Genomic DNA, 219,664 nt, shown 5'->3' with positions numbered 1-219,664 from the left:
TTCTACCGAGTCATTTATTATCTATACACACTCCAGACAGACATTCTCATTTGGACTTTTTGTTATTCGCGTATCACTTTATGCATAGGTCTATTTAATAGAAGGAAGAACATATTAGCATGTTTATTATTTAATAGGCTACTAGCATATGAATAGCCTACTTTATGCAGTTTTACTCTTCAACTTAACAGCGTTCTTTGGCGTTCTGCAATAACTTTAGGGACTTTCATATGGAATGCAATATTTAGGCAAAACTTGAGACCCCAACCGTACCAAAAACTGCACATTTTTCATAACTCCGCTATAGACTATTTACAGTGATTTGACTACGGGATTTATGACTTGTAAATCATTACAGCGTCTTGTCTAAAAACCATTTCTCCAGTATGTAGCCTATTTATAAAAGACAACGCCTTATCGACAACCCATCTGAGCCGTAGTTTGAGCCATTTGACAATCATGATAGTGTGAAGAAGCGTGAACGCCCCCACCTCTCTCACACGCACGTGCGCGCGCGCGCTCGTTTCTGGTGAAAATGGGTTTTTAGCACACTGACGTCATCTGGTCAGCATATTTCCTCTAATCAGAAGGTTGAAGGTTGGCTTGAAAAATTAATCGGTGTTGGACATAGCTAACATCTCCATCGGCGCGTCCTCAGGGGATGGTGATTGTGTTGTCATGGTTTCAGTCATGATGTGGCCAGGTTTAATACGGCATCTTTCCGTGTGTCTGTAAAAGCGCACTTGGGGATGGAGAAAGCGACAGCCTAAAGGAGCGCAATTACTGCACACGGGGAGAAATTACACCAGCTGGGCTTCAGTGGTCCTCTCTTCGCGCACAGGTTTTTTTTTTAAGGGACGCACCGTTTATCATGTCTGCGAAGGAAAGACTCAAAGGCAAGATGACCAAAGACAGCGTTACCTTGCTGCCCTGCTTTTATTTCGTGGAGGTAAGTGAGTGTAGCACACACTGAGAGAGTATATCATGTCTATATCATATTTTATATCATGTCTAATTAATAAAAGAGAGTTGAGTTGATGGTGGTCTACATTCACGCGACGGTCACGTTCAAAATCAAAGCAATCAAGCGGATTGGAACCACAGTCAGTGTTCATTCTGCATGACTGCTCGTTAACTTTACATATAGCCTACTGTATGCAGTTCTGGTCGTGAGAAGGGCAAATGCATTAGCCTACACTTGTTGGATATCGTGTTAATGTTAAGGGGGTAGGCTATGCCTGATGCTATGTGAAGAGAATTGTGTTGGGGCTTTTGCGCATCACATTTTGGCTTGCTTTTTGATGTCTACCATTCAAAAACACTCTTTTCTTGATTGCATTGGCACAGACAGCATATGGCCTTAGTAGAGTAGTTTATTAGTTCAAAGTCTAAGTGAAGAAAATCATCCACATTGATAATAAAACAAGACTGGAAACATTCTGAAAATGAGCCTTAAAATAAGATATAAACAATGTTGTCTGTCACAGAATTAAGAGGGCAATATTAAATATATGTGGGGTTGGAATATGGACAGTTCATATATGAAGACTAATCTGACATGGCCTTGATATCACAGACAAATCAGTGCTGATCACTGGTGTCATAGAGATAATGGTGGCAGTCTTTGATCTGTCTTGTTTATTTGTCAAGCTGCAGTGCTGAATTGAATGTTTCTTGAATATTAAAAAATATTAAATCATTCTGTTGTATGTATTAAAACCCATGGTCATGAACTATAGACTATTGGCTTTCTAATCAGTTTAAACCATTAATTTTTTGAGAATGAGGGCAAAATGAATTACTACAAGATATTTTTCTAATGAGATTTCTGAGTGCCTCATTGTAAAAATGCAATGACTTTCACATATTACTTTATGTAATTAGTAGTGAGAAAGATTTCATGATACATATGTGTTCTCATCCAGATATCAAATGTGGGATCCTGTAAATAACTTACCTGGAATAGACTGTATTTTAAAATCAGATAGAATCAAAGATCATTGGCTGCACTGAAATTAATATCATGTTCCCAGGTGTGACCTGGTTGCCTTCTATAGAGTAGCCTTGCTGCAGAGACCTTGTTTCTGTCTTAAGCTGAGAATGAATTAAAAGCGGAGTAATTTAATATGCCTCGCCTTACTAATTTTGCCTAATTAACTTCCCTGTTTCACTAATGTTTCAGTTTACTAAATTAACTACAAGACGGCCGAGAAGTTTAATTTGTCCTCTCATGAAAAAAATAATAATAATCTTTTGACACAATGTGCTGGCAGATCTAGTTTATTTGTATTTTAGGGCAATACATTCTTATTTTATCAACAAAAATAAAAATAGGGGAAAAAAATATTTTATTTAAATATGAAATTGTTTCTTGTTCAGTTGTTCAGCCATGTTTATTTAGCAAGGTAATGGATTAAAAATTCATCTGAGCTTTAGCTACAGATGCACTGATATACTGTAAAAATACAGATAAACTTTATTTTTAGCCAATAACTAATAAATAGTAAATATTAAAATCTTATACCTTTTTATATAAATAACACTTTGTTAAGGTGTCCTTGTTACATGTAGACTTACTATTACAGTAACAATAAATTATGCATAATTATATGATGCAAGTAACCCTAAGACACCCCTAACACTAACCATATAGTAAGTACATGTAGCCTAGTTAATTAACATTACTCAGTACTTAAATGTATAATTAAACTGTAGCAAGGACACCTTAAGATAAAGTGTAACCAAATACATTAAAATAAAGCTCTAAACTAAAGTAAATCGTTTTAAGTGCTATAAGTCAATTTAGCCAACAAAACAGAATGTTCAGTATGTTTTAAAGACTAAGTGAGTATTAGAAGACAGCAAAATACTGAGAAAATCGCCTTTAAAGCTGTCCAAAGGAAGTTCTTAGCAATACAAAGTACTAATCAAAAATTAAGAATTTATATATTTACAGTTGGAAATTTACAAAATATCTTCATGGAACATGATCTTTACTTAATGTCCTAATCATTTTGACCCATACAGTGTATTTTTGGCGACTTAAGTCTGGTTTTGTGGTCCAGGGTCACATATATTATTGACCGATGATCAAAAAAAATCAACCGATATCCGATAAAATTGCAATATTTTTGTTTGAAGAATACATAAATTGTTGCATTATTGTCAGAAAGCATTATGCAAGTTTTGATGGCTTACATCAAAGGGTAGCCTATATAGTATATATGTTTTGCCATGTAAGCTGTGTTTCCCTTCCAGGAACTTCGAGCTGCGTCGAAACGCATATGGGAACGCCTTCAGCGTGACCAGGCTCTGAATATGATTTGTAATCAGTCAAACAAGGGCGAGGCGTCACGGGCGGGGTGACGTCACGACCAGGAAGCATATAAGCACGTGCGGCGGAGCCGGCTTCAGCTTTTTTGTGCAGCGGAGCCGGCTTCAGCTTTTTTGTCATTCAGCGAAGCGCTCTGTGTGTGTCAGTCTTATTTACTGTTGTTTGTCCTAGTTTTAAGTGGAAAGCATTCAGTATCATGCCAAAGCCAAGGGCAAGCTCAGGGGTGAAGCTTTCAGACCACGTTTTAAGTCGTGTGTGCATCCTTGCCCTCGCTATATCACGAGCGAGGACACACACGATTTGTGCGTGGTCTGCCTGGGTGCGGAGCACGCAGAATCGGTCTCCGCACCCGGAGGGCTCTCTTCGAGAAGGGAGCCTTCGCGAGCTCCCCACGCGGTGCCGGTCCCGCTGCTGCCGAGGCAGAGCGGCGGCTGCACTCGTGGGGCTCGCAGGCTGATCTGGCTGGCGAGTGTGAGACGGGCATGTCCTTATCTCCTCCCGTATCCGCCAGATCTGGCGCCCCGTCTCTCGGTGTGGAAGCGGTCTCTTCCCCCGAGACGAGGGCTCAATGCTTCGTCTCTCTTCCTCTGAGGAGGTTGATGTGACGAGCGTTCACGAGGTTTCGCCGCCTCTGTCACCCCAATATGATATAACTATGAGCTTTGTAAGCTGCAGTGTTTGCACAAGCACAAAGAGAAAAATAAGCCGGTCCCGCTTCTGCCGTAAAAAAGACAGAAAAAAAGGCAGAGCGGCGGCTGCGCTCGCGGGGCTTGCAGAGAGAGAAAAAAAAGAAAAAGGCTGATCTGGCTGCCGAGAGTCAGACGGGCATGTCCCTATCTCCTCCCTCGCCTGATCTGGCGCCCCGTCTCTCGGTTCGGAAGCGGTCTCTTCCCCCCCGAGACGAGGGCTCAACGCTTCGTCTCTCTTCCTCCGAGGAGGTTGATGTGACGAGCGTTGACGAGGTTTCGCCGCCTCTCTCGCCCCAGAGAGCTACTTCTACACAGGAGCCTTCCGTTTTCCCCGATCTCCTCACCGAGGTGTCGAGATTGCGGGTGAAATCTTTCCGTCCCGGCCATTCGTTCCCGCGGGAACTGAATGAGCGCGGGTATGCGGCGATGCCGCGGGTTGAACAGACGCTTGCGAGCTATCTGTCTCCCTCTACGGCATCACCTTTGAAGGCTCCTGCTCTTCTTACAACATCTTTGGTGGGCAGAGGGTATGCGCGCTCTCTAAACTCAGGTGGCTGCTGGGCGGGCGCAACCTCCTCCGCATACCAGCTCCTCGCGCAAAAGGTCCTGACGGGCGAGCCCCAGGACCGCGGAGGGCGACCCCTACTGGGGTGGAGTGGCTTGCACCGCGGCACTTGGTGACCACTTCACCTCGGTGCCCTCCAGGGACTTGTCTGCTGACCCTGCCGCTGTTCCAGGGCACAGCCGGTCCCAGCAAGTATATTTCTCAGGTTTGTCCGCCCGGCAGCGCGGAGCCGAGAAACTCGCCTCAGCCGCCAGATTACGCGTCTCATTCCGGTGTGCCGCATCGAGACAGCGGTCTGGCCGCTTCTCTGAACCCAGAGGTCAGTCTCGAGAGACTGATTCCCTTAGAAGATCATTGGACAGCAAGCTGCCGAATGTGTCTCTTTGGGTCCTGCGGACGGTAGAGACTGGCTATTCCATCCAGTTCGATGGGCCACCTCCGCTGTTCAAAGTGGGCTGTGTGACTACGGTCCGCCCCGAGCAGGCTCTGGTCTTGGAACAGGAAGTCGATACTTTGCTGAGGAAGGAAGCCATCGAGTTGGTTCCTCCTCACGAAGTCCACGCCGGCTGCTACAGCCTGTACTTCATTGTTCCAAAGAAGGATGGGGGGCTGAGGCCCATACTGGATTTGAGTCTTCTGAACCGCTCAGCCAGAAAGCTGAAGTTCAAGATGCTCACTGTCAGGCAGATCGTGTCTAAAATCAGGTCCGAGGACTGATTTGTCACGACAGACCTCAAAGATGTCTATTTCCATGTACCCATCCTTCCCTCTCACAGGGAGTTCCTGAGGTTCGCTTTCGGGGGCAAAGCGTATCAGTATCGGGTTCTTCCCCTCAGCCTAGCACTCTCACCCCGCACTTTCACCAAGTGTGTGGATGCGGCACTGGTCCCGTTGCGACTGCAGGGCATCCGCATACTCAATTATATCGACAATTGGTCGATCCTCGCTCAATTAGAGCGGGCGGCGATTCGGCATCGAGGTGTCATTCTCGCCCACATGAAAGATTTGGGGGGTTAAGACTAAACGCCAAGGAAAGTGTGCTTTCTCCAGCTCAGAGAACCACTTATCCAGGTGTAGTGTGGGATTCGACCACGATGCAGGCTCGTTTGATCCCTGCTCGGATCGAGTCGATCCTCACGGCAGTCGAGAGAGTGTGAGAAGGCCAGCCATTCACTGTCAAGCAGTTTCAGAGACTGCTTGGGCTCATGGCAGCTGCGTCCAGCGTGATTCCTTCTGGCCTGCTGTACATGAGGCCCCTACAGTGGTGGCTCAAGACCAAGGGGGTCTCCCTGAGAGGAGACTCGCTCCGCGCTGTCAAAGTGTCACGCCACTGTCCGTGCCTTAGACATGTGGAGGAATCCTTGGTTCTTGTCCCGGGGCCCGGTGCTGGGAGCTCCTTGTCGCCGCGTCTCGCTAGCGACGGACGCTTCCCTCACCGGTTGGGGTGCGGTCATGAGTGGCCACCCTGCCCGCGGTCTGTGGAGTGGTCGCCACCTGACGTGGCATATCAACCAGCTAGAGATCCTAGCTGTGTTCCGTGGGAAGTGCCCGTCAGGAGGGACCTCCTCTCACAGGCCGGGGGCACCGAGGTGCACCCTCACCCGGAGTTATGGAAGCTGTGGGTGTGGCCCCTGAGGGGGCACAACTCATAGCTTCCGGTCTGTCAACCGAGGTTGTCGAGACCATCCTCCAATCCAGAGCTCCCTCAACGAGGAAACTGTACGCCTTGAAGTGGAGGCTCTTCACTTCTTGGTGCGGGGACCGCCATGCTCGACCCAGTCAACTGCCCTGTTGGTGCAGTACTGGAGTTCCTGCAGGCCCGTTTCTCTGCAGGGGTAACCCATTCCACTGTTAAGGTCTACGTGGCAGCTATTTCGTCATACCACGCCCTTATTGGTGGCCAGTCAGTGGGTAGACACCCCCTAGTTACACGTTTCCTCCGCGGTGCGCTGAGGCTGAGGCCTCCGGTACGATCTCGCATCCCTACGTGGGACCTGGCTGTGGTTCTGGAGGCTCTGTGCATTGCACCTTTCGAGCCCATTCAGGAGATAACTGAGAGACTCCTCACTATTAAGACCGTTTTCTTATTGGCTATCACCTCTCTGAGGAGGGTGGGTGACCTTCAGGCCCTGACTACGTCCTCTATTCACTTTGCGCCCGGTTCGGCGAAAGTATTCCTCTACCCCCGCGTGGGGTATGTTCCGAAGGTCCCATCGGTCGTTCCACAGCCGGTCGTACTGCAGGCCTTCTGTCCTCCTCCCTTCGGGGAGCCAGACCAGGAGAAGCACAACCGTATGTGTCCAGTGCGAGCACTAGACGCATACATCCACAGGTCCTCCCTGTGGAGAAAGTCGGACCAGCTGCCCGTGTGCTATGGTCCGCCTAGGAGGGGTCTTCCTGCTACGAAGCCCTCTCTTAGTAGGTGGATTGTGGGTGCCATGGCTTTGGCATACGAGGCCTCTGAGCTCCCCCCGCAGGTGGGAGTCAGAGCGCACTCAACCCGAGGTGTGGCGGCCTCCAAGGCCTTCTGGGCAGGTGTTCCATGCAGGACATCTGCAACGCAGCTGGGTGGTCCACGCCCCTGACTTTCGTTAGGTTCTATGACCTCGACATCCGAGCCACTCCCGGCTCCTCTGTCCTTTCGTCGTGACAGGGACTTGTCAGTCTGATGGCGTTGGTATCTCGTTCCCATATGCGTTTCGACGCAGCTCGAAGTTCCTGGAAGGGAACGTCTCAGGTTACGTATGTAACCATGGTTCCCTGAAGGGAACGAGACGCTGAGTCGCGTTGCCACACTTCCGGCATCCCTGCCAGCGCTTGCTTCATGACTTGAAGCTGAAGCCGGCTCCGCCGCATGTGCTTATATGCTTCCTGGTCGTGACGTCACCCCGCCCGTGACGCCTCGCCCTTGTTTGACTGATTACACATCATATTCAGAGCCTGGTCACGCTGAAGGCGTTCCCATATGCGTTTTGACGCAGCGTCTCGTTCCCTTCAGGGAACCATGGTTACATACGTAACCTGAGACGTTTTGTGTTGTAATAACTTAAAATATAAATGAGACGTCTTCAGTTGCAATTTACTGCTAAACATCTACAAATATACAGTGAAACTACAGAATTAATTTGTTTACTACATAATTATGGGTGGACCGTAGACAATAACTGATATTCATAGTTTGGAACTCCAGTTGGTCCAGTGCAAATATCATTATTGGTGCTGTAAGATGCAGCATCACTAGGAGTTTAAACCACAGGGGTTTTTCTGCAGATGTTCTCCCCTTTTTTAGAAGGGGCTTGATTACAGTAATTAAACCCCCTACCCCCACCTTTGATCTTCATGCTCAAGTTTCGTAATTATTCAGTACGATGGCACATTTCCTCTTTGCATAGCACAGCGCAATATATTTCCTCCTGGGAGCTGCAGCAGCGAAGACATCTCCAGCTGATCCTTGTTCATTGAGATACTATGGGGTGAACCCTGTCAATGACGACAGTAATTCTAGGATATCTAAAGAAGGTCCATGCATATTCACCTGAGAATAACCTTGATTCCCCCATAATCACACATCTTCTGTGTAACCTTAGCGTGAACCTAGTCCCAATGACGAGTGTGAAAAGCCTCAGGGGATGTAACTCCAGCATGGTTTCATCCAAACCCTCATTATATGTATCGGCTTTTTGATTGTAGCAGTTAGCTTGACAAGCACCAATACACAGCCATTGTCATTTAGGTTTTTAGAAGCAAGGATCTCCAAATGCATTTTCTGCTTCAGCACCAAGAGCGGTTTCTTTTTTAGGAGACAAAATTTGGGGTATTACGAACAAATATTATAAAATATGATTTAAAAAGATAACAGCAGATCTGTGGTGTGTTTCCCCAAAAGCATTGTTAGCCAACTATAAGACATGGACTTAAATACAAAAAAATCATTAAATCATTCTCTTAAATCATTCTCTTGGGCACAGCAAGCAATCCTAACATGTAGTACATTCTTTACTGTCCATTCCATTTGAATATATATACACTCTTAGAAATGAAGCAAAATAACTGGCATCTATTGTTCCATGAAGAACCTTTAACATCGATGGAATCTTTTCAGCGAATTTTCTGAGCAACAACCACTAGAAGTGAAGACTATGTCTCTAGTGCAGGAAAGACAGGACAGAGTTCTACAGTGATTTCACTGTTTTATATGATTTTACTGCAACCACATACATGGATATAAGAAAATGTGTGGAAAAGAAACGGTCATCAGTCTTAGTGAGTTTGACTGATACATTGATATTTTGTGTTGTTAGCTATGATGCAGTGAGCACTTTTGCCGTTCATGTTTACAGTTTCCCCTGCATGATGGACTAGAAAATTGATTATTTGTTAAATTCGAATTACTTTTTGTCATTTTTAGCAGTACGAGTTTAATTAGTTGATTGATCAATCATTAATCTGTTTAATGATTTAATGCACTGAGTGAGCAGTACTGTAGTTTATATAACAACACTCTTCAACATGCTACTTTTAATTCTCTTAAGTCTAATTAGAATGATCATTAATGCTTTTAAGTCAAAATAGAATGGTGTTTTTCTGTGTATATATATATATCATTATATATATATCATTTGTGATTGCATATTTTTAAGATATTAGAGCGACAGCATAGGAATGCCCACAAGCGTCTTCACAGTACGGAGAATAGTGACATACAAAGATGCTGGTGGTGTGAATTTTAAGAGAAAAAAAAAAGTTGTTTTAGGAACTGTTCACTGAAAGGTTCTTCGAGGGAAACCGATAATGGTTCTTCTATGGCATATCTTAAAAAATCTAGAATCGATTCATAATTAGCATGAGTTATTTCTCCACCAGCTGGGTGTGATGTCATTAATGTCTGTCCCATATTGCTGAACCAACATCAAAAGATGGAGGTCTGACCATGTTATTATGGATTCGGGAAACAGTCATGACTAGCTGGTTAGTTTCTCCAATGATGCGTCGTACTATGGTGGTTAATCGGTGAGTTAAATCATTGTACAGAAAATACATCTCAGGTAAGCTCAATCCTAAGCGTGAAACAGTGGCAAAATACAGATGGGAAGTCACATGATCAGATACAGTACGTCCATTGCCTTGTCAATGGAATAATTACCACCTATCATGTTAGCAACAGTTTGTAAATTTAGCCTGGATGAGGCAAACTATGGGAGAGTGCACCATTTGCCTAATAAAATTAGCACAATTTCATTGTTGTTCTCTACTCATTTTGCATATTTAGTAAACAAGACCCATCTAATATATCATATTCCTTCTGTTTTATCTCTACAGCTCCCAATTCTGGTGTCCTCTGTGGTCAGCTTATATTTCTTGGAGCTGACAGATATTTTTAAGCCAGTGCGTTCAGGCTACAGCTGCAATGACCGCAGTCTCAGCATGCCTTACATTGAGCCCACAAAGGAGGTCATCCCCTTTCTCATGCTCTTCAGTCTGGCTTTCGCCGGGCCAGCGGTGACGGTAAATGCCAGATTGACACTCTCACTCTTGTTTAGTCTAGAGGGCACTCTTACTTATTCATGCAGGCCTAATGTTTGATCTCAGTTTAGAGGGGCAAGAATGAATATTACAGCTACTATTAATTCATCTATTTTTGATGTACCTCCAATTTATTTGTAGTCACCTGAAGTTGCAAATTGTTGCTAGGTTTGCACACACATTCATAGTTCATGTTAAAGACAAGAAATCGCTTGATGGCTTTAGCTTTGTCTCAGCCATGAACCGCGATTTGCTGCTTGCTGGTCAAATTACAGGCCGTATTAGAAGGACATTCTCATTCTCATTCTTGCATCTGAAAATCTGTACAGGATGAGTCAGTTATATTTTTGCTTACATTTACAATACTTACATGCAATACTTGCTTACAATACTTACATTTACATTTATGCATTTTGCAATTGATTTAACCAAAGCAACTTAAAAAATGGAACGAAAGCAAATTTGTCTAACTAATTCACTTTAAGTGAGAGTTTCTCTGATTTCACCTCGGCTAAATGGTTGTTAGCATTTCTATTTGTGTTCTCTCTCCATTTTTCTTTCTTTTTTTTTGCATGTTTTCTTCTTCCCAGTGAAATTTTGTCTACCACCCACCCAGCATGCATTTCGAACATCAGTTGGGCGACAAGGCACTAAGCCTCTCCAGGCATGTTGTGAGTCTATTATCAAGACCCTAGGTGATGTACTCATGAGTCTAATAGATTGCCCTCAATTGCATTTTACCATCTGTATACATGTTGAGGTTTACAAGATTGTCACTGCAAAGACAGCTCAAAAAGAGCAAATATCTTCAAGACCTGATTGTCACATTTCATTGGGTTTTCAAAAGCTGGAAGTTTGACAGTGTTTGGATATTGTAGCTTTTGAGAGTTGGATTTTAACTCCGTTACTGTTCAGAAGTGTTGGGTCAGTAAGATAAAAAATTGATTTAATTTATAAATGAATTATTTTATTTAGCAAGAATGCATTAAATTGATCAAAAGTGATATTAAATACATTCACTTGCTGAACTTTCCATTCATCATAGAATCCTGAACACAAATGTATTATGGTTTCTGTGAAAATATTAAGCCGAGCAACTGTTTTCAGCATTGATAATAATACAAACTGCTTCTTTTGTACCAAATCAGCATATTAGAATGATTTTCAAAGGATATAAAGACTGAAAACTGCTAAAAATTCAGCTTTTCCATCACATAAAAAAATATATATTTTAAAATATATTAAAATAGATATGGGTTCTTTTAAATTGTAATAATATTTCACAATATTGATGTTTTTACTGTTGTTTTTATATAATAAATGCAGCATTGTGAGCATTAGAGACTAATTTGAAAAACGTTAAACAATATTACCAACCCCAAACTTTTGAACAGTAGTGTAGCTTTTGAAGAAATAGGTCACTGGGTCACAGTTGGGTCAATGACTATTAAGACTGTCCAAAAAAGAAAAGAAAAAACATTTAAAATTTCAGTTTAAAACATGTGTCTTTGGATTCATGTTGTTTTGTATGGCTTTGAAATAAAAAAATTCAAAAAGAGTTGTCATGGGGTGTATGCTTTAAGAATGTCATGAACATGTCATGGGGTGTATCCTTTAAGTAAAAAGTAATAAAAATATTTCAAAACATTTTACAAGACATGAAGAGTATTTTACAAATATCATCAATTATTAATTGATTAGTATGATTACATTTTATTTTTTTATGAATTTCAATACATGAGTTTAATTTTTTATTTGGTTTTTAAATAAATCAATAAATCTGAACCAAAAATACAAGCTTTCTGTCATTGCCTCAGTTGTTTATTATATTCACAATGGCTTTTAAAGTTTGTTATTCCAGTGTTGGTCTCATCAACATCATCTTAAAATTGCCTCGCTCCACCTATATTCATGAGAGAGCACATTTGTTTAATGTTTAATGACATATTTGTTTCATCAACTCCCCAGCACGTCGCTTGGGTGTTTTCATCACATTAGGTGCTCCACCATACTGGCCTAATTAATTTTGCAAGGTGGCTATGCTCATTTGAGTGCTATCACTGTTGGTTATCCTTTGCATTTTGCATTTATCAGCCACTGTAAATAAGTAAATAAGTGATTGGTCCGCAGTGAAGCATTGGTACAAGTGGCCACCTCAGCCCAAACATTTGAGTCATAATTTTGACTTTTTCTCCATGTTTAATCACTCAAAAATATTCTCTCGATGCTAAATCACCCAAATGAGTTTTGGGCCTCGGTACTGTATGGGTATTATGGCTGAGCCTTTGCTAGCAGGCGGCGTGTGAAAGTGTATCCTGCTGGTAGCTCCAGCTGTTATGGTAGGGCCTGCTGCACTTGACTGTAGGTGTGTGGCAAGTGTGATCTCAGGAGGGTTTGATCACTTGTACATCTCTCTCACTCTCTATCTCATCCTCCACAGCAGATGCACCCTTTTACATATAAATCTATGGGTTTCTGCTTTTCATTTACATGTAATTAACAGTTTAGTCATTGCGATAGTGGAGGCCTGGATGACTTTCAAGACACCTCCTTCCATCATCAATTTTTTTTTAGTTTTGGATGAAATCCCTCTCATATGGCTATGAATGAATGGATGGATGGATTGGAGCGATTACTTTAATTACAGTAATGGAGTGTCAGTGATTGTATTATAAATGACCCCTGGAAGCCACTAGAAAGGGGATGGATGGCAGTAAAAAAGGGGTGCTGTATGTTTGGGTAAACACAGATGACCATATTCCCACAGATTATGATTGGGGAAGGGATCCTGTACTGCTGCTTGGCCAGAAGAAATATCACCATCAAAACAGAGGCTAACATAAACGCCGCCGGCTGCAATTTCAACTCTTACATCCGACGAGCTGTGAGGTTTGTTGGTGGGTGTATATATTTCTGCTCTTTGTGACTCTATAAAAAGCAATATAGCTTGTATAAATATTATTCGGAAAACTCTTTTGATTTTGACTCATTCTGTCTGTTTTATAGTCTTGTACTATATCGAGTTTGATATTAATAATGAAAGCTCCATCTATTTTATCGCAAGCTTATGAAGTCTTCTTGCTGCTTATGAAATGTAGTATTTGCTTTATATGACTGAGGAAAAAGCTCTGTGCGTATACTTTTGTCTCATTTTCAGGAGTCCATGTGTTTGGCCTGTGCATCACCGCACTCATCACAGATATTATCCAGCTGGCCACAGGATACCACGCCCCCTACTTCATCACTGTGTGCAAGCCCAACTACACCAGCCTCAACACTTCCTGTGATGAAAACACTTTCATTGTGGATGACATCTGCTCTGGGCCTGATCCAGCAGCAATCAACGCTGGCAGGTCAGAGAGCGGTATCTGTGTCAGATTGTAGTTCATCAACATGCATGATCATGCCCAAAAATAATCTAAATTTGGAACAAGCATTACATACTATTTTATCATTGTGACTATTAAGTCAATGTGAAATGGCATTGTGATGCTGTGAACAAGAAAAAATGTAGGGCAGGATATAATTTTACCCATTGGGAATTGTTTGGATGGGCATTTTTTCAAAGAGAAAGCTGACAACATGCGGACAGAGAAGACAGAGCAAGTTACTTTTGGTATGAAAAAAGTCTCAGCTTTCAAATTGTCTTTTTTTAAAGAAATTCAAATAATAAATACTGTTTGTGGCTCTTTAATGTGTTGTGACAGCCCGCAGCGCCTCAGTTCAAGTGGCACATGAAGCGATCATCTCATCTCTGTACTAGTTTCATATCATGAAATAAACATGAATGAACATCAGAAGGTACCTTGTTTCAACTGCGGAAAGACGTCAGTACACACCATTTTTCATGATGTTAATCTACTCTCCTGTCTGGTTTGTTTGTTGGACAAAAATTGCAAATTCAGCATTATGATTGGTTTAGATCGCATGTCAATCAAAGTCCCTACGAAGGCTCACTTGAGCCATGCTGAATTTGCGTTTGCTAAAACAGTGTGTAAATAGCTGTTTGGCTACTGGTTAACATTATCCAATAGCCTGTGTGGTCAAAGTGATGTCAGCAGAAAAGGAAAGTTGTTTTAGAGGCAGATCAAGGTACCTTTACTAAATATTTGGTAACACTTTATTTTAAGGACCAATTCTCACTATTAACTAGCTGTTTATTAGTATACATAATACTAGCATATTGGCTGTTTATTAGTACTTATAAAGCACATATACATTTTTTTACATCCCTTAATCCTACCCCATACCTAACCTTAACAACTAACTTAACTTACTAACTATTAATAAGCACAAAAGTAGGAGTTTATTGACGGGAAACTCTTAATTAATAGTGAATAAAGTGTATATGTCAATGAAAGATTTTGAAAATACAATTTTTTTTAGTAACATACAGCGAGTCATTCACAACAAGATGGTGAACATGCAATAAGAATGTAAATAGAGTCCATTTTGATTTAATATGGTCTTTATAGTTTAAAAAGAAAATTCTCATTGGACTGAGATTTGCCTCCATCTGTGATAATCTGATTGAAAGTCTTTTTGTTTTTTTTAGTTCACTTCCACTTGAGTTCAAATTGGCAAAGATTTTTTTTTACCATTTCAGGATTTCTAATCAAGCATCTGCAATTAAACTACCTATTCCATGCAATGATTCAAGACTCAAAAGCTCACTGATACTGATGGATTGTGGGTGATTAACAATATACCCAAACAAAGATGATTTGACATATTATGGCTGACAAAATTTTAATGGACCTACTACACAGCAACTCTACTTACAGTAAAGGTCTGGTTGGATCAATAGATTTGTGTATAATCCCTGCTATAAACAGCGTAGGTAAATGTGAAGGCAGCAGAATGAATGTGGCGCTGTCCTCTGGCACATGGCGTTCCTGTAAAATCCACACGGAGTTCAGTCTTGTTGCTTTGCTCACAACCTGGCTGCCCATTCCAGCACACCCACACACATCCATTTGCGCAGCTCTGATTTTCAATCTTCCACTCATTTCATGGACTCTCAATAGCCGTGATTATATGTTGTGCAGACATTTTGTATAACGTAAAAATTAGACATAAAGAGGGTCGGTGTGGTATGTGTGTCCCCGAAGGCTTACGCTACTGTTACGTACATTGAAATGTGTCTCCAGAATATCTCGTTCTTGGAAATAAAAAGCTCTGATCCTGTTTGGAGCAATATATGACTTGGGGAATTATAGACATGATTATCTGTGGCTTTCCGTTCCCATCTGTCCTTTAGCATGGTACAGTACCTCAAATGTGTTCAGTGTGAAAACGATCTGAAAATCTAACAAGGCTGTCTGTCTCTCATTACAGGAAGTCCTTCCCATCTCAGCACGCCACTCTGGCATCTTTTGCGGCTGTGTACATCTCCGTAAGTAATCCACTTGACTCATGGCACAGTTGACTCAAGTGATATCTAACTGCATGCCAAATAATCGGACTGTCCTTTCCACTATAAAGCATTTTCATTAAACTTCAGTCAAAAGGCTGGTCTCCTTCCACAGATGTATTTTAATGCCACCCTGACTGACTCATCTAAACTCCTGAAGCCACTCCTGGTGTTTTCCTTCATCATCTGCGGCATTATCTGTGGCCTGACTCGCATCATTCAGTTCAAGAACCATGCCGTGGATGTCTACTGTGGCTTTCTCCTCGGAGGGGGCATAGCCATCTACCTGGTAAGTCTTGTTGTTGAGGCTTTCAAAGGCGCTGTGTGGATAATAATTAATTTTACATATTCCCATGACAAATCCATATTACTCTATGAAACCTGACTCTGGAAAAGAATCATAGAGAATTAGCGAGGTGCTATAAGACAATGCTGTTTTAATGGAGATAAAAATAGCTCCCACATGCAAATCCCTTGTGGCTTCTTTTCTGCTCTCCACCCACACCCCCCCTCACATTCCTCCCACCATTTCTTTCTTTCTCTCTCACTAATTCTCCATCTTCCCTACTCAATCTGCTCTTGAGGGCTATGTACATCCTGTGATTTCTAACATCAATAACAATGCTAAATCTCCTTAAGGAGGAATTAACACAGCTGAGGTAAATCAGTACATCAGGTCCTGATTTTATTGTTTGCTCAGCATAGTGTACGCAAATCAGGTCAAGCGAATTACTAGGTAATACTGTTTGATACTCTGGCTGTGGAATCCCACATTGGGTGTATAGACCATAGACAATATGAGGAAAGCTCTCAAAAGTTAATGTAGGCTCATGATGGACTCTTGTCAATGTAGGCACCGTGCGTATGAATAATTTTTTGGAGAATGAAAACGAGACTGTAGATCATTCAGCTAATATTAATGTTGAAAATATATCTTGGCAAAGCAATTACTGCCACTGGTGACAAAAAACACCAAGCTTGACTGGGAGACCATATAACCTTTTGAATAGACTATACAAGGGTCTCTCAAATCATTTTCATTTGCAAAAAAATAAATATCACTATTATAAGATCTATATGGCATCTATTGATTCATATTGCTGTATATATTCTGCATTTTTGCACTACCCTAGGGTTTGTATGCAGTTGGAAACTTTAAACCTAGTGAAGACACATCTCTAAAGACACATGTACCTCCTCTCCGGCAACCACAGCCACCGCAACCTCCACCACAACCTCAGCCAGTGGTGCCTCCACCTGCCATGCGGGAGCCTCTGAGACCTCTACCAAACCTGAACACAGATCCACCACGCTTACTGCCACCTAGGAGCCTGAGCATGCGTGAACGTCCCACCTCAGCTCGCTCTGAGAGTATCCTGTTACGTGGCCCGTCCCACAGAGAGAACATGTCCAGTTTGAAAAGGGCAAGCACAGAGGTAGAGTGCATTACGCCTCCCAGTCCCCTCTGCAAGGAGAGCTTTGTGACATTCAGTAACACTCTGCCCCGCGTGCACTCAACTGGAGTCGAAGAACCGGTGCCTCGCCGCCATGCTGCTATCCATGCCTCCATGGACTCTACTCGTTCCAAGCAGCTGCTCTCACAATGGAAGACCAAGAATGAGAACCGCAAGCTGTCTCTACAAGTGATGGAAGCTGAGGCTGGACAACTGTCTCCCCAGCGAAACATGGAGCTCCGCTGCAGCTCTGAACCCTCAGCCATGGGCTTAGATGGTGAACTCCGTGGTGGACCTCCTGGGCAGTACATGAAGCTAGCCGCTAGTGCTGTGCCATTAGCCAATCATAATAGCTCTGGTGGCATAACTGGCGGAGCCAGAGTATCGATCCAGTCACGACCAGGATCGTCCCAACTGGTGCACATCCCTGAGGAGACCCAAGAGAATGTGAGCTCCTCACCTCAGGAGTATGGTGGGGAGGTGAATGATGGTGGGGGAGGGGGCGGGAATGCACGGTCAAAATGGTTGAAGGTGGCAGAAAAGAGCACCGCCTGTCGGACTAACAGCCAACCACGTATCATGCAGGTCATTGCAATGTCTAAGCAGCAGGGCATGTTGCACGGCAGTCCTAAAAGTGAGGGCAGCACCATGAGTTGTACTGGATCCATCCGTTACAAAGCCCTCATGGATCAGGAAGCCAACATGGGCATTGTTCGAGTAGAGGCCCACCCTGAGAACAGGCCTGTGGTTAAACCACCATCTACAGATGGCAGTGGGTCCTGGAGATGGAGACCGCAGGAGCGGGGCAGCATCCGGCAGTCCCTTGAGCTCAACGACCTGAACCGGGACTCTGAAAGCTGCGAGTCATTGAAAGACGGCTACGGCTCAATCAATGGCAACCGGAGCCTACCTGACATGAGCAACCCCCATCATCCCCATTTCCACCATCACTACCACCAACAGAGTATCACCACCATCCGAGTCACACCAGTGGAAGCCAGCAGTGAGGCCACCTCAGAAACTCTCTCCACCACCTCCAGTCGAGACTCCACACTACGCAGGAAAGGCAACATCATCCTGCTGCCCGACAGAGGACCTAGTCCTGATAATGCCAGGAACCTGCCTCACTTTTTCAAATCCTCCCCTACACCTCCCCCCATTTTGACTTTCAAGGAATGAAAGAAACCTCTTTCCTTACCAATCCTAAGAGTTGCCTTGCTCTCTGAACTCTGAAGACTGAAACCAGTCATTCTGGACACATTCCCTGACCGTTAGACACAACTGCACTCTCCAGAACATGTAAGGCAACATTGTGCATTTTCAATCTACTTTCTGTAGGCTTCTTTACTATAACATAAGCACAAAATGTGAAATTTGGGGCTGTTTGGTAAAGGTGATTGTTTGATTTACCTATCTCATTCGGATTAGCTTTGTTATCAAATCCATTGTCTTATCGGAATTGTCTGTTGTCTCATGGCAACGTGGGTGCTTTTAAAAACTTTGTAAATTTCTATGTATTTTCTCAATATAAATATTTGTATGTGTACTGGACCATTCAATCACACCTTTTCATGCTTAAGGAGAAAAATGGTTTTCACTATGTTGCTATTAAATATTTTAGCTGGGCTTTCAATTAGACCCATAGCTTTTACACAAATAGGAGAAAGTTATTGTGAAGTTTACAGAGGATTTTAGCAACCATGTATTAACCAAATGGATTTTTTGTTTAGGGGGCTTGTTTAACCATATGCACTGTGTGTTTTAGTGACCATGAATGAGCTATTTTCATTCAAACAGCTGAAAGCGCTCTTTGCTGGCATAGAGGCAATACATTTATAGAGACTCAGCCTTTGGCATTGTAATGCAGAGAACAATAAATTCTTCAAACATTAATGTCATATTGCCTTTGTGTAATATAGAAGTTTTGTTTGGTTCCATGGGCCAATGAGCACTATTTCACTCATATATATTGATTTGCAAGCCCCCATATTTTGTTGTGTGCTTTGAACACAGGTATAATTGTGTTTTATGGCCCATTGCTGTATGTTTACAGTGATGTATTGTGCATCATTTTCTTAGCTGTCCCCCATATTGCCTGGCAGGATGGGGTTATATAGCTACTGAGATGTGTTGTCCTCTTTATTTTTAAGAGTGTGGGTATAAACAAATGACTCCTACTTCACATTGCAGAGAAGCATACACAATATGAGAGCAATAGGAGGCCCCCGAAGGTACTAGTGGGAATTCATTGCTTATTTTTGTAAACGTCTAAAAAGTACTAATAATAAAGAAAGAAATAAAAAATCATATTCATAGAGTGCCTCAAAAAGTATTATATGCCTATTAGCTAGTGATAACACTCCATCTTGCAGTAACTGTACAAAAATGTTGCTGCTGTAATGATTAGTGTGCAGAATTGACAGATGTTCACTGACTTTGCTTTAAATATCCACTGTCTGTGCCATCAAATGGCATTTAAGAATGGGCACAGTCACTGCATTATGACAAGTGCTGCATAAACTAAGAAGTTTTAATAAAATACACAAATAGACAATGTTAGGATTCGTCCTGTGTGGCGTGTATATTTCTAAACAGTTCTAAGCTGTGTATTTGTATTTCTAGCTCATTGTTTACATCCTTTTTAGGAGCATATTATAATATATACATAAATATTGCCAAATAAGAATGTATGTTGAAAAAGGTGTCAGATTACATGTAGATTACAGATTACATATTCATGTACAGTGTAATTTATATGATGTTGGTTATTTTAGATTTTTTTTTTTATTGAACTTAGATTTCATTGATATATATATATCTATATATACATATATATATATATATATATATATATATATATATATACATATTTTGATGTGTCTGTTTTAAAAAAGTGACTCTGAACCAACACATTTTAAAGTTTTATATATGCTTGTACAGTATAGTTGTACCCCACATTATGGCTTTAACCTGTCCTTATATGCATGGTGATTTAATACTGTATGTACTGTAACTAAAATATTTTTTTTGTTTTGCTTTTCTTTTGTAAATGATGGCATTAATAGTGATGGATTTATACTCTATTTCATTCTGCGGAATCAACCGGATAATCATTCAATCTTTTTACCCCTGTAAATAGGTATTTGTAACTTTGCCAGCAAACTGTTGAAATGTAAGAGAGATCAGTGGGTTATTATTTCAGTGTCATAGAGACACTTGTTTTATTAGTGCTCTAAACCAGATGTGGTGCATCAGAGAAATGGCTTTTCGGTTGAACCCGTTGACAGATATTTGGAAGCCTTGTGGGATTTTGTTTAGCGATGTATTTTGACTGAGGATGATATGTCTTAATATATATTGAAATAAATGTTTGGTATCACAGCCAAAATAAGCATTTTTTATTTCCACAGTCTCCTTCATGGTGTCATAAATTATCAATATAATCACATTTTTATGTGCCTTTTTGTGAAGTGTTCTGTTTCTTTCCCAAATGGCACATAACCATGAGTGATTGCTTTAACATGTCAGTTTCTTCCTGTCTAAGTGAGCGGTTCTTGGCCAGAATAATCTACAAAAAAAAAAAAAGTAAGTTGTGTTGGCACCTAAACTCTTCTTCCATGATGCCAGGCTGTTCAGTATGGTTGCCAAATCTATCTTGCTATGTGGTTTCAAATGTGTTCTGAGCGGTTGGTTGTTAGCATGTTGCTAGGTTGATGCCATGGTGTTTTGGTAGTTGCTAAGTATTTACTCGCTGACTCAAGTTGAAATTATTATCAGGTTAGTTAATAGTTAATTTTACCATATATGAGAAATTGTAATAGTGTTGCTCATCAAAAGGTTCTGCCCTAGTTGAGATCTCTAAGCCACAGCTGTGCCAGACCCCTATTTAACCAATAAATGTCTTACTTGTTGTCTCTGCACACTGCAAATTTAAAAACTTGGATTGCAGTTAAACAAAGACATTGCTTTCACCAGCTGTTTTCAGAAACTGCACAACAGCAGAAAGTATTTCCCTTTGTTTAGTGTCCTTTAAGATTTATGGAAGGCTGTTTTCACAATAAAGAAATTAAAAAGGTAAGTGCCATTTCTTACCTCACAATTTAGACTTTTTTCTGAGAAAATTGTGTGAGAAAAGTCTGGATTGTGACATAAAAAGTTACAATTCCCTTTTTTAACTGCTGTATTCAGTGCACAATTTAATATATTCATACTTTTTTCTTGTAATTCTGGGGGGGGGGCAAGAAATAGCAAGATATAAACAAGATATTTTGCAAGATATTTTCCTAGTTCTGTTTATATGTCGCAATTCTGACTTTTTTCTCAGAATTCTCAGTTTATTTCTTGCAATTATGACTTTTTTCTGTAAATTTAAGTCTAAATTTACATCTTGCAAATCAGTTTTTTGTTTCCATCATGGTATAAAAAAAGTAATTACGACTATATGTCACAATTCAGACTTTTTTTCTCAGAATTGCAAGAAAACAAAGGCAGAATTGTGAGATAAAAAAGTCACAATTTTCTTTTTTATTCATTAATTCTGTGGAGCAAACAGGCTTCCTAAAAACCAGCAATCAGTAGTATCCATGTCTTTGCGCAAGTGTATGTATCCAAGTCTTGTCGGTCCTTAGGGCGCATCTTAAGTAAACGCACTGACCAGCTCTAGCAAATGACCTCATATTATGCTCATAGCTAGAATCAAAGGTTTCCTTTTACTTCACAACCACTTCATCTTTATTTATATGCTCTGCCAAGCTCAGCATTTGACTCTGTACTGTACACGTGGCATTTTGGATTAAACACATTCCTCTAGGAAGTGTTGAAAGCCAGGAAAGTGGGTCTGGTTAGTATTGCTGAATCCAATCAGTGGGTCCTAAGTAGGTCAGAAAGCTGACCTAAATTGAGGAAGAGATTCTTACTCCCCTTCATTTTACACAGTATCCCCTGAAGACCAAATGCATTGTGTTGAGAGGGGAGTAGAGCGTCAACAGCTCTGTAATGTATCAGAGACCAAGACAACAAGGAGGCATCTAAAAAGAATAAGTGATCAACAATGCTGCAGATAGACGCCTGATCCGTTATTTTCAGGCTTATCACTGGGCTGATGCACATCGTGTTATTGCCCTGAAGCGAAGAACCATTCCTCACTAAAAACACTGTAACGTGAAAACATTTTATGTCACCTGGCTAATGCAAACAACAGCACAGCATCTGTTAAGATGAAGGTGAGCAATGGTTGAGTCCCTTATCATTCCAACACTGGGAAGTACATAGTGTACACATTATTGTTTTTAATGTGTCTTTCAATTGTTCCATGAAACTGTCATTTCAAACCTGACAGCTGACAATGTAAAGCACACATTGTTTTTATTCTGTGTTGTGTGGCATCAGCATGTCATTTGGCAGAAAGAAAACATTTCATGTAGTATACATCCAAACCATCTGTCCCCTAGATTACTTGACAAAATGAGCAAGGAATATGGGTTCAACCCCTTTAGCAGTAACAGCAGACTGCCTGTAATAATACTGATCTCAGTATTACAGTATTAATGTGCTACTTTTTATTTGCTTTTTGCCATTATTATTAACATTCTGACTTTTTTACTAAAATACTTTAAAGAGACAAATTTGGCTTTCTAAAAAACAGCCATTTATTTGAATAATTGCCAGTGGTATGTAAGTATGGATTTTGTAACTGATTGTTTGAAAGCTGTTTTAAAAGGGATTCCGGTCCTTGATTATGATTGGCTGAACTATGTTCCACACATTGAAATTAATCAAAGTGACAGTAAATACTTCTACATTGTTACAAAAAAAATCTACTTTCTTCTTTTGAACTCTCTATTTATGAATCACATATCATGTATCAGTAATACGAAATGTTTCTTCAGCACCAAATCAGCATGACTTCTGAAGAATCATGTGACACTGAAGACTGGAGTAATGGCTGCTGAAAATTTCAAAACAACAAAAAAGCTTGATACCTTGGAAAACAAATATCGTATAGTGGGAACCACAGTTGCTTTCGGAACTTACTGTGCGACTGTTAAAAAAAAAGTTTTATATATAGCGTGAATGTGTAGTATGAGTGAAATTCTGACATACTACATCCACCGTGTTGTCACTGTCATGTGACTTGCGGTGTCAGTTGTGTCCCTTCACAGTCATTTACACTTACGTATCTCGCAAGAATTAGTAAATCATCCAGGTAAGTTTTGCCTATACTGTTTCATAAATATGAATTCTAATACTAATTGACTCACAAGCAGTTTTCCACCTGCTATGTACAATAGAAGTAGGCATATTTGGACACAGGGCCTGTATTATAAATAAAAAAGCAGGTGATTGGCTCTTTTATCTGTAAAGCGGGACTAGTGGCTACAGTTTGTATTACATTTTCTCCCATTCACATATGTACAAATGGCCCGTTAACTCTCATTGTAATGTTTCTGCAAGTACTTAATAGAAGTAATTTTTGCGATTATACATGCAGGAATGTGTAAACTTGCTTTGCATGGATGGTCTACTCTATTTGAGGACAGGCTGAATACAGTCTACTGAGGGAGACAGATGGAGGGGTCATCTGGCAAAGATAATGCATCCACAAATCAGCTGCGAGGGGGAGAGATAATGTCAAGTTAATTTTATGGCTGTCAGGCATGACCTGTCAAGGTGATGTCAAGGTGGTTCCTCCAACAGAGAGGGACAGACATTACTGTCGCCGCACAGCAGACCGCTATGCTTTACTTTTTGTACTATATTTTGTGTTGCATTCCTTTTAGATTGTATTCACAGGCAACAATAGCAGCCTGAAAATATTCTTTGTTTTTTTGTTTTATAACACAGAATGTGACTTGTTGCTGGTTTACAAGGCACCATTATGTCACATCTAATGAGCTGGAAACAAATTCAAGTGAGCTTGAGACATAACCAAGCAAATATTTATTGACTACAATGCTAATTTACCAGCAATCCTAAAAGAATAGTTCAAAATGGAAATTCCTTTTCATTTACTCACCCTCATGTTATTCCAAACCCATAAGACTTCGGGCTATCTTTGAACACACAAATTACAATAGTTTTAATAAAACCTGACAGGTTTCTGTCCCTTTGTTAAAAGTCCAGTTAACCAAAACCTACAAATGAATTAATGAATGAATGTAAAATTATTCCATATTTAATCCAAATAATGTGAAGATACAATAGCTTAATATCATGAACAGATTTATTTTAGGTTTTTATTTACATATAGTATGATCAACACACATCAGAACATATCAAATATGGTTAACACAATCTCAAACATGTGTGTGATGCACAAAGAGCCAGTGTGGTTTGTTCTTCCATGTTTACCATATTTTATTTTATTTTTTACATTTGCCATATGCTTTGTGTATTTATATGTTAATTGTAGTCTAAATTAAATCATACAAATCCATTGTATTTTTTTTCTCAAGATTTGGATTAAACTGCTCAATTCATACGGATTCATTCATATGGATACAAGCTGAACATGCCTGCAATGACAACGAGAATTAGAAGGAAGTAAATACATATTTGGGTGGTGTAATATTATAATACAATGTCATTAATCAATATTTTAAGATAACCCATGCTATTTAAATAACTAAAATAGCCTATAGACAATAATGAGCAATAATAATCCACCACACTGCCTAGGATATGATGCAATGACAAATTCAAGCGCGCAGCTTCACATTATTAATTATTCATTTCTTTAAGCAACTCTTTGCATTTTTTTGAATGGGAGTATTTTGACCATTACTCCATTGGTAGACATGGTATCTCCCAACAATGAGACCATCTCTGGCTGTACATGTGCATTTGTTGTTACCATAAAACAATCTGCCTGAATTTCATACCAAACTTTTACCCTCGCGGTCTTCCTCTGAGTCCGCACTTTCTTGACGAAATGCCACATTGACTGTCGGGTAGAAGTCTGCCTTGGAGCTCGCCCAAGTGCAGATCGAGGGCGCATAACGGTCACAAAGAGGGTGCTCGTGAACGCTTTTGAATGCTAAAAAGAGGAATGGGACACCCTACGGTCTTAACGGACATGCGCACGCGGTTTGGGTCATTGTAAGTCTGTAAGACCTCAAGTGCACATGAAATGTTCCATTTGGGACAGGGCCACTGCCGTATTAACAGAGACCCTGCCCTGAGTGAGCCGCACATAATCCGCCATGTTTATCTTCATGCTAGAGCATTTAAAAGCAGCTTTCAAGTATGAAATGTCTGTTTATTTTATTGTTTGGGTCATATTAACAGCCTAGACAGCAGTAAAGTTACTGTATATTGCGCTGCTGTCAATTAATATATATCAGAAGTTTAAACTCACATGGCTTTAAAATGCATTATTTCAGTGACACATGATAATCAAAACCTAACAGATGTTTTTTGTATCTGGGTATCTGAGCAGGGTTGCCAGGGTTTCACAACAAAACCCACCCAATTGCTACTCAAAACTAGCCCAAAACTAGCACAATCCCGTTTCGAGGGGGGTCCCCAGGTAAAAATCGCGTTCCGGGGGGTAAAATACATGTTTTTTGGCAGGGTTCCCCTGGTAAAATTCACATTTTAAGTGCTAAATATCACGTTATTGGGGTTGCTTAAAGCTGTAAAGGCATAGCCCTATTCTGGAAAAGTGGGCAGGAAACAGCAGCTCATTTGCATTTAAAGATATATACTCAAAAACAGCATGTATCTGTTTCCACTCAAAATATGCATTTTCAAAATGATATAATCTTGATATGCATCTTGTCAAACGGGGCATAATAGGTGCCCTTTAGGGAAAAAAATTTTTTTGCCCTTTTCCGCCAGACCTTGTGGGATATCAAAGGCAGCAATTAATTTACACATGCTTCCTTAAAAATCCAACCATATGAAGGCATCTAAGTATACAGGATGTTACGTAAATACTGAATTCGAACATGCTTTGATGCCCTCCTACCTCCACGTATTGCCTCAAAAAGAGGTATTTTCCACAATCACATATGTACCATAAACAGATATATGCAGAGACATCAAGCACATGTACCTAACATCATCAGGTCCGTCCATCACACACAGTGCTCTCAACACAGGACAACACACTGTCCTATTTAACCAGCACCAGACGATGAATCTGTGAGGCAAAGAACTGCAAGTTTGCCATCTCTGCAAGGTTGTCATGGCAACTCCGTAGCAGACTCTGGATAGAACGAGAGTGTTTCCAATCAATGCTTTTTTTCCCCTCTTAGATGAGTGAGAGAGCGCATTGTGTAGCCGATGGCCTTGGCGGTGCCGCTTCTGAATCTGAAAAATAACATGTATATTAGACACTATTCATACCCTCATGCTTGATGCAAGCAAGGTGCAAAAAGCTTGTGCAGACATCTTGAGGTTAGCAGAAGGACAGGCCGCCTACGCTTATCCTGAGATGAAGATTATTGTACACACTGTAGCTCAAGCCAGTGAATATTTGCATGTCTACAACACCACATTATAGTGCGAGGCAATATAGGTAGGCAAATATAACTGAACTTTTAATGGAAGCCAGCCCATTATGGTAAGCCTGGGGTTTAACCAATTTCTTATCATTTTGACTTTATATCTTCCAATGTGACCTAATAACCTCACAATTACACTTTATTTCTCATAATTTTGACTTTATACACTGCAAAAAATGCTTTTCTTACTTAGATTTTTTGCCTTGTTTCCAGTCAAAATATCTAAAAATTCTTAAATCAAGAAGGATTTTCTAGACAAGTAAAAATTGTTGTCTTCAGAAAAAGAGTTTTTGCTCGAAACAAGCAAAATAATCTGCAAACGGGGTAAGCAAAATAATCTTGTTTTCTGTTTGAAATAAGATTATTTTGCTTATTTTACAGTTGCAACAATATTTTTCAGAAATTTGACTTTATATATCATAATTTGACCTTAAACCTCACAACTGCAACTTCATTTCTCATTATTATGACTTTATCTCATAATGTGACCTTATATCTCACAATTGCAACTTTATTTCTCATAATTATGAATTTATATCTCATAATTACAACTTTATTCTCATAGTTTTGACTTTATATCTCACAATTTCATCTTTATTTTTGATGATTTTGACTTTATATCTCACAATGTGAACTAATTTCAACTATATTTCTTCCAATTTTTAATTTTCTATCTTACCGCACTACTTTATATCTTACAATTGCAGCTTTATTTTTCATAATTTTGATATATCACAACCTTACATCTGACAGTTGCAATTTTATTTCTCAGAATCTTGACTTCATATCTCACAATATGGTCTTATATCTCAAATCAGCAACTTTATTTCTCATAATTTTGACTTTACATCTTGCAAAATGACGTCAAAGTGCATTTGCAAAGTTGCATATTGACAGCTGGAACCGCTTGAAGTGTATTCATATTCACATTACTGCTAAACTTCTGAAAAAATCAATCAGATAATTTTACAGTAATTGACCGAGTTGAATGTGTGAAAACAGCTAATGATACCGGTTTACCAGCAGAAATACTACAGGAGAGCTTCCAAACACCTCCCTCGACTCCAGTCTGGCTGCTGTCATGCCTGTGAATTTGTTGAGCCCATCCAAAAGCAAATGTGCTGGTAATGAAGTAGTAGACATCATCATTCAGTCTCATTCATTCTGCTGCAGGCCTGTTTTCCTCTCCTTCCTCAGTGGATAGATCAATCCTGCTGCTTTATATGCTTCTCAGCTCAGTGTGCCGTGTGTAGTGAGCACCATGTTCTCAGAACAGACACAAGTTTATTCACATCACCGAGTTTTGTCTGCTTTTCACCTTTTTTGTCAGATCAACAGTCCATTAACGCTTTTCACCATGGCCATCTGTTTTTGTTGATATGTCTGTTTCACATTTTTCTCAGGCTTTCAAACATAACTTCATAGCTGGAAGGTCATAGCAGTGTGTCATTTCGGCTAAAACACCTGAAACTAGTGATTGTGGAAAATGTAGGTCATGCCTTGTGAGACCCCCAAATCATGTTACAAGGCTTTGGGAATGCAAAAAATATCTAGTTGTTTACTAGTGTTGAGTTTGAGTCCACCTTGTCGAGTCTATTCTTTAACCAAATTAGTTTGTGTTGGAGTAATTTGTCTTTTTATCTTAATTTTATAGTTACTATTTTTTTTTAATCTTTCATGTAACATGTGATGTGGATTCTTCTGAACTTTCTGCATCCAAAAGGTCAGAGAGTCCGTCCGAGTCCAAATTCAATCATAATTGCAGTCTGAATCCAAGGCCCGAGTCCAAGTACCCCAACAGTTACTAAAGCATGCTGATCCACATCTTTAAAGGATTTACTTGGTGAAAACTATTTATGTAATTTCTGAAAATAAATTAAGAATAATTTTCTGAAAACATACTCACCCTCAGGCAATCCAAGATGTAAATAAGTTTGTTTCTTCATCAGAACAGATTTGGATTTTGCATTGCATCACTTGCTCACCATTGGATCCTCTGCAGTGAATGGGTGCCGTCAGAATGAAAGCTGAAAAACAGCTGATAAAAATATCACAGTAAACAAGTGAATAAATACAAGTGGAAAGTGAAGTGAAAAGCTGTGTGTTTGTAATAAACAAATACGTCATAACATTTTTAACTTAAAGCTGTTGCTTTCAGCTAAAATACAAGTCCTCTATTTGCTTTCTCCAGTGAAAAAAAAATCATCTTCTTGAATAAGGGTTGAAATATGCATAAATCAAGCACTATATGATTGCGGATCTTTATGTGAGAGGACAACAGGGGATGGACTTTTTCACTGGAGGAAGTGTTATTGTGGATTATAGACTCATATTTGGCCAAAAGTGCTGGTTTAAAGGTAAAATGCCTCAATGAAGGATTTGTTTATTACAAACTCGTAGCTTTTTACTTCAAAAGACATTCATTGATTGATGTAATTTAGTCCTGTAGATTTCTTGTGCATTACTGTAATGTTTTTTTCAGCTCTTTAGACTCTCATTCTGACGGCACCCATTCACTGCAGAGGATCCATTGATGAACAAGTGATATAATGTTACATTTTTTCTCCAAATCAGTTCCAATGAACAAAAAACACAGCTATATCTTGAACGGCCTGAGGGTGAGTAAAAGATCCACAAATATTCATATCAGGTGAACTATTTTATTAAAATTTGATGCTACAATTAATGGAATACTGTATATGGTTTCCACACTGATTTTGAGAGGAATTCTGTGGATGTAAACTTTGTAAATATGTTCAAAAGACTTATTGTTAACTAATGGTGGACAGTGTTTACTCCAGTACTCCATAGTACTGATACATCTGTTTACAACAAACAAAATCCACCCTTAGCAAGCATTTAAACTTCATTTAAATTTGAAGGTGAATGACAAACACTCTAGTTTTTGGTTTATGTGTCATGTTTTGTTTCTGTGCAGACCCTCTGTAATGTTGAAGAGAAATGTGTATAGTGTTTGCTTGGAATAATCGGCAGGTGGTTTCATTGCCTGCAGGGGAAGAAATTGTTCTCATGCATGTGAACGTGCAGCAGCCTTTTTGCCAAAAAAAAAAAAACATTTCTTAGCCTCCCCCCTGCTGGGCCACACAGAACTGCACAGAACTGGCAGAAGCCTGTATGTAGGAAGTTACGCCTTGGCCTGGATAAGAGTCAGAAGAGTTTGAATTGAGTGGTAAAGTAAGTGTGTGTTACAGGCGGCGATGGAAGATCTCAAACCCACAAGGGCTGCAATACCCACGGCAAAACAGATATAAAGCTTTCAGTTATATAAAATGCTTTTTATTGTTTAGTCATTTCCATGTCTTTCTAGTCTTTCCTCTCTGAAGCACAAAAGGAGAGCTTCTGTTCTCCATACAATTGGATTTACATTACCATTCAAAATGAATACTTTTATTCAATATTATTAGATGTTATATTAATCAAAAGTGACAGTAAAGCATTTCTAAATTTCTATTCATCAAAAAAAAATCTGAAACATGTATCACAATATTTCCAGAAATATTAAGCAACTTGGACATTTTGCATAACATCTTATTTTTGTTTCTTTAAAAAATAATAATATGCAGTTGGAGTGACTTGAAGGTGAGTAAATGATGACAGAATTATCTTGCACTGTATATACAGTCAGTCACAACCTACAGCATATGATTTATCACATAAATCATTATTATAAATAAATGTGGGGACACAAAAATTCTGTTTCTGCAATATGAGTTCATCTAAGTACTTTCAGATTTTTCCAACTTTGTAAACTTGATGACCCTCTTGTATAATAGACAGAAAGTGAATGAAGTGGCAATGATACCCTGAGACTGCAGGAGACTGATGAGACAGGACACGGCCCACTGAGACCCCCAATCATCTTCAGCTCATCCATGAATGACACTCATTAAGCACCGTCCTGACAGGGACAGACTCTTTGACGAACTTACACTGTGTGCTTGTGTCTACTTGGATGAAACACTCTGTGCATCTGCAAGCATGCATGGTTGTGTGGTTGAATAAACCAGCAGCCTTCAAAGAGGGTCCATGGAGGTACTGCAGAGAGTCCCCCAATTTTTTGTTGTTGTTGTTGTTGTGTGTTTGCATAAACAAAAATGTAACAACAGGTTTAAAAAGAAAAGAAGAAAAAACAAGTTAACTGAGGTTCAGCTGAAGTGCAGCCACATTTTTGCTAAATGCATTGCTAAAATGTGAAAATAAAAGTACCGTACAAGAAATGTACACTAAGGAAATCAATAGTATTATTCAGCAAGGACACATTAAATTGATTCAAATTTGCAGTAAAGATATTTACAGTGTTATAAAATATTTATAATGTATGCAAAACTATTTCAAATAAACTTTCTATTTGTCAAAGAATCCTGAAAAAATTATCACCATTTCCACAAATAAATTAAGCAGCAAAAACAGTTTTCAACATTGATATTAATAATACATGATTCTTGAGCAGCAAATCAACATATTAGAATTATTTTTAAAGGATCATGTGACACTGAAGACTGGAGTAATAGCTGATGAAAATGCAGCTTTGTCATCAAAGGAATAAATTATATCTAAAAATATATTCAAATAGAATGCCGTTATTTAAAATTGTAATAATATTTTACAATTTATTTATTATTAATTTACAATAATATTTTAATTGTAATTTTTATCAAATAAATGTAGCCTTGGTGAGCATAACAGATTTAAAAATAATAATAAAATATTAATAAAAACTGTAGTGACTGTAATAAATAAGGACTATTTTAATGTAAACCATGTACAGTAAATGTATTACAGTAATATGACTCTCTATGTATGTTATTAAATGCCAGGCTTGAAATGCAAGTTTATACAATATATGCAACATGACAACAGTACTTTCTATATCAATGTTTTTTTTATAAATGACTCTTAAATGGGTTTGATAGTTTACTGATGGAAATTTGAACCAATATGACACAATTTGACACATCAACTCAAGAAATATATGAGTAAGGATACCATAAATGAGACTTTACAGATGTGACATTTCACAGGTCACTACATGCTGGTTTTCAATCAATATATCCCATACTTACCAATTAATGTGACACACTATAACATCTACACAATATCCATAAAAAAATTAATCAATTACATTTCCGTTTGCAATTACATCTCTCTAATCTTGTGTGATTATGAATAATGTTCATATAATCTGTCTTTGTAATTGAGATGCAGGAGCAGAGAAAACCAAAGTGCTGGAATCATGTTTGCAGAGAGAGGCAAAGCATTTTCATAGTTAGCTGCATGGAATACTGTGGAGGGCACTAGAGAACATGCAATCCACCGTTGCCCATGTGAAAATTCACCATAGCAACCATGCCACTGAAGAAACTAGAGCGTCATTCACTGCAATAGACGACTCAGCTTGACACAGCACAGCCCAAATACAGTCACATCCCTGCATATTGCAGATTAATCTTTTAATATGTACAGTATGATTAAGAAATCAATTAATTATGCATTCATACGTACTGTATAAAATTGGCATGTAGGCCTATCGGTAGGCATGTTTTTTGGTGTGTGTCTGAGTGTGTAAGTGTGCATATGTGAAGGTAGGCAGGCGTAGGTGTGTTATTATCACAGCCCGTATCAAAGAACACTGAAGTATTATTTGGCTCTGCCCCAAAACCTTTGTTAAAGCAAACTGGAGTGTGTGATTAAGGCTACATCAGAGGCATTAGCATATTAAAACCGTCTGTTCCGGTGCTGAAGCAAATCCATTGTTATTTTTAAGCTCAAATGAGTCTGGACAAACTGAATGACAAGGTGAGGACCCTTTTGTTGAAGGTGCCATCACATGATTGCATTGCAGTCGTGCCTGTTTTACTATATCCACGCCATGAAAGTGCTGCAAAGAATAGCTCTTGATACATCAGTGGAGTGAAGCAGCTATTCAAAACTACAAGTTCTTATATCAAATTTTGCAAGGTCAAAACACTTTCAGTATGTGGGACGTTTTATTTCCATGATGCTATTGCTGAATTGAGTCATCAGAGTGCTATGGAGAACAACATTGTTCAGTGTTGTAGATATGCTACTGTACTGTATAGTAGACATACTGCTGATTTTTCTTTACCTTTTGAGCAATCCACCTGGTTTGAGCATCTGATGCAGAGCAGTGCCATCTACTGGAACTTTGAAGAAAGCACAATTTATAAATCACACTCATGGAATATTTTCAACTGGGACATTTTTGACATTTACAAATTACTGGGACATTGAGACTTACAAATTATTATTATTATTATAGTCACACTTTATTTTAAGGTCCGACTTCTAACCATTAACAAACCATTAACTACGACTTTGCCTCAATGAACAATGAACTGAGTTTTCTGCTTATTAATAGTTAGCAATGTAGTTGTTAAATTTAGGTATTGGGTAGGATTAGGGATGTAGAATATGGTCATGCAGAATATGTGCTTTATAAGTACTAATAAACAGCCAATATGTTAATAATAAGCAACTAATTAATAGTAAAAATTGGTCTTACCATTGTAATTTATTTTTATTCTTTTCTGCTGCCTAAAGTTTTGATGTCTTCGAATTCAGGTTTGCTTGACTGATAAATATATTTTACTTAAAATGTTTTATTTCAGATCATTTTAATGTAGGTTGCACTTATTTTATTTCAAACACATATTATTCCTACTTAATCTATCTTTACCATATAAAGCATTAAAACTATTACATATAAATATTAAAGCAATAATAGTATTGCTTTATTTGGGCTGTGCTTTTATTTGAGATACAGTGGGTTAAAGGAATAATTTGCCCAAAAATTTAAATTTGCTGAAAATGTACTCATCCTCAGTCCTTCCGAAATGCATATTTCGGTTTGTTTGAAATGCATATTTATGAGTTTGTTTCTTCATATAACCCACAAGTAATCTATTCCATCAATTAAAGTCATGTGAAAGGAAAAGCTGCATGTTTGTACTAAACAAATTCATTATTAAGACATTTTAACTTCAAACTGTCTATAATTCTATATCTCCAAGTACTGTTACATAATGTGGCCAACTGCATTAAATTTGATATAGTCTTTCTCATTATAAATCTATTTATGCTAAAGATCTCCCCTACTGTTTTTGCTAAGATTGGAAGAAATTAGACTGTTCTACATATAACACGGGAACTCTGTCACTACTGAAACAAGAAAAAGATTATGATTTGAGAAGCATATCATGCAGCAATCAGGGCAAATGAATTCAATGTCACTTGTGCAGGCTTTAGATTTTAAAAAGTAGTTAGAGTTTAGATTTTTTTTAAAGTAGTGCCAAGGTTAATGTACCAAACTCAGTCTGTCGATGACCAGTTCACTGTGAGTGACTAATGACAGGCTGCTAGAATGCTAGAATGTGGTGTCCGTGGCAATAAAAACAACAATGAACAACAGCTTTTAGGTTCGCCTTATTCTCATTTGCTTTTTGAATATGGGTAACACTTCAGAATAATATTTTTTTGTTTTTATCACACTGCCCTGTGTCAAATTGTGTGACTCACCAGAAAAAAAAAAAAACGTTTGGCTTTAGAATATCCACTTAAACTATGTAAAAAGCATTTCCTCACCTCTCATTACATTCCTGTCACTGTTCTGTTCCTTCTAAGTGTTACATCATGAAATGTTCTTGAGAAGGAAGGTCTCACTGAAGTCATCTTGCATGCATCTTGTCTATTTTTATGGGGCTAACCAGACCTTGGTTGTCTCACACAAACCCCACAAATGCCTTTCTGCTGTGTAACATGTGGCACCCACAGATTTATGAGTTAAAAATGACAGGTTGTGGGAAAACACTGTATGCTTATCATAAATGGCTGATTAGAAATACTGCAATATTAGAAGATGCACAGAAAGTAAATGGACTTGGAAGTTGATTAGATATGATCAAATATACTTTATACACACACATACACTGGTTTACAGTTTTCTGGAGACATTTCATGGGTGTAATGGTTTTTATACTGTACAAACTGTATTTTCTATCCCCTTATCACCTATCACCCTACTTTTAGATTTTCTAAAAACTTCATTCTGTGATTTAAAAGTTTCCTCATGTGGACCAAAAATTGTCCCCACAAAGTCCAAATGTATTGGTTTCCTTGTGGGGACATTTGGTCCCCATATAGTGTAGAAAACACACACACACACACACACATACACACAGGGAAATACAGTTCCTAAGGGCTTGAAGTGAGTATGAGGATCATGTCACCTTTGAACACACACTAACACACTCCACTTGTCTGATCAATACCCTGTGGGAAGAGTGACAGCCTTATTGGATTAGGACAGAAAAGTGGGTTAAGTGCCTTCTTGGATGCCACAGATATATCAGATGTAAAGGTGCATTCTGTCACAAGGACATAAATGAATAATAGCCTTTGAATTCTGTAGAAATTTAGAGGATTAAAAGTGATAGGACAAGAGGTCTCATCTCTAGACATCAGTAAAGAATAGACGGCCTATAGTCTGCCACGACTGACGATTCTGATCAGTGAATCTTGTATTAGAACAAATTCACACTAATGAAATAAATATTTATTCATCCATCAAACATTCATTCATTCAATTTTAATATTATAATAATGATATATTATTATAATAATTTTACCATATTATAATTTTATTTTGAAAACCCAATTCATTCATATAGTTCAGGTTACCTCAAAAAAAAAAGAAAAGTTAACCAACAAATAGAATGACAAGTCTCTATCTTAACCTTTACAACAAACAATGGTAACATTTGTAATCAATATGCTATGAAGCAGGCTTGCAGTCTGATGACCGTTGCTGTTTTTTCTGGAGGTCTCTGTAAAAGCACTGGGTGACCTCAGCTGTCAGTACAGCCTGTGAATGTCCCACCTCACACACCCTAAATATCTAAAAGCATGTGTCATTTGAGAAAGTATGACAGATGCTACTGCAGGGAGGCTTGTGTCATTTTGTTTTACATTTGCAGCATCTGTCCTGAACACAAAAGTGCATGTTCTTGAATTTTTTTTTTTTTTTTTTTTTTACTCTTTTGGTGAATTGGCCAAAATGTTTAAGTAAAAAAAAAAAAAAAAAATCACTGTTAAAGGATAACATCATAAAGGATAACAATTTGAGCTGGGAAGTTCATGAAAGACCTCAGCATTCTTCATTCTCTTCATTAGATGCAGCAGAAGGAATGTCCCGTCCTGCTGTGGGTCTCATTTTCTACGGCTAGTGTGAATAAACAGAAGTATGCATGTAGGAATGTCTGACACTTGACTGCAGCTTGTGAGTCGCCTCATGTCAAAGTGATTTGTGACATTGGTTTTTCTCTACTCAGAAAGCTGCTCTGAAGTGTACAGCCTAGTGGTGTATTGAGTGAAGCGACATTGCTGTAGTCTTTAAAGCCCAGTAAAAAGTTTTCATATTAATCTAAATTAGATTAAAAGAACAGCTTGGCAGTGTATCTCTCAGAGGACAGATTTGGATTTTAGTCATAACTCAATTTTCTCAAAATGTTTTTATTAATATTATTAAAAAAATTTCTGTATTTGCTCAATAACCGTTGTGTTGGACAATTAGAAGGTGAATTAAGCACTTTTTCAGCATTTTATTATGGTGTGTTTTCTTCCAAGAAATGCAATCTCCACAGATAACAAACACAAAGGCATAAATTGTCACAAGCTTAAAAGGGTGTGGGCTGTCGTCATTCACTGATGAGACTATAGAGACTGAATAACTGAACAAGCTCACTGGCATTTCATTGGCTCGAGAGAGGACTGTCAGTCTTGCCTACAGCACCTGCGCGCGCCTAAATGAGAGCCGCTTGACGGCTGCGCGTGAACTCAACTCACAACACTTCTGGATATCCGTTCGTCTTCAGCCGCCCGGTAAGTGTGTTTTCTGCCGTTTTACTTTTTTTAGTGAAGATAAAAATACAACATAGTGTGAAGGTCAATGAACTGATCCCATAACCTGCTGAAGATTTGTCTAAAGTTTTGTAGAGTTCATTTGCACGTGAATCGAAGGCTCATCTTCAAATGTCATTGAGGCTGTAGAAACCTGTCTTTGGATTGGGTGACATTTAGTTTGGGGAAAGTGAGGGTTTAAACCTTCCCCTGCTATTTTAAGAATTCATTAAAAAGAGTTGGTCATTAAAATATTCAGTGACATTTTAAAACTAATGTAATTGCAGCTCAGGCCCAATTTTCTGTTTTTGTTTTTACATGCGTGAACACACCTTGCATGCTCACAAAAACTTAACAAAAAGTTGTTTTTCATATATTGAGGAATTTTGGATAACATATTAAATAGTTTTATCAAGTTTAAGATGTCCAATATCTGCATTCAATTATAAGTGCACAATTCCTGGATGTTTGTCCAGTCAGGATATTATAATGGGAGCAGATGCCACAAGAGATTTACATCTTAACTGACTGGTGATCAGATTAGAGGAGATTAGAAAGAAACTTCCTCTAGGGTAAAACTGACAGGAAAACTGACCATGTGCAGGAGAGGCCTGCAAAGCATGTAGTGTTCAACCCCAGAAACAATTTAACATATAAGGTTTAATATGCCAGTCAGCTTGTTCAATTTGCTTTGAATCTGTGCTGTTTCTATAAAACTGTCAGATGTAACTTAATCTGTTTGTTGGTAAGAATTAATTTTTGTGCCTTTTTCACAGTAAAATGCAGTGCAATCTGGTTAAATTTGCATGAGCTCCACTGGGTTTTAGACCATGCCCTCACCATGTCAATTTAAAAAAGAGGGTATTTACTAATAATCCAATTTATTCCTCATTTTATTATTTCACTTTTGTTTCGCAGTTTTTTCTCTGGCCCTTATATGCATTCATTTAAAAAAAACTTTGTGGGTTTTTGTGTCAAGGAGAAAAGGGACCCAATGGTTTGGTGTGCCACTGTGTCAGATTTATTAGGCAATGTACCCCTGGGTGGCTTTGTTATTTTTAGATTGTTCCTGAGTCTAGTGGAATTCTAGGGTTTACCAAACTCATCCACAGATCTGTAGATGATGCTTTGATATTAATTGAAATTATCAATGAGATCAAAATAATGTCTTCTCCTGGAAACCTTTTTGGACAGTAATTTTATATATATTTCATTTTATTACCTGCAGGCAAATGCTAAGTAACTATCCTGGACAGTTTTTTAGTATGTTAATGAACCGGGCAGTGAGCAGCCTTATATCTAAAGCAGATGAGCAGGGTTGTGTTGAGTCAGCACTGGATACTGTCTATGTATGAAACATGGACAGAGACAAGAAGTCTGGAGTCGGTCTCACATTTCCTGGGGGGGGGGGGGGGGGGGGGGGGGGCAGCCTGGGGACCCACAGACACCGGCCCTGCTGTCACTTTAACATGACAGTGTTAGTCTTCTAGACAAGTACTTGTGTTGGTTTGAAACCTAGAAAAGTATCTTTATCAAAGATATGACTGAAAGTGTAGAAGTAGGTAAGTAGATCAAACGTAGATGAGGTGAATTAAAATGCATTCTACAGTATATGATATAGTCCATTGCAGTGTTTCCTGTACTGCTATATCTACATAATCATAGCAAAAAGAAAAATCATATTTGACCCTAAGGCAAAATAAAACAAAGACAGCATGTCGTTCAGTTTTGTTTTCTTTGTGGTTGCTTGCAAAAATCAACATATAAAAAGACTCACTTAATCGCACGTCAGCATTATGTCCATTCATTCATTTCAATGATAATTTAAGCAACAACAGTGAACCTAATTAAAATTATATATGCTCTAAAGAAGTTTGTAGGAAGCACTGATCCATTCATTGCTTTGCTTGTAACTTTACAATATTGTTTCATATTCCTGCATTACAGCTGATGTGACAATCACAGGAGGTCACATCTGGCCTATTGTAAGAGATATTTAACTGGAAATCGGGTGAATGAAGCATGAAGCTACTTCAAGGGGCAAGTTCTAGCCTAAGGCCTTACTTGGATGTCTATGAAACCCGGCAGTGTCTACAAGGGGTCACCCACTCAGACACAGGCAACCAAACCCTGTCAGGCAGATTATTTAAGGTGCATCGCATCTGCTGCTATTCATGGGACCGCAGTGATCTTTAGAAAGCAGGAAGCAAGTGGTGATGAATGGATAGCCAAATATCAGTGTCACTGTATGGAGTTTGACCTACATATCACTCAACAACCCTTTGAGGCATTAGATGTCAAAATACAGCCCTACTAGTATTAGTGATGATTTTATAGTGTCGTATAAAGGATAAATGTTTATTTTTTATTCTCCAGAGGCAGGATGGAAGAAGCAGAACTCTTAAAGGAGCGCCTTCAAGCTATTACGGTAACCACATGGGAATGTCTACTTATTTCAAGGCTCTGGAATTTACAACAACTGTACTGCAACTGCTTACATAGCTATGCTAGTTCTACATCTCTATATAAATGTTTATTTTTTTCACAGAATAAAAAAAAAATCCAAGAAGAAATTGCCCACAAACGGCTTGAGATTGACAGAGAGAAACTAAAGCTTCAACATGTCAAGGTACCTTCTTGATTTTAGAAGTATAGTTTCCTGTTCATCAGCATTTTTCTGAATTGTTATGGTCTGGGATATGAAGCATCTCTATATGTCTTTCATAGAAAAGATCCATGAGAGATCTGTGGCTCATGGATGGGATGAACAGCAGTAATGCACAGGAAACACAAAAAGCCCTTGAAGATGCACAACAAACTAAGCACCTCAAGAGCACCATACATCGGTAAGATGAAAGAATAAAGTTACATTTCATTATTGAAGCATTATTTAGTGACTATGTGATCTAAACCATTTTGCTATTTTGCCAGTTAATTAATTGAGATTATTGCAGCAAATCAGATGCACTGACATCTCCTTAACGCAAATCATTTTCAATCTGAACATTGTGTTAAGAGTTCCGTCTCTTAAAGGACTTTTGTGTTTGACTCAAGAACTTCAGGGCTGTTTCTCAGCTAATGTCATTTGCCCTGTGGTACTGCAATGAAATCTATTAGAGGGAAGTATGAGGCAAGAGATGTGCAATGCTTTGTAACTGCACTGCATTGTAGTAGCAATGAAGTCAGAGAAGGATGCTAAATAAAGCTGTTCCAGTGTCCTTGAAAGGGTGCTACATGCAGGTCACACCCTAGAACAAATATTGCTGTCGGTTTCATTCTTAGAGAGTGTGTTAAATGATTCAGACTGATGACTGATTCTGACTGAACATCAGTCGTATGAGTAAATTCAAGTATCTTTTATTAAATATTTGTTTATATTGCTTTCATAACCTTTTAACAAATCATTACTTCTTGGGTCTAGCATGTCTATGCAACAAAAAGTGCAAATAAAGTGACAGGTACTTTGTCAGGGATGGCACTCTTGTGTGACTTGACCCGGTAATAGAGGTCAATCTGTGTGTGTGTGTGCCAGGAGAACTCTAGAGGACTGCAAATTTAGAAAGTCTTTAAAGTTAAACAATTATTGTAACAAATTTTCTGTAGGATAGAGAAAGAGATTGAAGCGTTGGAGAGAGAGGAAATGAACATCTCAACAAATGAGGGGCTGATTCTAAAGAGACTCAAAGCCATTGAAAAGTCTCCAGAGGACATCATTAAGGTACACTGTTTTTGATGTGGTTAATTCATTAAAATGATAAAAAAAAAACGCTGCTTTTTACTTTAATGAACTATATAGACTTTATAATAGGATGTGATTCTGTTTAAATCTCCACAGGCAGTGAATGCAGATTTCACATCAGGTAAATGATGTAAAACTCCATCACAATGCTGTACAGACCATAAAACAAATTGCCAGCATATTGTTGTTACATTTTCCCATATTTCTTCATCTTTTCACTCTTTTTGCAGAGCCGATCTATATTCATACAACAATTCCAAACATGCGAAAGCCCAGCACACACCTGTTAAATGAGAGGAAGAAACGAGATCTGGAAACTGAAGCAAAAACCAGCCAAGCCAAACCTGGTAAGCTGAAAGAAGACTTGTTTTTAGTATTTTTATATAATGTAGAACAGCAAAATAAATATTTTAAATATTTTTCCCAGCTGGGGTTAACAAATCCCTGGGAGTTCATGAGATGCTTAAAGCTAATTTAAAAAATGTATATAATTTGTAAAAAAGTTAATAATAATAATAATAATAAAAAAAAATAATAAAAATAAAAAGGAATCTTACTAAACAAAGATTGATTTGTCATGTGTGCATCAGCCGAAAGCATATAATCTTGAACATGCAAATGTGGTGTTAAATTGAAAAAAATTGGGGTGCATTTTAAGTAAACAGTTTAGATTCAAAGGGGTTTGGATGACAAAAAATATTACGTAATTTATGTTGTAATCAGTTTCCGTTACTGAGAAAAATTGTCTAATTAAATTTCAGTTACTTATGAAAGTGTTAACAATTACAAAGGAGGTTACATCTGATTTTTTTCACACACATACACACACCCACATACAGATTTAATTGATTTCTTCCCCCATTGACTGCTCTAAAATATGAGACACCAGTGTTTCAGGAGTTTAGGACGGAGGACACATGCTTATTCAACTGTTTTATTTTCTATTTGGGTTTATGTTTATGCTTTATTTTTTAAGCTTAAATGTTTTTTTTTCCCCCAAGGCATTGTTAGATGCCGGTGTTTCCTGTCATAACTATGCAAAGATTTGATTTCAAAATAATATCATAGCTCAAAAAGGTGGTAAAGTCTGATTTTGTGGTGCCTGTGCTTTAAAATTAAATTATAACCTCAATTCAAGTGATGAAGAATTTTGAAAGTCTGACAGCAATAAGTGTTGAGTCCTACTGTAAGGTGCTTTAAATGTTTGAAAATGATTAGCAGTTGAAAACATTAGAAATGTATAAAAGTAATCAAATGTAATCAGATAGTTACACTACTTATTACATTGTAAATAGGGATACTTGTCATCTGGGTAACACTTTATTTTAAGGTGTCCATAATACAGAATAATTACCTAGTTAAGTACTTAGTAGTAGCCGTTTTACTTACATGAAACAAACTGTACCTACCATGTAACTAAGTTATGGAACAACCTGCACTTACAGTTTGTAATTATGTACCTGTAATAGGCAGCTACTGTTACATATATGTAACAGACTGAGTCTGCAACAGACTTATGTAACCAAAAGATTTGTACATATGTGTTGCAGACTTTATACAACGTAATTATTAATGTATGTACACAGACATAAGCTACTTAAAATAAAGTTTATCAAGATTGTACTTCGTAACCTTAGTTTGATTTAACCCACCAGTACACAGATAAAATACATGTAACACATTTCTAATTTCATTAAAATTACAGAATATTACACAAACATAAGCTACTTAAAATAAAGTGTATCAAGATTGTACTTAAGTTTTTATTTGTTTATCTATACTTTACACCTTATCCAGCTGCACCTTAGTTTGATTTAACCCACCAGTACACAGCTTAAATACCTGTAATACCTTTCTAATTACATTGAAATTACAGAATATTACACAGGCATACGCTACTTAAAATAAAATGTATCAAGATTGTACTTAAGTGTAAAAGTAGCTGTGTTACAGACTCAGTCTGTTACATAGGTATAACAGTAACTACCTATTACATTTACATAATTACAATCTGTAATTACAGGCTGTTCCATAACTTTGTTACATGTATTAGTACAGTTTGTTTCATGTAAGTACAACGGCTACTACTAAGTACTTAATTAGGTAATTACTCTGTATTATGACACCTTAAAATAAAGTGATACCGTAATCTGTAACCTATTACATTTCCAAAGTAACCCTCCCAACACTGCTAATATATTACACACATTCCACTTGTCTCTTACAGCTTTGTTCGCCATGGAAATTAACGTTCAGAAGGACTTGCGCACAGGTGAAAGCCAAGTACTCTCCACCTCCACCATTTCTCCACAAGAGCTCCAGCAGAAAGGCATCAAAGTCTATGACGATGGCCGGAAGTCCGTCTATGCCCTGCGTACGGATGGCCACCAGCCTGGTGCGAAAGGAGTGGATGAACTCAGTCCCGTTGAGGTCGAGGAGCTACTGAGACAGGCGTCTGAGAAAAAGAAGAGGTCCAATCAGGTTCAGGTTCCCTACAACCTCTCCCATGAAGCCAGTAAAATCAGAGAGAGCCACGAATCCAACGGATACCAAGATCCATATAGCGTCAACTTATCAGCATGGCCTGAGCTTGTGTACAATGATGGTGTGTGCTATCCAGAGAACGTGGGTCATGGACTTCCTCTCCTGCCAATGCCTAATTACATTGACAGACCAGACGAATACTATCACAACAAAGGGGAAAGACACACGCAAGGACAGTATTACAACCAAAGAGAGAACCACCAGGGAATGCGACTTTTGGATTGTGACATCAGGAACCACAGCCCGTGTTCGGCCTACTCTGAGAGCTCCAAACTCAGTGTCCTGAACGCCATGCCATCGGACGAGCCCGTCACCATGATCTTCATGGGATACCAGAATGCCGAAGATGACAGCCAAAGCTATGAGGGCTCAGTTCGGGCAGAGCTGGTGATCATTGGAGAAGGTGAAGATGAAGCGAGCAAGAGCTTCAACCCCCAACAAAACTCCAATGCCAACAAGGCCTTTATCTGCTCTGCGGGATGGAAGGGCAAAAGAGACAGCACGGAGGACACGTCCACTACAGGTACCCCAAAGATTAAAAAGGTCAAAAGGAGACACAAGCCCTGCTGTGTGTTGATGTAGTTTCACTAACACTCTATCAGCTCTTCTATGATGCAGCTTCTCACCAGACTGGCTTCTCTCGCTCTGCATGTTGGACATTGCTGTCTTACATTGTGGTTTTCAGTTTTACAGTGTCTTAACAAACTGCTTTCTATCGTTCATGTTGGCATTTGCTTATGTTGTCTGACAATGCGTGTAGAAACACATTGTTGTATATGTGTAGCTTTAGAGCAGGGGTCTTCAACTGGCAGTACTGCAATTATCATTTAATCTCAAATTGATTTTTGTTGGGAAAAAACAGTGTTAAGTTAACGAAAAAACACTGCTGTAGTTCATCTAAATACACTACTGTTCAAATGTGTGGGCTCACTAAGAGATTTGTTTTCTTTTAAATCTCTGGCTCACCAAGGCTGCATTTATTTGTGACCCTGGACCACAAAACCAGTCATAAGGGTCAATTTTTCAAAATTGAGATTTATACATTAACCTGAAAACTGATCTGAACAAATAAGCTTTCCATTGATGTATGGTTTGTTAGAATAGGACAATATTTGGCCGAGATACAACTATTTGAAAATCTGGAATCTGAGGGTGCAAAAAAATTAAAATACTGAGAAAATCGCCTTTAAAATTCTCCAAACGAAGTTCTTAGCAATGCATATTACAAATCAAAAAGTTTACAGTAGGACATTTATAAAATATATTCATGGAACATGATCTTTACTTAATGTCCTAATTATTTTTGGCATTAAAAAAAAACAATAATTTTGACCCATACAATGTGTTTTTGCCTATTTCTACAAATATACCCCAGCGACTTAAGACTGGTTTTGTGGTCCAGGGTCACATTTGATCAAAACCCCAGTAAAAACTTTAATATTGTAAAATATCATTACAATTTAAAATAACTATTTTCTGTTTTAATATATTTTAGAATATTATTTATTTCTGTGATATCAAATCTGAATTCTCAGCAGCCATTATTCCAGTCACATGATCATTCAGAAATCATTCTAATACAACAACATTTCTTGTCAGTTTTAAAGATGGTTGTGCTGCTTAAGATTTTGTGGAAATACTGATCTTATTCAGAAATATTTGGTTAATATGAAGTTTAAAAAACAGCATTTATTCAAAGTAGAAATCTTTTGTAATCAAAAGATCTTGCTGTTGATTAAAGCCTGTCATTTTTTATTAAAGTTAATGCATGCTTGCGGAATAAAATTAGAACAAAGAAAATCTTTGACTCCAGACTTTTGAGCAGTGGTGTATGTTATTGTACCTCTCATATTAAGATGTATATTATTGTACACAAGTGTGATCAGTACTGATTTTTAATGAATGTGCAATATAAGCATCATAGGTATGCAAATACATTCTGTAGGGCATATATACATGTTATTAATGGCCAGGCTTAGAATGCATCTATTAAATCTGACTAAATGAGTCCTTGAAAAAGGTTGAAGACCCCTGATTTAGAGCTGTACCGCCCTCTAGTGGTGAAAGGACAGGAATTCACATCTCTTTCAAACTAATTCATGCATTATGCAACCATTCTCCTTTATTTGCACCTGCCAAACTTTCTATGGTATCTCTTTTGACATTTTATTAACTGTGCTTTTGCCACTTGCAATAATTAGCATGACTGCATGCAATCTGCTGTGACACGTACAGCCATGCTTACTGTCATAGATTGTGCTTCTTTGGTCAAGCATTCTCTTTCTTTTGCTTTGACTTTGTGTATATGAGTGTTTTGTGAAAAGCATGACAGACAAACTTTTTAATAAAACTCAATGAATGAGTCTTGATTTTTATTTTTTATTTGTATTATGATAAGTTATGTTTAAAGGGATAGTTCACCCAAAAATATTTATTAACAGGTGCTATTTTAGTATTATTTATTTTATATAGCCTACTATCATAGAATTTATTAATATCATGAATTTAGATCATATCACTTTCCCGTTGAAATTAAGCTTTTAGTCATTAAATGTGATTGTCTTTTATATATATATATATATATATATATATATATATATATATATATATATATATATTTCAGTTTTAGTAATTTTAGCATAGTATTTCAGCTTATTCATCTTATATTTTTTCAGTTGCCAAGGCAAGTGTGACTTTAAGTTTTTCATCTAATATTTATATTTAATTTCATTTCAACTTTATTTCAATTACCAAAGTCAATTTTAAAGTTTAGCTAACAATATAATGTTATTATTTCCATGGAACACAAAAGGAGCTTGACAGCCATTGTCACTATAACAGTAGTTATATTGTAAGAGCTGCATGAAGGTGTTTTGAAAAATGATTTTGTGTTCCACAGGAAATGTAGCAGCACACAAAAAGTCATGAGTAAATGACAGAACATTCATTTTTGAGTGGTCTATTCCTTTAATGCTGAAAGACTGATTACGACCGTCATCACCCACACAAATGTTGCATGAAAAGATAAATGACTCACTTTTGACACCACACTAACTTAGCCATTATGATAATATTTTGCTCCTATAGATGCAATGTGAATGATGTCATATAACAGTATGCTTTATCTAAAGAATGGGGGACACACTCCCACACATGACCCCCTCTCTCTCATCTCTTCATTGTAGAATACACAATCCAGTCCTGTCAATCTTCTTCAGAAACACACACACACACACACACTCTAGTGGTGGGCAGATAATTTGCTGCGCATGTCTTCCAACCTTAAGAGGCTTTTAAGAAGGCTGGGTCGTGTGCTGAAACGCTCTTATATAATCAATCTTGGGGATTATATAAATGGGGATAGCTTGTTTCTGAGGACAAATGTCTTTATAGCTGGGGTTTATTAAGATTACCCTCATAAACTGAATAAAAAGATTAATAGTAGAGATGTTGAAAACACTTCTGAAAGCTATCAGTGAAAAGCTAGTGGAACTGGATCCGGTCATGTCCATGCTGTCCATTAACTTGTGTTTGGTTGGGAGGATAGAATTGAGCAGCTAAATCAATGTCTTTTCTCTCATACTCCCTACAGCATTACAGATACAGATGGAGAAACTGGGCCAAACTGCGTAACATGCACATTTTGTGTAACACACGCTCTGGGAACTCCGAGACTGTTGCACGATTGCCCAGAGCGGCCAGCGAGACAAGTAACGTGAACCAACATCTCAGCGGAGTCTTGTTATTAACACTTTTTGAGAAAATATTTCAATTCTAACTCTTCACAACTTTAATTTATTCCTATACATAGTTTAAGTACAATTTTAATGACAATAGTGCTGTAAAGAATTACAACACACATATCTGCTGTAAGTTAAGACGCTGACTAATGTTTGAAATGAAACTCAGTAGCTGCTCCTTATGGAGGCTGCATTTGTCAATCACCTTCATCACTTTAAGAAAATTATCTATTATAAAATTGACTGTTATTCCTTGTGAGCCATAAATTACTGTAATTTCTTTCACACTCTGCAATGTAATGGATGGTTTTCCTAAATGAGATGGCCTAAATGACGTATTTGACCGACAAATGTGACCTCTGGAGGCCGCAGCTTTTGAATTGAATTGAGAGCTGTACATGAGAGCTATAAGGCTGAACCTCCAAAAAAGGAAAATATTGCTGTTATATGTCAAAATACTGTATGAGGCATCCTTTCAGAAGTGTTCTCCTTGTAGAGGAACACCCACAATGACAATCAATCCTCATGACGTGTGTGTATGTGGCTGACAGCTGTTGCAGACACCTCTATTAATCTCTGCTAAAGAATGAATCGGTCTGTCTTTTGATCTTCAATGTTTTTTTTAATCAGTTATTCATGTCAAGGTCATCTTTGTGACTCCTTATTTGATAATGTTATTACTATTAAAATAAATGGTGCCTTTATTAAAACAACTAACACATATTAAAGAGATATTTCACTCAGTATGAAAATTATCACTTTTCAGCCTCATTTTTTAACTCATATGACTTTCTCTCTTCTGTAAAGCAAAAGATTATCATTTTTAACGTATACTGTATTTATTAGTTTATTGAATTACATTTTCAACATTCGACATTTTTAAACTCTTCTTTGTTGTACAATGAATGAAAGTAGATTGGGACAAGGCCCTAGTTAAAAATAAATATACTAAAATGGGTTTGAAATACATTTATTTCATGCTAAGTATACTACAGATACATTTACATATTTATATGCTTTTAGTATGTTATGTAACTGGTGCATTTAAAGACCAATATTATTCAAAGATCATACAATCCTCATCAATGCTGACATTAAAACACATTTTAGGCTTCATATTAAGAAATGTGTGCACAAGTAGTACTTCGGTAAAGTTGAATTATAATAATTTTATCAGTAAGTCTCGAGCGATATGTCAGTAAATATGTTAATAGATTTTAACTATACTTCACATGAAATAAATGTTTTTTAAATATATTACTTTTTTACAAGGGGGATAGTCGTAGTTACCATTTATTCTCATGGAAAAGAGCAGCTTGGACAATCTGTTAAATATACTTTTGCATTTCACAAGCAAAACTTTTTTTTTTCAACAACATAACGGTGAGTAAATAATGACAGAATCTACCCTGTTTGGGTGAACTGTCCCTTTTACAACAACAGAAATATTGGACTTTTTTGGATGAATAAACAGTCTATAATGTTGTATTTGGTCACTGCAAAACTGACGGTAGAGCGATGTGGGAAAAAAAATAATATTATAATAAATCAGATTAAAGCTGATCCTTTAATACGTGGAGCTTCATTTGATTCTGTGCACTGGCGACTTACAGCAAACTGTCTGATTACAGACATCTGGTGTGAGCTTTTTTTTTTTCAGAACAGTGTGGATTGGGCGCAAATATATATTCTCCTTTCCCTATGTGCCTGTGAGAGCTGGAGCTTGTCCTGTCTGTCAGTGGAGTAACTGTGCCGCCATTGGTAGATTCCCACGCATTCAATCAGAGCTGTGGCTTGTGTCACACACACTAACACACATACATGGACTCAGAGGAAGAAACGAGACCTTCACTGTTAAACCAGCCGACCTCAAAGCTCCATCACTGACAGTAAGTATATCCAAATTCCAAACTTTTCTATTGATGTCTATGGAATGTGACATCTGTCAGTCTCTGGGCAGAGAGATGAGTCATTGTGCACCTGCATCTGGTGAGAAATATTTTTATGCATCTTTAACAGAGTTTAAAAAGGGGTCAGATTTACACTTAAGAATTTTGGCAGTTTTGTGTATTGTGGTGGGAAGGTCTTAAGGAGAAAAGACAGGGAGGAGAGAAAGACGATGCCTTTTTTGGTGTTACATTTTCAATTTGTTGGAGTGCATTCATGCTGCTTTTCAGTCAAGCGTGTGGGATGGTAGCTACAAAAAAACCGAAGATGTATAGGGGAAAAAAAACTAAACATGCAGAGCCTGATACAGTAACATACAGGCAGCAAACAGACAGAATATCCTTCACCAAACTTACTGTCGTTATTTTTACCAAACAGATTGGAACTGCATATTCTGTTATAAAGCTTTGCCTTATTCCCTGACACATCAAAAGATGACTTCAGTTTATTTACATTTGTCAATTTTACAATCAGATCACCCAAGATGGATATTAATAATAGGTAAATATGGTCTAAGGACCAGGATAAATTTGATTTTATGAATTGTCAAAACAATTTTATGTCACTGTAACAATTAAACCTTGCTAATCTTGGTGTTATTTTTAAAAAGATGTAATCATGTGGATATGAAGATAGAATGTGGTATTACACAATAATAGTGTTTGCATCACAGCTGACATCACTGCAATAGAACAGATGTGGCAGGTGAGTAATACAGATTTCGGGATTATTCCTGGAAAACATGATGATACATGAGGACTGATTTGGCTTAGTCTAAGTCAGGGGTGTCAAACTCAATTCCTGGAGGGCTGCAGCCCTGCAGAGTTTACTTCCAACACTGCTCCAACACACAAAACATGTCGTTTTCAAATAAGACTGAAGGACTTGATTAGCTGGATCAGGTGTGTTTAATTAGGGTTGCAACTAAACTCTGCAGGGCTCTGGCCCTCCAGGAACAGAGTTTGACACCCCTGGTCTAAGTCATTACACAGAGATGGGTATTTTTAAAAGAAAAATCAATCAACATACCACTGCATCTAACTTTATTTTTCCAAAACCAAATGTAAGAGATTTGTCTATGTCAGCACAGGGGATTCATAGTTGGAAAAAAGCCTCAGAGGATTTCTAAGTACAAAAGCGGATTTCTCCAGAGAGATTTTTTCTGAAAAAGCACATATAACACATTCATACTGAGCCCCTAAAGGGACATTGGCAAAAAATGAAGACTTTCTCGTGCGCACGCGATAGTTTCTCGTGCGCACACCATAGTTTCTCGTGAGCACGCGAACATTTCTCGTGCGCACGCGATAGTTTGTCGTGTGCACGCGAAAGTCTTAATTTTTTTTTTTTTTGCCAATGTCCCTTTAGGGGCTCCGTACATTCACGCTTTATTTACATTTTTTTATTTAAAACACTGATACTGTAAATAGATAATATACAACTGATTGCTAATAGTTTTAGTCCCTATTAGGTAAATATATAGGTAAATTCATTAGTAAAATAAATAAATAAATAAACTGATTGCTTAGTAGGTTTCCCGGATGAGCGGTCATTTGTACCGTGGATGCCGATATTAGCCCATCAGAATCAAGTATTAAAAATGTAAACTAAATATTTTTCGTCCTTTACAGTACAAACACACACACACACACACATGTGAGGATAACGTTGCACAGCGAGAGTGACCTTGGTCAGAATTATGGACTGTATGTTCAAAATCGCGTGGGCAAAGCCAAGCGTTCAATAGTTGGTTGAGAAAGTGTGGGCGCCCAGAGGGACAGACCGGCTCTGTAGCTCAGTGTAACCAGTGCTGGCGGGGCTCAGATGTTCAGTTGTGGCCGTTTCTGTCAATATCTGTTCTATCTGCTCTATGTCACCTCTGACAATCGCTGAAGGATCGATAGGTCTGAACAGGAGTTTGTCGCGAGCTTGATTTTCCCTCTTCGAGTTCAACCATATGAATTACTCCCGACGCGTCGCTATTTGGTTACTCGCGTTCTCTGTACAAATTATACAGGCATGTGCGTATTGCGGTAGATTGGAGATGATATCCGTTTGGCTCCTGTTTTTAAAGCTGCTGGTAGGTATAAAAATACTGACGCTTTGTGCATCTGTTGCATCCACGTCTGCATGCGCAAGGCACGAAGAGGGAATGATGCAGGAATTCGGTGTGCTGCATTTGTACTGTTGTTTGCAGTGTATAGAAGAGTTGTGATTCTGCGTTGTCTCCATCCGATATTTCGTGATTGATTGGTAATGCATTTTATCTGCTTGCAGTGTCAGTGCTGCAGTGATACAAAAACACTTTCCGATTTTTCACTAATCAAAGTCACTTCAGTATCATTTACAAGAGAGAAGTAAGACTTAAAGGGATAATTCACCTTAACATCAAAATCAAAACCATATCACGTTCTGTGGAAAACAAAAAGAGATGTTAGGCAGAATGACATCAGTCACCATTCACTTTTACTGGATAGAAATAAGACTATTGAAAGTGAATGTTGACTGTTAGTCTCTAAGATCCTTTTTTTTTTTTTTTTTTTGGTGAACTATCCCATAATGGTCACACTTATTGTATAATGTCTGATGACATCATTTTGCGCTCTGCAGAATTCCACCTCTGGCAAATTGGATGTAATGTTCAGAAATGTATTTTCCAAAACAGGCAGGATGGGTCTGGGGTTAATGGTGGTCACAGCACCAGCAGGCATGCATAAAAGAACATCCCAACTGCTCGATGTGAGCAATAGATTTGTTTCTCTCTCTCTCACTGGATAAACTCAGGCTGATAGCCATAATAAACCTACGGCATGGCTCTTTGATAAGGTTGGCTCTGACTAGTGAGCTGCTTCTACATGGCTCATAAACAGGACAGCCTCCTCAGATCCTGCATGTTGCCAAGCAACCACTACTTTTCAGGGGGGAAAAAACGCAAAACAGTCTCTGAAATCATATCATGCCAATAAATTATGACTATGACCGTATCATATGAAATGGCATTATGATCATCCACAAACTGCTAAGTGATAAATTATAAAACAGAAATTTAAAATGAATTTAGCTAGTTCTTGTAACTAAATGCAATCACCTAATTAGATTTTGGATCAATAGCACTTTCAAGAATGAAGTGTACTTCCTCAGAAGTGCTCCCCTTCACTTTGTTTAAGCTTAGGAAGTTTTGTGATCACAACTTGCCATATATGTTTTTGATTTATATTAGAGCATGGATTTTCAGACTGTTCCTAGAGTTCCTTATTAAACCCAGTTGAATTAACTCATCAGCTTATTTGAAATTAACTACTTAAATCAGGGGTAAAACTGAAGAAGAATTCTGTGTTCTCTAGAAGCCACATATTTTGTGGCTCTGAATTTCTTTGAGGCTTCTAAAACATACTTTAATGTAGATTTTCAGCTCACTTTGAGATTGCATGCTGTTAGAAACCACTTCTCATGGTTATTTTCTATCAAAGAGGTCCACCCACTTCTATCTCACAGCATGAATACAAGAATATCTTGATCACTGACACTGTGCAGTTCCACTAGAAACAGCACAATGCTGGTTCTCTAGCTCAGTGTTGTCTATATGAATTGCATCCAGAACGTTTCAAGGAGCAAGACTAGGAAAAAAATTGTTAGTGTTTGACATGTTCAGTGATTTTAGTATTCCTAAGCTTGGTGTTCCTTTAATTCTAAACAGCTCTTTTCAATGTAACTTCCATAGAGAGCCACAGCTGGTGTGCGAAGGTCATATGGAATTGAACTAAATGACGGCAAAAGCACCTCTGTAAATCAGCAACAAAAAGAGCAGGAATACCTCTCTGAAACAGTCACCATGGAGACCAGCCAGCTTTCAGAAATGGCTGATCTCACAGACTGTAAAATGGATCCTGTGTTTACAGAGGTCCAGACATGCCAATTCACTGAGGAGGTGAATGAATGTTTTGTCACATATTTCTCAGAGTGCCTAGATACCAAACAAAGCAACCCACAAGAAGACCTGGAAGGGCAAGAAAGCAAAGCCATAACTAATGAATGTGATAGCTCAGGTGAATCTAATGGAAGCAAAGACTCTCAAGAAGGCATTATGGTCAAGGTCAACGATCAAGATGTCCCAGACAGTAGAGAATCTTTGGTCTTTGAGTCTAATGAAGACCCTCTTGTGAATGACAAACCAGAAGAAGAAATGGAAATCAACAATTTGGATGATGCCCAGGAGGAAGAACACGATGAACCTGAAGAGAGGGTGGAAGCACAAGACAATTCTGTTCTGGAAGCACAAGAAGGATCTGTGCTGGAAATACAAGAAGAAAATGTGCTGGAAGCACAAGAAGAAACTGAGCTGGAAGACCGAGAAGAATCTGTGCTGGAAGCACAAGAAGAAACTGAGCTGGAAGACCGAGAAGAATCTGTGCTGGAAGCACAAGAAGAAACTGAGCTGGAAGACCGAGAAGGATCTGTGCTGGAAGCACAAGAAGAAACTGAGCTGGAAGCACAAGAAGAAACAGAGCTGGAAAAACGAGTAAAATCTGGACTGGAAATACAAGAAGAGTCTGTGCTGGAAGAACGAGATGAATCTGTGTTGGAAGCACAAGAAAAATCTGTGCTGGAGCAGCAAATGAATGAGCTGGTGATTTCTGAAGTCCCAACTGAATCTTGTCAGGATATGGATCGAGATGACCTAAGTGACTGTTTACTTGTGGAGATGGCCATCATTTCATCAGACAGTGATGCTGAGGAGCCGTGGAGGTCTTTAGCTCCATTAGCTGTTGATAAAGAAGAGATTGAAGAGAACGGTGATCTCTTGGGTATGGATGAAGCAGAGGTAAACTCAGAAGACCAAGCAAGGCAGGAAGACAATGAGGTGATTGATAGCAATACTGAACTTGAAGATGAAGCTCTAGCATTGAACATTAATGAAAGTGAGATTCTAGAACAACCAGAGTGTCCCACTGAATGTGAACTGCAAGATATTTCTTTGGACTCCTCGGCCCATTACTGTAGTTTAACAAAGATTGCAGAGGATGAGGAAGAGCTTGGTAAAACCTCAAAGCACAACCTTCAGCGCCTGTCTTGTTCAACTTCAGAGCTTGACAAAAAGTTGCCAAAAGACTTTTGCGTGGTGCAGGAAATAAAGAGCGAGAATGTCAGTACAGAGCATCTGGATTTCAGGTTGGCTCGCAAGCAGTGGCAGAAGATGGAAGAGCAAACAAAGGGTCTGGTGCACCGGCCAGTGATGAAACAGGCATCTTGCCAGGGTGGACACAGCTTCATGTACAAGCCAGTCCGCAACATTGATCGCCCCAGAAGAGACCCTGAAATTGAGAGTCTTGGTCTGGGGGACTACCAGTACACTCAATTCAGCCCCTGTTCAGAGGACTCTGGTCTAGATGACACAAGCTACAGGTGTCCTTATGATGAGCCAGAAACTCCAGTGGAGAGGGAGATCCGTGAAGCTCTCGAGCGAGAGGAGAATTTCAGACGAGAGAGAACAATGGCAAAGATGTCTGCTGGTGACACTATGCAAGTTAAACCCAGGCCTGGTGTTCTTCACCACAGCAGATCAGAGCCTGGAGATAAAGGACGGATGTTTGACACTCCAGAGGACAGATGCAGATCTCAGAGGTCTCCTAGTGCAAGAACTCCAACTTTGTCCGTCACTGGTTCATCTGGAAAAAGTCCCACATACCATGAAATGACCGCCAACAATGTCATTATACTTGAGCCGGATTCGTACCCCACCAGCCCACGGAGCAGAGGAAAAGGTGGGATGCTTTCTCCAGGGACGAGCAGCTTCCAAGAATGGCCATCAGACATGAATAATGTCATTATCCTGGAGACATCAAATCTCATCATTCGAAGTGCCTCGGAATTCTGCCTGAGCTCTGCATGTCAAGAGACACAAGAGAGTACCTTTCAGAACAATCCCTTCTTCAAACTGCGCTCACACAGCACCCAGTCTCTGGTGGATCAGGAGATCAAGCTGGTGAGGCAAAGAGAAGAGGAGCTTAGAAGGCAGAGAGCACAACTATATGTAAAGGAGAGATACGACACAGTCCTTGTGTCCCCCAGCCAACTGCAGAATTTCACTTATGAGAAACCAGGTACCACATTTAGCAACTATTACAGCAGTGGTGTCCAAACTCGGTCCTAGAGGGCCACTGTTCTGCAGAGTTTGGCTCCAAGTTTCCTCAACACACCTGCCTGAAAGTTTCTAGTATGCCTAGTAAGATCTAGATTAGCTGGTTCAAGTGTGTTTAATTGGGGTTGGAGCAGGACAGTGGCCCTCCAGGAGCAGGATTGGACACCCCTGCATTAGAGTATTTACTTCACTGATGTCATTACATAAAGATGTAGTTCAGTAAATGTCCTTTCTTTTATTTGAACACTTTGCAGGAGAAGTGCCAGCAAAATCCAAGTCATCCCCTTCATCTCCATCAAAGATGCGCAAAATGGATCGCTCTGCTTTGTCCTGCGACCACAAGGTACATTAAATTCAGGCATGCTATGATTCAAATTTGCAGATTTTTGAACTGTATATTTTCTGTTTGTCCTCTCATATATCATATATAACTGTCATGAATTCCATTGCAGTGTATATTTCTATTTTTCATTTGCATGTGTTTGACATCTCATTGATCTGTGCTCATTTCACCTTGAAACTGGAAACTGCATGCAGTTTTACAGGTGAAGCTTTCTCCTTTAGTTCCCTGAGGCACCTTACCCTCGAGTCAGACGGAAAAGTGCCATGGCACAGAGGTGGGAAGCAGGTATCTTTGCCAATCATCAGCAACAAGACTGAGTGATTTGCCTAAATGAAGCATATAAGCACAAATCAAGTTTCCATTACAGTATAAGCATGTGCAAATAGTTTTAGAGTAAAACATTCATTACTAATACAAACCTAGAACATAATAGGTGAGTAAAAATATTCACAACCGATGTCATACCTTTTCAAATTTTTTGGATGCTAGTATTTTCCTGGATACACTTTTATATTATTTCAGATGAAGAATTTATAACGGAATCTATTCCTAAATTGCACTATGGACAAAAATGATGCCAAACATTGAGAGATTTATTATTCTAATTTCACATTACATAACATATTATACTAACCATACAGTGAAGAGCAGAAGCAAATAAAAACACATTCATCTTTGATTTAATCTGATCAAAAGTGCAATTTAAGACAAGAGAAGACCGCTGCTTGGAATGTCCAACAGAGTATATTGTGGATGTAGCTTCCAGAGGTGTTACAAGAAAAGTAGCTGGCTTCTGTACAATAATTACATTGTGAGACTTTTAAATGTTTTATGCTTTGATTGTCTAGATATAATGTGCAGATTTATTCTTCTGTGAAAATAATTTAAAAGATGTGTGAATTTAAGTCATAATATTCATGTTTGAAATGTCTTAATAGATATGTTTCTTCCTTGCAGGATGTTTTCAATGCAAAATACTGTTCAAACCTTGAATAAAATGAAACTGATGATGACTTGTCTTGCTCTATAAATAATTAGGTCTTCATTCCAATTTCTGTAGTGCCGTATGATTCATATGTTGGTTATATGTCCCCTATGGAGGCGAGCAGTGAGATACAGAATGTTGAGTTTCCGAGCACAAAAACAGCAAGGACAGCCACTCTAAACTTAGTATCCTGTGGAAGCCAAAATAAGAGCATTTGGTTAAGATGCTTAGAAGAACATTATGTACATGCTTCATTTTGAGCCTTATGGTAGGCCTTGATGGTAAGTTTTTGTTGTGCATATTGCAATACATAATTTATTTTATGATTAATGTTAAAGGAACAGTCCACCCAAAAAATACTATTAGCTGAAAATGTATTTATACTACATATAAGATGTAGGTGAGTTTGTTGCTTTGTTGGGAGAGTTTTGAGAAATCAATGGATCTTCTGCAGTGAATGGGTGCCGTCAGAATGAGAGTCTAATCAGCTGATAAAAACATCACAATAATCCAAATGTAATACTCATGACTCCAGTGTCCAGTCCATCAAATGAACATCTTGTGAACTGAAAGCTGTACGCTTGTAAGAAACAAATTTATCAATAAGAGGTTTTTAACTTCAAATTGTTGCTTTTGGATAAAATATGAGTGCTCTATCCATAATATTGCTTTTCTCAAAGAGTCTAGTCTCAGTCAGGAGAGAAATAAGCATAAATCAAGCACCATTTATAAGTGAAAACAGTTCTAAACAAACATGTTGATGGATTTTGAGCGGATGGATCTTATTATGGATTATGGACTGGTATTTTGGCCAGAAATGACAGATTAAAGTTAAAATGCCTCAATGTTGGATTTCTTTCTTACAAACTCACAGGTTTTTGCGGCACAGGACAGTAATTGATGGACTGGAATTTGGAACTTGCGGATTATTGTGATAAAGTGTAAAGTGTAAACTTACCCAGTTTGCATCCTCTGAAATGTCTGCGAGAACTGGAAGTTCATCTTCCTTTCCACTTTTCTTTCCTGCTGAAACAAGATAAATTGCTAAACATATACAAATACATTATTTTGAAGAACATATTTTGCTTCATTTCACTCTCAGTTTGAATCTTCTAGCAATTTATGTCTGAACCACAGGCAGACGGAATGTGACTCAATAGGCACCGTGTACTCCCAGCTGAATCAGATGGGAACTTGTCACTTATGAGCCAAAAACTTTTAAACAAATAAAAATAAAATACAGTTAAATGAGGTTAAACTGCGTTTGCAGTCTTTCAAATGAATTAAATATGAGAATGAGTTACATACAAACCTTTCCTAATAACATCATGCTTATGAAGTTTTAACACCAGCTTTAACACAATGGTCCAAAGCACAAAAGCAGAGAGAACCCCTGTGGTCCAAGGATAAGGCAGCAAAAGAGACTGTTGCCTTATTCCATAAAACATGGAAACCACTGAAATGATAATGATAATAAAAAAGTTACTTGATATTTTTTTTTAAGTTTTCAGTGTGATTTTACTGATAGAAATTGATTTGAGATAAACCTTGTAAACAGCAAAATTACAAAGAAATTCTAAATTCACCGGCTATAATTTCAGCAGCATTTCCAACGCCCCAGTGCAACCAGTTGAATATCCATCGCCTGAGAAAAAGAAAGGATTGTCCTGTGTTAAGTTCTGTCCTTATGTTATTCAGTTTCAGGTATGTAAGCAGAAGAGGTTAAAAACTGCCAAGTTGCATATTCAAGTTAACTGAGGAGTCATTACCGTGAGGTATCTGGAGCTGGTCTGAATGCAGCCATTATAGGCTGACAGAAAGCAAGAATCATAACAGTGCAGCCGAGGTATGGATGAGCACCAGCTCTCTGCACAGAACCAGCATCATTACAGTATTGTCATCTAAAACTAAAACTATTACAAAACTATTTTGTTCATTGAAATAATGCTGAAATATAAGAATTAGAAATGTTGCCTTGGCATGTGACTTAATGTACTGTAAAAGTGTACTAAATCTATATAGAAATCTTGGTAGCACTTTATTTTACAGTCCTGTTCCTCATGTACATATGTAAGAGATGGGTTGTTTTTTGTGGTACGCTCAACGGATGAACATTTAGAGACTGAAAGTCTAGGGAAGGATACATTCAAGGTTGCAGACTGATGCAAATCACATTCAAGGATGCAACTGATGCAAAACAACATCACTATCTCCTTGAGAAAGAACAGCGAGTCTAGGACACAGAAACCATACTAAAACAACATGCTATGTTCTTATTGAAGTAATTACAATAACTAGGTACTAACCCTGAACCTAACCCTACACCATGTAGTTACTTTATATTACCAGTACCTTCTTGGGTAAGTACACTGTAAGTACAATAAGTACACCTAATGTAAAATAAAGTGCAACTGAAATCTTTAACAAAAAACAAGAACTTATTAAAAATAGAACACCACACAACAAAATGACTGAAATTAAAATGGAAAAAGTAAAATAAAAATGTAACAAATTAATATGAAAAATACTAAAATAAAGAATACTAAAATAGTATATAAATTATACTAAAATAACAGCATAGTTATATAAACTATATAAACACATATTGTAGACAATTCAACACAGGCTACAATATTATAATACCACACCACAATAACAAACACTCTCTGATCCTGACATTGGTCTTAAATGAAACAGGGCCCCCCAATGGCAAGGAGTGAAACTGTGATATGTAATATATTTAATATTGTTACTGTTTTAAAGATAAATTACATTGTATTACAGAGCATAACTTCATAGGCAGAAAACACAGGCTTTACTCACTGTGCTCCATTTTCCTCTGTAGACAAAAGGAAAAACGAAGCCCACAGCTGTCAGCAAAACTGTAAGAGACATCAACATGCGATGCACCTGTGAACAGAAATTATAAAAGAATATTAAATATGCAAAAAACTATAAATACTAAGTTTAAAAAAAAAAGTTCAGAATATGCAAGCAACCACAAAAACATAGATGATGGTTTCATAGATTTTATTGCAATAGAAGCACAACATAAGTGTATACACATATTGTATAAAAGCATACCTGAAACCATATTTTTTGCCCAAACAATGTTCGTTCTGGCCAGTCAGGTTTAAAATAGGCAGCCATTAATTGTCCAGTGCTTCCCGCTAGCATCCAGGCAATCAGCATTAAAGCTCCTGCATTTAAATTATATGTTTGATATTATATTTGGAAACTTGCATATCACAGTATTTAGCTTTTTGCACAATTTTTTTGTAAAATGTAGTGGTTTATTAAATAACCAATTTGTCATTTAACTGATCCGTTATCCACACCAGCTGCTGTACACTTTTTAAGGGCACAGTGGTGATAATTCATGGATTGCCCATTCCAGGGTTTGAACATGCAACATTTCCATTTCCTGACCATATATTTAACCATTCAGGGGATTCTCAGTATCCTGCAGTAAACTTAATTACAGCAGAACTCTTACCATGATATTTCATGAGCAGTGGAGATCGAGATCCTGTCAGTATCTCAGGAGGGCTGGTAATGATCTGATGATGGGACGATATCAGTGGCTGCCGTGTGTGTCTGTGAATCATACCTGCAGCACAACAATAAAACTGATGAGATAACTTGACTAAAGTTAATGTCACACATTATTTCGATCATACCATAAAGATAGCATATTTTTTTAAAAATGTATTCTTGCTTGTTTCCTTGTCAAAGTTTAATTCAGGCTTTAGCAAGCTAGCTGTACTATTTTATTCCCAATGCACTCAGCGACCCGCTCATAAAGTAAATGACAGGAAACAAGTACTGATTGCTCAGGCCTTCACAGACACTTGTTAATCAGTAAAGTCAGAAATCCGGATCTGCGGAGTAGCACGCAGTGGGGAGGCCATAAAAACAAGGTTAACAAAACTTTTTCCAAGAAGGAGAAATACAGCCCTTTTGGAAAATGCTGAAGGATGCCATGACCGGAAAGACAATTGCTGTATTTCAGCATGCTGTAAATCTAGAAGTTAAAAAGCCATCGTTTTACACACATAAGGCAGATCAGAACATTTCATCTACAGTAGCTATTGTAGTATGTCATCAGTGTTATTTTTGTATTATTTTATATACTATTATAGTATTGATTAATATTTTGAATGTTATATTTTTATATTTTCAGATTTCATTTTAGTCACTTTATGTGGTTTTGTCATTTTTATTTATTTACTTTTTTATATTTCTGTTCTTGGGTTGCTCAAGTTCATAGTCTTCCTCTCAAAAGATTGCGCAATGTTGAATTTTCATGAACTGCAGTGTTTTTGGTTTTATGTCAGTGTTTTATGATACATGATATACAGTATTATATTTGTTTTAACTATAAATTTGAAATTTAAATAATTTTCATGAAAAACTTAACGAAATTCAAAGAATATAAAGCATTATTCAGCTAAAAAGAATGGAATAAATAAAAGCAGAAGTTGTTGGAAAGTATGTATAAGGTTATAAGTACTGTTTTAAAGCTTATAATAACACCAATTGAATCACCACAAACATTTCTGTGGAACAATATTAACTATAAGTAAACTTACACTTATTCTAAGTTAGATCCACTATTGTATGTTGTTGCCGTATGGCAACAAATCATAAAATACCTTAAAATAATATTTTTTTCCCAATTTCTTTTTTTTACAGCACTTCAAGTTAAACCATTCCAAGAAAAGAAAAAGAGTCAAATATTTTTTTATAGGTCTATCATAATGTGTGCGGTAGAGGGTTGCAGTTAAAAAGCTCACCATATTCTGCAGTGCCATGTGCTACAAACAGGTAGTAACTATTGTTCAGACTGAATCGGACCGGATCCTGAGGGGTGTAGATGGACCTAGAGAACTTGCACTGAATGACCCCATCAGAAACTCTCCAGCCTACATCAGTCAGCACAGACTGTAAGGGAAGTGAATCATGCTTATTACATTTACGACTGCATAAAACTAAGAGGACATGCTGACATCTTTTTTAAAGGTCTTAAAATTAAGCTGTAACATAATGCAATACTAAAAACAGCCAAAAAAGCATTACAACCAAAGTGCTCTCTCACCTTGGATGATACATCTGGATATGTCCGGCCTGTTGTGTGTGCAGCCTCCACACTTACACGACCCTTGTCATTTATGCACCAGTATGCGTCATCATCTCCCTACCAAACATCAAGATCTTAAGGGTCACGTGAATATATCTAATCAAAAATGCACTAAACACAATTGTAGCACTGGAAGGTTTGCATTGGATCATTCTCACCATCCATTCATCCTTGGACAGAGCAAAAGAGATGTATCCCTGTGCAGGGCCACTGAGCTCAAACGAAACTGTCTGGCCCAAAGTAGAATAAGAAAGGAAGAAGCAGTTTTTGTCCACAGAAGGGTTACAGCTGACAGGGTCATTGAGACAAGACTTCGACTTGCCACATCCCTCTGAGGTGAACTGTAAGAGAATTCTAATAAATAAAAGGCAATGTAATGCTGCTTAAAGTAGCAGATACATTTACAATTTGTATTTTGGCACATACTGGCTGAGGCAGTATAGAGGTGCTTGCAGAGCTTGTAGACATGACGGTGGTTGATCGAGATGGAGCGGGAGTCGCGTCACCCTGAGATATGACAGGACCAGGAAGCTTGAGCCAGAAAATCTTGTAGTGGGCAAGGACTGTGGCACTTTATGTGGAAAATAATTTGATAGAACACAAATATTGGTTTGAATTTGAAAGGATCCAGTATGTATCCAGTAAATGGTTTAGGAATATTTTCAATATTGAAAGATAAAGTCCGAAATGTACTCACAGAAACTGTACAGTGGGAGGAGCACTGGACGGGGCTTTCCAAATCACCTGAATTTCAGTCTTTTTGACATTACTGGTGTGACTAACAGCAGAACCCTTTTAAAAAATAACACACTTTTGTTGTGCAGAACATCTTTAACATTAAAAGCTGATTTTGAGCCACATTTCTCTTACAAAATAATTTGTAAACAAAATAATCCCAGCCAATTGTGTCAACTACAGTATCACCAAATGATTTTTAGTACAACAGCACACTTGCTCATGTGTTATTGCTTAAATACATGACAAAAAAAGTATATTATACTCACCAAGACTGCATTTGTTTAATAAAAACTACAGTAAACACAGTAATATTGTGAAATAGTATTATAATATAAATAAACTGTTTTCTATTTCAATATATTTTCAATTGTAATTTATTTCTGTGATGGCAAAGCTGGATTTTCAGCATCCATTACTCTAGTTTTCAGTGTCACATGATCCTTAAGAAGTCTATTATGCTGATTTTGTGCTCAAGAAACATTTCTTATTATATATCAATGCTGAAAAAGTGATACATTTTTCTTCAGTTATTCTTTGATTAATAGAAAGTTCAAAAGAACAGCATTTACTTAAAAATATAATATATGCTGATCAATTTTATGCATCCTTGCTAAATAAAATTATTCTTACTGATGCTAATATTTTAAACTGTAATGTATAGTGCAGGGTTTATATCAAAAGTGGCCTTTACTATACATACCTCTATGCTGTTGCATGTCAAACGCTGAGAAATCTGAGGATCTATCAATGTGAATGAGCCAATAGCTAGTCCATCAGGGTTTGCAGCATCTCGGGCCTGAATTAGAAAGCCCTCAAAGTGCTCACTTCCAGAGAGAGTGACTATGGACATTGGAAGGGGTGATAAATAAAGGCAAGTAGGAAGCAATCATTGTTCAACATTACTCAAGACATTTAAACTGGCAAAAATTATAATCAATGGTTAATTCATATAGGTTTTACCCCCTTACCTCTGATGTTGTCCCCTGGACTGAATTTACTGGCATTCGCAGTCAGTGTGTACGGGCTGGCAGTAGTGTTGGGTTGGCTGTGATGTTCTGGCATCATGCTCTCACAAGATTTCTCCACCTTTCCATTTTTGTATCCATTTATAGAGGTCAAACACAAAGTCCCCAAAATTGCCAGAGCAGTTTGTAGATTCCACATTTCCAGAAGAGGTAATGCGATCCTCATCTGTGGATAAGAGAAGAAAAGCATGTGTAAAATTATGGCCATTTTTTCTGATTTTATAGTTTAAACTTGCTTATTCATTCATTCACACATATTGTCTAAGGAATTTCCACGATTTTTCCTTGAATTTTACAGTTCGTGATTTCTGGAAAGGGATTTTTAATTCAACATAGAAAATGCTGAGGTGTATTTATTAACTTTTGCATTCTGCATTAACTTTCCCTTATGAAACAACAACATTAGTAACATTTTCAGTTCGAAATTGCTTGACAATACCAATGACAATATATTGTATGTGTGTAAATAAATATGTTGGAAAAAGTGAGTGCATGTTTTAGAGACCGCTCTTACCTTGTCTACAACCTGTGTGCTCAGGTAATGCTGGTAGATAATAATTTTATGGTTTGAAGTTTGAACATGAATGGGCGGGTCATGTAACATTTTAGGACCTACAACCACAAGATGGAGACAAAATCTGAAGCAAGTCCCCTGGAGGTTAGTTTGTTTTTATCTATTTATTGATTTGCTTGTTTGTTTACTCATAAAGTGAATTTAATGTCAATGCCTGACTGGCCTACACTGTTTTTCTATCTAATTATTTGCATAAACATCCACTGTGACGAAAACATTTCAAACAAATGGCAAATGTGTCTTATATTAGTGCATTTACGGTAGAGGGAAGCGGAGAAATACAGCCGTGCGCACGCCTCCTTCACCAGCGACAGGAACGTCCTTAAGCCGAAAACAGGAGAATACATGGTGTGTCTTTTAACCCTACTGCCCTTTAGCACTGTATTGTCGTGCAAAAATGATCGAAACGTTTATATCAGTTTAGATTTCGGACTGTCGTGCATCAGAAGAGAATAGCAGGCATGTTGTAGTACTATCTTGGCTTGGCAAATGTTACAGGTGCCCTGATTGCTCATTTAAAATAGACTTGCTTGCCCTTTATCCGCAAGATTCTTAACCTCGACCAGTCTGAGTTAGAGGATACTTTTTGGCCGTGCCTTTAAATGCCAGTCATGTTTACTGTAGTGATGGGAGTCCGATTCATTTCAGCTCTTCGGTTCTTTCGATCGGTTTGTTTCAAAGAACCGGTTCATAAAAAGATTCAGTGATTATTTTTTTTTCTCCTTGGCTAGGCATAGCGCTTTATACGAAAATATTCTAGTAAATATGTGCACATATTGCTGTTATTTGCGGATGTTTATATTAATTTTAACAATAATGTTTATTGTAATTCTATGTGACAGTGTAGTGTTTTATAGCCATGATAAATAAGTTTACAAGATAAATCTAATTTGCATTTATGCTAAACAAAACAAAGATTAATTTACTCTTTTGGGTGTAGTCATTTCTACAGTTGGCTATTAAAGTAGCCTAACTTTTCTCCATGAATCAAATCTTTTTAATTATCGGTTCACTCACCCGTTCTCCACTCATTACGAATCGGATAGTTCAACCGATTGAAAAGATCCGACTCAAACGAATGATTCGTTCACAAATCGACCAGCGCTAATGTTAAACTACCAGAGGTGGTGTGGTGATGGTGCATTGAGCTTAGATACTAACGTACGGATACAATTCCTGACGGAGGTATATTCATGTATTCCTGCAGAGCTCTCTGGCAGTTTGAGTTGTCGTGTTGGTCACTCGTTATGTCATGTTATATGTAGCCTATCTTGCATTCTGTCAAACAGTCAAATGTTGCAATAATTTGCACTTGTACAGGAAACAGTTGCAATTCTGTGGTTATTTTGAAGCTGCAGTCGGGCTTAAGCAGAATTAAACAGAATTATGTTAAGTTGATTTAAGTGTCATATTTAAGTAATACTGGTTTGCATATCTTTTGGTTCACTTTTCAGTTCTGATTTCCTGCTCTTCGCTGTATTAAGGACGTTCTAAAATAAGGAGGGCAAACATGACAGCAAAGCAAATAAGAGTGATGGTCCTCAATGACATGGAGAAACTCGGCAGGACCCTCTTCCGTCTGGAGCAAGGCAAGTTTCAGCTCATGTTTACCGCTTTGCGTCGTCCTGAGATATGAGTGTATTGTGTTGTGATAATGACCAGCAGTCTTTGGACAATTACGTGTGGAACGTTTGTGGTTATTTATAGACGGTGTTGTGTTCTCAGCAGCCACCTTTATGGCTCAATACCTTTTCATTCATGCACTAATAAATAGTAAATGTAGCAGAAGCACTGACTATATGAAAAGGTTACTATAATGCTTTCCACCACGAGAAAGTTGATCCATTCATAATGGAACATTCAAGCAAATAAATTTTATTAATAACTTTTTACTTTTAATTCTATGGATATATTTTTGAGGAGGTTATCACTTGTCTTACTTTATATGTTCAAAATCATATGCATCCTCATCCTCTCATATGAGCTGAATAGTTGGCATCTAATTCGTATCTAGGGGCCAGTTGCATAAACATAGCCTCTTTGTTAAGACAGTGAGTTAAGAACTAGTTTGACCAACTAGCAGTTAACCAAGGGGTAATCAGTCTTATATTTTGGATTCAGTTTAGACTAATCTATGTTTTTATGTGACTGAATTTGAAAATTTTTTGACCATTCTTAAAGAACAAAATCAGATGACTAACTTTTAAGACTAGTCTAAACCTTTTATGCAACCGGCCCCAGATCTAAATTTTAGATCTTTTGAGAGACAAATGTCCCTGTTTTAAAAAGATTTATCCAAGTTCTTAAAGTGAAATTCATGAGATGAGGAAAGTTGTAGCCTATATGGAATAGGCGTTTGCCTTGATAATTATATTTATATTATAATATAGTAATGATAAGTACAATTGTACAGTAAATACTTTTTTAATGATAACTAATGATTTTTTTTTCTTCCTTTTTCTTTGTCTATTACAAATGCATTTTTTGAACACTGCTATGATGGTAAATAATATGAATCCATACAGTACAAATTACCATGGTTTTGATCTGATACCCTTACTGTACTACCGTTTATACCAGAATTTCACTGGTGCCATGCAGACATATGATGGAAATATATATTGGTATTATGAAATGGTTTAATAAATACATACACTCACTGGCCACTTTATTAGGTACTCCTTGCTAGTACAGGGTTTGACCCCCTTTTGCCTTCAGAACTGACTTCTTTGTGGTATAGATTCAACAAAGTGCTGAAAACATTCCTCAGAGATTTTGGTCCATATTGACATGATAGCATGAAACAGTTGCTGCAAATTTATTTTATCAGCTTCACATTTATGATGCAAATCTCCTGTTCCACCACATTCCAAAGATGCTCTATTTGATTGGGATCTGGTGAGTGTGGAGCCTATTTGAGTATAGTGAACTCATTGTCATGTTCAAGAAACAAGCTTGAGGTGATTTTAGCTTTATGACACGGCATGTTATCCTGCTGGAAGTAGCCACTGTGGTCAAAAAGGGATGTATATGGTCAGCAACAATACTCAGGTAGGCTGTGGTGTTTAAACGATGCTCGATTGGGACTAAGGGGCCCAAAGTGTGACAAGAAAATCTCCCACACCATTACACCACCACCACTAGCCTGAACCATTGATATAAGGCAGGATCGATTCATGTTGGTTATGTCAAATTCCATTAGATATTTGCATTATTGAGCAATTGAACAGATGTACCCAATAATTGTTGATTGTGTGCCATTAACCGTTTTAGGCCACGTTCCACCATTATTTATAGTAACTGATTTATTATTATTTATTCATTGTACCCCAAAAATGGCAAAATATGAGTTGCGGAGCTTATGTTTTTTTTTTTTTTTTTTGCTCAGGGTTTGAGCTCCAGTTTCGTCTGGGCCCCACTCTTCAGGGGAAACACGTACATGTTCACACCAACTACCCCGCAGAAGGGGAGCGATTTGAGCGTCACAAGTTCCGCGTCTTAGACTGGATTAACCCTACAGGCAGAGAGGATGATTCAGACAAGTTCTGCACCCTTGACCTCAAGATTTCAGGCTCCTACCAGTATTACTTTGGCCATGGGTCAGTGAAATGTTTAAAATTTTATATTAAAAGGTTTTCATCAGTTCTACATCTATATTTTGTTAAAACTGTACAACACGTAATTTATTTTTACTCTTCAGAGATAAGAAGTCTGGTGGTGGATATATTGTGGTGGACCCAGTGCTCCGGGTAGGGGAGGACAATCACGTCTTGCCCCTAGACTGCATCAGTATCCAGACATACCTGTCCAAATGCCTCGGGCCCCTGGATGAGTGGCTGGACAGGCTAAGAGTTGCCAAAGAGGCAGGTAAGAAGACAGCTGCTGTTATTATATTAGTTACACTTTTACCCAATTGTTTACCAGAAAATTTGACATTAACTGCATTTGAACTTTTCTTATCTTAGCAGTCTATCTGATTATATCAGGGTTTCTGTGGAGTCATAAAAAGTCATAAAACGTCTTAAATTTAATAATAAGAATTTTAGGCCATAAAAAGTCATAAAAACGTCCGGATTTTCCATACAAGGTCTTAAATTGATATGCTTGTTCATTCATTGGTTCTACCATCGCCCCCCCCCCCCCCCCCCCCCCCCCCCCCCCGAAAATGGCGGCATTCATTCGTTTCGCCTGTTGTAGTTCTGTCTGAGCGTTCCAGAACTACAAGGTCCATGTGGCAGTGCAGCAAACAGACTTGTCATAAGGACTGTCACAGAAACCCACGCGAACTCCCAACTGCCAATGTTCTAATGTAGCCTAGGCCTACAGTCTATGTTCGCACAGTGTTGCCAACTTAGCGACTTTGACGCTAGATTTAGCGACTTTTCAGACCCCCCTAGCGACTTTTCCAAAAAAGCGACTAGCGACAAATCTAGCGACTTCTTTGACAAACCTTAGCGAGTCTGTGATTGCTGGTACTGCCGCAACGGCGCGAGGTCAGCGCGCACGCACCTCTTTCTCTGCATCTGCTCTGTTCAGTGAGCAGCTGAGAGGAGCAGTGCGTTCAGTTAAAATAGATATTATGTTGCTTCTCTAATTTTACATGCAAATATAGCCGAAATCACAGCACAGGAATTGTCTTGTCTTATCTTGTGTGTATTATTTGATTTCATCAGACGACAGCTCAATTATAAATTAGGATTTTTGTGCAAACTAACTTCTTGGAAGGGAGAGCTGGTTATGTATTCTTAAAGGGCTGCGTTTCAGTCACTATTTCATATTTATCCCGTTGACTGACTACATAAACAGTAAAATATATAAAGGAAAACAGTTGTATTGAGAATTTGGCTGCATTAAAATACAGTATGAGCACAGAGAGACAAACAAATGTAAAAGGAAATATGACGCGATGACGTCAAGAATATGCTAATTAGCGCAAGACGTCATCTGGCGACATTTAGCGACTTTTCAAACTGGCTTCAGCTACTTTCCATCGAAAGAAGTTGGCAACACTGGCTTGAAACCATAAAATATTTGTTACTTTAGAATGTTACAATTTACAATTGTTAAGTGTTGTTCCTGTGTTCTTGAGTTATTGTCTGAAGTTATTTTTCGTAATTCGTTTAGGTCATAAATTTAAATCATAATGGTCATAAAAAGTCTTAAGTTTGACTGACTAAACCCTGCAGAAACCCTGTTATATGCACTAATCAATAACCAACAATTAACCATGGAGAAACTCAGCAAATACATTTAAAGAGGTTAAGTTAGTCCAAATTTGTTGGCCTAAAGCAACTGAAACGTCTGCAGTTTTGTTTTTAAGTGAACAGGTTTTAATGAGTTCTTTAATTTCAGAATAATGACAATATATAAATCATGTATTACTTTGCATTTATAACAATGTCCTATTGTTGAAATCTAAATAGGTTCTAATTCTTTAAATTAACTGAACAATGTTTCACATGAGCAATGCCTTCATAGATTCATTTATGAAGTTATATTGCTAAGTTACTACTGTATGTCACAGTTTTCTATGTATTGCATTTATGTGGTTTTATCGCATTGGTACATTTAACTGAAACATTTTATAACATTCAGGTAGTAATCTGTTTCAAAGTAACTGATTTCATCTTTCATATGCATCTTTTAGGGTATAATATGATTCACTTCACGCCACTGCAGACGCTGGGTGAGTCTCGCTCTTGTTACTCTCTGGCTGATCAGTTGGAGCTCAACCCGGACTTCTCCCCTCCCGGACAAACTTACACCTGGACAGATGTTGGCAACCTGGTGGAGAAAATGAAGAATGAGTGGAATATGCTTTGCATCACAGATGTGGTTTACAATCACACGGGTGTGTTTTTTTCAAGTTTCTAGACATCTTATACATTTTTCTACATTACTTTTGTGCATTTTGGTAGTTTACACACAACTTTTTTTTTTAATTGGCACACACCAAAAATTTAGATTCACTAAAACTTGTGACACCCACAGATGTATTGCATGTCAACTATCTGTCTGCAGGGTCCAGCTATAGTGGGTCCTCTTATTCCAATGGAAAAGACCACAGTTCCAAACTGTAATCTCCTGTAAGGCCCCACTAAAAGCCTTTGCATTGACTCCAATTCTAAAAATAGTTTATTTACAGAGAACAGGAGCTGTTGGTGCAACATTTGGCCTGTCTGATATAGTACTATGGTGCAGGTCAGCTGTTACATAAGGCTGCTAGCGACTCCCGATATGTGAACACAATACTAAAGAGAAACATTTCATGTTGTCATTCAGATGCGCCGACTGATTGTGGAGGTATAGAGAAGAGTGTGTTTATAGATGACTTACTGCATGATGACTTAGATGATTTGATGAAATAGATGACTTATTTGAATTAACTTGCTTTGCTTAGTTTTGTTAGAGCTTCTTCAGTCTCTGTTTGACATCACTACGGATGTCACTGTAAACTCATCCCAAGTTTATTTTTCCTTGAGTTACACTGTTCATGGATGTGTTTGAGTAATCAGGCTTAATAAAAAGCAAAGGTCATAGTTCATTGCTACCAGAGCTCAGCAGAGTTAAAGGTCAAGGAGTGTATGATACCTTATCTGAAGCTCTGTGCAAATGCCACAAGGGGAAGTCCAGTGCTGTATGTGCATTTGTACAGGTTGGTTGAAGTGAAGTGAAGTGACATACTGCCAAGTATGGTGACCCATACTCGGAATTCGTGCTCTGCATTTAACCCATCCAACGTGCACACACACAGCAGTGAACACACACACACCGTGAACACACAACTGGAGCAGTGGGCAGCCATTTTTGCTGCAGCGCCCGGGGAGCAGTTGGGGGTTCGGTGCCTTGCTCAAGGGCACGAGGGTGGAGAGAGCGCTGGACATTCACTCCCCCCACTTACAATCCCGAGACTCGAACCTGCAACCTCTGGATTACAAGTCCGACTCTCTAACCATTAGGCCACGACTTCCCCTTGTGTGTGTGTATGTGTGTAAAACAGTGTATAAACGGTGTATAAAGTAAATATTGTGACATTAAATATACATTATTGTTCAAAAGTTTGAGATTGGAATTGGTAAGATTTTTTGTTTAAAAAGGTCTCTTATCTCAACAAAGCTTCAGTTATAAAGTAAAATCAGTAATATTGAGAAATATTATTTAAAATATCCTTTTTTCTTTTTTAATATATTTTAAAATAAGTGTTTATCTGATGGCAAAGCTGAATTTTTCCAGAAATGGATCAATATTAATTATGCTGTTTGTGGTGTGGTTTTTATGTGCAAACAGTGGGAAACTATATTTGTGCTGTGTACGCATGTCAAAAAATCAATTCCGATTTGAAACTTGTGACATATAAATGTGCACATCAACCCGATCACTTTATTAGTGTTCATGTAAACACTACATTCAGATTCATAAATTGAACCAATGAATTCAGTCCGATTGAACCAAAAATTGTGCATGTAAACATAGCCAGTGTTACGTGATCCCTCAGAAATCATTCTGATATGCTTATTTAATGCTAAATTAACATTTATTTCAGTTGAAATCTTAGTATTAAAATGTCTTTATGCATCCTTTCTTAATAAAAGTATTCATTTCCTCAAAATCTTATTGACTCAAAACGTTTCACTTGTGGCGTAAATAATAAATTAATTAAAATTAAATTAAATATTTATGTTTCTGCATGATTTTGAAGTCACTAATGAAATTATTATTATTGCATTAAATTAGGAAAATACAAAATAGGCACTTTCATTAGTGGTCTCAGACTTTTGCACCTTGTTGTGCATGGCTTGTAATATATCCAATCATTGTTTATTCTGTCTCTTAAGGACCTGCAATTTGCTCTTAAAATACTTCAGCTATAATTTAAATTTAATAAAGTCAAAGAAAGATCCATACCTTTTTTGTATCACCTATTCTGTCCCTTATTTATGATGTCTGTTTCTTCATCTTTGTTCATTTTTGTTTATTTGGTTGACACTGTCATGATAACCGATGTATTTTCTTGTCTTTCTCAGCTGCTAACAGCAAATGGATTAAAAAACATCCCGAGTGTGGTTATAACCTGGTGAACTCTCCCCATCTGAAACCAGCCTGGGTGCTGGATAGAGCCCTGTGGCACGTCACCTGTGCTATAGTTGATGGCAAATACAAAGACAGGGGTCTTCCAGCCCTAATCCAGAATCACGAACACCTCCATGTGAGCAATCTATCTGTGGAAGCTTTAAAACAGAATTCATTTTGAAGAATAAGCTGCTCTTATTTCCAAACTGTAATGTGTTTTCACTAGGCCATTCGTGGAGTTCTCTGGCAGGATGTGTTTCCTAAGATTAAACTGTGGGAGTTCTTCCAAGTCAAACTGGAACCGATGGTGGAGCAGTTCAGAACTTTACTCCAAAGTGGTGAGTTCTTGGAAGGTTCTCAGACACTTAAGAGAAATGAAAATGTTAATGTGTTTAGTGGTTTGTTTTAAATTGTCTACACAGGAGCCAAACCTGACAGGAGCAAGACTGAGGGCAAACAGCAACTGAAGATCATTCAGGACCCTCAGTTCAGACGTTTTGGTAACACGGTGGACATGAACTCTGCTCTAGAAACCTTTGTGCCCCATGGGTCAGTATGCTGCTGCATGTTTGCGCACATTCACTGTAGTCTGCTGCTTATTGATTTTTTTGTTGTTAAATTATATATTAGTTTTATGTTGTTGTAGGAGCAGTCCTGGTGCCATTGAAGATTGCTGTAACTGGCTGAGGAGAAGACTGGAGGAACTCAATGGTGAACAGTATCATGAAATTAAGCACCATCAGGAGGAGGTGAGTCTCTTTTTATACATTTACCTCTAATTTCTTTGGAATCCAATGCAGTGATGTCATTTCTTTACCATCAGGCTACTAACTGCATTGATGGAACTGTAAGCTATGAAAGACTGGCGGACCATGGACCCAAGTTGGGCCCTGTCACTAGGAAACATCCCCTGGTTACTAGGTAGCACAGTTCATTCCATCAGCCTCTGTTGAAGTTTTAGCATCATATTTCTTTGTGTAATCAAGTTTGTTTGCTGTGATATGTAACACCATTTTGTCTATATGCAGATATTTCACTTTCCCATTTGAGGAAACAACTTTGGAGCAGGATTTGGAGCTGATGAATCAACCAGAAAAGTCATGTCACTTCCTGGCCCATAATGGCTGGGTCATGGGGGATGATCCCCTGAGGAACTTCGCAGAGCCAGGTTTACCATTTTGCCTTTCTGATCCACATAAAAACGTATAGAAAAAGGCGGGAATAACTACAACCATCCTTTTAGTAGCTGATAAAAGCTCTCTTCTGAATGTGAAACTCTCTTTCACTAAATTGCATGTTCATTAATTTTTTTCTAACTAAAATTGCAGTTTGAAAGAGTTTGAATGTGAATTACTGTTCAAATGTTTGGGGTCCACAAGATTTTAATTTAATTTAATTTATTTTTTTTAATAAATAAATAAATTCAGCAAGGATAGAATTTATGATCAAAATTACAAATAAATTATATTTCAAAAAAGCATGTTCTTTTAAACTTCTATGTATTAAAGTATCCACTGAAATAATAGCCAGCTGTTTTCAACACTGATAATAATATGAAATGTTTCTTATGCAGCAAATTATTAGAGTTATTATTAGAGCATATTAGAGTAATTTTTAAAGGATAATGTAACACTGAAAACTGGAGTTGCTGGAAATTCATCTATGTCATCACAGGAATACATTTTATTTTAAAATATATTAAAAATAGACAACAGTTCTTTACATTTTTTTGTGATATTTCAACATTTTGCTGTTTTTAATGTTTTTTTTTTTTTTTATCAAATAAATGCAATCATGGTGAGCATAAGAGATCTTTCAGAAACATTAAAAATATTGCCTACCCCAAACTTTTAAATCCACTCCTCAAACTCATCACCAAACACCAATGACTTGTACATACACTATAAAGACAAAAGCGTTGGGACACCCCCTTCTTTAGAACAGAAAAAGGCACTAGCAAAACTGTGGCAACAAAGATGGAAACATAATTCATGTATTTAAAAATTGTATTTCCATCTCTGTTGCAACAGTTTTGGACATGTCTGAAATGACAGTACCCTTATGTACAAGTCATTGGTGTTTGGTGATGAGTTTTTGGCTCAAGGTCTGCATATAAAGTCACACCAGAGGTGTTCAGCTGGGATTAGGACTTGGCTTTCTGCAGACCAGTCAAGTTCTTCCACACTGACTGAATCAATCATGTCTTTTTGAACCATGCCTTATACACAGAGGCACTGTTATGTTAGAATAGAAAAGGGTCCTGTCCAAACTGTTGCTATAAAATTAGAAGCACACAATTTCCTAGAATATCATTATATGCTTAAACATTAGGATTTTTGAAATGACTAAAGTAGTCAATCATGTTCATTAGAAGGGGGTGACCGAATACTTTTGGCAATATAGTGTATGTCACAATGGATTTCTATGAGAGCAGTGGTGTCATTGTAAACACAAGGTGGCGATATCAACACACTTACTAAACCCTAATCATTGGCAACACTTGCCAAGTCTTTTGGCAGTAAGGTGAATTACAGTTGTTTTTTCTTCTCCTCATTCTGGTTAGGGTCCAATGTCTACATCAGGAGGGAGCTGATCTGCTGGGGTGACAGTGTTAAACTGCGCTATGGCAATGGGCCTGAGGACTGCCCCTACCTGTGGGCCCACATGCAGAAATATACAGAGATTACGGCCAAGCACTTTGTGGGAGTGCGTCTGGACAACTGCCATTCAACTCCACTGCATGTGGCTGAGGTACTGTGGCAATGTCATGAAATGGATTATTACTTTTGGCTAGATCACATGAATAACGTGTTTGAGATCAACTATGTGTAAAGATGAATATTAGACATTGGGGCAGGAAGGATTGATTTTTTATTTTTTTTTTCTTTACACACTTTTATATGACAAGATCGTTATGAAAGGTTTAATACGATTTCTTTTTAAATTTTAGACAAATGTTTGTCTTAATCTTAATAAAATTAATTGAACCATCTGGCCATGTTGGGATTAGTCATGTTGGTATTAGTTATACCCTCAGAAGGGTAACAGGGTTGACAGTGTTACAGTTTAATTTAACATTACAAACTTTGTGCTCAAGAGCATGAAACAACAAGTTAAAAAGAAGTCATGCTGATGTTTCTTCAAATATCCACTTTCCAATTATCTGTTACAGTTGTCCGTAACAGATTGTCTCTTAAACCAAGTGTTAAAAAGGAGACTTTGGCTCTTCTTTGAAGAGTTCACTTTTTTAAAGGAATAGTTCACCCAAAAAGAAAAATTAGCATTTACTTATTTACATTCGCTCAGGCCATCCAAGACGATTTTACATAGATGACTTTGTTTCTTCATCAGAACAGATTTGAAGAAATTTAGCATTACATCACTTAAGGTCATTGCACACGGAGTCTGAAATTTTCACATGCGTTTTTCCATTTTTTCGTGTTCCCCATCCTTTCCTATCAAAATGCATGCTATGGATGCGAAAAGGCAAAAAATCGAACCTGATCTGAATTTTTTTTGACGGAAGAAAGTTTCGGAGGCAGTGTGCAAACGTGATTGTCACAACGTGAGGTCGTATTTATTTTTTAACGTGCAAAACTTTCAGATGAAAATTTTGCACGGTGGATCCTCTGCAGTGAATGGGTGCCGTCAGAATGAGAGTTCAAACAGCTGATAAAAACATCACAATAATCCACAAGTAATCCACATGACTCCAGTCCATCAAGTCTTGTAAAGTGAAAAGTTCTGTGTTTTTAAGAAACAGATCCATCATTAAAATGTTTACCAATCCATAATCCATAATGCTTCCTCCAGCGAAAAAGTCCATCACCTATTGTCATCTCACATCAAAATCTACCGACATATTTGTTTAGAACTGCTTGTTAATTGTGCTTGATCTGTGCATATTTCTCTCATGATTCAGATGAGACAGCTTTTTCAAAGCAGTATTATAGATGGAGAACATATATTTTAGCCAGAAGCAACAGTTTAAAGTAAAAACATCTTAAAATATGAATTTGTTTATAACAAACGTGCAGCTTTTCGCTTTAAAAGATGTTAATTGACAGACTGGAGCCATGTGGATTACTTGTGGATTATTGTGATGTTTTTCCAGCTGTTTAGATTCTTATTTTGATGGCACCCATTCACTGCTGAAGATTTAAGGCTGAATGAATTATTATACATTATACAATTAAGAGTGACTTTTTATCATAGGTGACTGTGTCAAAGTAATGTCCATATGGCAGAAATGTAGAGATTATTAAATCGGTAACAGCAGTTTATTATTGACATAAATATCACCCAACAAAACACTTTAGCAGCAGTTGACAGTTTTTTTTTTTTTTTTTTTTTTTTTTTTTTTTTTAAGCCAGCAACCCCTCTCACTTAACTCATGTTGTGCTCTGCAGGCCATGTTGGCAGCAGCCAGATCAGTCAGACCCAATCTCTATGTGATAGCCGAGCTCTTTACAGGCAGCGAGCTGATTGACAATGTGTTTGTTAACCGGCTGGGAATAACCAGTCTTATCAGAGGTATTGGAGAGTCTCTTAGCATGACACTAACAATGTCTTATCTGATTGTCTTTCTTTTTGCACTGCATCACCTGTCATTTCTTCTCTGAACTATCTCTCCTGAATGTATACGTCCAAAAACTCTCAAACCTGTTTTCTACTTGTCTCATTTTGGCTTCATTTGAGGCATGACTCTCTCCCCTTTCTGAACCCATTTTTCACACCCCACCTGACATGCTAACAACCGTGGTTTGGTTTCCTCTTGGCTGTGCCCTAACCCTGCTTGCTGCAGTTCATGCTGGATGCTGCCCGCACCCTCAGGCCTGACCTGTACGTGGTGGCTGAGCTCTTCACAGGCAGTGAGGATCTGGATAATGTCTTTGTGACTAAATTAGGAATCTCTTCACTCATCAGAGGTATGGCCTTCTAATAATCCTGGTCTTGCATTGTGGCTGTTTTGTTATTGTTTTTGTTTCATTAGTGTATGACATGAAATCTAACTTCATCAAACTTTTAAAAATTGTTTAAAACACTAAAATCACCAATCAGAAGTTTGGGGTTGGAAAGATTTCACCAAGGCTGCATTTATTTGTTAAAAAAAGACAGTAGAAAGGAATATATTTTAAATAACTGTTTTGTGCTGATTTGCTGCTGAAGAGACATTTCTTATTCTTATCAATACTTAATAATTTTGAGATTTTGTTTTTTCTGTATTCTTTGAGGAGAGTTTATAATAGAAATTTTTGTAACATTATTAATGTATTTACTGTCACTTTTGAAAAGGTTAGCCTAGTGCATTTTTGCGTAATAAAAGTAGTAATTTCTATCAAAATAAAAATATTAATGACCCCAAACATTGATTGTTAGTGTAAGTGTCCAAAAATGATCACTATGATTCTACCTAGCTTGACAGCTTAACCACAAAATTATTGTAATGCTCTATAGCTCTGTTCTTTAGCTTTTCATTTACTCACCTCATGCTATGCCAAACCTATATGACTTTTTTTCTTCGGGATTGGATCTTTCAAACTTAAAAAAAAATGGTAGTACCATAAAACTAACCAAAACAAAATGTGAAAATATTCCATATGACATGCACACTATATTCCATTATAGTCTTTTGATGTCAAACAAAAGATTTGAGTAAGAAATGGGCCTGGCAATGCCTAATTCATAACAGATACATTTACGTATAACATTGAATTGTGAAAAAATCAAAGTCATACAGGTTTACGATGACATGAATGAGTGAATTTAATTTTTTGTGAGAAATAAGAAACACTCATTCAGTCATCCTTTGTGCTGTTGTAGAGGCGATGAGCGCTGGAGACAGTCATGAGGAGGGAAGGCTGGTGTACCGATACGGAGGGGATCCTGTGGGGGCTTTCCTTCAACCCAGTCTCAGGCCTCTGGTGCCCAGTATTGCCCATGCCATGTTCCTAGACGTCACACATGATAATGAGTGCCCTATTCAGGTATAGCATTTCAAACACATATTACAGTGGGTTGGTGGAGCCACTTGAATGAGTTCTTATTTTGATGTTCTGTGTTGTAGATCCGCTCTGTATATGATTCACTGCCCAGCTCTGCTATTGTTTCTATGGCCTGCTGTGCCACTGGTAGCACCAGAGGCTACGATGAGTTAGTACCCCATCAGGCAAGAGAACTTCTCACTCACAAAACATGGATTGAGTTCATTTTTTTGAGTACATCTCAAAAGTCCTACTTTTTTGTATCTGCCATCAGATCTCAGTGGTATCAGAGGAGCGCTTCTATAGCAAATGGAATCCTCAGGCTAAGCCTTCGTCCCCTGATGAGGTCAACCTGCAGTCAGGAATCATCGCCGGAAAGCTGGCCCTCAACCGGCTACACCAGGAACTGGCATCAAAAGGCTTCAACCAGGTAAATGCAGTCTGCATTCCTCCTATAGGTCCATATTGACAGTTATGCCACATTGACTATATAGTAATAGTCCACTGTGTGACATTAACACCAATGCAGGTTTGGCAGAAGGGCGCATCATGGCCACAGCGGGGGCTCATGTGTGTAAAAGTATAAAAATAAGAATGAAGATAAAACCCTATTTATTTAAAAGCTTAATGAAAATCAAGTAAACACAAATATAAAACAGTGCAACTGGTGAATGGTTGAAATATTTACTAAATTAAAAACAACCAAAATAGATATAATAGTTTTGATGTAATGAGCTGTTTGATCTGAAGACATCACACCTGCAGATGGCGATGTGGCATGTGACACAAATAAGGTTCCTAATACTTCTTTAAAGTTCATCTAGCAGGTTTTGCCAACACATTCAAATAATACATTTACATATGCATTTAAATATTACATTTTAAATAGAAGTTTAAATATATAAGCTTAATAATAATGAAAGATGCTGAACTGTCACAAAAACTTGGTTCAATTAAATGCAATCAATTAAACTAACAAAACCATTGCTGTTATATATGTATAAATTTGTCATAATAAACCCAATATTGCAATCTATATTAAAAACTAAAAATAAGAAATAAACAGAATTAGAAATAAATGGTATTAAAATACAATAACGGTCTTGCGACGTTTGCATTTACTGTAAGGGAAACTTACATACGAAACTTGGCTATGTAGATTTCATGAATGTTTTTCAAATTAAATAGTGAATAGTGGTATCAAAGACATGAGAAAACATCCTCCTTACATTATTGCGTACCTCTGTGAGGAAATTCATCAAGATAAAACGCGGCGATTGCTTCATTCTTTCTTGTGTTGATTATGCGGTTCAGCGTCAGTGGTTAGTCAGTCTACGGGGATCACTTCATTCAGACACAAACCACTCAAATGTGCAATACTCTACATCTCAGAGAGCTGATTTTGTTCTGGCTGTTATCTATAAGATTTCTATCATATTTTGGAACCGTTCCTATAGGATTCCGATAGGAAAAATCTTTTAGGACAAGACATAAATATGCTGTGGGATCATTCCTATAGGATTTTAATGGGATTCAGTTGGCTGACTGTTTATATGGGAACATGTCTGTATTTTATTTATTTATTTATTTTATTCTAAAGGTGCACTTTTCCACTGTATTTGTTTTACGAACAAATAGTGCTTGCAGTATGGTTAAACCCACCCTGATGTAGACATTGTTCATTGTATGCTGCACAGCCTGCAGTAGCATTGTAAACAACATGGCAGGTGCAGCACACAGCATTAGTGCAAAAAAAAGGCACTGATAATAGATTGATGACACACACACACACACACACACACACACAGAATGTAGCATTTGTGTCCTCCAGTGCAAATATCCGCTGGACCAGTTCTAGACTCAAATGGAGTGGGGAGGAAGATATAAAGCTTATACAGGAGACCAGATGTTGAATATAAAAAGAACATTTTACTGTAACAATAATAATAATAATAATAATAATAATAGCAAATACAATCACATCACAACACAGAACAATAAAACCTCAAAACAATATGTAGAATTTGATATCGGAAAGTTTAAATTCCCTTTGAGGTGTATAATACTGGTTCAGTTCAGTTTGTGTGTAATGTAAAAAGAGCGAGGAAAAAAAACAGATCCAGGAAAAACTGGGAAAAAGTATGACAAATATTGTATCCAATATATTTCAAAGCAATCCCTAATGCTCTGTCAATTGACTATATGTACGATTATTTCCTGGTTTTAGATAAGCCAGCTCAGTCATTTCCGGTCAAATGTGCTGTGCTGTAAGGAGTGCGCCCCTTTGCTTAGTTTCTATAGAAAATCCATTCACAATTTGAAGAGAATTTTTGTTTATGAGGACCAAACGCAGGTGTTAAATATTACGCAAATATTCTGCAACTCATTGCTATGATTGACAGTGATAATGGAAGACAAGCCAATGTCAAAATAGAACAGCAGTGAACACACACCCGGAGCAGTCGGCAGCCATTTTTATGCTGCGGCGCCCAGGGAGCAGTTGGGGGTTGTGGAGAGAGGTTGTGGGTTATTGAGGGTGCAGAGAGCACTGGACATTCACTCCCACCACCTACAATCCCTGCCAGCCCGAGACTCAAACCCGCAACCTTTGGATTACGAGTCCGACTCTCTAACCATTAGGCCACGACTTCCCCATTTAATTGTTGTACCATTAATAGTGAACTTATTTCATTGTAGTTAAGTTTATATTTAACTATTTTAGCTATTTATTTTTTTATATTTTAGTAGTTTTTAAATAATTCTCCTTTTATACGCTGTTGGTGTTGGGGCATATTTATTTATTTATTTATTAAATGACATGAGACTTTGTGATTCCTGCACTTGCTATACCTTATACTTCAGTACAATAAAAGTACAAAAATTTGGAGTTAAAATGGCAGCTTAGCTAATGAGTGATCCTCTGCTGCCATCTACTAGTTCTAATGGTAATTTAATGTCATTTTCATCTTAAAAGTCTTTGTTTTCCGCTAGGCGACACATTTTTGGCACTTTTTTTTCCATGTCATCTTCATGAATGAACGGTATATCTTTAAAGTGAATTTTACTGCACAGCTATAGAGTTGAGAAATCAAATATTATAAGTGTTTAAAATGTGTTCATGACTGTGAAGGTAAGTTATTGATTATCAGTAATACCATTATGATGTCATTTGGGAAATAGCATCTCTAGCTACCTAATGTTAGCCTAAACATTTACAATAGTGTTTACTTGTCAGCATTTTAATTAGTGCTGTCAAACGATTAATCGTGATTAATCGCATCCAAAATAAAAGTTTTTGTTTACATTATATATGTACATGTACTGTGTATATTTATTATGTATATGTAAATACACACACATAAAGTATATATTTTGAATGGCTTTTTTGCTTTTATTAATTGTATAATAAATAAAAAGAAAACAAATAGAATACAAAAAGATTAGAAAAGCTAGTGTTAGTTTTTTAAAGAAAACAAGCAGTTAGTAAATGCATACGAATGCAAACTTATTGATTTGTTTATTTGGTAACACTTTACTTGAAGGGGTGTACATAAGACTGACATGACACCTTCATAATCATGACATGACATATGTCTTATTGTCTTAGGTTTTATGCATGTTTATGACAACTGTCTTTAAGTGTCATTCGCTCAGTTATGTCATTTTTAATGCAAAGATGACATTGTTTGAGATGGCTTTGTTATGACAACTTCACATAAACCAATACATCATAACCTGTCAGTGTCTTTGTCATGACAACTTGATATTACCAAGACAACATAACCGGTCACAAACATGACACAGCAGATTAATTATCAAACTTAAGAAACTACTTACTTTATGGGTTAACATTACATTAAACTGTCATGTGGTTGGTCTTGACATTGGCTGTCATGAGGCCATTATAATTATGTCATGAATATTTTTCTGACCACTTTTATTCAGTGGTACAAATTGAATTTGTCATTAAAATGTCATTAAGTGTTAATGCTCTGTATTTTATAACAACGTCATGAATATTTTTCATTTAATAATGTTTTTTTTAAAGCTGCAGTCCATAACTTTTACCTCTTTATCGCTATCTCTGTTTGAAAACCTGGAATTGCAGTTTCTTGCGGAATTATCTTCCGTGCGTGGGGTTGTGATCCGGTGTTCCGGCACGGCTCTAGCACGGATGAATCTAATGTTTTGAGGTGAATGTGTGACAGTCATTCACACACCGGTGTGGGATATTTACTGTACTTCACAATCACAGATTCTAGCCTATGTCTTGGAATATATGACCCAAATAAGAATTTTTACCGTATATTGTCATCTGAACAAGTAACCAGTCTGCCACGTTTGTTCTGCCCAACTGAGGAAAAAAAGCATTACAATAAATCGCGCCACCAATGGTGATTTAAATCTAAAGATCAGTTAGCTCATATTACATCTAACTGTGCAGAGTATTATCATTGTTATACTTTGTTCTCAAATTATTCATGTTAACAACATCAGCATTGCATGGCTATGAGTATAGTGTGGATTAGCGTGTAGATTTAAATTTCTGTACAGTCTAATATCTAATTGTCATACCATTCAAATTTCAAATTAAGAAATAATTTTTATCCAAAAAGCAAATTAATCGTCCTTCAAACTGGTTCTATTTAAAATACAAAAACTTGTATAATCCCATGTTGGCTATCTGTAATCATAAAAACATTTAAAACTGGAATATAATTTTAATTTCATTCGCATGTGTTTTATAAACACATAATCCTTTTTGGATTACAGTCCGCCATCAAAATGATAAATGAAATTTTTCTAGCTGCTGTGAGATAAGGCTATAGCCACCTGCAGGATCCTCACATGCGATAGCCTAGTAGCCGGGACAACTTCTTTGTTTACAGACGTGACATAATGACGCAGTGCCATGCTCGAATTTCCCGCAAAAACTTACCTGTACCACTCAAATTAGAAAACATTATTATAAGCTAACCGTTGTGAATCGGGCTAAAGGCGATAGTTTTGAACACTGGCTGGTTATGTACTTGCTCAAATATTGATTTCGGATAATTTTTAACCAAAAAAAGTTACGGACTGCAGCTTTAAGTTTCCTCCAACAGATGGTCAGATAATAGACCATTTCAAATGTCGTAAAAAAGATGATCAGATGTTAGAGAAATAAAATCAATCATCCAATAATAATAATAATTATAATTGTTAAAATTATATTGTATTGCATTTGAAGAGTGATTCACCCTAAATTAAATGAAAACCATGTACAATGGTGGTTTAAGCCATGCAGCGTTTGGTCCATATCACTGCAATAACAGTTAATTACAGCATCCCGCACATTTATATTTTCTTGACATGCTTTTTTACATCATGGATAAGTCTACCTAAGACACCATCATAATGGCACATTACAATTCACAATTATAAGCACATAACCCAACCCCTGCCCCTAAACCTACCATTTGTCAATAAAACACAAGATATAGCAGGCAGATACAACTATCGTCATAATTTATTCAAAAAGTATTAATATTCCAAGTCTTCCGAGGCAAAACTATTGATTTGTGAGAGGAATAGATGTGATCGCCATCGCCGTCTCCATCCACCGTAAAGCTCTTCCTGTGTGCAGTCTCTGTGCGTGAAACTGCTGCCAGACAGAAGAAGCCTTACATCATCCTTGGTTGTGAAATGCTATTGACTCTTGTGTGTCTCATGACTGATTGCGTGATCATTTTCAGCGATTAAAACCTTATGTTATGAGGCGGAGAGTAGTGAAGTATTTTTACTCTGCTGTAAAAGTACCTTTCAAGTGTCAGTGCTTTATCAGAGTGTTTTTCTTTAGAAAAATTTACTTCACAACATTCCAAAGCATAGTATTGTACTTTTTACTGCACTACGTTTCATATTAAATATAATATAATACTTAATTACATTAGAAATCTATTACTTTTTCTTTTACTCAAGTAAAAGTAATTCAAAGATTTACTTGAGTACAAGAAGGAACTACATTTTTTATATTCTTAAGTATTAAAGGTAAAACAAACAACAACTTTTATTTATGAAATTTAGTGCAGTAAAAAGTACGACATTAGGTGCTCCAATGAAAGTATACATTTATATAAAATTTATTTTTATTTTATTTTTTTACAAATGCATGCAAACCATTAAATTAAGACAAACAACTGAAAACAATGGAGGATCCTGCAAGTTGAAAAATTATGCTAAAGGAGTACCTTGAGCATCAGAAAGCGACGCCAAGTGGTCCTGACCAAGCTTCAATATGTGATGAGTTGGGAGTGAGAACGTGTTGCATTGTGAGGTGAGTTTTCAATGACAGGAGTACAATTTCCTCTGACAAATTCAATTTGTACCACTGTAGTTAAGGTTAAGAAAAACATTCATGACACTGTCATAAAACAATTTGACAGAGTATTAACATTTAATGACATTTTAATGACATTCAACTTGTACCACTGAATAAAAGTGGTCAGAAAAATATTCATGACATAATTATAATGGCCTCATGACAGCCAATGTCAAGACCAACCACATGACAGTTTAATGTTAACCCATAAAGTAAGTAGTTTAAGTTTGATAATTAATCTGCTGTGTCATGTTTATGACAGATTTATGACAGGTTATGTTGTCTTGGTAATATCAAGTTGTCATGACAAAGACACTGACAGGTTATGATGTATTGGTTTATGTGAAGTTGTCATAACAAAGCCATCTCAAACAATGTCATCTTTGCATTTAAAATGACATAACTGAGCGAATGACACTTAAAGACAGTTGTCATAAACATGCATAAAACCTCCTTCTTATTCATGACATGTGTCATGTCATGATTATGAATGTGTCATGTCACACCCCTTCAAGTAAATTGTTACTGGAAAACCAAATTGTATATAACATCATAACATCACATAACAAAGCATCAATTAAACTATAAAGCTGTCACAGAAGTATGTATAGCCTAATTACAAACTACATTTACCATGTTATTTATTTCTAAAGTAACCTTCATGTAGGATAAAAGTATGGGGAAAAGTCGTTTCTGCGACAACTCCAGCTATACGACACACGCGTGCACGGCCCGTTTCAAACAGCCGCGAATCGTAGCGCACTCAAACGCGTCTTATGTGAAAGCACAATGAGCCCGTGCTTGCTCCTTCTGCACCGCTCACGGACTGCACTGCAAACGGATCCTCACTTAATTTCACTCACTCTTTGCTGATATACTGCTCTCAATTGCCAGACACTATATAGAGATTTGAGAAGCAGATATCCGCGATTTCGGAGTCGACAACGAGAGCCGATTCCAGTTCTGGAGTTGACTCCGACTCTAGAGCGCTTATTAAGTGCATTCGACTTGAAGCAGCACTGCGCAGAATGGTCACTGTGTGACATCAAAGTACCGCGAGAGCGATAAGAGAGCAGACGGATCCTACGCATTCGAATCGCCCTCGCGGTACTTTGATGTCATACAGGGATCATTCTGCGCAGTGCTGCTTCAAGTCAAACACGCCTATTCAGAGTCGAGGAGTCGACTCCCCATCCCTACTTAATTCTCTTGTCATTCACATCTTCTCCATGTACACACACATCACAGGATAATCGTTGTCCAGTGTCAAACTTTTTAACTGGAACGTAAAATCTGACCTGGACAACAGGCCATAAGAACTTGTTGATGTTGTTAAAAGTTAAACAACGTTAATCACTCGATTTCTCGGCTTCTTCTCCTCTTTGACCTTTACTGTTCAAAGTATGCGTGCCACAGTTACGTTCGGATTTCTTAAAGGGGTCATATGATGCAATTTCAAGTTTTCCTTTCTCTTTGGAGTGTTACAAGATGTTCGTGCATAGATAAGATCCCAGTTGCAAAGACTAAAGTCTCAAACCCAAAGAGATATTCTTTATAAAAGTTAAGACTTGTCCACGCCCTCCTAAAACAGCTCATTTAAACACACCCCCACATGTCTACATCACGGTGTGGGAAGATTTGCATAACACCGCCCAAATGTATATGCAATGAAAGAGGGCGTGATTTTTATTCTTGCTGTAGTATTGTTGCTGCCGCCATGTCCTGGAGACACTTTCATTGTGAGGGCAAAAGTACTTTGTTTGGGCTTCCAAAAGAGGACACAACTAGAAATCAGTGTTTAAGTTGTGTTTACAACACTGTTTCAGAACAGTTCAACCCAAATATTAGAGTGTGTGCAGCGCATTTTATGGAGGACTATTTCCTGAACCTCGGAGAGTAGCCATGCCAGCTGTGCACAAAGGCTGTTTCTATAAAGTGGGGCATTTCCAACTTTTTTGGTGCTTCTGACTCACAGCCTGTAAGTTTGTTTTCATATTTAAAGAATTTGTCACTGATTCAAATGCAAGTTTTGAGCTGTGTAGTAGAATAGTGCTTGTTGTTTGTCATTTCTTCAGTCACAAATGCAGACATGGTAATGTTTACGTGGCGCTATACAATGCGACGTGTAAAAAGACAGTATAAGTCATTATAATCAGTAATTATGTCCCCACTGGATGCAACAAATGCCTCGTTTATAATGTGTTTTTGTCTTGTCACGCCGGGACACGGCATCACAATACGTGAAGGGGCGTAACATTTCCGTTACACGCTTGAGGTATTCGGCCAATCAGAGCACACCTCGCTTCTCAGAACATCAGTTATTTTTAGCAATGTCATATGACCCCTTTTAAGGGGAAGCGTCAGGACAATACCATATATAGATGTTTGTGTTTCTATGAATTCTTAGTCACATGTAATACATTTTAACTTATTCGTACATTATTAAATATCGTATTTATTGTCTTTGCCTTTATTATGAATTTCAGTGTTTATATTTGTGTATTCATGTAGGCTGATTTTTTTTTTTTTGATTGTGGGTTACAAGTACACACACATGCAGTGTTACTCTTAAAAGTTATTAATTAACAGAATCAAATAAGGTCCTACAGGACAAAGTGAAATTCCATTTAAAAATCACTATGTACAATAAGATTATACGAGTCAATAAAAGATCCTGCAATAAAAGTCTAAGAATCAAATAAAGTCAAAGTGAAGGACAAAGTGAAATTTCATTAAAATAAATCAGAATGTCCAGTAGGATTCTAAGAATCCAGTAAGATCCAGTAAAGGATAAACAGATATTCCAATAGGATTTTTTTTTACAAGGGAGCTAGATCTTTTAAGGGTTGGATCCAGACTGAAGCTTGTGTAATTCCTAGTTACCACGGCATGTCAATCCTGTGGCAGAAACAGAGAAACAAATACAGACGTAATTAGCGTAGCTGCTGTTCCAACCAAGCAAAAATGATTTGCTCAACCCAAGCTAAAGAATAATAATGTGCATTTGATCAGATATAATTGCAGTACAAGATTATAAAATGTATTATATGAATGCTTGGCTAAAAAGATGTCTTTGTCTTTAATCTTTAATCTGTATTTAAACAGAGAGAGTGTGTCTGAACCCTGAACGTTATCTGGAAGGCTGTTCCAGAGTTTGGGAGCCAAATGTGAAAAAGCTCTACCTCCTTTAGTAGACTTTGCTATCCTGAGTTTTGCGACCTTAGGCAGCGTGATGGTTTGTAACGAGGCAAAAGACTAGTTAGGTACACAGGAGCTAAACCATTAAGGGCCTTCTAGGTAATAATGTTTTGTAACTGATACGGAACGTAATTGGTAGCCAGTGCAGAGACCATAAAATTTGGGTAATATGATCATATTTTCTTGACCTGGTAAGGACTCTAGTAGGGGTGGCACGGTTCGCGGAAAAAAACCGAACCGCACGGTTCTCCACACACGGTTCGGCACGCGCTAGGACCGCGGTTCAACTGAATTCTGACAACGCATGTGGTTTGTTATAAATAACACGTAAAACAAATACGGTTCGGCTAATGTATGTTTCTGTTAATGGATGCGCATTCTGGCTTCCCAGTACATTATAACAACAGCGATGAGAAAGAAAAGAAAAAAAAATAAGTGGACAAATCATTCACTCTTGTTCAATGCGAGTGCCGTATGCTGGAATATGAGCATTTATTCCGTCATCACCCGGGTGCTGATAGCGCGCGCACAGGTGAGACCTGAACAGCACACGTTGATATCGGTGTTTAGACTAAAGTCATGTAAGCTTTGCCAGCTCAAATATTTAAGAGCCAGAGGACGCGAGCTCGCGCGCGCAGTGAGAAGATTTGTGTGTGCGCTCATCAGAAGCGCACAAACCTGCGCCTCAGAACGCGCGCAAATATGAACCTCTCTCTGAATTATTGTGTTTTAATGGATAAATTCACACAAAATTCTGTCAAAATGCCCGTCTTGGTAAGTATCCTATAGCAGACATAGCCGGCTGGGCGTACAGTATCAGTGCTTTCTCTTAAAGTGACAGTTAATATTAAATAAACAGCAACAACAAAGAAATCACTCACTGCTCTTGATTGAATCGCTTTTGTAACTTTAATAAAGAGTAATCTTTAATTTATACAGTCAAATATGCAATGCTGTTTTACCTTTTGATTACTTTAATCGTACTTCAATTTCTGTACCTAAAAAACCCCCTGAAAATCACTGATTATTTTATTTGTATCATTACTCTATTGTATTTTTATTTGTGCTGTTGCTTGTAGTTAAAGGTCTGCTTTTATTTGTGTACACTCACAATGAAAACAAAACAGATTTTATATATATATAACATGTAATAATATTTAGCATTTTCACATCAAAATAAAAGAAACTGAGCAAAGTAGATGTCTTTTTTTTCCCTGTTGTACCGAAATTATATCGAACCGTGACCCCCGAACCGAGGTACGTACCGAACCGTGACATCTGTGTACCGTGCCACCCCTAGACTCTAGCCGCTGCATTTTTGGACTGCCTATAGCTTGTTTATTCAAGATGTAGGACAACCACCTAGCAGTGCATTACAATAATCCAGCCTAGAGGTCATGAATGCATGAACTAGCTTTTCTGCATCAGAAATGGGTAACATATTTCAAAGCTTGGCAGTGTTTCTAAGAAGGAAGAATGCTGTTTTTGTAACATGGGAAATATGATTTTCAAAGGACAAGTTGCTGTCTAATATAACACCCAGATATTTGACTGTAGATGCACGCATAAGCATTGCAGTTTTTCTTTGGGTGCGACGAATGAAGCTGAAGTACTAGACGCAGTAGGCTCTACATTTGTTATTGTATTTCTGATGTTATCTATTTTATCGGTGAATAAATTCGTAAAATCATTACTATTAAACTGTGAGGAGATATTTAGATCAGGTGGCGTTTTTCTCTAACCTTTTTCAATTTGATTGGGGCAACAGCTTCTAATGTATTAGAGAAGATAGTGCCCATGTTGCTAGTCATCTTAATCATAATCATAATCATAGCTGGAACTAACTAACTAGCTAAATATATGTTAAGGTTTATAGATAGTATTTAATATTTTACATATGTATATTTATGTATATAATGTTAAATAGAACAGTGTATATATACAATTATAAACTAGAAATAAATAAAAAAAGTTTTTAAGTCAGTTTGTAAATGGTATTAAAGGGATAGTTCACCCAAAAATGAAAATTCGGTCATTAATTACTCACCCTCATGGCGTTCCAAACCTGTAAGATCTTTGTCCATCTTTGAAAAAAAAAAAAGATATTTTTGATGAAATCCGAGAGCTTTCTGATTCTGCATAGACAGCAACACAACTGACACGTTCAAGGCCCAGAAAAGTAGTAAGGACATTGTTAAAATAGTCCATGTTAAAACATCAGTGGTTCAACCTTAATTTTATGAAGCTACAAGAATACTTTTTGTGCGCAAAGAAAACAAAAAAACGACTTTATTCAACAATTTCGTCTCTTCCGTGTCTTTCTTCAGCTTGCGTTCACGAGAGCATCATGATGTCAGGATCATGCGTGTGATGCTGCTAACGCAGGAGCCAGCGTTCTCATGTAGAAGTTTGCACATTGTCTTTGTTATCGTGTCTGAAGATTTTGACAGAGAGAATGATTTGCAATCGCATGCGTCGTGATACTGTCGTGAGCGCATGTCGAAGACTGACATGGAAGAGAAGAAATTTGTGCACAGAACGTATTCTTGTAGCTTCATAACATTACGGTTGAACCACTTATTTCACATGGACTATTTTAACAATGTTTATGTTTACTTACTATGTTTCTGGGCCTTGAACATCATAGTTGCGTTGCTGGCTATGCAGGGTAAGAAAGCTCTCGGCTTTCATAAAAAAAAATTATTTGTGTTCTGAAGATGAACAAAGGTCTTACGGGTTTGGAACGACATGAGGGTGAGATACAGTACCATGTCAATGACAGAATTTTAATTTTGGGGTGAACCATCCTTTTAAAATAAAAACAAAACTGTTATGCAAAACTATAATAAACTTTCACAAGCTTTATCAATATGTCTTTGGGTGTTTTCTTAGGTGTTTGTAGACCAAGTGGATGAGGACGTTGTGGCGGTCACCCGGCATTGTCCCAGTACGCACCAGTCAGTGGTGTCTGTGTGCCGCACTGCTTTCAAGAACCCCAAACACCATCGCTACGCAGACGAGGTTCCACCGATGTGCATCCCAGGTGTGTCAAAAATACGCTGCTCCTTATCAGAGAGGCTGAACCTTCTTTATATGTTTAACTGGATGAGATTTCCTCCCACACTTTCCCTCATTGAGGTTCTGTTCTGACATCTGGTTTTATTCTGTCTTGATAATGTGTCCTTGGACTTAATGCCTGACTGGAAGCCAAACTCTGAAATCTTTCTGAAATCTCACAGGTAAGATAGAGGAGGTGGTGCTGGAGGCGCGTACCGTAGAGAGGCAGACGGACTCCTACAAAAAAGATGAGAGGAGCATTAATGGCATGCCTGGGTACTCGGTGGAGATTAAAGAGCACATCCAGGTAACCTGAGTGCTGTGAGACTGCTCTAATTATAAGTGTCCTAAGCAAACACAATGGCCTCTGCTGAGAACACTCATTCACAAAACAGCAAAGTTCAACCCCTACCCTGCAGTTTAAACACCACAGCCCTCAAAGAGCTCTAGTTTCATCTCAACAACTTGTTTTGGTAAACCTCCCCTTTCCTGCCTGGTTGTAAATGTCTGCCGCCCGGACTTGCATGGCCTTTTGATTGCCTGTACTGTCAATCTTATCTTTTAATCTCAGAAGTTCCTTTGTTTGCATCTCTGTCTTTTCTCAGCTGAAGGACAGTAAGGTGGTGCGGCAGGCTGGGGTGACGTCTCGAGGGCGCAGTGAATATGTGCAGGAGATTGTGTTTGAGCAGCTGACGCCTGGAAGTGTTATTGCTTTCAGGTTAGACTTCAAAAGCATTTACTCTCCCTGAACTGAATCAGGATTTTACCTAGATTTTGCAATGAAGACGTTATCCAACATTGCACTAAAATTTCTACAAAAAGCAACAAAAATGTCATTATAACTTAAATTTTAAATGTGTTTACTGTACATTAACAGGAACTGAATAGGCCTGACAATATACAAATTAAACATGTAATAGTCTAAAGAGGACAACTGACTTTTTTAAAGTCAGCCAATAGCCTCGTGGGCAGCACGCCGACATATAGCGCCATTGTGCTTTGAGCAGCATTTGGCATTTGAAATAGAAAACTTTTGTAATATTTTGAATTATTTACTTTCACTGGGGATCAATTTTATGTCTTTTCTGACTAAAAGTATAAATTTCTTTTAAAAAAATCTTGCTAACCACAACATTTTGAACAGTAGTGTTTTGTTTTTTTAAAAGTTTAAAATGTGAAGTGTCTTTCTTTCTCAGGGTGAGTCTGGACCCCAAATCTCAGGAGCTGGTTGGTGTGTTAAGGAACCATCTCATTCAGTTCAATCCACTGTATAAAGCAGGAAGTCTGCTTGATCCAAACACACCTGACATACTGAAGAGTCCACTGACCAAGTAAGTTAATTTCATCCACATTTATGCTTTCCATCATCATGGTGCTGGTGCCAAGTCTAGATCCTTTCTGCCCGTTTCCACTTAAACTAATGGACATTCGGATCCTTTTTTTTGTTGTGCTTAAGAGCTACTGCAGCTTTGTAGTCTTGATCTCCTTTAAAGATTTTCTCTGTGTAAACAGAAAACTGAACACTTATGAGTTCTGAAGGTTCTTTTTCATGTTTCTTCTCCACACCAGGATTATGTCTAAGATGACTCTAGCTGATATGAACATTCTTCTGTTTCGCTGTGATGCGGAGGAGAAAGAAGATGGAGGGGGCTGCTACAACATCCCCGGCTGGAAGCCACTTAAATACGGTGGTCTGCAAGGTACAGATGAAACTTGCATTTTTCATACAACAATATACATTAGGTTTGTATTTTTTGCAATTAAATGCTTTCCAGGTATCTTTAAGAAATCACAGTTACTGGCAAAAAAATTAGTAATTTCTTTCTCACAGGTCTGTTGTCAGTGTTGGCAGACGTTAGGCCCAAAAATGATCTTGGCCACCCGTTCTGTGACAACCTAAGGCAAGGGGATTGGATGATTGACTATGTGAGCAATAGACTGATATCATGCGGGGGCACACTAGCTGAGGTAAATGAGTCAAGCGATCAAAATAAATACTCTATGTAGCTGATAATATCAGGGTGTTAGCTGCGGTTAAACTCCAGAGTGCAGATCCAGAGTTACCAATTGCTGCTTCTATTCTTATGTCCAGTAGTTAAATTTGTCACTAACATGTTCTTAGGTGGGTCAGTGGTTCCAGGCTATGTTTGCATACCTGAAGCACATCCCTCGCTACCTCATTCCCTGTTATTTTGATGCCATCCTGGTAGGGGCCTACACTACTGCACTTGATGTGACCTTCAAACAGATGTCAAGGTCAGTGTCTCAAGAGGACTGAGACAGATCATCCTGGTGTTTGTGTCTATTATGTCCTATCCTGTCATAAAATTTTGTTGAGTTCTTTAGGAGCTTTCGCACCAGAAGAACTTTTTTATAGTTCGTAGAACATTTGGCGAAATTGCACAGCGATAATGGCAGTTACCTGTTTTCTACAGTGTTGTGTTCTTTTCTCAACCTCGATGATACTGTATGTAATAGGGATGCTCCGATCGATCGGCCGGAGATCGATATCGGTCGATAATCACACTTTATGAATCGATCGGTACTCATACATTTGGCCGATCTCACGAACCGATCGCAATTTGTTGACGTCAACACGTGACGACGTATATGATGCGTGGGGACATATGCTGCAAGTCATCGCCAGTGTGGAAATGCTATGACGTTTTGAGAAACAATTAAAAATTTGCTCTATGTTGTGTATGTTTTGCATGATGATATGATGAATGGATGGTTAATTTTTTAACAGTGACCTTAAAGCTGATCTGCGCATCACTTGAAGGATTTAAGGATTAAAGACTCGCGTTGCTTTTAAAATATACATAATGATATACATAATGTTATGCATAAATACAATTTTAAAGGAATAATAAAATGTTCACTGTATAAGGAATAATTTTTGTGATTATGTATATAACAATATTACATGTTATATAAAGCTTGAAGCATCAGAATCTGCATCGTATCGGCCGATCACCATGACAAGAAATCTGTACTCGGTATCGGCGGCAAAAATCCTGATCGGAGCATCCCTAGTATGTAACACTGCAAGTTGTCATAGGAGACTTTCTCTTAGCCAAACTTGTTGCTATTTCAATCATGTAAAATGTTGTTTACATTCCATCTCTGTTATCACAAAACCCATGGCACACAACAAAAACTGCTCCAATCATGATGTACTCCATTCACTGGTTGTTGATGTTTTTAAATGCCGCAAGTAAAGATGCTGCTGTTGGCCGCCACAGACTTCCTGCTGCCAGTGAAAGTGCAACCAGGAAAACAGCCAGAGGGAGAAATTGTTTCTCTAGGAATTACCCTGCTGGCTAGTTCCTAGAATTAAATTCATAGAACTACGTGGTGCAAAAACCCATTTTGAATATTATTGTAAATCCATCCTCAAAAGTTATTTTCTCTTGAGTAGCTAATTGGTTCTCACAAGCCGGCGGCACAGCCAATTAATCTGTTATGTAGCAACCTTTTTATTTACTTTGAATCTGGTCCGTCTCAGTACCATGTGAATTTTCTTTAGCCCTAATCCTCCCCAGCACCACAAATCTAAATCTGCTACTGGGTTCTATCTCCTTTAATTTGCAGAAGCAGTACAAATCTTAATCCCTGTAATTATTAGCATGTTTCAGCAGTAAACCTTCACTCATGCCAGCAGCGTAGCTGTAGCATATCTTAAATCCGCCAAGATTTATCCTACCTACATGCTGGGTTTTTTTTTTTCAATAAAATTGTTCAAAACTATTTTAAGAGTTGTCATGATTGAAAGTATGCTCAAGTTTCTATAATTCTAGAGGTTTCTGTGGGCTGTTATAAGACCCTTATTGTGTGCGTGTATGTGTGTTAGTTTTGTGCAGAATGGTTCATCTTTTGTGAAGCTGTTGGCTCTCGGATCGGTCCAAATGTGTGCTGTTGGACGTTTTCCAGCTCTTCCGCCTCTCTCACCAGCCCTGAGTGATGTGCCTTTTCGTGTCAATGAGATCACAAAGCAGAAGGAGCAGTGCTGTGTTTCCATGGCTGCAGGTGACTCCAGAGTAACCCACAGAAAACCCTAAATAATATGTCAAAATGAAGTTCTACAAGTTGCCAGAGGATATGAATTGTTAAGTGTTGCTTGCTGAGTAGCGAAAGTATCTTGGCTGCTAACACAGGATTGTAGGATTAAATTTAACAGTGAGTTGGTACAATGATCTCTTATTATTCTTGGTCTTGATGATTTCTTCATTCCACAGGCCTACCTCATTTCTCCGCTGGAATCTTCCGTTGTTGGGGAAGGGACACATTTATCGCCCTGCGAGGACTAATGCTGGTCACAGGCCATCACTTGGAGGCCAGGTACTCAATTAACTGAGACCAAGAATGCGTAAGAATGTAAATGCAGTATATGCTTAATTTATTAGTTTAAAATATTAATCTCAGTCGATCCAGAATCATTTGGGAAAGATTTGTGATGCTTCATTTTTCCCCCTCAATGGATGACCTTAGATTTGAGAAACCGATCAAAGCATTTTATTCTTGAGCCTCTAGAGATGATACGAGATTTCTCCCTCTCCTCTCAGTTATTTTCTTTCCTCTTCATCCTGCTTTATAGGAACATCATCCTGGCCTTTGCTGGCACAATGAGACATGGATTGATTCCTAACCTGCTGGGAGAGGGTGTAGGGGCCCGTTTTAATTGCCGTGACGCAGTATGGTGGTGGCTGCAGTGCATTCAGGACTACTGTACTATGGTACCCAATGGCACTGACATCCTCCAATGCCCTGTGTCCAGGATGTACCCCGCAGATGACTCTAAACCCCTGTCAGCTGGCACTGTGGTGAGCACACTATCAAAGTTAAAGAAAACAACATTGATTTTAAAAACTAAAGACACTCATATTATGTTGTCATATATATATATATCCATGTTGTGTTCTTGCTGACTAAAAGTATTAATTTCTTTAATAAATGTTCAGTTGTAGTTACAGTAGGGGTCAACCGATATGTTTTTCAGGGCCGAAGCGATTATTACTGATAACGATTATTACAGATCAAGTAGTCTGATAACCAATAATTTGAACTAATATATACTGGATGTCTGGTGTAAAAATTAAAATTAATTTCAAAATTAAGAATAACAAGGTCTCTGACAAAAACTTTCTTTAAATGCTTTTAAATTATTTTATAGGCAAATTGGTTTTAAAAATAACCATTACCGATAACCAGAAAAATGCTTAATATCAGCGCCAGTATTCAGCCAGGCCAGTAATCGGTCGATGCCTCATTGTAGTTATGATAGACTATATAATGCATTGTGAATACAAATTTTAATGCCACAGGATCAGCTGCTGTATGAGGTCATTCATGAGGCCATGGAGCGCCACATGCAGGGTATAGAGTTCAGAGAGAGGAACGCTGGACCTCAAATTGACAACAACATGAGAGACGAAGGTAAACCCTTTTTAAAATATTTTTAGGCCTTTTTTCAAGATTCCTTTGAGAAAATGTTGAATCTATTGTATTCTAAACCTTATCAGGCTTCAACATTGTGGCCAAGGTGAACCCCGACACTGGCTTTGTGTATGGTGGAAATCGGTTCAACTGTGGGACCTGGATGGACAAAATGGGAGAAAGCGAGAGGGCCCGCAACAAAGGGATACCAGCTACACCTAGGCATGTGTTGAAATCTCTTAAAGCCAAATATATTCTATTTATAAGATGCCATTTATAATTGGATCTCTTTTCTCGGTCTCACTTTCTCTGTCTGTTGCCATCATTCAATATGACTGTTGTGTTCCTAATGCAGAGATGGATCAGCGGTGGAAATAGTGGGTCTGTGCAAATCTACATTGCGTTGGCTGGTGGCGCTACATAAACAAGGGCTCTTTCCTTACAATAGTGTGGCCATACACAAAGACGGTGAGCTCAGATGGCCCTTACTAGTTCTCATAACATTAGTTTGTTCCAAAACTTCAAACAAATCTGCCTTTCTACACAGCATTTTAAGGCATCATCAGTCTGTGCAGTCTGTTTCAAAAGGTAGAAAGCAAAATGATGTTGCCCTCTGTAGATGCGTTGTTCAACAAGTTCAGTGAAAAAATGAATCCATGATGGCAGACAAATTGAGATTAATGACAACTATATTTAATTTCAGAAAAGTTTTAAAAAATTATGGAACTATAATTTATCATTTATCCCAGTCATTTATGTGTGTATTGATTGTGAGCATTTTAAATCACCTACCAAGGTTCCATTTCAAATCATAGGATGCTGCCTTAAAAGATCAAATCTAATATTTGTAATTTGCACCAAATGTGCAAATACAGAATCTCTTAATCACAAACATTTACGTTATACCTGTAGGCAAACAGCTTTCTATGTCCTATGAAGAGTGGGACAGAAAAATCCAGCAGAATTTTGAGAAGATGTTCTATGTGTCCCATGACCCGAATGACCCCAATGAGAAGCATCCCGAGTTGGTTCATAAGCGGGGGATTTACAAAGACAGCTATGGAGCCTCCAGCCCCTGGTGTGACTACCAGCTCAGACCCAACTTTCCCATTGCCATGATGGTGGTGAGGATTTGCTCTAAAACTAGCACACTTGATTAGATATAAAAGATATCAGGGCAAAAAAGGCCAGTGTTTATATTTTTATTTTTGTTTGCTTATTTATTTATTTGCAAATGTATATATTTGCTATTTATTTGCGTCTTTGCTTATTATTTTTGCATGTTTGCATTTATTTTGTGTTTATTTTCTTTATTTGCCTATTTATTTATATATTATGTATTTGCTTGTTTGCTTATTTGCTATATATATTTGTTATATTTCATAGTGTTTTATCATGATTTTTAGCATAATCTAAAATTATTTACAGCTTTTTTTATGTTTTATGTTCATTTGATTTTATAATTAGCAACCATAATTACTCAAATCAACAGTTTGTTTAAAATTGTTGTTCATTCACATCAAGTCTTTGTAAACTTGGTGACATGCTATGTTTTTATGTGACTAGGAAAAATGTGCCATTACAGTGCTCAAAAATTTCAGTGAAAAACAATTTTAGGAAGCAAATTATTGTTTCTGCTTCCTTGGCTGGTGAGGATCTAAGTTAGCGAGTAAAAGTTTAAAGGAGACCTATTATGCCTCTTTTTACAAGTCTCAGGTGTCCCCAGAATGTCTTTGAGAAGTTTCAGCTCAAAATACCCCACAGATAATTTATTATATAATTTTGAAAATGCCTATTTTGAGTGGAAGTAGAAGCATGCTGATTTTATGCATGTCCAGTTAAATGCAAATGAGCTGCTGCTCTCCGCCCCCTTTTCCAGAATAGGGCTTTGCCTTTACAGCTTGTGCTTTTACAGCTCGTTCCTCAGATAATCTGCTAAAAAAAAAACATATTCGTTAACTTCTGATATACAGTTTTCTGAGCGCACACATCCGAAGCACTCGTACAAAAAGCATCTGTCACACTGCACGCAAGTAATAAACTAAATTCTCTCATGTCTAATTGTGCTTAAACTGTCAAATACACACAAGTTCATGTTAAAAACACATATGAGTTACAAAAACAGTTATGTGAAGGTAAACAGCTGAGAAAGAAATCACATGTTTATATTAGATCTGTGTGGTGTAATATGCAGTAAATTAATCAATAAATCCACTGCTTTCTTGTCTCGTCTGGGAGGCTGGGACTCTAAATAGTGTTCTGTGCTCGTCAATGCATCCAAAGACAGAACAGTTAGCATGCTTTGCTCAAATTTTTGCCATGGCATTAGAACTGGTACACCATTGTCGCTTGTCGTCACACAATGGTGGCACCGTGGGTGGAAACTTGCAGTTTAAGGGGCAGTAATAATATAATAAGGTTCCCTTTATACGTCACGGGGGAGCTAAATCTGAGCGACTCCTTTTTTCACAAGCTTGCAGAGAAAGGCTTACAAAAAATGTACTTAAGCACTTAAACACAGAAAAAGTTGTATTTTCATGATATGTCACCTTTAATAGATATAAATAATTATTATGTTTCTAATGGTTTTCCTTCCTAGGCTCCAGAGCTGTTTACTGTGGAGCATGCTTGGGAAGCACTGGACATTGCAGAAGAGAAACTGCTGGGACCTCTTGGGATGAAGACCTTAGACCCAGAGTGAGAGTCCTTGAATTATACTGTATTACCTGGAACATTCCTCCTGCTTCTTGTGTGTGACTCATGATTTGTTTGTTTGAATAGTGACATGGTGTACTGTGGTGTTTATGATAACTCTCTGGAAAATGACAACTACAACCTCGCCAGGGGCTTCAACTACCATCAAGGCCCTGTAAGATCCATTTGTACTGCTTCATCAACACAATTTCTGCTTTCTTTTAGGATTCCTAACGTTTCTATACATCTACCTTATTAGGAGTGGCTCTGGCCTATCGGTTACTTTCTCCGTGCAAAGATCTACTTTGCAAAGAAGCTTGGAAAAGACACCTATGACAAAACAGTGTATTTGGTGAAGAATGTTCTCTCTCGCCATTATGTCCACATGGAAAGGTAAACGCTGCATAAACAATTATTGCCCCCAGAAACAGTCATTGGTTGACCAAAATGAGTTTTAAAACCAGTGGTGTCATGACTTATAGCTGGAATATTGCAAATATTACTCAAAATTATATTATATTAATTAAAATTTGAAGTTAGCAAATGAGATATACACAACAACACATATGATGCCAATATAATGGTCTGTCACTAGGTGCATTTCCAGTACAGATTTACACAAAACATTTGTGATATTTTATAAATGTCGATAAAAAAACGATTGCGAAATGACGCCGTTTCCATGTTATGCGAATAAAGCATTTTTTTTCCTCTTGCGATAAGTCATGGTGACAGATGTTGGTAGATTTACGTATGTATATTGCAGGCACCGCACTACCCATTATCTTTAATTGAATGAGATGTGTATCTTTAGAGAAGCAGCACGGAGAGCCGCTTCTGAAACCTGCCGCAGCGCGGCTGCTATAAACCAAAGTATTTACTAGAGGGGCCGCGATCAGCTATGGTGACCGTGTTGAAGCCGTAATGTGCCGCAGACGTTTGTAGTGTAAATAAAAGGTTTTCCAAGCATTAATGTCAAGGAAAGCCCCTTATACTTGAGAGTGGCCACGAATTAGGTGCTACTTGGTGGCTATAGTACATTAAAGAATGATCATGTGACTTCACGTATGCCAGGTATATATATTTATATATTATTTTTTCAAATTGCCTGAAAAACCACCTCATGGAAGCTTAAAAACATTTTTGCGATATATGGGTGTTCTTGTGAAATTGATGTATTTTCATTGGGTGTATTTTCAATTCGAAATTTCAGTTTCACTTTAAAGTGTGCAATTTCAATGCCATTATGTTGTACATGGAGATCAAATCTGCATAATGTGGCCATGTAATCAGGATCTGATATATCTGTTTTCTGTTCCTAAGGTCATCCTGGAAGGGACTGCCAGAGCTCACTAATGAGAATGGCCAGTACTGCCCTTTTAGCTGTGAAACCCAGGCCTGGTCTCTTGCCGCCGTGCTTGAGGTTCTTCATGATCTGTGAGCAGAAATTATGCCCCCTCGACTTCCACAAGTGTTCCTGTGCAATCTTGTTTTTGTGTGCTGCTTAACTGAACAGGTCTGAGGACACGTCTCCACCCTGAGCTCATAGCTGATAGAGTGTAAAGTACAACACAACATCCTGTACTTCAGAATTAGAATAAGATTTCCTTGTTCTTCATGTTCCCCTCCCTTGCTCATCCAGCTTTTACTAGACAGCTAGAGATTGCGAGTTTGCCCTTTATATAGCTGAGGTACTTCATTCAATTGTTGATGTAATTCTGTCGGAATATTCAGAACACGTCTAGTATAACCTATAATTAGTTAATGTGTAGTGTTTGTCCTACTTCTTTGCACAAAAACACATTTTACTGTGATGTAAGATTACTTTTGAAACTCACTAAATGTTTTTGTTTGCATGTTTCGAAATGGCTGAATAATTAGGAAAATTAAAAATGGATAGATGAGAAATAAAAAGAATGTTTAAAGACTGGGTATCTGGAAAATATTATTTTTAAACTATAACTTTTTGTTTTAATTCAGAAAGCACAGACATTTTAATTGCCAATTGTTTATTTTATTACACATTTAAAGTATTCACATTCTCCACAGTTATTGCGTAGCTATATTCCATGAAATCTATAAAAACTTTTATCTAGTTTTATTGCTTTTAATTTAAAACAGTGTTTTCATATAAAACTAGCTAGAATGATCAAAGGTTGATCAAAAGAAAATGTGAGTGCAAAATTAGTGCATGGAGAATCCCATTGAGCCACACTGCACTCAAATGTCTGTTTTTGAGGCTGGAGTTCTGTTAAAAAAAAAAAAAAAAAAGCACAATCAAGCACTTGATTATGAGAAAATAGGAGCATGTCTATTAGAATACTCACTGGTAAAGAACTAGTTTGCTGACAAGCAGCTGGTGGTTTTATTGTTGTAGAGGACTGATTGCCAGTTGACCGAATTGTAGAGCTGTTCATCATGGTCCAAAAAGATGTATAGTCTCTGACAAATGTCACACTGAAAGGGCATTGAAATAATGGAGAATTATGATCAAGTGTTTAATGTGAAGAGATTACGAGTGCATTTGCCTCTTTAAACAAGAGTTAAACACATATAAGAACTGAATATCACCCAAGGAGGAGTTTGCCGGTGCTTCCCATGTAGCCTCAAACTGGGATTTCTTGTCTGCAGATGCTTGGCTGAGACTTGAGTTCTGAAGGCCAAAATCAGAGCGTTTCCATGACTCATGCCTCATTTTAGCGTTAAAGCAAATACTGCACCTAATATTTAAATGTCTGCATTGAATAGGAATGAGAAATTGAACGCATTAGCTCCATCTTAAAATAACAATAAAGTACCTCTATGTTGAAGCAGTTCAGGGCACAGGATTGGTTGATATTTACTGATGTAAAGTGTCCCACTGCAGTTTTTCCATCCACCTCTCCAGCCTGTAACATGAAGCCTTGGAATCCGGAGGCATTCTCTGCCGCCTGCAGGGTTACTGAAAGTTAAACACAGAGATGTGTGTTGACCTCTCCAGGTCTGTTGGCGTAACTTGAGTTGCCCCCTGCTGCTTACATAATCATGAGCTTTTCATCACTGAGGAAACTACAATGGTAATAAAATGAGACCGTGAAATTACCAAGAACATCTGACAGGAAAACATAGCTGTTTTACAAATTTGAATAAAAACATTTTTTTAAACAGATATATAAAAACGCGAATGAAATTGTACAAATTTGTAAGAATTCAGACAAATTAGCCACCAATTCACCAAAGTGTAAAATGGCTACAAATTGCCGTGAGATTGTAATTTCAAAGTGTTAAGGTAGATTTGCTTAGAGAATCTGAAGAAATTCCCAATAAGTTCAAAAATAAATATAGTTTTGAGCAATCTACGTTAGTGTACTCATAAATTAGAAAAATAAATTAATTAATTGATACATTTAAAATTAGTCTTTCTTTTTCTGGGAAATAAAATGATTCCTTCTGCACTGTGCAGATTTTTGTCCAATCAAATGCAGGAAGAATGAAAAAGTCGCTCCCCCAATACCATCTGCAACTGATTAGCATGTAGCAGATTGAGCTCATGGTTGTGATGTAACAATAGCTCATTGGCTATTCTTTGATATGTCTAGTTATTTAATATGATCTGCCTGAAAAATCCTATTTCAATAGGAGGAACATCAGCATAAGAGGAAGTCTGTGCTTGTCCATCTTTGAAAATCTCACTCATTTAAAGGACTGGTTAATCCTAAAATGAAAATTTGCTGAAAATGTACTCAATGCCTTATAAACAGTGCTTGATCTGTGCGAGTTTCTCTCCTGATTCAGATGAGGTGGCTTTTTATTTTACTGGAGAAAGCAATATTAGTTATATTTTAGATTCCTTAATGATCCTTTTGTTTATTACAAACATCCAGCTTTTGAATTCACAAGGTGTTAATTGATGTACTGGAGTCATGTTGTGGATTATGTAGTTTTTACCAGCTGGTTGAACTCTCATTCTGACAGCACCCATTCACTGTAGAGGACCCCTTGTTGATGCAAACTCATATACATCTTGGACAGCCTGAAGGATACATTTTTCAGCAAATTTACATTTTTGGGTTAACTATTCCTTTAACAATGGATTACCAATACTCTTTAAGTAAAAACCTAATACCTAATTACCCATAAAGAAGCAGCTGCAGTTAGAAACTACCCTCACCATTGATGGTTTGTCCTGGTGTGAATGTGGTGCTGGTTGACAGGAATCCTCCACTCGCCCATCAGGGTAAGCCGTGACCCTCCTCAAGCAACACAAACACAACAGCAGGAGAATTTCAGCATGCATATAAAAAACAACAACAGGCTTATTTATCTGATTGATTGATTGATCAAACAGCATGAAATGGTAAACAGAGTTTGAGATAATGAAGCAAAATAAATAATTTTAGTTTACTGTACGCATTTTTGTAGCCATGAAGCAGTGGAACCAATATAATATGTTTAAAAATGACCCCTTCTTCCATTGTTTTTTTCCCCCTTTACTGACTGTGTTCTTCTGCAGTTAGAGTCTAATTCAAAGAGAGCAAAGTAAACTTACTGTAAGAGTGAGATGTTTGCTCCTCCAGAAGCAGCAGTGGGACTGTGAAGTAGTTTGAAGGCTCTTTCTTGACAAAGGAAATATCTATCCCATAAATACAGACTGGTTGAATTTCAAGTGGGTGTAAAAACTCTTGTGACTGTGAATGCGTAGCATGTGTCCCAACTCTTATATTGTGTTCTAGTTTTCAGGTTTTTCCTTGTAAATGTATTGGGATTGGTACATTTACTCTCGTTCAGCAAGTGTTTAGATTTCCCCCAGAGCAAAACTTTATATGATTTATATATCAAACACGTCAAAATTTCATGTTCACTAAATATATCCTAACATTCATCTTAGAAATATTGCTGAAAACCTTAAGATTATGTTAATATCTTCTAGAACATGTGTAGTCCATGTCCGGACACAGGGCTATATAAACGGACTGTAATAATAAATACATAGATTCTATTTTCAACGAGTATGCCTATATCTTTCAATAATTCACATTAAATAAAATGTCAAATAAATGTACCATGCTTGTTGTTATGATAAACTTCTTAAAGCTTTATTTGAAAAAAAATGCAGTTTAAAACTGCTGAAAATTGACTTTCACAAGTTTATTGAACTGCTAAATGATGTGCTATATACAGTACACTATATAAACACATGGTTCTACAAAGGGTTCTTAAAAGCTAATATAATGTAAGCCTGTCTGTTTTTAAGTTAAGTGACTGAAAGTAGACCAAGGAACCTGGCAACCCATTTAAACATACATTTCTTCTATTACGTATGCACGTATGCCATGTAAAAGGAATACAAGCTATAACACCAGAATGCACATTCATGTTATCTCTGTTAGATTTATATAAGCACTGACTCCATTCATCCATTATTACACATCGAAGAAGCACAACAGACATGAAAGATTTACATGAAGATTTTATTGGCTTATAATTCAAATAACCACTTTTATTCATAGTTCACTTATCTACTCCTCCCTTTACTTTATGATTTTCCCCTATCAATAAAGATGTTTTCCTGTCTGCTCATTGTATACCTTCCTGGTGTCAGCGCATATAAAACCCTCTTATTCTTGACACACATCAGTTGTACTGACACTGTACTGTGCTGTACTTTTCTGGAAAGCAACTCAACATCGCCGTTTGATTTTGTGAAGGTTAGTAACTCTTGCATGGTTAAAACATTTACTGGAACCAAAATAGTGCACTTAATTTTTTTGTTTCCATTAAAATCTCATTAATTGACAATGTTATCATTTACCATTGTTATCAATGTGCTATTGATAACAATGAAATATTGAAAATTGAAATCTTTTTTGATTTATCCTGTTTTAGATGAATAAACAGTTTCTCATCCTGGTTTTTGGGATGAATCTTCATGCTGTAACTGCATTCAGCAATGGAGGGGTGACTCTGGCATGCGCGTCTATGGCTCCTATTCATGGAAATAATAGTGCCTCTATGTTAGAACCTCCATATAGAGTCATCACTGACGTCTCAAACTACACAGAGGGTCAGGTGATCACAGGTTTGTGACAGGACCTGTAAAAACATAGAAATTGATTTTCATAGACATGATACTAGAGCTTTTATCAGAAATAACGTCCCTCATCCTAGCCATTCTGGTAATGGCTTTTAAGCAACTGGTGTCTTGTGATTTTTTTGTGAATGTATAAGTCAGTTTCAAGTCCACAGTTCAAAGTTCACGTCTGTTTTATTTTTTGCTAGTGACACTGCAAGCAAATGAGACTGGGTTCATAGGCTTTCTTCTTCAAGCCAGGGATGAGACAGGTCCAGTAGGAAATTTCACAATCATGGGAAACGATGCTCAATTACTCAACTGTGGAACAGAGGTAAGATGTTTATTAAAAATTAACATTCTGTTATCATTTGCTCACCGTGATGTCATCCAAACCTTTATGATTTTGGGAAACTTCCTTCAAGAAAGAAGTTTTGCTTTGCATTACAGTGTTATTTATCTCTGCTGAAGTGCCTGGATGCATGTAGCAGCATTTGGAAATACAGACAGTATTGGACACACTGATGTGAACCAGCATTCTTTATCTTTCAGGGCTCAGCTGTCAGTCACACTTCAAATGTTACCAAATCAACTATTGTGGCTCGATGGAAAGCTCCTAACACCAACAACGCGGATATTCGGTTCAGGTAAAACCTATTCCACCTGTGTTCATTGTGATTATCTAATATTTACATGTATTATGTTTACAACCTTTGGTGTAATAACAGAGCTGAACAGCATTGTTTTTTTGTTTGTTTATGTAATATTTTTTAGTATTCTGATATCATACTGTAAGTAGTAACTAAATTTCATGACAAATGCTTAACCTTCATCCTTACGCATTTTGAATCTTTCCCTCATAGGGTAAAAATGACCCGGCCTAAAATTAAACTTTTTTTTTAGGGAGGGGTCCAGAAAGCTTATATTGATCCATTTTTATCATTTTTTTTTTAATCAATAAAATTTTTATATACCTTGTTTTCTTCAATCGTGTGTTTTATCATGTGTACCATGTATGTGTTTGTGTGTGCGTGTGTGTGCGCGCGCGTTTTTGTGACAAATGAGGATAAATTTGTATAATGACACAGGTATGACATAGGTATAACAAGGTGAAGGTGACTTTTCAGGACATTGACCCATGTCCCCACTTTTCAAATCGCTTATAAATCATACAGAGTGAGTTTTTTGGGGGGGAAAGTTGAAATGCACAGTCTCCTGTGAGGGCTAAGTTTAGGTGTAGGGCAATAGCACATACAGTTTGTACAGTATAAAAACCATTACGCCTATGGGATGTCCCCACTTTTCACAAAAACAAACCTGTGTGTGTGGGGGGGGGGGGGGTATTTTACCTTGGGAATATTCCGTAGTCTCAGCCCTTCATTTGGATTTTTAAAAAAAGTCTGGATTGTGTCAGATTTTTTTATTTTTTTTTATATATAAAATTTGTGTTCCAAATTCAAGTAGAACAAAAGTCACAAAGTCTTGTACCACTCAGTGAAGGATGAAGGTTAACACACATACACACACACTCTTTTTTTTTTTTTAATCATTGCTTTAATAATTCTGCAAGAGGATGTACAGTTCTCTTGCCTCATTGAAAGATGCTTTCAGCAAATAATTATTCAATAATGTGCTTTTTTTAATGAGTTTTATCTCTGTCATTGAATTTAATGGATTTATTGGCCTTTCCAGGGCAACATTTGTGCAGAATTTCTCTCTCTTCTGGGATGGCGTTCAAAGTGATCCTGTTAGATTCGTGGGTACAAATACAACAGTTGCCCCACCCCAAAGGACAACTCGCAACTCTAGTCCATCAGTTTCTCTCACAATCTATCTTCTTCTTTTACCTCTGCTGGCAATTAATTATATAAAAACTGGATGAATATTTTCAAAAATCATATCTGTTCAATGTGCAATCAATAGCTTTTTTGATTTTCAGTCATGTTATATATTTGTTGAAGTACAATGGGACTAAAAACTCTTTCCAAAATATATGAGATAATATATTAATGATTTTACATTATAAAATATAAATCATATTACCTTTGATAGAGCAACATACTGGCCTCATTGTACCCTACAGTTATATTTGTATTTACTGTATATAATGAAGCTTGTATGAAATAAATGGATTTTTATCAAATGTTAAGAATATTTTATGACAAAAGCATGAAAATACTGAACATGCATGTATGAAAAAACACCACCCATATCTCAAAACCACTTTAGTTTTATTTCTTCTTCTAGAGCAAAAATGAACACCAACAAAAACAAAATTAACAAAACAACTTTGTACATATCATACGATGTGTGTGTATTTATTTCGAAGTGTGTAAGAGCAGAATCAAGGCTTCTACAGTACACATTACAGTTGTTTGACCCGAGGACTGTGTGTCTCTATCATCAGTAGACCCACAGCTCCTCTGCAGTCCAGTTACAGGAGCTGCCTTTACCGGGTCCTGGCAGGACCACGACCAGGGCCAGTGCCCTTTTTATATAGCACCTTTTTTATGGAGGAGAGGTTGACAGCAATGGGGTTGGAGGGCTGGATATGGTCAGTTCTGGGTTCAGTGCGTCCAGTATGAGGGTCTTCACATTAACTGCAAGGCCACAGTGAGGAGCCAGACAGCCTTCACTGGCTCTTGTTCTTGCAGGACAGACAGCAGGCCTTCCTGTAGTACCAGTAAGTGCACAGCTTCACCCGCAGGACAAGGGCACAGTTAGCTGTCGCTTTATCTTGACAAGCATCCTCAGCTGGGGGGAAAATAAGAAATGGACAGTTTTAAAAGATATTAAATATGTGAAAATATAATTACATCATGAATTATTTTGGATTAAATACAAAATAAATATCAAATAATTTACTTAAATGTATTTATATTATTTCAAATATTTTTAAATGTTAAAATCTCAACAGCAAAGACAATATTATGAATAAATAAAATATGTAAATGTATTTTTTCAATGTTTCAATGCTTAAAAGTTGTATAATAAATACAAACATTTTAATATTTTTATTTATTTTTCTCATGTAAAATACTTATTTAATAGCATAATACTTACATTTAAATATATATATATATATATATATATATATATATATATATATATATATATATATATATATACAGGTCCTTCTCAAAAAATTAGCATATTGTGATAAAGTTCATTATTTTCTGTAATGTACTGATAAACATTAGACTTTCATATATTTTAGATTCATTACAACACAACTGAAGTAGTTCAAGCCTTTTATTGTTTTAATATTGATGATTTTGGCATACAGCTCATGAAAACCCAAAATTCCTATCTCAAAAAATTAGCATATCATGAAAAGGTTCTCTAAACGAGCTATTAACCTAATCATCTGAATCAACTAATTAACTCTAAACACCTGCAAAAGATTCCTGAGGCTTTTAAAAACTCCCAGCCTGGTTCATTACTCAAAACCGCAATCATGGGTAAGACTGCCGACCTGACTGCTGTCCAGAAGGCCATCATTGACACCCTCAAGCAAGAGGGTAAGACACAGAAAGAAATTTCTGAACGAATAGGCTGTTCCCAGAGTGCTGTATCAAGGCACCTCAGTGGGAAGTCTGTGGGAAGGAAAAAGTGTGGCAGAAAACGCAGCACAACGAGAAGAGGTGACCGGACCCTGAGGAAGATTGTGGAGAAGGACTGATTCCAGACCTTGGGGGACCTGTGGAAGCAGTGGACTGAGTCTGGAGTAGAAACATCCAGAGCCACCGTGTACAGGCGTGTGCAGGAAATGGGCTACAGGTTCCGCATTCCCCAGGTCAAGCCACTTTTGAACCAGAAACAGCGGCAGAAGCGCCTGACCTGGGCTACAGAGAAGCAGCACTGGACTGTTGCTCAGTGGTCCAAAGTACTTTTTTCGGATGAAAGCAAATTTTGCATGTCATTCGGAAATCAAGGTGCCAGAGTCTGGAGGAAGACTGGGGAGAGGGAAATGCCAAAATGCCTGAAGTCCAGTGTCAAGTACCCACAGTCAGTGATGCTGGTGTTGGTCCACTGTGTTTTATCAAGGGCAGGGTCAATGCAGCTAGCTATCAGGAGATTTTGGAGCACTTCATGCTTCCATCTGCTGAAAAGCTTTATGGAGATGAAGATTTCATTTTTCAGCACGACCTGGCACCTGCTCACAGTGCCAAACCCACTGGTAAATGGTTTACTGACCATGGTATTACTGTGCTCAATTGGCCTGCCAACTCTCCTGACCTGAACCCCATAGAGAATCTGTGGGATATTGTGAAGAGAAAGTTGAGAGACGCAAGACCCAACACTCTGGATGAGCTTAAGGCCGCTATCGAAGCATCCTGGGCCTCCATAACACCTCAGCAGTGCCACAGGCTGATTGCCTCCATGCCACGCCGCATTGAAGCAGTCATTTCTGCAAAAGGATTCCCGACCAAGTATTGAGTGCATAACTGAACATAATTATTTGAAGGTTGACTTTTTTTGTATTAAAAACACTTTTCTTTTATTGGTCGGATGAAATATGCTAATTTTTTGAGGGTTTTCATGAGCTGTATGCCAAAATCATCAATATTAAAACAATAAAAGGCTTGAACTACTTCAGTTGTGTTGTAATGAATCTAAAATATATGAAAGTCTAATGTTTATCAGTACATTACAGAAAATAATGAACTTTATCACAATATGCTAATTTTTTGAGAAGGACCTGTATTTAGCAGTTTAGCAGCAGTGAAAATTATATTAGTTATAAATAAATACATACATTTAAATGTTTACATCAATTTTTTCCACAGGTTAAAATCTCTTTAACCTAAAAAACTAGTAAGTAAAATAAAAAATAAATAAATATTATATATTTTAGTAATTGTGTAATGTTGAAATAAAAGTTTAATGGCAGATATCAGAAATATATAATATAATAAATACATTTAAATATTTATATTTATTTATTCCCATGTTAAAATCATGGATGGATGGATGGATTTATTGCTCTGATAGGGACTGTGTTTGACTGAAAAATGGAAGACGGTTAAATTGGCAGAAAATTTGGGAAACCTGTTTGGAAACTATCATGATTTTTGCAGTTCCATTCAGTACCACTAGTGGCACAGACACATTTCACCCTTGTAAGGCAAATCTTTGCAGAGATGTCAAGAAAAGTGCTTTAAGTAGATCTCAATGAACATCAGGGACCGAAGGACTGTACCATGTTCTCCCAACTAACTCTCTATTGCAGAACAAGGAATGTCATTGCTGTCCAAAAACACAAAATTAGCTGCCAAATTGACGACATGCATGATGCACTTCCCCTGCAAATATTAAAAACAACAAAGCATTAATCTGGTCTAAATTTCACAGGAATTAGCTTGTGTTGAGCCAAGATAGATTCACATGTGCTTTTAATTGAGCTGAGCGCTTTAACACACACTCGTTGCTGTGTTTCATTAAAAGGTACAGCGTAAACTATTTACAACTGGCATGATCAAATAACAGCCATGCCAGGGTGCGTCCTTACAGCATCTTTCCAAACAAAGATTGATTGGATTTCTTTTCAACTCACTCAAGGCCTATCTTGTTGAAAGTTTGCAATGCGTAGCCAAGCTTAGATAGGAGACCTCAGTTAGTTTGTATGTGTAGTGCTGTGGTTTGCTACAATAGTACCTGGTGGCTCAGTAGTGCAGGGCTGCACCTCACAGCTCTGCCTGGCCTCTGGTCTCAGTGTTGAATCACAGCTATGGCCCAGTTCTTCTCCTTGATAACACTTCACCTCTCGCACACGCACTCCAATCCCACATGTCTTATTACACTGCAGGGCACAGACACAAACACATGTGAGAGGCAAACATTATCCGGAATAGATAAACTGATGACTTTCAAATACAGATTTAAAATCATACAGTTTTTGAACTCAAATCTTATTCTTATTCAAATCCTATTCAAATAATTAAAATCTGCATATGTGTGTGAAAATATTCAGATGTAACCCCCTTTATAATTGTAAACATTTTCATAAGTAACTGTAATTTAATTACACATTTATTCTTAGTAACCCCTCCTAACCTGGGACCAGGATGTGGTGAACCACTTGGAGCAGGGTCTTTCAAAACAGGCCACACTGTCCGCAGGTCTGAGGGATCTGTCACACATCGTTTCAGGGAACTCCTTGTAGATGCCACCCTCCAGCCCTGCACATACCACCTGACGCGTCTTCACACCACGGCCACATGTGGCATTACACTGGGAATGTTCAAGACAAAATACTACAGTAAGCTGTGCTGTTATTGTTCAATTAAACAAAAAATATTAAAATTGTTGGTAACACTTTACAATAAGGTTCATTAGTTAATGTTAATTAATGCATAACATTAACTAAACATGAGCAATACGTTTGTTATAGTATTTATTCATGTTAATAAAACTGCAACTGTTCATTGTTAGTTTATGACCATTCATTAATATTAACAGATATAACTTTGGATTTTAATAATGCATCAGTAAATGTTGAAATTAGTATTAACTGAGATTAATACATGCTTTACAAGTATTTTTCATTATTATTTCATGTTAAGTTATCTAATGTCAACAAATGGAATCTTATTGTAAAGTGTTACCAATCCATTACTTCATTACTTGAAATGAAGATGAATATATATATATATATATATATATATATATATATATATATATATATATATATATATATATATATATATATATACATGAATATAAGCCAAAAAATGAAAATTAAAACTATTAAGTTTATTAAACTTATTAACTATTATTAAGAGAACTTAAATATGTGCCATACAGTAAATATAAATAAACTGAAATAAATATAAATTGAAGCTAAACAAATATATATATATATATATATAAAAACTAGTAAAAATGTTAAAAGCACACAACATAATTACTAAAAAAACTAAAATGAAAATATAAAAATTAGTGCTGTCAAACAACTAATCACATCCAAAGTAAAAGTTTTTGTTTCCATAATATATGTGTATACTCTGTGTATTAATTAAATATATATATATATATATATACACACACACAAACACATGCATGTATATATTTAAGAAAAATATGTTGTTTATATATTAATATATATATATATAATATAATAATTCAAATATATAAATGTATATGTAAATATTTTCTAAATATATACTGTATGTGTGTGTGTTTATATACATAATAAATAAACACAGTGCACATACAGTGGTGTGAAAAGTGTTGGCCCCCTTCCTGATTTTTTATTTTTTGGCATGTTTGTCACACTTTTATGTTTCAGATCATCAAACAAATTTAAATATTATTCAAAGATAACACAAGTAAACACAACATGCAGTTTTTAAATGAAGGGTTTTTTATGAAGGGAAAACAAAATCCAAACCCACATGGCTCTGTGTGAAAAAGTGTTTTTCCTATTGAGATGCTGTGGCATGACCTTAAAAAGGCGGTTCATGCTCTCAAACCCTTCAATGTGGCTGAATTACAACAAGATGAGTGGGCCAAAATTCCTCCACAGCACTGTAACAGACTCATTGCAAGTTATCGCAAATGCTTGATTGCAGTTGTTGCTGCTAAGGGTGGCCCAACCAGTTATTAGGTTTAGGGGGCAAGCACTTTTTCACACAGGGCCATGTGGGTTTGGATTTTATTTTCCCTTCATAATAAAAAACTTAATTCAAAAACTGCATGTTGTGTTTACTTGTGTTATCTTTGATTAATATTTAAATTATTTTGATGATCTGAAACATTCAAGTGTGACAAACATGCAAAAAAAAAAAAAAAAAAAAAATCAGGAAGGGGGCCAACACTTTTTCACACCGCTGTACATATATTATGTAAACAAAAACTTTTATTTTGGATGCGATTGATCGGGATTAATCGTTTGACAGCACTAATAAATACTATAATAGCATTAAAATAATGCTAAAATAACAATGCATAGGAGATGGATGGGAAAAGTTACCATAAATTGCAGTACATAGGGGCAACTCACCTGTTCCCACTCTTGCTCCACCCAGTGGGCGGGGCAGTTTTTGTCTCCACATGGATGCACGGTCAGCGGCTTGAGCTCTGGATCACACTGGCCATCAGAAATCACCTTCCCACTGCTGTTCTTACACACCACATAGCGTCTCATCCTGCCCTCCCCACATGGCCCTGAGCACTTAGAGAGGGAGAAGCAAAGACACATAACGTCGTCATGTTTAATGGACAACCTAAAGTTTTAAATTTAAATGTCATATTTTACAGGACGTTTTCTGAAACCCACCGGCCCCCAGTCGGAGATGGTCCACCTGCGGTCACAGGGCGACCCTTCGCACTCTCTCTGGCTGACCGGTCTGGTGGACTCGTTACAGAGTCTGGCCTCCATGGAGCAGCGCACCTCACGGCTCCTCACCCCACGACCGCCGCACCGCGCTGAACACTGTCAGAATGACAAACAGCCATTGCTGTTGCGTTTGATACACTTTTGGGTCTAAACTTAATTTAAATTAGAATTTTAAAAAATTCATTACTTGAAATATGGTCATAGATAACGGAAAAATAATAAAATATAAAACTTTATTTCATCTAGTTGCAAGGGCATTAACTATGACTTTGGCCTCAATAACCTATTAATACTAATTTGCTGCTTATTAATAGTTAGTAAGGTAGTCGTTAAATTTAGGTATTGGGTAGGATTAGGGATGTAGAATATGCCCATGTGCTTTTTAAGTAATAATAATAAACAGCCAATATGTGATTAATAGTCCTGCTAATAAACAACCTGTAAATAGTGAGAAGTGGTTCCTATACTAAAGTGTTACCTAAAATTTAAAATGAAAGTGGAAATACAGTTCCCTCCAAAAGTTTGGAAACACCCTAGAAAAGTGGGGTTTTGGACAATATTGGCATGAATCCTTTTTATTTTGTGATAATTTTGTGCTGATAAGGGACAACACAAACTACGAAAACATATTTTATTACATAAAGTTTAACATAGAAAACACGTACATTTTCAGAATATCCACCATTAGCAGCTATTACAGCTCTGCATAATCTGGGCATCCGAGCTGTCAGTTTATTCAAACATTGACTTTGAATTGGCAATCAATTGTTGAAGCTACAGTGTTAAGGTGTGCTGACCCAAAAATCTTTTAAAAACCTGGGCCAAGTTTAAACCAGTAACCAGGCATCACAGCTGGCAAAGGGGCATGTCTGACTTTGATATGTATATATTGCCATTATTATGTTTTATTGCTGGTCTTCAATGATAATGTCAAGTTACTTTAATGTATTTGCACCAAAAAAATTATAAGGATTTATGCTGATATCATCCAAAACCACACTTTGCCAGGGGTGTTTCCAAACTTTTGGAGGGCAGTGTATAAAAATAAAAACTAATTCAAAACATTTTTAAATATATATAATTTACATTTATTTGCAATTAACATGCAATTAAAAACATTACATTCAGTTCACACACGATTTACATTTTATTTTAAGGTGTCCTTGTTACAGTGTAATTGTAAATGTAAGTACTAAGCAATATATGAACAACGTACTTACTATATGGTTTGGGTTAAGATAAGGGTTTGGTTTAGGGTTACTTGCATGTAATTATGCATAATTAATTGTTATTTTAATAGTAAGTACATGTAATGTGTAACAAGGACACCTTAAAATAAAGTGTTAACGCATATTCTTTTAAAGTATAATATTTCTGTAATCGGTGCTCTTTTTAAAAGCATGCTAACTTCTTTTTCACAAGGGTTTTCTTCGTAAAACTGCTTTGGAGCATTTTGTATTGTGAAAAGTGTTACACAAATAAACTGAACTGGCGGTTAATATTCAATTCACATGTAGATTTTAAACAAAGCCTTGAGCCTAAAGCCTTTACACACTGACCTCAGACCAGTCTGAGATCTCCCATTGCGGGCCGCAGCTTTTGCTCTTGCAGGCTTTCCGTGTGATGGGCTTCTGCAGCTCCGCAGCCTGACACAGCTCATCATAAACAGAGCTGTCAAATCCCGGCGCCATCATCTTCCAGCAGCGCACCGTGCGGAACTGAAACCCCTCTCCACATGTCCGGGAACACTCACTCCAGCGACTAGTTTCCCACCTGCCTCAGAATATACAATACAACAACTTAAGATCTGTCATCAACAGCATCTGCGGCTTCCAAATATCTACCCTTATGAAATTATATCAAAACTCAAGTTTTCAGTATCAAACCTGGGAAGGCACTCTTTCCCTGTGCAGAACTCATGTATGGGCTCCGGCCTGGTCAAAGCGTTGCAGTAGCTCTCATCCACCTCTGACCCGTCATACTTCACACATAAGGCATAAGATGTGCTTATGCCTACAGACACAGTGTATAGTGTCAGGTCGGTTGTGTGTTTGCAAATGTATCGCACTGTCTGTGTGTGCTTGTGATTTCACCTGTTGTACATGTCGAGCTGCAGGGCGCATACGCAGAAACCTTCCATCTGTACATGTCCGACATGCTGATGTCATGATCTAGAGATTCCACCTCAAACTCATTCCTGCGGGAGTAGGAGACGAGAGAAAGAGAAATCTTTTACTTATCTCACACAATTAAAATATTATATATTTTTCTTATCTAATGTTAAAACAATGTTTTTCATGAGTTTCAACTAATCACAAGGAAAAACAAGTCTGTTTTAACAAGGAAATTAGACCTTTATATGCTATCATACAACATAGACCATTTGTTTTGTTGCTTTCACTTAATAGTAACAGATAAATTAGAGTTACATTATAGCTATATAATTTGGCACATTGTTTCAAATTGTTTTGTAAAGTAAATTTAGTCAAAAATTAAGATAAATATAGAAACAAAAATTTACTTGTATATATTTTTTAAAAAGTAAATATATGAAATATATATAAAAATTCATTGCAAAAAAAGAAAATGTTAATTATTTTGTGGTCGGAACAGTGAAAATATTGGCTCGCCAAAAACAAAAATAAAAAATGTATCCAATCCAACGTTTTTTTTCTTTTTCTGAATTAGTCATTTAATTATGACAAGACAAAATATACACCTAAGAAATTGCTACAAGAGTTGATATGCCATTTACGTGAATAAGGTAAGACAGGAATTAGCCAGTCCAAGTTTAAACTGTCTTGTGGTCCTTTCCCAGCTCTGTTCTCCTCAGTTCTGTTCTTTTCCCCACATGATTCCTGTCTCAAATCAAACTGCCCAAGTACAGCCACAAAAGCCAAAAATATAACTATAAAAATATTAAAGCCTGTTATTTTACAGGACATAGGCTCAAACGAGTGCACTTATAACTCAGACCTTGAATTCACCCATCCTGACGCTTTCACACTTTATATGTTTGCATAAGTCTGAACAAGAATTTGATTCTTGGACTACATTATCATCAATACAGTTACTATAGCAGAAAATGTAAATCCCCCGAGTTCCTACATATCCATAATTTAAGAAAAGGTCCATTTATTTTTCATAATTTCATGTTAACTTGCCCTTTGAGAACTAAAGGCTGGAAATTAAAAACCTTTCTACCTTTTTCTACCCTAACAAGCACATCTGTGGAAATGATGCAGTGACATTTTGAAAGATTGGTGCACATTTCCATTCATAACAACTCAAGCCAGACAGTGGCAATACATATGTCAGAGCATTCATCTAAAGGCTCAATCCGCTCATATGCCTTCCGTCTGACCTCTCGCTGTGAGGGGTCTGCACTGGCTCCACCTGGTGGACCTGGAGAAGGTTGGACCGGTGGCTTGTCGAGTCATTAGTCCTTGCCTCAAATACAGACTCTCCATCTGGACCGAGCATGTCCAGGTTGCCCGGGTAGATCTCCAGTGTCAGGCTGTTGTCCAGTGAAGAGTTGAGCTTGAGTACAGCACAACCTGTGAGTGCAGAACTGTCTTTACAGGGGTGTCTGGAGCCTGAGGGCCAAGGCGCTCCATCATAGAAGAGACTCTTCAGCACCGGTGTAGATGTGTGGTTGGAGTCACTGGAACTAGACGAATCACCATCAATCAGGTTGGAATCAGGGCCTGGACAACAGCAAAGCATGTTTAAATGTGAAATCAATCAATCAATCCATGGCATCTTAGTCTTTTCTTTATAGTATACAATTTTCTGTACAGTATATACATGAACTAAATATCTATATTTTAGATGACCTTTACAGAATGTACTCTGTACTGAACAAAATATAAACTACCATTCAAAAGTTTGGGTTCGGTAAAGATTTTTAAAGAAATGAACACTTGTATTGAGCAAGGACAAATTAAATTTATCAAAAGTGACAGTAAATACAGTAAAAACATTTATAAAGACAATGTAAAAGGTTTCTTTTTAAATAAATGTTGTTCTTTTCAACTATATATATATATATAGTGACTGAAGGGTCATGTAACACTAAAGACTGGAGTAAGCTTTGCCATCACAGGAGTAAAATACATTTTAAATATATTCAAATTAAAATAACAACAATATTAGCATATTTAGCATGTTTTTAATAGACTCTTTAGTACAGCTAATAATAACAGATTTTATATCTGTAGCTACATCCGTCATAAACTGTAATACAATTATCCAGAATTAGTTATAATTTAAGTATTGTACAGTATACTTTATTGCAATATGAATACTTTTCAGAACTTTTTTTCTGTTACAGTGCATAGACTTAAAAATATTATGCAGTTATAACATACCTCTTTAAATTCAAGTTCTGACACTGATGTTGCTATCACACTTTCACACTACATTTACCTGAGTTTGAAATCATGTTTCATATTGTCAAAATATTCCCACATTTACATCAATCATGAACCATACTGTAGTTCATATGAACAGAACACCCTTTTTCTAAAAAGACCCAAAAGCAGTTTTCAAGCAAAACAACTTTTACACAAATCAAATAAAGTTAAACTTTATGGTCAGTCAAACCCAGTCAGTCCGCACAAAATCCTCTAGTGTGAAAGCAACATGAAATGCCAATAAATGAGCTCAAAATGTTTTCACTAAAGCTTACTTACCAAAACTGCCTTGCGCCTCAAGATGGTGCATTTCATCATCTAGCTCATTCTGGAGGACCTCACTGGCAGGTCTAAACAATACCAGACCAGGCAGCTCACTGAAGTTTACAGAGGCCTGAAGTTCCCACAACAGCTCCTCATGACCCACATGCACCTCCACATTATCTTGAGGTCCCAGTGAAGTGCTCTGGTTGCCTTTTTTTCCATACTCCTTACGAGCCTCAATTTCATTATGAGTGGACAGCTCCGTAGAGGACGTGTTCACCTTCTGCTCTGCCGATGAGGGGTCTTTGGATGTCTTTGACATCAGGTTGCTTATTTGAGGTTGCTCAGGTGTAGACACCATGGGAGATGCCGCCCTCAGCTCCGGAGCTCGAGGAACTGTGTACTCATATGTGATGTGAGGCATCTTTCCATTGAGGTTGTAATACTGAACAAAAAGAAAACAGGTACTTAAAAAAGACAAGGAATATACTATAGACCAGCTGGCTGAGATATTTACATATCAGATCAAAATAAAAACATGGTTGTGATGATTTTACATACCTATATACCTACCATGACATTCAGGGCCTGATGGGTGGGACCCTGAGCCATGATGTACTCAAAGCCATCAGAGAAGAGGTTAGCCGGCCTCCTATACTTAAAGACTGTCCCAGCAACATGGAAGTTCTGTGGATTGTCAGTCACACTGTTCCCATTGAAGAAGAAGTGACCAGCTTCATCAGACAGAGCTACAAGATGAAAAAAGAGATATTTAATCGTTTTTTCTCTCTTCTCTTTGCCCACCTGAATTTTGACAGATCAACCCAAGAAACTCTTACCCAAGATATTTTCAGTTCTCCGCCGCTCTATGATTTGGATATCAGTAGCACCAACCGGTATATTGGTTATGAACACATAACCTAAAGAAACAATGACAAATGGATACATTTGAAATGATCTGTTACATTTAATTATTTGTACATAATGTTTGTGTTTAATGAGTGAGTAAAATTAGACATCTTTGTTAAATAGATAAAATTCTGTCATTATTGACTCACTCTGATATAGTTCCAAACATGTATAACTTTATTTGTTTTGTGGAATATAAAATAATATATTCTGAAGAATGTTGGTAATCAAACAGTTTTGGTTCTCATGTCAAAAAAATATAATGGATGTCAATGGGAACTGAACTTGTTTGTTAACCAACATTCTTCAAAATATTTTATTTTATGTTCTACAGAACAAAGAAAGTTATTCAGGTTTGGAATGATATGAGGGTTAGCAAATAATGACGGAATTTTCATTTTTGGCTGAATCCATCAATTTTGGCTATCCCTTTAATTTATCAAATAAATGGATAAAAGGTAACAAATTTGGCCAGAGATGGTCTATTTAACATTTAATGCTAACATAAAGTATACCTAACTGTGTGATCCCTTTCCGGTAAGATCCTGAGATGCGATAACAAGAACCTCCGTTTCCACCACAGACGCCACATTTGTCTATGGTTTTACTGGAATACAATTTCCCATCACACCCTACCACCTGCAACCAAGAGAATAGAACGGTAAGCATTGAGCATAATCTCACAAACACGGGGGAAAAGTGATCTTTTTTTTATCGCAGAGGATTACACTTTCCCATACAGTACCTCATATTTAGAAGATTCTTAATTATTCATTCTCATATCCTGATTATTACACTTAGATTACCTTTGCTGTCATATAACACCCATTTAAAGTTAATCTTTAAAAACACTAATAACTTAATAACAATGTTAAATGTAATCTTTAACACATCAATGTCTGATTTATTCATTTTAGAATAATACATTATTTATACATTTAAAATTTTATAAATGTAGAATAAATTGATGACGATTCATGATTTCTTCTTATGAGACCTATCGCTATCAATCAATAAAGCAATTGTCAATTGAAAAACTGCTTTGGCTAGAATGTCAAGCATCCTTAATATATAGCATTAATGTAACCTTATCAACTTACGACCTTGGCTGCTTGAAGCTTGGAATAATCTTTGCACCAAATATTATTCTGACATACCTGACACTGGCCCTCAATGCAAACACCCTGGTAGATCCCATCCCTGCAGAACGTCCCATCATGGGCAGGCACCAACAGCTGCCTTTCTGCTGTGGTTGTGGTGCACTGGAGGTCACATGGCTTATTGGAGATGTTGATGTAATCATCTGAACAGGAGGTGACATCAGCAAAATATCATTACGATCTAGGCTTCAGAGAATTCCTCTAAAGATAATAGGACTTATATGGCATTGAGAGGCCTCTTTTATACATAGGGGACTATGGGCTGAAGAAATAATCCTAAAGAGGCATCTGTGACCTATAATAGAGCTGGCCAGGGGCCAAGACAAGAAATTCAGAAGAGTCTAAAACACTGAAAGGCTGGAAGACTAGGAAGCAGAGCAAATTAAAGAGATTTGAAAAAAGAGACAGAAAGAGGTGGAAAAAGAAAACACTGAGGGACGTTTTTTTTTACCCGGATAAAGTGGAACCCACTCATAGTGCTTCCTGCCGAAGGCTTTGGCATTGAACTGAGAGCACTGGTGCTGTTTGAAGCTGATTCTGCTGTTTGGGCACGGCTAGGCAAACATCCAGGCAACAATAAAGACACAGCTTGTGAGCCAGGCAACAGGTTAAACAGCCTGCAGATATTAGAGCTTCAAGCCAACATGTGTAAAAATGCACAGTTATGCCAAATGGCATGGATGGAGTATTCCACCCAGCAACACAGTCACATTATTATGGGTAATCCTTTAATTATACACAAACATCTTTATGAAGATCTCCTGAACTTTTGGCATACCTGATTTGTACACAGCTGATACTGTTTGGACGGTCCAGTGCAGAACGAACTGTTGATGTTTTGGGTCGACGTCAGTCTGAAAAAGAGTTATCTGTATATAAGTCCTCCAGATCTTGATGGGACATTCCATTTTTTCTCATTCATGAAATTATCTGTAGATATCAAAAATTCTTGGAATGCACACACCTACCTAGAAGTTATTAACCTATAGCCGATATTTTTTATTTTGTCTTAAAAAATATTATAAGTAAATGCAATAAAATAAACCAAATTGTAACTTAAATCAGTCGTTTTCAGTGATTTTTGGCATTTATATGTTATAGATTAATAAACTATTAGTTGTTTTTAAAGATAAATTTTAAGTGCAAAGGCGATATAAATGTAAACATAGAGGAAATTAGCTGCGCAATTAAATATCCAATGTCAAACATCTCAGATGAATTAAAAAACATGAATATCCCTTATATAATACTTTTAATATATATTAATACTTTTCTATCATTACTACTGTTATATTTGAATTAATATTTTTAATTAGCTTTTGATTTTCTATACTTTCTGTTTTTATTTTATTTAATTTTTTTGCCATTTTGTTATGTGCTTTTGTCATTTTTATTGTTTTTCTTTTCTAAATATTACTATCCATCCATCCATCCATCCATTATCTCCCGCTTATCCGGAATTGGGTCGCGGAGGTAACAGCCTAAGCAGGGAAACCCAGACTTCCCTCTCTCCGGCCACTTCGTCCAGCTCTTCCAGGGGGATCCCAAGGCGTTCCCAGGCTAGCCGAGAGACATAGTCTCTCCAACGTGTCCTGGGTCTTCCCCGAGGTCTCTTCCCGGTGGGACATGCCCGGAACACCTCCCCAGGGATGACAGGGATGACCTCCCCATCCTAGACAGATGCCCGAGCCACCTCATCTGGCTAAATATTACTATTTGGGTTTTATTTATTTTAGTTGTTTAGTTTAGTTTTCATTTATTCACAGTAATTATATTTAGCGCTTCAACTTATTTCTGTATTTCAATTAGTTGCCAAATAAATATTTCTCAGTTTTATTTAGTTTAATTTTTGTTATTTTATTTTTTATTTCAGATTAATTCCACATAGGTTTAGGCAGTCAACTAGTTAACCTGTAACAGGATACTTCAGCATCCCATACTGGTAACCAGCATCCATATCCACAGCGTATGCCACTGGGATCCCTCTAAACGTTTTCATACATGATTCTCCTCATCTTTCTTCCTCTCTGTCCCCTCCCCCAACGCACACACCTTTTTCTGCCTCCACCATACTGGGAAGTGCTAATTTGGCTCAGCTAGGGCCCTTGTCTTTGGGTGCTCTGGAGGATATTAGTCAAGGGGGAATTCTCTCGCATTTCCCTCTCTCTCATGTGAGGGTTCACTTGGGTTATTCTGCGCTCTGGTGTAGGCTGAGGAAGGGAAGCGTTGATCTATACACATTTTTATCTTTAATGGATGGAGGAAATTCAATTTTCATATTTTCTCTCATTCTTTGGAGAAAATTAATAAACTATTTGTTTAAAATCAACTAAAACATATAATGCATTTGAATAAATGGATTAAATTAAATATAAACAAGTTGCAGATCAATCTTGTTAACTAAGTCAAACAACAAGAAAGAGAAACTGTGCATTCAGGGCCAAATAATCCCACATTAAATTAATTTTGTGACCTTCAAGTTGATCGTGAGTGACATTGCCCGGAGTGAAAAGTGGGTTCAGACCAGGGTCAAATTGACAGCCTTCAGGTCATAGTGGAGAACCTTGCACAATGCATCAGACCTGTCACTTCTGATTAGTACAGAATCAGAGGGTAATTTTTTGTAATATCTGAGAGCGGTGTACTTCTGCTGCAGACAGTGACGCTCTTGAGAGCGCACTCCTCCTCCACAGGTACGGGAACAGGTGGACCAGCTGCTCCATTCACCCCACCACTGCGCTACCTCGTCTGGCTGCTTCTGGAAATCCTCCCTCCCCTCACTGCTGTCCTGGCAAAGACAGAGACACAGTGCTTCACTGCTGCACGCTTGCATGATAACATGGAAAATCTGTAAAGAATGCCAGTTATTGTCAGACACAAGCACTTCTCTGTGTAACTTGTGGGTAAAAGCGGTCATGACTCTCAAGGCACTAACATTAATCAAATGTTGTTGTAGTACAGATCTTGTTTCCTATGTTGGACTAGTAAAGTATTAAAAACTGCAACTTATTTAAAGAAATTGTTGAAATGTTATATAATACAGAATATAGACTTTGTAGGATTTTGGAATTGAAACCACTTGTCATATTGCAATGTTTTTATATATTTTAAAATAGATAATATTGAGATTTTGTTTCCTGTGTTGGACTTAAGCATTTACAATGAAGAATTAAAAACTAAATTTTACCTTTTTAAAAATTACATGGTTAAATTTTAAGACATAAAGCAACTTAAGCAAATTTAAACATTCAATTAAAAAAATTAAACATTTGCAAATTTAACATTACAATATAATATAATATAATACACAGAACATAAAGTATTTGTAGCTTGTTTTCTGTGTTGGACTCAAATACTTGCTGTGAAGCATTAACAGCTCACACCATCATTAAAAATACATTTGCAATATAATATAGAATGTGAAGATTCTGTAGTACTGATACTCTGGTATATAAGTTGTAAAAATAGAAGGATAGAATAGAGTGTGATGAGAATAGAAAATAGAAAGCAGAATAAAAAAGAAAAATAGGACAGTAAAAAAAAAAGCACTTTGGCTAAAATCCAAAACAGACTGGCTGTCTATGAATTTTCATCGAGGAAGTCCAGACAAGCCTAGACATTAAAGTTTAGAGAGACGTAAGAGAGAGAGAACAGTGGAGGGCAGTTTTAAGGAAAGAGATGGAGTCGAAGGTGAATGGAGCCCCTCTAACGGCCCAGATGAAAGGCCCAGCGACTGTAGGCAAATTAAGCATACTCCTGTTGTCTAGACAGCAGGTTAATCGCTCCTCTTCAAGCCGTGCATCACTGAACTTTAACACAACACAGGCACGGCTCCATGGAAAGTCTTGTGAAGCTCTCAAAGAGAAGGTTGCTCTCAAACCGGCTTTAATGGTCAATGTTTGGATTTTGGTATAAGGAGGAGGATTTACACAAAGACCATTTTCTTCCTAGAGCTCAATGCACCCGTTGACCTATCCTGAATAGTGCGCTGTTTAATCCACAACTGACATTTTGACATAGATGTCCACTTACTGTCTTTTTTTCATGACTGAGTTTCTTTAGAAGCACAGTATGGACTTACAGTAAAGTATGACCCTTGAAGAGAGAACACTTACTTGTCCTGCAGGCTTGTAGAAATGCATAATGGTATGTTTAGATGTAAAGGAGTTTAGCAGCCCCTCTCTACAAACCCAAATAGCTTGGCAAGAGCAAATCCAGTGTCCCCCGTCCCAAACGCAGGGGATGTTAAGGGGATCTTGTCCAAACAAGTCTGCATGCCCATATGTTTTTTATTTGAATGCCTTCTGGATGTTTAGATTCTAAATAGACAATAGACATTTCCCCACTTTCCAATGTATCCTAAAATGGAGACCCCCTAAGGAGACCACAAGGGCCAGATGAGTTTCGAAATGTCATTGCGAAATTGATGGTGCAGGGTGGGGCCATGGTGGGGGATTTTTGACAAAATCCTAATATTAAACAGCCCAAACTCTTATAGATTAACATACAAATGAATACAGAGTTATATGCGAACCAATATATATTTGTTCTTTTGTGATTTTAGTTCAAGAATTTTTTCTTTATTATTTCTATTAAATAAATTTCTATTTTACTAAATATTAACATCTCTGATACATGTTTTGGTCAGTGCACTCTCGAATTCTCTCATCAGAAAAAACAAAGTGCAGTACATAGCAGGACCAGGACGCGACTAAGCTTTACGTACATTGTAAATCATCCTTTTGATTCGAATCTTTTCAATGAATCGGTTACAAAAACATGTTTGAACCTTCCTTAATGAATCGGATTGAATCAACGCGGTCAACAACATTGAATCGGCTCTTTCAAATGGAGTGAAATGTAAGTTGAATTGTAGAAATATTAAACAATTACAACTTGATTGACTTGAATGACAGCTTTATAAACGCATATAAGAGTTTGTTTTAAGACATTCAAACCTAAAACATTCAAGCGGTGTAAATGAATTTTACAACCATTTAGTATAAATTATTACCGTGATTAGAACGTTATTTAACGGTTAATTAATTTAACGTTATTAAACGTTTCTTAGAATGTTCATCATCATAAGGACATTTTGAGAATGCTGGTCGTAGAACGTTTTCTTTCAACATTATGAGAATGTATATCAAATATTAATGAAGTTAGAACGTTCCATTGTATTTATGTAATGTAAAAAAAATCCCGTAAAGTGTGAGAATATTCCCCGTTAGCTGAGAATAATTTCCTTCAAAAAAGAGTACGTAAACACGGGACCGTTTAATGACGTAATTACGTGGTGACTGAAAATGTTTTTGAATAAGGTTCTTTGAAACTAACTGTTCGAAAGAACCGATTCGAAGAGTTCTCAGCACTAGATTCACCTCGATTCAACTCGCTCTTAACTCAAACATGCAACAGAAAGAAAAGTTGTCACTGCCACAGAGTCCAGAAGCGAGGTGAACAAGAGCTTTTCAAGAATAACAATTCACTTATAATTCATTCATTAGCTCAGGAATTGTTAAATAGGCTACTGTCGCGAAATTTCAAAAAGTGCTTGCAGAAATCGCTATAAAATCGTAAAAATAATGTGCAGCTTTAATTTGGGAAATCCCAGACATAAAAACTCCATCTGGGCTTTGATCTCAGAACCCGAAACGGCACAAAACGCGGTATAAAAGAGCAATGGTTTGACCTCGTGAACGTGGTCAAAACCGTGTTTTGGTGTGAAAGTTTGATGTTAAGCCCGCCACAGTGGCTCTTCTCGTTCCCCGCATTTTAACCGGCATTTGTAACTGAGCGCTTAATCAACCAGCGTTAGTAGATCAAGCGCAAACAGTGTTTCACAGCGATCTGTACAAAAATGAACGCGATTTACCTTAACATTTGCACCTGCAGCTGTATTAATAATCCATAAGTGTAAGAAAAAGTAGTGTAGTAGAATATGTCCGAATCTTGCAGTCCAGAGACAGTACATGTTTCATTTGAGAACAAGGAGACCTCGCCCCCCTGATCTTAACCAAAGACTAAAGAGAGAGAGGGGCTCGCACTTTGAGGTCTAACGGTGAACGAAACCCTTGATGCATTAATGGCTTTACAACCTGCTGGAAGAAAAGAGAAGAAAATAAAAGGGGGCTGGTCAGACCCACTGTGATTGACCTTGTAGAAGATTTCAAAGTACAGCATCCATCTCTACTAGGATCCAGAAACAGACGCCTGCCTAAATTAGTCATGTGAATAGTCTGAGTGAACTTCTAATAACAGGACAGTTACACAAAGGCACTCGGAATCACCTGGCATTTTGTAGCAGCCTTATCACCTGATCACAGCTTGTCAGGTTCATGTTATTACCATATTTTTCATAAAACATCCAATTAATTTGAGTTGCAAACATAAAGAAATGCAAAGACAACATTTACAAGGTGAAATCGTAGGATTTTAAAGGGTTATTGGTCCATTTGAATGTTTTTTTTTTTCTGTGCATATAGAAAACATGATAAATTAATGTCAGTTGCAGTGAGAAATATTTAGGTCTAAACACCAATTTAAATGCAAATTAACATTTTAATCAATTAGCCTAATGTCTAATCTACTGCACTGAACATGCATGCATGCCCTCAAATATTCTTCATAATATTCATAGTGTTTTTTGTTTGTTTGTTTTGTTTTACAGTCACAACACCAGAAAATTCTGGTTAAAAGCTTATTGTAACTAACAGACAAGTTTAAGAGAAAAACAAAATGCACATTCTTGCAACTTGGAATGTATTCCAATCACATAAATTTACATTTACATTTACATTTAGTCATTTGGCAGACGCTTTTATCCAAAGCGACTTACAATTGGGAAATACAAAAAGCGATTCATCTTGAAGAGTCAGTCAGACAGAGGAAGTGTTCGTAACACCAAGTCTCAGTCATTGTTCAAATAAGCACAAGCTAGTAGGTGGAGAGAGAGATAGAGGGAAAGTTTTTTTTTTTTGAGTTTAGGATGAAGTCAAGTACTGCCGAAAGAGATGAGTTTTCAGTTGTTGCTTGAAGGTTGCCAGGGATCCGGCGTTCCGGATAGGGGTGGGAAGATTATTCCACCAGCCAGGAATGGTGAACGAGAATGTTCTGGAGAGTGATTTTGAGCCTCTCTGTGATGGTACCACAAGGCGTCGCTCACTAGCAGATCTCAAACTTCTGGAGGGGATGTAGGTTCGTAATAGTGAGTGGAAGTAGGAGGGTGCAGAGCCTGTGGTAGATCTGTACGCAAGCATCAGTGACTTGAACTGGATGCGAGCTGCCACTGGTAGCCAGTGCAAGGAGATGAAGAGAGGTGTAACATGCGCTCTTTTGGGCTCGTTGAAGATCAGTCGTGCCGCTGCATTCTGAATCATTTGTAGAGGTTTGATTGCGTTTGATGGCAGACCAGCCAGAAGAGCATTGCAGTAGTCCAGTCTAGAAACAACAAGGGCCTGGACAAGAAGTTGCGCAGCATGCTCTGTCAGAAAGGGCCTGATCTTTCTGATGTTGTGTAGAGCAAACCTGCAGGAACGAGCAGTCTTTGCAATGTGCTCTTTGAAGGTCAGCTGGTCATCAAAGATTACACCAAGATTTCTGACCGAAGTTGATGGGGTAATCATTGATGAGCCAAACTGAATCGTGAAGTCATGCCGTAGAGTCGGAGTGGCAGGGAAGACCAGAAGTTCCGTCTTTGCCAGGTTGAGCTGTAGGTGATGTTCTTTCATCCACGCCGAGATGTCCGCCAGGCAGCCTGAGATCCGTGCAGCTACCGTTGGGTCATCTGGTTGAAAAGAGAGATAGAGCTGTGTGTCATCGGCGTAGCAGTGATAGGAGAAGCCATGTGCATGTATGATGGGACCCAGCGATGTAGTGTATGTGGAGAAGAGGAGGGGTCCAAGAACCGATCCCTGAGGAACTCCAGTGACCAGTTGATGTGGTTTGGATACCTCCCTTCCCCAGGTCACCCTGAAGGATCTACCGGTGAGATAGGATTCAAACCAGCGAAGTGGAATTCCAGTGATGCCCAGTGATGAGAGTGCAGACAGGAGAATCTGATGATTGACAGTGTCAAAAGCAGCAGAGAGATCCAGCAGAATGAGGACTGACGATTTGGAATCAGCCTTTGCAGTTCGCAGGGCTTCAGTGACTGAGAGTAGCGCAGTCTCTGTTGAATGGCCACTCCTGAAACCTGACTTTTTAGCATCCAGCTTGTTGTACTGTGAAAGAAACCGCGAGAGCTGGTTGAAGACAGCTCGTTCGAGTGTTTTCCCTATGAATGGAAGGAGAGAGACAGGTCTGTAGTTATCTAAAAGAGAAGCATTTAATGATATTCATTTAATAAATGAATATCACTGTACTTAATGAAGCTATGTTCTCATGCCACAATAAATTTAGGTTTCTGACAACAAAGCATGTTCAGACACCCCACCAAAGAACCTGTGTCGTACCACTGATTTCCTAGATTGCATTCGACTTGAAAAATTACAGCTGCATAACTTAGACACACTATTATATAGATTTAGAATATATATATATATATATATACACATACACATACAGTATATGTGTGTATATATATATATAAATAAGAGTATTGTATTTGTTAAATAAAACATCAAAGCAATCCAATCAATAGCATAGTAAGTTGCAGTCAATTAACTTTACAGTAAAAACACAAAAATGAAAATTTACTGAATTTATTCAACCTCAGGCCTCATCCAAGATGTAGATGTGTTTTTTTTTTAAGACATAAATTTATCATTACTTGCTCGCCAGTGGTTGCAGTGAATGGGTGAGTCCAAACAGCAGATAAAAACATCACAATAATCCACAAGTGATCCACATGACTCCAGTCTATTAATTAATATATTGTAAAGCAAAAAGCTGCAATTGATAATAAAGAAATCCATTAAGACGTTTTTTTTTTTTTACATCAAAATGTTGCTTCTGGATAAAACATGCATCCTCTATTCATAATATTGCTTTCTCCAGTGAAAAAGTTGTCTCATCTGAATCAGGAAAAAAATATGCACAGATCAAACACTGGTTTAAAGTTAAAACGCCTTGATGATAGATTTGTTTCTTACAAAGACACAGATGGTAATTGATGGACTGGAGTCGTGTGGATTACTTGTGAATTATTGTGATGTTTTTACCAGCCGTTTGGACTCTCATTCTGATGGCACCCATTCACTGCAGAGGATCCACTGGTGAGCAAGTGATGCAAATCTGTTCTGATGAAGAAACAAACTCATCTACATCTTGGATGGTACAATTTCAGCAAATGATCATTTTTGGGTGAACTATTCCTTTAAACAGCCATTTTTGGATGTGGATGTATTTTCAGACTCCATCAGTGACATACACAGGATGAAAACTCCATACTGGAACATTGCCAGGCAGTTCCAGATGCTTGATATATTGAACAATAGACACCTGTGATGAAAAACATGGCTTTTGATTAAAGACCTATGGCAGCATTGTAGGTTTGAGTCAATGTCAAGAACAGCTTCAGTGCCGGTTCACACTGCTGAAGGGCATTGTACCTACACAATAGACTTTTGTATGGAGCTGCCAAACTAGAGGAATCTTTCTTTTATAGACACTGACATATGGACATTCTCAATAAAATAATATGAAATGTTAAACACAAAGAGCTATCTGTCAGGTATTTTGGACTATCCAGGACACCTAAAAATCCATGACACTATCATTATGTTAGACAGACATAATGAAGCAATCTTGTACAGTGTAAGGCATTTATATGCTTTTATAATGCAAGCAGAATTAGAAATGATACACACAGATGTCAGATGTCAAAAGAGAAGAGACTTCTTTACAAATTCAGCATTTAGAATTACTAAACTTTGGAGTGTTGTTGCATTGTACCAAAAAAAAAAAAAAAGAATTCTCAGAAATAATTTTCTAGTCTTCTTAGATTTAGAAATATTTGCAGTGACTTTTAGCTATATTAAGTCAGTTTGCCTCAGGTTCATACAGGCATCTTAGAAGAGAACATATCCACTGATGTCCTTCATTAATCTACATGTTCTACAGATTTTGACAACCAGAAAGTATCTAATTCATTAAAATAAAAAAACTACATATCTTTTGGTTTATTATTTAAACCCTAACAGACATTGTCATCTGCTGTTTTTATTTTATTTTATATTTGATTTGATTTTTTATGTTTTGCTTGAAAAATGTGCATGTTTGCACATACTCTTTGAACATTTGAGTTTGTATCCTGCTCAGGTCATTACTAACAAATAAGTTGTTGATTGGTTCTGCTATGAACATAAATGTAAAAACTGGAGAAAGAAAAAAGCATTGACAACAGTACTCAGTCTGTTATAGGGTGAATTAAGGTAATCTGGGACTTTTTTCCCCACTTTCAACTGTGATGTCCCCCAAACACTTTATACAAACAAATGCAATTTTCCTGAAATTGGCAAAATTTACATACATATTTAATGTGTTCTTGTTTGCTTTTGGTAATCCAGGATAGTTCATTTTGAGATTTAGGACAGTCTGGGGCCCTGATTTAAGTGTTCTTATGCAGTGAGAGAATGTGAAATGAATGAATGTGTGAGAGAGAAAGAGACAGAGTGACATGGAGGGGGGATTTAAAATGTCAAATTAGTTGCATATCCTGTTTTACGGTCCTGTTTGAAGCCACACCATGTCCCACTTATTAAACACATTGAATAAAGAGGTCATGTTTGAAATTACATCACAGTTTCACTGTAATCAATAAATAAATACCTTTTCATAAATTAAGGTTTCATCAAATTAAGGTTTGCTGAATATTTGGAACATTATTTTCTTTTTGAAAAATGTTGCTTTACAATTTGCTAATTGGCCATTACATAGCCTAATGTCATCTCAATTACATCAAAAACCAGCTAGAATATGTTAATGTTGCCACTGCGTGTGATGTACGAATAAAAGTATCATTTGTCTTACATTACCCAGGTTTAAAAAAATAAAAAACTTTTGAGGACTTACAATTCATCGAATTGTCAGTAGATGGCATAACAGCTCTACTTCACAGACAGTGTCTTCGGCGTTGGGAGAGTTTCATTCAGTAAATCGTGTCTTGCTAAAATAGAAAGATGTATTTTTCGACTCATAAACAACTAATGAATTTATCTAAAACCTGTAGAGAATTATTTCATAATTAAGACATGCTGTCATAATTAATTTCCCCAGAAATGATTTTGTGCTGTGTCTTTATCATGAACGTAGTAGGATATTTTGTGTTTACATTTATACATGAGCGGGTTTTTATTATTAATTAATTTGTTATCCTTGTAACACATTTATTTATTGTGAGGCAGTAAAATTCGCGGGTTTGGGTCATTGATTTAATGGCAGAACTCCTCCCTGTCTTTAGGTTCCTCCCCACTCACTTACAGCAAACCTTTCAAATATCCATTCATCACCGGCAAACCATCACAAAGAAGGTCTTCTTTCTGTTTGTAGAAACCATAAGCAACTGATTTGAACCAAACCTAGGACCATTTTGACGTCATCAGGGAAACTCTTTACATATTCAGTAATTAATGGACTATTGATTGCCATATGGAAATATATAGGTTACATAAAGAGTAATTGCATTTTTGTCTGGGACGAACACCAAAGAAAAGACTTAACCTTAACTTACGAAAATTGGCAACTCATATTGTCTGATAAATTTGCATGATGGAATTATTGTTTTTTATTTTTTGCTGGAGCTCGTTTTGTTTAACACGAGCCAATGTGATGGAGCAACAGACTGCTGACAATATAGACAACCGTCCAACTCTAGAAGATGAAATGGACAATCAAGAAAACATCTTAACACAGGTAATTTTTTCCTGATTAAATATTAAATGATCACATGAATAATTGCTTGTGTATTTTGTAGTATGCTATTATTATTATTATTGAATTTCTATGTAAATACTAAATTATATAAACTGCTTTTTGACAAAAAAGTGTATGTAAATATAATAATAATAATATTGATTATATATAAACATGATTAGTATTGAAATGTATATGCTATTAATTAATAGGATGCTAAGTTGTATAAATTGTTTTTGACCAAAAAAAGTTGTAAAATATGTATGTAAATATAATAATATCTATAAACAACTATGTTAAACTATTTTTTAAAAAAAACTTTAATTAGGGTTGATTTAAAAAAAATAAAATAAAATATTCACTGTCATTATTTGCTCTAATAGCTCATAGGAGACTATGATAAAGTGAAGACTCTGTCTGAGGGCTCAGACTGTCAGTGTAAGTGTATAGTAAGGCCTCTGAGCAGGAGCGCATGCAAACGCATTGAAGAGGGCCATGCCAAGGCTGAGGACTTCTACACAGTGGAGACAGTCACTGCGGGACCCAGCTGTACGAAGTGTGCCTGCATCGCCCCTCCCTCTGCCCTCAACCCCTGTGAGGGAGACTTCAGGTTTAAGAAGCTGCAAGAAGCCGGACGGGATGATATCAAGGTAAAGGGTTTTGACTCAGGGTTAAAGACTCATGTGGAGACAGAGACAAGAATCATGCACTGGTGTTAATAGATGATTCTTAAAAATACGGACTTGTTCTATTTAATTTGATGACTTTTAGAATTTTTTTTAAACATAAATTAGTCAATATTATACATAACGTCTATTAAACCACTCTATTATCAACTTTTTGTATTTTGATGTTTCAGCTCTCAACCATAATGGACCTTCTCGAGGGAGCATTTTATGGGATGGACTTGTTAAAGCTTCACTCCATCACAACAAAACTTCTGGAACGGGTTGATAACATAGAGAAAGTGAGTGCAAACTGATACTTGTTCTCAGAATAAATTAATAGAAAATATAAACATGTGTTATCATTAAACAGTGCTTCTGATAGAAGCTGTATCTTATATCTTATATTATCTTATGCTTATAAGAATATAAAGTACATGACATTTATTAATACACACACACACATTTTAAAAATAAAGGCTCTTTATTGCCATCTATGCTTTCATTAGGAACCGTCCATGTAACCTTTCCATTGCACTAAAGGTCCTTAATAAAAAAATTAAAAAGTGTGTCGGATTATCAGAATACTTCACATTAACAAAAATAGATAAATAAATAACATGTTCTTTTGGAACCTTCATTTTTTTTGAGTGTATATAATATACATACACTTTTCTGACACAATTTCAGAATATATAATTTAGTATAATTTAGAGCCTTCTTTTCCACATTAGCATCACCACAGGAAGACAAATCCAGTCATGTTGGAACACATACACACACACACACACACACACACACACACACACAAAGAACAGGGTGTCACAGTATTTATTTTTGATTATGCTGTTCATAATGGCACCAGAAATCACTGACTGCTTTTAAATGTTGCCACTGGACAAAGTGGAATTGAGTTCAGGTGGCTGGGCGGAACTGCCACCCATGGATTTATATTGTGTTTACATTCTCCTTACAGTCCTTTTCCGGAAACCTGACAAAGGAGAAAGTGAGCGTGAAAGGTGAAAAAGCACAAGGGAAGGGGCCTCGCTCCAACCAACGACAAGAGAAGAAGAAACGTCTCAGCGTGCTGGAGCCCCCACTGCAGAAGAATGCGGCAGCTGCTTTTGCTCACAGTGAGGTACAGATACAGCACACACTAGCTCACTCCATTAGAAATGCCCTAGAAAGGCTCTTATTAGTCTCACTTCACACAGATGACAACTGCCAACATATATGCACAAATACATGCTGCAAATGTCACACACATTATCAGCAGTACCAAACTTTGCCCAGTGGAAACAGTGGTCAAATTCACTGTTCCGGTGAGTCTGGAAGACATGTCAGTAGAGAAATAGTCGATCAATGCCATACAACTTTCCCACAACATGCTCAAGTCATTAATACACCACAAATTCCCTTTCATCTCATTCAGCACATTTATGCAGCCACAAAAAGGGCAACTTGGCAAGAGACCATTAATGCAGTAACGTGATCAGGTTTAAAATTACATACATTTTTGAAGATAATAATTTAACTGACAATCTCACTGTTTATTCCTGGCCAGAGGAAATATGAAGAAAAGTTTGTTGGGACTCAGGGCTCCAGCAAACATGTGCTGAAGAGAACCAACTCTGAGGGTCAGGAGGAGCTGTATAAACCTACAAAGACCAAAGCAGGTCCCAATGGCATGACCATCAAAAGCACGACCTTCTACAAAGCCAACACAATGGAGGACAACGAAGAGAAAGAGCACAGTGAGTGTCTGACAGCTCATATCATTGTAATAATGACTAAAATGCAGCTTTTATAGCTGCAGCTCTTATGTATGTCAACAGGAAAAAAAAACTGAGAAGGATCGACAGTATGTTCTTATATTTAGGGTTAAATTGTAGTATGAAAAATGTTGAGAAGCTATATGCAAGTTCAGCATCACTAATTATCATTACACAGTGACCGCCCATATTATTATTTTTTGTCAGCAACCTTGGTTCCGGAAGTATTTTCCCCAATTGTTTTATCTGTAGGGATACTACAAAACACTTAGCAAAGAGTTCTAAACCATAAAATAAACCAATGAGTTCTTGAATGAATCATAATATTTGATTTAAAATACAATTTGATTTAAAACAAAAAGATATATGAAAATGAGTTACACAACTCTTTACTTAAAATTTACTTAAAATGAAATGCATTCCCATAATGCACTGCAAATTACATAATTAAGTTATACAATAGACAACTATAATTTAAAGTAAACAGTACATTTCATATTTGTTGTTAAATATTAATATATTTATATAATATTATTGCATACATTACTGTATTTCAATATTTTTGAAAGAAGTCTCTTATATGCTCATTTATTGGATTAAAAAATATACTAGTTTTCATAAAATACACTAGTCTAAAAAATAGTGCTGTGTCACATCTTTCAGAAATGTTGTTTTCAAAATGTGCTGTTTAATATTTTTGTGGAAACTTAATTTTTTTTTCAGGATTCTTTGATGAATAAAAAGTAGCATTTATTTTAAATATGAATCTTTTGAAACATTGTAAATGTTTTACTGTCAATTTTGATCGATTTTATGTGTACATGTTTTGGCTGAATAAAAATTTACAAAATATAAATTACCCTGGCAGCATTTTCAGATTATAGGTGAAACTTTACAAACAAGAGTATGCTAAAGTTAAACTAAGCATTTTATGTTTCTCCTCTCAACAGTTTCCACAGCAGCGCATGAAGTTGTGAGTGGTGATGACTCGGTGGATTTAATAATCGAAGACCAGCTCCATAAGCATGAGCTGCCTGCGACTGTTACAAGACCTGAAACCGCTGCAACAGTGACCCAGACACCGTCGATGAACCTCAACACACAGAATGGAGACCCTACTGCTACAAACATGCCAAATGCAATAAGGCAAATTAAAGGAGAGGCTGTAAAAGCCAAGAAGTCAAGCACAATTACAACAGCAAGGGCAATTATGCCTACCTCAATGCCTTTAACTACCACAATGTCACAAAGCATCAATGCAACAACCATCGCAACTCTTGCAGTGCCTCATCTGGCCCGAGTTACAGCACCTGCAAAGAGGTCCAAACTTAGCTGGGATGAAGCTACAACTCAAACAAGCACACGACCTCCAAAGAAGACCAAAGAACAAGGTAAGCTTGATTCCAGATCCAGATCCAAAACTAACTTAAAAGAGTTTAGAGGGTCTGTGATACATAGATGCCTCTGGATTTGTTGTTTACAGGGATCTGCAAGGACACATTAGCAAGCATTGCTGATCCTGTTACACACAACTCATATGGCAAAAAAGAAGGTGCATGGATGAAAGACCCGAAAGGCAATGGAAAAGTTATATATGTGACTGACTACTACTGTGGAAACCAGCTTCTGGAATTCCGTGATATGGAAACCTTTAAACAAGGTACATGTCTCTTTAAAATAGAAACTGCTGCATTTGGCTGGTGTGGCTAGTCATTTGAAGCATACTGTTCTGTATGTCTTCCTTTTTTGTACTTACAATAATAAAATTACATGTATTATTAAATAATGCTTCTTTTGAACTTTATATTCATAAAAGAAATCCTAAAAATATTTATCATAGTTTCTATAAAAATATTAAGTAATTTTACACATATAATAATAATAATAAGAATAATAAATGTTTTTGAACAGAAAATCAGCATATTATGATTTCTAAGGGACACTGAAGACTGGAGTATTGCTGCTGAAAATTCAGCGTTTCCATCACAGGAATAAATTACATTTGAAAATGAATTCAAATGGAAAACATTTAATTGAAATTGTAATAATATTTCATGATATTGCTGTTTTACTTTATTTTTGATCAAATAAATGAAGCTTTGGTGAGCTAGAACTTACAGACCTCAAACGTTTGAATAGTTATGAAGTTTTGTGGGGGAAAAAGATTTTCCTCAATTGAAAATGTTTCTCTTCAAATTTTTACATCTAACAGGTCTACGTCTTACAGACAATATCTGAATAATTTCAGCTACTACAATTAAAATATAAAAAGCCACTTCAATTTAGGAAACGATATGTCACAATATTGTACTTTTTTCACATAGTATGAAAGAGTCATTATACATGCAAATATACAGCTGCCTTTATGTTGTAGGAAGGTCATATGCAACCTCTGCAGCATATGACATGTGTTCCTCTTTTTTCTCACAGGGCAGTTTAGCAACTCCTACAAACTCCCCTATAACTGGATTGGCACTGGCCATGTGGTCTACGGTGGCTCTTTCTTCTACAACAGAGCCTTTTCTCGTGATATAATCAGGTTTGATCTTCGTCTCCGGTATGTAGCAGCCTGGACCACCCTTCATGACGCAGTATTAGAGGAGGAGGAGGCTCCCTGGAGTTGGGGAGGGCATTCAGACATTGACTTTGGTGTGGATGAGAGCGGGTTATGGTTAGTGTACCCAGCTCTGGACGAAGAGGGATTTCACCAGGAAGTGATCATCCTGAGCAAGCTCCGACCCTCTGACTTGCAGAAAGAGAAGAACTGGAGGACGGGCCTGAGGAGGAACTTCTATGGAAACTGCTTCATCATCTGCGGCGTTCTGTATGCCGTCGACAGTTTCGAGCGCACACATGCCAATATTTCCTACGCATTTGACACGCACACACACACCCAGATGATTCCCCGCCTCCCTTTTGTAAACAACTACACTTACACCACACAAATTGACTACAATCCTAAGGAACGTACGCTATATGCATGGGACAATGGCCATCAGGTGACCTACGATGTAATATTTGCTTATTAACGGTAATTTAAACACTTGAACACTTTATTAAGGTACTGCGTGCAGCACTTTCTGTATAAAATAGTCAAACGATTATGTGTCTAAGTGGGTTGTAGATCAGTCTACATGACAAATATTTTTATGGATATTTCATTATGCCTTTTATTTTGTCATTGTGTCTGTTGCATGTCTTTTGTATTTGCTTTTTGATCTCAAAGGGGTAAAAATGTGATTGAGCTATTCATGACAAGGTTCTCACTGCTTATATGAAGTGTAAATGTATGTTGTATATAATGTAATTAAAAATAAACCTTACAGCAAGCTCTTCTAAACCAGTGGAGTGTCATTGCTTTAGCTTCTTTGGAGGTCAGTATAAAACATCATTTGCAACTCATTTAACTTTCATATTATGGCATACTTCAAAATGAAACAATACACTACTCAATGAGAGAAAAAAAAGTACATTTCCCCCAGAAAAGTAAGAGGGATTTGTGATGCCAGCCACATATAAAATCCCTTTAAGCTACCAAATGACAAGGACAAACATTTTTATCTTTGGAATAACATGCATTAATGATGAAACAAAAAGACCATATATCGTGCATGAAAGAGTGCATTGTTCTTAAGGACTGGTCGATACTAGTGCAGAATACATCTGTTGTCAGCAAACTCTACTGTAATCTCCACTTCCTTGCCTTTCTCCTCAGAGGAATTCCTGAGAAAACCAGATGAGAAAGAGGAAGGACCTAGAGCTTGACAGAACCTTGTGGAATTTACAAAAATATCACCATTACAAAGCCCTAGTGTTGTCACAATGCCAAAACTTCCGTAGTATGAATGACAGTCAAATTTCAAGGGTCTCTGTACAAATCTGGGTACAATAACAAAAAAACAAAACAAATTTTATTTAACAGTTAACATTTCGGAATTGGTACCAAGTACCGTACGTTTGACAACACTATAAACCATGTTCAATAATGCAAACTTTTTTTCCAACAATATGTTTGTTGGCAACTCTCTCAACTGACACTCAGAATTCAGAAAATGCTGCTGAACTGTTCAGTGTAAACTCATTATAATACATTTAAGTAATTTAAAAAAACGTAAATATGTATACAGTACAAAAAGTAAATAAACAAATAAAAATTATATATATACAAATAATTTAATTTGTGACCCAAAACTCTATGTGGGTCACAAATTAAATTATTTGCATATATGTACATATTTAAGTTTTATTAAATACACACATCTTCCAAACAATATCCATGGGGGACAAATAGGAGACAGTGTGTCTGACATAAGATTCAGCAACCTGTGCAAGCAAATTGATGAAGGCATTAAGGGAAGGGAAGTGGTGTGAGATCAAGTATGTTGACCCATACTCGGAATTTGTGCTCTGCATTTAACCCATCCAAGTGTACATACAGTATAGTGAACATACACCCAGAGCAGTGGGCAGCCATTGTTGCGGTGCCCGGGGAGCAGTTGGGGGTTCGGTGCCTTTCTCAAGGGTTTCACCTCAGTCGTGGTATTGAGGGTGGAGAGTGTTGGTTATTCACTCCCGTTGGTTGGAGTGTTGGTTATTCACTGCAGGTTCACTCCCCCACCTGCAATCCCTGCCGGACCCGAGACTCGAACCCATGACCTTCAGGTTACAAGTCCAACGCTCTATCCATTAGGCCACGACTGCCCCGCAAGGAAGGCTACACTGAAAGCGAAATAATTTGAGGGGTGTTCCACATGATTAAACCTGACATGACTGTTGCAGAGTTTTCTCCAGTCTCATCTAGGTGAAAGCAGCAGTACTGAACTTTTCCAGGAACTCATGACGGCCAAGCAACATGACCATGAGACACCACAGCAGTTCCTGTACAGCATGATCAGCATAAAGCAGAAGATACTGTTCTGTTCTAGACAAGTGAATTCAGACATTAGATATGACGACCACACAGTTCAGAGTGTATTTATCCATACTGTTTCACAAGGCATCGGCCTAAAACTCAACTATCGCCTGAAATTTGGCGATAGTTGAGACCTTCCCTCTTAGATTCCAGTGTCTCTGATGAAACCCTGCTGAGACAAGTAATAAGAATTACAAGTGATGAAAGTGAGAGGCAATGCTGATCAGTCAGTCTACTCGCCATAAGGTGGAACATGCACACAGCGCACAGTTTGAGTCTGACAGTGGGGCTAAAGAAATGGTGAGAGTGGATGAGACGACAAAAGATAAGACCATTTAGCAGCTGAGGGTACAAATAGAAGCTTTAACTACTGCAATGGACAGTGGCAAAATTTCCTAACTCATGGCACGAGTATAGTGAGTCACAACCTCAAAGACATCAGCAACCACCTCAACAGCCCACTTTTGACTTTCAGCATCCGACACCATTCCTACCATCTGCCATGCCACTGTACAATCCAGATACACAGGTGCAGTCTCAGACACAGTATCCATCACAGCATCAATACAGGTCAAGACCCCAAACACAATTCTCTTCAAGTAGACGTCCTCTTCAAAGGCAGCGACAGTCAAGATGCAACAAATGCATAGATAAAAATGTGACCACTTGCAGCCACTGTTTTATATGCAGAGGGACACAGAGCAGGAGGTTGCCTTCAGAAATCAAGAAACCAGGGAAATGGGGAACGATCTCTGCAGAGGGACAACCCGTGATCGAAGTAAAGTATCCGTCCCAATATGAAATGTTAAAAGCTCCTACAGTTACTTCGACTTTGTCAAAACAAATTCACAACATCACATCTCCATACTTACAAAACCAGTCTAATCAAATGAGAGTTGCTCAGCTTGTAGGACAAAAGTGTCTGTTAAAATGTACAATGAGCGGTTATCCTGTCAGTGTTTTATTAGACACAGGATTATGGATTATAATTGGAAAGAAATTTAGTTACCTCACACAAAGCTTCACCTACTCACAGAGATTACTGACCCACAGGAACTGGAGGTCACCCTCCAGTTGATTTTAGCCACCTCAGTAAAGAACAGCAAGAGCGGGTAAAATAATTGCTTTATGAAGAGTCAGCAGCTTTTGCACATGACGATGCTGACATTGGATGCATTCCTAGCAAATATCTGTGCAAAGAACATATGCCTCTGTACCTAAAGCACTTTATCAGAAAGTCAAGGAGTACATTCAAGACTTGTTAGCCAGAGGTTGGATTGTTAAGTCCAAGTCATCATACTCTGCTCCTGTTGTATGTGTAAGAAAGAAAGATGGTTCACTTAGACTTTGCATTGACTATCGTTCACTTAATAAGAAGACAGTACCAGACAGACACCCTTTGCCTCGTATACAAGACATAACAGATACTTTAGGGGGTTACAGCTGGTTTTCCATCCTTGATCAAGGGAGGGCATACCATCAAGGGTTTATGGCTGAAGGATCCAGACATATGACGGCTTTTATTACACCATAGGGGTTATATGAGTGGGTAAGGATTCCTTTTGGGCTGACCAATGCACCTGCTGCATTCCAAAGAAGCATGGAAGAGCTGCTGGACTCCATTCGAGATGATTGCTGCATACCTTACATGGATGACATCGCTATGTGGGACAGCTCGTTTCTGGTGAAGAGGTTCGCATTGACCCCAAGGACCTCAATGCCATTTTGTCACTGAAAGAAGAGTCACCAAGCACCATTGGAGAGGTACGAAGATTGCTGGGATTCTTAAGTTAATGCAGAACATACATCCAGGACTTCTCTAGAATTGCCAAACCCATCTATGATGTTCTGCAAGTAAAGAACAATAATGCACACGGAGTGACGGAAAGAATCAACAAAACCAAAGGGAAAGGTAATCAGCTGCCTTCTAAAACACCAGTGGTCTGGACTGAAGAACACAAGAACACCCTGGGAACACTGACTGACATTCTTACCCATCCACCTGTCCTGGCTTATCCTGATTTCAACTCTCCATTTACTCTCCATACTGATGCATCTGAGAAGGGTTTAGGCGCAGTTCTCTATCAATGGCAGAATGGAAAGTTAAAGACACTATATAACACATCACAGTGAGTTACAGAGAGCACAGAAAGAAGATCCTGCTATTAGGGAAACAATCAAACTTAAAGAAAACAACCACACTCTCACCAGGGAAGTCAGAAGAGGGTAGCATGGCCCAGCCAAGAAGTTATTACATGAGTGCCAAAACTGTATGTTGACAATGGCTTGCTGTATCGCAATACCACTCATCAGAAACAACTAGTCTTACCTGCTGAATTTAAGAAGAAGGTCCTGAAGCATCTTCATGATGATATGGGTCATGTGGGCACAGAAAGGGTGATACATCTGGCAAGAGAGAGATGTTATTGGCCACATGAAAGTTGACATTGAAAATGATGTCATAAGAAGATGGTATTAAGCAAAAGAAGCTTGTTACCCATTAGAGGGCTCCAATGGGAAGCATCACAACTACTTTTCCTCTTTAACTCGTTTCCATAGATTATCTCCACTTGGAGAAAAGTAAAGGTGGTTTTGAGTACATACTGGTTGTTATCGATCATTTTACCAGATACGCTCAAGCTTATGCAACCAAGAACAAGTCTGGAAAATATATTCAATGATTTTGAAAAGCCGAAAAGATATTCAATGATTTTATTCCACAATTTGGATATCCAAATAAGTTGCATCACGACCAAGGAAGAGAGTTTGAGAATGAACTGTTCAAGACCTTGAGTAGACTGTCTGGAGTTGGAAATTCAAGGACCACCCCTTATCACCTTCAAGGCAATCCTGCTGAGCGATTCAATAGGACTCTTCTACAAATGCTGAGAACACTCCTAGAAAAGGAAAGGAGAATTGGAAAGAACATCTAGCACGTGTTGTCCATGCTTATAACTGTACAAGACATGAGACAACTGGATTCTCACCTTTCTACTTAATGTTTGGTCGATCTCCACGTTTGCCAGTTGATCTACTGTTTAGACTGAACTTAGAAGAAACACATGAGACTCCGACAAGATATGCTGACAGATGGGCTGCGCAAATGAAGGAGGCATACAGAATTGCAAGTAAAAACAGCAGACTGTCAAGTGAAAAAGGAAAAAAATATTATGACTGTTGGTTAAAGGCTATAACTCTGCATCCTGGAGATAGAGTGCTTCTCCAGAATATGATGAGAAAAGGTGGACCAGAAAAACTTAAGTCTTACTGGGAGAAACAAATATACATCATTAAAGAACAACTAAATGACAGCCCAGGTTATAGAGTAAGTCCAGAAAATGATCCAGCAAAAATTCGTACCCTACATAGAAACCTGCTACACCTTGTAAATGACTTACCTGTTGACCTATCTGTTTTGTCACCTGTATCAGAGATGCCACCTACAGCAGAAAAGGGGAAGAACAGAATGATGAGAAAGACAAGGTCTAAAACAAAGAGAGACGCTTCATTAAACAGTGATACAACTGGCTCTGAAGACCAAAATACATCCTACTGGATAAGGATGCCAGAAAATACACTGAAAAAAACTCAAAATCTACAAGTGAAGTGAAGTGAAGTGACATACTTCCAAGTATGGTGACCCATACTCGGAATTCGTGCTCTGCATTTAACCCATCCATCGTGCACACACACAGCAGTGAACACACACACACACCGTGAACACACACCCGGAGCAGTGGGCAGTCATTTATGCTGCGGCGCCCGGGGAGCAGTTGGGGGTTCGGTGCCTTGCTCAAGGGCACCTCAGTCGTGGTATTGAGGGTGGAGAGAGCGCTGGACATTCACTCCCCCCACCTACAATCCCTGCCGGCCTGAGACTCCAACCCGCAACCTTTGGATTACGAGTCCGACTCTCTAACCATTAGGCCACGACTTCCCTACTTACAACCTATGTGGTCAAAGGAGAGAAGAGAACGGGAAGAACTTACACTTCCATGTTTCAGAGGACCAAGAGAGAAAGCAAGCAAAAAGAGCAACCAACAGACACACAAGCAAATGAAGAATACTTACCTGTAAATGAAGAGCCATTCGTACCAGAGAGCATGAATAGGGAATACTTACCTGCAGAAACACAAGCCGATGAAGAATACTTACCTGTAGATGAGGATGTACATTCGTACCAGAAAGCATCCATGACAGAGGCACACAAAACTACACAAAATTCCCCCTCAATAGAACCCAAAAGATCTGCAAGACATCGAAGACCAGCACAGAGACTCACCTACTCACATTTAGGTCAGCCATTATTATAGACACACACATCAGTTAATACTTTAGGGTTTAATGGGGCACAAGCCATGCCAGCAAGCAGTTATTCACAACACTATACCATCATTCTACATACCTGCTCTTTTCATACCATACCAGACACTGGCACCAATAAATTACCCAATATTTGTCTATTGAAAGAAAAAAAGGAACCAACAAACTAATATGGTTATTTAAACAATATTTGGAGGCATTGGCTTCCTTGTAGGGGAGAGTGTGACCACCCCACATATAGTTTGGGTAACAAATTAAATTATTTGTATATATTTCATTTATATGTTTATTTCTATTTGTACTGTATACATATTTAAATTTTATTTAAATGACCTAAATGTATTATAATGAGTTTACACTGAACAGTTCAGCAGCATTTTCTGAATTCTGAGTGTCAGTTGAGAGCAGTGCATCCTCAGACAACAAAGAGGACCGTGAAAGCAACCGCTAACTCGTTTACTACTAAGGTTAGTTAAATTAATTAAATGTCATATCAAACTATAATTTACATGCTTTAATGCACAAAGAACTTGTTTCAACTGATTATTTATTTTATTAATAATTTTAAGATACTTGTCACACAGAAGTTTGTCATGTATTCACCTGAGTAATTTATGTGTACAATTACTTATCCGAGTTGTTTACCTGAGACACTAATTCAGCTAGTTTTGTATAAGAATTAGAGCATTTCTGTACATATGGTTAAGTTTTCATTTATTTATTTGTTTATTCATTTATTTATTGTGATTTGATTTAAGTATCTATACAGTGTGTATTATTTTTTCCAACATGTTTATGAATTACTTTGTGATTCAAAGTGTCTTACTGACTCTTACTGACAAATGTGTATGTGTATTAAAAGACAACAAAGAGGACCGTGAAAGCAACCACTAACTCTTGTCTCTCTCATTTACTACTAAGATTACTGCTTACATTCTTCCCGACTGCCCGAAACCTGTAACAGATTTTGTTATTTCATTTGACCAGACTGTGTATATTTTATATTATAATGTATAATATAATATATGACAAATCTAATTGAGACCTGTGATCTTAATATCAATTATGATAAAAGGCTATTAATAGACACTTAGTTATTTGCATTCAGCTTGGTTGAAACAATCTCAATGAAAACAGCATGCTCAGTCTTTCTCCTTATCAAACATGTGCAATCAGTTTCCTTTTTGGAAACCATACCGTGAGAGTTAAAGCTGCTCCGTTAATGTCAGTCTGGTTTGAGAAAATGACTTCTTGAGTGAAAAAGACAAAACAAAACTCAATCGCTGACAGAGTCTGAGTGTTAGACAAGATGAAGTGACAGCTCTGATATGCTAGTGACAGTCACTCCACATACTTTATATGACGTATGACAAACTTGTGGTTTAAATCGCCGTAAAATATTATGAGAATGGCAGTGAAAAACATTGGCTGTGGGGAACCATTCAGACAGCTACATATTAACAGGGCTCTGAATGGCGGCCACATCTGCAGAGCTTTGGAGAAGTAGGGCTTGAAACCCAAGAGGTCTCCACAGAGGCTTTACTTTGGCCAAGTCCACCATCTGTCTGGGCAAGCTGATGGTGTCACGCTAAACTCAACACAGTTCATATGCTAACTCTGATGTCAACCAACACAGTCATTCATTCATGTTGATGATGGGCTTCCCTGCTCTTATTCTTCTGACTATATTTTTCTGACTGCTGTACAGCGTCATTCATTTGGTTCAGGCCCTTGTGTTGAATAGCTCAGTATCCTTTTACCATGAACCCTAGACAATTAGGGCCCTAGCACATTACGTATGTCAACCAAAGTCCAAAATTAGTACCACCAAAGTGCCAAATTAGAGTGAAAATTGGCTTTCCTTAGTAAAGAAAACAGTTACTCACCAATTGGCCAGAACTTCAGCATAACATGCTTTAAGGAGCAGTCGTGGCCTAAGGGCATCATAAAACACTTTGTATGATGAATTTATTTAATGACTTGATTCATATGGATTGATGTTCTGATTCCTTGATCTTTCAATGGAAGGATAGAAACCTCTCAGGTTTTATTAAAAATATCTTCATTGTGTTTTGAAGATTAACCAAAGTCTTATGAGTTTAGAGCACCATGAGAGTCACAGTTTCATGTAGATTTTTGCCTTGTATATTTTAAGAAAAAGTAGAGAAAGACCAAGATGAAAGAAAGAGGGAACATATTAAGAAGCTCCTCAGAGAGCTGACCCTTCACATGTGAGAGGATGGTGAGGGGATGTTGTTGTCATGCAATGAGCCGGAGTGAGAATTTCTCCCGCTGGGCGTATCTAAGCCCATCATGCATGCACTCTCTTAAGAAGACATGTCTTCACAGTAATGGGGGCCACTGAACTTGCCTGGGGAATCCTCTGGAGCTAACAAAACATATAATAACAGGTCAAAGACAGTGACCCAGAGGCCATTCAGCTATAATTCTCTAACACACTTCAATTGAACTCCATACGGATGAGGTTAAAGATGTCGTGCAGAAAAACAAGGTAAGATGAGAATGGGAGGTCGTAAATCCCAGCATACTGTCAAGAACTCCTAGAAATACATTTGGGGTTTTGACTGGTTCTTACTGTGGGCCTCTTCAAACTCAAATCTACCAGGTGGTTTTCATGGACCACTAATACTAGGCCATGAAAAAACAGTTTCAGGCTTTCAAGAGCATCTTTATAAACTATGTGAAATGGCTTTACAATGTCCTTTCCTGTGTTGACACATTTCCAAGTGAAATATGATGTTGGGGGACATTCTGTATCAAACTACAATGATTGCAGTCACCAAAGATATTTAGCACATGCAAACTCACTGGGTCATTGGACTTAGAGAAACTCTGAGCCAATTACACTCAGCCCTATGGAAAACAGCGCCTTGTTGGATGGCTGTATTTTCACAAATGCTCTCCAACAAAGCCTTTAGGTCCAGCTTTTCATTCCCAGAGCAGCTGGGTTATTACCAAACCAGTGCGGTCCCAGTCTGTGCTTTCTATCACTGCAACAGTGGTATATGTATGTGAATGTGCTCTGGCCATTCAATCAGCCAGTTAAAGTTCTGGGAGCAGAGCTTCTTTTCTTTAACTTTGAATCAGGAGGAACTGTATCTTGTCTCCTCTGACTCACAGCTGGTCATCTAGACCTGGAAAAGTTCATTCGGTTTAGGTTTTTGTGACACATTGTTTACATTGTCAATCTACAAATGGCTTACTTATACAGTAGTTGCCAGTGCATATTAAAGTCAGCATGAAATGGAAGTTGTGAGTGTCTTTTTCCTGTTGTGACCTATATCCGAGTGAAACGACAGAAAGTAGGGCCGGACTTGATTTTGTTTTTTTTATTTTTAAGACGTGACTGTATGTTGTAAAAACAGTCACAAGCATTAAAGAAAACTACACACATACATATAACCCTCATAGTATAACTGCCACTTCTGGAGACTCAAGAAGTCCAGTGATTGAAATCAGGCATGGTGATTTTCCCTTTCGAGTTCCCATGAGCCCCTTTTATGGCATATCATCAGACAGAAACACATTCGTCTTCTCATGTAGTAGTCATCGGCTTGAAATAACGCTGAAAATCAGGTCTGAAACTTCAGAGGAGCTGTCTGAATAGGGCTAATTGTGGGAGTGTTATCCCTGCATGGCATTAGGACTCCTTTCTCTGAAAGACTCAATGGTGATTTATCAGATTAGCATCAAGAGAATGCTTTTACCAAACCTCATTGGACTGTTTGTGCAGCCATCAAACACATGGCATTCCTGGAGACCTTTCAGAGGGGAACTCAACACGCTGTATCTGTATTAGATCAGGAATTACAGATAATTCTTTGAAGTGAATGCAATTATGCTCATTTGAGCTGAAACGAAGGCATGATTTTACTAGCACTGAACACTGCAGGATATAAAAACCATAAAAGCTATCCAAAAGTTTTTTTTCTTTCTTCTTCTTCTTTTCAAACTGTAATCAATTTTAGTGTGTTTTATATGGAATTTAAGCAAATTTATTTTCTGAGATAAGTATCTCTTAATTCTTACATCATTTGTATCTGACGGACAACCAGGTGTTGATAACTACATTGAAGAACAAGCTTCAGTTTGTGCATTCTTTTAAAGTAAGTTAGAGGAAGAAAATATAATTAAATACATTAAAATAAAAAAAATTGCCCAATGTATTGCATTAAGCAATTAAACTTCAAAATAGTTCAGAAAATTTCATAAAACCATGTAGGTAGTATTCACAACTCTTCGGGTAAAAGCAAAAAAAAATTATTATTCCTACCTCAATGTAATGTTTTTTTTTTGGGGGGGGGGGGGGGTCCAAATAATGTTCTTAAACTCTGCTAAATTGCTAAACAAAAGTGTCAAAATAACCAGTTTTTCATGACCATTTTAAACAGAAAGGGGCCAGGAGGGTTTGAGATACTGTCCCTTTAATTAGTAATGGTAAAGTGCCCCTCCGATCCAAATGCGATTTCAACTGAGGTTGCAAATAAACTTTAGTCTCTCGTTTCAATCGGTAAGATATGCATCAGCAGTGAAAGGAGCTACACAGTCTTCTCTTCCAACACAATACACCCAACAATGGAATATTTCAGCCCTGCATCTGTTGCCAGATGTGTCGAGACTGAACAGGAAGGGATCTGGGACAGACCCCTGAAGGGCCTCTGTGCTGCTGACCATTCAATCAGCTTTTTTTACTGTACCCGTTCCATGCAATGAACACTATTTCTACTGTAAATTGGAGTGTTTCAGAATCCTTATCTAGTGATGTTTTAGCTGAGACTGGGAAACATTTCAGGTTACACAGAAGATGGATGATAAAAAAATGACATATATAACCTTTAGCCATCAGCCAGGAAGTTAAAATGGAAAGATGATTCACTGTTCTGCATGTCAGTTATCACAAAACAAAAGAGCAAGCAAAGTAACTGTACATTTACTCAGTTTTTCCATACTTCCAGTGCTTCCACAGTCAATCACCTGTTACAGTACAGCTCCATTTAATTAAAAAGTAGAATAAATAACAAAATTATGGAGCTTGCAGACATGACTGCATAAGAGATTATTCTTTCAGCTCCACATTGATTATCGTAGAACCTCACAAGGACAAAGAGCTTTTTCTGTAAAGGGCTCCCAACACTGGAAAATGTTACCAATTGAAATTAAAGCAGAACATGACATAAAGTGTTTTACAATGATGGTTAAGCGCTGATTTAAAATAAATAAAAGCTGTACACAGGTTTAACAAATTTGAATTCATTGTTTTATTTTTCTTATTATATGTTGCCAGAGTTGGCAGTAACTAAAAGAGGTAATCAATTTATTATTATTTTTATTATTAATAATATTTACTTAGTATTAGTATTATTAGTTTAAAAAAGCCTTTCTAGGGACTTGAGATGCAAATTAGCATATTATATCTATGTACAATGCATATTTTTTCAAGAAATTAATAGTTTTATTCAGAAAGGATGCATTAAATTGATCTAAAGATGCAGTAAAGACATTTATAATGTTACAAAAGTTTTCTATTTTAAATAAATTCTGATCTTTTAAACACTGTAGTTATTAAAGAATCCTGAAAAAATCAGTTATTCATCATCCTGGAAAATTCAGTTATTCATCATAGAGGAATGATTAGAATGATTTCTGAAGGATCATGTGACACTGAAGACTGGAGTAATGGCTGATGAAAATTCAGCTTTGCTATCACAGAAATAAAATACATTTTAAAATGTGTTAAAAAAGTTATTTTAAATTGAAATAATATTTCACAATGTTACTGTTTTTACTGTATAATTGATGAAAGCCTTGCGAGGAGACTTCTTTAAAAAAAAATAATAATAATTTTACAAACCCCAAACTTTGAAAGTAGCATATAAAGAAGCGGACATAGAGAAATAGACTTGAATTTTAACATTTACATTTATGCATTTAGCAGATGGTTTTATCCAAAGTGACTTACCTTGCATTAAAGGTATACATTTTAGCAATTCATGAATTCATGATTTCATGATCACTCCCATGATTTTAACATTGCTAGCGCCATGCTCTACTGTATGAGCTTCACTGTGAAAAATAAATCCTTAAAGTAACAGAAAAAGTACTGGCAGCTCATTCATTATCCAATCATTTTATGGACATTTCCGTTAACTCTAAAACACAACTCAATCAGATGAAAAATTAAAAATACTGTAAAACCTGTAAAAATAATTATGGAAATTAATACAGTATTTTATACCCTATTTTTACAGTAATAATAAACATTTACAAATTACACCATTGATCCCTTTTTATAACTAATAAATATATTATTATACTATATGAATAGTTTCAGATTATCATTCTCTAAATATAACACGATTTATATTATATTAAATTTATTTAAGTCGGGTCACATTTGGGTGCAGCTGAATCAACACATGGTTACTGATTTGCAGAAATCAGGATCCAGGATTTCCACTGACATTCCACGACCGTCTCAGGACTCTCCCGTTACACAGAAGAGGGGGATTCTTCCGCCTGCAGCCGGTGGAGAATGATGTAGAGTGACAAACCCTGTGTGTAGTGTGATTAATGAAATAACAGCAAGTGGAGAAAAGGACTCCCATGTAGAGTCTCATCTCAGAGATCTCTGGCTCTGAAAGGAGATGATTTGTCAGTCTGATGATTGTCTGTCATGGAAAGCTCTAATAGTCTGATTAAAATGAGGCATCTTCTATCTGATAATAGTGAAAGAGTTCTGCTGGCTAGCTGTGTGACACGTCACCGGTATCTACCGCTTGAATGCATGATTTTGCTATATATTACAGATACGTGCCTGCTGGGGCCCATGGGAATGTTTAGCACGGATGGGAGTATTTTCAAGCCCTGTCTGTGATTTGAAGAACCACATGTGCATAAGATTTTTTTTTCTCTCGGCTCCTGCCGATCCAAGGCGACTGGAAAAGGCGACGTTTATGCTGATTTACAAAGCTCCTTAAGGCAGAAACAAGCGAAACTCTCCAAGCCTGTGCTTTACAGAGCATTTCATTGAGCTCGATGGGGTGTTACTTGAAGACCAATAAAACCATGCCGTTTGTTAAAGTAATTTACAGGGTAAACTCCACCTGTAAATTTGAGCTATAAGGAATTCATATTATACCAACAAATTTGTGGAAAGGCTTGGATGAGGTAAGAATGCAGTAAATGTCAGATGTATAATTCACACAATATTAATTTGTTAATATGTTTCATCAACAGCTGGCTAACTGTCAGTAATATAGCTTAAACTAGAACTTACATTACTCAGGGTATCCATGCACAAATCAAATCTATTCAAATGAATTTTAATGTAATTTCTTAATGTTTTAATAAATTTCAATTTTGCATGTAGATGTACATTTTATATTCAAAGTAATAGTCCACCCAAAAATGAAATTTTGCTGAAAATTTACTCACCCTCAGGCCATTCGAGATACAGAAGAGTTTGTGCAAGTCGATCTTCTGCAGTGAATGGGTGCCATCAGAATAAGAGTCCAAAAAGCTGATAAAAACTTACATGATGACTCCAGAGTCCAGACCATCAATTATCATCTTGCTAAGCAAAAATCTGTTTCTTTTTGTTATAAACAAATTCATCATTAAAAAGTTTTTAATGTCAAACTGTTGCTTTCAGGCTGAATTATGAATCATCTATTCATAATATTGCTTTCTCAAGTGAAAAACAAATTTGATGACACCCATTCACTGCAGAGGATCCACAGGAACAAATTCTTCTACATTTTGAATGGCCTGAGGGTGAGTAAATTTTCAGAAAACTTTGAATATAAAATGTACATCTACAAATTAAATAAAACATTAAAAAAATTAATTAAAATGAACATTAAAATTAATTTTATATAAATTTATTTATAAGTGATGTAATAATACATTTCAGCTAATTTTTGTTTTGGGTAAACTTTTCCTTTTAATTCAATTAATTATGTAAAACATTTATATTTATTTGATTTTTATATAATAATTGTTTTATAAGTACACTACACATAAAAACATCAGCTGTTGGTGCTTGTGTTCTGATGCATTACAAAATGTGCATTGTCTTGCAAATAATACTGTGTGATCTTCTAATTTTAATCATTTTGTTTCTTTAAAAAAAATTTGTAGGCAGCAAAAGCACCAAAGCTCAATCTTTGGTGCTTTTGCTGCCTACAAAAAAATTAAAAGAAACAAAATGATTAAAATTAGAAGATCACACAGTATTATTTGCAAGACAATGCACATTTTGTGGCTGCAGTTACATAAACTGCTAAGGCTAGTCTTGTGAGTCATCTTTTTTTTTCACCTTAAGACTGGTCATAAAGATTTTAATTTAGTTAAATACAGTAGAATCGTAGATTGGTTGAATTTGAATCCAAAATTTAAGAAACCTAAAAAGCAGGCCAAAAAGGCTTCCCTGCAGTTCAGAGAACATTTTGTGCTGAGATCAGACTGACAGATGATGTCATTACCCTACAGAGTGATCTGTTTACTGCTGTTTGACAGCATGCTTATATTCTCCAGTGTGCAGAGAGCTGTCCTCGTATGCTCCGAACAGTCCTAAAAAAACACATCAAAATAATAAAAGGGTTCCTAAGAAAAATGGGTCCAAAACTAAGTGGACCAGCATAACCACACTCCTGTAAATGTTTCTTGAACAATACAATCAACGGCAAAAAATTACACAATACCTCTTGCAGCCATTTCCACTGTTAAATTTAGCTCCACTGTTGACAGATCAAACAATTGTGGCTTTGAGCAACAGATTTCATTGTTATAATGAATAAACTATGCAGAACTGTGTACACTATAGCTGATACTACAGGAGTTTGGGGATGAAATAAAGCACTGAGCTGTGAGCAATGAAAAAACCAATGAGCCAAGATGAGCTTGTGACTTAAAAAATGCTATCATTGAGATTCCTGTACAGTATGAAGGTCTGCGGTGGGCTGTGGAGTAATTTTCTTCCGTCAGGGAGCAGCTCTACAGCAGAAGGGCTGCCAAAACTAGAAAGCTGGGCCATAACTCAGAGAGAGACTCACACTGGTTACATAAGCAGGTTCTGATCTTAATGTGTTTTGCACACTCCAATTTTTCATCACCTGCATTCACACAGACCAAGAATCTTCATATGTCACCCAGACGCCCACCAAACGCACCCCTGGCGATTAGTACACAAAGATTTACCAAATGTGCTGAGAGAAGAGGGGAAAAGACTGCTTTAATTAAGATTGGGGATCCTTAAAAGGACTGATTGATGATGTGTTCATTCACCGGTTAAAGTCATGAAATGATATATTATACTTAGTATATTAATATAATACAAAACACACACACACACATTATCATATATATATACATATATATATAAGTGTGTGTGTGTGTGTGTGTGTGTGTGTGTGTGTGTGTGTGTGTGTGTGTGTGTGTGTGTGTGCGTGCATAATTTTTTTTTTCTCGTTTCTTTTGCTCAGGTCCTGTCTGGTGTTTCCTGCTCTGTTTTGGATGAGCATTAGGTCCAGCAGATGTCTGCTGTTTTCCAGACTGTCTGCATCCGAAGCGTTAGAGGAACAAAATGCAGTTCAGAGAAAACCCACCAGGGAAATGAATGCACAGACACAACACACACACCGACTTTTAACTTGTTCACATATTCCACATATCTTCATACGGGAAAATAAGGTTTGAGTCTGAGAGTCTGTTAATAAAAGTCAACAGATGAGTAATAAGCAGTAAGCAACATTCATATTTTATTAGTTATATCACAATTGTCTTATTAATTTGTAAATGATAAGTTGTAAAATGAGTTAACCACGTTTTTCTTTTTTTTACAAGACTATGATTAACCTCACACTTTGACTTTGCTAAAATTAGTCTCTAAATACACTTTTTTTTGCGTGAAAACAATAAGAAAACAAAATTTGTAACAGAGATTTTTCCGCATGCCTTTTTCATTGATGATGTGTTCATTCACTTCATTAGTTTAATACTGCAAATTACGGAATTTGAAAAAATACAACTTGTTAAATACAACCCAGCAATGGGTAAAATATGGACAAACCCAGTGATTGGGTTGTTTTTGACCCAGCGGTTGGGTTACTGCCCAGAAGGTTGTGTTAAACATTTAACCCAACTGTTGGTTGAAAACAACCCAATCGTTGGGTTTGTCCATATTTAACCCAGCATTTTTTTTTTTTTTTTACAATAAATTATGTATAATTGCATGCAAGTAACCCTAAGCAGAACCCTAATCCTAACCATATAGTAAGTGCATGTAGTTAATTAATATTACTCAAATACTTACTTAAATGCATAATTACAATGTAATAACCAAAATTATTTATAAAGGTATAAAATTATAAATAACTTACGTGACTATACATTCCTATGCATATATACATATACATATATAGTGTATTCCAGCCTTTACTCATGTTTATATAGTTAAATATATTTAACAATATAAACATGAGTAAAGGCTGGAATACACTACACAACCTTTACAATCAGAACAGATTTTAAAGCACTAGGCATCATACACTTACCAACTTTGTAATAGTCAAAACTGGCCATCAAACACTAAACGACGGTGTTGTTCCTATAACAACAAACTCACACAGAAACATGTGCCTTGTTGTTAGGAGATGCATGACAAATGAAAACAATATGTGCTCTAAAATTGGCTCAAAATATCAAACATGTTATATCTCTATATATATAATTATGTTATATCCTCCTACTGGATGGAATCATAGTCTGAAGCTGAAAATTCCAGTCTTAAGCCTGACAACTAAAGACTGGAATACACTACACAATTTTTGCCACAATTTTCCATCGATTTACTGTCTGGAGAAGTTTACACTAGTTGCCGAAAATTAAAAGTACATTTTAAAACTCATGTAGTGTATTCCAGCTTTTAAGGTATTCTTTAAAACTATACTACTGCCACGTTTCAGTAACTTTAAAAAACCCTGAAAGACAAGAAGCAACACCAGAAGACATTCACAACATCTACTCTTGCTGTACATATAAACTCATGCACGGAGTCACATGATTGGCCTTCGGCTTTTTGAAGTAATCATGAACAATCTTCTATTTGACTGGGGTACTTAACAAAATTTTTAATGGTAAACTCTGCAGGGTTTAGTTAATAAGCAAATACTTGGCAGTTAGTGACGAGAGCAAACAACAGCGCTTGCTGATCAGCAGCACAGCCAGGAAAAGCTTACAGTACATTCGTTCTCTCATTATAGTTTATTTAACAAACATTGGCGATGGATTGGAATGGAAGTGGCAGATTGGGTTTGATTGAGAGCTTTTGTTCTAAATGTAAGTGCGTCTGTTTCATTAAGCTGGGCTTAGTTGACGTCTCAGCATTCCGGGTTCCGAGAAGCCTGAGCGAATGGAAAATCCGAGCAGCCCAGAGCGCCGGTGGGCCAACTTTCCAGAGCATCCATCAAAAACTGCTGTTTCAAAGGTGGCTTTTCCACACATTTGTGAGGAGAAAGAATGAAAATATGAACTTAACTCAAGCAGTTTGTTCATGGAACAATGCACGACATGCGGCATTGAGCATCTCTCATTCAATCACATCACGACTGGAGCAGACTATCAAGAGACTAAAGTCAGACTTGTTTGGACTTCTTTCAGGGTTTCCACGATTTTCAAGACATTATGTAACAGGACATTTATGTAACTAAAGAGATTTAGAATTAGCATTCCATTAGCATTTCTGGTAGAGGAACCATGGAAATCTGCCATCTTTGCTCATGGAACTACAGATGTTTTTGTGCAAATCACCTGAGCTGAACACAAAGATCAAAACTATAGTGACTTTTCTGAACTGTGATATCAAAGGAGACAAATAGTGATTCCAAGTCCATTTCACAATTTAACCCTGTAAAGCCTGACATATCAAATAATAGTCAGATTTTTTAACAGGAAATTGAACTGTTTATTGAATGTAGTTTATTAAAATACAGTTTATTAATTGCAAAGTAACAATCAATTAAATGACAGAAGGCACGTAGATTGTGTACAAAAGTTTTTGATCATGTTGCATATCAAACATTACATGTTAGTTTTTTTTAGGGTTAAGAGCCCTCTGAAACAGAATCAGACACTCGTAAAACATCTACAATAATTTAATTAAATATTAACACCATGTTGTTTGCACTAAAAATGTTGGAGTATATCATAGTGTAACAGGACATTTCGGAAGTATTCAAGAGCGACTAGGTTTTTCCAAGCTATTTTAGTAATCTTAGCATTTTCCATGACTGAAAATCTCTATTAGTACTGTTCCCTGGGGTGGCTTTTGAAAAGAGAAAATTGAATACAGCTCACTATTTTCCACAATGTTCTCTATGTCATCTGGTTGTCAAGCCTTATTACAAACAATCAAGCTGCATTAAAAAGTTCCTGGCTTATTTTAGCTATGAATATTGCATCGGTGACAGAATTTCAAAGTTCGTTTAGGTTGTTTTCATGTGTCCAGTGTTTTCAGTCAGGGGGTCTGGGCTTGATGCAAAGGACTCCTGTTGACTGGATGATTACAAGAGACTTGAAAATAAAGCCATGCACAAATCAAAATCAGAGCCTGTAAAGCAGGATAAGTGTGACTGACAGACGGTCTCCTGTACAATCAGACACATATGCATGACGTGAGAGATTTACATGAAAAGCCTTTTGCATTTCAAAATAAGTAAATAAATAAATAAGCGTGGGTTTGAAGTCAAAGCAAATTGGAAATTTAAGTTTCATGTTGTCATTGTCCACTCGGTGCTCTCTAAAGCAAATACAATGTGGCAAATCTCCAAACTGACCCTGAAAACTGTGGCAAGACAGCAGCTACATCTCACGTAGCTGTTTATTGCCTATGTCTGTATTTTGCTGTCTTTACTTTGCAGAAATTTCAGAATATTAGACTGAAACCAGACATTTTGTGAATCAACAAACTACTATAAACTGACCAACACGTGGTATGATGAGTTACAGAACCATAGGAACATGTCACAGGTAGCAGTATATTAAAGACTAACACATGTGCAGTGATTTGTGTTCCAGCTGCCACCCACTGTACAGCACAGCTGTGAAAAACAACACCTAACAAACAGGTGCAGCTGCAGCATTGGAAAGAATTACATATACAATCATTAAATGTAGCTTAATTACCACATACACTGCAAAAAAAAATTCTGTCGTTTTTACAAAATAATTTTGGCAGCTGTGGTTGCCAGAATAATTTAGTAAAAAATACAGAAAAACTGTAAACACATTTACAGAACATAACTGTAAAATTTACAGTATAAAACTGTAATTTACAAACAAGGGAATTTGAATGTAAATTCAACAACACACACTGCAATTAAAATCTGTTTTGTACCTTTAACATACTGACAACCACCATAATAATGCAGGTGGTAAAAGAGAAAGCCACATGAAGAATCAAAGCTCAAAGCTTTGCCACAAGCAGAAGTATATACTAATATATAGAAGGTGCAGAGTCATTCGTGTAAACACAAAACACCATCATGGCAACACACTTGATACTTAAATAATGTAATAAACTTTCATTAAACAACAGTAGATGTAACATAAAGCCCAAATGTACATAACTGATAACAAAAACTATTAAAAAACATGATTATTTAAACAAAATACTTTCAAATGTGGAGTGTCATGAAGGGAATTCTGGGAATATCAGTTTACAGTTTTTGACTGTAAATTATACATCGATTTGTTATTTTTTACTCCTAAAAACTGTACAATTTACAGCATTTTACTGTAAAATTACATGAAATGTCTGGTTAGATATTTTACAGTTTTTCCCTGTATATAGTACAGGAACATACTGTTAACCTATTAACAGTTTTTTTCAGTAGCGTTTTTACAAAATTTTACAGTTAAAATTACGCTTATTTTTTACAGTCTAGATAAAGCATTATAGTTGTCATATTGTGTGGAATAGTGAAGTAATTTGATGTTTTATCCAACTAGTTATCCAATATGGTCAGGTAAGGTAAAGGCAGTGGATGGAGTTGGAGTATGTGAGCATAAATAAGTATGTTGGATATAAAATATAAAAATACTGGAAATAAAAAGTAGTTATACACTACCATTCAAAAGACTGGGTTCAGTAAGATTAATGTTTTTGAAAGAAGTCTCTTATGCTCACCACATTTATTTGATCAAAAATTAAGGTAAAAACTTTAATTATTACAATTTAAAATCATTGTTATCTATGATACTTAACTTTTAAAAATATAACTTATTCCTTAATTTTCTCCAGCAATTACTCCAGTCTTCACATGAGAGTCTCGTGATCCCTCAGAAATCATTCTAATATGCTGATTTGGTGAAACATTTCTTATTATCTTCAATGCAGAAAACAGTTGTGATGCTTAATATTTCTGTGTAAACTGTGCCAATTTATTTGAAATAGAAGTCTTCTGTAAACATCTACAACATTTTACTGCCACTTTTATCATCTATTTCAGGGGTCACCAAACTTGTTCCTGGAGGGCCGGTGTCCTGCAGAGTTTAGCTCCAACCCTAATCAAATACACCTGAACCAGCTATTCAATGTCTTACTAGGTATACTTGAAACTTCAAGGCAGGTGTGTTGAGGCAAGTTGGAGCTAAACTCTCCAGGACCGAGTGTGGTGACCCCTGATCTATTTAATGTGCCCTTTGCTACATTAACAGCATTCATTTCTTTATAGAGAAACAAACTTACTGACTTCAATTTTTTTATCTCTATATATAGAACTTTTCAACACAGCCATAACTGGATATAAATTTGACTATGGAGTGAACTTCCAGAGGGATTTCTTTCACCAGCGAAGAAACAGGAAATGGAAAACCCAGAGTGGACAGATTATACAAAACTTTTGGAGAGGAGGCCAAATTGCTGGTGATCCACTTCATTCCCATGCTTTCGTGCAGAGAGGAAAATGAAAAAGACAAGGACCATCTTAAATATTCAATTCTGTCCAAGTATCATAATCCATCATTCATATAACCAGTGCTTCAGTGGTCCTTACTGTCCTGTCCATCTATTCACTCACACACATGAAAAAGTCATAAGAGAATATCTTCAGTGTCCTCCCGCAGCAGAAAACTCTCAGTCAGCTCATCTTCAGACCTGCTCTGAGGTCAGTTTGTGTAGGCCATCTAATAGCGTTGGCTTTAAAGCAGTTTGGGTTCCAACCACAATGTTGTATTTGGTTTCCAAAGAAACCTTTTCAAATCTGGGAGCACCGCCATCTGTGAGGTCCGTAGAAAAAAATTAAATAAAATACGTTGCTGGAATTGGAATAAAGGACTGATATGTAAGAGAAAAAGCCTGTGCAATCATGCTCAGCAAAAAACCTACCCATTGTAAATATAGGAAAGATGGAGACAGGAACCTTATTCTTCAAATAACGTTTTTGTAAACACTGAGACAAGCAAAACATCCAAATGATATTAAATTAATATGTTTTAATAGATTAATATTTATACGTTGTCCAAGTCATAATTGCATTTTAATGCTAATTTGAGGTTGTGCAAGTTTGCAGATGTATTTTTGTTCTTCGGCGCTCATGAATGCAGCGAAACCAATCCTCAATTGAATACACATTGCAAAACCTCACACATATCCTCTTTGTGGCAGCACAAGTTTCTTAAATATTCGACTCTGAGGCTCTCCAATGACCTGAAAAGTGATTTGTACAGGATGTCTCCTGACCCTTTTCCATAAATGCACTTTAAAAGGGGTGAAACAGTTTATAAGACCACCCTGAGGAACCCCTTTTTCCACATGCATTCTGGCTGATTTGATAACTGAATCAATTTTGCTATACTGTAGTAACACAATAACTGACTAAAGCAATAGAAATGTCACAACCAGTTTAAAATTTGTGACAGAAGAAAATCCTTCCTTTAGAAGGGAGAATTACTGTATGGGGCTTTCAAGTCTATCTCCTCAATAATCACAGCAACAAATCTGTGTTTTAAAGAGTAAGGGGGGACAAGAGGATCTGAATGCTTTTCCACTGACCGCATCCTCCATTAAAGATCAAACAGCTCTAAAGAAAAAACTATGAAGGACTATAAGAGTATACTATAATAGACAAATTCAACCTTGCAATGACTAAATTACATTTTAAAATATATTGCATTACAAAATTGTAACTATTTTATATGGGACAGTAACATTTAATTATTTATCTATTTAAATGATATTCTGGTGAAAAGACAATAGCTGAACATAAAGATGGAATGGTAAATTTGACAGTTAATTAAATCACTGAAAATACTGGACTGTGATATGACAAAAATGCATCACTGGTCATTAAGAAAAGAGAGGATGAAAGGAGGAAGCACTATAGTCTGTGGATGTTTGAAAGCAGCTTCTCATGCCAGATAACACTAAAGATAGAGCAGACGGTTCAACTATGTGCTTTGATTCAATTTTCTACAGCTGCTTTGTGGCCACTTACAATATGTGTCTTTGGTGGAAAGAAGCATGTATCATTACGGTGACATTTCTGAAGGGGAGCATTTAGAGACGTGGCATGGAAGAGGTCTATCCCCTTGAAACTAATTAAAACTAGTGCAAGGTTAATTAAGTAAAGACGGTGTCTTAAGACATGCCTTGTTTTTGATTCAGACTGCAAAAGAGAGCTGGCTGGAGACACACGGGCAAAATTAAATGCGTTGGACTAGGGAATTTTTTTTTAACATGTTAAAGGACCAGCCTGTTAATTAAAAATGTAGTCAGGTTTGCAGTCAACATGGCTTAAAGGAATAATTCACCCAAAATTTTAAAGTTAGCTTACAGAAAACATACAATTTGTAGGCATGATGATTACAGATGAATATTAATATTATTATACATCAATATGAAAATCATTTAAGACAAGTCAGTACTGTTTTTGTTTTACAAACGTATTACTCACTTCTTTTTACACTTCAAAAAAAATGTTTAGAGAAAATACAAATGTTATGTATAATTTAAAAATTGACACTTACTTTAAAACTGCAATGGTTCTGTTTTAGTTTGTATTAATTCCTCTCCTTATTTTCATGACCCTCTGTGACAGGCACCTAAATAATTATTCTGATACATTAACAAGAGCATTTAACCACAAACTATCCTCCTGAGACCCAGAATTGGTTTTTTTTTTAGGGATTTTTTTTTTCATGTCATTACATTGTTTAGAGCATTAAAAAAAAGTTTAAAAATAAAAAAATATCTCATTCATAAGTAATGCCATGTCCTTGGTAGAGAACATCGGGACTCATTTAAAAAAAAAAAAAAAAAAAAAAAGAGACATGAATGAGCATGCATAGGCAGAAACAATGATTTTTTTTAAATCACCAATACATTTGTAGTTTTCAGGAAATTTTGTGTAAAGATGATTCTCAACTATGTTATACCATTTTCCTTTATGCTAAATGTGTGTAAAATGGCCCTAAACTGATTTTCTCATTATATACAATGTATCTATAAACTAAATCTAATTTGCATATTAATGTGTTTTTGGGGCAACGTAATGAAAAAAAGAAGTGTAATAATGAGAATAATAATTGACTTTCATAATAACATATAATATTTAATATTTGAAATATAATTTCTTTCCTATTCATTTGTTACGTGGCCCAAAATGCGTAATAAACATGCTTTTAGTCCCGGTGTACTCATATGAGGACATGTATGAAATCAACATCCTGTTTCGTAACAGAAGGTCATATTTTGATTTGAAACCCCATAACATTTTCCTGAGATGTTGATTTATGACACACAGTTTAAAAAATAGAATTAGATTTAAATGATAATTACAAAATATTATATTTCCATAAAAGTGTCGCTAAATTAATTTCAAACATCTTTGAAGACCAAGGAGAGGGTGTGGTCATGGTGAAACATCCAATCATTTGGTATCTCTGAAAAGCCCTGAATGTGCTCTGTACAGGACATCCAGACTTGTGGCATGTATAGTCTCAGAGAAATTCACTAAAATACAGTTGTGGTCAGAATTATTGGAACCCTTGGTAAATATGATCAAAGAAGACTGTGAAAATTAACCTGCTTTGTTAATCCTTTTGATCTTTTATTTAAAAAAATCACAAAAAGCTAACCTTTCATTGGATAATAAGAATTTAAAATGGGGGGAAATATCATTATGAAATAAATGTTTTTCTCAAACACACGTTGGACACAATTATTGGCACCTTTTTATTCAATACTTTTTGAAACCTCCATTTGTCAGTTTAACAGCTCTAAATCTTCTCCTATAATGCCTGATGAGGTTAGAGAACACCTGACAAGAGATCAGAGACCATTCCTTCATCCAGAATCACTCCAGATCCTTTAGATTCCCAGCTCCATGACGGTGCTTCTTCTCTTCAGTTCACCTCACTCATTTTCTACAGGGTTCAGGTCAGAGGACTGGAATGGCCAGCAGAAGCTTGGTTTTGTGCTCAGTGACCCATTTTTGTGTTGTTTTTGAGGTTTGTGTTTGGATTATTGTACGGTTGGAAGATCCAAACATGGCCCATTATACGATTTCTAATAGAATCAGTCACTTATTGATTTTTTATCTGTTGGTATTTGATAGAATCCATGATGCCATGTGTCTAAACAAGATGTCCAGGACCTCCAGCAGAAATATAGGCCCACAACATCACAAATACAGCAGTATATTTCATTGTACACATGGGGTACTTTTTATCCCTGTGTTCACCAAACCCATCTTGAGTGTTTGCTGCTAAAAAGCTCATTTTTTAGTTTCATCTGACCATAGAAGCCAGTCCCATTTGAAGTGCCAGTCCTGTCTGATAACTGAATATGCTGGAGTTTGCTTTTGGATGAGCTAGGAGAATTTTTCTTGAAATCCTCCCAAACAAAATGTGGTGATGTAGGGGCTGTTTGACAATTTTTTTTTAAGGTTTTCTGACCCCGAGACTCAACTATTTTCTGCAATTCTCCAGCTGTGATCCTTGAAGAGTCTTTAGCCACTCAAACTTTCCTTCTCACCGTGCATTAGGACGATATAGACACACGTCCTCTTCCAGGCAGTTTCATTACAATTTCTGTTGATTGGAAATTCTTAATTATTGCCCTGATGGTGGAAATGGGGATTTTCACTGCTCTAGCTCTTTTCTTAAAGCCACTTCACTAATTTGTGAAGCTCAATTATCTTTTGCTGCACATCAGAAATATATTCTTTGTTTTTTCTCATTGTGATGGATGATTAAGGGAATTTGGGCTTTGTTTTCCCTCCTATTTATATTTCTGTGAAGCAGGAAGCCATGGCTGGATAATTTCATGTTCATAATCACCCTAGAGTGCTCAAAATTGTGAATATGAATGGGAGTATACTTCAGAGATATTTTACTCTTAAGAATTTCTAGGGGTGCCAATAATTGTGTCCAACGTGTGTTTGAGAAAAACATTTATTTCATAATGATATTTCCCCCCATTTTAAATTCTTATTATCCAATGAAAGGTTAGCTTTTTGTGAATTTTTTAAATAAAATATCAAAAGGATTAACAAAGCAGGTTAATTTTCACAGTCTTCTTTGATCATATTTACCAAGGGTTCCAATAATTCTGACCACAACTGTATAATGTCCTCATATGAGGACGCAGGGTCTCAGAGGATAACATCTCTGAATGTAATCATGTGAAATTCCAGTTGCATTTGAATGAATTTTCTGCAGCTTATTTTTTTGTATAGGCCAATTTAATGGGCCCAGATGTTGTGTGAGCAGTCAAGTCCATCCATGTGCTCAACATCTGATTCATAGAAATCTGTGGTTTCCTACTGCCATTACATTCAATTCATATATCTGCAAGAAGCAGGGAAACTGTCCACTGTTTGTTGCTCCATGGACTCATTTGAGAAGAATAAATACTTGCACGTTGATTATTTTCAAATGTGGAACTGCATATGTTATCATGCACCCTCTGCATATACCATTTAAGATGTAAGTAAAATTGGTGATTTTAAAGGGATAGTTTGCCCAAAAATGAAGATTTCCTTTCTTATAACACAAAGTAAGATATTTTAAACAATGTTTCTTGACTTAGTTTTATTCAGTTTTGAACAACTGTTTTTATCCAAAGTCACTGGGGTCCTAAATAACAAAATCAATTTAAAACTGTATTTATTTGGAAAGTTGATGTTTACAGCAATGAATTGAATAATGCCTTTATTTAACAGCTCATTCGCTTCTTTTCGCTTCTACACATTTCGAAGTAACATTCTGACTTTGTTGAGATACTTTTGAAAATGCTAACAACTAGAATAAACAACTGTTCTATTGATTTTAAATCAGTTTTAAAAAATGATTTACACTAGGACACACAGTAAAGGCAAACACAGCATCTTCACTTTCTTTTGCTTCAGTCTCACACACCCAACCAATAGCAATTTTACAATTTAGGTAATACTGTCTGTTCCATTTGTAAGAACAGGATCTTTTCTTATTTCCAGATGTACGGCATGTCTGTAAAAAACAGTTTTTTTACGCCAACTACTCTTGAAAGTAAAGTATAAACAAAAAAACGTGTATTTTAGGCCAAATTGCTACTATTGAAAAGGTCAAGACAGTCACACAAAAGTGCTTGATTACAGCTTTAAGCGGGTCTCTGAACCAATCAGATGCCCAGCTTTTCCACACCTCCATCTCAGCTCTAACCAACATCAATAAGAAGTGGGTTGACATAAGCACATTTTCCTGGTTCCTTTTCCTAATGATCTCAGTGTACCACATATATTCCTGTCAAAACATTTATGTGACAATAATAATTATTTATATGTTTTTGGAATAGCAAAAACAACTGCATATATTATGTTATGGAATTTCATTTTGAGCATTCAGTTTCATTCTCAGCTCCTCTCTCATGCACGTACGCAGCGGGCAGCTCTTTACTCCTTCACAGAGAGAGTGCAGGTCATTGCATGGAGGATATGGCCCTCATAAACACAACAGGATCTCACAACTCAATGCCATAACCACCCACAGTGTCACTCAGACTCCCTCAATAAACATCATATAAACATCTATGAACTGGGGGCCGACAGGAAACCACATGGTCATGAATCTGTATTAGTGCTACATTTCATACTAATACACAGTAGCCTACGTGACATCCAATAGGGGAACCAAATTCTGTGTGGAGCCGCAAAGAAGTCACGTGATGGCAATTTATATATATATTTATATATGCAGATTAAGCAGCCAGAAGTCAAATTGGTTAAAAAGATATTAATACAGTACACTAATATATCTAGTACTCCATAACCAAGTCAAATAATCTCACATTTACGTTAAATGCGGTTTATGTCATCAGTGTAAACGAGAATTAATTCTCCTTTGTCCATTTTGAATATTGCTCAAAATGTAGTCCAACTGCACAGTACTAGCTATCTGTCGCCACCTACTGGATGAAAACCCCATTTCTGCAGCACATTTGACCAAATCAAATTAACCATAAGAAAATCTTACCGACTCCAAATCGTATGGAAAGAGTCAGAACCGATTGAAGAGTTCAGATGCAATAGCCTCTAAGTGCCTTTTGAAATTTTTCTCAGGCTTCTATGTTTATGGTCAGTTATTTCACTTTAATGGCAATGAAAAGAACCTATTTATTGCCATTACAGTGAGATTACTGAACCTACACATAAGAGCCTGATCAAACTGCTCATTTCAAACAGAGGCTTTTGCGTCTGAACTCTTCATATATCCTGACTACTATTCAGTTTTAGGGGTCAGTTACGATATTTTTTTCCTAAAAGAAACAAGGATACATTGAATGTATCGCAAGTAACAGTAAAGTCAATTATAATGTTACAAGAGATTTCCATTTACAAATGGTGTTGTTTTGAAATTTCTATTCATTAAAGATTCCACAAAAATATTAATCAGCTCAACTGTTTTCACCAATGATAATATTAGAATGATTTCTGAAGAATCACATGACACTGAAGCCTGGAGTAATGACTGTTGAAAATTCAGCTTTACCATCACAGGGATAAATGACATTTGAAAATATACTAAAATAGAAAATTATTTTAATATATTAAAATATAACAAAAATAATATCTCACACTATTACACTATTTATTTATTTTTTTAATCAAATAAATGGCAGGCCTAAAGAGGCTCAAAGTCTAAGCATGGTAGGATAAATATATATATATATATTATGACCACAAACTTTTTAACTATAATATAAATAAAATACAACAAGTGCTTATATAATAAACTTTATAGAAAGTTATGTTCAAAGTGAAGCACAGGGCCTTTTACACTGTATTTATGATATAAAGAATATTTGTATCTATTATTTAACCTGAAATACTACCAATAACAACAGTTTCTGAGCATATGATACAGATCTTTATTTGCGGGTCATTTGAGTGCAGATATACTGATGTGTTTGATTTCATCCACTCTGTTCTTGTGCATCTGGAAGGCCGGTGTCACCCAGCGCCCGCACGAACACTGTTCACCATACCAGTTAAAGGAGCCCAGCTTTGAGCTGCACTTGGGACACAAAAGCTACAAGAGAGATTTTGCAAAAGAAATATAATTTTTTACTTTGAAATATAATTTAAAGAAACAAAACAGCATGACAATTTCTTGCACAGCCATTACAATCTCTAGCCTCCCTAGCACAGCAAACCATGCAATATATATATATATATATATATATATATATATATATATATCCATATTAAAGCTAACTCTTTATCTTTCCCAATAATAATAATATCCTTCCAGGATAGAAGTAAAGTTTTGATAATTCTATTTAATTGTTTGTCTAGATGTGTTAAGCAGTGAGGAACTACCTGTCCATCCATAACACCCAGTAAGGCCGGCTCCATCCATTGCACTGGCTCTATAAAGTAGGATGTGCACTGTCTCTGATCTTCACTATCACTCACTAGCCTTGTCTTCTTATGAGAGAACGCAGAGGCTCCACTTCCCACACAGTGACTGAGAATGCTGGAGTGACAGAAAAGTGTGCGTCTGTTGGTAACCAAAGACAATAGCAGGTTATGACTTCAGTCACTATCATAAATTCAAAATATACTGCATAAGTGTACTGCATAAACAGCATAAAATAAAATAAAGACACCTGCACTTTCTACATCTGTATACAGCTTCTGCATTCTGGGTTTGTGCAGGGTCAACAGCAAAGACATCTTTTGGCATATTCTGGAGTTCTGAATTGATCAAAATCCATGACTGTTATATGAGCCCTAGTAAGTTTTTTTTTAATTAGTGTATTTAATGAACTTATATGGGTGTAGAAAGCTGAATGAGATCACATATCACATATTTACAATGTATTAAGCATGTTTAAAAGAAATAAATTACGTACATACCTGGATATTTCTCTGTAATTTTCTTCAATCTAAACTGTTTATATAAGGGATTTGTGGTGTCTACTTTACAATCCATTAATTCATAAAGTGCCAGCTGGTCCATAAATTCTTCATTCATTCTGAGAAAATGAGTGGAACACTCTTCAATAATAATGCTCTCACAAACTTTTTTTTTAAAGGATAAATAATGAAAAACACTTACTTAACATCTGGTTTTAAGTTTCCGAGTTTAGAATATGCATCCTGTAAATTTAGATGTTGTGTTTTCATCAGGTAAGCAGTCACCACAGCAGCACTTCTACTTTGCCCTACATGGCTACAAAAATAATGCTTATATTTTCAGTTTGCAGATGATGAATAAATCAACTTCTCCAAAAATTTACCCTTATGACTAGTTTTGTGGTCCATGGTCACATATAAATATTTTAATGAATACATAAATCGAAATTTTATCCCACTTGTAATTATTTGAATGTATATTAACTAATGTACTGTTGAGCATTATATACCGCAGTGTTTCTTTATATTATTAATTAAGGTTATTATCAATTATTAATCCTACCAATGCACAAGAACTGCTGATGCTTTGGATTCAGAGTGTGTGCTGAGAGCATCACATATGAAGCTGACACAGTCATCCAGTCTGCTCAGGAGGTCTGTGGACGCATCATCCAGAGCTCGGACAAATTTGGTGTGGAATCCAGGGACAGCAGGTTCCTCTGAGTCAACGGTGAGTATGTGTGTTACACCTGCGTCTGTCAGGCTCTGAGCGTCCTTCAGATCGGACACACACCCGATGTACAGCCCAGACTCCACTCCTATCATGGTTTGCTGGGAAGAGACACAAACACCTTTCATATCAACGCAATGAGAGAAAACGTGGCAGTAAATAAACTCATTAAACAGACCAGCTCCGATTACATAGGCAAGAATATATTAAATAATGCACATTAATACATAATCGTGAATGTCTGACTCTTAGCCACATTTCTGCTAATAACTTCTACATTTCCTGGGCTATTATATAAGTTTTGTAAAAAAAAAAAAAAATCATAACAGTCGCTGAAGATTTTATTAATTCAAAAGCATGTTGTGTGCAGCTCTTCTAAGGATGACTTTAGTGTAAACATAAACGCTACTGAACTCACGTGCTACTTGCTGTCAAGAAAAAGGTCCAGTACAATAAAAAGTCCGTGGGAAACAAAGTGAACTTGTTAGTTCCGGACAGAACGTTGTTATTATTAAGGCTTCCTCGTGCCTCTAGAGGGCGTTATGAAATAAATACTTTGTTTATTTTTCAATATTGAAAAGAGTGTTATGATTTGGTATGAAAATCTTTAAGTCTTGTCATTCCTGTCTATGTTATTTTTTTAGTCTACTAAAATGTATAGCTATTCATGCTAAAATGTCTATGAGCATATAAAGACTGATATTTGCATGTTTACATTATGCTAATTTTCGAATTTAATTTAAATATGAACACAAACACATTACTTGGGTATATGCTGTATGTTTATTGTTCTACATTAAGCAGTAAATGATATGGATATTGGCAAATTAAATTTAAAAAGGCCTAGAAACACATCTTCAACTGGCCTACAAGTCTGTTCCATTTTTAGACAGACTTTTCTAGTGTTGTTGTGTGATCTGCCATCAGCATGTTCAGCTAAGAGTTCGGTCTTGATATGAACCAAAGAATTTTACGGAAGCTGTACCTTACAATATTGCCAACTCAGGGATCTGCACTGTATTAGATTTTCTCTTTAGATCTCTTTTGCATCCTATCAAGTTCCCATGGTGTGGTCTAGACCTAGTTCTGCCCTTTTGGAAGACTTTTGGCTGTCCTGCTTGTGCTCAATGAAAGCCAACACTATGACATTTAAACAAGAGTAAAGAGTCCAGTCCACTGCACCTCATGTCTAGTGCATGCTGTCTTTTTCACTTGAATAAATGCTAATCCCTAGCTTGTTTGTGATAATTGTGTCTTTTCTCAGAGATATTAGACAACAATGGGTTTAGGAGCATTCAGTGAGCCTGATGGTGGAGTATTTAGTCTATATGGCATCTTGATGAACACACAAACAAGTCCCTGTACCATTACAGAGCAGATGCCTGTGCTTTAATCTGACTGGTCCTCTCAGGACAAGTCCAACTTAGCCTCATATGGTCCCTCAGAATCCCTGTCCAACCTGTTGCACGTATGTCTTTCCTGGGATGCACAGCATTTGCACATTATCACATGAAACCCAGATCAGCAGAAACACACATATTGTTCTGTTTTTTTTTCTTTTCTTCTTTTCTTTTGTCAGCAACTGTCATGTGATGATTAAGGTTATTGATTTTGGTAAGAGCATCAGAAATTTGCAGCAGAATTTTCAATTTGTCTAGACCCACAAAGGCAGATTTAGGATTAAGAGTTTAAAGCAATACAAGGAGTGATGCCTCCTAGAAATGAACATCTGTGCGGACCTCAGCAAGCTTCAAGTTGTTCTCCTGCAGTCTTCATGATTGTTCTAATGCACCATTCATGACTTTAAGAGTTGCAAAACTTAATTTGCTCTTGCAACAGGACATTTATAGGAAATGAATAGTTCAGATCAATGTTGAAAGTTCCTCCTTGACACAATATTTTCCATGAAGGAAATGTCATTTACGCTCAAGGATTCTTCTAGAGGAAATCAAACTGTCTAAAAAGGCATACGCAAATGCTTATTGTGTTCACATAAATATAAATTTGTCTTTAGAAAATAAGACTTTTCACTTACTACATTATTCATGATCAGCAACTTGGTTTGTGCTAAATAGCCTGTTGATTTCTTCACATGTTGCCCTTGTCAGAAATGGTTTTCCTCTTCTTTCTTTCTTTCTTTCTTTCTTTCTTTCTTTCTTTCTTTCTTTCTTTCTTTCTTTCTTTCTTTCTTTCTTTCTTTCTTTCTTTCTTTCTTTCTTTCTTTCTTTCTTTCTTTCTTTCTTTCTGTCTGTCTGTCTTTCTTTCTTTGCTTCGAGGAAGTCAAAGCAATCCATTGATTGAACATTTAAGACCTTACAAATTATATTAAAAGTTTATATTAAAAGAATACAATCTAGTTTGAGTGACGAATGGACCTCAAGCGTTGTTCAGGCAGACCAGCAGCATCAGCTGATGTTCAGCTCATCGTAACTCCTCCCACTACAATTAATAACATTTATAAATTCATCCATACTCACACTTGCCATAGTCTGCCGCAGCGCCTACCCTTCTCCATCCCCAAGTTCTCCTTATGCAGATACATGATCACTTAACTGCTTGCCCACAGAGATATATCATCTGTCCAGCTCTTTGCTAAATTGTCCAAATTTATTCACAGTACTATATTACTCTACTTGGAATATAAAACTGTTGCATGTAAAATATCTGGCAATTGCTTAGGCTTCAGGGAGGTTCAAACCTCAGCGAGTTTTGCTCAGAACTGAACCCTTCTGAGTGAAACCTGCTGCCAAATATAAAGTTCAGGACCTCGACAATATTCTGACTCGAACAGAGTGGTCCTGACTGAAATGACATTTAATGACAATTTACTCACCCTTAATCCATCCAAGGTGTAGATGAGTTTGTGTCTAAATGGGAACAGATTTGGAAAAAGTTTGCATTACACCACTTGCTCACCCAACCCAATGGATCCTCTGCAGTGAATGGGTGCCGTCAGAATGAGCATCCAAACAGCTGATAAAAACATCATATAATCCACAAGTAATCCACGTCAGTTAACACTTTGTGTAATGAAAAGCTGTTTGTTTGTAATAAACAAATCCATCAAGATGTTTTTTAACTTCAAACCGTTGCTACAATGTTCTCTATAATATTTCTTTCTCCAGTGAAAAAGTAATCTGAATCAGGGGAGAAATATGCACATTAGGCACCGTTTACAAACAGTTTTAAAATAATATCAGTGGATGGATTATCAACTCATATAGTAGAATAGACTGTGTAAAGTTAAAAAAATCTTAATGATGCACAGTATTTTCTTTCTTTTTTCTTTTTTTTTTTTGTTATGCTGTTTTTACAAGATGTTAATTGAAGGACTGCAGTCATGTGGATTACTTGTGGATTATTTTGATGTTTTTATCAGCTGTTTGGACTCGCAAATACTTATTATAGCCTTCATTACCTTTCCTCAAATGCACCTGGCCTTGGCAGCCTGTTTGAAACTTCCCTGTAGTGCTCATGATTGTTATTCGTTCAAATGACTCTACCAGAGCTGAAGCAGAATGCATCAGAACATTAGTTCTTCTCAGCTGGCAGCCTAAGGCGTGTGTGTTCTTAAGGCACAATTGATTTTGCCCTGTTGTTTCCTCTTTAAAGTTGTTTCTATTTCAGTGCTTCAAGAACCGAGAGCCTCATTGCCAAGTGTGTTCCTGCATTTGCCTATGTTGATTAATTAAACCATTGTGCAATGTATTTTTTGATCGCTCAGTTCTTTCCTCTTTTCTATTTATGCATATACTTTTTACTGACGCTGGAGAAAGTATCCCATGATCATGCTGACAGAAGTACTCACACACTTTCACTTAGCATTCACTTTTGAGTGATTACGAAATGTTACAGATATTCTTTTCTGTAATTAGGTTTAGTTCAGTAATTTATTATTTATTATTCTCCTGTTTTCAATATTTAAAAAAAAATGCCTGTGGAGAAACTTGTCGGTGGTGATTTGGACATGCACTCTTTAATTTAAATCTTTTATTAGAAAACAACTAATGAAAGCCAACATAATTAAAAGCTTGTGGAGAAACTCATCAGTGGTGGAACTCGGACATGCATTCTTGACTTTACACCTTTAACCTCTATTTTTAAATACCGATTTGCCGGTTTTACAATGGTTTCCACAAATACACTTCCCTTGATACATATTTTATAGTTATCCCTGCTTTGTGCGCCTGCATGTTGGTTTAAGTTTAGTACCAGCGTGTTGATCAGTATATCACGGGTCATGTCCCATGAGCTCCTCTGTCATTCAGCTTGAGTAAGATTTATGACGCACATCCTGTGGCGAAAGAGTAGCAAGACTCCATTCGTGAGGTAATGCTGGCAGTCCTTCCTGGAGGTCAACACCGGCTCTCTTGCTTAAGTCTTTCTCTCTCTTGGTCACAAAGCAGCTGGAGGATATTTGATATTATGGCCTCTGACATAATACTATGGAATGATTTCTAAGCTGGAAGTTTAACCCAGTTTTCTGAGGATCGCATAGATTTCGATAAAGTCAAATTCATTTCATAACTCCTTTGAATGACCAAAATTTTGGGTTTTTCTTGTCTTAGACTTTCTTAAGTGTTTGAATGTTTTCATTTTCAGCCTGTATACAAATAAATTAGTGTGCAACAGCATTTAGGCTCCTCATTAGACATCTGAAGGCCAGAGTTTTCCAGTACATGCAATAAAATATAGTGATTAATGGATTTTTATAGCTGCGAACCAGATGAATAAGTTTGCAATCAGGCTTTCATTCACAAAACTTGATTTAAAGCAGATTGACATGCTTTTATTTCATGATTTGTTGAAATGGTATGCACCAAAAAAGAGGTTTCACACCCAAAAATTGCAGCATGTTTTGCCTTTGTGCTCAGAGATTAATGACCTGTGAGATTGATGATACATGGCGTGGTTTTACTCGTGTGTGTGTGTGTGTGTGTGTGTGTGTATGTGTGTGTGTGTGCATGGGCGTGGTTAGCGTATGGGGACTGATTAAAACATGAGGGGGCTCTGTTAATGAGTGTATGACAGATGGAGAACCACCCCCCCAAACACACACACACAATCTATTCTATGATATGATCAGTCGAGCAAAGAGGAAGGTTGTTTCTCAAACAGGTTTTAACTTCACACCATCAGATAAAAAGCTGACTATTGTTGCACGCAGGATTTAAACCAATATCAATAGAAGTTAGTCGGCAGCACTTGTGGTGTAATATTGATTATCACATCTATTGAAGTTGCACTTCTCCTTCATTCCTTTTCTTTAAAAAGTAAAAATATGTGTTAAAATGAGGCATTTACAATGGAAGTGAATGGGGCCAAAACTAAAGGTTAAAATTCTAAAAGGTACAGCCACAAGATGGGATGTGAGTCAAAAAAGATTTTATTGTTAAATAAAACTTCCATACAAACCTTTCTACAGCTTCATTGTCAATGTAACACCTAAAACCAATAATCTATAAAAATAGAACATTTTTATTAAAGTCATATATGAAACTCATAAAATAGTTGTTTTCTCATGAGATTGGGTTGCCTAAAACTCTAAAATGATCGTAAATTACAAGAACAGCGGTTTAACAGAGGAATTAAAGTGATAATTCACCAAAAAGGAAAATTCTGTCTTTATTTACTTACACTAATTTCATTCCAAACCTCTATAACTTATTTTAAGGAATCTTGGTTTTGGTTCGTATTGACTTCCATTGTATTTCTCATCTATACAATAGAAGTCATTGGGAACCGAAACTGTTCAGCTACAATCTTTGATGTTTTTTTCTTCCACAGAAGAAAGAAAGTTATGCAAGTGCTTTTCAATTTGAAATCTATTCTATCTTACCAGAGAATATTATGTGGGCTTGTTTTGTTCAGATTTACTTTTACCATACTAGTCTTATTGCACCAGTAAATCAGTAGGGGTTTGATATTGATAAATATTGATTACTCTTGAATGGAAAATCAGCTTTAATATGCACATTTAAGTCATTTGTGGCACATTTGTCTGGCTCTGTGCGTGTATTTGCCACATGGTGCCCCCAGACATGGGCTGTTGTCTGAGGGTGAGATGACCAGACTGCTGGCCTCAGAGCAGTGACTGTTAGGTTAAGGGGTGGGCCGCTCTGCTTTTAACTGGTGATAGATGATTGCAAGGGTGAGGTCTCCGACACTCTGCAACTGAATGGTCCATTGGCAGCCATTGTTGTGGACAAACAGCAAGATAATCCCACAAGCCTTCCCTCAAATCTGCAGTGATTTAGAGCTTTCTCTCGACCACCTGATCTCCTTTCATTTCATAATATTCCATTAGCCATATAAAAAGCAATTACACCTATTTGCATTGAGAAAAGAAAAGCACGCTGCACCTTTCATGTCTGCCGTTCTCCACATTAGCGAAAGCAACACGATTGAATACATCACCGGGAATCATTACGTCGCTCATGTTCGCACTGAAATCTAATCCTCATTCTTGTTACCCGCTTTTCAGCTCTAATATACTTTGCAGCTCAGGGCGATTGTAATGCTCTGGAACATGTGGCTCCATTAGAGGGATAAAAGGGAGGTTGATAAATTATCCTTTTAGTCCCTTTCTTTGACTCCACAAATTTACATTATCTAACAGGGAACAAATGAAAAGGCCCTGATTAGTGTGGAATGAGTTGGAAGAGAAGCCATTCATCTTTGTTAGCATCCCCCTGTGTTCTTTTATGTTGTGTTTTTACAAGGATGGGAGCCAGTGTGCTTTTCCCATTCGACAGCCCAGCTCATGGACTGACAGAGTGGTCATCACTAACGCTCTCTCTCAGTGTCCTCCGAAACAGGAGTTCAAGACTCTGAATGCTGGTGACTTCTGAATAACCTCCTGAGGTAGTGGGAGCTCACCCTTAAATGACCCCTCACTCTGAAGAGATCTTGGGGGGTGTTGAGGGGTCTTCAGACCCTCTGGTAGCCTTGTGGGGACTGAGCGCTTGGAATTTGGAGAATTTTTTTTCCGTCTCCATACTCTCAAAGGCCATGGTCAGCAGATCTTGCACTAAGCAGTTTGTAGACAAAGAATATTATGATAATCCCCTGACCCAATAAAACGGCAAATTAGAATGCTAATCTAAAATAATTACTTGGTGTTGATAGGTTTAATGAAAGATGGTTTTTTACACAGTTAATAATTGTAGTATTTTTAGTATAAACATTTTGTTTATTTTGTTTCGAAATTATATAATGAATTATGCAAGATATTTCATTCAAAAACTCCCCATCTGCTTGTTTTTAGTCCATATACTGTATGCAACTAATAGAAAACATTTAAGTGTACATTGAATCAATTTGCTTTATTGCGTCTTCAATAAAGACGCAACAAAGCTGATAAAAGTGTCTGCCAAAAAATGACTAAATGTAAATGTAAATGTATTGAAGCTACATTAAAAGTGAAATTTGAAGTGAAAAGCCTGGTATAGTATGTTCTTGTAAAACATACTTCAACTTATTTACAACTTTGAAAAATAATTTTTAAACATTGTATAATACAATAAATAAAAAGGCTGGTGCATTAGCTACTGTATATTGCATATTACAAAAATAGGCTACCTTGTATGATAGTTTAAACAAATAAAAAAAAAAAATGTCAGTATTTTTTAATTCTGTGAATGATAAGGAAAAAACATCATGTTGTATACGTTTAATTTAGCAAATTGTACAGCTTCAGGAGGCTGTCACTGGGAGAGGTCTGGCCCTCGCCACCCCCTCGGTGGGGCCCCAAGTGTGCGCAGCGAATCCTCAGTCAGATCAAGGACAGCAGCGGGGAGATGCTGCCGTCCAGAACGGCAACCCAACACACTTTACGAGAAAATTGGGCAGTTCTTTCACATTCGTCCAAACATGGATAATAAGGACACATATCTGCATCTTAGTAAGTGCTTCGTAGTTTTATGTCTTTCTTTTTTTTTTAATTCCCGGAAGTCGTGCTGCTTTCTTTCCATGCATGCCTCTGTGTTCGAGTGTCCCCATGCAGTGTGTTATCTGAAGTACGGATTCTTCTGACGGACTTTGTACGATATGCTCATAAATTGTACGTGCTTGAGTAATCGGCGCAGTCGTGTCATGTGTATTGACTTGGAACCAGTGCCAATGTTAAAATCAGGTGATAAAGATTGTGCCTCTCAGTCAGGGTCAGGGGTTGGCACTTTAATTGCGGTTATGTAATTTATAGCTTCTTGTTAAACTGTTTGCTGTCGAGTAGTTATTAATGGCTCTCATTGGTATCTGGACAGCAGTGTGTCGTGGGTTATTTATTTGTTTATTTATTTATTTAGCAACAGTTTTGCCTCTTTAGAAGGGGTATGAAATAACCATTCACGACTATAGTGAAGATCAGAACAGATTTGAAATTACATGTGGAAAATATTTAGGCTATTTATTTTCTTGTCATGCATTTAGACTTACGAGCATCTACATGCGGCTCATTCATCAAACCAAGAGGAAATTTGAGAGGAAATGCTGCTGATAGGTCTGAATGACAGATCACCAGGATGCTTCATTTTCTTCTTTAACTTAACCCAGTGTCATCGTATGTTTAATTTCTTTAATCAGTTTTCTTTTGGTGTTTAAATTAATGTAGCTATACACAGTGTTTGTGGCATGTTGTGATGAAATTCATCACTTCGTTGCTATAGGCTAAAGCCTTAACTTAAAGATTATTTTGTTCTAGATACCATTATGTTAAGTAATTGTCACAGTTTAACGGCTAAAAAGAAGACGTTGTTTTAACCACCACGAGTGACAAGTTTAATTTACCTTGAAAAAGAAAAAAAAAACATCTATATTTTAACAGCACTGTATAATGATCATCCTGAGAATGATTTACTGCGTTCAAGTCTCATTAGTCGTCCAGCTTTTGTTAAAATGACTTATTCAGTGTGTATTGAACTGAAATATTAACTATCACCCGTATAGCCTTTAATTCAGGTCTCTGGTGAAAGTGTGTTTAAGTTACATTTCTCACAAACTAAGGGCTTGTCACAGCACATAACATCTAGCCTGAAGTCATTTTGTTGCCTTCATTAACACCCTACTTGAGTTTATTAATCTCACCCCAGATGCTGTTAGTCCGAGACAAATTGTGAAATATGAAGTCTATTTTAAGATTTTATCAGGCACTCACTGAGTTGCGCGCGCGCTCTAATAATGCCAGTCGCTGCCTCGAGCGCTTAATTTGCGTTACGCACGTGTCATTTCACGCACAGAGCATTTTCGCACGCACGGCCTCAACAGGGTCAAGATAAAAATAAACATGTTTTTTTTTCTTTTTGCATTGTTGTCATAAAAATGTATATTTTGTGTTATTAAATTATTATTGGTTTATTATATTTAGTAATTTTATATTGTTAATGATAATATTAGCCTAATATATATGCAGTATAAACAAGACTTTGGAAAGCAGTTGAAAGAATTAGAAAACTACAATTTATTTTAAAATACTGTTTTTGACAAAAATATATATTAAAACAGTAAAAGTTGGCAATAACTATTCATTGTTTTACACACATATAAGGGACACAAAAGAACATTAGACGACTTCTTATGCAATAATATGCATAAGAAAATTTTCATTAAAAAGTGCATGCAAGCCAAAAGGGCTACAGCTGCACAGAATTTCTCTAAATTGTCTCCAAAGTTTGGAATGGACAAAGCATACTACATCATACAGTACATCTGATGATTCATGATTTTGTGTATACTGAAAGAGAGAGGCCTTGGCAGGCCCTTCAGCATTGTTGTATCTGTGTGTTCAGCTCATGTTCCAGTAGTCAGTGAATAGAGTCCATGATGAACACATACAAGGCCAGTGTTGTGTCTTGGGTGTTTAAAGACCCTTTCTCTTCCTTGTACTTGAGGTGGTCTCGTTAGATAAAGCTGCCGTATCCTATTCCACCTTCACTGTTGCAACTAAATGCAAGTGTTGCCCTTCTCATGCTGAGAAGGAACCTAACAACCATTGTTAAGACTGACCCCTCATCTGTGTATGTTTGGTTTTGAACACGTATGTAACGATTCAACATGTTATTGAATTTTACCTATAGCACAGAGCGAGAATTGTTCTTTTCAGCATCATTTCTGTTGAGAGAAACCTTCACCATTGATAAAATCTATTGGGATCGGGATCAGTATACATTAGTTTGCATTTAACGTAGTCTGTAGCTATTCTACACAAAACACTGGAACACAGAATGCCTGATCCATTAGATAACATTCAGTCTAAAAAAGCAATGGCGAGCGCCTTCAACTCAGGCCTGGTTGTTATTCAGTTTGCTAATCTAATTGACCATTTTTCTGCCCCAGTTATGACAGTCTCTCCCAAGGACAGTCTCGGAGAAAAACCATGCATGTTCCAGATCTCTCACCCCCATGCTCTTGGTTGTGTCACTTATGCTCCAAGGGCATTCCTAGATAGAAATGTATTTCAATAGCATCTACTTATTCATTTATATCGCTCTCTGTATTAATACCTTACACTGAAAAATCTGATAAATAAAAAACATTCCATTAAGATTTTTTTTTTGTGTATGTGAAATCGTGATTGATAGCCCGTCGTTCAAGATGTTTTAATAAACACTATACCACAAAGCCAAATCAGCACACATTCCTTCTCTGACATTTAGAACTAAACCTTATTATCAGATTTTGGTCTTGCATCAATAAAGCAGTTCCCCTGTGAGCCACGGGATGATAATCTCTTTAATCTGAGTAGGTAATCCAGCATCAATCCACAACACATCCCCAGGGGGATTGTCCCATCCAGCCTCACCCTCTTATTCAGCAGGAGAACAGATACTTAGGGATCCAGCATAGTATATCTGTTATCTGTTAAGATAAACCAACAAATTAACTGACTGCAGTGTGTCAAAATTGCATAGGTCATGGTGGCCAAAACTGAAAATGTCAACACTCTCATGATAATTTGTAACTATTTTACAATTTGGCAAACTGGTGGCTAATTCATATCTCATTTGTACATCTGTCTGCTTATGACAGACAGTTAGGTTTAGGGGAGGACCAAAATCACAACATACAACCGCATACAAAATCACCACCTTGTAGTTTTCTCATTATCTCATGAGATCGAGTTGTTAAAAAGGTAGTCCAATTTTGCTTGATAAAATTATTTTGTTTTTTAAAACTAGTAGCAGTCTTGAAATGCTGCATATGTCCAACGCAGGGAGTGCAATCAAATTTTTCGATTTTCTTCATTTTTTCTACAAGGTCTTATTTAATGCTTATAAAACACAATGTTCTCTGTCCTTGAGTCAAGGTTTCCTTTTTCAAGCTAGAAGTCAAGGTGTTTGGGTTAAAATGCTATGAAGTCATCTCAGGGTTTGTTTCCATGCATTTTTAAAAATAACCAGAATTTCAGCCTAGTTTTCAGCCTATTTCTCACTAGCCTCGTTTCAGTTGTATTTTCATGATAAACGCACTCAAAGAGTCGTATTTACTCTTTTTAGATTAATTCAATTTCTTATGGCTCCTTAGAATTATCTAGGTGACCTACAGGGCTACTAAACACACTACATTATAAAGCCACACTAGGTTTAATTGTGGTAACAATGCACTACAATTGTACACTCCACAATCCTATTGAAGCATTCAGAATAGCAATTAATGACAGTCACATGTGGCTTTACATGCAGCCATATGGTGTTCTGTGCTGTGCAAGTGAATTGAATATTTGGATGATTGAATGACTGTATTGATTTCCATAATCTCCACTAGAAAGCAAATTATTGCTTATCATTTTGTCATAGAGATTTGCTGACAATTATTCCCATTCAGATTCATCCCATATAAAATGCTAATTCCATGAGAATATGTGCTCATGGATCTGTTTCTTGACTACATGAGCATAGAATTCTCTCTCTTACACACACACACACACACACACACACACATATTTTGGGTTTCCATGTTTTATGGGGACATTCCATAGATGTAATGTATATGGCATGTTTTTTATACTGTTCAAACTGTATGTCATTTTTACCCATAAACCTACCAATCACATAAAGTTACAGGTATTTTCAGATTTTGTTAAAAAACTTTATTCTGTATGATTTAAAAAATGTCCCCACAAGATTTTTGGATGTTGCCATCTTAAATGTAGTGTAAAACTGAATATTACATATTACAGTATATTACTGTAAACCTACCGTTTGGGTTTGGCAAGGTTTTTTTTTTTTAAACCAAGGCTGCATTTATTTGATCAAAAAATGAGTGCTGTCAAATGATTAATCGCGATTAATCACATCCAAAATAAACGTTTTTGTTTACAGAATAGGCCTATATGTGTGTGTACTGAGTATATTTATTATGTAAATACATACACATGCATGTATATATTTTGAAAATATTTACATGTATTCACATGCATATATTTACATTCATATAATTTATATTATATATAAATATATATATATATATATATATATATAATATATAAACAACATATTTTTCTTAAATATATAGGTACAGTACATGTATGTGTGTGTATTTATATATACATAATAAATATACACAGTACACACACATATTCTGTAAACAAAAACTTTTATTTTGGATGTGATTAATCACTATTAATCGTTTGACAGCACAAAAAAAAAATGTCTGGCAAAACAGTAATATTATGACATATTATTTAAAGCAGCCATTACTCCAGTCTTCAGTGTCACATGACACTTCTGTAATCATTGTAATATGCTCACTTGTTGCTCAAGAAACATTTATTTTTATCAATTTTGAAAACAGTTGAGTGCTGATTAATATTTTTGTGGCATTTATTTAAAATAAATGACCTGTTAAAATTGTGTTTTGAGGATCCTCAGCACAAGTAAAAGAAAGTACCAGAACTGTGGCTTTGAACATGCACACCCAGGCTATCCAAGGATAGCTGTTCCTCCTGATCAGAATGTGACATTTAGAGGTTTTATTTTTATTCATTAATAGCACAAGAATCTAGCCAGGGCACGGAAGACCGCTCTCCCCTAACACACTTGAGTATGTGTGGGTGCGGAGGATAGCTTTTACAATGTTCCCACTGGTCATCCAGGGCATTACAGGCATTACAAGTCACAGTGACAGAGCCATCTCAGTGTGAGGAACAGGAGGAATCACAACAAAGACACTTGGAAAGCCACCACTCTATCATGCCTTTAAAGTACACTGAGAGTGAGTGAAAATGCTTTATTGAGATGATCTGACTGACTTTGGAGTACGTTTGTGCATGTGGCTGATTGTAACATGAATGTGAGAACTAAAATGCATGTATTGTGAAGGTATGGTGAGGGTCTAAACTGCATCTCCTCTTAAACTGCATGATAGGTTTGGTTTTTATTGGTGAATGCCATATTTTGGTGTTAGTATTTAAACGGAAAATGCTGTTTTAAGAGTTAAAGCTTTATTTTAGCTGTGCAGTTTGTTGTTCATGCTAGCATTTTAATCTAATGTCTAATGTCTATTAATGTCTATTAGTCGACCAGTCGGGTTTTTCAATGACCAATCCTGACACCTAGAGCCGATGTAATGCAGATATACATATTCATTTATATAATGTATAAATAATGAGCATGTGTACATTTAGACCAATGAGTGACATGATTTGATGCATGTCTGAAATTTGATGTGTTATGATCCATGAGTGCCCGCAGTCACTGCTACTCACTTTTTTGACCACTACTACTGTGCAAATGCCACCAAACATTACTGCCCTCTTTGACAGGGCCCCCAGATGTCTCACAGCATTTCTGAAATGAAAATGTCAAACTGTCACAGTACATTATCTGTATTTATATAGTAGATGCGTATAGAAGATATTTGTGAAACATTCACTATAGTCAACCATGTATTCATGTATTTAAATTGTTAATTTTTATTTAATGATTAATATTCATATTTTTAACATTGATATTTAAACAAAAATTTCATTATGGAATTCTAACATATAAAAAATAATAAATTTTATGATTACATGGACAAATTGTTCATATTAATTTCCAGTTGAATTTAGTTGATGGTGATACAGACTAATCCCCTTACAATCATTTCTGTTCTCAGGTTCTTCTTTGCAGGTAACACACGGTCACCTGAGCTCTCCTCCGTCCCAGCCTTCCCTCAGCTCCATGGTGTCCCACCAACACCCCTCCATCATCAACGGTCTAGGGTCGCCATACTCAGTCATCACTTCCTCCTCTCTGGGCTCACCTTCAGCTTCCTTGCCCACCACCTCCAGCATGGGCTATGGAGCGCTCAATAGTCCACAGGTACAGTACAGAGAAAGACACAGTGGTTCTCAACTAGGGCCAAACATTTGTAATAATTAAGATTTTCAAATGTTTTTGAAAGATGTCTCTTATGCTCTACAAGACTGCATTTATTTGATAAAAATACAGTAAAAATAGTAATACTGTGAAAAGTTATTGCAATTTTCTTTTTATAATTTTTTTTCAAATGTAATTTCTTCCTGTGATGGCAAAGCTGAATTTTCAGCAGCTGTTTCTCTAGTCTCCATGTCACATGATCCTTCAGAAATCATTCTAATATGTTGATTTGGTCATTTATTTGTGGTGGCAAAGCCATTTCAGTTCATTGGTTAAAAAGTGTGGGAACACTGCAAAATATAATTATGTATAATTTTATTTACTGTAGTTACTTTTGATACATTTACAGAAACTAGGAGTGCTCATAGATTGAAATAACAAAACTTGGCCTTTGAATATTGTTGTGGATATTCAGGCGCCTTGGAGTCAAAAAGGCTGAGAATCACTGGTCTATGAGACATTGTAATATTCATATCACTAGACTGAATATAAAGTCTGCTAGAGCACACAAAATTATTCTCGTAGCTTCATAAAATTATGTTTGAACCTCTGATGTTACATGGACTATTTTAACGATGTCCTTTCTGGGCCTTGAACGTGGTAGTTGCGTTGCTGTTTATGGAGGATCAGAAAGCTCTCAGATTTCATCAAAAATATCTTAATTTGTGTTCCAAATATGAACGAAAATCTTACTAGTTCGGAATGATATAAGGGTGAATAATTAATGACAGAATTTTCATTTTAGGGTTCATTATTGTATATTATAAAAGTAGTTCAAATTCTCCATTCTCATATCCTCCCTAAAGGAGAACAACTTCTAGATGTTTAACAAACACAACCTTTTTCTTTGCTTTGCTTTGGATAATTTGTGCTATCTCACAGAAGAGATAGTGGGACATCCATGCTTCCAGTCAGAGAAACTTTAGCTTCAAGAGCGAACCAGCGAGGAAAATGCAGAATGTTCTTTTAATGCATCTCTCCTTTCCTCTGCAGGGCCTCCCTCTAGCTCGAGGGAGAACAGCCCATTCAGTTTAGTCTAGCCTAAAAAGAGCTAATGTAGCGTGACGGACAGCCCTAGTATAACCTTGGCTCACATGGAGAGAGATATCATTGCGTGGAGGCTCCGCTACAGCGAGCGCAATATGCAACACTTCAAGAAAGCTGTGGAAACCTGCCATTACTATTAGCTGTAAATAGCGTCATGTGTGAACGTCTCGCCTGATAGTAGGGACGCCTCTGTAAAGGAACGCTTCCTTAAAAGGAACGAGGCCCAAGAGCTCTGAATAATAAATGGACAATAGGCAGCAGATTAAAGGGAGTGAACGTGATGGTGGCTGCTGTGTATCACCTTCCGAGCATCTTTCTGCCTCACTGAACGGCTCACCGTTTCAGGATAGCGCTCTCACAAAATGAACATGTCTGTGTGAGTGTGAATGTATGTGTGCATTTTTTGCCTGAACGCTTCAAAATGAACATTTCTGCCTGTTAAAGTTGACATGAAATCAAAATTTGCTTTCTTAATGCATGTCCGTGGTCTTATTAACCATGCATTACTAAAAAAAGAAGTCTTAATAATCTTTCTTCAGAATGTCATAAATTGCTTTTTTGCTGTCACTTGCTGTATGTTAGCTAATAGCTAAATCACTATTTAGCCGTTATAGTACCTTTTGAAAAAGTACACTTTAGTATATTTAAAAACAAATACAGAAATTATGTACTTTAAAAATAATATTCTTGTGCGAGAACTGATTGTAATAACTGCATGTTAATTGCAATTAAATGTATCATAGTTTAAAATTATATATTAAATCAAGTAAGCTGAAATTTAACAAGCTTTTTGACCATCTTAAATAGGACTTACGTATGTTATATGTAATTTAGTAATTACTTCTATGTGACTTTTATATTGAAGAATGGATAAATTGTACTGCTGAACTTACTGACAAGCATTTATGATAAACTAAAATATATGTGATGTATTTAAATATATTTGAAATTACAAATTTGTAATGATGAAGTTGCAATTTATTACATTTAAAATATATTAACTTTAAATGTAATATCGATTAACATTCTACAGTTAAAGTTAGGGTTAATCCATTACGTAATTGCTTGTAAATCTCTCATTATGCTATATTATCACCAACTCTTAGATTTAGACTTTTTGTTAACTTGTTTTCCTTCAAATAGCATAGGTTTTGTATTTCTTATTAGAACTGATTATTGATTTAAGCTTACACTGCTAAATTTTTAAGTAAAAATATATATATATATATTTTTGTGGATAATTTTGGAAATGTTCACTCAAAACCTGAGGTGCACGATCAGTCAGTTCCAAAAAGAAATACAAAACCTGTTCTAATTGAAATAAAGCAAGTTGATAAAAAGACAGAATCTAAGATTTGGTAATAATATAGCACAACAAGAAATTTATAATAAATTTTTTGTAGGCCTGTCATTTTTGACCGGGAACACCATAAGTTTAACAAGGTTGGAGAGTAATCCCAAAAAAGTATAAATATTATCAGTGTTTTTTAGGGAAGTTGATACATGCTGTGTGAGCAAAGTGAGTACATTGTAGTCTAATGCAATGACATTAACTAGCATTTTCTGGAAAAAGAAAATCCTCTCCTTGTCAAAATGACCAAAACACAACATGAAGGTTAAGTTACGCGAGTATGCTTAACGAGAAAAAGTAAACTTTAAATAGCCGGATGATGCACTTATTTAACAGAAAACATTAAATGTGGAATATTGGACACATTTGGATGACAAAATAACCATTTAAACCTCATACACTAGATGGTTGAGTGCATAGTGCATAGTATAAGTGTACAGTGTATAGTACATAATTTGGGACACATCTGTAGTCATAAAAGTGTACTCTCTTTGAAAACACTTAAGTAACCTTGTATTTTATTAATATGCAGTATTAAAATCTGCATTTTTTAAATATACTTTCAAGATTTGAAGTACACTACAAGTGCACATTCAGTGCAATTAAGCACACTTTTTTTCACAAGGGTTAGCAAGTTCACATTCAGATCTGACTCTATTCTGGTATGTACTGTAACTCCCACTTCAAATAAAGTCACAAGCTCGTTGAATTGTCAAAAATACATTAATTATACAGCATTTATGCAGCAGGAGCTGGTTTGTTGTTGTTGTGTCTAATGTTTGAAGTCGGATATTAGTGCACTGTTGGGTCGAAAGCTAAATACTGCTTTTTTGCAAAGTTTGGGAAAAGACAAAATTTTATAAAATATGCATTAACAATTGCAGAGCTCCCAGCTTCATTAAAAATGCATATCCCGGCATTGTATTTCAAAAAGGTTCAGCTTTTTAAAACAACTAATTGATCCACTGGGGTTTAGCTGGTTTGTTTTCAGTTTCCATTCCCTGACCTTTCTATCTCTCGCAGGGCATGTGTGTCTAATTCTATAACAGCCGCCTGACCTGTACTTGAACATGATCTTGTTTCGCTCAAAAACATTTCCATGTCAAGTATGACCGTTTGCTGCCATCTACTGGTGAAGTCAAACTTAATTTACCCTTAGCCAATACTTTCATTGTAATTCATTACTTTTATTTATCGTAACACTCTAAATTATATATTCCATAGTTTTTGTATTTCACATTACAACCATGTAAACATCTAGAAAACTGTATAATACACATATCTAATAAGGCTCAAAGCCACAGTAAGTGAATGTAAAATGAATCATGTCACATGATCCAAAGAGGAAGTGCTCAGAAAACAATTTGATTGTTTAGGTGGTGGGAAACCACACACAGACACAAGCTTACTTTGTTGTTCTTTTCCCTGTCCTTCATTCCAGATGAACTCTATGAACAATGTTAGCAGCTCAGAAGACATTAAACCTCCTCCAGGACTGGTGGGACTGGGCTATTACCCCTGCAGCAGCCCGGGGTCCCTCTCCAAACACATCTGTGCCATCTGTGGAGACCGATCCTCAGGTACGTACCCTCATACAGCACATGTACACAGTACATGTTTAGTCATGCAGATTCTCTCTTTAACTGGAGCCTGACTGATTTCTTGGAGCCTGACTTGGGATAGTTCACACAAAAATAAAAAATAAATCTGTCATTTTCTGCCCTCAAACTTGTATGAATTTCTTTCTTCTGTGGAACTTGAAAGAAAATATTTTGATGAATGTTTGTTACCAAACAATTTCGGCTCCTATTGACTTCCATTGTATTATTTGTCCATACTGTGGAATTCAGTAGGACCTGAAACTGTTTGGTTACAAACATTCTTCATAATATCTTCTTTCATTTTCCAGAATAAAGAAAGCCATTGAGGTTTGGAACAACGTGAGGGTGAGCAAATGATGACAGAATTTTTGGGTGAACTATCGCTTTATAGACATGATATGATAATGTAATGTACTTTATCTTTGTCTACCTATAGGGAAACATTATGGTGTTTACAGCTGTGAAGGATGCAAGGGCTTCTTCAAGAGAACTATCCGGAAAGACCTCACGTACACATGTCGAGAAAATAAAGACTGCCAGATTGACAAACGCCAGCGTAACCGCTGCCAGTACTGTCGCTATCAGAAGTGTCTGGCCATGGGCATGAAGAGAGAAGGTGAGTGACTCAAATGAAAGATAGGTATTTTAGGTATTCTTTGTTTGTGGATTATTGTTTGAAGTAATAGAAAGGTTCCGTGTGTGCAGCGGTGCAGGAAGAGAGGCAGCGGGGTCGGGAAAAGAGTGATAATGAGGTGGAGTCTAGCAGCAGCTTTAGTGAAGAAATGCCAGTGGAGAAGATTCTGGACGCTGAACTTGCAGTGGAACCCAAGACTGAGGCTTACATGGAGTCCAGCACGGGCAACTCGGTAAGACACCTCGTAAAGTTTTGTACGAAGCAATGTGATGTCCAGTAATATTGTAAAAGAAAAAAAAAAAATTATATATATATATCCATGAGATAGCAAAGCTGAATTTTCAGCATCATTACTCCAGGCTTCATTGTCACATGATCCTTCAGAAATCATTCTAATATGCTGATTTGCTGCTCAAAAACATTTCTGATTATCATCAGTCTTGAAAACAGTTGTATGTAATATTTTTATTTTTGAAGAAAAAAATATTTGTTTGAAAAAGAAATAATTTGTATAATAAATGTCTTTGCTGTCACTTTTGATCAGTTTAATGCATCTTTGCTAAATGAAAGTGTTCATTTATTTTAAAAAATCTTACTGAAAAATAACATTTAATAATAGTGTACCAATGAAAACCAATGAGAAATAATTAGCTACTTATTACGTAGTCACTTAAGAAGCAACTTTCAGATATTTTTATTAAAATAATATATCTTTTATATATGTATATATACATATATATATTTGAATACTATTTGTTTAATTTTTCTTTTGCAATTATAGCTTCTCAATTAAATTGATCTTGTTTTAAGGATGAAGAAACATCCTGTAACATGATTACAGTGCCTTATCATGGTCTTTGTCAGTTTTTAAATTTTCTATAAATTTTCGTAATTTTCAATTTCGAAGTCTAAAGAAACTATTGGGATATTAGAGAGAGATTTTTTTAGTTTGTTTGTTTTTGCTTAATCTGTTTATTGAACTTTTATAATAACAAAAGGATAAAGATACAGGACAATAGAAACAAATATTTTTCCCACACTACCCCCAACCCCAAATACAAGACTAAATTACACACACACAAAAACAACAACAAAAAAGCCCTCTATACATAATTATAGAGTGTATGTCAATTATGTATAGAATAAACTTTGAGTCAGAATTTAGAAACAAAAAAATACAAGTAACCATGTGCGTAAATATTACAAATGTAAATGATGTGCATACAATGCACATACTTGTACTTAATACACTTTTGATCAAACTCAAGCCATGATCATAAATTTTTTATTTTATTTTTTCTTTCATATGTTCAATGCTTTAATGTGTACATATTTCTGATTCTCAGACAAATGACCCAGTGACCAACATCTGCCAGGCTGCAGACAAGCAGCTCTTTACTCTTGTTGAGTGGGCTAAGAGAATCCCACACTTCTCTGAGCTTCCTCTGGATGACCAGGTCATCCTGCTGCGAGCAGGTCAGGATCCCTCTATTCAGATGTTAAATGTGTGTGTAGAATGTACGTGCCGCTCTCACTGTCGGTGTGTGTGTGTGTGTGTGTTTAGGTTGGAACGAGCTGCTCATCGCTTCATTCTCACATCGTTCTGTGACGGTTAAGGATGGGATCCTCTTGTCCACCGGCCTGCATGTCCACCGCAGCAGTGCTCACAGTGCAGGGGTCGGCTCTATATTTGACAGGTCAGGTCACAGCACCTCAAACAGGTCACAGCACATACACTGGCCCCAAAATTATATGGTCTTTTAAGCCACACCTAAAATGTGTGAATGCACAAAAATACCAAACCATCTTTCACATAAAATATTTCATAATAACATGAGCATATGTATTGTATGTACTGATTTTCCATTCATTGATCCATCTGCATTTTCTTATGACATTGTCCAATCTACTTTTATAATTGTAGGATTGTTTTGATTTGAGTTTTTCTCCTTATATTATTGAATCCGTGTAAATCCAGTCTAAATACATAATAATGTTTGCAGGGTATTAACAGAGCTGGTGTCGAAGATGAAGGACATGCAGATGGACAAGACGGAGCTGGGCTGTCTAAGAGCCATCGTCCTCTTTAACCCAGGTAAACACCTGTCCTGTCCAACAACAACTCTCAGAACCAAGAGTCCATACCATTTCATCATAGACAGATGTGCCTAAAAAGTGATTTGACTTATAATTCAGTGTTATAGATTAAGGCTGTTGATTTTAAGTGTTACATTTAGGAACTGTGATTTATTATCTGTATATATATATATATATATATATATATATATATATATATACAGTGCCCTCCATAAGTGTTAGAACAGTGAAGACAAAATTGCTCTGTTGGCTGTGGAGTAAAGACATTTGCAAATATGATTAAAAGATGAATATGAGACAAAACTACAGAATGTCACATTTTATTATTATCCGTTTCAACACATACGTGTTTTACCAAATAAAAAGAACAGCACTTTTAGAGTTCATAAATCTTAAATCTGGAGTTAGACTTGGGCAATCTAAGACTTTCCATTTCTTTGCCCTTATAAATTCCTTGACTGAACTGGCAGGGTGTTTTGGGTCATTGTCCTGATGCAATATGAAGCACTTCCCAATCAATCTGGTGGCATTTTCTTGAATATTGGTAGGCAAAAAGGTTTTGTACCCTTCCAGATTACCATTCCAGTTCCCTTTTTTTCTCCACATTTTTGCTTTCCCATCACTTAGCTAAAGGTTCATCTTTGTCTCATCGGTCCATAAACACAGTTCCAAAACTCTTCTGGCTCACCTTTGTGCTTTTTTGCAAACTCTAATCTTGCCTTTCTGTTTTTGGTGCTGGTCAGAGGTTTGCATCTTGCTGTGTAGCATCTGTAATTCTGTGTCAAAGTCTCCTGAGGACAGTAGATTGTCAGAGCATCACCCCAGCTTTCTGGAAGTTGTTGGTAATTTTACAGACACGTCTTTTAGGATTCATTTTCACAGCTTTTATGATTTGTCTGTCATCAACTACTGTTGTTTTCTCAGCTGATCAGGTAGTTGTTGGTTGCTGGTGTCGCTGGTGGTTTCCAAACTGTTGATTTCTCCATGCCCTTTGTTTTTGCAATAGCTCTAATTGACTTCCTCTTTTCTTTTAGCATCCAAATTGCTTGCTTTTCTCTCAAAGTCAGCTCCCTCATCTTCATCCTGGTTTGTGTGTGTCATCATCGAATGCAATATTCATAATACAGAAGTAATGGATATAACTGATACGACACATTCCCTGCTTTTAATATCTGAAGAATTAATGCAACAGGACACAGCTGATCACTTAGAAAGACCTGTGAGGCAACTGTTCCAATACTTATGCTCACATCAGATAGAGGGATGAAACTCTAAAAGTGCTGAACTTCTTAGCTGGTAAAACATCTGTGTTGAATCACCCAATAATAAAATGTGACATTCTGTAGTTTTGTCTCATATTCATCTTTTAATCATATTTGTAAATAATAATAATATATAGCGCTTTTCTGGGTACTCAAAGCGCTTTACATAGAAGGGGGGGAATCTCCTCAACCACCACCAATGTGCAGCATCCACCTGGATGATGCGACGGCAGCCATATTGCGCCAGAACGCCCACCACACACCAGCTTACTGGTGGAGAGGAGACAGAGTGATGAAGCCAATCAATATAGGGGGATGATTAGGAGGCCATGATGGTCAGAGGCTAGGGATTTGGCCAGGATGCCGGGGTTACACCCCTACTCTTTTTCGAAGGACATCCTGGGATTTTTAACGACCACAGAGAGTCAGGACCTCGGTTTAACGTCTCATCCGAAGGACGGTGCTTTTTACAGTATAGTGTCCCCCTCACCACACTGGGGCGTTAAGACCCACACAGACTGCAGGGTGAGCACCCCCTGCTGGCCTCACTAACACCTCTTCCAACAGCAACCTAGTTTTCCCAGGAGGTCTCCCATCCAGGTACTGACCAGGCTCAACCCTGCTTAGCTTCAGTGGGCAACCAGTCTTGGGCTGCAGGGTGATATGGCTGTCTAAATGTCTTGACTCCACAGCCAACAGAGCAATTTTGACTTTACTGTTCCAATACTTTTGGAGGGCACTATATATATAATCACACATATATATGCAATATATATATTAGTGGTGTCAAAATTAGCGCGTTAACGCGTGCTATTAATTATTTTCAGATTAACGCGTTAAAAATATTAACGCAAAATAACGCAGGGGCGGGGCTAGGGTTGGCCACCTCATTCGCAACTGCTGCCTCTGTCTCTTTTTTCTTGCAAAGGATTGCGTTTATTTAGATGCAGAATGTCTTTATGACCACATCAAACGGGATAAGTTTCAGACACGTGCTCTATACGTCGCCTCCACGCCAGACGCGAGTCAAACAAGCGCGTAAAAGATACTGTGCTCGTAGGGCGCACTCTTCAAATACACGCACATAGGTGCCGGTGCGCGCTGTAGCCTATATCATTTCATATCATACAGCGAAAGAAACTACGTGCATGCAATGTCGCAGTTATGCCGTCAGTTAAGGCATGAAGTTACCAAAAAGGCGATTAAAGCTGCCTTAAACTGTGTGCATGCATGCAATATGTTATATATGCGTCACATTTAAGTACATGTCTCTGAAATGGTTTTAAAAACTGTCCTGAGGCACCCCAGTACTGTCTCCCTCATCTAAAATACCCAATTCAACTCATCCGCTCATTAGTTGAGACTTTCAGACCTGAAGTGAGTCAGAAAATGTAAAGAGATTTGTGAGAAAATAAGATGCATGTCAGATCCCCATCACCTTCAGCAGCAGCAGCTTTTAAAGCAATAGCAGGCAAATAAGTTAATAACCAGCTGCTGTGATGTCTATTAATCCAAGAACAAAAGAAAAAAGAGGAAATCAATAACTTTTATAGTTTTAAGGGGTTCATCTATATTTAATTTAGAATTTAGTGTTTGGTAAGTATTCATTTTCTGTATATTTCTGCTGAAGGGCACAGGTAGCTAAATATGTCATTTATTATAATGGGTTCATGTGAAGATTGTTTTAAGTTCACTTAAATTAGACGTTAAGTCTAATAAATGTTAAAATTGATAGCTCTCAATTATACTGTAATGCTGAATGGCTACAGTCAATGGTTAAATATTCAGGGGGCCAAAATTCTTTTTTTTATAGAGACATCAGTAGTATTGATATCAGTGATGCTGGCCTTCAATCATAAAAAAGATACCATTAAAGAAATATAAAAAATATACTGTCTTTATGTTGTTTGTACATTGTACATTTGAAGATTGTTTATTTAAAAACTTGAATGTTAGGTGGGGTTAAGCGTGATTAATCACGATTAATTTTAGAAAAATGTGTGATTAATTAGTTAATTTTTTTAATCGATTGACATCACTAATATATATATATATATATATATATATATTTAATCTAAATATTATATATATTGTTATTAAATGTATGAGGGCATTGTAGGGGTAATTTTATAAGTAATATGTAAAGAAGTATGTAACAAGAAATATTATTATCATTATATAATGATGTTAATATTTAATACTGTATATTTTTGTTGCATTTATTATATTGATTATTAAATATACTCTTATTATATTATATTGTATATATTATTATGATATGCAGTATTTAGTTTTCTAAGGACACTGTTTGTTGATTCAGTGTTTTACAACAGCTTGTCAATAGGGCAATACCCTCAAAAGGTTTTACTTTTTAAGGGATAGTCCAACAAAAAAATGAAAATTTTGTCATAATTTTCCCTCATGTTTTTTCTAAACTGCATGGCGTTCTTTTTTTCTGCAGAGCACAAAAAATACATTTTGAAGATGTAACCAAAACAGTTTATATATTGTGTCCCACAGATGAAAGAAAGTCAAGTTTAGAATGACTTGAGGGTGAATAAATGATGACACAATTTCCATTGAATTATGCCTTTAAATTTACACCTTTTGAGGACTGTTTCAATAACAAGCTGCTGTAACCTGAACAGTTTTGTTTGCTTTTTTTAACCGTGTAGAATGGTCATGTAAAGAAAGTGCAAGTAATGAGCATTTCCTGTTCGGACAGCAGCATTCAGTTTCAAGTCAGGACAATGAAATGCATGTGTTCTTATGTTTTATGTAACTGTCCCTTTTATAGATGCAAAAGGATTGTCAAACCCATCAGAGGTCGAGGCATTACGGGAAAAAGTGTATGCTTCACTGGAGGCCTACACCAAACACAATTACCCCGATCAGCCCGGCAGGTAGTTCCCACTCTGTCACCGTGATGTTTTATTGATGCCACAGCACTCCTGTTCTTCTTTATTTCATGACAGTCTTTGACTTGACACAGTATGTAGGTCATGCAGGTGTAGCGGTGGAGTCTGAGCATTTTTTTTCTCTTGTCACTCAGGTTTGCCAAGCTGCTCCTCCGTCTGCCCGCTCTGCGCTCCATAGGACTGAAGTGCCTGGAGCATCTGTTCTTCTTCAAACTCATCGGAGACACACCTATAGACACTTTCCTCATGGAGATGCTGGAAGCGCCACATCAAATCACATGACACAAGTCTTACTGTGTGTAAATATCCCCCAGCGCACACTTAACCCCATTATAACAAAAATAAGTTCTTATTTTGTACCAAGCACAATATGAAAAACAAACAAAAAAAAATTTGTATTTGTATTTTCAAAGAAAGAGACACTGTTGAAGTAAATTGTAAGAGTACTGTAAACCTTTATTTTGTACATAGAGTTTACCATCTGTGATAGCTGCAGAAACTAAATGTGAAAATATTTAATTCAAAGCAAAACTGTATAAACAGTCACCAGCAATGAGTTTAGAATTCTGTGAAAATAAAAAAAAAATCTTTTAAAATGTTTTGTTGTTGCCTTATTTTGAAATAATCTTCAGTGGAAGAGATGCAGATGCATTTTCTGTCTAAATTCAAACATTAGGAAAAAGAGCTGTAAAATAAAATTCAGATTCACCTTAATTTGTCACACATATTCGCAACCACACATATTATTTAGTTAGGGCCCAAGCCAGTAAGGCGCAGGGCCCTATTGTTCTTCTAAGGATTATTAGGGCCCAAGCCAGTAAGGCGCAGGGCCCTATTGTTCTTCTAAGGATTATTATTAGGGCCCAAGCCAGTAAGGCGCAGGGCCCTATTGTTCTTCTAAGGATTATTAGGGCCCAAGCCAGTAAGGCGCAGGGCCCTATTGTTCTTCTAAGGATTATTATTTTTTTTTTTTTTTTTTTTTTTTTTTTTTTATTTCAATCATCCGGGCACTTTTGGGGGCCTTAACGTGCCCGAAAACTCTCGAAAATTGGCACGCACATTGGAACCTGCGGCCATTAGGACGCCGCTGAGGCTGGGACCCGGGCGTGGCACAGGGGCTCTACGGCGCCCCCTGGAAAATTGTCAGAAAGCTTGATGTATAGCTCACACATACTTGCACGTATTCATATGAAACTCGGTACACATATAGAACTCATTGAGCTGAACAACTTTCACGCTGCATGTCTTAGGGTCTGCCCAACAGGAAGTCGGCTATTCAGGGCTGTTTAAAAAGCGCATGCTCTGGAATTTGATATACTCCTCTGAGGATTTCCATACGATTGCCACCAAACTCGGTGAACATGATCTCAAGACATTGGGGACGCTAAATTGCGAAGATATTTTTGATATGTCGAACGGTTTGCCCGTGGCGAGGCGATGAAGTTATGGCGAAAAATGAGACCCAGGAAATGCCTAATAACGTCCACATACATTGTATGATGTAGATCAAACTCCAGTGGTTTGTTCGTTGTATGATGCCGATCGGATAGATGTGACTATTATGACTGAAAGTTATAGCGCCACCAACTGGCTGCAGGAAGTGTGTCGTTTTCAAAATTATTTGAATTCAGCATCTTATTTTTACTCGATTTGCTTCAAACTTCACCAGAATAATGTCAAAACACGGCCGATGTAAAACTGTGAAGGGAATATTGATATCTAAAATTATGTTGCCATGGCAACGTGTCAAAGTTGAACATTCATTTCTGGTGATTTTGAGGCAGATAACATGTTTAGAATGTCATGAAACTCAACACACATATCCATTTTAATGATAGTTAGACACTGGAAAAACCTCATAAACGGGCGTGGAAGAGGCACTCTATAGCGCCACCTTTTGTCAAAAATGGGGGGGTTAGTTTTAGCTACAGACACCAAACTCGGTACATAAATTGTTTTTATTAATCCGGACAACTTTCTAATTTACAGTCATTAGCTACGACCAACAGGACGTCGGCTATATTTATTTTAATGTGGGTTTTTTTTTAAAACGGGCTGTAAACAAATTCATACTCCTCAAAGCAGAAACACGTAAATCACACCAAACATTTTTTCTCATGATGCCAAAATACTGAAGATGCTAAATTGCGGACGGATTTAGGATATCTTGAACGATGATTTAATGGCAATTTATTAAAGTTACAGTAAAAAAGAGATTTTTTTTTTTTTTTATCTTTTAAGAGCAGCTTCCAAACACTTCATAAAAAATTACATACACAGAACAATACAGTCTGAGAATATGTGATTAATTTCATGAATTTACAATACACTATGCAGAGGAGAACATTTAAAAACTATCAGACAGTTGTTACAATGCTTCTATGAGTGAGAGTTCCCTGTCAGCCTGCAGCTGAGTGAGGGGGTGGGGGTGGGGTGGGGTGTGAGTGACTGTGTGGATTGAGGAGCTGGGTGAGAGAGAGAAAGAGAGAGAGGGTCTGTTTTTTTTAAATCTTTAAAAAATGCTTATAAAGCATTAAAGGTTTTCATAACACTTTATAATTAAGTCTCAATTGTTAACAGTAGGGAATGCATTAATTAACATGAACTAACAATGAAAAATATAATTTTTTACAGCATGTTAATTCTTCATTGATAGTATGAACTTACAATGAACTAACAATGAACAAAATATTTTTAATGTTAGAAAAATAGTCATGTTCAAAAGAGAAACTTTAAAATTTAATAATATATTAACACATTTTGGAATTAATATTGATCAACATTAAATGGAATATAATTATTAATGATTATATATATATAATGATAGCTACAGACACCAAACTTGGTACATAAATTGTTCACATTAAGCCGGACAACTTTCTAATTTACAGACATTAGCTACGACCAACAGGAAGTCGGCTTTTTTTTTTTTATGTGTTTTTTTTTTTCAAAACGGGCTGTAAACAAATTCATACACCTCCAAGCAGAAACCACAAATTCACACCAAACACAGAACAAGACAGTCTGAGGATATGTGATTAATTCCATGAATTTACAGTACACTATGGCGAGAAGAAAATTTTAAAACTTATCAGAGATATCCTGTCACTGTGCTTCTAATGTTTGCGGTAGGTGACTGACTGTGTGAGTTCAGTGAGTGTGGAGGGGGAGAGAGAGAGAGAGAGAGAGAGAAAGAGAGAGAGAGAGAGAGAGAGAGAGAGAGAGTCTGTTTAAACTTCTCAATAAAATCCTTAAAAAATGCTTAAAGCATTAAAGGTTTTGATAACACTTTATAATTGAGTCTCATTTGTTAACAGTAGGGAATGCATTAATTAACATGAACTAACAATGAAAAATATATTTTTTAAAGCATGTTAATTCTTCATTGATAGTATGAACTTACAATGAGCTAACAATGAACATAATATTTTTAATATTAGAAAAATAGTCATGTTCAAAAGATAAAACTTTAAAATTTAATATATTAACACATTTTGGAATTGATTTTAAACATTAAAACATTGATTTCAACATTAAATGGTATATAATTATTAATGATGTAAATTAACAACAGTTAAATAATGTTGTTTTTTAACATTGGTTAATTCACAAATAACATTAAATATTAACAATATATTTTTTACTTTATTCATTTGTGTTAGAAAAAATTATTCATTTTAGTTAATGGAAAAATAAATCATTAAAAAATGCTTATAAATCATTAAAACCTTTGGTAACTATAATAATTTCTCATTTGTTAGCATTAGTAAATGCATTAACTAACATCAACTACCAATGAAAAATATATTTTCATAGAATTTAAAGTTTTATATGTTGTTCTGTGTGTGTGTGTTTCACAGAGTTGATGGTTTGGATTAACCCTTTAATTGCCGTATCCCTTAAAACCAAACTGCCAGAGGGTTACTGTGATGCTTGTGCTCGCTGGGCACCGTTTTATCGATGCCACCGGGGTGGCGTATGCTGACGGCTTGGGCCCGTCATCGCTGCTCGCAGCTATATTTATTTTTTTTATTTTTTTTTTTTTTTTTTTTTTTTATTTCAATCATCCGGGCACTTTTGGGGGCCTTAACGTGCCCGAAAACTCTCGAAAATTGGCACGCACATTGGAACCTGCGGCCATTAGGACGCCGCTGAGGCTGGGACCCGGGCGTGGCACAGGGGCTCTACGGCGCCCCCTGGAAAATTGTCAGAAAACTTGATGTATAGCTCACACATACTTGCACGTATTCATATGAAACTCGGTACACATATAGAACTCATTGAGCTGAACAACTTCCGCGCAGCATGTCATAGGCTCCGCCCAACAGGAAGTCGGCTATTCAGGGCTGTTTAAAAAGCGCATGCTCTGGAATTTGATATACTCCTCTGAGGATTTCCATACGATTGCCACCAAACTCGGTGAACATGATCTCAAGACATTGGGGACGCTAAATTGCGAAGATATTTTTGATATGTCGAACGGTTTGCCCGTGGCGAGGCGATGAAGTTATGGCGAAAAATGAGACCCAGGAAATGCCTAATAACGTCCACATACATTGTATGATGTTGATCAAACTTCAGTGATTTGTTCGTTGTATGATGCCGATCGGATAGATGTGACTATAATGACTGAAAGTTATAGCGCCACCAACTGGCTGCAGGAAGTGTGTCGTTTTCAAAATGCTTTGAATTCAGCATCTTATTTTTACTCGATTTGCTTCAAACTTCACCAGAATAATGTCAAAACACGGCCGATGTAAAACTGTGAAGGCAATATTGATATCTAAACTTATGTTGCCATGGCAACGTGTCAAAGTTGAAAATTCGTTTCTGGTGATTTTGAGGCAGATAACATGTTTAGAATGTCATGAAACTCAACACACATATGAGTATTAATGATAGTTAGACACTGAAAAAAGCTCATAAACGGGCGTGGAAGAGGCACTCTATAGCGCCACCTTTTGTCAAAAATGGGGGGGTTAGTTTTAGCTACAGACACCAAACTTGGTACATAAATTGTTCTTATTAATCCGGACAACTTTCTAATTTACAGTCATTAGCTACGACCAACAGGAAGTCGGCTATATTTATTTTAATGTGGGTTTTTTTTTAAAACGGGCTGTAAACAAATTAATACTCCTCCAAGCAGAAACACGGAAATCACACGAAACATTTTTTATCATGATGCCAAAATACTGAAGATGCTAAATTGCGGACGGATTTAGGATATCTTGAACGATGATTTAATGGCAATTTATTAAAGTTACAGTAAAAAAGATAATTTTTATTTTTTTTTATCTTTTAAGAGCAGCTTCCAAACACTTCATAAAAAATTACATACACAGAACAATACAGTCTGAGAATATGTGATTAATTTCATGAATTTACAATACACTATGCTTAGGAGAAAATTTAAAAACTATCAGATAGTTGATATAATGCTTCTGAGTGAGAGGTCCTGTCAGCCTGCAGCTGAGTGAGGGGTGGGGTGGGGTGTCAGTGACTGTGTGAGTGACTGTGTGGATTGAGGCAGTGGGTGAGAGAGAGAAAGAGAGAGAGAGGGTCTGTTTTTTTAAAATCTTTAAAAAATGCTTATAAATCATTAAAGATTTTGATAACACTTTATAATAAGGTCTCAATTCTTAACATTAGGAAATGCAATAATTAACGTGAACTAACAATGAAAAATATATTTTTACAGCATGTTAATTCTTCCATGATAGTATGAACTAACAAAGAACTTTTTTTTTAAAGCATTTATTAATCTTTTTAATGTTAGAAAAATAATCATGTTCAAAAGATTAACTTTAAAATGTAATAATATATAAACACATTTTAGAATTAATATTCATCAACATTAAATGGTATATAATTATTAATGATTATATATATATAATGATAGCTACAGACACCAAACTCGGTACATAAATTGTTCTTATTAATCCGGACAACTTTCTAATTTACAGTCATTAGCTACGACCAACAGGAAATCGGCTATTTTTTTTTTTATGTGTTTTTTTTTTTTTAAACGGGCCGTAAACAAATTCATACTCCTCCCAAGCAGAAACCAACAATTCACACCAAACATTTTTTCACATGCTTCCAAGATACTGAAGATACTACATTGCGGACGGATTTAGGATATCTTGAACGGTGATTTAATGGCAATTTATTAAAGTCACAGTAAAAAATAACACTTTTCTTTTTTTTTATCTTTTAAGAGCAGCTTCAAAACACTTCATAAAAAATTACATACACAGAACAATACAGTCTGAGGATATGTTATTAATTCCATGAATTTACAATACACTATACAGAGGAGAACATTTTCAAACTTATCAGAGTTCTCCTGTCTCTGTGCTTCTAATGTGTGCGGTAGGTGACTGGGTGGGTGACTGACTGTGTGAGTTCAGTGAGTGTGGAGGGGGAGAGAGAGAGAGAGAGAGAGAGAGAGAGGGTCTGTTTAAACTTCTCAATAAAATCCTTAAAAAATGCTTATAAAGCATTAAAGGTTTTGATAACACTTTATAATTAAGTCTCATTTGTTAACAGTAGGGAATGCATTAATTAACATGAACTAACAATGAAAAATATATTTTTTACAGCATGTTAATTCTTCATTGATAGTATGAACTTACAATGAACTAACAATGAACAAAATATTTTTAATATTAGAAAAATAGTCATGTTCAAAAAATAAAACTTTAAAATGTAATAATATATTAACACATTTTGGAATTGATTTTGATAAACATTAAATGGTATATATTTATTAATGATGTAAATTAACAACAGTTAAATAATGTTGTTTTTTAACATTGGTTAATTCACAAATAACATTAAATATTAACAATATATTTTTTACTTTATTAATTTGTGTTAGAAAAAATTATTCATGTTAGTTAATGGAAAAATAAATCATTAAAAAAAGCTTATAAATCATTAAAACCTTTGGTAACTATAATAATTTCTCATTTGTTAGCATTAGTAAATGCATTAACTAACATCAACTACCAATGAAAAATATATTTTCACAGAATTTAAAGTTTTATATGTTGTTCTGTGTGTGTGTGTTTCACTGAGTTGATGGTTTGGATTAACCCTTTAATTGCCGTATCCCTTAAAACCAAACTGCCAGAGGGTTACTGTGATGCTTGTGCTCGCTGGGCACCGTTTTATCGATGCCACCGGGGTGGCGTATGCTGACGGCTTGGGCCCGTCATCGCTGCTCGCAGCTATATTATTTTATTTTAGTTCAGCCATATTTCAAACTTAAAATATTTCAGTTAACAAAAACACATTTGAATGGTTTCAGTTAACTATAACAACACTCACTGGCTTAAAAGTACTCACAATCTGAGAAAAGCAATCTAGAATAACTTGCAAGAGTGATATTTAATTTCACTGTTGCACACTTATCCAAGATGAATGTAAAATATTTGCAGAGAAAAAATAAAATACAAACAGAAATATGAGATAAAAGAACTATGGCTCATGAAAACATTAATACAGTTGAACAAGTCATAACATTCCCCCAAGTCAAAGGAGGCTATCCTCATGTCTACAGTGTTCAGGCACTGATGTGTCGATGTGGCATGTTGCTATGTGGTTTTTCAGGGTGATTGGATGGTTTCTTTCTGGTCCAAATCAAGAGAGTTCACGTTAAAGCCCGGCTCACACTGTGCGATTTTGGCCACGATTTGGTCGTCTGAGACAAATTTTGAAAATCCTAAAAGATTCCTATAATTATTTTTTTTTTTTTTTTTTTTTTTTTTTATTATTTTTTATTTCAATCATCCGGGCACTTTTGGGGGCCTTAACGTGCCCGAAAACTCTCGAAAATTGGCACGCACATTGGAACCTGCGGCCATTAGGACGCCGCTGAGGCTGGGACCCGGGCGTGGCACAGGGGCTCTACGGCGCCCCCTGGAAAATTGTCAGAAAACTTGATGTATAGCTCACACATACTTGCACGTATTCATATGAAACTCGGTACACATATAGAACTCATTGAGCTGAACAACTTTCACGCAGCATGTCTTAGGCTCCGCCCAACAGGAAGTCGGCTATTCAGGGCTGTTTAAAAAGCGCATGCTCTGGAATTTGATATACTCCTCTGAGGATTTCCATACGATTGCCACCAAACTCGGTGAACATGATCTCAGGACATTGGGGACGCTAAATTGCGAAGATATTTTTGATATGTCGAACGGTTTGCCCGTGGCGAGGCGATGAAGTTATGGCGAAAAATGAGACCCAGGAAATGCCTAATAACGTCCACATACATTGTATGATGTAGATCAAACTTCAGTGATTTGTTCTTTGTATGATGCCGATCGGATAGATGTGACTATTATGACTGAAAGTTATAGCGCCACCAACTGGCTGCAGGAAGTGTGTCGTTTTCAAAATGCTTTGAATTCAGCATCTTATTTTTACTCGATTTGCTTCAAACTTCACCAGAATAATGTCAAAACACGGCCGATGTAAAACTGTGAAGGGAAGATTGATATCTAAAATTATGTTGCCATGGCAACGTGTCAAAGTTGAAAATTCGTTTCTGGTGATTTTGAGGCAGATAACATGTTTAGAATGTCATGAAACTCAACACACATATGAGTATTAATGATAGTTAGACACTGGAAAAAGCTCATATACGGGCGTGGAAGAGGCACTCTATAGCGCCACCTTTTGTCAAAAATGAGGGGGTTAGTTTTAGCTACAGACCCCAAACTCGGTACATAAATTGTTCTAATTAATCCGGACAACTTTCTAATTTACAGTCATTAGCTACGACCAACAGGAAGTCGGCTATATTTATTTTAATGTGGGTTTTTTTTAAAAACGGGCTGTAAACAAATTAATACTCCTCCAAGCAGAAACACGGAAATCACACCAAACATTTTTTATCATGATGCCAAAATACTGAAGATGCTAAATTGCGGACGGATTTAGGATATCTTGAACGATGATTTAATGGCAATTTATTAAAGTTACAGTAAAAAAGATCATTTCTTTTTTTTTTTTATCTTTTAAGAGCAGCTTCCAAACACTTCATAAAAAATTACATACACAGAACAATACAGTCTGAGGATATGTGATTAATTTTATGAATTTACAATACACTATGCAGAGGAGAAAATTTGAAAACTATCAGAGAGTTAGACTTAGACTGCTTCTGAGTGAGAGATCCCTGTCAGCCTGCAGCTGAGTGAGGGGTGGGGGTGGGGTGGGGTGTGAGTGACTGTGTGAGTGACTGTGTGGATTGAGGAGCTGGGTGAGAGAGAGAAAGAGAGAGAGAGGGTCTGTTTTTTTAAATCTTTAAAAAATGCTTATAAATCATTAAAGATTTTGATAACACTTTATAATAAGGTCTCAATTCTTAACATTAGGAAATGCATTAATTAACGTGAACTAACAATGAAAAATATATTTTTACAGCATGTTAATTTTTCCATGATAGTATGAACTAACAAAGAACAATTTTTTTAAAGCATTTATTAATCTTTTTAATGTTAGAAAATTAGTCATGTTCAAAAGATAAACTTTAAAATGTAATAATATATAAACACATTTTGGAATTAATATTGATCAACATTAAATGGTATATAATTATTAATGATTATATATATATATATATATATATATATATAATGATAGCTACAGACACCAAACTCGGTACATAAATTGTTCTTATTAATCCGGACAACTTTCTAATTTACAGTCATTAGCTACGACCAACAGGAAATCGGCTATTTTTTTTTTTTATGTGTTTTTTTTTTTTTTAAACGGGCTGTAAACAAATTCATACTCCTTCAAGCAGAAACCAAAAATTCACACCAAACATTTTTTCACATGCTTCCAAGATACTGAAGATGCTACATTGCGGACTGATTTAGGATATCTTGAACGGTGATTTAATGGCAATTTATTAAAGTTACAGTAAAAAAGAACACTTTTTTTTTTTATCTTTAAAGAGCAGCTTCCAAACACTTCATAAAAAATTACATACACAGAACAAGACAGTCTGAGATATGTGATTAATTTCATGAATTTACAATACACTATGGAGAGCAGAAAATTAAAACTATCAGAGTTCTCCTGTCACTGCTTCTAATGTGTGCGGTGGGTGACTGGGTGGGTGACTGACTGTGTGAGTTCAGTGAGTGTGGAGGGGGAGAGAGAGAGAGAGAGGGTCTGTTTAAACTTGTCAATAAAATCCTTAAAAAATGCTTATAAAGCATTAAAGGTTTTGATAACACTTTATAATTAAGTCTCTTTTGTTAACAGTAGGGAATGCATTAATTAACATGAACTTACAATGAACAAAATATTTTTAATATTAGAAAAATAGTCATGTTCAAAAGATAAAACTTTAAAATGTAATAATATATTAACACATTTTGGAATTGATTTTGATAAACATTAAATGGTATATATTTATTAATGATGTAAATTAACAACAGTTAAATAATGTTGTTTTTAACATTGGTTAATTCACAAATAACATTAAATATTAACAATATATGTTTTACTTTATTCATTTGTGTTAGAATAAATTATTCATGTTAGTTAATGGAAAAATAAATCATTAAAAAATGCTTATAAATCATTAAAACCTTTGGTAACTATAATAATTTCTCATTTGTTAGCATTAGTAAATGCATTAACTAACATCAACTACCAATGAAAAATATATTTTCACAGAATTTAAAGTTTTATATGTTGTTCTGTGTGTGTGTGTTTCACAGAGTTGATGGTTTGGAATAACCCTTTAATTGCCGTATCCCTTAAAACCAAACTGCCAGAGGGTTACTGTAATGTGTGTGCTCGCTGGGCACCGTTTTATCGATGCCACCGGGATGGCGTATGCTGACGGCTTGGGCCCGTCATCGCTGCTCGCAGCTATATTTATTTATTTTTTTTATTTTTTTTATTTCAATCATCCGGGCACTTTTGGGGGCCTTAACGTGCCCGAAAACTCTCGAAAATCGGCACGCACATTGGAACCTGCGGCCATTAGGACGCCGCTGAGGCTGGGACCCGGGCGTGGCACAGGGGCTCTACGGCGCCCCCTGGAAAATTGTCAGAAAGCTTGATGTATAGCTCACACATACTTGCACGTATTCATATGAAACTCGGTACACATATAGAACTCATTGAGCCGAACAACTTCCGCGCAGCATGTCTTAGGCTCCGCCCAACAGGAAGTCGGCTATTCAGGGCTGTTTGAAAAGCGCATGCTCTGGAATTTGATATACTCCTCTGAGGATTTCCATACGATTGCCACCAAACTAGGTGAACATGATCTCAAGACATTGGGGACGCTAAATTGCGAAGATATTTTTGATATGTCGAACGGTTTGCCCGTGGCGAGGCGATGAAGTTATGGCGAAAAATGAGACCCAGGAAATGCCTAATAACGTCCACATACATTGTATGATGTAGATCAAACTTCAGTGATTTGTTCGTTGTATGATGCCGATCGGATAGATGTGACTATTATGACTGAAAGTTATAGCGCCACCAACTGGCTGCAGGAAGTGTGTCGTTTTCAAAATGCTTTGAATTCAGCATCTTATTTTTACTCGATTTGCTTCAAACTTCACCAGAATAATGTCAAAACACGGCCGATGTAAAACTGTGAAGGGAATATTGATATCTAAAATTATGTTGCCATGGCAACGTGTCAAAGTTGAAAATTCGTTTCTGGTGATTTTGAGGTAGATAACATGTTTAGAATGTCATGAAACTCAACACACATATGAGTATTAATGATAGTTAGACACTGGAAAAAGCTCATAAACGGGCGTGGAAGAGGCACTCTATAGCGCCACCTTTTGTCAAAAATGAGGGGGTTAGTTTTAGCTACAGACCCCAAACTCGGTACATAAATTGTTCTAATTAATCCGGACAACTTTCTAATTTGCAGTCATTAGCTACGACCAACAGGAAGTCGGCTATATTTATTTTAATGTGGGTTTTTTTTAAAAACGGGCTGTAAACAAATTAATACTCCTCCAAGCAGAAACACGGAAATCACACCAAACATTTTTTATCATGATGCCAAAATACTGAAGATGCTAAATTGCGGACGGATTTAGGATATCTTGAACGATGATTTAATGGCAATTTATTAAAGTTACAGTAAAAAAGATAATTTTTTTTTTTTTTTATCTTTTAAGAGCAGCTTCCAAACACTTCATAAAAAATTACATACACAGAACAATACAGTCTGAGGATATGTGATTAATTTCATGAATTTACAATACACTATGCAGAGGAGAAAATTAAAAAACTATCAGAGCTGCTTTTGAGTTAGAGCTCCCTGCCAGCCTGCCTCTGAGTGAGAGGTCCTGTCAGCCTGCAGCTGAGTGAGGGGTGGGGGTGGGGGTGGGGTGTGAGTGACTGTGTGAGTGACTGTGTGGATTGAGGCAGTGGGTGAGAGAGAGAAAGAGAGAGAGGGTCTGTTTTTTAAAATCTTTAAAAAATGCTTATAAATCATTAAAGATTTTGATAACACTTTATAATAAGGTCTCATTTCTTAACATTAGGAAATGCATTAATTAACGTGAACTAACAATGAAAAATATATTTTTACAGCATGTTAATTCTTCCATGATAGTATGAACTAACAAAGAACAATTTTTTTAAAGCATTTATTAATCTTTTTAATGTTAGAAAAATAGTCATGTTCAAAAGATAAACTTTAAAATTTAATAATATATAAACACATTTTGGATTAATATTGATCAACATTAAATGGTATATAATTATTAATGATTATATATATATAATGATAGCTACAGACACCAAACTCGGTACATAAATTGTTCTTTTTAATCCGGACAACTTTCTAATTTACAGTCATTAGCTACGACCAACAGGAAGTCGGCTATATTTATTTTAATGTGGGTTTTTTTTTTTAAAACGGGCTGTAAACAAATTCATACTCCTTCAAGCAGAAACCAAAAATTCACACCAAACATTTTTTCACATGCTTCCAAGATACTGAAGATGCTTCATTGCGGACCGATTTAGGATATCTTGAACGGTGATTTAATGGCAATTTATTAAAGTTACAGTAAAAAAGAACACTTTTTTTTTTTTTTTATCTTTAAAGAGCAGCTTCCAAACACTTCATAAAAAATTACATACACAGAACAAGACCGTCTGAGGATATGTGATTAATTTCATGAATTTACAATACACTATGGAGAGCAGAAAATTAAAACTATCAGAGATCTCCTGTCACTGCGCTCCTAATGTGTGCGGTAGGTGACTGGGTGGGTGACTGACTGTGTGAGTTCAGTGAGTGTGGAGGGGGAGAGAGAGAGAGAGAGAGAGAAAGAGAGAGAGAGAGAGAGAGAGGGTCTGTTTAAACTTCTCAATAAAATCCTTAAAAAATGCTTATAAAGCATTAAAGGTTTTGATAACACTTTATAATTAAGTCTCATTTGTTAACAGTAGGGAATGCATTAATTAACATGAACTAACAATGAAAAATATATTTTTTACAGCATGTTAATTCTTCATTGATAGTATGAACTTACAATGAGCTAACAATGAACAAAATATTTTTAATATTAGAAAAATAGTCATGTTCAAAAGATAAAACTTTAAAATGTAATAATATATTAACACATTTTGGAATTGATTTTGATCAACATTAAATGGTATATATTTATTAATGATGTTAACTAACAACAGTTAAATAATGTTGTTTTTTAACATTGGTTAATGCACAAATAACATTAAATATTAACAATATATTTTTTACTTTATTCATTTGTGTTAGAAAAAATTATTCATGTTAGTTAATGGAAAAATAAATCATTAAAACCTTTGGTAACTATAATAATTTCTCATTTGTTAGCATTAGTAAATGCATTAACTAACATCAACTACCAATGAAAAATATATTTTCACAGAATTTAAAGTTTTATATGTTGTTCTGTGTGTGTGTGTTTCACAGAGTTGATGGTTTGGATTAACCCTTTAATTGCCGTATCCCTTAAAACCAAACTGCCAGAGGGTTACTGTGATGCTTGTGCTCGCTGGGCACCGTTTTATCGATGCCACCGGGGTGGCGTATGCTGACGGCTTGGGCCCGTCATCGCTGCTCGCAGCTATATTTATTAGGGCCCAAGCCAGTAAGGCGCAGGGCCCTATTGTTCTTCTAAGGATTATTATTTTTTTTTTTTTTTTTTTTTTTTATTTCAATCATCCGGGCACTTTTGGGGGCCTTAACGTGCCCGAAAACTCTCGAAAATTGGCACGCACGTTGGAACCTGCGGCCATTAGGACGCCGCTGAGGCTGGGACCCGGGCGTGGCACAGGGGCTCTACGGCGCCCCCTGGAAAATTGTCAGAAAGCTTGATGTATAGCTCACACATACTTGCACGTATTCATATGAAACTCGGTACACATATAGAACTCATTGAGCCGAACAACTTCCGCGCAGCATGTCATAGGCTCCGCCCAACAGGAAGTCGGCTATTCAGGGCTGTTTAAAAAACGCATGCTCTGGAATTTGATATACTCCTCTGAGGATTTCCATACGATTGCCACCAAACTAGGTGAACATGATCTCAAGACATTGGGGACGCTAAATTGCGAAGATATTTTTGATATGTCGAACGGTTTGCCCGTGGCGAGGCGATGAAGTTATGGCGAAAAATGAGACCCAGGAAATGCCTAATAACGTCCACATACATTGTATGATGTATATCAAACTTCAGTGATTTGTTCGTTGTATGATGCCGATCGGATAGATGTGACTATTATGACTGAAAGTTATAGCGCCACCAACTGGCTGCAGGAAGTGTGTCGTTTTCAAAATGCTTTGAATTCAGCATCTTCTTTTACCTCGATTTGCTTCAAACTTCACCAGAATAATGTCAAAACACGGCCGATGTAAAACTGTGAAGGGAATATTGATATCTAAAATTATGTTGCCATGGCAACGTGTCAAAGTTGAAAATTCGTTTCTGGTGATTTTGAGGCAGATAACATGTTTAGAATGTCATGAAACTCAACACACATATCAGTATTAATGATAGTTAGACACTGGAAAAAGCTCATAAACGGGCGTGGAAGAGACAATCTATAGCGCCACCTTTTGTCAAAAATGAGGGGGTTAGTTTTAGCTACAGACACCAAACTCGGTACATAAATTGTTCTTATTAATCCGGACAATTTTCTAATTTACAGTCATTAGCTACGACCAACAGGAAGTCGGCTATATTTATTTTAATGTGGGTTTTTTTTAAAAACGGGCTGTAAACAAATTAATACTCCTCCAAGCAGAAACACGGAAATCACACCAAACATTTTTTATCATGATGCCAAAATACTGAAGATGCTAAATTGCAGACGGATTTAGGATATCTTGAACGATGATTTAATGGCAATTTATTAAAGTTACAGTAAAAAAGATAATTTTTTTTTTTTTTTATCTTTTAAGAGCAGCTTCCAAACACTTCATAAAAAATTACATACACAGAACAATACAGTCTGAGGATATGTGATTAATTTCATGAATTTACAATACACTATGCTTAGGAGAAAATTTAAAAACTATCAGAGAGCTCTTAGACTGCTTCTGAGTGAGAGATCCCTGTCAGCCTGCAGCTGAGTGAGGGGTGGGGTGGGGTGGGGTGTGAGTGACTGTGTGAGTGACTGTGTGGATTGAGGAGCTGGGTGAGAGAGAGAAAGAGAGAGAGGGTCTGTTTTTTAAAATCTTTAAAAAATGCTTATAAATCATTAAATAAGGTCTCAATTCTTAACATTAGGAAATGCATTAATTAACGTGAACTAACAATGAAAAATATATTTTTACATCATGTTAATTCTTCCATGATAGTATGAACTAACAAAGAACAATTTTTTTAAAGCATTTATTAATCTTTTTAATGTTAGAAAAATAGTCATGTTCAAAAGATAAACTTTCAAATGTAATAATATATTAACACATTTTGGAATTAATATTGATCAACATTAAATGGTATATAATTATTAATGTTTATATATATATAATGATAGCTACAGACACCAAACTCGGTACATAAATTGTTCTTATTAATCCGGACAACTTTCTAATTTACAGTCATTAGCTACGACCAACAGGAAGTCGGCTATATTTATTTTAATGTGGGTTTTTTTTTTAAACGGGCTGTAAACAAATTCATACTCCTCCAAACAGAAACACGGAAATCACACCAAACATTTTTTCTCATGATGCCAAAATACTGATGATGCTAAATTGCGGACGGATTTAGGATATCTTGAACGATGATTTAATGGAAATTTATTAAAGTTACAGTAAACAAGAAAAAACATTTTTTTTTTATCTTTTAAGAGCAGCTTCCAAACACTTCATAAAAAATTACATACACAGAACAATACAGTCTGAGGTTATGGGATTAATTTCATGAATTTACAATACACTATGCGGAGGAGAAAATTTAAAAACTATCAGAGCTGCTTTTGAGTGAGAGCTCCCTGCCAGCCTGCCTCTGAGTGAGAGCTCCCTGTCACTGCTGCTGAGTGAGGGGTGGGGGTGGGCTGTGAGTGACTGTGTGAGTGACTGTGTGGATTGAGTGTGGATTGAGGCAGTGGGTGAGAGAGAGAAAGAGAGAGAGGGTCTGTTTTTTAAAATCTTAAAAAAATGCTTATAAATCATTAAAGATTTTGATAACACTTTATAATAAGGTCTCATTTCTTAACATTAGGAAATGCATTAATTAACGTGAACTAACAATGAAAAATATATTTTTACAGCATGTTAATTCTTCCATGATAGTATGAAATAACAAAGAGCAATTTTTTTTAAAGCATTTATTAATCTTTTTAATGTTAGAAAAATAGTCATGTTCAAAAGAAAAACTTTAAAATTTAATAATATATTAACACATTTTGGAATTAATATTGATCAACATTAAATGGTATATAATTATTAATTTGTATATATATATATATATATATATGATAGCTACAGACACCAAACTCGGTATATAAATTGTTCTTATTAATCCGGACAACTTTCTAATTTACAGTCATTAGCTACGACCAACAGGAAGTCGGCTATATTTATTTTAATGTGTGTTTTTTTTTTTTAAACGGGCTGTAAACAAATTCATACTCCTCCAATCAGAAACACGGAAATCACACCAAACATTTTTTGTCATGATGCCAAAATACTGATGATGCTAAATTGCGGACGGATTTAGGATATCTTTTACGATGATTTAATGGCAATTTATTAAAGTTACAGTAAAAAAGAACACTTTTTTTTTTTTATCTTTTAAGAGCAGCTTCCAAACACTTCATAAAAAATTACATACACAGAACAAGACAGTCTGAGGATATGTGATTATTTCATGAATTTACAATACACTATGGCGAAAAGAAAATTTTCAAACTTATCAGAGTTCTCCTGTCTCTGTGCTTCTAATGTGTGCGGTGGGTGACTGGGTGGGTGACTGACTGTGTGAGTTTAGTGAGTGTGGAGGGGGAGGGGGAGAGAAAGAGAGAGAGAGAGAGAGAGAGGGTCTGTTTAAACTTCTCAATAAAATCCTTAAAAAATGCTTATAAAGCATTAAAGGTTTTGATAACACTTTATAATAAGGTCTCATTTCTTAACATTAGGAAATGCATTAATTAACGTGAACTAACAATGAAAAATATATTTTTACAGCATGTTAATTCTTCCAGGATAGTATGAACTAACAAAGAACAATTTTTTTTTAAAGCATTTATTAATCTTTTTAATGTTAGAAAAATAGTCATGTTCAAAAGATAAACTTTAAAATTTAATAATATATTAACACATTTTGGAATTAATATTGAACAACATTAAATGGTATATAATTATTAATGTTTATATATATATATATATAATGATAGCTACAGACACCAAACTCGGTACATAAATTGTTCTTATTAATCCGGACAACTTTCTAATTTACAGTCATTAGCTACGACCAACAGGAAGTCGGCTATATTTATTTTAATGTGGGTTTTTTTTAAACAGGCTGTAAACAAATTCATACTCCTTCAAGCAGAAACACAGAAATCACACCAAACATTTTTTCTCATGATGCCAAAATACTGAAGATGCTAAATTGTGGACGGATTTAGGATATCTTGAACGATGATTTAATGGCAATTTATTAAAGTTACAGAAAAAAGAGAACTTTTTTTTTTTTATCTTTTAAGAGCAGCTTCCAAACACTTCATAAAAATAACATACACAGAACAATACAGTCTGAGGATATGTGATTAATTTCATGAATTTACAATACACTATGGAGAGGAGAAAATTTAAAACTTATCAGAGTTCTCCTGTCACTGCTTCTAATGTGTGCGGTGGGTGACTGGGTGAGTGACTGACTGTGTGAGTTCAGTGAGTGTGGAGGGGGAGAGAGAGAGAGAGAGAGGGTCTGTTTAAACTTCTCAATAAAATCCTTAAAAAATGCTTATAAAGCATTAAAGGTTTTGATAACACTTTATAATTAAGTCTCATTTGTTAACAGTAGGGAATGCATTAATTAACATGAACTAACAATGAAAAATATATATTTTACAGCATGTTAATTCTTCATTGATAGTATGAACTTACAACGAACTAACAATGAACAAAATATTTTTAATATTAGAAAAATAGTCATGTTCAAAAGATAAAACTTTAAAATGTAATAATATATTAACACATTTTGGAATTGATTTTGATCAACATTAAATGGTATATATTTATTAATGATGTAAATTAACAACAGTTAAATAATGTTGTTTTTTAACATTGGTTAATTCACAAATAACATTAAATATTAACAATATATTTTTTACTTTATTCATTTGTGTTAGAAAAAAATATTCATGTTAGTTAATGGAAAAATAAATCATTAAAACCTTTGGTAACTATAATAATTTCTCATTTGTTAGCATTAGTAAATGCATTAACTAACATCAACTACCAATGAAAAATATATTTTCACAGAATTTAAAGTTTTATATGTTGTTCTGTGTGTGTGTGTGTTTCACAGAGTTGATGGTTTGGATTAACCCTTTAATTGCCGTATCCCTTAAAACCAAACTGCCAGAGGGTTACTGTAATGCTTGTGCTCGCTGGGCACCGTTTTATCGATGCCACCGGGGTGGCGTATGCTGACGGCTTGGGCCCGTCATCGCTGCTCGCAGCTATATATTTTTTTTTTTTTTTTTATTTATTTTTTTTTTTTTATTTCAATCATCCGGGCACTTTTGGGGGCCTTAACGTGCCCGAAAACTCTCGAAAATTGGCACGCACATTGGAACCTGCGGCCATTAGGACGCCGCTGAGGCTGGGACCCGGGCGTGGCACAGGGGCTCTACGGCGCCCCCTGGAAAATTGTCAGAAAACTTGATGTATAGCTCACACATACTTGCACGTATTCATATGAAACTCGGTACACATATAGAACTCATTGAGCTGAACAACTTCCGCACAGCATGTCTTAGGCTCCGCCCAACAGGAAGTCGGCTATTCAGGGCTGTTTAAAAAGCGCATGCTCTGGAATTTGATATACTCCTCTGAGGATTTCCATACGATTGCCACCAAACTAGGTGAACATGATCTCAAGACATTGGGGACGCTAAATTGCGAAGATATTTTTGATATGTCGAACGGTTTGCCCGTGGCGAGGCGATGAAGTTATGGCGAAAAATGAGACCCAGGAAATGCCTAATAACGTCCACATACATTGTATGATGTAGATCAAACTTCAGTGATTTGTTCGTTGTATGATGCCGATCGGATAGATGTGACTATTATGACTGAAAGTTATAGCGCCACCAACTGGCTGCAGGAAGTGTGTCGTTTTCAAAATGCTTTGAATTCAGCATCTTCTTTTACCTCGATTTGCTTCAAACTTCACCAGAATAATGTCAAAACACGGCCGATGTAAAACTGTGAAGGGAATATTGATATCTAAAATTATGTTGCCATGGCAACGTGTCAAAGTTGAAAATTCGTTTCTGGTGATTTTGAGGCAGATAACATGTTTAGAATGTCATGAAACTCAACACACATATCAGTATTAATGATAGTTAGACACTGGAAAAAGCTCATAAACGGGCGTGGAAGAGACACTCTATAGCGCCACCTTTTGTCAAAAATGAGGGGGTTAGTTTTAGCTACAGACACCAAACTTGGTACATAAATTGTTCTAATTAATCCGGACAACTTTCTAATTTACAGTCATTAGCTACGACCAACAGGAAGTCGGCTATATTTATTTTAATGTGGGTTTTTTTTAAAAACGGGCTGTAAACAAATTAATACTCCTCCAAGCAGAAACACGGAAATCACACCAAACATTTTTTATCATGATGCCAAAATACTGAAGATGCTAAATTGCGGACGGATTTAGGATATCTTGAACGATGATTTAATGGCAATTTATTAAAGTTACAGTAAAAAATATAATTTTTTTTTTTTTTTTATCTTTTAAGAGCAGCTTCCAAACACTTCATAAAAAATTACATACACAGAACAATACAGTCTGAGGATATGTGATTAATTTCATGAATTTACAATACACTATGCTTAGGAGAAAATTTAAAAACTATCAGAGAGCTCTTAGACTGCTGAGTGAGAGCTCCCTGCCAGTCTGCAGCTGAGTGAGGGGTGGGGGTGGGGTGGGGTGTGAGTGACTGTGTGAGTGACTGTGTGGATTGAGGCAGTGGGTGAGAGAGAGAAAGAGAGAGAGGGTCTGTTTTTTAAAATCTTTAAAAAATGCTTATAAATCATTAAATAAGGTCTCAATTCTTAACATTAGGAAATGCATTAATTAACGTGAACTAACAATGAAAAATATATTTTTACAGCATGTTAATTCTTCCATGATAGTATGAACTAACAAAGAACAATTTTTTTAAAGCATTTATTAATCTTTTTAATGTTAGAAAAATAGTCATGTTCAAAAGATAAACTTTAAAATGTAATAATATATTAACACATTTTGGAATTAATATTGATCAACATTAAATGGTATATAATTATTAATGTTTATATATATATAATGATAGCTACAGACACCAAACTCGGTACATAAATTGTTCTTATTAATCCGGACAACTTTCTAATTTACAGTCATTAGCTACGACCAACAGGAAGTCGGCTATATTTATTTTAATGTGGGTTTTGTTTTTAAACAGGCTGTAAACAAATTCATACTCCTCCAAACAGAAACACGTAAATCACACCAAACATTTTTTCTTATGATGCCAAAATACTGAAGATGCTAAATTGCGGACGGATTTAGGATATCTTGAACGATGATTTAATGGCAATTTATTAAAGTTACAGTAAAAAAGAGAAAACTTTTCTTTTCTTTTTTTTCTTTTAAGAGCAGCTTCCAAACACTTCATAAAAAATTACATACTCAGAACAATACAGTCTGAGGATATGTGATTAATTTCATGAATTTACAATACACTATGCGGAGGAGAAAATTTAAAAACTATCAGAGTTCTCCTGTCTCTGTGCTTCTAATGTTTGCGGTAGGTGACTGGGTGGGTGACTGACTGTGTGAGTTCAGTGAGTGTGGAGGGGGAGAGAGAGAGGGAGAGAGAGAGAGGGTCTGTTTAAACTTCTCAATAAAATCCTTAAAAAATGCTTATAAAGCATTAAAGGTTTTGATAACACTTTATAATTAAGTCTCATTTGTTAACAGTAGGGAATGCATTAATTAACATGAACTAACAATGAAATATATATTTTACAGTATGTTAATTCTTCATTGATAGTATGAACTTACAATGAACTAACAATGAACAAAATATTTTTTATATTAGAAAAATAGTCATGTTCAAAAGATAAAACTTTAAAATTTAATAATATATTAACACATTTTGGAATTGATTTTGATCAACATTAAATGGTATATATTTATTAATGATGTAAATTAACAACAGTTAAATAATGTTGTTTTTTAACATTGGTTAATTCACAAATAACATTAAATATTAACAATATATTTTTTACTTTATTAATTTGTGTTAGAAAAAATTATTCATGTTAGTTAATGGAAAAATAAATCATTAAAAAATGCTTATAAATCATTAAAAGCTTTGGTAACTATAATAATTTCTCATTTGTTAGCATTAGTAAATGCATTAACTAACTTCAACTACCAATGAAAAATATATTTTCACAGAATTTAAAGTTTTATATGTTCTGTGTGTGTGTGTGTTTCACAGAGTTGATGGTTTGGATTAACCCTTTAATTGCCGTATCCCTTAAAACCAAACTGCCAGAGGGTTACTGTGATGCTTGTGCTCGCTGGGCACCGTTTTATCGATGCCACCGGGGTGGCGTATGCTGACGGCTTGGGCCCGTCATCGCTGCTCGCAGCTATATTTCTCTTTATAATCTTACTAATATAATATATTTATATATTTAATGTATGTATTTAATTACAAAAAATTTAAATTATTATAATGAAAAATAGTATCAATTCAGTATATTTAACGTAAGGGTTATTTTGTATATTTTTTATATACAGTACACTTCCATTCAAAAGTTAGGTAATTTTTTTTAAATAAATAAATGTGCACTTCTATTCAGCAACAGTGCATTAAAAAAGTGACAGTAAACATTTGCATTGTTACAAAAGATTTTGTTTTCAAACTATAATTTTGAACTTTCTCTTTATCAGGGATGACGGGGAAAAATCTAGGTCCCACTTTATATTAGGTGGCCCTAACTACTATGTATTTACATTTAAATTAATTTGGTACAATGCACTTATTGTGTACATACATTACATTGCACTTATATTTTTTAATATACCTATATGTAGTTACATCTGTAATTAATTAAAAATGTACCCATCCCTTACACCTTAACCCACCCTTAAACCTACCCATACCACCAAACCTGTCTCTAACCCATGTCCCACCTCAATTGCAGCAAAAGTGTTTTGCAGTACAATATGATCACAATAAGTACATTGTACTTATTTTTTGATGTAAGTACATAGTAGTTAAGGCCACTTAATATAAAGTGGGACCAGAATCTATCATGGTTTCCTCAAAAATATTAATCAGCTCAGCTGTTTTCAACAGTGACAATCAGAAATGTTTCTTGAGCATCAAATCAGCATATTAGAATGATTTCTGAAAGATCATTTGACACTGAAGACTGAGTAATAATGCTGAAAATTCAGCATTGCCATCACAGGAATAAATGACATTTTAAAATTTCTGAACATATAGAAGACAGTTATTTAATTATAAGATATACAAAGATTGGTCTGCACTTTTTTCATAAAAACAGATATTTCAGCTATCTGCCTTCATCTGTGTCATTATTTCAGTTTATTTAATTATATAAAAATATTTAATTATAACTTTATAACTATTTGCTAAATGCTAATCTAAACTAATACTAAACACATCTACTGAGTTAGATCATGAGCCCCCATGCAGTAACTTTATGTAACTGAGGTGTCATAGTGTTATTCGGGTCTGTCTGATTCTAAATCAATTAATCTGTGACTCACTGGATGAGAAACTACTTATTTTCCCCCTTGAAATTAAAAAGCACTTGTAAAATGTCTGGAGCAGGCAGGAAAGGAACACCATTAATGTGTTTCTCAGCAGGCATGAATGAAATGTGCTTCTTTCATCTGTCTCTGTTGTGTGTCTAGACTGATGGTATTTATGGAACTGAAAATGCACTTTATGTGTCCATGTGTTTTGATAACAATGCCATAACAATATGTGGATAAACAATTTCTTGATTAAACAGACATACCACAAACTTCACAAAATGGCAAACATTTTTTGTTAAAGTTTCACCCATGATATAGCTGATCGGATTCAGTCAAATCTGATTCAGTCACATGACATTTTGTGCTCATTCGTTACATTTATAATCATCTGTAGGGCAAAGAAATGGGGGTGAATACAACACAGATATCAAACAATAAGAAAGAAAAGAAAAGAAAAATTTAGGTGTCAGGTTATCACAGATTTTGCCAAATCTGAAATTTGTGGACATTTATATGTTTAATTCACAATCCATCTCTGTATGCCACTCATATACTGGCACTATATATGGGGACAGATAGATAGATTTCTTTGCTAAACATCGGTTTATCTCTATGCACTGAAAAATGTTGCAAAATAATGTAGCTGATAAGAAACCTCATTATTATCCGTCTTGTTCAGTACCACATCTCTATTGCCCCTTCATCTACACTATATATATATACAAACCCGATTCCAAAAAAGTTGGGACACTGTACAAATTGTGAATAAAAACAGAATGCAATGTGGAAGTTTCAAATTTCAATATTTTATTCAGAATACAACATAGATGACATATCAAATGTTTAAACTGAGAAAATGTATCATTTTAAGGGAAAAATAAGTTTATTTTAAATTTCATGGCATCAACACATCTCAAAAAAGTTGGGACAAGGCCATGTTTACCACTGTGTGGCATCCCCTCTTCTTTTTATAACAGTCTGCAAACCTCTGGGGACTGAGGAGACAAGTTGCTCAAGTTTAGGAATAGGAACGTTGTCCCATTCTTGTCTAATACAGGTTTTAGTTGCTCAACTGTCTTAGGTCTTCTTTGTCGCATCTTCCTCTTTATGATGCGCCAAATGTTTTCTATGGGTGAAAGATCTGGACTGCAGGCTGGCCATTTCAGTACCCGGATCCTCCTCCTACGCAGCCATGATGTTGTAATTGATGCAGTATGTGGTCTGGCATTGTCATGTTGGAAAATGCAAGGTCTTCCCTGAAAGAGACAACGTCTGGATGGGAGCATATGATGTTCTAGAACTTGGATATACCTTTCAGCATTGATGGTGCCTTTCCAGATGTGTAAGCTGCCCATGCCACACGCACTCATGCGACCCCATACCATCAGAGATGCAGGCTTCTGAACTGAGCGCTGATAACAACTTGGGTTGTCCTTGTCCTCTTTAGTCCGGATGACATGGCGTCCCATTTTTCCAAAAAGAACTTCAAATTTTGATTCGTCTGAACAGAACAGTTTTCCACTTTGCCACAGTCCATTTTAAATAAGCCTTTGCCCAGAGAAAACGGCTGCGCTTCTGGATCATGTTTAGATATGGCTTCTTTTTTGACCTATAGAGTTTTAGCCAGCAACGGCGAATGGCACGGTGGATTGTGTTCACCGACAATGTTTTCTGGAAGTATTCCTGAGCCCATGTTGTGATTTCCATTACAGTAGCATTCCTGTATGTGATGCAGTGCCATCTAAGGGTCCGAAGATCACGGGCATCCAGTATGGTTTTCCGGTCTTGACCCTTACGCACAGAGATTGTTCCAGATTCTCTGAATCTTTGGATGATATTATGCACTGTAGATGATGATAACTTCAAACTCTTTGCAATTTTTCTCTGAGAAACTCCTTTCTGATATTGCTCCACTATTTTTCGCCGCAACATTGGGGGAATTGGTGATCCTCTTGCCATCTTGAATTCTGAGAGACACTGCCACTCTGAGAGTCTCTTTTTATACCCAATCATGTTGCCAATTGACCTAATAAGTTGCAAATTGGTCCTCCAGCTGTTCCTTATATGTACATTTAACTTTTCCGGCCTCTTATTGCTACCTGTCCCAACTTTTTTGGAATGTGTAGCCCTCATGAAATCCAAAATGAGCCCATATTTGGCATGACATTTCAAAATGTCTAATTTTCAACATTTGATATGTTATCTATATTCTATTGTGAATAAAATATAAGTTTATGAGATTTGTAAATTATTGCATTCCTTTTTTATTCGTAATTTGTACAGTGTCCCAACTTTTTTGCAATCGGGTTTGTATATATATATACACACACACACACTATAGTCACTGAATAGTCAATCAAGTCATGCAGTATAATTTTTATTATACTGGAAGATTATACTTGAACAAGAAGCCTACATATCTATATATGAGCTCAATATATATATATATATATATGTATATATATATATATATATATATATGGCTATTTTAGGGTATTTTGTACATACAATCTCAGAAAAAAGTACAAGCTGTCACTGAGGCAGGTTTACAGTTTCAAAAAGTACTAATAGGTACCATTTGGGTACTCATATGAACCCTTTAGGCACTAATATGTACCCTTTAGGGGTAAATAAGGTACAAATGTGTACCTTTTGAAAGGGTTCTGCCCCAGTGACAAGCTGACAAGCTGTTGTACCTTTTTTTCTGAGAGTAGTAAGATTATTTTATTTTATTTGTTTTATTTTAGTTTCAAAAGAGACTTTAACACTGTTGCAAAACATTTCTATTTCAGTTAAATACTGTTCTTTTGAACTTTCTATTCATCAAGGATCCTGAAATAAATTGTATCACAGTTTACACAACAATACTGCCAAGCACAACTGTTTTCAACATTGATAATGATAAGAAATGTTTCTTGAGCACCAAATTTGCAAATTAGATTGATTTGTGAAGGATCATGCGACACTGGAAGACTGGAATAATGACCGCTGAAAATCTTTGCCGTCACAGGAATAAATTACATTTTAAAATATATTATTTTATTCGTTTTTAGATTTTTGATGGATTAAAAAAAGTGAGTATTAAAGATTTATTTCAAACACATTTAAAATCAACTGAACTTTTATGTGCATTAGTTTCACAAAGTCTACAAATCTTCAGACTGCAAAGCAATGACTGAGCAATCAATAACATGATGCAAACCTCAAAGGAGCTGTGTCAGTAACAGCTGGGGTGCAAAGATAGATCTGAGCTCGAACAGATTGTGATCTCTTTTTCTAAAAAATAAACAAAAACAGTGAGAACATGATCTGTCTCTAAGGTTTTGCTTTGTTCATTTTCTCCAACTTTGTTCAGACTATTAACAACAACAACGTCTGAACAGAAAATCTATTGCCTTTGCTGTTGGGGACACATGGACTAATGTGTCTGAATGGTGGGTGTCCCTGAGGCAACGTTGACGTTTTGAAGCGCATGACCAAACCAGAAGATTGAAATAATCGCTGCAGTGTGTTTGGAGGTGTGGTACACTGTTTAACATCTGAAAGACATTACTTCAGAACAAAAAACACTTCCCATAAAGAGGATGTTTTCTCTCTCACATAAGTTTCTTCACATCGCATGGTCATTTTAATTGTAACAGGAACTGAGAGAAAAGCCGAAACATTTATTACATAGCACATATAGTTTTTTTAATGACTACATTGTTGGATTTGGTTTGATTTTGGGTATTAGGAGGTCATTACGCCAACGTCCTTCTCGTTTTGGCAGCTACATGAGACACATACATACCTTACCAACCACCCAAACAATCACCAAACACTCAAACGACCACGACCTCCCACATGAAACCAACTCTTGGACCCAATCGAGTGACTCAGATTTGAAACCAGAGAGGCCTTTTTGGTCAATAGTACA

The 219,664-nt window shown here is 36.7% G+C and overlaps 9 protein-coding genes across 14 annotated transcripts; 6 read left to right on the top strand and 3 right to left on the bottom strand.

Annotated features, from left to right (window-relative positions):
- The first annotated feature begins 847 nt into the window (after positions 1-847).
- Positions 848-19,147, top strand: LOC306845844 (phospholipid phosphatase-related protein type 4-like). The gene is made up of 7 exons (XM_079378828.1): positions 848-949; positions 9,908-10,093; positions 12,879-13,008; positions 13,269-13,464; positions 15,449-15,506; positions 15,640-15,813; positions 16,658-19,147. The coding sequence occupies exons 1-7, from the start codon at positions 872-874 to the stop codon at positions 18,155-18,157; spliced, it is 2,322 nt and encodes a 773-aa protein (XP_079234954.1). The 5' UTR covers positions 848-871; the 3' UTR covers positions 18,158-19,147.
- A 17,193-nt stretch (positions 19,148-36,340) lies between these two features.
- LOC306846558 (palmdelphin-like) lies at positions 36,341-45,066 on the top strand. The gene is made up of 9 exons (XM_079380016.1): positions 36,341-36,402; positions 38,797-38,848; positions 38,969-39,049; positions 39,148-39,266; positions 40,024-40,138; positions 40,256-40,280; positions 40,390-40,506; positions 42,387-43,673; positions 44,106-45,066. The coding sequence occupies exons 2-8, from the start codon at positions 38,804-38,806 to the stop codon at positions 43,283-43,285; spliced, it is 1,401 nt and encodes a 466-aa protein (XP_079236142.1). The 5' UTR covers positions 36,341-36,402; positions 38,797-38,803; the 3' UTR covers positions 43,286-43,673; positions 44,106-45,066.
- A 3,123-nt stretch (positions 45,067-48,189) lies between these two features.
- Positions 48,190-55,900, top strand: LOC306845652 (uncharacterized protein). Its single transcript, XM_079378564.1, has 4 exons — positions 48,190-48,332; positions 52,112-54,491; positions 54,784-54,872; positions 55,067-55,900. The coding sequence occupies exons 2-4, from the start codon at positions 52,223-52,225 to the stop codon at positions 55,076-55,078; spliced, it is 2,370 nt and encodes a 789-aa protein (XP_079234690.1). The 5' UTR covers positions 48,190-48,332; positions 52,112-52,222; the 3' UTR covers positions 55,079-55,900.
- Positions 55,901-55,954: 54 nt separating this feature from the next.
- frrs1a (ferric-chelate reductase 1a) lies at positions 55,955-64,366 on the bottom strand (the record flags this gene model as incomplete). The annotated part of the gene is made up of 14 exons (XM_079378813.1): positions 55,955-56,047; positions 56,816-56,880; positions 57,444-57,502; positions 57,627-57,724; positions 58,681-58,767; positions 58,942-59,057; positions 59,354-59,467; positions 60,654-60,801; positions 60,956-61,054; positions 61,156-61,338; positions 61,424-61,504; positions 62,436-62,575; positions 62,704-62,926; positions 64,352-64,366. 14 exons carry the CDS (start codon positions 64,364-64,366, stop codon positions 55,955-55,957), a joined length of 1,521 nt encoding a protein of 506 aa, XP_079234939.1.
- LOC306846452 (glycogen debranching enzyme-like) lies at positions 63,597-100,066 on the top strand. Of its 4 annotated transcripts, none has more exons than XM_079379857.1 (34): positions 63,597-63,682; positions 64,789-64,923; positions 66,723-66,933; positions 67,035-67,201; positions 68,982-69,185; positions 71,359-71,540; positions 71,631-71,742; positions 71,827-71,953; positions 72,051-72,153; positions 72,228-72,325; positions 72,433-72,572; positions 73,968-74,155; positions 76,209-76,332; positions 77,228-77,391; positions 77,472-77,573; positions 77,663-77,818; positions 89,840-89,990; positions 90,187-90,311; positions 90,610-90,722; positions 91,201-91,335; positions 91,574-91,704; positions 91,836-91,972; positions 92,127-92,260; positions 93,858-94,033; positions 94,243-94,345; positions 94,602-94,827; positions 95,329-95,440; positions 95,527-95,662; positions 95,796-95,908; positions 96,353-96,564; positions 98,040-98,137; positions 98,222-98,309; positions 98,394-98,527; positions 99,458-100,066. In XM_079379857.1, the coding sequence occupies exons 2-34, from the start codon at positions 64,845-64,847 to the stop codon at positions 99,573-99,575; spliced, it is 4,599 nt and encodes a 1,532-aa protein (XP_079235983.1). In that variant the 5' UTR covers positions 63,597-63,682; positions 64,789-64,844; the 3' UTR covers positions 99,576-100,066. The 4 variants fall into 4 exon arrangements, with proteins under 4 accessions (XP_079235983.1, XP_079235986.1, XP_079235985.1 ...); XM_079379860.1 differs by lacking the exon at positions 76,209-76,332 and adding an exon at positions 75,814-75,937; XM_079379859.1 differs by lacking the exons at positions 63,597-63,682; positions 76,209-76,332 and adding exons at positions 64,424-64,519; positions 75,814-75,937.
- Positions 100,067-106,396: 6,330 nt separating this feature from the next.
- Positions 106,397-125,246, bottom strand: LOC306845645 (ADAMTS-like protein 2; the record flags this gene model as incomplete). Its single annotated transcript, XM_079378557.1, has 18 exons — positions 106,397-106,937; positions 109,842-109,986; positions 110,241-110,417; positions 112,189-112,359; positions 112,465-112,620; positions 114,084-114,297; positions 114,411-114,537; positions 114,618-114,721; positions 115,889-116,231; positions 117,219-117,648; positions 117,777-117,952; positions 118,043-118,123; positions 118,628-118,751; positions 119,270-119,415; positions 119,724-119,826; positions 120,051-120,126; positions 121,918-122,060; positions 125,148-125,246. The coding sequence occupies 18 exons, from the start codon at positions 125,244-125,246 to the stop codon at positions 106,816-106,818; spliced, it is 2,937 nt and encodes a 978-aa protein (XP_079234683.1). The 3' UTR covers positions 106,397-106,815.
- A 5,467-nt stretch (positions 125,247-130,713) lies between these two features.
- On the top strand, positions 130,714-136,899 carry LOC306845842 (olfactomedin-like protein 2B). The gene is made up of 8 exons (XM_079378822.1): positions 130,714-131,125; positions 131,509-131,775; positions 131,985-132,092; positions 132,767-132,928; positions 133,355-133,544; positions 134,513-134,953; positions 135,046-135,222; positions 135,993-136,899. The coding sequence occupies exons 1-8, from the start codon at positions 130,979-130,981 to the stop codon at positions 136,589-136,591; spliced, it is 2,091 nt and encodes a 696-aa protein (XP_079234948.1). The 5' UTR covers positions 130,714-130,978; the 3' UTR covers positions 136,592-136,899.
- A 28,058-nt stretch (positions 136,900-164,957) lies between these two features.
- LOC306845610 (dual specificity protein phosphatase 12-like) lies at positions 164,958-167,416 on the bottom strand. Its single transcript, XM_079378511.1, has 7 exons — positions 167,363-167,416; positions 166,777-167,045; positions 166,417-166,530; positions 166,215-166,333; positions 165,965-166,052; positions 165,675-165,855; positions 164,958-165,384 (listed from the first exon to the last, which is right to left on the bottom strand). Exons 2-7 carry the CDS (start codon positions 167,037-167,039, stop codon positions 165,235-165,237), a joined length of 915 nt encoding a protein of 304 aa, XP_079234637.1. The 5' UTR covers positions 167,040-167,045; positions 167,363-167,416; the 3' UTR covers positions 164,958-165,234.
- A 7,246-nt stretch (positions 167,417-174,662) lies between these two features.
- LOC306845609 (retinoic acid receptor RXR-gamma-A) lies at positions 174,663-192,782 on the top strand. Of its 3 annotated transcripts, none has more exons than XM_079378508.1 (10): positions 174,663-174,847; positions 181,039-181,244; positions 185,141-185,279; positions 185,737-185,916; positions 185,991-186,166; positions 187,281-187,410; positions 187,499-187,631; positions 187,938-188,029; positions 192,091-192,196; positions 192,346-192,782. In XM_079378508.1, the coding sequence occupies exons 1-10, from the start codon at positions 174,817-174,819 to the stop codon at positions 192,491-192,493; spliced, it is 1,341 nt and encodes a 446-aa protein (XP_079234634.1). In that variant the 5' UTR covers positions 174,663-174,816; the 3' UTR covers positions 192,494-192,782. The 3 variants fall into 3 exon arrangements, with proteins under 3 accessions (XP_079234634.1, XP_079234635.1, XP_079234636.1); XM_079378509.1 differs by having other exon boundaries at positions 174,696-174,847; positions 186,006-186,166; XM_079378510.1 differs by lacking the exons at positions 174,663-174,847; positions 181,039-181,244 and adding an exon at positions 184,795-184,831 and having other exon boundaries at positions 192,346-192,584.
- The last annotated feature ends 26,882 nt before the right edge of the window (positions 192,783-219,664 follow it).

The sequence above is a fragment of the Barbus barbus genome, assembly GCF_936440315.1.
Source record: "Barbus barbus genome assembly, chromosome: 26".
In the NCBI taxonomy this organism is placed as follows: domain Eukaryota; kingdom Metazoa; phylum Chordata; class Actinopteri; order Cypriniformes; family Cyprinidae; genus Barbus; species Barbus barbus.
The sequence above is the reverse complement of the archived record's forward strand: the minus strand, read 5'-3'. Positions and strand labels throughout refer to the sequence as shown.

What these genes read in the sequence shown, in the direction of transcription:
- LOC306845610 (XM_079378511.1), bottom strand. Translation starts at nt 167,039, where the DNA reads ATGATAGGAGTGGAGTCTGGGCTGTACATCGGGTGTGTGTCCGATCTG. An exon ending in AATTACAGAGAAATATCCAG is followed by an intron (nt 166,053 to 166,214) that starts GTATGTACGTAA and finishes TGATCAATTCAG; the next exon opens with AACTCCAGAATATGCCAAAA. An exon ending in TACAGATGTAGAAAGTGCAG is followed by an intron (nt 165,856 to 165,964) that starts GTGTCTTTATTT and finishes GGTTACCAACAG; the next exon opens with ACGCACACTTTTCTGTCACT.
- LOC306846558 (XM_079380016.1), top strand. Translation starts at nt 38,804, where the DNA reads ATGGAAGAAGCAGAACTCTTAAAGGAGCGCCTTCAAGCTATTACG. An exon ending in CTCAAGAGCACCATACATCG is followed by an intron (nt 39,267 to 40,023) that starts GTAAGATGAAAG and finishes AATTTTCTGTAG; the next exon opens with GATAGAGAAAGAGATTGAAG. An exon ending in CTCCAGAGGACATCATTAAG is followed by an intron (nt 40,139 to 40,255) that starts GTACACTGTTTT and finishes AAATCTCCACAG; the next exon opens with GCAGTGAATGCAGATTTCAC.
- LOC306845842 (XM_079378822.1), top strand. Translation starts at nt 130,979, where the DNA reads ATGATGGAATTATTGTTTTTTATTTTTTGCTGGAGCTCGTTTTGTTTA. An exon ending in CTGCTTTTGCTCACAGTGAG is followed by an intron (nt 132,929 to 133,354) that starts GTACAGATACAG and finishes ATTCCTGGCCAG; the next exon opens with AGGAAATATGAAGAAAAGTT. An exon ending in AAAGAAGACCAAAGAACAAG is followed by an intron (nt 134,954 to 135,045) that starts GTAAGCTTGATT and finishes TGTTGTTTACAG; the next exon opens with GGATCTGCAAGGACACATTA.
- LOC306845609 (XM_079378508.1), top strand. Translation starts at nt 174,817, where the DNA reads ATGGATAATAAGGACACATATCTGCATCTTA. An exon ending in AGTCCAGCACGGGCAACTCG is followed by an intron (nt 186,167 to 187,280) that starts GTAAGACACCTC and finishes TCTGATTCTCAG; the next exon opens with ACAAATGACCCAGTGACCAA. An exon ending in GTCGGCTCTATATTTGACAG is followed by an intron (nt 187,632 to 187,937) that starts GTCAGGTCACAG and finishes TAATGTTTGCAG; the next exon opens with GGTATTAACAGAGCTGGTGT.
- LOC306845652 (XM_079378564.1), top strand. Translation starts at nt 52,223, where the DNA reads ATGGAGACCAGCCAGCTTTCAGAAATGGCTGATCTCACAGACTGTAAA. An exon ending in TTTCACTTATGAGAAACCAG is followed by an intron (nt 54,492 to 54,783) that starts GTACCACATTTA and finishes AACACTTTGCAG; the next exon opens with GAGAAGTGCCAGCAAAATCC.
- LOC306845844 (XM_079378828.1), top strand. Translation starts at nt 872, where the DNA reads ATGTCTGCGAAGGAAAGACTCAAAGGCAAGATGACCAAAGACAGCGTT. An exon ending in CCTGCTTTTATTTCGTGGAG is followed by an intron (nt 950 to 9,907) that starts GTAAGTGAGTGT and finishes TTATCTCTACAG; the next exon opens with CTCCCAATTCTGGTGTCCTC. An exon ending in TCGCCGGGCCAGCGGTGACG is followed by an intron (nt 10,094 to 12,878) that starts GTAAATGCCAGA and finishes ATATTCCCACAG; the next exon opens with ATTATGATTGGGGAAGGGAT.
- LOC306846452 (XM_079379857.1), top strand. Translation starts at nt 64,845, where the DNA reads ATGACAGCAAAGCAAATAAGAGTGATGGTCCTCAATGACATGGAGAAA. An exon ending in CCCTGTCAGCTGGCACTGTG is followed by an intron (nt 94,828 to 95,328) that starts GTGAGCACACTA and finishes TTAATGCCACAG; the next exon opens with GATCAGCTGCTGTATGAGGT. An exon ending in CAACAACATGAGAGACGAAG is followed by an intron (nt 95,441 to 95,526) that starts GTAAACCCTTTT and finishes AAACCTTATCAG; the next exon opens with GCTTCAACATTGTGGCCAAG.